This window comes from Phyllostomus hastatus, unplaced genomic scaffold, assembly GCF_019186645.2.
Source record: "Phyllostomus hastatus isolate PE091 unplaced genomic scaffold, TTU_PhHast_1.1 phas_scaffold_129, whole genome shotgun sequence".
Lineage (NCBI taxonomy): Eukaryota > Metazoa > Chordata > Mammalia > Chiroptera > Phyllostomidae > Phyllostomus > Phyllostomus hastatus.
Window position 1 is genome coordinate 19,807,715 of NW_025334009.1, and position 288,358 is coordinate 20,096,072.

Consider the following 288,358-nt stretch of genomic DNA (forward strand, 5'->3'; position numbering starts at 1 on the left):
CAAAAATCCCCACTTTAATGAGGCACAAACAGAGGCTCCGAGAAGTTAAATAACAGGCAGAAGTTAAATAACAGGCACAGATACTTAGTTGGTCAGGTTCAGAGTCCAGATTAGCCCCTGGTGTGTCTTGATTTTACAAGCTGACACCTCAAGTTCAAGGTAAAGAAAGACCTCACTGTTCTGAACCAAAGCTCCAAATACGCCAAAATTACATGGCCACTAGAGAGCTAATTAAGAAAAACTATGTTTAAATTATTTCCATGTTTTAGAGTTCCCCATCTCTCTGGACTCAGAAGGCAGTTGAAAGATGTGACCCTCGACATTTTTGTTTTCCCTGGAGAGGAAATGCACAGTTGGCAGAGAAGTTCACAAAAACACCTTTTCACAAAGCAGCAATAGGTTTTTCATCTCTTTGAAAAAAGCTCTCTTGTCACAACTAGTTGATGGCACTTCATGTCCTCAAGTACTCATTTCGTTGACAGTTAACTCTCTTTTTAGTCTGCCCAACAGACCAGATTAAAAATAGTTTGAAATCAAAGGCCCTGTTTTTTATTTTGAACCTGTCGCAGAGCCTGGCACAGGGAGACAGAGTGTGCGCCCAATAAATACTTGTTGAATGAAATTACATTGAAAAGCAGGATGAAGTAAAGCCATCTTCCATCTGCCAAAGACTTTGGTGTGACTGTATGGGTAATTTTTGTTCTTAGAAAGCCTTAATGTGGATAAAATTACTCCTTAGTGTGCGTTTAAAATTCCACCGAAAGCAATTTAAAATATCAGACATACCCCCTTAGAGACAGCCAGGCACAGCTCTGGACAGATGAGAAGAAAAAGTGACAGTGACATTTCCGCATTGTTCGGAGCAGAGAGAAAGGTCAACAAAGAGTAGAAACAGACCCCTCAACCCCACCTGCATTCTTTCTCTGGAACGTTCTCCGTGTGCCTCTTATCATTTAAGTTCTTTAAAGGCAGTTTTCTGGAAACTGACCGTATCCCTTTTGAGGATGAAGGGAGGAAGAGGGAGGAAGGAGACGGAGGTAGGGAAGGTCTGAGCAAAGCATTCTTTCGGCAGCAGCGTCCACTTGGGGCCTTGCGGAGGCCGGGGTCACCACGGCCCTCCTGGCATCAGTGATCTACAACGTCTTGTTTGTGGTTTACAACCGCTCTTTAAAAATACTTTCCCTTTGGGACGGCCCTGAGCTTCTTCCTGTCACCCCACCCCCAGCGGCCCCAGGCAAAGGCAAGGGCTACGTGGGCAGGTCTTAGAGTAAACAGCACGCTCGGAGGATTACGATCGACCCGAGGCGAATTCGACCCTTTCCCTTCGTCGCCCTCAAATGACCCTTGACAGCAGCCCCTGATCTCCCTTCAAATGGAAAACCCACAGGCGCACACACACACACACACACACACAAACAAAAAACCCTAAGTCTTCCCTTCGGTTGCTACCCGCAATGACGTTTCCCCCTCGGGTCCCGCCCCTCAGGGGGCCTGGAATTTTTGGATTGGCCAAGAGCCTGGGCGACAAGGCCTCGATTGGGCGACGGGGCGCTGACTGACAGCGGGGGCGTCCGCCGCGCCCTCCCTCCCCGGTGTGCGAGTGTGTGTGTGCGGTGTTATGCCGGACAAGAGGGAGGCGACCGCGGCGGCGGAGGCTCTGTTTATTGTCCCTGTCGGTCTGAGGAAGTCGGGGCTGCAGCACGGCCTACGAAGGCCGCCTTTGAGGCAGCAGCGGCAGGCGGCAACTCCGGGACCCGGAGCAGCCGGCCTTCACGGAGCGTGAGGAAGGACAAGGCACCTCTGCGTCCTCGGGCTTCCGGGCCGAGCTCGCTGCTTGCACCTCCGGACCTCGGCCCCGCTGGCGGAGGCGCCCGCGGGAGGACGAAGAGCAGGAACCCCTGCTACTCAGCTGTCGCCGGCGTCCTCCCGCTTCCTCCTCCACCTTTCCCCTCGGCGACGGCGCTAGGCCCGGGCGACGCGAACGCCGCGCCTCGAGTTTGAGGGCGGCGGGCGGCGCGGCCTCCTCGGTGGTCTCGGTCGGGCGTCCTCTCCGGGTCCCGGCGATGGGGCGCGGGGGGCGGCGCCGCTAAGAGCCCGGCGAGTGGAGCGGTCGGTGCGGAGCAGCGGGGCCGGACGGCCCGCGAGGAGGCGGGAGCGGCGGCCGGGGCCTCGGGGCCTGTGAGCGGAGGCACCCGTCATGGCCAAGGCGGGCGGCGGTGGCGGCGCGGGAGCCGGCGGCAACGGGGCACTGACCTGGGTGGTGAGTGGCGGGCGCCCGGGGGTGGGGGTCCGGGCCGCGGCATTGTTCCCGGCCCGCGGCGGGGCAGGAATTCCGCAGGGGGACGGGGGTGGGGTGGGAGGGAGGGGAAAGAGGGAAATCCGGTCCTCGGAACGCGCGCGGGGTCGGGGCTTCTCCCACCAAAACCCCCCGCACCCCGCCCCTTTTCTTTCTTCTCTTTACCTCCTTGAAGGCTCCGGCTGCGGGAGCCTAGCGTGCACTTGAAACTTTGGGGGGCAAACCCTGAACACGACATGGGCCCCTGCTTTATCTTTTCCCCTCCGTCCCATACTCTTGGGCAGACGAGAAGGAGAGGATAGCTGTGGCAATAGGCGTGTGTGTCTGTGTGGGTCAGCACTTTCTCCAAGTGTGGCTTAGGGAAATCCCGGAGAAAGGGCCGTGTGTGTGTGTGTGTGTGTGTGTGTGTGTGTGTGCGTGTATTGAAAATGCAACCATTTCTGATGATCTGATCTCTCAAAGAATGGATTTGGCGGGGAATGTGTCCGCAGCAGTTTACTCGTCAATTCCGAGAGTCTCATTCACTTGCATGTACACGTAAATTCCGAGAGTGGCATTCACTCGGGATGGCGGCTTCACAGCGGTTCTGGTGTGTCGGTAGTCCGTCTGTCAGGGCGGGATTGTTAAAAGGAGCGCTCACCTGCGTCAGCCTCGCAGGTGACACGAGGCGGAGGCTGAGTGGAGAGCGCTGGGGAGGTGACTGAAAGTGATTTGTCCTGGAGTTAAAAGGACTTGGGCGCTCAGTTAGTTCCTGCTGGGAAGTGGTAGTGGAGGGAAGACCGAGAGAGATCCAGTTCCCACGGCAGATCGATAATTCACTTGCTCAGCATAGAGTTCAGATCGGGGTCATTTCCTACACAGAAAAGCCCGGCTCAGCCAACTGGCGAGGGACCCAGGAGAAAAAGAAAAAAAGCATTTCATTTTCCAGGGACTTTTGATAGACCCTCCCTTTTTCAACACACCTAAGGAAGCTTTCACCCTGGCGTTTTTATTACTTAATTCTTCATTTTCTCTTTGCTTGGGCAATGTTTGAGTTAGTTGAGTAGCCCTTCTGCTGTATTGGCCAGTACTCCCTGTACAAAGCTTGTTGCTGATAGCAGGAGAACGTTGGGACCTTTTGTTTGCATGGCTAGGTGTTTTGCAAAATAACTTGCCAGGTTCTTACTGTAGGATCTCTCCAAAATGTGTGTATTACTCCACTAACGTAATATGAACAGACTAGAGGCCAGAGACGTAAAACGTCATCTGACATAAGTTAATGGTCCATGTGGACATTTGGGGAGAGGGGGAATGAATAAACACAAAAAGAATGATTTTTAAAAATTGATGGCCCTTACCCCTGTTACTAAAATCAAACCATTACTAAAAATGGAATTAGTTTGCCAGATGGTTCTCATTCACTATTTGGAAGTGTTGAGGCCTGATCAGTGTTTTCTCTGAGGACCTCTGATTCTATAATGGTAAACATGTTGCTCCAAGATTGAATTGGTTGGCTTCACTATTTGATAGCAGTATTTAAATTACTGCTATTTTACTTTGTAGATAATTAAATGACCATTTTTTTCTTTCAAGCTCAATAAGAAACTTTCATTTATATGAGTAATTTTGTGAAATTTAGAGGGTCTCATTCAATATCAGGAAAATTCATTTGAAACAAATTGATTTATTGATTAAAGATTTTTTCATTATAAAAATACTAATATTGGAAATATAGTAAAATAAGTAGGAAAAATCTTTTATTTATACATTATATCCTCTTGCTGAATTAAAAAGTTTATTAAAAAGATAGTTACCCCATAAGTTTGCTGTAGGGTTTGATGCATGCTTTAAATTTAAGTCAGATTATGTGAACATCATTATGTCCATAATATATACCATTGATCAGAGACTTGTTTAACTTTGTTGGAGATGATAAAGTGAGGTGATTATGAACATGGACTTTGAGGTGAGATTAATGGCTAAAAAGTTCATTTAGTTTTTTCTGTATGATGACTCTAGTAGTACTTAGTTGCCTTTAAGTTCTTTCGAAACAGTTTTGTTACATTGTATTGTGACAGCTGTCATATCAGTGTGCATTTAACAAAACTATCAAAATTGGTGAATTTTTGTGCAGCCATTTTAATTGAAGATGGAAGAAAATATGCAACATTATCAGTATATTATGCTTTATTTTTTCAAGAAAGGTAAAAATGCAACTGAGGCAAAAAAGGATTTGTGCAGTATATGGAGAAGGTGCTGAGACTGATCAAATGTGTCAAAAGTGGTTTGCGAAGTTTCTTGGCACTATTGACATTTTGGCCAAATAATTCTCTGCTGTGGGACTGTCTTATATGTATTGGAAGATGTTTAGCAGCACCCCTGGCCTCTACTCACTAGAAGCCAGTAGCGGGACATAGCTGACATACTCAAAATATCGAAATCAATAAAGTTATTGGTAAAAACAAAAAATGTGTCTTTTATTTTAAGGAAAAACGTGATGGGTTTTTTGGTCAACCCAATAGATTCAGATGCTGTCTCCAACAGGAGTGCACAAGGAACTTAATGTTTTGAAGCTTGTTTTCTCATCTGTAAAATAAGGTTGCTTTGAAAATTGAGATAACATTTGGCACAGCACTGGTCTTAATAAATGTTTGTGCACTTCTTGAATTTCACCAATAAAAACAATCAGAATGATAAAGTTGTTTCATATAAAATATCTTTAAGCCAGGGCAAAAGCAAATTATTCCTTTGCAAAGAGTTCAGGGGTTTGCTGCAGTGGCGGTCATCTGTGTCTGAGGAGGATAACTTTGCTATGTTGAAATTGGTGTTATGTTGCCACCTGCTTGTGGGTAACAGGAAGAAGTAAAAGTGGAATTGGTCTCTGATATTATTTTGGGAATGCCATGTGTTGCTCGTATTGACTTCTGTTTAGTTGGATGCCAGCATTTGGTGTTAACAGTGTCACTGCACAAGAGTTTACATTATAATATCTGAAACCACAAAGCAAAGTGGTTTAAGACTAACATTAACTCCTCGGTAGTGTATTTGGTTTTTGTTGGATTTGCAGAATCTAAAATTTAAAAAGGTGAAAAATATAAATCCAGTAAAACTGTTTTAAGTTAAAATAGCTATGAAGGCTTCTCTGAAGGAAGCAGTTTCTTGAATTAGCTTATGGTGTGTAAAGCTTTGATTTTTAGACCCTCATAGTTGATTGGACATTTTACTCCAGTCATTTATCGTCTGTAAGTGGTTGTAAAAAATAAATTTGTGAAAATGTAAGAATATAGTTAATCACTAGTGAATATTGATTTTTCCCAGTAACACCCTAATTTAATATATTAAAAATATTGTAATAGAAAATATTCAGCATATAAAAAAGTGGTGGCCAGAAAAGTATAAGGACTTTCTTTGTATCATCAGTCTTCAGCAATCATCAGTTCAAGGTCACCCACCTTTCCCCTCTTCATTATTTTGAAGTAAAGCAAATCCTTTAATTATATCACTTATCTGTAAATATTTCAATATTTAAATCTAAAACATATGCCTCTTTAAAAAAATTAAACCACAATTAACTGCAGTATTTGTAAAGTAAAATTTTATGACATATAAAATAAATTTTTTTGACCATGGCTGTATATGAAAATATTGTTTAAAAACTTGTTTTTATTTTTATTTAATTTTATTTATTTATTCTTAGAGAGAGGGGAAGGGAGGGAGAAAGAGGGAGAGAAACATTGGTTGGTTGCCTGTAGCATGGCCCCAGCCAGGGACCTGGCCCACAACCCAGGCATGTGCCCTGACTGGGAATCAAACCAGAGACCTTTTGGTTTCCAGGCCAGCACTCAATCCACTGAGCCACAGCAGGCAGGGCTAAAGATTTGTTTTAAGAACATTGTTTTAGTGGCTCATTTTTGCAAGTCTGAACTGCTCAAACAGATTTTCAAAGGCATTTTTTTCAAAAATTATATGCCCTCCCAAATGAAATACATTTTGGATAGTTCTCATAGATTTATTTCTTCACAGTCTCCTGCATGTCATGTTTATTTCGGTCATTTTGCCTTAGCCTGCTTACCTTTCATCACAAATGCCTCTTTTGCCCCTCTTTACCAGTCTAAATCTTAACTACTCATCGAAGGCTACTTGAGAGTCTCACCAACCTTTTATCCTCCGATTCATACTCATCTTTTTCTGTTACTCTTATGGATCGTACAACATAAATGTCTTTCTTTTTAATGTAATTTTTATGTGTTATACTTTTGTCTTAACAATTAGATTATAAACTCCTGAAGTTAGAGATCATATATTTTACTTGTTTGTATCCTGTTTAGCAGGGGTCCCCAACCCCTGGGCCATGGACCTGTATGGGTACCCGACTGCTGCTCAATAGGAACCAGGCCTGCAGCAGAGCTCGCCTGAGCTCCATCTGCTGGCTCACAGTGCCAGAAAGTTTGGGGACCGCTGCTTCAGAGTATCTAGCAAAGAGCTGAATAAATAATCGGACTGCAGTTATTGTTAACAAATTGGATAGTTAGTATGTACTTAACTTCCTGAAAACTCTTTTTTCATTATCAGGACAAGTGGTCAAGTAGCAATATTCATTAGATACATTCTCAAATAACATAATAGCAGTTTTTAGAAACAGTTTTTTATTTCATATATTTTACTTTTTAACATAATTTTTATTTTTTGTTGTTATTCTATTACAGTTGCCCAATTTTCCCCCTTTGCCCTCCTCTGCCCACACCCCACCCTAAACAGTCAATCCCCACACCGTTGTCCATGTCCATGGGCCATTCTTTAACTAGTCCCTTCCCCTTCTTTCCACTATTATCCCGCTTCCCCCTAGAAACAGTTTTTATAAATTATGCTAGGCTTTCTGAGTAGAAGTGTGTTTACCTGCATGGTTTCAGATCTGTTCGATACTTAGATGGTAGCAGCAGTTACATTTTACTAAGTATGTTTTTTACCAAGCCTCTTATTTTTTTAAAAAATTAAATCTTAATACAAGTATGACCCCATTTTAAAGAAAAGGTTTAATTGTTCCCATGTGCAGAGAAGGAAACAGGGTCCTAGAGATTAGATAACAAACTATTAGGGCATGGGTAAGGCAAAGGTGGGTTTTAAACCACACTTATGTTCTTAACCATTATTTATTCTTTTCCCCTCCCCCATTTGACAATATTAAAAACTAAACTCATCTTTTATACCTTAATGTGACAGGATAAACAAAGCATTTTGGGACATACCTATCTCTCTTCTACTAACCTATTTCATTCACACAAAAGGCTAGGAAGTACATTTCCTTTTCAGGGTATATACATTTTGTATAGCATAATGCTCTTTAAGAGTATGGGCTATGAAATCACATCATCTGATTTTATAATTCAGCCTCTTTAAATACTAGCTTCATTAGCTTTAGGAAAACACCTAACTTCTCCAGACCTTAGTTTCCTCATCCAAGAGAAACATAGTAATACTTTTAACTTTATGGAGCTCTTATTAGGATTAAGATTATTTATATAATTCCCATAATGCTTGGCACATAGTACGCTCTCAGATGGGTACACATACATACACAAATTTTCCTTTTTTTTAGTAGGAAGATTTTCTGACTTTTTATTTATTTATTTTCTTATTTGTAGAAGGGAAGGGAGAAAGAGAGGAAGAGAAACATCAATGTGTGGTTGCCTCTCACATGCCCCTGCAACCCAGGCATGCACTGTAGACTGGGAATCGAATCCACAACTCTGTTTGGTTCACAGGCCAGCACTCAACCACTGAGCCACACCAGCTGGGCCCATTTTCCCTTTTTTAATCCAGTGATAACCTATTTCATTTCTTTTGTGTCAGAGAAAGTATACTTTTTATATTAAGCAATAATCACTATAACAACTCTAGTTTAACATCTATCACCACACACAGAGAACCTTAAAGACCCACTCTTAGCAACGTTCACATAATACAGTATTATTAACTACAGTCACCATGCTGCACATTATACCTCCAGGACTTACTTATTTTGACTGCCTTTACCCTTCCTTCCACCCCCATCTCTGGCAACCCTCAGTCTCTTCTTTGTATATGTGAGTTTGCTTTTTTGTGTTTGTTTTGGTTTATTTTAGATTCTTAGTAAGTGAAATCATATAATATCTGCTTTTCTCAGACTTATTTCATTTAGCGTAATTACTTTAAGGTCCAACCATATTGTCACAAATGGCAAGATCTCATTTTTTTATGGCTGAATTATATTCCTCTGTGTGTGCCTCACATTTTCTTTATACATTGATCCATGGGCAAACACTCAGGTTGCTTCCATGTCTTGGGTATTGTAAATAATGTTGCAGCGAGCATGGGGGTGCATATATCTTTCTGAGTTACTGTTTTCATTTTCTTCAGTTAAATACTGAGAAGTGAAATTGCTGGGTCATATGGTAGTTCTATTTTTAATTTTTAGAAGAGTCTCCATACTGTTTTCCATAGTGGCTGCACCAACTTACATTCCCACCAATGGTGCACAAGTATTTCCTTTTCTCTACATCCTCACCAAACTTATTTCTTGTCTTAAAAATAATGTATATACATATACACATACATACATACATACATACATACTTATTTATTTATTTATTTATTTATTTATTTATTTATTTATAGGGGAAGGTAGGGAGAAAGAGAGGAGGGAAACACTGATGTGAGAGAGAAACACGGATTGGTTGTCTCTTGCACACGCCCCAACTGGGGACCAGGCACATGCCCTGACTAGATTTGAACCTGACCAGATTTGAACTGGTGACCTTTTGCTCTGTTGTATGATGCCCAGCTGAGCCTCCTCACTGTAGATAATAGCCTTCTAACAGGTGTGAGGTAACATCATTATGATTTTGATTTGCATTTTCATGGTGCTTAGTGATGCTCAGCACCTTTCCATGCACCTGTTGTCCATCTGTATGTTTTTTGGAAAATATTCAGATTCTCTGCTCATTTTTTAAATCAAATTGGTTTTTATTGGTGCTATGTATCAAATATATGATTTGCAAATATTTTCTCCCTTTTGATAAGTTGCCTTTCATTTTGTTGATGGTTTCTTTTGCTGTTTAGAGAGAAGCTTTTTGTTTGGTGTAGTCTCACTTGTTTATTTTTGCTATTGTTGCCTTTGCTTTTGGTGTCAGATCCTAAAGATTGCCACCAACACTGATGTCAGGGAGCTTACTATCTATGTTTTCTAAGAGTTTTATGGTTTCAAGTCTTACATTCAAGTCTTCAATCCATTTTGAATTGATTTTTGTTTGATTTCTGTGAAAAAAAATGCCATTGGAATTTTGATAGGGATTGCATTGAGTCTGTAGGTTGCTTTGGGTAGTGTGGACATTTTAACAACATTAATTCTTCCAGTTCATCAGCATAGAATATCTTTACATGTATTTATGTCTTCTTCAGTTTCTTTCCTCAGTGTCTTGCAATTTTCAGTGCAGAGGTATTCACCTTCTTGTTTACATTTATTTAACCAAGGTGTTTTATTCTTTTTGATGCAGTTGTATATTGGATTGTTTTTATTTATTTATTTATTTATTTATTTATTTATTTATTGCAAGGGAATGGAGGGAGAAAGAGAGAGAGAGTGAGAGAAACATCAATGTGCGGTTGCTGGGGGCCGTGGCCTGCAACCCAGGCATATGCCCTGACTGGGAATCGAACCTGCGATGCTTTGGTTCTCAGCCCATGTTCAATCCACTGAGCTACGCCAGCCAGGGCTTGGATTGTTTTCTTAATTTCTTTCAGTTTGTTATTAAAGTACAGAAAGAACATTTTGGTGTATTGCTATTATATTCTGCAACTTTACTGAATTCATTGGTTAGTTCCAATAGTTTTTTGGTTGAGTCTTTAGGATTTTCTATATATAATATGTCACCTGCAAATAGTGACAGCTTTACTTTTTTTCAGATTTGGATGCCTTTTACAGAAAGTGTATTTTTTTTCCACAGTGGACATTTTAGCATTTCTTATGATCTTAAGTATCCCTCATCTTCCACACTTCTCCTTGTCCCTGTCTTAGGGAGGACATTTCTGGAGGAGCATAGTTGGAAGACAAATTGATAGTTTTTGTTTCCATTAATGGTGGGTAGATAACATGACTCTGTTGTTATATAGGTGAAATGTGGCTAAAGTAGACATCAAGCATGGCAGCCTTGAGGGAGAAAAAGAGAAGAGATAATGCAAAAGGATAATGCAAAGTGAAAGGATGCTATAGAAGATAAGAGACTTGTTACTAAAGCTTTTGCTAATCCCACTCTTGTTTGCTTGGGGATGATGAGATTTTGTGCTGATTATGTGAATGAGTGGCTCAGTTCATTTTTAGCACCAACTGGCAGACCATCTCCTTTCCCCTCTTTGGCAGCAATTCACTTTTCTATAGAAAAACAAGAACTGTGGATGATTGCCCCAAATTCCTATATTTTAAGTGACAGTTCTGTGTAAGAAAAATATTTCTTTTTACAAAATAATCGTGGTATCTACTCATTCTAAAATAAGGAGTTTGTTTTATTGGAATGTTTTTCTTTTCTGGGGGTTGAGAAGTATTCTCGATAAAGGTCGAGTCTTGGATAAGTATGAAATCTATATTCTTTTACTACCAGGAGTTAGTATTGCAAAAATGCTATAAAGTAGATTAATATTTAAAAATAGATTTTATATATTATTTTGATGCTTTTGTTATAACTTAAATGCCCCATGTTTTGTCGCTTAACTCGACAGCCAGCTTTTGAACTGTGAAAAAAGTCAGTTATGGCATCATCATGTGTGTAAATCACAAAGAATAGAATGAAAACAACTTTTTTTATGTGAAGAATATGTATTCTAATATGGGATTATTTTACATTTTCATTGCCTTTAATTTACGTGGGAATGAAAATGTTGCCCTGATTTATTAGATTCCAGTGTAATTGGGTGCTGGAATTATAAATAGTTTGGTAATTTGACCAACAAGTAAATAAATTACAAATAAACTTAAATCATATGTTTTTAACTTCTACTTTGACAAAAGTTTATTTGGAATTCTCTTGATAACTGATTATTTTTAATGACTATTAATATTTAGTCAATATGGAGTACTTAGTGTAATTACTGTAGTACAAGATATTATTACTGTGAACATATAAGAAAAAGAAAAGTTTGAATCATTTTCTTTTTCAAATCAAAAGACCCCTTCTTTTCAATATTTAAAATGAGCATAATTCTCATAGACTGAAGGTATCAAATATATATCACTCTCCTGTATCATCTGTGCAATTGAGTGTGCTTTTTGTAAGGGTGTACATATGAGTTTGCTGGTCTGTTTTTGTTAAGGCTAATTTCTTGATCATTTCTCTGAATATTATCAGTAACAGTATTAAAACTGATGATACCCAGGGTGACTATCCCTCTTGTCCTTCCCTTTTTAAGGTGATAATGTGATCAAAGATTTTTTTCATTTAGTTTCTTTGTTCTTTGATTGGGGTTGTTTGTATTCAAACCTGTTCTAGGTATGGGACCATCTCATTGAATAGGAAGGGGAAGGGAAGTTGCCCTCTTTTGCTTTACCCTCAGATTTTCATTTTTAGTGGCCTGGCCATTGCTCAGGGGACAACTTGCTAATAAACAGGAGCTGAAAAAGACCATTAGTCTAGGTTTCTGTTAGAAAAGCTTATTGACCTCTTAGGAGAGAATCTTCTTTCTTTGTTGCGCATGAGCTAGTGAGCATTGCAAACTATCATTTGCAGACAACAGGAGAGTAAGCTAAATCTGGTGGCAATATTAATTTTTACTTTCTACTTTGTCAAGGCTGCCAGCCTTACTTGTTTATTTGGGTTTCACTTCCTGTTTGCCTAGATTCAAGTTAGACAGTTGGAACAGCAGAAGTAGTAAGAAAGTACAAACAGTGCCTCTAGAAAAAAGAAGGCTTCCGTTTTATCCTAGCATAATTATATTTTCACATAAATAGGTTAATAAGCTTTGAAATATATGTTCATTGTAGAAAATTAAAAAGTGTATATCAGAAAATGACCAATATTTCTTTTTCTCACAGATTAATTTATTGATATTCTGTGGGTATATTTTATATTTTCTTATGCATATATATAATTTATTTTCTGATGAAAACGGGCTCATTTTAATATACTTAATAACTGTTCAATATACAGGGTAATTTTAATAAACTATAAATTATGATTTAATATCATAGTTAAGAATTTATTTGAAATATCTACAGAAGACTTTAAAACATCTGTTTTATTATGATATTCTATAAATAATATGTAATTTTCATTACTTTAAATAGAATGATACGTCTTTTTCTTCAGCACCTGTCATGTGATATTTAAGAAAGTGTATTTTGGCATAAAATGTTTAAAATATATTGTCACATTTATTTTCTAATTATATACAGGGGTGGGCAAAAGTAGGTTTACAGCTGTGAGTGCATGAAACACAAGAGTTTATTCTTGTATTGTTATTTATTAATTATTGTATTACTTTCCATGTGAATAACTGTAAGTCAACTTTTGCCCACCCCTTATTATTCCTAGAGAAAATTACAAATAGTAATCTGACAAAGCCAACTACATTTCACATACTCTATGATTTTCAAGACATCTTAGCGAGAATGACAACTTTTTGAACTTGATAGGAAGGTGGTTGGTGCAAGCCAGACATTCCTTATTTTCATGTATCCATCTGGAGGTAGTGGTGGCAGTTGGTAGTAAGGGGTTGTAGAGAATATTGAAAATTCTTGAAAACAGAGTTAGGTAGCCCTTCACCCCTTTTTTCCATACCTGTATGCCACTTGAGTTCAGTGTAACTCATCAGGGTCAAATTTGGGAGCCCAAATTAGGGAGACAGGAGTCTCTGGTTGTGTCTAATCTTCAAAATGCTTTGTTTGTAGTAGGATTTGTTTTGGAGAGGTAGCCTTGAATAGGAAAAGAAAAAGCCCTTACTTGGATGGTTTTATAAGTTCCGATCTTCATGCCAATAATTGCAAAGTTCTAAGTTAGTGGTATGAAGTTAACTCACCTTTGATTCCATTGCATTTATCATCATTAAATGCTTTTTTAAAAAGATCATTAAGGTCAAAGTCATTATGATCTGTGTTCTAACTATTTTGTTTTTACCATTAGATTTTTTTCTTTAAATTAATCATCATGAAAAGCAAGGAACATAATTAGACATACTGAAAGTGTCTGGTATTTTAAAAACATGGTTCATATTTCTGGCCAGCTAGTTTATAATCTAACTTTTGATAGAAACACAATATGAAGACTTTATGAAACAATTATTTTCTTTTGTCCAAAGGTATTTTGTTTGTTTCAGTTAAGAACTCTTTAATTATTTGTCATTTTTCACTTATGTGTTTCTGGGAACTTTTTTTGTCTCAAAGTTATTTATTCATGAACTACATTTAAAGTAATACAAAAGTTTTCCCAGGAAATCCACAGGCTTCTCACCATGCTCACTTTAAAAAAAAATTTTATTGTATTGTTTTCCATTCCCATTTAGTCCCTTTATATCTCCCTCCCTGCTGCAATCACTACACTGTTGTCCATGCCTGAGTCCTTTTTCCTTTTTACTCAATTCCTCCAACCCCAAACCTCCCCCGACCCCTTATCTGTCATCCTGCTCTCCATCTATGAGTTTGTCCCTATTTTCCTTGTTAGTTCAGTTTGTTCATGAGATTTCACATATGAGTGAAATTATGGTATTTTTAATGAACTCTGAGCAGAGTTAATGGGTGAGAGAATAAGTGCCTTATAAGTGAGAGAATATAAAAATATTTAAAGTTTAGAAAATGTGTTATAATGCTGTTTAATATTGTGAAATATTAAATATCTTCCATTTTAATTTATGGTGTTGGAAGATTTTAATTAACATTTGAATTTCCATAGGGTTTGTATGTTATAATTCCTGTTTTGGTTTAGACTATGCACAGGTTCTATAGTTTGATTTTTAAACATACATGTGAAGGCTATGTAATGATATTCTTTTTAACAATAACTTTAAAGATGATGGTATGGCTATTATCTTTGACTTGAATTGAAGTGGTACACTGCTTGTTCATATGCACAAAGTCTCTCTCTCTTCCTTTGTTTCTCTTCTGATTGTTTCACTTTTACTAAAGTTCAAAGACCTGTGAAGATATTTTATTTTTCTCACTGTATCTTATGTTTGAGTTTTTAAACACTTTATTTATTTTTATTTTTTAAATTTATTTTTATCGTATTTTCCCATTACCATTTATCCCCTTTATACCTTTCTCCCTGCGCCCTGCAGTTACCACACTGTTGTCCATGTCCATCCATGAGTCCTTTTTGTTCAATCCCTCCACCGCCTAACCTCTCTCCCTGGAGCTGTCAGTCTGCTGTCTGTCTGTGAATCTGTCTCTATTTTGCTTGTTAGTTCAGTTTGTTCATTTATTGACTCTAAGAAACTCAGGCCTCATAATACCTTTTTTTTAATTGGATGTCTTATCTGTCAGTATTAGGGAATTCCAGAAGGAGCGAGGTGTTCTCCGATGCTATTAAGAAGACAGGGAAATTTCCAGATGATGGGAATTCGAGTTTGGGAGCATTATCTGCTGTAATGGGTAGAATCAGGATTAACTGTCTCTGCCTCCTTGGAACTGGCAGAGAAACTGAAATCATAGGGTGCCTCAATAAGGGGGCACATATCACTGATATATAAACAATTATGGCATGACCTGCAAAAGTGTGAAATTTGAGATTTCATAAACCACGTTTAGTGTTCTCCATTATATCAGTGTTTACTAATTACCTAGGTTATTATTCTATGTAAGTTACTTTTGCCCACTCTTTACTATAATCTTCAGTAGGTTAATGACAGGGAACTTAATCTGCAAGTTTTTTGGGAGACCATTGCAGCCAGTCAGGTTCAATCATTGTGAACCTGTAACCTGATCAGAACTAATATTCCTTGGGTCGTTTTGAGGACTACAAAAATTAACTTGATTATCTTACAGAATGGGAGATACTTATATTTCTAGATTGAATAGATACAGGCTTTTCTAGCTGTTCTGGTGCCTCTGCATTATAGTGTGAAACTGCAGTTTCATACTACATTATAAAAAGAACTAGGCTGTCAGTAAATAGATTGTTATCTTAGGACTTGAAAGTCAATGAACCTGAAAGATAATTTTGTTAAAAAGAAAACCTATGACATGTATCCATATACATTTTAGTTTACCCCTTGGTAGGTTATTTAAATTTGATTTTTTGGTTAATTTTAGACTCTTTTTGATCAGAACAATGCTGTAAAAAAAGAAGAGTCGGAAACTGCAAACAGAAATGATTCTTCAAAGAAGTTGTCTGTTGAGAGAGTATATCAGAAAAAGACACAACTTGAACACATTCTCCTTCGTCCTGACACATACATCGGGTCAGTGGAGCCATTGACACAGGTAGTTGTTTTTAAATTTTATTGGGATTAGGAGATGTATATGTATATCGACTTTTTAATATAATTTTTGTGATTATATGCTTTATAAGTATATAACTTCATGTCTCTGTCATCATAAACAAAATAGAGGATATAAGAGAGGTAGAAATATCTTCATTTCTTGCTAGGGATCAAAAGACTAGGAGATAAAAACTATCAAAGGTAAGAACTATAGAGTAAAATGGTACTATATGAACTTTTAGAAAAGTGCCTAATTAAGTTCATGCATGCTGTGGTTTACTTTAAATTCTAGAATTTATACATACATACTAATGATTTATTTAATATTTACTATGGACTTGGCCTACACATTTTATCTTGTTTGATTTTAACAATTTTGGGAAGTAGATACTGTTATCTTCATTTTATAGATAAGGAAACTGGAGTTCATATAAAGTAACTTGCTCAGATCTGTCAACTAGGAAGAGCTGGGATTCAAAGCTGGGTCTCTTTGACTCCCAAGTCATGTTGTGTTCATACTATTTTAATCTGGGATCCTTATAAAATAAAAAAATATATGGCTTGTAGTAAAAGTCTAAAGTATATATATTTTCATTTTTTCTATTATACTTAAATACTGTTTCTTACAATTCTTGGTGCCTTATATTAAAGCTAAATTTATGGATAAAATACAGATGATACAAAATGAACAGTTTCTCAGTTTTGAGGTTATTTAAATTGATTGTGAATACTGTGATATTGATTGTAACTGAAGTAGTATATGTTTTTTTTTTACTTTGAAAGTCTAAGTATTTACAGCATAAAGGACAGATGTGTGTTTATACTGTGTAAAATTGATGCTAAACACTTTTTTACTTAATAAGTTTTTTGAATTTTTTTCTTAATGCAGCTAATGTGGGTGTATGATGAAGATGTAGGAATGAATTGCAGAGAGGTTACCTTTGTGCCAGGTTTATACAAGATCTTTGATGAAATCTTGGGTGAGTACTGGCTTAAGATTTGATGCATCTGATTAAGATTCTGCTGATATCATTAATATGTCCTTATATATAAGGCCAGACTTACAATATAAATTTTAAAGGCATATCTCTTTTTTATGCTGAATACACATGTTCTTCAGAAAATTTGCATAACTTACTATAATATTTTCATATCTGCTTAACATATCTTTGTGTTTTAACTGTTCGTTTGAAAAATGAACGTGATATATTTGATTAGTAATCTCGAAGTTACTGAAGTCGTGCCTATACACCACCACAGTAATCTGTGGTGGTGTATATGCAATAATCTGGGAGTTGTTTGCATCCCAGTCACCTGGGAGGCATATTGAAAGTAGAGATTACAGCCCCAGCCAGTGTGGCACAGTTGGTGGGAGCTTCGTCCTATAAACCAAAAGGTTGTTGGCTCAGTTACTAGTCAGGGCACATGCCTAGGTTGTAGGTTCGGTCCCTGGTTTGGGCACATGTAAGAGTTAACCCAATGATCTTGCCCTCTCACACTGATGTCTCTCTCGCCCTCTCTCTCTCTTCCTTTCTGCCTCTCTAAAATCAATAAGCATGTCCTCAGATGAGGATTAAAAAAAATAGAGATTACAGAGCCTGAGCCTTGCAGATTCAGTGAGTTAGAGGTGAAATATGTAAAATTGTGTTTTTACCAACAAATACAGTATTTTTTGTTGGGCAGTCTAGTTTAACAATCTTTGTTATGCCCTGGCTGGTGTGCTTAGTGAATTGAGTGCTGGACTGGGAACCAAAGGGTTGCCAGTTTGATTCCCAGTCAGGGTACATGCCTGAGTTATGGGCCAGATCCCCAGGAAAGGGTATGCAAGAGGCAACCACACATGGATGTTTCTCTTCCTCTCTTTTCCCTCCCTTCCCCTCTCTAAAAATAAATACATAAAATCTTTTTAAAAACCCAGTCTTTGTTCTAAATGATCTCTTTGCTCTCCAAATCACATCATTAATTAAATGTTAATGAAGTTCATAGTCTAATTGACTCCTAGGGGATGTTTGCACCTTGGAGATGGTTTTAGCCAAGGACTTTCTCGAGACTGTGCTCTGCCTCCTCATCAGTGCCACTTGAGGTTTCCTAGACAGCAGAATTGTGTGGGTTTGAGCTTCTTCCAGTGGGTCTTTGTGACAAGGAGAGGAGAGTAAAACTGATTACTCATGTTGTATTTCTTTCACTATTGCCTCTCAACTGTCTTCTACTTAGTTTTACTTTCAGGTGTTTAATAGGATCATATTCGTTCTATGATTGAAGTTTGACAGCTAATTTGTGTTTGAATTTACTGAAGCAGTGGTTAATATATCAAGTATATTATCAGTTATACTGCATAGGGTTTAGAGATTTTTAAGGATGCTAAAGACTTTGCCTTTGTAATTCAAAAATAACTTATTGGTTTTAATTTAATCTTTTTTATAAAATCACTAGACTATTGAAGGAGATCAAGAGAAAGTAGTTATTTGTTGCCAAGATAAAATATAATTAAGATATCAAAACTACAGCTTAACTACAGAACAACCATCATTCAGAACCACCTGAAATATGGCTGTATAGAAAACCTACAACTAGGGAATTAAAAAAGAAGCCACTTCAAGACTGGTAGGAGGGGCAGAGACACAGAATGGATTGGCCCCATACCCACTTGTGGTCGATAAAAATAGGGAGGGATATCTTGGCTGCTGAGGTTCCCCCTGAGGATCGGGGTGTCCCAGCCTCACACCAGGCTCCTCAGCACAGGGATTTAATGCCAGGAAGAAAAGACCCCATAATCTGTGGCTGTAAAAACCAGTGGGGATTAAGGCTGAGTGAGACAGACTTCTGGAGTCCCAGTTAGTTCCCCTTAAAGGGCCTGTGCATGGACTTACTTGAACTTACTTGAGTTCTGATACTGAGGCTGTAGATCAAAAGACACCAGGGACATACTGAGAGGAACTGAATTGTCCAACACCAGGGCAAGAGCTGAGGGGCAGCTTTCTCTGAGACAAGTGCTAGCAGAGGCGATTATTCCTTTGATGAGCTCTCCTCAGACAGAGCTGGCAGGCAGGCTCCATGTCTGAGACTCCATCACCATGGCTTTCACTGCTTACCCTGCCCTAGTGATTCCATAAGATCCTACCCCACAAAACTTTTGGACCCACCCAGGTGGTTTCCAGTGTTTTTTCCATAAAAATGGCCTGTCTTGGCCCCTGCTTCAGATTTTCCTAAAATCTCTCAAACAAGCAGCATCTGGCCTCAATGGGTCCTGTATCTGTTGCTTAATGACCCCAGACCTGGCACTAGCAGCAGCTGGCCTTGGTTCATAGCTTGGCCTCACATGGGCATCTCTAAGCCTAACACAAGTAGCAGCCATCTGCAGACAGCTTTGTAGCTCATGCTGGGTGGCCCTGGGCAGAACACATGCAGTGATTGACCTTGATTTGCACTGCTCAGGAGGCCTCTCAGCCAGTGTACCCAGTAAACAGCTTCAGACCACATTGAACCACCTCCACAAGTGACATACTCAAGGGGTAGACTCAGTGGGCACCAGAGCCCTACTGAAGTAAGTCCTGCTTTGTGGGGTGAACCCCTGCACAGCTGATCATTCATGGTGGTCAGTGATTACAGCCAGTTCTTGCAGCTGATTGGCCTGATGATAAATCCCTCTTGCTGACATGCCAACAACAATCAAGGCTCAACTACAAGTGGAGGGTGTACATAGCTCACCCTGGGGTGCACCTCAGGTATTTAGCTTGGGTGATTGGTGAGGCTGTGCCCCTGGATCCTACAGAACACGTACTACATTAAGCCACTTTACTGAGCATAGGAGATGTTGCAGCTCTACTTAATACATAGAAACAAACACAGAGAGGCTGCCAAAATAAGGCAAAGGAACATGTCCCAAATGAAAGAACAGAATAAAATGCCAGAAAAAAAAATAGAGACAAGCAATCTACTACATACAGAGTTCAACACACTGGTTATAAGGATGCTCAATGAACTTAGTGAGAACCTCAACAGCATAAAAAAGGACCAGTCAGAAATGAAGGCTACATTAACTGAAATGAAGAGTAATTTACAGGGAATCAACAGTAGAGTAGAGGAAGCTGAGAATCATATCAGCAAATTGGAATATAAGCAGACACCCCCGCCCCTGCAATCAGAACAGCAAAAACAAAAAGAAAAAAAAAGAATCCAAAAAATAAATGAGGATAGTGCAAAGAGCCTCTGGGACAACTTCAAGCATACCAACATTCACATCATGGGGGTCTGGAAGGAGAAGAGAGACAGCAAGAAATTGAAACCCTATTTGAAAAAAATGATGACAGAATACTGTAACCTGGTGAAGGAAATAGACATACAAGTCTGGGAAGTGCAGAGTCCAAACGATGAACCCAAAGAGGCTAACATCAAGATACATTATAGTTAAAATGCCAAAGGTTAAAATCAAAGAAAGAATCTTAAAAGCAGCAAGAGAAAAGCAGTTAGTTACCTATAAGGGAGTTCCCATAAGACTGCCAGCTGATTTGATTTCTCAACAGGAACTTTACAGGCCAGAAGGGATTGGGATTGGCAAGGAATATGCAAAGTGATGGAAAGCAAGAACCTACCACCAAGATTACTCTACTCAACAAAGCTATCACTTAGAATGGAAGGACAGATAAAGAGCTTCTCAGACAGGAAAAAACTAAAGGAGTTCATCACCACCAAACCAGTATTATATGAAATGTATAAAAAGATAAAACATATTAACAATGAAATGACAGTAAATATGAATCTATCAACAATGAGTCTAAAAAACAAACGAACAAGCAGAACAGAAGCAGACTCATAGATACAGAGAACATTTTGATGGTTGCCAGATAGGAGAGGGCTTGGGGGATGTGAAAAAGGTGAAAGGATTAAGAAGTATTGAATACAAATTAGTTGTTACAAAATAGTCATGGGGATATAAAATATAGCACAGGGAATATAGTCAGTACTATTCTAATAACTATGTATGGTGTCAGATGGGTGCAAGATTTATTGGGATGATGTTAGTAAGTTATGTAATGTCTAATCACTGGATTGTATACCTGAAACTAATATAGTTTATGTCAACTGTAATTGAAAAATACAAATATGATTTAAAATAACAATATATGTGATTAGATCCAGTTTTTCACATTTGGATCTGGAGTAGGGGGTTGTAAACTGTAGATGTTTGCTTGTACTTAATTTGTTTTTACATATATCACAAAATTGTCCCCCTTCTTGTTTTGTATAGAAGACATGACAGTTATTTGGTATGATATAAAATTTAAGAATGTTATTTGGGAAATAAGGTTTTATATTAGAGGTTACCAGTAATTATTTTTATTAACTATTACCATATGTAACTGTTTATACTAAGTTGTGGTGCACATGCACTTGCATTCATGTATTTTTTTTAAAGATTTTATTTATTTATTTTTAGAAAGGGAAGGGAGGGAGAAAGGAAGAGAGAGAGAAACACCAATGTGTGGTTGCTGGGGGCTGTGGCCTGCCACCCAGGCATGTGCCCCGAATAGAACCTGTGATGCTTTGGTTCGCAGCCCGTGCTCAATCCACTGAGCTATGCCAGCCAGGGCTTCATGTATTTCTTTATATAACTTTATGTTTGATTACTCATTGATATATTTAATTTTATAGTTAATGCAGCTGACAATAAACAGAGGGATAAGAACATGACCTGTATTAAAGTTTCTATTGATCCGTAAGTATATTCCAAGTTTAATTTTTTTATACTAAGTTTTATTCATAGTATTCAACTTATGAATACTTTTCAAGTGAATAATATATACATTTAGTGCTTTTTTGTTTTCCTTTTGCTGAAGACCTTGTTATTTTTGCTTCTTTTAGCCAGAACACTATACTCTTATAGTTTCTTTTCTCATTCATGATCTTTTTCCCCAAAATATTTTCTTATGTGAGTTCTTGGAGACCACTTTTCTTTGTCTTTGATGCTGTGGATGCTGTTTCAGCTACTGAAGTAATTACTCTATCTTTTCTTTCTTAATATTGCTTTGGAAATGAAGGCTAGGGGCAATGGCCAGTTTTATTCCAGTTATTTTATAGGTTGAATTGACTTTTCAAGGTCTGTGTTAGAACTTTGTCATTATTTATAACATCATTTATAAATTAGAAACTGCTTGTATTATAAAGTATATATATACACTAGGCATTCAGCTAATTAGATCTCTGGTGATATTTTTTTGAGGACTGAGGGGGAGTGAAAATAATGAAGTTTTAGGTTAAAAATACAGTTGTTACACTTATTCTGCTTTCATTAGCATACCTTTTGTAAAATATAAATTTTATCCTTTATAATTTTATTAGTAATTTAGCATGATTTTAAGATTTTTCTATATTATGAAAACTTAATAATTCAGGCATAGCCTTCTGTCAATAATCTGATGTTAGATGGCATGGTTAATATTGATTATATAATAAAAATATAGTTTATATTTGTTTATATCATGAAGTTAACTCTTATATGAAAGTATTACCACATAACTATGCTGTTAAAAGTTCTTGATTTTTCTTTTTCTTTATTTGTTTTTTAAAATTTAAATCCTTTATAATGAATACATTTTTGAGAATTTATTTGGCAAAGTGTGTTGGATAAGTTACAACATAAGCAGAAATGTAAGATAGTTTTAAGAAAATTTTAACTGTCAAGATTACTTTTCTTTCATATTTAAGAAATTATCAGTTAAAAACTATATCATTGATTATGTTTTAGGAGGTCTAGTAAGCAGTAATGGATATTAAATATTTTGTATGTTTAATCTCTTTTAAAATTCAGATTTGAAAGATTCTGATTTTAAAATAAGGAAGAAAGGGCTTTCCTTACATACATTCTTGATGAACATTGGGGTAATTATTTGGTTCTTTCATCTTAATTTTTTTGGCCACTTTGACAGCACAGACTTAAAAAAGCTTACAAAGAACCCTATTATAACAAAGTGATGAATAAGCAAGCTATAAAACTACTGTGCCAAGGGTGTCTAACTATTTGGTGTTTTCTGCCGCACACTGGAAGAAGAAGAGTTGTCCTGGGCCACACATCAAATACATAGTGACACATAATCACAAACAAATCTCATAATGTTTTAAGTAAATTTATGATTTTGTGTTGGGTCGCATTCACAGCCATCCTGTTCTGCATGTGGCCTATCGGCTGCAGGTTGGACGCCCCTGGACCAAATAATGGTTCTTGGTGGCATACTTTACCTTAAGTTTATTACAAGTTCTAGACAAAGAATAATTCTGTGTCTTTATTACTCTCTTTCTAACTCCATTTTCAATCAACAAACATTTTTATGTGGGCATAAGAGTGACATGGAATTATAACTAAATTTATTTATTTCTTAATGATAATTAGATACCATTTTTTCCTGTTCATCTTTATGCCATTTTAACTACTTCTGCTAGAAAGTTCTTCTATTTCAATATAAAATAAAAATTCATAGTCAGCTACTCCCAAGGAAGAAAAATGAAGGTAGTACATTTTTTACCACTTCTTTTCTACTTTACTTTTTTTGTTTACAAATCATAGATTAGAAACTATTGATTCTTTCCTCTGTTTTTAATTGAAGTATATATACACACATATTTTAAAATTGATGGTTAGACAAACATTTTGGGAGATGATGACCCTTATATTTTATTTCTTTTTATCTCATTTCTGAATTTTAATCATTTTTGTGAATTTCATCCTATAAAGGCATTCCTTATTTTTTCCTTTACTACATGTATTACAGAATAAATCTTATTTTTATTAAAATGAACCTTATATCAGAGATGTAATTTTTGCTTGTTTGATTTCTAATTTAAGAAATCATTTTAAAACAGCGTTGAAATGGGAATGAGTACTATTATGCTATTTATTCCATTGATCCAGTTTTCTCTGCTGTACAGTTTTGATATTGTTTCAGTTTCATTCTTTTTAACATTTTTGTACAGATTTTTATTTTTCTTTGTGCATGTGTGTACATGAACTTTTTGTGTAAAGGAAAGGTTGAATTTTGATAGTTAAGTGTAGAGAATATACAGCACAGCTTAGCTCTTATTCTTTTTCCACACTACTCTGAGGTGAGTATACAATTTAAATAAAGCCATAGAAATAAATTAGCATGGGATGTCATACAGAATTTGGATAGCTTTTTTAGAAAGTTGGAGAATTTGAAGCAACTTTTTACAGGAAAACTTAAAACTTATTAAATAATATAACAATGGTTAGTGTTGGAATAACTTATTTGCTGGAATCTATTTGATTAAAAAGAAGCAAATGTGGAAAGCACATTAATCAGAGTTCCAACTCTTCTGCTAGTTTAAGTAATCTTGTTTATTTAGAGTTAAAACTCTTAAAACTGTAGCTTTCAAAAAAATTACACTCATACTAACATTTACATTTTTAAAAAAATGGGATTATAATATATGTACTATTTTACATCTTTCTATTTTACTTGACATATTATTGACAGCCTTTCTTATTAACTTATAGATCTACTTAATTCTTTTTATATGACTTTTGTGTTGGTATTTTGTAATTTAACCTCTTTCTGGTTGATGAATATTGAATAGGATATTTAGATTGTTTTTCAGGTTGCTTTTCAGCCTTAATTATTTTGAAACTTAACTTGTAGCTCATTTAAATGCAGTATTTTTCCTAATATATTTGTGAAGATTATTGATAGAGCAAAGAATACAGTTACAGAATTCTGAATTATTGTTTAGAGATTACAGAAATAAATACCAGATCTGGAAAGTGATATAGATTGAAATTTTGTAATAGGGAGATGACTTTGATAGAATGTTCCAATTTCATACTCATATAGATATACTAAATGTAGGAGGTATCAATCCTTATTTTTTAAAGTTGTGATAGAGATTAGCTTAAGTATAGTACCATATATGCTAATAGAATTAAAAAAATTTTAAATGTTTTTCCATGAGTATATTGAATTTTGGGTCATTCTGAGATGTTTAAGATTTATAATTTTTCATTCATTGCTTTTCTTTCCTTTGAATTCTTCTCTATGAGTTTTAAGCCTCATGAAGTTTTTTGAAGAAAATAGGTACTTAATAAATTATAGGTTTTAATCTCAGCATAGGAACTATTTAGAAGTCTAAAACAGTAGTGCAATATATAGCCCTTATTTCTAAGGCCCACCATTTTTGCCTCTGGAGATAAGGACAGACAGTAACAGTGTCACCAACAATTTGAAGCTGTTAGATACCTAAATATTCAGCTGTGTATTCTATAAAGAGTGTTTATCCACAAATGAGATAACCTAATTATATGCTGAGTTCCCCAGTGACTAATTTAGATTTTTTGCCAATCTCAATATAAGGAGGGTTGGAAAGCATTGTTAAAGGCTGGGTAAAAGGCTTAATGGAGAACTGAAGTCATAAACTAACTTGAAGTTAGGGCAAAATTTGCCTAGATGAAGAAAGAAAAAAGACATTATAGTCAAGGTAAAGACCAATAAATAGAGAAATGGAAGAATTGGGAGTGAACATGGTCACATAATAAAACTGACCTGATGGAAACATAGTGCATGTTGCAGAATACTTGTATTTGAATGTAAGTGGGGATATGGATAATGGGACTTTTAAACTTGACTTTATAGAAAAGGTGGAACTACTTATGTATCCTGGAGCAAAATAGCGTTATAAAAGCTATAGTAAGTCCATCATCATTATGCAGAATATATCTAAGGGGAGTGGCTAGCAAGAAGATGTACAATAATTAATATTTAAGGTGATAATTAGTCTATCTAGATTCATATACTAACATTTGGAATGAAGAAAAAGGATACTGATATGAAATGAATCTAAAAGACAAACTAATAAGTCTTGATGACTGATGACTCTAGAGGATGACCAGGAGATATGAATAAAAATGATATCAAAATTTGAGTTTACAAGATTAGGTGAGTTGAACCTATATTGGAAAGTGAAGGAAAGAAAAGTTGGTTGCTGATTTGGGGAAAGAAGATAATGTATTAAAAATCAAATTTTAAATAACTTTGATTTATTTAATTTCCTCCTGAATCATTGATTTTCATTTTGGCTTTTAGAACAGTATTTTTAAGTTGTAGTAACTACTTCTAATAACTATTAAGAGATTAAGGTGTGTATGTTTGCGTGAAACAGAGTGTCTAAGAGATTCTTAATCAGAGTGGTAAATGGTAGCTTTTTAAGTCAATTCTCAGTGTTGGTTATGAAGTTGTGCTTCTTTGCAAATTTGGATCTTAAATGGGTAAAGATATCATAGTATATACTACTCAAAACAAGAGGGTAGGCAAAATTTTCCTTTAAGACTACTACCTACATCAAGTTTCTGTTAGTTGTAGGATTCTCTGCTCCATACCATTCAGGGCTAAAATGTATAGTTTTATGATAGAAAAGCCTAAAAAAGACCTAAAATTGGTTATTTCTACATATTATAAAACCGTTAAAATTAGTTTGTGACAGTGAGTGCCACAATACAAACAACCCTCTAACATTTAATGTAAAGATGAAATACAGTTCAGGCTGTCTATCCTTCTTCCATCTGTACTGCTACAGCAGTTAGGTAGGAAATGAAAATGACAGTGGCCACTGTCTCTTCAGAGCTTGTGGTTCACAGGTGGTATGCTGGTAGAATGAAGCAGGAGGATCATGGCTAATGCATAGAAAAGAAAATGGAATCTCTAGCTGACTTCTTACTGTCAAATCTTCACTACTTTTACTATTTTCTGGGAGGTTGAGAAGAGTTCCTTTTTCTGAGAAATATTTGCACTGTTACTTGCAGATATCTTAGTGATCCTAATTTAAGTTATAACTTAAGGATCGAAGTGCTTATTCTCAACAAAGTATTTTCAGGAAAGATGAATAACTGTGTTCCAATTAGCAATGACAGGTATTTTGCTTATAATTATTCAGGTTGATTCTGGTTTACTTTTTATGAAAATCAGTGTCTTTAAACTATTTAAGCTCTAAATTCTGCTTGTTTATTTGCAGCGAATCTAACATTATAAGCATTTGGAATAATGGGAAAGGCATTCCAGTAGTAGAACATAAAGTAGAGAAAGTTTATGTTCCTGCATTAATTTTTGGACAGCTTTTAACATCCAGTAACTATGATGATGATGAGAAAAAAGTAACAGGTAAAGAAAATCTAAATGGTTGATTAAAATTTTTGTTAAAAAATAATTGTTCTCAATGTAAAAACTCTTACTATTCCTATAAAAATATTACAAAAGATGAAACCTGTGAAGTTTTGTTGTGAGAAAAATCCTTTTCATAATTAATATCTATGAAAAGCTATCATATATAAGTGTAGTCTTGATAATAGTCCAACAGATACTTTAAAATCTTAACTCTGATAGTACATTGATGTGTGTTAGAACTTCTAGAACTCTAATCTGGCTGACAGATTGAGTTTGGAACTACTGATGAAAACAAGACATGCGATTCCTGTATATGTGTTTGTTATTCCATAAACACCATGTCTTTTGGTATTGATTAAGTTACTTTTATACTGTTTTCCTTAAATCCTTTTCATTAAACCTTTCACATTTAATTTGTCTTACAGGTGGTCGTAATGGTTATGGTGCAAAACTTTGTAATATTTTCAGTACAAAGTTCACAGTAGAAACTGCTTGCAAAGAATACAAACATAGTTTTAAACAGGTATGATAGAAATGTGTCTAACTGCTTTTTAAAAATAATCATGTTTTGTTGCTTTGCTAAAATAATAGAATCTTAGGTAAATTGCAGTGATACACACACACATATACTCATATTTTTAAGTGTTAAGCATGTCATTATATATATTTTTTAAAATCTTTAGAACTGGGAGATTTTATGTAAGCTTTTCTCCTATTTCTTTAAAACAAAATGCTTTATTTAACAGATTTTTCTTTTAATTTAGTGAAGCTTCCGTGGAAGTGCCCTGAACCTCAAAGATAATTGAAATGTATCTATTTTAGATGTTTGAAAAATTCCTCATTGATTCACGAAATTCATACTTTTTAAAAAAAAGTTATTTGTTTTTAGAGAGAGGGGAAGGGAAGGAGAAAGAGAGGGAGAGAGATACATCAGTCAGTTGCCTCTCACATGCCCACAGCTGGGGACCTGGCCTGTAACCCAGGCATGTGCCCTGACTGGGAATTGAACCAATAACATTTCAGTTCTTAGGCTGTGCTCAGTCCACTGAGCCACATCAGCCATGGTGAAATTCATATTTTTAAATTTTCTTTTACTCTTTTAGGCCTTTGAAAATAGCTTGAAATTTTACATGTTAAAATTTTGTCAGAAAAGCATCATACCTATTTATTTTTGTAAAATTCTATATAATCATGTTGAAGAACTTTTATTTATAATGTATAAAGTTGTGCAGTTTCTTTTGTTTATTTTCAATATGAGGTAGCTATAATAGTAGTATTTAATTTTTTTATCTTTAATATCAGGTTCAAAAATTTGTTATGAAGCTGAAAAATATGTATAGTTGTAAATGTGTTTCATGAGCTGAGTTTTTGTTATAAAAATTAGAAGCATTATACAAATTTTTAATATTTTCTCTTTTAAAGACATGGATGAATAATATGATGAAGACTTCTGAAGCCAAAATTAAACATTTTGATGGTGAAGATTACACATGTATAACATTCCAACCAGATCTGTCCAAATTTAAGATGGAAAAACTTGATAAGGACATTGTGGCCCTCATGACCAGAAGAGCTTATGATTTGGCTGGTTCCTGCAAAGGGGTCAAGGTCATGTTTAATGGAAAGAAATTGCCTGTAAGTGTCTTGTAAAATAGTTACCACTTTGTTATTTTGTAGAAGAGTTTACAGTTAGATCTCTTAAAATATAATATCATAATCTCTTTAACTGATATGTTTAGGTGACTCAGTTTAAAGTGATTATTGATGAATTTGGGTTAAAACATCTTGCTGTCTGTTTTCTATTCATTGTATTTACTCTCTGTTTTTATTTTGCCTTCTCTGGGTTTAACTGATTATTTTTTAATGATTCCATTTTATCACCTCTGTTTAGTTACGACCTCTTTTTAAAACTTTTTAAACAGTTGCCCTAGGGTTTACAATTTCATTTGTAAATACATTGAGTCTACCTTCAAATAATTTGATCACTTCATATGTAATGAAAGGACTTTATAACAGTGTATCTTCAGGATCTCCTTCCCTTTTCTTGTGTCATTATCATCATACATTTCACTTTTACATATGCTGTAAACACCAGAAGAAGAAGAAGAAAGAATGGGGCAGAATAAACATTTGAAAAAATGGTGGCAGAAATTTTTTCACAGGGTGACATTGTTGTTAATATTTTAGCATTTAATTACCTTTCAGAAAAATTAAAAACATAATACCTTCATTTACTCCATTTCCAATGCTCTTAGTTTCTTGATGTAGACTTAAGTTTCTGATTTTAATTATATTTGTTCTGCCTGGAGATCTCCTTTTAATATTTTGTAGGGTATTTTTGCTGTCAGTAAATTCAGTCAGTTTATGTTTGTCTGAGAGAGTCTTTGTTTTCCTTCACTTTCTAAGACTATAGAAATTTCACTGGATACAGAATTATGGGTTGACAGGTATTTTTTTCTCTTTCAAAACTTAAAGATGTCACTCTGTTGTTTTCTTGCTTGCATGGTTTCTGATAAGACGTCTGCTGTAGTTCATATCCTTCTTCCTCTGTTGGTAAGGTGTTTCATTTTCCTCTGGCTGCCTTGAAGATTTTCTCTTTGTCTTTGTTTTCTTTGAGTATGATATGCTTAGGTATATATGTGGATTTTGTGTGTGTGTGTGTGTTTGCATTTATTCTGTTTGGTGTTTGTTGTCTGTCACAGATTTTAGAAAATTTAGGCTATTATCTCTTTCAGTATTTCTTTTGTGCTGTTCTTTTTCTTCAGGTATTTCATTTATGCACATGTTATATGATTTGGTATTGTCCAAAGCTCTTGGATGTTTTGCTCTGCTTTATTTATTCTTTCTTTTTTGTGTTTCAGGTTAAATTCTATTACTCTATTTTTTTTTGTTGTTGTTGTTGAAGTGGTATTTTAATTACTGTTTTTTATGCCCTATTTTTAATTTTAATGATTTTTCCTTTATTGTGTCAAGTTTATGATAAGCCTACTGAAGATATTCTTTATATCTTCTGTTTTTTTGGTTCCTGGCTTTTTCACTGAATTTTTTTAAAGCATCCACCTCTCTCCTGAAGTTGCATGTTGCCTAACTTCTCCATTAGAGCCTTTAACATATGAATCATAGTTATCTTAAATGCCCTGATAGTTAAAAGACTTATGACATATTTGAGTTTGATTCTGATGATTGCATTGTCTTTTCAGACTGTGTTTATTCTTGCCTTATGGCATGCATTGTAAGTTTTTGTAGAAAAACAGCTATATTGTATAGGTTAGTAGGTATGGATTAAATAGCCTTTAGTATGAGGATTTATGTTTATACAGGGAATGGAATGTGTTTGCAGTTTGTTGTTTCCGTAGTTACTGGTGTTGAGGTTCATTGTTGCCATGGTCCCCAGAGACTTTAAATTCTTCTTTGTTATTGTTTCTTTTGTTTGGGCCTTCCTTTTGAGCTGCCCTTCAAAAAGGGTGTATCTCTTGCAGTTCTTCCAGCTTAAACTCACTGTTATTATTGGAGGCCTGTTAGCATGGTGGTAGGTTGTGGGGAAACTCTTTTGTCTCAGACTTTGGAGTGCACACTGGGCTTCTGTCTCAAGGGTTTAGCCTTTACAAGTATTTCTGTTTCTTCTCTAGAGATAGAGATTTTCCCTTTGCCCTTTATTCTTTTTCCTTGTTGCAGCAGGTTATTCCCCAGAATTCTTACTCAGTATTCTTGAGGCTCCCTGCCCTGCAGACTAAATTTTTTTTATTAACTTAAATGATTTGGGGTGGACTGGGGTTAGGCTGGGCAGAATGAATTTATTCCAGCTATAGTGATATTTTGCTGACACGCTCCAACAATATCCTTCTCCCATCAAAGTAAGGTTTTTGTTGTTGGTGGTGGTGGTGGTGTTGTTTTTGGTAAGGGAGATGGATCTGGGTGGAATTCCCAGTGGTCGCTGTTTCCCTCCCTCGGTCAGACCATCGGGAGGACCTTATTAGATTCTATCTTTCCTGTGAGAACTTGCTGGGGTTATTGAATGAAAAGTCCTCAGGGGCTTCGTCACACACTCATACTAATACACGCTTGTCCTGTAGCAATTTGTCAGAATTTGTGGTTTAATGTTCCTACTGCCTTCTGTGACATGAGCCAGCTTCTGCCCCAGTTAAGCAAATGCTTAGGTTCTGTGTCTCCTACAGACTGCTGACTCTCTTCAAACTCAGGATGGCCAGATGTCCTGTGATCTCAATTTTTGAAGGCTCAGAAAACATCAGTTTGTCTGACCAGCTCTTTTCTTGTAAGGGCAGGACCTTCCCCGCCCTCCCACCCTCTCTGTGTTTGAACTCAAAGTGGAAGTCTACTTTGTTATTTAAAAAACTTAAACTTTTGAAAGATTTTATAATCTACCTGTCCAACTTTCCATTCATAACCTTTGTTTATCTAGTACACATGAAATGAATTGCTTTTTAAAGGGTAGGGATCAAGGAGTAGAATAGGAGGAAGTCATGAAGGTTTGAATCCGTGAAATAAGCTGTTGTGAATGAGGGGAAAGGAAAGCATGAGAGTACCTGATGGCATTCACCTCTGGAAAATGGGTTTAATAATACTTCACACTATAAGATTGTTTATTGATTGTTTTTTAAATGAATAGGTAAATGGATTTCGCAGTTATGTAGATCTTTATGTGAAAGACAAATTGGATGAAACTGGAGTGGCCCTGAAAGTTATTCATGAACTTGCAAATGAAAGATGGGATGTTTGTCTTACGTTGAGTGAAAAAGGATTCCAGCAAATCAGCTTTGTAAATAGTATTGCAACAACAAAAGTGAGTATGCTGATTCTGTTTCTAAGTCAGTGACAGAACGGTGCTTCAGTAGAAACAACAAGATAAACAGCAATAACAAAAACAAAGCCTAATCTGCTTTGGTGAAATCAAAATTCCTTATGAAAATGAAAGCTTATTGTCTGTGAAATACCTGTCTTATAATTTAACATCCATTAAGAAGTAAATTTATATTATTGTGTTTATAGTTGAATACATTCATATTTTATGAAATTTAGAATAAATATCACATTCTGTGTTCTGAGTTTAGAATGTAAAAGAAAGACTAATAGGAGATGAGTATGTTTGGGGTTCAGATTGTGGAACATGTTATCTGCTACTCTAAGCTTAAATCCTCTTCATTTTGGATTTAAAAATCAAATAAAATTCTCCTCATTTAAAAAAAATTTATCCAATCAACATAAGAAAGTATTATTATATATTTCTAGAATAATCAAAAGCAGTGATTTATCGTTTTGTCACTTTTTCAAGTTTCAACATTTTTATTTTTAATGTTCAATTTTTTATAATCTAGCATCACTTTCTCTAATCAACAGAAATCACTCATTATGACTGCATTTTATTATATGTAATAGAAACTAATGTTCAGTGACATAAACATGTAAAGATTTTATTTTTCCTCTTCTGTGTAGGGACTCTGGGGGAGGCAGTGTTGGTTTAGTACTGTGACTCCACAGCATCATTAGGGACCTATACTTTGGCTTTCTTTTCTTCCATCTTTAGCATCTGGCTTTTATTCTTATGCCTTTTAGTTGCTTGCTCCATCTGTATGCCTCATTTCTAAGTTCCAGGGAGAAAAAATTGGTTTGGGCAAATGCGTATGCCAACTAAATCTCTCCCTTTTTATCAGGGATGCAATAGTTTTTTTGGAAGTCCCATCCAGTAGACTTCTACTAACATCTTTGGCTAGAACTGGTTGATGTGGGTACCTCTTAGCTACACAGGAGGCCAGATTGATGAATCTTTGTAATTGGGCATGTGGCCAGTTAAAAACAAATTTGGAATTGTCAATAAGGGGAGAATGGATATTAGATAGACAACTGACAATGGCTGCTACAGTCCCTAAATTTAAATATTGTGAGTGCCATTACCACCACCATGTCAGAATTCATTCTCACTTCCATGTCTTTTATTTTTTTTTCAATTGTTTTTACTTTGTAAGAAATTGGCTAATTGGCTTTATGGCCAAAGAGACCTTATTGTTAAATCCCAACTCTGCTATTTTGACACTAATACTGTTACTCTAGAAAATGGGTTTAATAATACTGATTTCACAAAGTTGTTGTAAATATTAAAAACTCATTCTAGAAAAAATGAATATGTAAGTATTTTGCTACCCTAACTCTAGAAGATTTTGAATTTTTTTTAATTTAGGGTGGACGTCATGTGGATTATGTAGTAGATCAAGTTGTTGGTAAATTGATTGAAGTAGTCAAGAAAAAGAACAAAGCTGGTGTATCAGTGAAACCGTTTCAAGTAAGTGATGCTTTATGTATTCTGTTGAAGTAGTGGGCAATGTTGGTTTTGATACTGACTTTTTTTGGTATGTTTTCAACAGGTAAAAAACCATATATGGGTTTTTATTAATTGCCTTATCGAAAACCCAACTTTTGATTCTCAGACTAAGGAAAACATGACTCTGCAGCCCAAAAGTTTTGGGTCCAAATGCCAGCTATCAGAAAAATTTTTCAAAGCAGTGAGTAAAATTAGTATTATTTTTCAATGTGTTTTTATTGAGAGTTTAGTAGTTTTATTTATAATTCATATGTGATTAGTTTCTTATATTAACTGTGGCTATAGGCATATTTATAGTACAAATGAATACACTTAATTCTACAAACTTCAAAGGTTAAATAAAGGGTAAATTTTGTTTTGTAAAACAATTGATTATTTTGCCAAGAATTAAAATAGGTAATCATGTAACTAGTTGTATTTTTAGCTTTGCATTGGTCATTATAAAGCCAGGTGTCTGCCCACCAACAGATGTTCAAGCCCTTTTAGGACTTCTGATTTCAACTTTTCTATTAATTTCAACTTGATCTATTGATTTTTACAATTATATAGTTTAAAAATATTGTGGCAATCTATGCATAACAAAATTCTCATATTCTTACATATTTAACATTTTATCTTAGTTTGTACATATTTATTTAGGCTTCCTTAACCTTTCTGAAACAAGGTGAGAATACAAATAAATAATAATTCTTAGATTTACAACCAAGCCTTGCTACTGCTAATAGCTTCTTATAATCTATTGTATATAATAAGCAATATTTGCCTCTGTTCCCTTATTCAGCAGTACCATCAACAAACACATTAAATAAACATATATAAAGTTCTTCTAAATATGTTTTCACTGAAAATATAAAGGTGAATAAATCACAGCCCCTCCACTTTGAAAATGTGTAGTTTGGTGGAGGAATAATTGCAATAGTGATAACATATTAATCAAATTCCATTATCGGAATTTCAAAGGTAGGTTCTCACAAACAAAAACAGTTGTCTTTAATTCAGTTTTTTTAATCCTCACCCTGATTTTAGAGAGGAAAGGGAGAGAGAGTGAGAAAGAGAATTGATATGAATGACAAACATTGATTGGTTGCCTCCTGTATGCACCTTGACTGGTGATCAAACCCACGACCTAGGTATGTGCCCTGACCAGGAAACAAACCCCAGACCTTTTCGTGTATGGGACAATGCTCCAGCTGACTGAGCCACCCGGCCAGGGCACAAATGTTGTTTTTAAATTGTAGCTTGAGGCCTATAGAAATAGTTCCTCTGGATCTGATCACCACCAATTCATAATACAAATGATCCTATGTTAATGCTTTCCCAAATTTCTGCCCTCATAAAAGTTCTCATGAACTGATTTGATTTTAGATTTTATGCTTTTTCATTTTTGGCAGATTAAGTTTGAATTTGGCAATATACTTCACCTCTTTTGATATCTCAGACATTCCAGAAAACTCTTCCATACACCTAAAATCTAACTACCTGGGATGATGAAAAATAAATAACTGTAACTTGGCGGTGTTTCACTATTTTTATTTTGGGGTAAACATGTTGTCACATGTTGATTAACTGGGAGTGACACACAATTTATAATGTTGAATTATTGATTACCAAACTTTTTAGAGAATAAGTACTATTCATAAGTTCTTGGGTTTATCCTAATGTTCACTTCATGTTAATAGTTTTTATTTATCATAGCGAATTCAGGATTCACATTTTTGTATTGACAGATATCAGAAATGTCAGTATCTAGAATTTACCAGCTGGTGAATTCAAAGGTGGATCAGCTTTTACTGTGTTAATTTGAGCAAAATTAACTTGTAAGAAAAGCTTTGTATATTTTTATGAGGTTTATTATAATAGAATTTTTCATATGTAATAAAGTGACCCTTTTTCATGTGTTTATATTTCAGTATAGTTAACTGCCTGAGTTAGTTTTACTGTGTGGTTAGAATAAAATTTAGTGTAATGTGTCACTATTATCATCATTATTGTTTTGCCCTATAAGTGCACAGATTACAAGTATTACATTAATTTTAGCTGAGTGTATGAACTTCTGGCTTATTTGTATATCATTATTTTTTGATTTTTAGGCTTCTAACTGTGGCATTGTAGAAAGTATCCTGAACTGGGTGAAATTTAAGGCTCAGACTCAGCTGAACAAGAAGTGTTCGTCAGTAAAATATAGTAAAATCAAAGGTATTCCCAAACTGGATGATGCAAATGATGCTGGTAAGATTCAGATTTTGAAAAAAGATTTAAGTTTTTATTTACCTAGTTACAGAAAATTCTCATTTTCTGCATACCTAGGCTACAGGATTTTATTTTCAAAGTACAATTTCACTTTATTAAAATTGCTACTTGTACCACATATTACTAATTTTCAGGGAATAGGAATACAATAAAATACATAATATTTAAACAATACTGAGCATAATGTAATGATTCTACAGTCTTTCACTATCATCATTGTGATTATTAAGTTTTCTGGCTTTATTTTTCTCATTGGTAAAACTGAGGAATGTGGAGTACATGCTTTTCTAAATTTCTCTCAGGTGGCAAACATTCCCTGGAGTGTACACTGATACTAACAGAGGGAGACTCTGCCAAATCGCTGGCAGTATCTGGATTAGGTGTGATTGGACGAGACAGATATGGAGTCTTTCCACTCAGGGGAAAAATTCTTAATGTCCGAGAAGCCTCTCATAAACAAGTATGTATTTTTATATATATATATATATATATATATATGTGTGTGTGTGTGTGTGTGTGTGTGTGTATACTCCCACATATATATATGACATTTTCATACTTTACTAAAATTGTTGAATTTTTAGATGTGAATTATGACTCACTTTTTGTAGATTTCAACATTTTAAAATACTTTTAATTTTTCCTTTACATACAGATCATGGAAAATGCAGAAATAAATAATATTATTAAAATAGTTGGCCTACAGTACAAGAAAAGTTATGATGATGCAGAATCTCTGAAAACTTTACGCTATGGAAAGATTATGATTATGACTGATCAGGTTGGTTTAAAGTGGCCACATATTTAAAATTTGTATCTTTTTTCAGATTTTTCTTTTGATATTTGTTTTATGAGACTTGATCCAAGATGTACAAGTGAAAGTGACTGTACATAAGAAAACATTGGGGAAGAAAACATTGTTTAATGGAACTGTTTGTGTGAAGTACATTTTACATTGTTTAATTTATTGGGAAACCATCTTTTTAGTTATTTAAAAAAGTGTTCTAAAATATAATAAATATGACAAGAGGAGAACATACTGTAGTACTATGGGGTTGAAGCCTACCTATAACTAGGAAGGAAATGATGAAATTTACAAGTAAGAAAGATTAATAAATAGGATAATGGTTACTATATCTGTATCATGGCATAATTGGGGATGCACAAAATACTAGGAGGACTTGAATAGTAAAGTGGCAGTAACTAGGAAAGAACTAGAAAATTAAAAAGGAAAAATTTCATATGCATCCAACTGCTTTTCTCTTGTGTATTCTAATTAAAGAGAAAATTTGTAGAGAAATTTTGCAGAGAAAATTTTCAACTGAAAAACGTGCTATATAGTGTTAAGCAAAAATTGAGCAGTTTTTATATCAACAGGAGACTTGTGAATGCCTATTCTCCATGGATTTTGTCTTTCATTGCCCAGGGAAATTGCATTATAACCATGATTTATGTATTTCTATCCTTAAATCATTCTTTTAGTGAAATCTGGGTAAACTATAAAACAGATGTAATGATAATATATTATCTAATGATAGGAAGATTCAATCTATCATTAACTATATTCTTTGTTAGGATTTTAAGAAAAATTCTTTATTGTGATCTTAAGAATAATATCTACTGTTTTGTAAAATACAGTCAAAATTTGAATGGAATTTTGCCTCGTTGATGTGTTCATACATTTAAAAATTTGGTTATATAAGTAATTATACTTCATAAAATCATTATAGCTCTCTTTAATAACATTTATTTAGGATCAAGATGGATCTCACATAAAAGGCCTGCTTATTAATTTTATACACCACAATTGGCCATCACTTTTGAAGCATGGTTTTCTTGAAGAGTTCATTACTCCAATTGTAAAGGTACTATTTATATTAATATGTTTTTATACTGTTGTCTTTAAGGGTAGCAGAAAAACTAATTTTTTTTTATTAATTTAAGGCAAGCAAAAACAAGCAGGAACTTTCCTTCTACAGTATTCCTGAATTTGATGAGTGGAAAAAACATATAGAAAACCAGAAAGCCTGGAAAATAAAATATTACAAAGGTTTGTGTTTTAAAATGTTTAAATTTTGTGAAACTACTATTGACATGAATATATTTTTATTAGAGCATTATAAAATATTTTGTAAGTCCCTTTTAGACTTTAAAATAGTTATTGCTGATTTTTAAATACTTGTAATGGAAAATTTTATGGAGAGCAGTATAATGGGCTCCCCATGTACTCAACAGTCACCACTTCATGGACAGTTTTGTTCCATCTAAACTCTTCTCATTGCCACCCTATTAGTTTGGAATAACTTACATACATGGTCTTATTTCTATAATACTTTAATATGTATCACTTAAAGAATTTATTTAAAAAGTCCATAATATCATTATTATATCTTTCTGTAATAACCTAAAACATTCAGTCAGTGTTAAAATTCCCTTGCTTGTATTAAACACATTTGTAGTATTTTATTTTACTTCATTTTATTTTGAGTCATGATCCATACAAGGTCCACACATTGCATTTGGTTGATAAGTTTCTTAAATCATACTATATTGTTTTTATTTTCATTTTTTTTCTTAAAATTTATTTGTTCAAAATGTTGGATTGTTTATCCCATATAATTTCTCACATTCTGGAATTTGCTGAGTATCCCTATAATTTCATTAAATATGTATCATGTTCCTCTGCCTCTTTATTCTCTGCTAACTGGTATTATACTTTGAAGGCTTGATTAGATGTGGATTATATTTATGTGGCAAAAACACTTAATAGGTGGTGTATACTTATGTCAGGAGCTATCCAATATATGCTTTGTCTTTTTTTGTCTACTAATATGAGTCAGGTACAGGTGTTGCCAGCTTGATCCATGAGCTTTTCACCTAATAGTTTCAAACAACCATTGATGTTCATGATTCATTTAAAAATTTTTGCAGCTTTGTTGAGATATAACTGACAAATAATTATATATATTTAAGGTGTACAAAATGATGAGTTGATATATGTTTACATTGTAAAGTGATTATCACTATCAAGCTAATTAACATATCCATCACCTCACATAGTTATCCCCCCTTTTTTGTGGGGAGAACATTTAATATCTACTATCAGCAGTTTTCAAGTATACAATATAGCACTATTAACAATAGTACCATGCTTTTTATTAGATCTCCAGAACTTAACATCTTCTAACTGACATCTCCCTGTTCCCCTCTCCCCCGCAGCCCCTAGCTACCACCATTCTACTCATGAGTTCAACTGTTTTAGTCCCCACAGAGAAGTGAGATTTCTCTATTTGGTTTATTTTATTTTTATTTTTTAATTTGTGCAGGGTTGGGTACCAGTACAGCTAAAGAAGCAAAGGAATATTTTGCTGACATGGAAAGGCACCGCATCTTGTTTAGATATGCTGGTCCTGAAGATGATGCTGCCATTACATTGGTAATAAAGCTGATTTTTAAAAATCTGTCCTAATATCCATCCCCCTATCTTTTATATGTTTCTTTCCAGTATGGCTTTTCTGTAGTAAAGCTCTTGAATTTTAATGTCCAAACTAGTTAATTTTAGTATTTCCCTCCTCGGCAACCTCCTGATTATGCCCTGTTTTCATAGTCCTTTAATTTAAAGACCTCTGTTTAAATGTATTTTTGATAAAAATGTATTGGAAAAAACAAATTTCCCAGAAATTAATTAGTTATTTGCCTCTGTAAATTTTAATTTCATAGTAAAATTTATTTTATTTTATTTTATTTTATTTTTAGTTTTTAAAATTTATTTTTAATATGTAAAATCATTTCCTGGAATCTTTCAGGCATTCAGTAAAAAGAAGATTGATGACAGAAAAGAATGGTTAACAAATTTTATGGAAGATCGGAGGCAGCGTAGGTTACATGGATTACCAGAGGTTAGTCATACAGAATGGTGTGATCTGGGGGAAGAAGGAGACTAAAACTGATACAGTGATAATGATAATATTGCTATATAACTTTTCTCTTAGCAATTTTTATATGGTACAGCAACAAAGCATTTGACATACAATGATTTCATCAACAAGGAATTGATTCTCTTCTCAAACTCAGACAATGAAAGATCTATACCTTCTCTTGTTGATGGTAAGTAGCTGTCATTTAAAAAATCTTTCTCATTTTTGTATATTATCAAGTATATTTTAAACTCATGTACTTTAAGTGATCCCTGTAATAAATTTAAAAATCCTGAAGTTGCTTTAAAGTTGCTTTGGTAGGACCAAAATCTTTTATATTTCTTAATTGGAATCTTTTAAAACCCTTTTTGAGTTTTTGAGAAAAATTAACTTTAAGGCAAATTTTAAAAGCTTTTGTCCGAAGTTGATTGCAGACTTCCTCAAATAAATAGTAAAATGGGATTTTGATAAGTTCTAAACTATTTATGAGAGACTAAATTTTAAAAGCAACTTTATATTTAACTTATTTTACTTGAAAAAAATTTAGAGTCTGCTAGCTAGTAATTAGAGCAGATACTGGTTTTCTATCTAGCACTTTTTAGTTTTCATTTTAAAACTTCCAGCTAGTTGATCTTTGTGTTCCTTGGTTTTTCAGCTAATAGCAGATGATTCTACTTGTCCATCAAGTTCTAGCTTTAAGTTATATTCCTTTTGTGTTTCATTCTAAATTGGTCTCAGATGCCTAAACTACTATGCCAGTAATTGTGTGCCTGTTATTTTACTTGTGTTAATTTTGCCTCCTCAATTAGATTATAAAGTTCTCAAGGAAAGGGGCCTTGTTTGTCATCCTCTTGTTTCTGCAATGCTATGGGCCCAGGATGGTGATGATGATAGCTAGCATATCCTGAAAAGTTTATTACTATGTTCCTTGGTCTAGAGCAAGAAGAATGATAAGGAAGCAGAATGCTTTGCTTGAATTATCTCATGTTATCCTTATGATCACCCTATTAGGAAGGTAATTATTTCTCTTAGAATGATAAGGACACTGAGACTTACTGGGTTAGTAATTTGCGCAAAGGCACATGTTAAATGGCCTAGTTGAGAACAGTATCCAGATTAATCAGATTCTAAATGCTGCATCCTTAACTACCACAATACATCTTTATTTATAAGGGTTAACCTGATTTGCGATGCTTTGATAATAGTTTCAGATTCATTGATGGTTTGCTGCTACTTTAGTCATAACTGACATTTTGGACATGTGACTGACTGTTTGGAATCTCCTATGACAGAAGTTTGCTGCCACTGAGCACTTCTTTAAGACCAGAAGGTGGTCTTTCAATTGGTACTTCACTTTTGAAATAGACCGAGATGCTATCAAAACCTGTTTGTACTCACTTTGTTATAGAATCTCAATTATTTTTAGTCAGTTACTTTTCAAAAATTAAATATATCTTTCCTTTTCTTCCTTGAATATATAGAACATTTTTGTCAATAAGAAACATTACAGCTATTTTTAAGTAATATTTTTAAAAGAAGATTGTTCTTTTTAAAAATAGGCTTTAAACCAGGCCAACGAAAAGTTTTATTTACCTGTTTCAAAAGGAATGATAAACGTGAAGTAAAAGTTGCCCAGTTGGCTGGATCTGTTGCCGAGATGTCTGCTTATCATCATGGAGAAGTAAGCATTAAGTTTGGAATCAGGCATGAAGAATGATAATTAGGCATAAGTATTTTTATAAGGTCTTTGAAAATATAAAAGAACTGAGAGTTTGGATTTTAATGAAAATTAGGGCATACATATAGAAAGTTAAAAATTAGAATATTAATGTTATATTCTGTTTCTCTTCTATAGCAAGCATTAATGATGACTATTGTGAATTTGGCTCAGAACTTTGTGGGAAGTAACAACATTAACTTGCTTCAGCCTATTGGTCAGTTTGGAACTCGGCTTCATGGTGGCAAAGATGCTGCAAGCCCTCGTTACATTTTCACCATGTTAAGGTGACAGTTTGATGATGTAATAATATAAGGTTCTATCTGAAGTTTGTTGGCACTAACAAAATGTTTAATAGAATTGTAATTATGGAGAAATATTGTGGATTCTGTTGAGGGTGAATGTTGTAAATTATTTGATAGTAAATAGAATGAACTTTGTTGATCTAAATTTTTATAAATTATTTGTGAAACCAATCCTAATGAATGTAAGGATTTTTTCTGACACAATTTTACTTTTTAGGCTGAAGATGTGTTTTGTGATTTAGTCAGAGTAAGAGGCAATTCTTAAAAAGTTATTTATCAATACTAAGAGTTTAGGTAGATAAGTATAGAAGTAAAATTGGGTTATTTTATTCTGGCTTTGTGCCTGAGAAAACTATATTTGGTAATAAGGATAGGCAATTTACTGTGAAGAACTTGTAATCAAAATTTTAAAAATGCATTTAAAACATTTTTATTGCTGACACTTACAGATGTTCCCCATTTCCCCCTCCTTTGTCCCCTCCACTTAGTTCTGCCCCCCCCCCACCTTCACCACGTTGTCTGTGTCCACGGGCTGTGCATATATGCACATATGTTCTTGGGTTAATCTCTTCCAGTTCCCCTCACCTCCCCCCCCCCGAGATCTGTCAACTGTTCCATGTATTTATGCGTCTGCCTTTATTTTGTTTGTCAGTTCATTAGATTACACATATGAGTGAGTTCATATGGTACTTGTTTTTCTCTGGCTGGCTTATTGCACCTAGCATAATGTTCTTCAGGTCCATCCTTTTAAAAAGATTTTTTGAAATGTAGTTTTTAATTATGTATAACATTTTATTTCTGAAAACCATGACATTTACTCCATATTTTTCTTTTCCCTTTCATTAGCCCTTTAGCAAGACGGCTTTTTCCTGCTGTGGATGACAACCTGCTAAAATTCCTTTATGATGATAATCAACGGGTGGAGCCTGAGTGGTATATTCCCATAATTCCCATGGTTTTAATAAATGGTGCTGAGGGCATTGGTACTGGATGGGCTTGTAAACTACCCAACTATGATGCTAGGGAAATTGTGAACAATGTCAGACGAATGCTAGATGGCTTGGATCCTCATCCCATGGTAATTATTTATAATTTATTGCCTATATTGTTTATTTAACCAATGATAATGTATAAACCACAAAGTTCAGTCATTTTAGAAAAGTAATGGAAATATTTTTATTTTAGGATGTATTATAGACAATAACCACTTTATTAGTAATTTGATATGTACTTTTAATAAAATATATAAACTTTGGAAAAAGCCTGAAGATAATATTGGGCAGATAATGGGCAGATAATATTGAAATTTAAAAATACTTTATTTCAGGCTTTCATATATCTAAAGTATGTAGAGAATAATATTTTTATGACAAAATTATATAACTTTAGGATTTGTTCTGAAATTACTGAATTATATTAGCATTGTAAGGATGCTTAAAAACCCATTGTATATATTTTAATATATCTCCATATTTTTTATTTTTGCCCTTACATCATTAACTGTGTTTTAGGTTCTTCTTCCAAACTCTCTCCAAGAAAAACTTCTCAAAAAAGTGTCCATTCCTCTTCCACATGATTCAAAATCATCTGGAAATTTTCTTTTTATCAATGATACACTTAATTAAAGGTCTATTTTTATTACAAAAGTGGTAGTGCTCATTGTAGAAGATATAAATAAGCAAAGAGGAAAATAAACTTCTTAAATCTACCATGTGGAAAAAAACAATATTTTAATGTATTTCTCTTCAAGTTTTTTTCATTTCTGTATTTTAAAAGAAAACAAAAATTATGTATTTGATTTAAAATCTGCTTTCCTCTTAAATACTTTGCCTTAAAATATTTGTGATAGAAGCATCAAACTACTTTATGATTATAGTGTGTATTTTAATTCTTTCAGATATATTTAGAAGTATGTAAGTCCATGTATTTGATCAATGCATGCTTGTTGTGTGCCTGATCAATCTATCTATCTGTCTGTCTACCTAGCTGTCTATCTGTCTTTGAGACACTGTGCTAAGTGGTGAGATAAAAAACTGTGATCTCTGCCTTCAAAAAGATAATCTCTATCAAGATTAGACATTGGGATCGAAGTTTACAGGGACAAAGGATAGTTGCTCAATGTGCCAGAGGAAATGTCCTATGTTGTATGCTTAACTTCTTTTGATATAATAAGTAAGAAATTTAGAAGAAGGAGAGAGCACTTGTAATTAGGCCAAGAAAATGAGTAAGATTTATATCAATGAATGGGGTGTGGGTAGGTGAATATGTGTCAGGGCTGCTGGATGGAGTGAGTGAAAGTGAGAATATTCAAAATATTCAAGCAAAATGTGGAAGACGGGTAGTGGTCTGGTAGGCAAACCAGGTAGAATGTTCGGTTGGGTAAAGACTGGAAGGCTTTCAAATGAACATCCAAGCAGTTTGAATTGAAAGGATTACTATTCTAAGGGGAAGGAGGTATGGAGGCAATAGGCTGGGGGATAAAAGTAATATTCTGGGGAGACTAGAAAAAATGATGCTAAGGTTTTGAGATAGGGTGATATTTAGATTATATTAACAGAAGCTGTGAATTCAGAAGTGAGTGATTATTTGGAGAGGGACTATTGAAGATAAGGAAATGAGTTTCAGTCATGTTCACCTGCCAGTAGCAGAGCCTTAAGGTATTTTTATTTTTATCTGCAGCTTCCAAACTACAAAAACTTTAAAGGAACAATTCAAGAACTCGGTCAGAACCAATATGCAGTCAGTGGTGAAATATTTGTGGTGGATAGAAACACAGTAGAGATTACAGAGCTTCCAGTTAGGACTTGGACACAGGTTAGTATAAGTATGCGAGTTGTCTGTGAAGAGGGATTGCGTTAAACCATCCTTTCTGATTAGAATATGATTCCATCTTTGTTTTCCCTAAGTCTGTATGTATAGTGTTTAAAAACTCCCACTTTCGACCCATTCTGTTGAGTTTGTGCTTTGAATATTCAATTAGTAATTTAAAAGTTTTTTAACTTATCTAAATGTAGGATAAACTTAAGCTAGCTTTTAAAGATATTATTATCTTTGTTTATCTTAGAATGAGTAGAGGAATATGTAAGAAATAGTTTTTAACCCTTATAAATATGGTCAGTGAATCCGTGTCAGTATCAGCATAAATCTAAAAGGGTATGCATGTATCATCTCTCACCAGGTCTAGTTGATGTTATTGCCTTTATATGCTCAGCCTTTCCCTTGCCTTTAGGAGTATGAGCAGATCAGAACCATTATTTTGCATGTGTTCTTTCTCTATTGAGATCCCCATCTGTTGTCTTCTCTAGTGACTGAGCAGAAGATGAAAGTGATGGAGATTTCCTTTTTTTACCCTCCGCAGGAACCGAGAATTTTTAAAAAGTCATTATGACTTGGGTATGAGAATATGAGTGTGTGTCATGAAAAGCTTTACTTATTTTTAAATCTTTTACAGGTATACAAAGAACAGGTTTTAGAACCTATGCTAAATGGAACAGATAAAACACCAGCATTAATTTCTGATTATAAAGAATATCATACTGATACAACTGTGAAATTTGTGGTGAAAATGACCGAAGAGAAATTAGCACAAGCAGAAGCTGCTGGATTGCATAAAGTTTTTAAACTTCAAACTACTCTTACTTGTAATTCCATGGTAACTGTTTAGATTTACTATTAATTTATCCTTTGTTGCATGTCATAAATTGGGTTTTTGTAATTGGTATCATGATGGGAGTGGCTATGGTAAGTCTGAATGCACCCCTGCCCCTGTACATTTGCTGTAGAGTCTGGAGGTATATTCATTTCTTTTCCTTTACATTACCCATTACTCTTAATTCCAACTCTGCATTTGTGCATCCGGGCTTGAACACAAAGGATACATGCACTGACCAAAAGTTGTGGGAGTGATTATTGTGGAGTTTTCATGTGCTTTATGCCTGTCTCTATTAGTATTTTAACTATGGAGTACTTATCTCCTCATAACTCTAATCTGCTGAATTAAATTTGTATATTTGTGTTTATTTATAACTGGGGAAGATGGTATGTATGATTACCCTTGTTCCATTCCCAGTTAGCTTTTAGATTTAAAGAAGAGTAAAAGAAAAAAATCCAGCAATAGTACAGCATCTGTAAAAAATGTGCCATAATACGTCAAGAAAAGCTGATGGAAAAAGGAGAAAAAAGATGGAAAGTAAAATTTTCAAAAAACTTGAGGAAGTTTAGGTGAATTATAGCACAGTTATAAAAACAAAAAAAGAGAGGTGAATGAGTATATGGGAGAGAGAACTTTAAATTTAATGATTTTAAACTTAAAGATAGACTGTTCAGTTTTAGTTTGAGAAAAAATTTTAGGTGGTTTTCTAGCTACATTAAATAAGAACCCTTTTTAAGGACCTATTTTTACCTTTCAAAATTATTTCTATTTTAAATATTTTCACAGTTTTGAGAATTGAATTTATCAGTTTTCTGGAGTCACCAAAGGAATATTTACATTAATGTGCTTAATAGTTTTGGTTTGTTTAATGGCTTTTAGGAGTGGTGTGTGTTTATATACTTGTATTATTAATTTAGATACTGTAGCTGTCTCTTCAGTTAAAAATACAAGTACAGATTTATATAATTTTCAAAAACCTTGTCTTGCTTAGGTACTCTTTGATCATATGGGATGTCTGAAGAAGTATGAAACTGTGCAAGACATTTTGAAAGAATTCTTTGATTTACGGTTAAGCTATTATGGTTTACGTAAGGAGTGGCTTGTAGGGATGTTGGGAGCAGAATCTACAAAGCTTAACAATCAAGCTCGTTTCATATTAGAGAAGATACAAGGGAAAATTGCTATAGGTAAGATGCAACTTTTAAACATTTGAACATTAGTTAAAATGGAAAAAGTCTTTATTAAATAGAAGACATTTTTATCAGTAGAATATAAACAAATACAAATTGAATCTCTTTTCTTGATCCTAACTTTATTTTTCCCTCACATAGAGAATAGGTCAAAGAAAGATTTGATTCAAATGTTAGTCCAGAGAGGTTATGAATCTGACCCAGTGAAAGCCTGGAAAGAAGCACAAGAAAAGGTAATCATTTGCAGAACAAGACATTCAGAGAAGCTTTTAAAAGCAACTTCTAAAACAAATAAAAAACCCAACCCCTAAAATTTAAATTTAATACTGCTTAAGGTGCTGAGTTGTCTGTTTGGAGACTGAAGTCTTCTGTTTATCCACAGAACAGATACAGTACAGGAATTTGCAGTGCACACCTACCACAAAGCACTGTGCCAGTGTGACTCAACCAGGGCCTGGAGAAATGACTCCAGGTGTGAGAAGGTAGCTCAGTCTCCTTGGCCTTTTTCTGAGCCTGCCATTAAAGGGTGTCAGTTATGGTGGTGGTTTTTGTGAGGTGCATGTGTACTATCTGGGAACTACACTAGTAGCACATATCATTTCACACTGGTCAATGGGCATAACATGGTATCTAGTCACCATTCACTTGATCTGGTTTCAGTTTATTCTGGGAGGAGTAGAGACAAAATGTTCAATATTACTGTACTTATTGAGCACCATTTATGTTCTGTCCTGTGCTTACATCTTTGGCTGGAGATTTAAACCCTGGAACTTCAGATTAAATGTCTGATGTTTTAATTAAATTGTCCATTTCAGATCATAAAGTACTAATATTAATTCAGTTAATTGAAACTTTGAGATTCCCCTCAAGAATTAGTTTCTTGCTATCATGAATAATTAAGAGAAAATTTTAAAAAGACAGTACAGCATTGTGGTTGAGAACACAAATGTACAAAAGGAGGAAAATTGAAAATGATTAACTTTTTATTCTTAGAATATTGTGTACATATGATACTGATAATGTTAGCCTCTTTGAAATACAACTGATTATGTGACATAACTTGAGCTGAACCTTTAAACTTCCCTACATTTATGAGTTCTCAACCATAATGTTTTTCAGATTTTTCATCAAACTACATTGAAATGCTGTTTTCATTTACACTACTATAACTTTTTTCTATTTTTAACAGATAATAGAATGCTATATATTAGAGTGAGTAAAGTTAAAATGAACTATATATTTTTCAGTTGTGTATTAAGATAATAGACTCATTACTTATTTGAGGAGAAAGGCATAGGATGAGTTTGGGAGCGTTTAGAATTAAGATGCACCAAGCACTTTGTTTTCCTTTTAATGTGTTTTATTGCATCCTTAAACCCAAAATATAGTTTATAAATTACTTGCCCTTCGGCATCACTGTTGGTTTAAATTGTATCTTAAAAAATAATTAGCTAGTTAGGTAATAAATTTAGTTTAGCTTAGTTTTAAAATATATATGTTTAGAGTTTGAGAATGCCCTTCTGGTACAAACAGACTTAATGGGTAAAACCTAGTGCTTGGTTTTAATAATTTCATTGACATGATTAAAATCTCTTCCACATATTGGTCATGGGTTCATTTTGGGGGTTCAGGTAACAAAAGGAGCTACCCTTACAAGCATATCCTATTATGCAGAATTGGAGAAGAGATAGTTATAGATAATTAGTATATTATAGTTTTTTTCAAAAACATTGTAGAATTTGGTCATTGGAACTTGAAAAGTTTTTCTTTATTTCTGAAAGTATCCTTAGTGACCTTCATGTTAATAATGATACATACACATATTCTTAGAGTGCTCACTAACCAATAGTACTCTGGGTGTCATCAAAACCTAGGACAAATAGGTTTCTAAAGTGTGGGTTTAAACAGGATTTTATAACACTCAAATAATATTTTAATTACCATAACAGCCTAAACATTCCATACCAACACACTCTTCCATGACGAGTTTTTATTTTTAAGATTTTATTTATTTAATTTTTTTAGAGAGGATAGGGAGGGAGAAAGAGAGAGAGAGAGAGAAACATCAATGTGCGGTTGCTGGGGGTCATGGCCTGCAACCCAGGCATGTACCCTGATTGGGAATCGAACCTGCAACACTTTGGTTCTCAGCCCGCGCTCAATCCACTGAGCTACGCCAGCCAGGGCCCATGATGAATTTTTTAAAAACTGTAAAGAATTTTAAATTCTAAAAAATTTTATAAATTATCACAAGTTATCTAGATACATATTAATCATCTATCAGCTGAATTACAGCATTCCTATTTGGCTACTGTTGCTTAATTGAATTTATAGTTTTGTTTATGTAATCAGGCATTTTGCTTTGCAATTTTTATTTTTATCCCTTTGCTTATAAAGTATACTTACTTAAATTGGACTTTTTATGTATACATTATTTTACTGAACATTTTAAATTAAATTGTAAAGTTTTTCTTTTTTGTTTACCAAAAGTGAACTTTTTGTTTTATGGAGTGTCATGGTTAACTCAGTCATTTAAAATTATCTGAGTGCATTAAACAATTTAGGTGCAATTAAATTAAGATGTAATGGCTGTTATTACTTTAAAAATTTCAAGGTGATATCACCTACAATTTCTGCTAAATTCATTGGATTTTGAAATTATATATTAGCATGAGGATTTCTTATTGCAATTCTTTTTATGAAAAAGACCTTATAAATCAAATTTTAGAGTAGCCCATATAATTCTTAAATTCTTAAATGAAGCTTCTTAGTCCTTACATGGCTAGTCTTGCTTTAGAGAATTTTTATTAAGAATTCATCCTTATAAAGTGACTATATCTTAGCATATTTAGTATAACTAAAAAATTTTTCATAAGTGATATTTATTTTGGGTTTCAAATGATTCATTCACTAATATAAAAATCTGATAAAATAAAGTGATAAGACATTAGTTTCATTGCATTAATTTTAATATGTGGTATCTTCTCATTTTGTGACTTATAGTACCTGGCAGAGCAATTAATTTTTTATCACATTCCTAGATAGATATGGACTGAATATACCACTTCTTTGGAAGATTTAGTATACATTTTTAGAAAATGTAAACTTTTCATAGGAAATATATACTTTTAGGTAATTTTGCAGATAATTTAAAATAACACCACCAAGTGAAAATGTAACATTAAGAGTATAGTATAGCATTAGTGGAATTTTTAAATCAGTATTCAATAAAATTCAACAATGATTTGATGCTATATATGACTTTAATATAAAGTTTATTATTTTTTACAGGCAGCAGAAGAGGAAGAATCACAAAACCAGCATGATGATAGTTCCTCTGATTCAGGAACTCCTTCAGGCCCTGACTTTAATTATATTTTAAACATGTCTCTGTGGTCTCTTACTAAAGAGAAAGTTGAAGAACTGATTAAACAGAGAGATACAAAAGTATGAATTTTTGTGGGTTAAATAATTTGAAATTATTTCAGTATTGTCCGAATGTTTTTTTCTTTTTTCAAAAATAAGTATATTGACTTACCGCTTATACATTTTTAGATTATAGGATATTTAAATCATGCTACTTTTTTATCATAGGGGCGAGAGGTCAATGATCTTAAAAGAAAATCTCCTTCAGATCTTTGGAAAGAAGATTTAGCAGCATTTGTCGAAGAACTGGATGTAGGTTAAGTCTCTGTTAAGACATATTTAAAAAAGTAATGTTCATGAAATGAGAATGAAAATTCTTTTCAATTAAATGATCTCAGTCTCCTTCAACTCTGAGGTTAATCTGTGTGTAAGTTGCATGATGATTAAGCTTCTGTGAAGTTAAAAAAAGAAAGTTGTGTCTGGTATAGATGAATGTATAAAGCTATGGAGTTGAAAATTAGATTAAATTAAATACTAATACTTTCTGTAAGTAAAAATTTCTTGACTTCAAATTAGCTTAATGATGATACAGTTTAATGTTTCCCTCCAAAGGCAATATACATATATATATATATATATATATATGATACAATATAGGTACTTTATTTTAAGATTTTATTTATTTTTAGAGAGGGAAGGGAGGGAGAAAGAGAGAGAGAAACATCAATGTGAGGTTGCTGGGGGCCATGGCCTGCAACCCAGACATGTGCCCTGACTGGGAATCAAACCTGCGATGCTTTGGTTTGCAGCCTGAGCTCAATCCGCTGAGCTACGCCAGCCAGGGCTAATATAGGTACTTTGATTTTCAGAAAGTAGATTAGTCTCTTTGGGATTATAACAAAAAATTTTAATATTTTTTGATATAGCTTATTTTTCTCCAAGTAGAATTCTAATTTTAAAAATGTAGAGAAAGATATAAAATGTAAACATTTTCTAAAGTGGGTATTTGTTTTTATGCAGTTAACTCACAATTTTAGATTAAATTAATGTAGCAGTATGAGCATCTGATTCTGAGTAGCACAAGGTAATTATTTATTGTTATTCATATGACAATTATTTTTGTGTTCTTTTTACTTTTTATTTATATCGTTAATTTATTGTCCACATGGTCTAGATTTCTTATCATGACCTAAGTCAGAATTAGAAATATTATAAATGAGTGTGGTATATTAGTTGCCTTAGTAAAATTTCTGGCATATTTTAGATGAGATTGGATGTGTTCAGCATGGTATGGCCATAGACTGACTTCTGGCATATTTTAGTGGGTTTTCTTAATGATCTTTCAACTGTCACAAATATAAATAGACCTTGATTTATGCTTTGCTTTTATTGAAAATTAAGTAGATTTTAAAAATTTGAGACCTTTTTATTCTGCTGACTTACACATTTAAAACTTAATATTCATTAAATATGAAATAATCACATATTCAAAGGGAAAGTATTGTTTCTGATTAATATTAATGATATTCTAATATTTCTTTAAATTTGATCACTGACCATTAACATGAGACAGAAAACTTTTGTGGTTATGTCAATAAATTTCCTTATTATTGAAAAGGTACCACTGAAAACAATACCAGTGAATAATCTACTGTTTTGCTTTTAATTTGCCACCTTATTTTATTATTTGATAATTAGTAAAGTAGATTCAAACAACTTATTTATTCTAGATATGTATATTTTTTACATTAGACAGATTTAGATTTAAATTTCATGTTAAATTATGCCATTTAAAGTCTAATGATACAATTAACTGAATCTTTATTGTATGCTGGCACTGCATTCTTTATTATCCTGAGAGTGACTCCCACCCTCCCTGAAAATGAGAGAGGTTATTTAATATTAGCCTGTTATATAGATGAAAGTCCTGAAGCTTAGAGAGGTTAAGTAACTGGCTTAGAGAGAAATTATATCGTTATGCTTAAGAGCAATTACTTATCCAGTTTCTTCATCCATGAATGAGGATCACATGATTTTTAATACCTAGGGCATAGTAGGCTTTTTATGAATTATAAATGTTGTTTCACGAGGATTTATAACTAATAAGTGGTAACACTAAGATTGAAGTCCAGATCTGTCTGATTTCAAAGCTTATGTTATTTCTGTTAAGCTATCATGCTATAAGGATTTCTTTAAAAACTTTTCAGGAGATTAAGATGGCATGTTTAATACCTTTCAAAGCTTGCTAATTATTTGAAGGAATAATTTTATAAAAGAATTTTAAACATCAATTATAATTAGTTCCTCATTTAAATATTATTACATAGAACCTCCTTAGTTCAATCTAACTATATTCGCCTTTTAATTTTCATACTTTCTGACTTCGTTTGTGAACAATTTTCTTCATGTTTTTTGTTATGGCTAAAGCAGTAGTAAAAAATAGCTTCATACTTAACAGAACTACCTTTTTGTATGATTTATTAGGATTCTGATGATACCACATCATGAGAAATCTTGATTCCATAATGCAGCATAGGACTCTAGAATAGGAAGCGGACATTTAAGTCATTCAATTACTTTGCTCCTGTATTACAAATGAGAAGCAAGTTAGATAGCATTGGGACTACAGTGCAAGTCTTCTACTTAGAATTATTATTTGTCCAATTATTTTAGATTTCTTGAAAGGAAAGCTTTATTCCTTACTAAGTGAATACAGTTAGTTTTAATTTCTTACACAATAGGGATTGTCTTTTCTAATGAGTTGTTTGTGTACCTGTTCTCCCCCCACCTCCCTTGTATAATTATATTTCAGAAAGTGGAAGCGCAAGAACGAGAAGATATGATGGCCGGAATGGCTGGAAAAGCAGTAAAAGGTAAAGTTGGCAAACCTAAGGTGAAGAAACTTCAGCTGGAAGAGACAATGCCCTCACCTTATGGGAGGAGAATAGTTCCTGAAATCACTGCCATGAAGGCAGATGCCAGCAAAAAGTTGCTGAAGAAGAAAAAGGTATGATATATTTCTTGCTTTAGCTCATTGGCACACTCCACCTTCAAAATGATGTATATATGTATTTTAATTTTACTATGTACTTAAATAATGCTACATTTTGTTTCTAATACAGTCATTTGTGATAGGAAATCATTTGTGCTATGAGAACAGTTGATCCATAGAAGGAAGATGTTAGCCAAGGACCCACATGGAGACCTACCTTCTTGGTTCCATTTTTAAAATGAGAGACAGAAATACTCTACTCAGTAGCATTTTAAATTAAAATCATGGGACAACAACAAAAAATATTTATCAACTTTAAAGTACAAACTTTAGTACTGTGTATGACCAATCAGGAAAGTTTTGCAGCAGAAAGGGTCTGTTAGGCTGTTAAAATAAGCTGTCATGTTTTACTGTTTGTTTTTACTGTTAGTTAAAACATCATCAAGCACATCCTATGTCACTGACATTGATCATGCTATTGAGGATTTAAAAGTATGAGACTCAACTGCCCTCCAGCAGATAAGCAAGAGTTAGCTCATCAGGAGGAGGAAACATTGAAAATGCTGTTCAGAGCTGAGGAAACAGGAAACATGTTCTGAGAAAGACTAATTTTTCTGGGCATGTTGATTTTAGAACACAAGGGATATATAGGTAGATATGTCTGACAGTCTAATTAGAGCTTGGGAAATGAGCCCAAAGAGCTGGAGTGAGAGATTGGAGAGTTCTCTGTACAGAGCTAATGGTCGAAGTTATGGGAGCATTGTGATATCGGAGAGATCATTCTCTTCTCCTGTCCTGATAAACTGGGGCCTTACTACTTCCATCTTACCTGGCTCCCCATCACACAGTTGCACTTAAACATGCACTCGCTTTCTGCTTAGGAAAGTGTTTTCTCTCCTCCATAGTTGGTGTTTGTCCGGTTCTGTTTTCAGCACTGTTCTCTACACCTTACATAGTCAGTAGTTCGCTTGAGTAATGTCATCTATGCCCAGAGCTTTTTCCACTCACACAGTGACTCTTAAATCTATGTCTCTAAGGGTTTCAGTAGTGCCAGGCTGTTACTGAACCCTAGCAGTAGGGGTCCTACCACTTCCCACCAACAGGTAAAAGCTCTGGAGGCAGAGTTTGGTGGAAAGGAAAAGAATCTTTTTTTTAATTTTTAAAATATATTGGTAACAGTGTTAATGGGGGGAAAGGCCAGAATATGACATCAAAAATAGCTATTGGGATATTTGTATCACAACTACTACATAGATTCAAGAACTGAAAATAGCACAAGAACAAAAATCTGTAACAAAAATGTTTACAGTGTTGAATTAAGCTTACCACAAGCAGCTCTCAGTTATGACTATTATCACCAAGGTCATTGGACCAGACAAATATCCCTGTTCTCTGAAACACATGCTTCACGTTACAAAAAGTAAGATGACTACCACAAAGATACTATTGAAGAAGGCACATAAACTTTGGCCCCATTTAGTTTTTCTCCCTCTATTAAACCGCTGAAACTAACATTTTAGTCTGATAGGCCTTCACTGGAAGTGGTGCCAGGCTACTCTAGCTATTTGAATGCCCAGATCCTCTCAAACTCAGCATTTCTGAAATTGGACTCATCAGCCTAATTTAAAAGCCACTTCTTCCACCTCTGTGCCTTATCTCAGTTAATGGCACTAAGACCCATCACTAACATTGGCCAAAAATCTGGAAATTTTCCAATATAATCAGTACCTAAATCATGTTAGCTGCCTATGAAGCAATTCCAAAATCCACCTCCTTATTTCGGTTCCCATTGACACTATCTTAGGAGATTCTGTTTTCTCTGAGATAATTTAAAGCAGTCATGTAATCATGACTTCTGCCTTTCTTCACTTTATTCCTCTCAGTCTTGTCTCTTACTACCAGGGTAATATTTCCAAAAAGTCTGCCTATTATACAAATGCTTAAAAACTTCTGGTGAAAAAAATTTTTTTTGTGATTCCCCACTGCTTACAGATTTCTGTATACACTGATTTTGCTCCTGCGTGCCTCCCTGTGTTTCTGTATGACTAATCTTTCCTCTCACCTTGCCTGGAATCCTAGCAGACTATCTGAGCTTCGCTAAACAATGTGGTGATTCATGCCACTGTGTCTTTTGCCTTCGATGCTCATTCCTTTGTCCTTCTCCTCACCCGGCAAATGTGATTACTTTAAGACTCAGTCAGAAAGGTCCCTTCATGGAGTCTTCCCTAACCCTGCCCTAGGCAGAGTTGCTCAGTTCTCCCCATGGGTCACTGTTAGACTTCCCTCTATATTTGTTATTTGTATAGTAATGACTTGTTCTCTCTCTCGGCTTTGATTTGTAATGCCTACAGTGTATGACTTGTGTTGCTTATTTTCAGTTAATAATCTGAAGATTTTTTTCTAACATATAGAGACCAGAGCTATACCAACTTAGTTTGCAGGTACCTTTTGGCGTATTTAGCTATTGGTCTGAAAGTTCTACTGATAATCAGAAGTGGCCTTCTTATTTTTATGGTTGCATTTAAGTAACTGTCATCTTATGGTGTGTACCAGATTACAGTAGTAAGCAATACCATTTGCTACAAATAAATAAAATAAAATAAAATATGGTCTGATCAAAGTCATCTGTTAAGACCTCAATAGAAGTACATTTTATTATGATTATTTTATTTTAATTGTTGTTCAAGTGCAGTTTTCTGCCTTTTACCCCCATCCCATCCCACTCCGCAGCCCTCCCCACCTCCCACCCGTTTCCATCGCCCTTGTTTTTGTCCATGTGTCCTTTATTCCTGCAACATTTTATTATTTTTTACTCATGTAACATGAAGAAGCAATCTATCAGCTGAAAAGGCAGCTCTAAAATACATGGTGTTAATTTAACTTTTATTATTATTCATGGCTTGATTTTCTTTTCAATGTGTAGGGTGATCTTGATACCACAGCAGTAAAAGTGGAATTTGATGAGGAATTCAGTGGGACACCCGTAGAAGGTACAGGAGAGGAAGCACTGATCCAGTCAGTTCCTGTCAATAAAGGTCCAAAGCCCAAAAGAGAGAAAAAGGAGCCTGGTGAGGATTTATTTGAAAGTTTTTTTATGTGAAAATCTATATATTCAAGGTATTACTAGATTCTTTTGACTGTGATTTTTTCTAATAGTTTAATGTCTCCAGTGTTCATGAACATGTGTTATTGTATAATGACCTTTATAACAGTTTTATTTTTGCTAACGGCATTTGTACAAGTATTATACATATTTCATTGTTGTTCTTTTGGTTTTAGGTACCAGGGTGAGAAAAAGAAGAACACCTACATCATCTGGCAAACCCGGTGCAAAGAAAATGAAGAAACGTAATCCTTGGTCAGATGATGAATCCAAGTCAGAAAGTGACTTAGAAGAGACAGAGCCTGTGGTTATTCCAAGAGATTCTTTACTTAGGAGGGCGGCTGGTATTGTGATACATTTTATATTTATTTTATATTATTGTTTGATTAAGTTAGTATTACTTACATAAGTTAGTATTAGTAGTATTACCAATATTACTTAAGTACTAAACCAGAAGTTACAGTTTACAAAGACAAAAATTGCTTTACAGAATGATCTTTTCTGACAAAGTTGGTCATAAACAAATTTCCCTAAAATGAATCATGTTTTTAAAAAATTTTGTTAAATTTATTGGGGTGACATTGATTAATAAGATTATAGAGGTTTCAAGAGTACATATCTATGATACATGATCTGTATATTGCATTGTGTGCTCACCATTCAAAGTCAAATCATTTTCTTATTGATGTTTATTACAAAGGTTGGTTTATATTTTCTCCACAGTATGAAGATTTGGGTCAAAAAATGTATTTTGGTAGTATACCAAGAGTGACAGGTCAATAGAAGTACTTCATAGTCTTTAATTTTCTACCCCTTGTATCTGAAATTTCCCTTACTTTAGAAATGTGATTCCATGCAAATAGCATTATTTTGATAACTACAGTCATAGAGTTAGGCTGCACAGTCCCATTTTGTTATTGTATATTGCTGTTAAGCATGTGATTTGATCCTGTCTGAATCTTCATTAACTTGAAGTCTTCAAGTAATTAAAAACTGTTGAGTATCCTATTTTATAGACTTCTCAATGTTAAGTCCTGATTTACTTACTATGAATGACATGTCATTATGTTTGTTTTACCTCTGGGGGATACCTTTCAAATTATATGTCAGGCCTTAAGTTCTTTGGTTCTCTAATCACAGAGTGATTGAATTTCTTTTTATAATGTGCACAGGTAATACAATATATGCAAATCTTTAACACATGTAACTTAATTTACATAAAAATTAAATGCTTCAAAACTGTTCCATGTATCTGGAATGAAGTAAAAACTTACACAGCATCCAAATGATTTAAAATTTTTATTTTATTGTACATTCTAGAAATTATAGTAAAACTTATTTGTATTATACCAGTGTGCCTTCCCATGGGTTGGTACCTTTTTTTATACATTATATTAAATTACTGTCTTGCTAATATATTGAGGACTTACCGCTATTTTTCTCATTCATTTGAAAAATCACTGTTATTTTGTAGTAAAGCTACTATGAATAGAAGAAAATTTTTATGCAAAAGGTTAAGACAAAGATTAGCACTTTTTAAAGACTTGTAAAATTTGTCTTTTGTAATTGCAAATATGGGAAATCTTATATTTGTAGTCACTTTTACAGTGGCGATAAGACTACTTTCCTGAGTAATATTTACATGTGACAGGCAACATGCTAATAATCTTATCAGTTTATACTTTCCTAACACATGCAGCATTACCCCATAGCCTCCTGGGAAGTACAAGATAGGTGTTAACACCATCAAAATAACTGAGGCTAAAGTTGTTGGCTTCATTCTCTAAATGCTTGTCTTTTTTTTTTCTCTTGAGTGTTTCCAGAGATAGCTGGAATATTTTTCAAATGCATTATTCCTCATAATATTCCATGTGGATAAAGCTGGATTTTATTTTAACATCCACTTTATTCTTCCACCTTTTTCCTAGCTGAGAGGCCTAAATACACATTTGATTTCTCAGAAGAAGAGGATGATGATGCTGATGACAATGATGATGACAATAATGATTTAGAGGAATTGAAAGTCAAAGCATCTCCCATAACAAATGATGGGGATGATGAATATGTTCCTTCAGATGGCCTAGATAAAGATGAATATACATTTTCACCAGGCAAATCAAAAGCTACTCCAGAGTAAGTAATGAAGTAACTGCTATTCAGTTATATGATGCAGTTAATTGATGAGTCTCTCTCTAAGAAATTGTTATTCTAGGTAAAGTCCTCCATATGAAGCAATAAATTTGGTTAATGTTGCAGGTGTTTACATAACTATTGCTATACTTTAGAACAGAGTTGGCAAAATTTTTTCCATAAAGGGCTCAATAATAAATATGTTAGGTTTTACAGGCCATAAGAAAGCCATAAACAATTGTAAAACAACTAAGGTAGTTGTGTTCCAGTAAAACTTGATGTACAAAAATAGGCAGGAGGCCTGTGGGACATAGTTTGACAACCCTTGGTTCAGAGAAAAATTAATAACTCTTTAGAAATGGGAAGTTTAGTTTTCTATCCTAGCTTTGGCTTTGCTTGACTTTTCTTGCCTCTGATGAGTGTGGACACTAACATGTAGGATGTGAAGTGTGTGAACTATTTAAGATTTTTAAGAAAATATTTTCCCACCTATTATAAAGTATTTTGCCACATGCAGTCTAGGATCAAAAATAAGATTATTGCCTACTCCAACGGAGGTTCTGACTTTTTCCTTGGATTTTTGCCAATAATTTACTAATGTTAAATTCTGGAATAGTTCTATCAACCATAAAACTTAATTTAGTGGTATTTTGAATAACCGAACCTTCACTCAGTTCCCATTCTCTTACATTAAGTCATTGGTCTGTCTGGCATCTGTGTGTATGTGCACACATCTGTGCATATCAGAGAGGAAAACTTTTGGCTACCGTAACAGAAACAAATGAAAGAACAAGATTTTGTTCTGTGATTATAATCTTGCAGTACATATTATATATAATTTATCAAGTTGAAACTGATGTTTAAATTATATTGTGGTGTTTGATTTTTCTTTCTAATAGAAAATCTTCACATGACAAAAAGAGTCAGGATTTTGGGAATCTCTTCTCATTTCCTTCATACTCTCAGAAGTCAGAAGATGGTATGCTCATTGAGTCTCTTGATTGGTTATTTATATTATTGCTATGAGTTAACTTCAGGATGTCTTTATGAGTAAAAACATCCTTACCTTCTTTTTACATTTTTCTCAATGTAATAAGGTTTATTTCCTTTTCCTGAGGTGATTCCCAACTGCTTGGTCAAAATAGGCATTATGGAAGCAGTTAGGTAGACAGGCAGATGCTAACTGACCTGTATGTGTGTAGGGAGTGTGGGTGTAGGGTAGTGTTTTAATGACTGAAGAAATATAGAAAGAAATTTTGGAAGATTGAAATCTGATTTTCATGGCAAAGTGAATATATGTATGACTTTTTTTTTAAGTTATAAGGGTAGCAATATGCAGATTTGTTCTACTAAATTCTAGCGGCTGACAGACCAAAGCCTTCATAGAAGCTAATGTAATCAGGGTATATATTTTCATTCCCTATATTTCTGTGTGTGGAATTTTTAAGGTCAAAACAATCTGGTTGGATTGAATTGACTGTCTTGAATTTTTTAACACACACATATATATAGGTAGATATACATGGATCTGGTACATTCTCTCTATGTAGATAGATATGCATATTGACAGCATGTCAAGCAGTTATATAACTATTTTAAGAGTAAGAGTCCCTATTTTGGTGTCAGAGAGGGAGGGATGGAAGGAGGAATTAATTTAATTAATTTGAATGTTAAAGTAAGCCTACATGCCTTTTAAATAAATCTTCAGTGATTTAACATTGATTTAAAATGATGAATACTGATACTAAAATAATCACATTGAGAACTTTTTCATATCTCTTTAAAATAAATCAGTATTTATTTTTGAATTGGCCAGTTAACTTATAAATGATCAGCACTTAGAACTATTAAAAATTCATTATTCTATGCATTTCTATACTGTTTTATAACAGAGGTTTTTTTGAAATATAACATTGTTATATTTTTTATTTTCAGCTGTTTGTATATTGTGGATTATAAGATCACAAAATAGAAACTTGTAAGATCAATTATCTAGCTAAAGAGAAGTCATCAGTAAAAAGAATCAAAGTTTAATTATTAAGTGGTCCTTACAGAGTCTCTTTACTGAAAAAAAGCTTTGTAATTTTTAGATTCAGCTAAATTTGACAGTAATGAAGAAGATTCTGCTTCTGTTTTTTCACCGTCATTTGGTCTGAAACAAACAGATAAAGTTCCAAGTAAAACAGTAGCTGCTAAAAAGGGTATGTACTTACATTTGATTTTTATAAGCATTGCATAAACCATGTAGTGATAGTTAACATTCATGGAAATTCATATAATTTGAAACCAGTTGCACTAGGACTTCACTAGAAAATAGTTATAAAGTAAAAATGTGTATAAAGAGAATCTCTCTTGTTTTCTAACCATGAGATGATTATTAAAATGATTTTAAGACCTCATTTTAAAGCTGTAATTATAAAATAATCCATGCATTGATGCTAAAGATAGTAAATTGTCTTGTAGTTGTTAGATTGCAAAATAGATTCAAATTTTTTATTTTACTAGTAGCCTGATTGTGTTACCCATGTAGGTCATGCCTTAACTTCTGTGGAATGATTGATCAGTTCTTTTGGGGATCTTCTTTTTCCATTTTTGAGAAAGATTTTATTTATTTGTTTGTTCATTTGTTTATTTATTTAGACAGGGGAAAGGGGGGATAGAAAGCATTGATGTGTGAGAGGAACATTGACTGACTGCCTCTTGCATGGCCCCAACTGGGGATCTGGCCCACAACCCAGGCATGTGCCCTGACTGGGAATTGAACTGGCAACCTTTTCGTCTGCAGGCCAGTGCTCAATCCACTGAGCACACCAGCCAGGGCCTCTTTTTCTTTCTGAGTCATGTAGATAGCATATTTCTTTTCCATAGCTTCGGATTATCTATAAAACACTCAGTTGCTTCATGGATCTGTTACTAGTACGGAGGTATATACATAACTTGGTGTATTTGGAGGAGGTAAGTAATAGTGCTTTGTGTTCCAAAGATAATTGCTGCTTACACAGCAAGTGAGCAAATAGTCTGGACTGTCCCTTTAGAATCTTAAAAATGCACAATAGACAATACCATTGAAGACACACAACAGTAAAAGTCCCCACTTACTCTGAATGCTCTAAGATCGTGGTGAGAAAGTGGTTGGCTGCAGGAGCCTCTGTAGCAACACATTGGGTGCCCTGCCTGCATCCTCTTGCCTTTACCACTTCAGTGTACATGGGCCAATGTCTATGTCTCTTTGCCCCGGAACTTTCTCTTTGTTGCTATGCTGGAATATTAACATTTTTCTACCCTCCAGTCACCTTCTACCAATGATGGAGGGAAGCTGGTCTGCAAATATTTTAGAGCTCTTGCCCCTTTGGGATATGTTTTTCATATTGGCTCTAAGAGACTCCTCATGGGATTAAGCTCCTGCATTGATGGCAGGCTTGATAATAACTTACCCATTACTGGCTGCCCTCTCTTCATCTCGTTTTTGTATTTCTTTTATCTCCCAAATAAATTCTTGAGTTTTTGTTGTAGCATAAGGTTGGGTCTACTTCTGGGGAACTCAAATCAAGACAGGCCCTATAATTTCCCTTTCAGCATCTTTTTTTTTGATCTTCATATTAGCATCTTATAACAACCCCAATTACTTGACAGCCTTATTAGTTCTTTCAGCATTTCCTTCTTCAAGCTATTCACTCCTATTTAACTTAAAGAGTCGGTTTAGCATTAACTAAAAGGAGAGTATAACCCTGGCTGGGTAGCTCAGTTGGTTGGAGTGTCATCCCATACACTAAAAGGCTGCAGGTTTGATCCAGGTTGTGAGTTTCAGTCCCCGGTGAGGGCACATACCTAGGTTGAGGGTTTGATCCTCAGTTTGGGCACATACAGGAGGCAACCGATCAATGTTTCTCTCTCTCCTTGTCTCCTTTCCTCTCTCTCTAAAACCAATATATCCTTGGGTAAGGATGAAAAAGAAAGGATAGTTGTCCCACTGTCCTATTTGGTTGTTATCACCAGTTGCTGAACTAGCCTTGTGTCAGTTGACTGGGTGACACCTGTGTGGCATCATTCCAGGGACCCCAGCAAGCCCCTCACCCTTCCTCCAGAAGTACAGTTCCCACAAAACACCATTTCAAGGAGAGGATGCATCATGTCCTTCTGAGGGATCATGTATGTTAACTCCAAATTACATAAATTATTATACAAGTTAAATTCTGTAGCTCTAATAAGTTTACAGCAAAAAGAGTGCTCACAGTACTCGGATATCTGACCTAATGCTTGCCCAGCAGAGCTGAAAGCGCCACCTAACACTGCAAGCCTGGAAACTCTTCCAAAGGAAAAAGTGGTCCCTAGAACACCCTGCTAATACTTCTGCTAGGAGCTGCATTGCTGAGGCCCTTGTGGTGGATTTCAGCTGGAGGACTTGGGGAGAAGCCACAGTATCTGTGGCTGCCACAGCTATAAGAGCTGTGGGCTCCTCCTGTTGCTCTAATCAGGGGCCTTAGCTCTAGCTTAAGGGACTGGGGGTATATTCCCATAGACTTAGTGTGGGTCTTTTTTTTTTAAATAGAAAAACCTGTGGTTAATTCAGTAATTTTTAAGTTAGGTTTTACTAATCACACAAATGATTAGTGATAATCAGTTTTAACATAGACTTCAAAGGAAGCTGAAATACAATACCTATTTTTAAAAACCAAATTCATCAAAACCAGGTCTTTGGGTCTATTGCTCTCTTTCTAGAATTTTCATACTTCTTTCTACATAAAAGTGTCATCTGAATATCAACTTAATGAAAGCAAATTGAATTCTATTCTTTGTATTTGAGGGCCCCATAAAAATGGTGTTATTTCTCTAAAATATTTTAAAAGTTAGAACTTAATGTGTGGTTGTATTTGGGTTATAATTAATATGTTATATATGTTTTTTGTCTTGACTATACTATATTTTTACGCTTTTTAAGTTACTGGTTAATTCATTTTAATGTCCCCTATTCAAAATATCTCACTTGAATTGTCAATAGGCAAATTATGCATAATTAAATAAAAAGCATTTTATCATCTGTGAGAAATTGTTTGCCTTTACATTGGCACTAGGTGGAGAGAAAGTATGTTATTAATGCTACTCAGTTTCATATCATCTGTAGGGAATTCTATTAGGATTGACTTCAGCTTGGTTTGTTGGTAAGTATATTACATTGATCTAAGCAATGGAAATTTGCTTAATAGGAAAACCATCTTCAGATACAACCCCTAAGCCCAAGAGAACCCCCAAACAGAAGAAGATAGAGACTATCAACTCTGACTCGGATTCAGAATTTGGCATTCCAAAGAAGACTACAACACCAAAAGGTGAGGATTATCTTTGTATAACCCCAAACGTGCCATGTGGGAAATACTTAAGTCTCTTACTCATTGAATTTAGAGAGACTGGGTACCTATTCTATTTTAAATTACTTTACTCCTCAGTAAACCATGTATCTAAGAATCAGTACTGAATTAATCCAAAGGGAAGTATAGCAATTTAACCTAGTCACTTTGTTTTATAAATCAAGAAATTGAGAAAAAGATAAGTAAGCAATTTGCATAAATAGGAGTGGTTCTAGGACCTCCACGCTGGGTGGGGAGCGGGGTGGTGGAGTGGGGGAGGCACTCACCTGAAGTACTTACTGAGGAGGTAGGTGAGAATGTGGCACCCACTGGAGCAGGCTGGGGCTCAAGGATCCTCAACCAGAGGTTTAGCTGACCTTGGAAATGTAATGGCTGTGCTCAGGGCCTCATGGGGGCACCAGCACTTATTCTTCCCTTTGATGTCCCCTCCTTGCCTTCAGAGTCTAGAAGGTACTTACAGACACTTTAAAAAATATGTAAGACATGACTTTCTCTAAGGGTAGCTGTTCAGCCTTTTATTCAGCTGACAGATATTGTCACTGTGTTTATTTCATTTCTTAAAGTGGAGATTAGGATAAGGAATTACGGACCCACTGGGAAACAAGGGAGAATAGCAGGGCAGAAAGAGTCCTAGTGATTGGGGAGGTCAGTGCTTCTGGTGGGCATGGTTTGAAACCTCTATAAATACACAAGTGCCATTTTGTTGATTTATTTGATCAAATATGATATCCCAAGGTCATCTGGGATGTCTTTTCTTACTAGTATAATCTAGTAGGTCATAGCTCTTAAGGAATTTTTCAAAATTTAGAATTGCAATTTAGTTCCATTTCCTTTCACTCACTGGAATCACTGTGTAATGGAGAACATTTAAATACTACCTTTTCCCCTTCCTCCTCCAGTGATGAGAATAAGAAGTCAGGTAGATGCATAGGCTGCATAGGGAATACAGGTTTGACAGTTATTTCCTGTTTAACACTGGGGGCTTTATTCTAAGATACTGCTACTTCCAGTGGGGTCTGCGGTTGGTTGTTACTAGTGTGTGATGAGAGAAGTAAAATTTAGAGTAAGGATTTAAACCTTTATAATTTGTGTTAAGAGTGTATATATTACTTTTCTAGTAATTTATATGTTTAAAATGATTGGTCTGTGACAAATTAGAAACTAAATTTGTTTCCATTACATAACATTTAAAAAGCACTCTTCTAAGGGATTTTTTCAGGTCCAAGGGCAATATGTGCAAAATGCAAATATTTTCTTTTATGCGGTCAGTAGGGGTTTGGTCATTAAAATTTGTCACGAGGACCCTCCAATTAGTTTACATTTGTGAAATACGCTCTAGTCACATTAACTCCAGAACTGACATGGCACTGCCAAATTGTTTCTACATCTAAGAGATCAGGGCGTGCCAAAGAAGTAATGTTTTTATCTTTTTATATTGCACTTAACCTTGGGAGAAAAAAAACCTCTCTTTTGTTACCATTTTAAGGTAAAGGTCGAGGGGCAAGGAAAAGGAAAGCATCTGGCTCTGAAAATGAAGGTGACTATAACCCGGGCAGGAAAACGTCCAAACCACCAAGCAAGGTAGGCAGGAGCGTCTTTGTGATGCACAGTTTTGTTTAAGATGATCTGTAACTGGTTTATTTGCTTATTACTGTTGGTTGGCCAAAAAGTTCATTCATTTTTTCCCCCGTAGGATGTCTCTAGTAGTGCTTTGTTGTCTTTAACTTCATTCAAATAGATTGTATTGTGACAGCTGTCATATCAGTGTGCATTTAAAAAAACTTGTCAAAATTAATATTGAAGAAAATAAGCAACATTTTCAGCATATTATGCTTTATTTTAAGAAAGGTAAAAAGATCTGAATAGTGTGTGGAGAAGGTGCTGAGGCTGATCAAATGTGTCAAGGGGGTTTGGGAACTTTCTTGGTACTATTGACATTTTGGTCAAATACTTTTTGCTGTGGAGCTGTCTTATGTATTGGAAGGTGTTAAGCAACAGCCCTGGCCTCTACCCACTAGAAGCCAATAGCAAGAGACAACCAACATCCTCAAAATATCCAAATCAATCATGTTATTGGTGAAAATTAAAAATGTGTCTTTTATTTTATGGCGGGGGGGAAACCTAAGTGGACATTTTGGCCAACCCAATATAATGTCTTATAATAGCTTTAACCATATACACGCCCCATAAGGATAAAGATCCTAATTTTAAAGAATTATCCAAATCTAGATCTGTATAATCAGGACTATTTCTTGGACAAAAGGGTGGTATAAATTAGCCTACTTAAGAGTATTCCATCTAATGAACAGTAGAAATTATATACTACCTGTCTGAAATATTTTTTTCAGATCAAATAAAGGGTATTTCTTTATTTGATCAGGGCAATTGTTTTTAACTTGAATTTATTTGTGGCTGATTTTCCTAATTAGTCTGACTCTTCTCCAGAAGTATAGTATCTTTTAGGTAAATGAAAAACATCAAATGTCCCTCCCTTTTTTCTTTGTCTAGTCCATTAAAACTTTAAAAAATACAAGCACAGGTGGTTTTAGTCTTGTGCTGCTTTTCACACTGACCTCCTCTGTCCATCCTTCTCCTACACCTCTGGTCCATCTCGGTGACTCTTCTCTGCAATGTTGTTATAAACACACTGTGCAGTCCATACTGTGCCTAAGACTTGTTTTCCTCTCATGAACTTGTGGGTACTTACAAATTAGACGGTGTGAATTTTTACTAATCTGCCTGTTTGCTGAGTGATATATAAATTCTGAAAGAAATAAGTATTACAAGGTCACTAAGGTGGCAAATTATTATACTTAATCCTTTTTCCTTTCATAAAAATGATTAGGTAATTGGTCTTACCCTTAAGTTAGCATTATAGTTCTAATTTTAAAAGCATCATTATTTATAATTCCCAAATATAAATGAAGTATAAGAAATGAGAATTCTTTTTAACACTAGTGTTTTTTCCTTTTCTTAACTTTGGGGTTTTAAATCTATTGTTTAAAAAAATGTTCTAGAAACCGAAGAAAACATCTTTTGATCAGGATTCAGATGTGGACATCTTCCCACCAGACTTCACTTCTGAACCACCTTCTCTGCCACGGACCGGTCGAGCTAGGAAAGAAGTAAAATATTTTGCAGAGTCTGATGATGAAGAAGATGTCGATTTTGCAATGTTTAATTAAGTGCCCAAAGAGCACAGAAACATTTTTCAACAGATAACTTGTGTTGTCTTTTTGTCTTTTCTGTCTCAGACTTTTGTACATCTGACTTATTTTAATGTGATAATGTAATTGATGGTTTTTTATTAATGTGGTAGGCCTTTTAACATTTTGTTCTTACACATACAGTTTTATGCCCTTTTTTACTCATTGAAATGTCATGTACTGTCTGATTGGCTTGTAGTATTGTTATAGACTGCCGTGCATTAGCACAGATTTTAATTGTCATGATTGCAGACTACAGACCTGCTTTTTGAAATGAACTTTAAACATTAAAAATGGAACTGTTTTCTCTGTCTCTTTACTGCAAATGAAAGTGTAGTGAAAGCTCCCACACACCTTTAAAATAAATATATTTTATTCTTTGCCAGGAGACTCCATGGAAAAAGGTAAACAGTATATGAACATAGAAAGCATTGTTAAACAATCTCAATGTACAAACAGAGCCAGTGAAAGTACATCACAGACTTGCTAATATATCAAAAAAAAAAAATCCACTAGTGCTTAAATGAGAACTAAGAAACTGACACTTGTATCTGTTAACCACTCTACCACAGCTTTCACTCTGCTTCATAGTGATTGAACAAGGTCAAAGGATGCATATCCTCTGCCCATGCCACTGAGGGTTAGTGTTAGCCCCTGGGCATCAAGAAGGCCGGAAAACACCCCAATATCAGGCATGAGTCAGGAAGGACATAGAGTCACATGGTACAGGTGGCAGACCAGCCTGTTAATTATACCAAGAAATTTCCCTAATGGCTTGTGAATAGGTAAACAAAAACTTAACACTGAAAAGTGTTTCTGCCTTGGAGGCTATCATTACTGTAAAAATGTATCTTTTTAAAAAATCGTGTAGTTATGTCATTAAACAAGTAATAAACCACTTTTAATTTAAAGTGACATTAACAATTGAACAATGACATTTGATTAACTGAACTGGCAGTTACACTGATACAGAATTCTCTTCTGCTAGTACAGTGAATTTGTATACTTTTACTGGGCCACATGAAATAAAAGATGCAGTTTGAGAGCATCGGAAAGAGCAAGGACAAGCTTCCATACTAACTAAATTAGAATACCTTTAGCCTTATCTTGTCATTCTGTACAATAGTCCCATTTCCTTACCTTGATGTCTCGGTTATTCTGTGAAGGCAAGACAGTTATTTCGTAGCTGGACATGTACAGTAGTCTGTGTCATAACCTCGGTGTCTTGGCTATTTTGAGTGTGCAAGACAAAAGGAAAGCACCAAACATCCAGTATAGAAAGAACAGAGCCATATTTCTGTATGTACAAAGTCTTTAGAAACTTAACCAGGGGTAAATTATTCTGACTGGGTCTTTGCCATGCAATCTTGAGTGTTCAAAGAGGAAAATAGAAGCTTTTAACTAGTTTCTGGTTGCATGAAATGGCTGACTTTGAGAATTTAAAAAGTTTGTATTTCTAGGTAAATTAGACAGATGAGGAGTATAGTATATATTGATACATACGAAAACTTCTTGGTCCTTCTTGAGTTTTAATATATTTTCAGTCCAAAAACTAAGCAGCAGTAAAAATGTTTTTCTCTTGCATTTGAAATCCCGGAACTGAAGGTACTGGGGAATGTTGGAAGTGGCTGGGAAGTGTCTTATTGCACCAGTGGAGACTGACTGACACCGCTGTTTTCCACTGAGCTGGGTGAGATGCTGGGACTGTGCTCGGCTGTGTTCCCACTTGAACTTGGGGTCAGGGGTTCATGTCCTTCAGAATTCTCCAGCATTTCCTGAATGAGAGGTGGCATTGATCCAGGAATTTCCATTTTCAAGGTAATTACGCGTTCCGCACCTTTCAAAAAGAGATAATAGAAATCTGGTAGGGATAAGGAGTTAAGCTGAATGACTAGGGATCAACTTTCATCTACTTTGACAAGGGCGAAAACTGTGCTGCCAGTGCCTCCCAGAACCTACCCTGATTTTACAACATGAAAATATTTTTATAGAAAAGTGCAGCGATATGGTGACATGTTTAAATTTGGTAATTCCATGTCTCCGTTTCAGGAAACAATACCAGTATGTATTTATTTAACATACTTTACAAAGAGAAGTTCCTGATAAAAGACCAGAAAGAATATCTATCTTGAAAATAAGACAGTTGAAGGATACCAGTAACTAACAAATGGAGGAAGTGATTTGAGTGATAAAAATGTGGCAGTTACCAACTTGATGCAAAACTGCACCATCCAATGTGCTATTTAAATTTAAATTTGTTAAATACAATTAAGAGAACAGTGCTTCAACTGCATTAGCCACATTTCAGGTGCTCAGTGGCTACTGTGTTGGACAATGCAGAGTACAGAATGTTTCCATAACCACAGTAAATTCTATTAGCACTGGTCTAGTTACATACAGGAAATGACCATATGAAGTTAAACAGCCTCACTGTTTCACAATTAAAGACATCATAATTACAACAGTCAAGCATTGGTACCCACTGATTACCACTACTTATAATCCTTGGTAGGGATAACTCAACATCTCATTGAAGAAGCCTCTTAGGAGATCAAGGATTGAGAGTCTGTCCAGCAAGTTTACTGCGCTTCTAAGCACTCGGAAATGTGGATTTTGTCCCTTGGCTCACTAAGCGACAGAGTATGCTAACGGGGAAGGGGAAGGAGAATGACAACATTTGGTACTAGGGATGGCTACTGAGTTTTCTCTACCTAAAAGAACCCTGTGTTAACACTCAGCTGTGGTAGGGCTCTAGGCCCTTCTGTAATTGCTCAAATTGCCACATAAACTGAAAATCACTAGGCAAAGAACATACCTCTCAGGCAGGCAAGGGTTCCTTTGCTTAGAGGTGCTCAGAAGTAAATCTGCCTACATACAAGAGCGCAGTGGCTGCACTGATTGAGAGAGAAACTTCACCAATAACAATCACCCTGAGTACTAGTCATTTTTTTCTTGATGTCTGCATGTTCGGGAAAACCTAGGGTCAAGTTTACATAAACCAGAGTATGTGTGGAGAGCGGGAATGAAATGTGTAAAACTAGCAAATGGAAGAGCCTGTCACAGACTCTTCTCTTGAAAACAAACAGGTTTTCTAATCCTTAGTCATCTGAATTTTCAAGCTCATAATCTAAGAGTGAGTAGGGAAAATTTGAGATTTTTTTTTAAGGGTAGGTACTATTTTAATTCCTTTTGATTTCAATGAGAAATAAATTCTAAAACAAAACAAACAAAAAATGGCAGCTAACGTCAAATATCCTGAATTAAAACATGGGTTTTAAAAAAAGCAACGCAACCGGGTCGGGACCGCAAGTTCCACTTCACGAATCCAGTGCAGACTCGGGAGACATACCTTTGGCGCTGATGCTGCGGAGATCTGTGATTTTCATTAAGATCTTTGGAAACATGTGAGGCTTGCTGGGCCGTCTCTTTCTGATATAAATTTTTAGTGCTTCCAGCAATGGTTCTTGTAGCTTATCTACTTTTGTTGGTTCTTCAAGGTCCTGGCGGTCTAGATGCCGGAAATAAAGTGTTAAACAATTAGAGTCAGGACAGAAAGAGTTCTGCCAGGCTGGAGGGTTTCTTCCATTTCCCCTCTTCCTTGTTCCTACTATATTATGACTCCATTCATTTGACGATTCAATCACATATACAAATTTGAAGATCTATGCAACTGCTTTAGGCAGTGACACTTGAATGATTGTCCCCTTTGTTGGCGGAAAGGAACCTTTTAGATGGCTGGTTGCTTTGGTCCCAGGGAGAGTTGCTTCTCACGACCAGGAGGTGTCACTACTGAACTGAATTAAAACAAACCTTGAGCTGGATGGTTACGAAAGCCAGGTAAATCGGCCCCCTAAATTAAAGCAATTACTTTTTAACCACTTACGATTCAGCCTCCTGCTAGCTGGCAGGGGTCAGTACAAAGAAGAAAGTCTTATTTTATCCCAGTCCTCTACGGGCTGGTCGGGGGCCAACCCACTGACTTGTATTCCCAGCCATTAAATTAGCAAACAACGCGTGCACGTCCCTTGGATCATCATTAAAATGTCCCTAGGCAGTTTATTCTACAAGAGTCGGATTCTACCTTAAAGAAAAAAGAATACCTGTAGCAATTGGAGCAATAGCATTTTGATATTTCAGAGCAGAAGGATGCCAAATACATTTACTTAATTTATAACAATATGGAAAACTGCAACAAACCCCAAGCATGCCTGTCTGGCTTTAGTCACATATCTTTGTCCAAGTATAATAACTCCAAAATGGAGATGAAGTTTTCCCCGTAAGTGACAAGTGTCAGTTCTAAGGTGTGCTGGGGAGTCAGTACCTCCACAGATTAAGCAGATGGCACTGAGAAGGCCTGTTTCTGTGTCGTCCATTTCCAAAGGCAGGAGCTGGTTGGCAAAGGTGAACACAAGGTCCGTCAGAGGACCAAATCCAGCATTGTGCATCTGAGTCCGGTTTAGGGTAAGGCCATCTGAGAAAGTCATGGTGTCTTGTTCTGGGGTATACCTGGTGCAAATTCTAAGAATCTGGAAGAAAACAGAAACAACACCCAGATTTGCTGGATGCTCAAAGCCAGCCTGTCCTCACAGCAGCAGCCAGATCCGGGCAGCAGTAACCTGAGGATGTCCAAGGTGCCCTGCATTGCAGGGGGCACTCTGCCCTCCTGTCGGATGTTGAGTGTCTCCTCCAGCTCCTTCACGAACAGTATAGAAGTCAAAACACTGGCTCAAGTTACTTTAGGGAATAAAAAACGAGAAATATCTGTTTGACTAAAAGTAACTTAGTTGAGTCAAATAAACATTTACTAAGTGCCTACTTATGTCCTAGGCACTATGCCAGGTACTGGGGATCAAAAAAAAAAAAAAGTAAGCCCTGGCTGGTGTGGCTCAGTTGGCTGTAGTGTCTCATAAATTGAAAGGTCACAGGTTCGATTCCTGCTCAGGACACATGCCTAGGTTGTGGGTTTGGTCCCCAGTTGGGGCACGTGCAGGAGGCAACAGATGGATGTTTCTCTTTCACATCAATGTCTCTGTACCTCTCTTTCTCCCTCCCTTTCCCTCTCTCTAAAATAAAAAAGTATGCCCTCCAGTGAGGATTAAAAAAATGAGTAAGATTATTCCTATTTTTTTTAAAGAGTGTACAGCCTACCAAAAATGGGAGAAAGGACAATATCTACCATTTATTAAATACCTAGTGTATATCAAATGTTACACATGCCCTACATTCAATTTTCTTTTTTTAAAATATATTTTTAAATTTATTTATTTTTAGAGAGCAGGGAAGAGAGGGAGAAAGAGAGAAACATCAATTTGTGGTTGCCTCTCACATGATCCCCACTGGGGATCTGGCCTGCAACCCAGGCATGTGCCTTGACTGGGAATTGAACTGGCGACCCTTTGGTTCGCGGCCTGCGCTCAATCCACTGAGCTACACCAGCCAGGGCCCTACATTCAATTTTCAAACAATTTGGTAAAGTGAATATTGTCACACAGTTCCACAGACAACTATAATACAAGGAGCAGGGGTGGACCCCGCAGGGAGCTGGGGAGTTCAGAAGGGGGAAAGCTCAGATACAGCCAGGGGGAATCAAGACGAGATTGATGGAGAAGAGGCAGCATTTCAAGAAAGCCAAGATGTGTGCGTAGAATTTCTACAGGCAAGAAGTCTGGGTCACCCTGCCACAGTCTCCCAATCCTACCTGACATGCCCTGGATGTATGGCCCTGCTGGCCACCCTCGGACCCCTGCTACCAAGGGGACCCCTGCTACCAAGGAGACCCCTGCTCACTGCCCTGTGCCTCTGGGGCTCGCTCAGAGCACGGTAACTCCCAAGTGCCTCTCCTCCGTATACAGACAGCCCGCGAGTGCTCCACTGCCTTTTGGAGCCCAACCGCCACAGAGCTCCATGCGTTCCAGAGCACTCGCCCACCCAGGAGCACATCTGTGCCAGCCACTGGGAACCCGCCAACCGGGGCGCCCTTAACTGCTCCCTCTGAAAAAGGCTCCAAGCGGCTGGAAGCACAGGGAGAAATTAATCTCACCTGGACAGAAGTGACAAACCCAGCAGGTTTGGGGAGCTTGGTGTTTCCCAGATGCTGGTGTTCAGGTAATAAACCACCCGCCCCCCCCCCCGACTCCAGTGTTGTCTTGGGTAGAAGACAGCCATCTCCTGAGGACGAGGATGAATGAGTAGCACTCTCCACCTCCAGCAGAGAATGAAGCTAATGTTTTACTGATCACCCAGTACATGCCAGCTAGCCTGCTGCATGTTCTTATATATTAATTCTCTCATCAGTCTGTGAGGTAGGGGCTGTTACCACCCCATTTTACAGATGGGGTCACAAGCCCCAAAGCTAGTCCCAGGTCACATGACACCTCGGTGGCATGATTTGCTATCTGTCTCTAGTGCCTGTGCTCTTAACCTCTGCATCGAGGGGACCAGCACTGATTTGGGGATCAGTCCTGTTCATGCCCTGTGCTGGGTGCCTTTGTGCAGGGCACAGCCCGCACAGGTGTTTGCGGTGGCCTGCCTGGTTCTGGGAGCTTAGGGCCTGTGCCCGGGAACACAGTGCTGCACACCTTACCATATTTTGCCGTGTATCATGCACACCCACGTTTTTGTGCGCATTATACACGGGATTGTTATCCCCATGGTATATAGTCATTATACCCATGTTCAGTGTGCATCCTTACTTTTCCCTCAAAAATTCGGGCAAAAAACTGCACATCACACATGGCAAAAGTACTTAGTACATACACAGTACTTTGTATCTCAATCAAGGCATGTTCTCACACCTCTTCATGACCCCTACTGCTTGATCACGTGGCACAGGGAACTGGAAAGCAACCAATCGTGAGTGTGAATCATTACCAAAACACCTCAAAGACTCCTCGTCATTGGCTGGGGGTGGGAGGGGTCACTTTGGGCTCTCAGATGTTTGTCCAGCACTCTCTGAGCCAGCCCAGACACTTCCTCTGAGCTTGTCTGGCTGACCGGCTGCACTTCGTTTCAGCAGTGGATGGGGTATGAAGCCATTCCCAACGTCGGAGCAGCAAAAGAGCCCTGAGGTCATGGGTATAAGCCTCCCCTCCCCCTGAACGCCCTGGGAGGGGAAGCGTGGTCGGTGCCGGTCAGAACACAGGACTCTGATGCAGGCCTTCAATCACCGGGAGAACCCCGAGGAAGTGCTGCCCACACAGGGGGTGACCTCATGATGGCCAAGTCAGCGTGACCCCACCTAGGAGCGCAAACCCTCAGACACGTGTCCCGTTTGCAATCAAATAGGCACCACGTAAGCCTGCAGCTACAGCACGCTGCGGAGACGTGCATGCCTGAGCTCTGCCTCTGCAAGAAGGAACGAAACCGGGCCTTTCCTGGAAAGGAACAGGAAGCCAGGAGTAAGACATCTGTGAGCGGGCAATGGCTCACTTAGAAATCCCCGTGCAAACTGCAGCACACAAACCCCTCTGTCGTGTTCTCTCAGAAGGGCTTTCCTCCTGAAGAGGTGGAAGACCTTTGGATTCTGATGACACATTTAAACTTGGACCGGTTGCTTCTCTCCCTAGAAAATCCAAAACAAGAACCATGTACCAATGGGCCCTCCAGAGGGGAAGGAGCATGGCCTGAGATGGAAGACTGGCCAATGTCCTCTTTCATCAGGGAGCCTCTGCCCCAGCACTGCTCCAGCTGGGCCCACGGGCAGCACCCTCCTCACGGGCAGCATCCCCCTCCCCCGCAGCTCCGGCACCGAGTGCTTCCCCAAGATTAATATTCCCCTTGTTTGAAAGCAGGGCATTTCATCTGGAGAAAAGAACACGCAGACTCCACGAGATGGGTGACAGCCCGGGCGAGGCTGACTCCCCCAGGGAGGGCCCTGCTGCACGACAGAGCCCACGGATGGGCAGAGCTGGTTCTCCTCCGGGCAGCAGGGGCCCTCACTGCCTGCCTTCAGCAAAGACAACCGAGTATTTTTCCTCTGCTTTCCGGGTGCTTCCTGGGAGCACCCTGCCTGAGGTTGCAGCTCTGGGAGGCTGGGTCTGAGCACCTGACACCCCAGGGGCACAGCCAGGGTCTCGTCCTCTTCTCTCCTTGTCCCTGTGACCAAGCCACCACTGCCTCTCTTTCCATGAGGGCCTCTCAGCCTGTCCGTCATTCCTGCTCCTGCTCCCAGCGTGCTGTTCACAATGTTCATCCGAGAAGACTTCCCCTTCCCGGCTAAAATCCCTCCGATGGCTTGTAGTCACTTTTACATCCATCAGACCCAGACTTCTTCCTGTGGCCTCCATGGCCTCCCCTGCCTACCTCAGCACTGCCCTCCCCTCTGCCCCCCCCACCCCCCCAGCTTATTAACTTCTGGTTATGGCGGTCCTCTTTCTGAATCTCCAACAACTCACTCTTGCTGCGAAGCATCTGCACTGGCTGTTTGTGCCTGACATTCACGCAACTGACTTTTCCTACTCAGAGCTCAGAAAGCAAGGTGAACACCACTTCCTAAAACCCAGGCCCATCTATCATAAAATACGCCCCCACATGCACTGCTGTTCGTCTCTTTAAAGAACGACGCCTCATTCCCCTCCCCTGGAGCGTGGGCTGCACCCGGTGACTTGATGCTAATGAAAGAATGCGGGGGAAGTGATGGGGACTTCGGAGACGAGGTCACGGCTTCCTTCTTTTTTGCTCCCTTAAATCTCTAGTGGCAGGGGCAGCTGGCTGACCTGTCATGAGGACACCCAAGTGGCCCCATGGAGAGAGCCACATGGCAAGGAATTGAGCCTGCATGTCCCTAACCAGCACTAACTTGCTGGCCAAACATAATACGCTACCTTGGAAGCAGCCCCACCAGCCCCTGCCCAGGACGTGGTTGCAGCCACTGAGCCAGAACCTCCCAGCTGAGTCTGGCCCTGACCTCCAGGGACTGTGTGAGATAGTAACAATGATGGTTGTAAGCTGCTAACTTGCATGGCAACTAGTTATGCAGCAATAGATAACTACTACAACGTACATGCCTTGACACACATCTCCCGGGAAGCTGAGTGCACTTCCCCCAAGTATACCCCTGTGTCACCAGCACCCAGATCAAAATGCCAATGGTTCTAGCACCCACAGGCTCCCTGGGCTCCTCCCGATCCAACCTCCTCCCCCAAAGTAACCAGTACTTTGACCTCTATTCCCGCAGATGAGTTGTGCCTGTTCTTGAACTTTGGATAAATGGAATCACACAGTACAGTCCCTGTTGAGTCGGGCTTTTACTCCATAGCACATCTGTGGGATTTTCCAGGCTAGGGCCCGTGGCAGTGGTTCTTTTTCGTTGCTGTGTAGTACTCCCCAGCCTGATCCATCACCTGTTTCCTCTCCTCCACAGCACTGGCTCTCTCTGAGCTTACTGACCCATCGCCCTCGAAAAGATGAGCTCTTAGAAGAAGGCTGCTCTTTGTCACTTGGTCCCCTGCTGTTTGTTTCCCCAAGAGGGCAGCGTCATCCACATGGCAGGTGGCCAATGAAACTGCAGAATAAATGAACTGGGTTCCCTCATCAGAATCTCTCCCACCTGGTAACCCCCGGAGGCCGGCATCCAGGGACTTCTAAGTTTTCAGGCAAAGGAGAAAGCTCAAATTGCTCACCGTTTCAGTCTGTGCGCTAATTGTGTTTGGCACCTGGTGGGCAGATCCTGCTCTGCTCTGACTGTTTATCCCCCAGTGCTCGTGGGAACGTGGAAGTCGTGACAACAATAGCAATAACACACAGAGCTGTGCAGGGCCGTCTTCCCGGGCAGCGCGCAGGACCTACTGTGCGAGCTCGCGGGAACGAAGTGTGCTCCCCAGTGGAGCCTTCCCCCAGCCTACCTTTCCTGGGGAGGAGACGTGCTGGAGGCAGGAGGCTCGCCCAACTGGGACCCTCCCTAGGCCGGCCCTCCGGGAGCCGTTCTCGCGAGAGGCGGCGAGAAGTATGCGGAATTAAACTCAGTAGCCGACGTTAGGTAACTGCACAGATCCAAAATATTTTTGTTTCAACATGTAACCATTATAAAAATCATTAAAGAGATATTTTACATTTTTAAGTACTCGGTCTTGGAAATCATGTGTGTGTTTTTACAATTACGGCATTTAGAGCACGCCAGAGGCTCAGCAGCCACGGGCAGCGGGCGGCCACCGGGCTGGAGAGCACAGGTTCAGGTCCGGTGTGTGTCGCAGCTCCGGGCAGCTCCCAAGGACAATCTGGGCTTACCCAGTATCGGCAGCCATGCAGCTATTTACAGGAGCACTTTCTTTTTTTAAAATAAAGATTTAATTAATTTATTTTTAGAGAGAGGGGAAGGAGAGGAGAAAGAGGGAGAGAAACGTCAATGTGTGGCTGCCTCTCACACGGGCCACCCTGGGGACCTGGCCCACAACCTGGGCATGTGCCCTCACTGGGAACTGAACCAGTGATCCTCCCTTTGGTTCACAGGCCGGCACCCAATCCACTGAGCCACACCAGTCAGAGCTAGAGGAGCACTTTCTATGTGCCAGGAACCAAGTGCTCCACATGCATTAACTCTCCCAACAGCCTCATGAGGGAGGTTATTATACCCATTTTACTGAAGACATAACTGAGGCTTAGAGGAATCACATAGCTTCCTTAAAGTCATACAGCTTCTAAGTGGCAGAGCTGGGATTTGGCTCCAGCTGCCCGGGGACTCTGGCTCCAGAGCCCACCCTCTTAACCACTACACTGATGGCCTCACAGTGACTTCCAGTGACTGCGGGGCAGCTGCCACACCCACAGGTGAGAAAGCCAAGGCTCAGAGGGACACAGGCCGTCCTCGTGGTGGCACAGGCGGCCACAGGCGGTACCAAAGCTTGAGCTACAGCTGTGGGCTCCGAGTCCAGAGCTTGCCCCTCTCCAGGCAGGGGCCCTGTCTCCACCGAATCCTTGGGAAGGCAAGGAGGGACCGGGGGAAATGGTCCTTCGTGGCTGCAGAGTCACAAGGGCCCCAGGACCCCAGGAGCCACAAATCACGTTTTGAAGTCAGGCAGGGCAGTCGCTTCTGCGTCACCAGAAGCAAGGCACTGCAGTGACTGGCGTGGGAATGTTTTCCTCGGGGGTGGTGAGGGCAGCAGGTGGCGGGACCCAGGGCAGCCCGTGTGTCCCCTGGGGGGAGGCCTCCCACTTGAAGCTCCCATGGACACAGTGCTCAGACGGCAGCCTGTATTCTGAAATTCCAGTTTTGACCTTGAATTCATTTGCCCATGCACTTGTCCGCCCTTTCACTCACAAATATCCACCAGATGCCTCTGCCACGCCTGCAGTGCCGCCACAGTGGCCAAGCCCAGCGTGGCCCCTGCCCTCACTGAGCCAACAGTCCAGCGTACAAGACACTCGTGACCACCTTTCTAATGACAGTGCAGTATGTCTTAAGTGCAATGGGAGAGGCCAGTGGGGACACGGTGAGAATCTAGGGCTAGTCAGAGAGAACTTTTCTGCAGTGGTGGCATTTAAATGCTGAGATGAGGAGGTGGCCAACATGAAATTGGGGGGCTGAGGGTAGTAGCAGGAGGAGAAGGGAGAGTATTCCAGATTAAGGAACTTTTGGGGGAGCCCTGTGGGCCTCCCAGCTGGGCCTTGAGGGCCTTATCTGCTATTGGGGTGGTAACAGAACGGCCTGGAGGCTCAGAGAGGTGGAACAGTAGTGTGTGAGGTAGCTGAGGTTTGTCACGCACTGCACACTGTTCAAGCTCCTGTGCACTGCTCGCTCATTCTTCCTAGACCCTGAGAGGAGGTGTATATTATCTCCTTCGTTTTCAGTAGAGGAGATCGAAGCTCAGGGAGAAGTCATTTTCCTAAGGTCACACAGCTAGGAAGTACCGGAGCCGGATTCTGAACCCAGGCCAGCTGGCTTCAGAGCCCACGCTCAGGCCCCTGATCAGCAGCTGGGCCGAGCAAGGGAGGGTGGACAGATAGGCACCCGGGCTGGGGAAGGGAGGGGGAGGAGACAAGTTTAAGGTGAAAGTAGGAGCAGGTCTAGGGCGGCTCAAGGGCTGGGCTGCACATTCTAGGAGGGCAAGGCTTCACCTCTCCTCTCCACCATATCTCCAGGGTCCGGCACATAGTAAGTGCTCATTAAATGTGTGTGGGCTTTCTTCCTTCAACCCACACTTATTCATGCCGTGTGACAAGGCGGCAGGAACACTGGCAACAAAAGCCAGACCACGGTTCACCTCTGGTCAAAACCCAGTGACTTCTTACAACACTGAGGATGAAAATCAATGTGCGGTCTCAGGCGCCGCTTTCCCTCAGACGAAGGCCCTGCCTCGCCCCTCACCCATTCCCCTCTGGGCATACCCACCTCCTCAGTGTTCCTCAACCTGCCAGAGCCCTCGCCCTCCCCCTGCCCCTGGGCCTTTGAACTCCACTCTCTGCAGGATCCCCTTCTACTTGCTCACCTCTCGGACCAGTGCCTGTCATGGCGCCTTCTGTCCCTCTATTTAGGTGTCTTCAAAGGTCACTGGCTTCCCTAACTGTGCTACAGAAACCACTTCTGCCCAGCTCACTCACACTCTGCCCCTTAGCCCTGCTTCTACTTTTCTTTGTAGCACTTAAGACACTGCCTAGCCCTGGGCAGGGTGGCTCAGTCACTTGCAGCATCGTCCCGATGTGCCAAGGTTGCAGGTTCAATCCCTGGTCAGGGCATATACAAGGAGCAACCAATGAATGCATAAATAATAAATGGTACAACAAATTGACATTTCTTTCCTTCTTTCTCTCTCTCTTTCTTTCTCCACCTTCCTCCCTTCACTTCCTCTCTCTAAAAATCAATAAAAAAAAAGACATTGCCTAATTTCCATCTCCCCGCAGTGGAAGGTCACCTCCACAATCGCAGGGATTTGGGGTCTGTCTCGTTGACTTCTCTGTCATCAGAGCCTAGAGCAGTGCCTGACACACAGCAGGTCCTCGGTGACTGTTTGTAGAGGGAAGGGAGGAAGAAGGACGGGAGGAGGGCGGGCGGGAGAGGAGAGAAACCAGAGGGTCAGACAGCTTCAAGGGTTGTTTCCTATGATTTTACGTTGAGAGGGAATTGATCCTAATTACATGCAGAGAAGAGGCAGCCGAGAGGGAGGGGAGGAGACACAGACGGAGAAGAGAGAGGAGTGAGCCGGATGGAAAACTTGAGGACAGAACTCAGGCGAAGGGACCACCCTCAGGGGCTCCCGTCCTTGTCCTGAACACTAACCGAGGATGCCCGACCCTTGGGTGACGAATGGAAAGTTCTACCTGCAATGGTTTTGAAGAGCGAGCCCATCTTACCAGAGACCTTCTGCCTACACTTGGTCCCTGCTGGAAATCCTGAAACTCACAGCCGGGCCTCAGCCTCCCTCCCTCTGGCCTCTCGAGGGAAGCCTGGCTGTGGGCTCTGTGCCAGAGGCTCCCCACACAGCAGATGCTGCGATGGAAGTCCCTTCAGAGGACAGCATGGCAGGGAGTGGGGGCAGGACAGGCTAAAGGCTACCCTTCCCCTGGGGGCCCTGCCCTGAGGGCCTCCCAGCTCGTGATTACAGACCAGCTCCCTGTCCTGGGCCTGGGCAGACCCGCTCCGGGAGCACGTACGTGTCCCCAGCACAGTGCCGGTCTCGCAGACGGGTGAGCATCAGGACAGGCCATACCCAGCACAACACACTGGTGGCTGGGAATGGGTGGCACTAGGTCACAGCTAGTAACCCGTGGCACATCCTCGACTTTCCCTTCTAGGGGCTGAAAACCACCTCCGCCTGGGTCTGTCAGTCTCACTCTGCCCATATATCCATGGCTTAGATGAGAAGATTCTTCTGAACGCTCAGCCAGTTGACATTCGCATCCAAAAGACGCTCTTTGACGTGCGTTTTCAGGATCTTGTGATTCATTCCTTTTGCTACAAATTCGTGAAGATGAGCTCTTGTCTGGGGCAAACAAGATAAGTGTTCTTTCTGCTTTGTGTCATATGACTGCAGAAGGTCTCTGACCCTCCCTGGGCTGCTGCCGGTTTTGTCCCTGCTTTCAGGATCACTGACTGGGACCAGCCGCATGTCCCTTTGTATCTGCGACCATATTTACGCCCATTTAAGGAACTGCCATAGTTAATGCCTTATTCATTTGCATTTCTATTTCATATACCAGTAAACTGAGGTTTGGAGAGGTTAGGTAACTTGACAAAGGTCAGAGTGTTAGTTCCTGTCTCCCTGTCTCCACCGAGGGGCTGAGGGCTGAGTCTGGGCTCCGTGAGCAAACCCGGGAGCACCGCGGGTGTCCGTGTGAATGTGAGATGTGCGAAGGTGGCTGCTGGGAGTTGGAGGGGATTTTAAGAGGGGATCTAAGGCAGGTAGCGTTGTGGAAACAGGACACTTCCCTGGAGGATCTCAAAGCGTCCCGCTCACTCCACCTTTCCCAAAGGCCGGAGTCGAGGGACTCGCACACTGTCACTACCTGGCAGCTGGACCCAACGGGAACTGAGAAATGAGCAGAGGCCAGAGTCGGAACCTGAGCATCAAGAAGGCTCTGGGTCCTGCTGGCTGGCCGGGTGATGCAGGGGACTCAAGATTCCGCAGCCTTCCCTGGTGCAGACACTGACAAGCTGTGTGCCACCTCACCTGTCACTCAGCCACTCTTGGCCTCCAGGGGACCTCTCTCTAATCATGTGGCAATTACTCCTGTCTCCACTAATATCTTGGGGGAGCTCTGAGGCTTAGGTGAAATTCTACTGAGTGCTCCATTTCAAGCATTGTGAGCAGAGCATTAAAAGATTGATTATCTACTAGGTCATTGTTAATATCATTATTGATTTGTGCTAGTAATCTCTGGTGGTCTGGCTGGCTCTCTCCCTGTGGCCCACACTTCCCACACCACACCCTGCATCTTCTCCTCTCCTGTCCGTGCTTCTCATGGTTTGGGAATCCAAAGATTTGAGTCCTGAGTTTAGGCTCTGGCACTCACCTGAGCTGGGTGACTCTCCCAGCCTCTAGCTCCTTCTCTGTAAAATGGGCTGAATCTCTAACCCTGGGCTCACCGAGTTGTGTGAGGTGCAGATGGGCTGAGGTTTACAAATGCTACAGGGGGTGGGAATGGGACAAACTGATGTTGCTCTGATGTTTTGTTTTTTTTTCTGAATGTTCCCAGGTTCATTCCAAAGCCTCTGATTTTACGAGAAGAAAAAATACCATCTATACTCTCAGATTGTTGGCACCCGAAGGTTACTGAGTCATCATTACCACTCCTCCTTGAATCCCACTCGCAAGCAGAAAGACACAAACATTCAAGCTTCCTGCACGACTGCCCCATCCAGGGCTCTCCTCCTCCTGAGCAGGAGGGTGTGCGTGTGTAATTACAGTGAGTACCGGTGTTTGCTTTGCAGAATTGTTTATACCCAAAGCTATGAAAGATGTAATAAAAAGAGAAATCTATGCTTTTAAAGTACCTCAAGAGCTCATTTCCCCATCCCTAGTTTCTGATGTCTCCCTGGGGGCCAGCCTCCCACCCATGTCCCTCAGAGGCCTGTCGGCATCCACTCCCCCAGGAAAACTACCCCAGACAGAACTGACTGCACTACCCCTGTGTCCCCACCAGGGGGACAGTGGGCATCCAGACAGCAGAGACCCACAGGGGACGAGTTGTGACAGCGTCCTCACCCATCCCAAGGCTCTCGGAGCCACAGTGTGAGAACAGCAGGAAGTGGAGGGGCATCAGGGATCCACTTCGCACAGCTGGGGAAACAGAGGCCAACGGAAGGAAAAGATTTTTGCAAGGCCACCTGATCTCACGCCGGGGGGGTGGAACAAGGCTGCTGTGTGCCACCTCCAGTCGCTTTAGCCTGGAGGCCTTCTGAAGAACCACAGGGCTGTCCTGAGGAGGGGGCTGTGGGTGAGCAAGCTGTCACCGAAGACTGGTGACCAAGACTGGCTGGACCTTCTTTCCAAGGCCATGCACTGGTTAGGCAGGGTTGGAAGGTTCTGTCCAACACCACTGGGTCTCTGAGCCTTTGGTCTGTGAGCAACCGGACTGAGAGGCAGGCAGGGAGGACGGAGCTTGGTGTGCCAAGGAGGTGGCAGGAAGCAAGGTTGGGGGAAGTGAAGCCTCAGGAGATCTTCCCAGCACCTCAGTCCCCACTTCGCCCACCCCGACCCCCTGACTGAGTTCAGAAGGGCACATACCAGGATGTCCAGGCAGGCGGCCTTCAGCAGGGTGATTTGGTCCGCGATGGTCAAGCTGGTGAAGCCTGGCAGGCGCTTAGCAAACTCCACGATCTTAATAATGCACTTGGTGGCCAGTTCACTGAATTTGTCCCAGAGGCCCAGGTCCAGTCGGACTCGATGGTCAGCACTGGAATTCTGAGAGGGAGAGAAAACACCATAGTTTCGGGGAAGCCCAGTGCGGGGTGGGAAACTCAACACATTTCCTGTGAACGTGCTGGCACTTCATTCTTGACCAGGGAGCTTCCTGGTGGGATGGCCGGGTTTTGCCCTGTACCACTGGGTCCTTCAGTTACAGATAAGGGGGTTTCTCTGTGCAATTATTCCAGCTGATACATGGAGAAAGAATGGAACAGGGAGCCACCATGTTATAACTCCGATGGATTGATGGCTCTAGGCATTGACCATCAGTGGTTGCTATTATATTTTTAATATAATATCTTTTTAGAGGCGGCCTGCCATCTGGGTGTCCTGGTGGAAACACGTGGCCCCACCTATGAAACAGCCAAACCAGAAGCACCGTGAGCCTCTAGCTCTAACTGCAGGAAACCCAGGAGATGGAGGAACGTGCTACGCTACACCGAGGGGGACGCAACTGTCAGTCTCCAGGAAGCGGGAAATAAAACCAACGAACTCGTTTCTTCAACAACTGTCCTGCAAGGGGAGTAAAGAAGTGGCAAGAGAAACCTACAGATTAAAAGTGACTCCGTCCAGACGCTCGTTAACGGATGGATGGATAAACTGGGACACGAGCAGGTGGTGGGGCAGAGATGACAAGCGAAGATGCTGCGACAGGGACAAACCACACATGCATCGCGCTCAGTGAAAGAAAGCAGACGCAGAAGCCTACACACAGAGGGACTCCATTCGTATGGCATTCCGGAAGTGGCACAACTACGGCGACAGAGAGCAGACCAGTGGTGTCCAGGTGGGGGACGGCTGAGCACGAAGGTGCCCAGGTGGGGGACTTGGTGGAGTGATGGAAATGGCCCACATCTTGTGACATGGTGAGGAAATGACATCGATAAGGGAAATGGTGACATGTATATGAGGAAATCTGAGATATCGAGGTATAATCTTTTTATTTCAGAAGGAGTAAGATAGCATGTCATTTGTTTGCAGAAGGGTCTGTCATTTAGGACACATTAAAATGTTTACAGACCAAATAAGGTGCTCGCTATTTTCTTTCAAATAACATGTAATGGGTAGAGTGTGTATGAGGGTGGAGAGATGAGGGAAACGAGATTGGCTGTGGAGGGATCATGGGCGTTTATTATTCTATTCTCTCTGCTCTCATATGAAGTTTGAGATCTTACATAATAAAATAAAAGGTAAAAACCTGACAATGATAAGGAAAAACGGAACTACTGCCACAACCAAGTTTAGGCTCTCAGAGGTCCTCAGTGTTGTGATGGCCACATGCCCGCCTCACGTGGTGCTCCCTGTCCCACGACCGGCCCAGGCCCCCACGGAGAGGCAGGGCCAGGCTCTGCGGGCAGGTGCGGGCAGCACGATGGTGCGGGCTGCGCAACCGCACGGCACAGAGGGGCTCTCGAGGGGCCGCCCCTGGACACCACAGCTGCCCCTCCCTGTGCTTCCCAGGGAGGACCGGCCTCCGCACCTCTCAGCAGCTTCCACTCAGGACCCGAGGCCCAGGCGCCTGCAGAGTCCCTCATCTCCGATGGCCACAGAATATTCAAGGGGAGCCCTTCCTCTCATCCCAGCAGAAGGCCAGTGGATTTTAGACCAAACCTCTGCACCTACTGGTTGGGTTCCTGTGCCTATTCAAATACTCCTTCCTTTGTTCACTTACTCATCTTCCTCCTTTCGTCCCCCTCTCCCTGTTCCTTGAATGTTTCCTGACTCACCTCCACATAGCCAGGGGCTGGGGTCTCATGGCTGAACACACCAGACAGCCTCCCCGCTTAGCGGGCTTAGGTGCCTGCTGTCTTCGGAGCCTCACCAGGCCCCCCCTCTCACTAGCCTTCACTCCCCACCCCCGAGCCCCACAACCACACGGGGAAGAAGAGGCTGTTAGTTTCACTGTAAGATGCGGCACGTCCATCTCAGACAGCGGAGATGACTTGGCAAGGGAGGGCTGGAAGCGGATCCCGGGTCCACCTGATCCCCAAACCTGGCCTTTTCCCCTACTTCTCTGACAGATGTGACCTCCTGCATGAGACACCCTCTCTTCACACCTCTCTTTCCCCATCTGTAAACAGGGATGCATGCCACCTGCCCGCAAAGGCTGCTGGGGAGAATAAGCAGGATCCCAGAGGGAAGGAAGCACATGGTGCCTGGTGTGTTCTTGGGGTTTGAACAGTGTTGGACCCCTTTCCTCATCACCCCTCCTGCCCACGGCACGGCTGGGGGGTGCTCAGTCCACAGCAATGACTGCCTTCTCCGCTGTCCTGCACAGGTAACACGGCCAGCAACGTCCCCATACTGGCCCCACCCTCCTGCCCATTATAGGCACCAACCTCTCTTCATGTAATCCGTATAGAGGACGCTCACAGCGCACACGGGAATTAGGCCACCACTAAGAACTTGACGAAAATTGCTGAAGGTCTCAGCTTTTGGTTAGAACCACACTCCAACGTACTCAAGGAAGTGGCTTTGGGCTTTGACTTTGTTTCCGTTTCCTTTTCTTTCTGAAATCTCCGGCAGGACCGCTGGTGTGATGGTGCCCAATGGCCATCCTGCATCTCTGTCTTCCTGCCTTCCTCTCTGTTCTGCCTCCAGAGCCATTTGGGGCACTGCGCCTCCTTCCCTCTCAGCCCCTGGGGTTTTAGGAGGGGCAATAGGGCCCCCTCAGGTGCAGGGAGGGCACTTGACTCTGGTTTGGCTAATCAGAGTGGTCCCTCCTCCTGGCTACAGTGATTGGATCGGAAAAGAGCAGGTAACCCAGAGCTGGCCAATGAGGCTTAATTCTGAGGCTTTTGTTGGAACAACTGGGGAAGCAAAGTTCTCTGTCAGTGAGGGCCACTGGTCACCAGGGGCTTGCAGGGGCCTTCTAAACAACGCAGCCAATTCAGAGGAAAGCCGAGATGAACCATGAAGAGAAAGACAGTGGCCCTGTCCTAAAGATACTGAGCTGCTGGATCCAGCTATGCCTGATTCATACCAGAGGTTGTTTGTTTTTGTTTTTCTTTTAAATTGAAGTTGATTCAAGGGTGGTTTCTATCACCAGCAACAGGAAGAATTCTAATGTGCAGTTATAGCTTAAGATGGTTTAGGTCTGAGAGTTTCATAATATCCCCCACCCCACCCCAGAATGTGTCAAGACCTAGAGAAGTGGCCCCCACTGCCACCACCCTAGTCTGAGCCACCATCATCTCCTGCCTGGATCCTTGTAACAGCCTCCTCACCCCACCCTGTCCTCCTCACAGACTTTTCTTACCAAAGGACTAAAGGAAATCTTTTTAAAACACAAGTCAGACCAAGTCACTATGCTGCTTAAAATCTCCCGTGATTTGTCACTCAGACTAAAAGTCAAAGTCATTTCAGTGGCCTGCAAGGCCCTCCCAGATCTGGCTCCTGCTCTCTGGTCTCCTCCCACTCTCTCCCCAGCCTACCCACTCCTAGCCACACAGGTCTCCTGGCTCTCTCTGAACAGGTGGGGCATGTGCCTGTCTCTGGGCCTTTGCACTGGCTGTTCCCTCCACTGGGATTGCTGTTCCCTCCACTGGGATTGCTCTTCCCCAGGTACCTGTGTGATGTCATCCCTCATTCCTTCAAGTCTGTGCTCAATGTCACTTTCCCTGTGGCCTCGCAGCTGCTCTCCTGCCAATGACAGACCCCTCGTGCTAACTACAACAGAATACACACATGAATTTTCAAAGTGCCCTAGTACTCAGTTAACCTCCTTTATACATGTAAATCTGTGTTCTCTCTTCATTTCCTGTTCATCCTCACATTCCTACATCCATTGAAGATTTACTGCCTCTACCACGTAAGAATTAAGTGAGCTGTTGAAGTTTAAGATAAACGTGGCATGAAAAAAATAGGTTTTTCTTCCAAAAAATATTTATTTTTATCATGGCCCATTAAAGTAATGAAAATTGGGCATATTACACAGAATTTTTTAAAAAGTATTGTTCACTTGTATTTTGAGGTTGGTATTTCATAAATTATAAACTGATAGATTGTATTTTTTTTAAAAAAAGGAATGGGCATCTCCCAGTATTTTATTTGTAATTTGGACTTCTGAAAAATTTCTCTTTACACATGTAAAATTATTTGTACCATTTTTCAGGAGAAGAAAATAAGTACTGCCCTATATCCTCAACTACACTATAAGTAGCCTAGTTTTTGTATTTTCAGTGTGTGTTGTCCTGATGTCATGATGCCTGCACACAGTATCTTGCTGTGTACAATGCGCACCCACATTTCTGTGCACGCTCTACACGGGATTATCATACCCTTTATTATACCATTATGTAATCATTACACCCACGTATAATGGGCATCCTTACTTTTCCCTCAAAAATTTGGGCAAAGCAGTGCGCATCAAAACCAGCAAAATACAGTATATTTTCCTTAATGTTAGATAGTAATTTCTACTTTTCAATAGATACTGGTGTTTCCTGTATTGAATTTAAGAAACCATTTCCGGAATTGGAAAAAGATTACTGATAAAGGATATGTAATTAAAGAGAATTTAGTTTCAGCGCCCCACACCTCCCCCGAAAGGAAAACTGCAGACCCCTCTCCCCATGCCCCGCCGACGCTGCCCCGCCCTGCCCGCTGTTCCCAGAACTGCTCCCCCAGCACACCCCGCCGTTCCCTCGTTACACAGCAGCCTCTTGTCCCGTTTTGCATTGCTGGATGTCAGTGCCCACAACAGTGCCTAGTACATAGCAGGGGCTCAGAAAAATCTTTGCTGAACGAATCGATGAGCGAATGAAGTTCCACCAGTCCTTATTTGTTTAAAATGACGCCGAACAACTAACATGTTAAGCACGAGGCTCCCCTGGGCTGTGGATCCCCGCTGCCTCCAAAGGCAGAACCGAACCATCCAAGGACAGGCAAGGCTCCCAGGCCTGGCACTGGGCCTCCGACAAAAGCATGAGAGGCACTTGAAAAAAACGTGGAATTATCTTCTGGAGGGCGGGTGCCTTGTAGTACAGGCTTCCCCCGAGGGGTGAGTGTTCTGGGAATCCACTGTATCAGTGTACCAGCTGGCACTGTTGTGAGAGGCTGGGTTTGGCTTCAGTGAATTTTTTTGAAGACTCTTTCAAAGCATTCGCCTGTTTCATGATGGGTGATTTATGAGTGCACCCGTTCACAGTGCCCTGAGTATTCAGCAGTTTTTGACCAAAATTGGCATGCACCCTATGCCCCACCCTCCCTATTCACCAGATCTCACCCTGAGCAACATTTTTTTGTTTGTTTCACCAAAGAAAAAGTCCTCAAAGGGAAATGTTTTGATGATGTGGAAGAGGTGAAACAAAAAATGGCAGAAGCACTAAAAGGCATCAAAATTGGCAAGTTCGAAAACTGTTTTGAGCAGTGGAAAAAAAGTCTTGATAGGTGTATTGCATCAAATGGAGGGTATTTTGCAGTGACTGAAGTTCAAATGCGTAAGAATAAGTACACAGTTTTTTTAATAAATAAATTCTGATTTTTGGGGGTCCCCCTGTGAAGGGTACTACGCATCCCAGTGGATGTTTTTAATTTCTCACAGAAGTGGAAATCAGTTCATGGAGTCAATAAAGCTAGCTATTGTTTTTAATGTTGGCGAGGAAAGACGGAAAGAAACATTTGCCTAAGGGATGCCACAGAACCCTCCAAAAGCTGGTGGCCAACGCTGCCTTCTGCAACAGTCTCTGAGGAGAGTAGTAGGCAGGCACCTTCCAGATTTATTGTACTGCTTCCTCAAGGACCCGGCGGAACACCGTGCGCTCAGGGGAACGTGAGATCAAGATGTGTGCCATTCGGGCTGTAATTAAATTTAATAGGCAGTTTATCCGGTTCAGAGGCAGACGTGATTGAGAGGGACAGAGAGGCGAGCCTACCGCGGGAGATCATTTTAAAATGCAGGATCCATCTGGGAGAAAAGACATTGCCCCAGCCCGGCAAGTGTGAACAAAATCTTCACCAGCATCATCCGAGGTTACTTCATCACACACGAGGCGAGAGGGGGAGAAGCCTGCCGCACCTTCTATTAAAAATAATGCACAGGCATCTCTACAGCATGTAAATCTCACTCACTATTATGCAAACTGAAGGGAAGAGGCAGTTAATAAAACACAAAATAACCTGGTGTTTTATTAGGCCAGGTGCTGGATTCATAGGCGTGAGGTTTAAAATGGCTTATATATTATCTTCCAGCTGTGGCAGATCTAGAGCGTGGCTTGGTTCAGTGGGTAATGAAGGCGGTTATAGGGAGCATGGAGGAAGTGTGGGTTTTCGGCAGCCTTTCTGAAACTGGGGGAGAGGGCGGCAAGGAGAGGGACATGTGGGGTGCTGAGCAAAGGCCCTTTTTGGCAGCTAAGGAGAAGGAGAGGCAAAGCAGAGAGGCAGGCCTTCCCCAAACTCACCATCCTGCCTTCATCCTGGAGGGAAGCCCCTCTCCAGGCAGGAGCCCCAGCTGCCTTCCCAGAATGCTGTGCAGCAGGGGCCCCGGTGGAGGGCACACCCTGAGGCCCACCCTCCCCACCCCAGGGCCATCTTCAGCAGCTGAAAAGCCCAACTCCACTATGGAGTCCAATGAAATGGCCACGTTTTTCATGCCACGGAAGCCCTTTCTTGTGCAGATGTGGTTCTCTGCCATCGCACGCCACTTTTCCGACCGGCCTTGCCCTTAGAATGAGACCCACAAATGCAGGTGGAACCACCAGTGTCTATAAAATCCCACCTGCAGCAGCTGCTGGGCACTACAGTGGTTTCATCAGGGCTGTTTCTTATTTTTGAACTAAAGAGGAACATGCGTTTCTTAAAAGGAAGAAAGAGTTCAGGTTCCCTGGGAAAATGGGCACATCCCCTGGGGTGACCTCCTTCTTCCCTCGGCCTGAAGTTCCTGCCCTTGAGCATCCTGAGAGGCTGATGTCCGTTCCGAGTCTATCTGTAGAAGGGTCCCATCACATCCCGCTTTTCCACTTTGTGTTTCTCATGAAACAACCCCTCCTTGGGCTTACCTCAGCCAGGCACTGTTGTGAGTGCTTCCCAGCAAACTCCCTCTCATTTTCACAATGCCCTCATGACCTGGGGATGGCTGTCATCCCGTGCGGCTGACTGGGGGCTGAGGCCCAGAGAGGTTAAGTAACTGGTACAAGATGCCCCAGTGGCTCGATGGAGGGCACAGGCTCCACAGGGTGGGGGGCCGGGCTCCAGGGTCTGCCTCCCCACCGCCTCCCCCCTCTCACGCTTGGGCCATCACATGTTCTCCTTCCTGGCCTGAACGTCTGGTCTCCTAAGACCTGCTGTAGCCTTTGTGATCTCCCTCCTGGTGGTTGGAAGTTCTGGATGCTTCCCAGAGGCAGCAGAGAGATACCCAGCTTCGCTAGGGAGAGAACGTCATGTGCCAGGCCAGCATCTCTGTGTGGTCAACCCACAGATACCCAGGCACTACGACGGCATGGCCTCAGAACCGGATGCTTCCAACAGGTGTGGGAAAGGCAGGTTGGCAGTGACCCTGCAACTCGGAGTGGAAAGATGGGCAATGTCTTTAAGGCGTGGCACAGCCTGAGGGTGGAGAGGGTGCTGGGCAATGGGAAGGGGGCAGTGGTGAGGATCTTGAAGGACCTCCAAATGTTTCCTAGAGGCCTGGCTAAAAGCCAGGGTGATGCTGCAGGACTTCCCTGAAGGTAGTGTTTTAGGATGTTCCGGGACCCCCACTGTTTATGATTCCTGGGCTGGGACAGGAGCCTGGACGGTCCCTCTGGATAGCTGCAGCCCCTGCCTTCCGGGTATCTCAGAGATTCAGAGATATTACCGAGTGCAGGAGCGTGGCCTTCAGAAGGCCCGGCTGTAGGATGGAGGGTAGGGATCAGCGATGCTAGATGTGGAGGTGGTCTCCGCTGCTTTGAGGGGACATGGATGGCTTCTGGAACTCAGGGGGCACATTTGAGGAAGAACAGAAGCTCTGCCTTGCCTACCTGCCAAAGCCTTCTGGTCGGGCACAAGGCGGCCAGGGCCACCCTCTCGACGTGCTTCTCCTGACTAGAAACCTCCCACGGCACTCTCTGGCTAACATCCACGCACCAATCCCAGCACACCAAGGCCCATCACCTAGCCCCAATCCATCTCCTCACGCTTTGCACCTGCCTCCCCTCCAGCCCGCTCCCTGCCATACCCCAGGCCAGACTCACGCTATTCCCTCGGCCGGGAATGCCTTTGCCTTTTTTCCACCACCCAGTGAGATCCTGGGTACCTCGCCCAGCGCCCAGAGGGTGTTTCCTTTAAAAGCTGAGGCCTTAGCATGTGTGCTGCCAGAGGTTCTAGGAGCTCACAGAACATGGGACAAGATTGGATTTTTCAGTCAAACTTCACAAAAGAGCTGCAGGCGTGGCCGTGTGCACCCCAGTACTGCACTCAGTCGGTGTGATGGGTTGAGTCCCCAGTCCTTCAGAAGGTGGCCTTCTTTGGAAACAGGGTCTTTTCAGAGGTAATCAATGTAAAATGAAGCCATTAGAGTGAGGCTCAATCCAGTCTGACGCTGCCCTTAATAGAAAGGGAAGAGCGTTTGGACAGAGACAGACATGCGGGGAGGGAAGACCGTGTGAAGACGCACAGGCAGAAGACGGCCACGTGAAGACGGGAGCCCTGCGTCTGCAAGCCAAGGAAGGCCAAAAATTGCCTGTGACATCACAAGCTTTGAGACAAGAAAGGATTCTCCTCTAGAGACGTCCGAGAGAGCACGGCGCTGCTGACAACTTGCTTTTGGGCTTCTTGCTTCCAGAACTGTGAGATGAAGCATTTTGCTGCTGTCAGCCACCGGTTTGCGGCACTCCCAGGGAAGTGACGCAGTCGGTGTGTATGCATGTGTGCTGGAGAAGGAGAGAACAGTCAAGGGCATACAGACAGGGCAGGTGTGTTTACTGGCAAAAAACCAATCCATGGAGGTGAGGGCGGGGGTCAGAACTTGGTCTTGTGGCAGCCGCAGTCTTCCACCTCACCAGGAGCGTCTTTCCTGGGAGGCCAGCCTCGTGAGTTTACAGTTCTGATTCTCTGGCTGATCAGTGTTAGCTGCTAAAATGAAAGCCAAGTCCACACGTGGCTGGAACTGCTCACGATGTCCTTCCTTTTTTAAAGTGCTCATCTGCTGAAAAGTCTTTCTGTGGTTTAAGGATTCTGCTGGTGGTTATTTTTTTCTGAGTAGATTAAGGGCTCTTTAAATCTCCATAGCTCAACTTCACGAGCCCCTTGGAGGGCAGCTTATGTCCCATCAAGCTCTGCAAGGTGATGAGCAGCCACACACACGGCAGAGCGGTGGGATGCGGGAGCAGACACAGCCCCGAGCAGCCGCCCGGGCTGGGCTGTGCCACCGGGAACCCTTGCCTCCCCACCCACCCCTTTACTTTTCCAGAACCTGGGCATTCGGCCCTGAAACATGACAAGGTGTTCACAGCAGGATCACGGGGAAGAGGCCTGCTTATTTAGCACATTTCTGCACAAGAGGGGCCCTGGCATATTTTTCTCATTAAACTGTCCCAGCCACTTCATGATGTCGGTACTATTTAAACCCCATTATACAGATGAGGGAACTGAGGCTCCAAGGATGATTCCAAGGTCATGAAACTCCTAAGTAGCACAGGTAGGATTTGAACCTGGGTCTAAGAGGCCCCAAAGCCTACACGACATAGTCCCTAGGGTTTGTCCTAAGGAAGCAGAACAAACAACCTCAGAACCAGGATGCTTCCCATGGTTCACACCCTCATTCCATCTTGGAGAATGCAAGATGAACAGCCGCTCCCCTGCGGCCCACCTTTCCATGTGAAATGCCCTTTCCATGCCCTTGTTTTTGGAGGCGTCACTGGTCAGAAATCTTCCCAAGGAGACTGGTGCTGAGGCGTCCCGCCAAGCCTGGGCGTGGAAGGGTGTGGGCGTGTCTTTTTGCCCCCCGCCCCCCCATCTATTCTGCAGCCTCCTGGGCCTGACCATTGATTCCCAAGCCCACCCAAGCTGGGGAAGCGAAAGGCAGTCCTCTCTCAAAGACCCGTAGGTGGGTGGCTAGCTGGGCGACTAGCTGGCTGTCTAATTCCTTGCGTCCTGCTTTGCCCAAGGCATCAGACAGGAGCACCAGTCTGGTGAGGGCAGCAGGAGGTTTCCTGGCAGAGGAAGCAATCACCTACCTAAAAACAGCTCTCTATAAAAACGCTCCACTTGGAACTAGGAGCTTGCAGAGAATGTGCTATGGCTGCTGTTATTTATTTATACCTCCACCTACTTCCAGAAAGGCTCTGAAGTTGCTTACAATAAAAAACAGAGCCACGTCTGTGTAGAGTGGAAATCGAGCACAATCAGAGGAGAGACTCCATGGGAGCCGCATTTCTCCCGCAAACGGGCCCTGTGCCCCTAAAGGGGGCCAGGCTGCCTGTGCTGAGGGATCAGACTGGGGGTCGCACTTGTATTTCCATTTTCCTCCCGGGTCAGGAGGGGTAGAGAGTCCCTGCAAAGTGCTCAGAATGATGTGCTCATTGGGGACGGATGGTGTCTTGTCCCCAAAGAGGGGTGAACAAGAAGGGGCCCTGGCTGTCCTTGGGCGACCCACTTGCCTTGGGCAGAAGCAGACCCTGAGACTAGGAGTTGAATGCCAAGAGCCTATTTGGCAAGAGACCCCGGGAAGCCTGGAGGAGGAGTGGGCGGGGGCTGCTGAGGGCAGGTGGCCAGTGAAGATCCTGCCTGAGGCTCCACCTTACTGAGGAACTCGGGAGATGGCTTAGAGAATGCCCAGGAGGCATCCTGCTCCAGGGGAAAGGAGGCTGGGGCTTTCCCCCACTGGCTTCTCTTGGTCATGGAGTTGGGCCTCTCCCAGGAGCATCCTTGCCGCACACGTGAGCCAGGAGCCCTGCAGCTCTGGCTGCCAGAGGAAGCCTTGGGGCAGGTTCCCTGGGATTGCAGTGAGGGCCAGCCAGGGCCCGGACAGCCCCTGCAGCACCCTCCCGGAAGGTGGGGCAGGTGGCCCCTGAGGCCGCATGGAAGCAGGTGGAATTAGACCTATGGCGTAATGAGCAACCCCATGGAGAGGCTACTAATTTTAGGATTTCAGAGGGAGGCCTGGGGCAGGGAGGGTGGTAGAGGCCCCCATGAGGCTTCTGGGGTGGGATGGAGGTGTGCTGAGGAACAGAGGACTGTCCTGAAGGAGCACGATGCCCCCAGGGCCTGTGGGAAGCTGAGGCCATACCAGGATGTGTGTCCTAGGAGGGGAAAATGCTGTGCTTTGTGTCTGTCTGCTGTCCTCAAGCCTAGAGTGGGCACCGTTTCACCTGGTCACCAGGTGAGTCAGAGCCTGGCCGACTGAGTTGGCCACACTGAAATATCCGCACCGGGGCACCTGACACAGTGGCAAATGATCCCCGGGACTGTCATACAATGTCTCTTGCCTTGTGACCTGGTTCAAAAGATTCCACTTCCAGGAAGCCCTCCTTACTCTGACTGTTTTGTTTCACTCCGTCTCCTCTGGAGCTAATGGTTGGATTCATTCCTGGGTAACAGCCGCCCCTCTGGCCTAGATGCCCCACGGCTCCCACTCCCACTCCACCTTGCTAAGCACCCACCTGAGGCATTCTGTGGGTAGTGTGGCTGTCAGGGGGGCTGTCCCCCTGCAGTCAGACTGTACAAGTGCCACGTGTGGACTGCAGACACAGGGAGAGTTATTTAGCCCTTCCACACCGCAGTGTCCTCACCCCCAATCTGGGAAAAATAATATTCAGCCTCTGCTTACTCATCTGTCCTGCAGGGGCAACGGTGCCCACCTCACTGAGACCTCACAAGGAGTAAGGAGAAGAGAGTTAATATGTTTAAGCTACTTAGCATGGCCCCTGGGACATAGTAAAGGCTCAATAAATATTAGCTGTAATAATAATAATAATAATAATGATAAGAATAATAAAGACTCCTGGTCACAAACTGTCCATTTCTCTCCACTATTTACAGACTATAATACAAATTCTTCAGTCAGCACTCCAGACTCTGCAAAGGTTTTCTGTTCTCGTTTCCCACTTGCTCTCAACTTAACGTGACCCCACCATCCCAAGCCCCTGTTCTCTCTGCTCTTCTCCTTGTGGCCATTCCCGTGGCCCCGCTTCCGTCGGTTTCCCTAGTTCCTAGGTCAGGACACGCTCACCTTGATACTTAGCCCAGCACAGTGCCTGGAACACAGTATGCAATCAATAAACACTCCTGCAGGGAATAAACAAGATGCTCCTTCTGCTGGTTGTTAATCACGTCACTTCTCTGCAGTGCTGGGATGAGGCCAGGTCACACCCAGCAAGCGGGTGTGTGGTCACATCACTGCTGCGTAGCTATTTCCAGGTCCCATCATAGAAGCTTTACATGAATTGTTTCATTTCATCTTCCTAACCATGTTCTATGATCCCCACCTTACAGATGGGGAAAATGAGGCTGAGGGAAGCCAAGTAGCTTGGGCACAGTCACATGGCTGATCGGTGACTGAGCAGGTTTAAACCCTATTCATCTGATTCCAGCGCCCTTGCTCTTGACAGATGGCATCACTCTGCACTACCTCTTGGATCACAGGCCTGCTCCATATCCTGAATTGACATGACAGCTCCCATACGGTGTCCAGCCTTGTCTTGCTCTGTGTCTGCTTTGCTCTGGGACACTGCTTCCCAGGCTCCATGAGGGCTTGTCCACTGAGTCCAGCACCTCCCTCGGCCTGGCAGGTAGGTTAACAGCTTCACCGATTAAAGAGTAGGGCACACCAGAGTCTCTCTCCTTCTCCCTGACACCAAGGGCCTGGGTGGGTCCCAGAAGGTCATTCTCTGTCTTGCTCCTCCAAGTGGGTTCATGGCCTTTGCTATGCAGAGTGTGGTCTGTATGCTAGCAGCACCAGCAGCACCTGGGAGCTTGTTAAGAAATGCGCCGCCCAGACCTGCTGAATCAGAAGCTGCATGGGATGGGAATGCCAGGCGCTTCGTAAGCACATTGCAGTTCGGGAAGCCCTGTTCTGGGTTCTTCCTCTGCTTCCTGAGCCAGTCTTTGCTTTGGCCGGTGAGCCTAAGTCCAGCGCCGGCCCTTCAGGAGCTTCTGCCACCAAGCGCGCAGCCTCCTGCTCACCTGAGAAGCTGCCCTGGCATGTTCTAGCAACAGTTTCCACGGCCGACCTTCTGGGCCTGCTCCTGGCCTCCATTCCTGTCCCACAGATAAAACTGTGGCACCCACACCCAAATGCGTGGCTGTGTACGTCTCAAGACTCACCTCACAACTGTGGCTCTCCCGTCCTTTTTTCTGTCTGGCAATGCTATTGCATCTTTTTATGTTTGTGACCTTTCATACTGTTCTTTTCCTAGCGCACAAGCCACCACAACAGCAAATGCTGCGATATTTGCATTTTCTAGAAAAGTATGTTTACTAGCATCTAGGCAAGCAACATAAGCCACTTAAAGAGATCAGAACAACTTTCAAGTTATATTCATTCCTTCCTTCTTTCCTTCATTCATTCACTCAACAAATATTTACTGAGTGCCACACATCATAAATATACATCCAGGAACAAAACATATGCAAAAAAACTTAAAAAAATTAAAGTGCCTCCTGATGTCGCTACCATCTGATCCCAGACCAGGAAACACACTGCGATCCCACTTTCTCTCCCTCCCTCTTTTCTTTATTTCTAACCTCAGTGAAAGCCATTCCCAGCAGAGTACTGGCAGAAAAGGGGGCCCACCCACCCACCCACCTACCTGGGGAAGGGCCACACCTGTTTTGTGCTTTTCCAGGCCTTGGCTTTGGGGTTATAAACAAACCCTCCCAGAGGCCAGACCCTGGCCCAGGGGAGAGCCCCCATAATCTTGGGTGCGCCTCACAGTTGGATTAGTGTCTTTAAAAGATTGATCCCTTTTCCCCTGGGTTCCCAGTGGGCTCTGTACAGGTGTCTGACATGACCCAAGTCACACCTCACTGGCTTCACTTGTCTCCTTCACCGGAGCTCAAGTCCCTGCAGGCAGCAACCTTATCTTAATCACTCAAGTCGCCAGCGCCTCCCACACAGCCTGGTATAAGGTACGTGTGCAGTTCGTGTTTCTTGGGTGAACGCACACACACCTGACTGAATTGGAGGAAACACCAGCCTGCTCAGAGAGTGCAAAGGCTACGTACTACCGGCAGGAGGATGGTGGCCACTGCGCAGCGCCTGAGCTGACGTGCATGTCCTGGGCCGAGTTTGGGTGGAGGAACCCTCCAGGCCCAGGGCAGAGGGCGCGTGTGTGTGCGCATGTGTGCACAAGGGCCGGTGCCCACCCTCCCAGCTGCCCGGGTGGTGGTGAGGGGAGTGTCCCTTACCGTGGTGTATTTTCCCAGCTGGCAGAGCGAGGGGAAGGTTTCCTGGTGCGCTTTTCGGATCTTCTCTGTGAGATCATCCAGCTCAGCTGTCATTTCATAGCTTTCTGTGCATTCCTGCTTCGAAGGCTCCTTCTTTTTCTTGTTTCTGTCATTCCTGACAGCTGGAAACGAGAGAGAAGGCAAATCAGGGGTCACTGATGGCTGGGCCCGCGCTTCCCGATGCTTTGGATTCATTGGACACTGGGAACAGGAACGGCAGGAAAAGGTGCTGTAGACACATCTAGGAAAAGAGGTTGGCGGCCAGGGGGGCTGGGCAGAGAGTGACATTTGTCTTTCTGTGTGAGCACATGTCACCCAATTCTGAAGGAATGCTTGTGCTGGCCCAGCAGCCTGACAGTGTCTATTGGTTTGGGAAGAACTTTCTGTGCGGACAGGTCCTTAAGAGAGAATCTCCCCACTCACGGTCCCCTCAGCTCAGGGTGGACTGCCTGCAAGGCATTACCAAGGAACCATTTTTGCCTGGGAAACACATCCCCAAACAAAGCCCTCGTGGCATCATCATTGGTGATCCCAAACTAAGCATTATGATTTTGTTTTTGGTACTTCTTTCTCACCTGTGGGCATTTTCCCATTGCTTTTTAGAGAGAGAAGAAGTGACAGAGGAAGGGAGAAAGAGAAATATCGGTGTGAGAGAGAAACGTCAACTAGTTGCCTCCCATACTCGGCCAGACCAGGTATTGAAGGAGCTCTGTCCCAGGATTGAACCTGCAACCTACTTATGTGCTCTGACTGGGAATCGAATCCACAACCTTCCGGTTATAGATGATGCTCCAACCAATGGGGCCATGCTGGCCAGGCTAAGCTTTCTGTTTTGATATTTTGCTTTTTAGTTTCCTGAATTTGCTGACTGGCATTTTTCAAGAAATTTACCTTAAAGGTAATGGGATTAGGATTTTTGTATCTCTGTGCTTTTCTGTTTCCTAGACTTTCATGTTAATCATATGTCTTATTATTTAGCAAGTTATTTAAAAATAATAATCTGTGTATTTTGAGCCCTTGACCTGGAAAACCATTCATTCATTCATTCATTCACTTATTCATCCACAGCCGCTTGGCCCCACACCTTGTCTGGCCCCCTGGGCCCTCAGCAGGTGAGTGTGTTGGGCTCAGCAGGGCCCACTGAGCTCAGCGAGGGGCTGAGCCAGGGCCTGGACCCGGGGGCTGTGGAAGCCCGTGCTTCCTCTCACAGCACAGGCCTCTCGGATGACTTCAAATCCGAGTGTAACTCAAAGCTCTGGCCTATGGCCTGGATCTCCCGGGGAAGGAAACTGAAACCCAGCGAGGCCAACAGGTAAGACTAGCCCATGTGCCCACACCGGCGGGGGGCGGGGGGGGATGCTGCCTGGCTGTGCGTGTGCCACCAGGAGCTGGGAATCTGTGCTGCAAAATGACCCTGGGCATAATCTGATCCGCCCTAAGAGGTGGGCGGGGGTGGGGGAGTGGGGGTGGTCTGCCTCCGGAGAGCACCGGTGACCCGAGAACTGGCAGTTCCCTCGGTTTACACCGAGGGCATCCAGAGCCCTGCTTGGGGCTACAGCTGAAGGCAGAACCGAAGGCAGGCATGGGAAAGGAGACACTGGGAAAGGAAAGAGATAGTAATGGAGAGGGAGGGAGAGAGGGAGAGAGAAAAAAGGGGGGAATGAATGGTACTTAAAAACCCCAGTGTCCACATAAGCTTCTCACACCTGACCAGGAGGCAGGGCAGCTGGGAAAAAACAATCCACATTTCTTGAGTGTCTTGAGCATGCATAGGATCTGTCTGCAGTCACTCACTTAACCCTCTTATCAGGTAGGCAATTCAAAACCCATTTTACAGATAAAAAAACTGAGCTTCAGAGAGGCTAACGTGCCCACGTTTACACAGCTGACAAATTCTTTCCTCACTTGGACTCATGTGGAAGGAAGTGAATGTTTGAGAAGAAAACAAAACCTCCCAGATGACCATCTTCCCCAGGACTCTGAAATGACCCTGTTCTTTGGCTCAGAACATTTCCAGATCTAGAACGAGTGGGTACGGACGGGGTGCGGTAGCCCCACCCTGGGGGCAGTCTTCTCCATGTGCCGGGACCACTCCCCGCAGGTCTGGAACACAGGGGGAGGGTGGCGTAGTTTACAGCAGGGAGAACACAAAGAGCACAGTCAGCAAAGGAGAGACAGGGAGGGAGGCAGGGGGTAGCGTGTGGGGTAGAGACGCCGCCGTGTCCTTCTACACAGACGGAGCCCGGGTGTGCGAGGGGAGGCTATAGCCTGAAGGCTCATGTGTGAGCGCAGGGGGCTCTCAGTGCAGGCCCTCAGACCCCCTCCTTTCCTGGGTCCTGCCAATGGCCCTCTTCTTCAGCTAACCCAAAAGTCATGCCAGAGTAACGACGGTCCTTCCAAAACAAAGCCTTGAGGACAGGAGCTTGGCAGTGCACGGGAGGCAGGAAAGGGGCACATACGGTCACCATCATGAGGTAGGGGGGGACAAACACTGTTCCTCAGGGTCCTCGCCTCCTCGAGTGTGGATATCTGGAAGGCGAGGGCCGTATTTTACTAGTCTCTGTGTCCCCAGGGTGAATACAGCATCGGACACACAATGGGGGCTCAGACACAGTTTCCTGAAGGACAAGATGAGCAGGTGACTAAACGTGGGATTTTGTCAGCTGTCAGGGCCTCTGTGTGGCCACACAGAGCTCACCTGAGCCTCTTTCTTCCAGTCACTGAAGGTCTCATCATTGGGCCTGCAGGGACTCATGCCCTATTCCCCAACCTGCAGGAGGGGCCAGGAGGTGGATAAAGCAGGCGGGACATCCAAAGGGTCTCGAGCGTGATTTACACACCTGGGAGAAGCTGGCCCATGTAGGCAAAGCGCTTCTCGGATGAAAGGTGCTCCATAAAATATCAAGTATTCTCCTCGTGAGGGCTAAGTGCTACAAATCAGATTTGGTGGCATAAAAGTAACGTATTTATGAGCCACTATCATACTGCAAATGAAATGAATGTAATAAAAGTGTCACTTATACAAATACCTCTGATGTACGGATCTCGACCTATGAATATGAAAACAGACACCCCAGCACTTTTATTTGAATGTCTAATCATGGAAATAAATGAAGTCATGTTCATTTTAATGTGTGCACTTGTGCATGTATCTGGAATATTGATTTCTATGCACACAATAAAAATGCAATGCAGGAAACATGCAAAAGGTGGGGATTTCACTTGGGTTCAGGAAGAGATGAAAACAACACTACTGAAAACTTCTTCATGACAAAAAAAATCAGAAAGGAAGGAAGGAAGGAAAGAAGGAAGGGAGGGAGGGAGGGAGGGAGGGAGGGAGGAAAATACAATCGACAGCGCTCTTGTCCATAATATTTTCTATATTCAGCTTAGCAAAGAAAGTATAATGGTCTATTTATTCTTGCCTGAACACCAAGGTCTGGAATGTGTTCTTCTTTATTCTTAACCTCCTCGCTACCTGCAAGAATCATGGGCCAGAGTTGGGGATTAGGGCTACCTGGCTGCTGTGCGTGGGAGAGAGCCTATCACTGACATGCAGGTATGCTTAAAAGAAAAACACAAAAATATTTTCAACTGAGGTTAAAAATCATTGTCTAAACTAATTATGCATATGAACTACTGGAGGATTTGAAGGCTGGTGGACCCATGATGGAGAGAGGCATCCTGTTCCCATGCTTTGAGGATTTGGGAGTTGGTGCTTGAGCATTTAACACAGTGGTCCCAACTGTAAAGCTGGGTAGGGTTGGGGGTAGTTAATACTCCAAGATCAGCATCTCCTTGAAGGTGGAGACTGGGATTCTCCTAATACTGTTCTTGCCATGTAAATGCTAGTAGATATTTGAACACACAGAGAAAGGAGGTTAGTAAACGAGGTTCCAGCTAAGTTTCCTCTGTCACTAATGAGTCACATGCCTTTGGGAACAGGCTGAGGGCAGGGGGCCCATGAGTGTCTGTTGAAATAGCAACCCCCAGAGGACTGCTCCGCACCTGCAGCATAGACACACACGTGCAAGGACTTTGAAACCATGTGACGGCCCATGCAAGTGCCATGTGGAAGGGATGGCTAACACTCACAGTGACAGTGACCGGGCAGGGGGCATAGTTAGAATTTTTACCGCATATTAAGTGAGCAAGTCTTGGGGCAAATAGTCTGGTCGTGGCAACCTGAGAGTTTAACTAAAGGATCTACCAACATAGCTCAGTTTCTGAAGTTATTCAAAGCACTTAGAGAAAATGGCTGATATGCGAGAATATACAAATACCAAATACTTCTTTCTACTTAAAGTGGTGCATTAAACTAATACGACTTTCAAGACATTTCTTAACACAGTTTCCTCTCACTGGTTGCTTTTAGATGTGGAGGTGTCACCTCCTCTCGAGTGGACAGGGTCCCCGTGGTCCTACCAGTGCTTTTTTCCCAGTGCCTTTTTCCTGTGTCGTCTGGCCAGTGTGGGCAGCCCTGCCATGGCTGTGTTTGTTTTGGGGGCAGGTCCACTGTGGTTGTCATCCTTGCAAGATGAGAGATTTAGAGTTCAGAGGCTCTGTTATAAGAGACAAATCCTTTTCTTTGGACAGGAGTCTTGTATGGATTATAGGAAATAGCATAAGTTCAACTCCAGAGACGAGGGAAGATTAAACATTCCTGCATGATGTGTCGAAGTAGGAGCTTGGCGAGGAGCGGCCCAGGAACCGCACGCCGCCCTGGGGACGCCTTTCCTCATAATCGGCAGGATTCCTTTACACCACGCCCGGCGGCAATGAGCCATGTCAGCGATGGCTGTCCTTCAATCCCGTCCACAGCGGGGTGCCTGTGTCCTTGGCCTTGTGTTTGTGGTAGAGCTGTCCAACACGAGCAGGGCTGTGATGAAGGTCTTTACTGAGGGCCCAAAACGGAACGCCGACATTGGAAATGAAAGACACTGAGGCTGGCCCTCTTCTTCGGTCAGGGGTAGCCTCGCACACCTTCCACCTGATCGATGTGCCTGGTGGTCCAAGGCCCCCGGTTTAGAAAAGAAGAGTTCGGTGACAAACATCCATAAGCCATGTTCGAGGGCAGGACATTCTTCGTTATCTCAAGCTGGAGTTCTCTCTGCCAAAGTTCAACCTGCCCTTGTGTATCAGGAAGACTGTTTTGTGGGGTCTTTTTAAATTCTTCACAAAAGTACAGGCAGCCTCATATTCAGGAATCAATAGTCTTAGAATAAGGACCCATAGATCAGGGGTAAAGTGACTGAGCAGAGACACAGGCACATGCCTTTATATTGCTTTCAAGAAGTAGGCATGGTAAGCATTTCAAAATCTGTGCCTGAAGGAGGGGGGATGACAAAAACAAACTTTGCAGCAGCAGACTGCTCCGGACAAACCTGTATCCTGTGCCGTGTAACATACATTCTTCACAGCAAGTTTGGGCTTTCAAATATTTGACAACAATCTCTGTCATGATGATTCTAATGGCCGAATTTTTCCATGCCTCCTTTTGTCTAAACCCAATTAATGTTCAGAAAATGAACTGCAGTTCTTCTTGACATTCTTATGTATTATTTCCTTTTAACATGCTATTTAAAATAGAAATGAGGGACTTCTCTTAGCTTGGAAAACTTTCTGCTAAGCAGCCCCTGTCATTCCCCATGGGGAGTACAACCCTAGGCAAACCCTGCAGAACTGGAGGGACAGAGGGGGGGTGCCAGGAAATGGGGACTGTGCTTGTGTGGTGGCTCAGCTGCAGCACTGGCCCTAACCCTCCCGGTCTTCCTCTCTGCAGCTCTGGGCATTGTGACTTAATAGCTCCTTCCATCAATAGGTGGGTACAAGGTCAGCACTCCTTGTACCCAGACGGCCTATGACTCACTTTCACAGCTAGAATGCAGTGGCAGTGATGTTGTACCATTTCCAAGGGTGGAACTCAAGAGGTTTTGTGCTCTTCTGCTCATTACCCTGAGAACCTTACCACTGTGTGTGAACAAGCCTGAGCTAGTCTGCTGTAGAATGACACACCACATGGAGGACAGTCCAGTGAGCCCAGCCAAGATCATTCTAGATCAGCTGAGAGCCAGTCTGGCTCTGAACCCAGGAGAGCATTCAGGCAAGATCAGCAGATTTGCCTCAGCAATCTGCAGCTAACCATAGAGTCATGAGGACAGCCCAGTAAACCCAGTTGGTCCCTGGTTTTGTGAAAAATAAAAAATGCTGCTCTGGCTGGTGTGGCCCAGTAGATGGAGTGCCAGCCTATGAACCAAAGGGTTGCCGGTTCGATTCCCAGTCAGGGCACATGCTGGGGTTGTGGGCTGGGTCCTCAGTAGGGGGTGTGGGAGAGGCGACATTGATGTTTCTCTTCCTCTCTTTCTCTCTCCCTTCCCTCTAAAAAGAAAGAAATAAAATCTTTAAAGAAAATGCTTATTGTTTCAAGCCACTGAACTTTGCGGCAGCTTGCTATATAGGGATAGCTAACTGACAGGATCTGTTTAAGGAGTGGGTTTACACAACAGTGACGCATGCCCACACGTGGGCAGGGCAATGGGGTAAAATCCCAAAGGTCTGTATTTTAGCCCATCATTTACTGCTGTGAAAACTCAGGATAGCCTCCTAATGTCCGCAGACCTCAGTGTCCTTATCTGAAAAACATTGACATTATTTTCTTCCATCATACACAAGATTACTATATACATTTAGAGAAATAAATAACTGTAACATGGTGTTAATAGTACTAAGACAGTGGAAGTCCTACACCAAAGTGTTTATCTATCAAAGATTTATCAAATCCTGTAGCTCTCAAAGACACTGAGTCAAATAAAGCATGGTTATCCCCCATAAATAAAACACAAAGCCCTGCCCAGGTTCGAACCCCAGTCAGGTCACGTAGCTAGACCACGTGCTCTATCCCTGGTCGGGGTGTGCACCTGAGACAACGATTCATGTTCCTCTCTCACATCGATGTTTCTTTCCCCTCTTCCTCTCTCTTTAAAATCAATAAACATATCCTCGAGTGAGGATTAAAATAAACAAACAAATAAAACACCTATGATTTATAATATAAACTCTAAGTTTTTAATACACATTAAATGCTTTGAAGTGTGAAATTCTAAAGCAGCAGTAGAGAAAGGAAAGTGGAAAGAAATGAAGTGAAGAAAGGATAAAGGAAACAAAGAAATGAAGGGAAGGGAGAAAGAAAGTAAAGGAAGGAGGGAAAAAAATGAGGAAGAGAAGATGGAATTTTTATCTAAGGCCAGGCAAGACCAGTGCTCCTGTCTGGTGCCATATAACTACAGATTAAGATTAAAACTCGACAGTTTTCAAACTTTCAATGGGTTCATCGCTTGTGGCAGGACACTGCATGTGAACTTGGCTTTACAGATGTGATCATGACCCCCTCCCTTATGACCCAACTTCTTCAGGTATTGTTTGACACACTTGATGAATCTCTGCCTGCGCCCTTCATCTATCAGGGAGGTATCTGAGAGACAGACAGATTTTCTGCAAGTTTGCCCAACACCCTCGTTAGGATATGAATGTAGAGCAGCTTCTGCATATTGTCAAATAAATTTTAGAAATCCAAATCATCGCATGCAGAAATGGTTTGCATGGGAATGTGTGAGTGTTTAATATTAAATACTCAGTTTAAGCGAAAAATTCTTACTTTAAGGCATTTAAATGGGTTTTGTCAGCCTGTATACCCCTCAGTGATTCTCACTGGGGTTCTTGAAACACTAACACTCCTAAGGCTTTCAGAATCACCAGGTAAGTACATTGTTCAGCATAGCTTTTGTTCCAAATGCATTCTATTAATTTTAATCTTTAGAGAATTGGCAATCCATGCATGAGATATGTACTAGCCTGCTCTTGCATATGGCTAGTCAATTAACCATAACCCACTTTCCTAATAATTACAGATAAATTTAAATGTACTGTTTTCAAAGGCTGGCTTAACTCTCAAGGTTATTTCTTACAATGGGTGGGAGGATAGCCACTAAAGTGTCTCTTAATGGCAAGGGTTTCTTTTTTAAAAAATCATCCATCTGTCTATCCATTCATATATTCATATATCTATCCATTCATTTATTTATTTATCCCACCCATCTGTTCAGCTATTCATTCATCTGTCCGTTCTTTCATTTATCCATTTGTCCATCCATTCAACTCTCTGTCCCTTTGTCTAACTACCCATTTGCCCATCCATCCATCTATCCATCTTCCATTGATTGATCTATCCATCTATCTATTCATGTGTCCAACTGTCTATTCTCATATCAATTTTTTCTGTCCATCCATCCCCCAGTCCATTCATTTATTTATTTCCCTATCTGTTCAAACAGTATTGAGTACTTACACTGTACCTGAGACTGTGATGAATGTGAAAGAGACAAGAATGGGAGCTTATTGTTCCAAAGACTCCCATTCCAGGAAAAGACAGACTCACCTAAACAAAGACCTACCATGTGGTGAATATGATACCAGGAAGGAGATATTCATTCTCTAATTTAAGCAAAAGGAATACAAAAATCTAAGGAGGAGGTTATGAGATAGTACTCAGACCCACAGAGGAGGGAGCTGATAGTTCAATCTGTGGGAGTCATAAAAACCACCTCGGTAGAGAAGAATCTTGAGCTGAATGCCCTCCAGGAGTGTGCCAAGTCTCGTTCATTCAGGTATCCTTAGTGCATAGTACAGTGTCTTCTCCATAAGGGATGCCCAACAAATATCTCTAAAATGAATGGGGCCTGGAGGTCTGGAAAACATATTGGATGAAGACAACAGTATGTGCAAAGGCCTAAAGGTTGGAAACGAAATAGCTACATGAGGGAAGTTAGCTTTCCAATGACCTTTAAAGAATCCGTCACTGGGGAGATAGAAAGAGATGGAAAGGACATTCTGGATGCAGGGGATGTGGGGGAACTCTGCTGGACTTGATAGTGAACGTGGGGAATGAAAAAGCTCAGGAGGGGCAATAAGATTTCAGCACTGGTATTGGGACAGATGGTATCATGCCAGAGAAGAAAATGGGGGAAGCTGGTGGGAAACAGGGAATCCTGTTTGGGGCAGAAAAATGAGCTTGGCTCGAGGGGAGGAGAGTCAGAAATCTGGGCAGCAATTTCAGAGTTTGTTAGGGAGAGAGTACTGTGGATCTGGCAAGGACATAGGTCTGGGGTCAGATTATTTAAGAGTCAGTACCTTAGAGATGACTGTTGCCATCATGAGAGGGAGTGAACAGTCTAAGGAAAGAGAGAGGAAAGAAGGAAAAAGAGGATCAGAAACTGATCCGTGGGACTTGCCAGTAGTTGGTGGAAAAGGGAAGAGAATACAGTGATGGAAGCAGATGAATGGTGAGCAGGAATGCTGGTATAATAAAACTCATAGAAACCAATGGAAATAAAAGGAATTTGAAAAAGCAGGAGCAGCCTGGGCAAGAGTCCCATGTAGCCGATGGTCAGAAGGAATGAAGAAGGAGCAAAGTTCACTGGTTTCGGCCACAGAGAAAGTGGTGTCTTTATGAGAACATTAAAGCAAAGCCAGGCTGGGGCCAGGGAGGGGGTGTGGAGGTTAAGAGGAGGCCAGAGAAAGCCCTTCAAAAGTCAACCTAGGGAACAAACTTGAGTCCAGGCCCTTGGAAATGTGTTTCTCTGTACTCAAACCTGTAAGAGAGGTCAGTGGAACCACCCACGTTTACAAACACAAAAACACCGTCTGAATTTCCCAGGGAATCTGACATTGCTCATTGAAGAAGGCTCACAGGAAGGTCAGCGCAGAGCAGTGAGATCTCGGAAGACACACTCACTGAGGACTTGTCTGTGCGAGAGGAGGCTTTGGCTCCCCAAAGGCTGAGAGATGGGAGGGCTTTCCAGGTGGATGACAGAGCGAGACAGACGGCATGCACGAAAGCAACAGGGCAGCCCTGAACCTCTGCCAAGAACAGGACCAGGGCTCACAATTCAGAGTTGAGGCTGGACCACAGCTCAGGTGACCTTGTGAGCCTGGCCAAGGAGACTGGGGTTCCAGTTCATCTGGGGAAGGAGTGACAGTGATATTGCCAGAGTTGCCTTTTAGAAGGGTCACTGTGTTCATGGTGAAGAAATGGTTGGTGGTGGGGGGTGAGGAGTGGAGGGATCACTGAGGTGGATGCTGGGAGTCCCAAGTAAGGAAAGAGGGATGTCTGAGCTAGGGTGGGACTGTGGGGGAGGGACAGGGGTGCCAGGCAGTGGGGAGGGTCAAGGGTGACAAGCTGTTTTCTGGCTTGGACAATGGTGAGGACACATAGGAGGAGGAGCAGGTTGTATGGAATTCCAGGTGCCCGTGTGCCACGCTAGTGGTGGTGTCCAGGGTGTGTGGTATGCAGTTGGCTATCTGGGGCTCCGGCTCAGGACAAGTGGCTGACCGGAGACGGTGTCAGGGAAGATCAGCTTATGATGGGAATGGTAGCCATGCAAAGTGATGGCAAACCCCATAGTCCCTCTGGGTGTTCGTTCCAGCTCTTGTCTTCTAGATTTTGACTTAATGAGAAGTAGACTCGGCAGGCTGGGACTCAACATTGTATTCATTCTACCAGTAATTACTGAGTTGTAGTTATGAACTCTGTGTGTCAGGCACTGAGGTAGCCACTGGGATGCAGCAGGAAACCAAATTAAAAGTCCCTGCTTTCATGGAATTAGCACAGTGTGTGTGCGCGCACGCATGCGTGCAATGGGGGTGAGCGTGCAACACCACGTGGAAGCAAAGCACACAGAAGGGAGCTTTTTTTCAAGTGCAGTCTACAAACCACCAAATAAGAAATGCATTATTCAAATTCACAGGGTAAATCCATGTCATTATTGGCCCACCCTGGATATCAGAAATCGCCTATGAGAAAATATTAACTATTCTTTGCCCTTGGCTTTGAAATGCAAAGACCAGAGGAAACTCTGACCCATTACAGAAATTCAACCTTCATATTCTGTACTCATGGATCAGAGGAAATAATATTGTTAAAATGTCCATACCACCCAAAGATATTACAGATTTAATGCAATCCCCATCAAAATTCCAATGATGTTTTCACACAAATACAACAAATAACCCTCCAATTTGTATGAGACCACAAAACTCCAAATGGCCAAAGCAACCTTGAGAGAGAAGAACGAAGCCAATGGCATCACACTCCCTGATTTCAAACTATGGTACAAACCATAGTAATCAGAACAGCATGGCACTGACAGAAAAACAGACACACAGATCAGTGGAATAGAACCGAGAGCCCAGAAATAAACCCACATATGTGTGGTTGACTAATTTACCATCAATATGGTCAGCACGCCAGGGCTCAGCGTGTGCCCAGGACTTCTGTGACTTCTCCCTCCATCAGACTCACGGGGTGGCAGTAACAGCAAATACGGACACGCCACCATGGCTGACCCATCCCTTGGGGGGCGGGGGAGGGCTTCTTCTCAGGGCTGTGCTGAGTGCTCACCATATACCGTCTCATTTAATCCTCAGGACAACCCTACGTGGAAGGTGGGGGTACTCTCACTCCCTAATCCGCACAGGAGGAAACCGAGGCTCAGGGACCTTCAATGTCACACAGCCAGCGACTCAAAGGGCCAGAATCCAAACCCAGTGCTAACTGCAAATGATATACGGTTCACAAAATAACTTTTACAGAGGCTTGCTTTTTTAAAAGATTAGTGTTTATAACAAGGATCTAATGAGGACTGTGACTAAAGAATTTTTCTGCTTGGCCTTGACTACCCTGAACGCCATTGAGAGGTCACTCTCGGGCCACACGTGCGACTGAGAGAAAACGCTAAAAACGCCACGGCAGAAGTAAGCCACAGCCTCCAAGTCAGCCTCAGCATGGGAAGTGTTGGCCAGAATTGTAGCCAACTTTGCTTTCCCCCGAGTGAACTTATCAGTTTCTCAATATAAATAGATCATCCCAAATTGCCCTGGTCGGTGAAGGATTGCTAAAATCCTATTTAGTTCACAAAAAAATACTCTTTCTGGCCTACAGAACTTTAATTCTCAGGTATTTATTTCTCTGGAGAGTCGTCTGGGAAAGAAATAAAGCCATCTTCACCATTCTCCGCATAGCTCCCAGCCACACGCTTGGATGTTTGACATGAGCGGAGAAGTGAGCTTCTATTCCTGGGAATGCTTCGGCGAAGGAGTCAAAAAAACACATGAAGTTCAAGAAATAACACACGGTGTTCCTGCCAGACCTGCACAATTCACTTCCCTCTGCCCTTCCTCTGACACCCACACCCACACCCAGAACGTGCTTTTCTCTCCTTTTCATCAGAAAGACATCTGCTAATGCCGTCTCGGCCTCGGGACTCCAGCGGGGAGGAAGGCAATGCCTAGAACGAAATGCAGTGGAGAGTTCCAGCCTCCCCGTGGCCTCCTACTCATTACCAATCCTACCTCAGTGTGTGTGGGGGGGTGTAAGATCAGATAGCGTTTGAGATGTAGTGGGAAGGCAGCTCACACCCAAGATACAACGGGCGGTCCTACAATGAAGTCCTGAGCTGCATGCAATCAATTCTAAATGTGATCATTAATTTATAAATATTTACTGAGCACCCATTATGTTCCAGGCACTGTTCCAGGTGCCAGGGATATAACTGAATAGAGCAATGTTCCCAGCTTCAAGGAGTTTCCTTTCTTCTTGCGGAAGGCAGACAACAAACAGATACGTGTACAATATGATGTCGGATAATGGTAAGTGTTAAGAAGAAAAATCGTGCAGCGGAGAGAGAGACGGATGGGGAGGTTGTGTTAGGGAGTGCGGGCAGAGAAGACCTCCGTTGAGACGTTTGAGGAGAGAGACGGGTGGGGGGGAGCAAGTACTGTGGATATCTGGGGGCAGAAAGTGTCCCATAGATTGGGGCAAAAGAGTTCCTTGTCAGTTAAAGATAAGCTACAGTAACAGTGTGTTACTTCACTCATTACATAATTTTCTTTAGATATGTATAGAGAACCCCACTATCAAGCACATGCACCCAGAAGGCTTGGATCTGCAGCTCCAGCCCAGACCTTTCTCTTAAGCATCAGAGGTGTGTATCCGACTGCCCGCTAGACATCTCTCAGCCCCTCACCTTCATACTCTCCTAAAGAGGCTTTAGCCAGCCGTGGCTGGTGTAGCTCAGTGGATTGAGCGTGGGCTGTGAACCAAGCATCGCAGGTTCGATTCCCAGTCAGAGCACATGCCTGGGTTGCAGGCCACGGTCCCCAGCAGCCACACACTGATGCTTCTCTCTCTCTCTTTCTCCCTCCCTTCCCTCTCTAAAAATAAATAAAATCCTTGATATTATTTTTAAAAAGAGGCTTTAGCCGTCCTTACAGGACTCTCTCTCCTCGGTGCTGTCATCTCGGCATCTGGAACCACAGCCCATCCAGGGCCCTGGTCCCTTGAGAGCGGCAGACCCACCCTCTGTCTTCCTCATCCTACGTAGCCCACAAGCTCCACCTAGTCTGCCGACTGCTGCTCAGGCCCATTCCCTCTTTGAATGATGCTTTGCAGATGAGACGCCGGCTCATCTGAAAAGGTAGCCAACTGCCATGTAATACAAATAAAAAGTAAAAGGAGTGCTGTTAGAGCTATAAAGGCCATCTGGTAGCACAGATATCCTCACACATTCTCTTTTGCAGGGCACCAAAAAAAAATCCTGTGAACCTTTCACGCTAAGGACGACCCTGCTAAAACCCTGTCCCTAAAGTTCTCAATGATAATTTTTATCATTAATATTAGAAACCAACTCTTTCTTAACCCCTTAAGACACAGAGATACACACGCACACACTCCCTTTCCTTAAGGCTCCAGAAGATTGCAGGATGGTGAGCCAGCCTCAAGAACGGTCATTTTCAACAGTGTAGGCAGCTTTTGCTGCCACGTACCTTAAGAGCAAAGGGGTCCTCTCTCCCTCAACCTACATTTATTTAAGCAGCAAGTATTCCCACTCCAACATCTTCCTTGAGTACTGTGAGAGAGTACCCTCCCTCTCTTTATGCTGGTGACATTCCAGAATATCAAGAAATGACTTGGAACATGTATCCTGAATGAAGACCGGCTGCATTTCACAGTTGGAAGGGACTTTAGTGATCATTCAGCACCAGTCTGTTGGGAGTCTCGGGTTTGGCACAGATCACAAGAGCTGGATGAGAGAGAGCTGGGTTTAAATCTCAGCGTGATGGCTCAGGAGCTGAGTATCTTTGGGCAGCTGACCTGACTCTCTCCGTGTTAGCTGCTATGACCCTGAAGGAATGGCAATAATCCAGGAGAGGTGTTAAAAAGGTCCAGTACTTAGTGAATGATAGCAAACTTTCCTCTGTTGCTCATAGCCCCCAAGCAGTTTAGAGCAATTACCTTCTCCTTACATTAATTATCTCTACCCTGTGAATTTGTAGTGTGTTCAATTCTATCTCAGAGCAGACAGCTTGTAGATTGCACGCCTTCCTGGTCAACCTGCTTTGGATTGTATCTGGTTCTAGACAACTTCCCTTTTAAAATGAGGTCCCGGGAACAAGAAACAATAATGCTCCAAAATGTGCCCTGACCGGCCACAAATACGGAGCATTATGGTGGTTTTTCACGATCTGATTAACAAGGATCTTAAGAGGAAAGGCACGTTGCTACTCCGAGCTGGCCCAGAGCAAGCAAGCCCCTGGCTATCAGATCCTTAGCTCTGGTCTTTCCCAGACTGCCCTTCCACTGCCCGCTCGGCTGACTCTGAAGCAGGACTCAGTAGTCAGCTCTGTTCCGTGGTGTTCTGCTGGTACTGGCCCATCATTTGCCTTGGCTGAGACCTTCTGGAAGCTTCCGATCTTCCGAACGTCCCATTCTGCCAGGTTCCTATCGAGGGCCAATTTCAGGAGAGGCCTTTTTAGTCTCTCAGTGTCCTGAGGCTGGAAAGCTCCTCTTCTGCTTCTCCCTGCGGCCCCTTGGTGCCCCCACCCAAGTGCACAGCCTCGAAGGGACAGCTCCCGACATGCCACTGCTTGCGGAGGGACCGGGTTTTGACATCGCTTCGTACATGCTAGATCACCCCGCTCAGCTGCAAGCCGTAACAGAGGAATTCATAATTACTAACCCAGATTTCAACATGACAGGAATTGGTTAGAAGCCACAGATATAAAAAGCACAAGTTACTTCCCAAGGTGAGTCAGGTCTCTTAAAAAAAAAAACAACAAAGTAAGCATAATTAGGTTAGTATTAAGCTCTAAATATAGTCAAACCTCCTCAAAATTAGATATCCCGTGGTTTGCCCTGAAACATCCGTAATGTTAGCTGCTGCTACAATGGGTATTGGAAAAATATTCAGAACTAAAATATGGTGTTTCTCCAGGGGATGTATATCAAAAATGGGGAGAAAGCAGCAATTACTAGGGAAACTCAATAAATAACCTGGCAACCTATCACTTTTCTCCAGGTGCACCAATAACATATATTAAAGGATTCAAATCGTGCTGTTTCCTCCCAAGAATTTTTTTTTTTTTGGGTCAAGTCTGGCAAAGTTCCATTGAGCTCACCAGCAGGAAAAAAACACCCTCTATAATGCATTCAAAGGCTTAGAATATACCTCACATTTCAAGGAGTGGGCTTATCTAAGATTTTCCCTTGGCAGTGCCTTAAAATCAAGGGAATCCAAATGTCGGCCCTCCTGTATTATTCATTATATAATTGCTGTGTTTTATTAGAAATATGATCTATTATAACCTTGAATAGAGTACATTAAATGACATTGAAAATTAGATTATTCTGATTATTAGAGAAGTGAGAAATGTGCTAAACATCTGTAAGACTGATAATCAATCAGGGTATCCATTTGAGTGTAATAAAAATCAATCTGGAGCCGGTGGGTTTAAATCTAATTTTTTAAGCATGACATTTTCCTCAGAGTTTCTTTCTAAAATGTCACCATCTTCTACAACGGTGATTGATTCTGTCTCTAGGGAGAAGCACTCAATCCAATTACTTTATCCACTGCACACAAACCATAGTCCACTTGAAAAAAAGAAAGTCAAATGAATCACAGCAATAACAATATATTTTATGAGGGGGGATACAGATTTACATCACTCAAGCTAGGAAATCACTCATCTTCCTCCCCTACCCAAATCAAACAGATAAAATATGCTACTTAGATCATAATGTGGCTCTTGACTTTCCTGCAACAGAAATAAGGAATTTTCATATTGGCTTTTTAGTTTACATGAGAAAAAAGCAGGAAAAACATTGGCTTATGTAAAAACACTATCCCCCTCACGTCTTTGTAGATAAGGAAAAAATAGTACACTGATTGTTAATTTATCCTTCCTACAATCCATCTACCTCCTAACTTCCCCCCGCTCTTCCTTTCTTCCATCTATCCCTCCCTTCATTCGTCAATAAGCTATTATTGAACTCCAATCGAGGTCAAGAGACTGGCCAATTTAGGGCTCTTTTTTCTTTTGAGTACATTCAAATGCACACAAGTCAGAAGGATGGCTAATGAGATTACACCCAAGGAAAACCGACTGAACCCACCCTACATGTCGAAGGCTCACTAGGTTGGCACAGCCAGGAATGACTGTCCACTAACTCAGCTCCGTCCCTCCGACTGGCACATGGGAATATTTCCTCTATGGAATTTTGCTATTTTCCTGGCAATGGTAGAGGAAAGGGGAAGATGACATTTATGGAACAGTTCCCAAGCCCAAGAACTTGAGATTTATTCCTCACTACCTCCTCAACGGTAGGAGGGCACCTCTGTGTCCTTGGCCTTGGGCTTCTATGTGCTGGTGCTTTAGCAGGGTGGTGCTCTCCACCTTCCTCCCCACCTCACTTTCTCATTTCCCCGTGGAGGAGGGGGGACTTGTGTTGGTGAGTCTGAGAGAAGGAACTTAGTGTTCTGGGTTCAAGCCCTTCCAGGCCTTCTCTATGCCGGCCCACCTGCTGGAAAGGGCACACGGACCTGCTCTCCATGATGCAGAAGCTCCTGGAAGCAGGTTCTGCAGGAGGAGGAGGCTTCCAGGTAGCAACACAGCCTGTGAGAGGGCGGGTAAGCTTCTGTGAGTTTAGGGTGAAGGTTAGGAAGGCCCTTGGGACCGCACATGTAAGCTGCATCTTCCAGTAGGCTCATGGCCATATAAACTAATTCCTACCTATGGGAAGGAGCGTCATGCTTGCCATTAGAAATAATCTTTTGAAGACTATTTAATGACATGGAAAAATATCCACAATGTTAAATTAAACTAAACAAGGAGGTAAGAAACACATGAACACACATTTGAATATGTATGGAAAAAAGGAGCAGGGTAAAATAAATCAAAATATTAATAGGCCTCATATCTGGAACAAGGGAGTAATTGTGATTTACACAGGGTCCGGCACAAATAATGCCCCTGTTTTATTACAAAATCCTAAGCATGTAATTCTGCAACATAATAATATCCTACTGAAGCCCACCATATGACATTTTAGGTGAAATGGTCAACTGAAAATTATAAATTATTACACCCATATTACCACCCCACCAAACGCACTCAGACAGGCCTTACTGCTGCCGGAGCCTGTATTTCCTTCGTTACAAATTTCAGTACTTTTCAAACTGCCTCCAGTAAGCCTGTGTTGCTTCAATTATTTTTTAAAAATGCAGGTTTTGGTATTTTTCCTTTCAAAAGCAAACTTTTCTGTAGCACTGGTAAGGTGTTCAGACTATAAGGTGACTTTCAGAAACCAGTTGCTGACATTTTGGCCTCCTTCCGGCTCATAGAGCTTCTTCTCAATGGGGCCAGGACTCACGATATAAAGGGGGGCCTGTGATTACAGAAACAGCCACCGCACCACTCCCACCCGGTCAGTGCACCCACGTCTCCGCTGGGTAACTTCCACGGCCTCCCACCCATTCTCTCTGCCTCCGTGCTTCCCTGGCCTATAGTCCGGTCTTGGCAGAACAGCCAGCTCGGTTCTATTAAAACCCCAGTCATGTCACCCTTCTGCTCCCACCCCCTTGTCCCCATCCAACCTGGAGAAAGAGCTCAAGTCTGTACCAAGCCCCCTGTGGCCTCTCTGACTCCATCTCCTGTCTTATGGCCATTTATTTACTCATCTCTCCACACACCGGCATCCCTGATGGTCTTCCAGCACACTGGGGAGTGCTCCCACCCCAGGGCCTTTGCTTCGGCTGCGCCCTCTGCCCGGAGCACTCTCCTCCCAGATGTGCTCATGGCTCCTTCCCTCATCTCTCTCGTGTCTTTACTCAGATGTCATCTTCTCGTGAGGCTTTCCTTGACTAGTTCATGAGAAACTGCACCTCCTACCTCCACTAATCCTACTCCTTTTTCCAGACTTGTCTTTTTTATTCTCTTTTTCCCCCACTAGAATTTAAGAGGCCAGGAATTTTAGGACATTCTCATTTGGCTATCAGCAGCGCCCAGAACAGTGCCCTGTGTACTGTGGGCCCCTGATAAATCTTTGCTGTTGATGAAGGCTCTGGAAGGGAAGACTAGGTGCTGGGCAGGGTTGGGAGGCACAGCCCTGCGTCTGTGGCCTCGCAGCTACCCGTGCAGGAGCTGCGGCTGACCAGCAGGTGGCAGAGCGACATCCTGTCTGTTCCTGAAAACCCTGATGCCGCAGCTGCCCTTCTACTCAGAAAGATGCCAACTGTGTGCACAGGGGTAGGTGTGGGGGGAATGGTCCACGTTCAGTTACATCAAACCATCTTAACTTTGGTTGTTGCTGGCTTCTGCCCTGGAGAGGAGGGCACAAAAGCAAGCCACAGCAGGCTGAGAGGCCCACCCCAGGCAGGCAGACTCCTGAGCCACTCAGGGCACCTTTATTAGGCGACAGGTTACAAAGCAGACAAAAGAAAGCTTCCCCATGTGTTTTAGGAGAACCCACCACTACCATCTTACTTGAAGAGGAGACTGTAAAGGGACGCCAGCTGGAAAATGTAGAGAACAGAACAAAATTCCCAAAGCTCCTATATCCTATTTCTTGAAACCAACTGCTCAGGTGAACTTAATGCAACTATGACAACCACAGAGTTTGATGTAGGTTTCTACTGGGATAAAGAATCTGAATATTCTAGAGTGAGTTAGGCCAGAAAGAGAGGCAGTGGGCGATGGCTGGGGAAGGCAGCGACCCCACGGAGATACTGCCTGAAACGTGAATTCACTGGAGCAGCGCTTGGGAATGACCGTGCCCAACAAGTCAGCAACTCACTTCCCCTGTTTTCTTTTTTGAAAATAGCAACAGAGGCTCACGGCCGACTGTTTGGAAAACAATAACATTTGTAAAGGAGAGAATATAAATCATCATTCATCCATGTCCCAGAAGTAAGCCCTGTTAATGTTCCATTTTATCTGTTCCTTTTTACATGGTTATGTATTTTTCCATTATACATCCTAGAATGGCCAAATTCCCGATCTTTTTCATATAAAGTTAACATTATGGATATTTCCCCATGTCATAAAAAATGGCTTTCAATGGCAGTACAATCTTCCTTTCTATGGGTGAATGAGTTTATTAACTATTCTTTTCTTGTTAGTCCTTCATGGCATTACCCATATTTTTGCTAATATATATAATACAGCAATGAACATCTTTGCATACTATCATAGTATACATTGTTGTTATTTTGTTAAAACAGCTTTCAGGAAAGAGGTTGGAAAGGCTTTGGAAATACATGGCCCAATCACAGGCAGTGTCTTGTGTCAGGCATGGGTCCATCTGCCACAGGCTTGGTTCTCGCTGTTCTCTGCAGATCACCGGATACATTCTCTGGATGGAGGTTACTTTTGCATTTCCAATCTCGGTTATCTGTGTGGGGAGCAGACAAGTTCCACTCCTGTCAGAACAGCCCATCAGCTAACCTGTGTTAACTGGGCTATTACACAATCTTTCTAGTCAGCCCACCGTTCCAAGGAACATTGCTATCGTCCATCTCACTTAGGTCAGTGCTGCTGGCTTAATAGTTCCCCACTGGGCCACAGATGGCCAGTGGTCGGATATAGCAACATAATCTGATTACAGGACAGCTGTGACCCCTTTGGCCAACCTCAGCCTTATGTTGCAAACAGCTACCGCCCAGAGGGAGTGGATTTGCCAGGCTGCCTCTCCATGTAGAGCTATCGAGATGCCCATGGAGGGCCCAATCTAAAGCAGGGGGTTTTAATCAGTTTCTCAGCCTGAGCAGACACAGTGACCTTTGTCCTTTTTGAAAGATGTGTGTTAGGAGAAAGTAGAAGCTGAGGGGACATGGAACAAGGTTTCTTTCCGGTAACTCACAGTTAAGAAAATATTAACAGCTGCTTCCCACTCAGAGCAAGTTTCATCTGCTAAGAGCTAATTCATGTGCATGTTCAGACCCCAAAACACTGTGGGCATGCTATGAGGGCATGTTATGAGGTCACGAACTGTGCATCTGTGTGTATATACATCAGGGTTTCTCCACCTGGGCATAGCAGGCATTTGGGGCTGGGTAATTCTTTGTCACTGGGCCTGTCCCTGCATCCGGTGCACAACAGGATGTTTAGCAGCATTCCTGGCCTCTCCCCACCAGAAGCCACCTCAGCTGTAATAAAAATGTCTCCAGATCTTGCCAAAGTGTCTGGGGGATAAAATCACTTCTAGCTGGCATCCAGTGGTGGATGTAAGTGGTACCATCTTGAATTAATGAGTAAGAGCACAGCTTGGGAATGAGACCTATCGCAGCACTGACTATGGGAGCAAACGCTCAGCTTGTCCAGCTTCTGAGACTCAGCTGCAAGCAGGGGCAATGACACGTAACTCACGGAGGTGTAAGGATTATGCAGGAAAATAGATGGTGAGGGCTTGGTAGTGCCCTTAGGAAGCACAGCAGACATGGCAGGCACAGCTATTACCTTGTGGCCTATTTGCAGACGCACTCAGGGAAACGCCTGTTGGCCACGTGCACAGGTGAGGCAAAGGGATGATGACTTTTTCAGAGGTGTCTGCACACACAGCAGCAAGGTTTTATTACATCCAGTTTTGTCATTTGACCAAATTTGACCACTCTTGAGCCATTCTTAGATGAATCAAGACCCAACTGAACTGAACAGCATGTCTTAATCCTACAGTAGAAATAGGAGACTCTTGATTGCACCCTGGAGTGATTCAAGGCAGTTTGGGACAGGGGCAGTTCTTAGTATCTCTTTCTCCTCCTTACCATCAGCCTAATTTCCTTTGGGGAAGTACCTCTACCCCGCAGGGGGTAATTCTGATAGGACGGAAAAATCCAGATACCTGTCCCATTCATTTAGTACAGAAGATGAGGAGGCGCCATCATTCCACTCTCTCCTCTGTCCAGTCAAGGCTACAGGCCCCAGTCTCTGCCAATGGGTCATTCTCTCCTGGGTACTGAGATTTTGAAAGATGAAAAGTGATCAGGATTCAGTCTTTCTAATGGTGGCATTCTGGCCATACTGTCCACAGGAGGCCTCCTTCCCAACCTCCCTGAGACACTGGATTCCAGATCTTCCCAAGACCTGGGTCTGTAGCCTCTACCAGAGGTGTCTAACCCACTGCTTGCGGGCCACATACGGCCCAGGATGGCTATAAATGTGGCACAACACAATATCGTAAATGTACTTAAAACCTTTTTTTTTTGCTGATCAGTTTTCGTTAGTGTTTGTATATTTAATGTGTGGCCTAAGACAACTCTTCTTCCAGTGTGGCCCAGAGACACCAAAAGCTTGGACACCCCTGCCTGGGAGCAGCCCAAAAGGTTTCCTCTTTGCTTAAGGTGGCCAAGTTGGTTTCTATTTTTCATGACCGACAACCCTGACTAATACATAGCCACAGAAAATTCTCGTGGGAAAAAGAACCCTACAGAAATAGTTAAGGTGAAAGATATGTGGAAATGCTTTCTGCAGAAACAGAACCCACTCTCGGGTGGTTTAAATGAAAAAGAACACAAGAGAGGAATCATACAATAAAGAAAACCCTTGTTATTGCTGTTATTACCATTCTCAACCTCCACACCCAGGGGCACCGACAGGCAGTTGACCTCCCCAGAACCTGGCTGTCCCTGCTCCGGCGACGGATGATGACGTGTGCTATTTCTTTATAGATTAAGCTTCCAAATAGAGGACTTGTGGTCAAAATTTCCAAGGTTATGTATCTTCTTTCTGGGTGCAGCAACAGAATTATAATGATGTCAATTGTATCTTTCTGTCCGGTCTGTCCTCCTGTCAGCTCTCCAACTTTGTCTCCTCCCAACCTCCCTGTGACTCACTCTGGTAAAGCTACAGTGGTCTGCTTGCTGTTCTCTGAATGTACAAGGGCCGGTGGACTTGCAGTGTCTCATGCCTGGAAAGCTCTTCCCTTAGCTATCTGCATGGCTCACTGCCTCACCTCCAGGTCCTTCCTCAAATAGTGCCTTCCCACTGTGGCCCTTCCTCGTGACCCTCACTGAACTAGCAGACACGCCCCTGACCGTACCTGCGTGGTGCTGGTTTCCCCCCTTGTCTCTCTTACTTTTCTTGTGAGCACCTATCACAAATTAACTTAGTAGATACTTTATTTATCTATCTATTATTGTCTGTCTCCTCCCACTAGAATGCTGTCTTTATGATGCAGGTATTTCTATCTGTATGCCCAGGGCCTAGAACACTGTGTGGCACTTAGTACACATGCAATGAATGAATGAATGAATGAACAAATGAATGAATGGGCCTGTCTGAGTCTAGGTGCAAGAGTCTAGATGCAAATTTTCCTTTCATGTTACCTTGCAGAGAGGCAGAAGGTACTGCCGGCAAAGCCCCATTTTGACTTCACAGCTGCACCTTTGGGTCCGGCCCACATCCAAAGCGAGTGTCTGCGTGGGAGCACTGAGGTTTTGGTCAGCATCACCAACACCCTCTAGAGAACTGCCTTCTGTTTCAAAGACCCCAACATGAAATGCCTTGTTCTGGCATTTCACACCCAGTCCATGAACGTTGCTTAATTTTTAAAGATTACCCCTAAATAGTCAAAGACCACATCTTGAATATCTTTGCGCATTATAAATATCCTTAGTTCCTGTGGAAAATGCTTTTTTTTTTTAAACGTGGACACAGGCAGAGGTCTCAGAAATGCAGCAAAAAGGAAACATTAGCAGCAAAGGCAGGCAGCCTCACATCCCACTCATGTACTGACTCTTTGGAAGGTTTTGTGGACATTGTTGTAAAAGCCTAGAAGTGAGATGGACAAACACGGCCTGTAAGCCAAACTCCCCTTCTTTCACGCCCACAGCAGATGCCACTAATTGGTTATAGCTTTTTTTTTTTCCTGAACTGAACCAGAATACAGCCTCAGACTCCTCAACACAGTGATCCAAGCAGATCCCGGCAACTGCTGCTAATGGATCAGGATGACCATCAAAAAGGAGACCTCTTTGCAAAGCCTGACCTTAACAATGAAAGACTTAAGTTATGCCTAGCTTTCCCCCTCCTCCCTTCTTCAGATGACAATTTATTTGACAAACATGATCTAAGTCAGCTATGTAGAAACTGGAGAGAAAAAAGTAGCCCCCTTCTTGAAAATGAATGACAGAGTCCTCATCTGCTACCATGGCGGTGGTCACAGAGGGGTCCAGGAATCTCTGGAGAAAGGGGCCAGAGAACCATTTTATAAAGTCCTCATTTGTTCTACTTCCTCTTCTTAAGACCCTCACTAATCTTAGCTGCTCTCCTGTGTGGTTTCTAGGAGCCTGGACCGAACAAGGAGGTGGGCAGAAGGAGATTTACGGAAGCACCAACACGCCCTCATTCATCATACGCGCAGCCATAAAGTCAGAACAAGGGCTCAGGTGCGGGGCCAGAGAGACGGAAGCCTCTCCCTGAAGCCCAGGGTCTTGGCTGTGTGAGGGGAAACATCTGTAACTCCGGGCTAACCTCCTCTCTGTACACTGTCACTAGGACCTACTTGTTCACCTGTGAGGTCTAACAGGACTTGTCTGAGAGGCTACACATGTGTATGTGTCAGGCACTGTTCTAGACACTGGCGGTCATGAGAACCAAAGGCAGCCAGGAGGCTGGAGGGAGTGAGACCACTGCAATGGATTCATCAACGTAGGACAGAGGTTAGCAAACTGATCTTTGTAAAGCTTTTCCCCAAGTCTACTCATGACCTAATTCTGAGGTCACCAAACTTATAGCCCATGGGCCAAATCGAGCAGATCGAGCAGAGTTGAGAAAAGACCTGGAGGTGAGGCAGTGAATCATGTAGACAGCTAAGGGAAGAGCTTCCCAGGCACAGAAATTGCAGGTCCATAGGCCTTGGCGTATTCAGGGACGGCAAGGAGGCCGCTGCCATAGCTGGACCAGAGAGCAAACACCTCAGGCTCTGTGGGCCACCCAATCTCAGCTCTGCGGTTGCATCGGGAAAGCGGCCACAGGGAATCGGGATAAACAAATGGGATGGCTGTGTTCCCACCAAACTTCATTTACAAAAACAGGTGATCTGCTTGATTTGGCCCATGGGCAACTGTTAGGTTTGGTGACCTCTGAATTAGGTCATTCGTAGACTTGGGGAAAAGCTTTCTTTCCCTCTATTGCGGTCGGGATAAAGGTCAGATGCAGGAGTTATGAATGAGTGAGTCACGACTCAGTCAGGCAGCCACTGAGGAGGAGGGCTCCACTACGCACCAACCTCCAGGCAACAAGTGAGGAGGGGCGAGTTCTTTCCTTTCTCTTTAATCATTCCTATTATTACTTTTCTTAATTACAAGAGTCCTACATGTTTATTATAAGATGCGAAACAATGTTAATGGTCTCCTTCCCACTCCTCTTCCATCCCTGGCCCCCTCAGTCAAACCACAGAAACTGTGGTGTGGTCCTAGGACACAGTGACCATGCCATCAGAGGCTGGCACGCTGGGTATAATCAGATGCACCATCTGCATGTTATGGAAACAGATGTCACAGAGGTCGCAGCAAAGAGACCTCCCTGATCAGCAGTTCTTAAACGGAAGCAGGATGAGGGAGGTCGCTAAGGCCAGTGGAGTGTCCACCTTGGTTGGGGGTGTACTGATAACCCATATTCCAGAGTTCAGCAGCAGCTGGGGTCTCATTAATGGGCTTACCCTACCCTGAGGTGTGAACCAAAGAGCTGGTGCCCACCCAGACACTGAGGCTCCAGATCTAATTAACTGGGAAGATTAAAAGGACTAAACTGCTTTCCTTTTCCACTGGCCAGGATTTTTTTTCTCAAAAGAAATGTTAGGATTAAGATTCTGAGGCAGATATTATAAATTCCACTGGTTGAATGAATAGATGCCTGGCTGGATGGTGGGTGAAGGAAGGAATCAATCGATTAATAAATTAGCAGGTCAATAAATAGAATAACTTGCCAAATGAAGATGTCCATAGGAACAAGAGAGCATTTTTATCTTATTATGAGACAGCAATGCGACATGGCTGCAAAATAGGTAATGCAGCCTTAGGTTGCATTATAAGAAATACAGTGTGTGGACTGAGGGAATGCTAGGTTCATTTTTGAGGGACTGGCCTATTTTAGGATGGACAGTAATGAAAGAGAATGTAGAGTGTGGCTAGGATGGTGAGACTGAGGATGGGATATTGTAGCCATACCACACAAGGAACCATTAAAAACTAAAGGCTTGGGTTGGAGGAAGAATATTCAGGAGGGGCACGTGCCTATGACCAAGTATTAGGACTTACTCTCAGTATCTTGAGGAGGTAGATCTAGGGCCAGTAGGCAGGATAGAGAGGTAGGGATGGGTGTGACACCAGGAAGAACTTGAACTGTCTCCACACAGTGTGCTGTCTGCCATGGTACATGGTTCCCATGGTGCATGGGCTGCAGGTTGTACAAATCAATGCCAAGGGGCTGCCTGGGTCTCCAGGGTCCCTTCCAAACCCTGAGCATCTATGCAGGCACAATCTTTCAACTGTTTTCGGAAACACAGGGAATTGCCCAGTCCCTTGGGGTCTTAGTGGTTTCGTGAATTAGGAGAACTCAAATGTTATCTGTTCATAGATCATTCAAAGTCACTTGTACACACACAGGTAAGAATATTTGCTGATGAGCTTGCAATTAGCAGAGTAGAAGTAGATCGTGAAACCACACATGTGACAGGCTAGGTTTTTCTTTACTTCTCTCAGCCCAGGTTTATTTATCTGTAAAATGGGCTTAACGTTCAATCCCTATCCTCTCCCCAAAGCTATCAGCAGCATCACATGAGATGAGGGATGCTGTAATAACAGCTTTTCTCAATTTTTCTGGGAAAAGGGACTAGGATTTTAAATTTTTGTCTATTTCTAATCCATAATAAATGAATACTTTAATAAAATACAATAAAGATGAATTGCCAGAAAAAATGAAATGCTACTTAGATGTTGGAGCAATATTGGACCGCTGAAAGCTTCTAAACATCTACCCAATTTCTGTACCTACGTCATCGGGTCTGGTACCAGTTGAGGGACTGGCTCTGGTGCACAGACCCCACCTGAGCTGCTTGACTCTGAAATGCTGAGAAGTGTTATTAAAAAACAGCATTGCTGTCATGTGACGGCATTTTTTAAAAAATCACAACTGTAAGACTTCTAAAGCCCTGATGAGAAGATGATACAACAGAAAATGATGTTCAGCAACCAAAAGGACCCCTTTCTCGTTTGGTAACCAGTGTGCATTTAATGGTGTTCACTGGGTCAAATGACAGGAATAAGGAGGACATTCCCTGGTTATGAAATGGGTCGCGGCCTCCCTCTCTGTCAGACGCGTGGCGATCTTTCCGGACACTGATGTACTGGCACTGGCAATTTCACTTAAAGTCCTTTCACAATTGGAATGGCTGAATTGATTTAGTGTCTGACAAAACAGTTAAAAAGACAGACACTTGTTACCGGGAAACAGTATTTCTAAAAAAAGAAGGGTTTTCAATTGTGGATTTTAAACCTAAGTGATTACTTGGAGGCCTCTGAAAACTTTCAAAAGAAAAGGCCCTGGACACAAGGGACTTTGTTTCTATAAAGCATCGAGGCAGCGGTTGGGACAGAGTTAACTCAATGAAATAACACTTTCTACACGGATAAGCTGACCTAGATTTTCTGACTTCTGTGCTGAAACAAAATAGGTGGATGGAGGTCTTGTGAGCTGTCTGTGAGGAGACCAAAGGTAGGAGATCAGGGCTGGGGCAAAGTCCGGAGTGAAAATCAGCAAGATTCTTCATTTTGATTCTAGGTAAAACTTCCATGCTCCGTTTAGGGACCTGCAGGGGTCTTTCCCAGGTTTTCGAGGGGTTCCTAAGCCAAAGGACATCACCACTGAATGCTGGACCAATAGAAGAGATCCTCCTGACACACCAGTTCAGAAATACACACTGGCATGTGCGTTCCTCTCATTCCAGAAGCATCTTCATGATATGGCAAAGCGGGTTTAGGAATTAAGTGCCACAGCCAAACAGCCCTAACATTGCCAAGATGGGAATTATGGTATCTGCCATGTTAAATAGTGAATTGTGAAAATCGAGTCAGTCAGTGCACAGCAGTGGAAATAAAGACTATAATCAATAAACCACGTGTGCATATGGACACACACACGCACACGCACACACACAGAGCTACAACCGATCTTGACGTACAGGGAAAGGCAACAACCTCAGGGAAAGCAGGACACGCAGTTGAAATAATTTACAAGAACACACTCTCACATTACTCAATGAGCTTGGCATGAGTTGAAAGCGTTCAACGGCCCTTTCCAGATGCTTCTTGTTTTCAGCCACTTTTCTGTGAGTGGGCCTCTGCCGCCCAACCTCCCTTCTTTCCCACCAGGCCAAACCACACTTTCAACTCCCTCTGTCCCTGTGGGTTTGGGGTCTTTTCCTGAATCAGTTCCAAGCCAGCCCCTCTGGCCTCCAACCTCAGCAGGCCCTTCCTCTGCAACCTGCAGAGAGATCCCCGAGTCAGCGATTTGGTCTGGGTGCTTCCCGGGGAAGTCTTGGATGTGTCTTCCTCTTGATTCTTGGAATTTAGTCTGTTACTCAATTTCTCTGAACTGGATCTGCCATCTTGTTTAGCAAAACGTAGGTTTCTTTTCTTTCTCAATCCAAAATGTCACTGGAAAACTCCCCAACTTTCTTTTTCTAGGGCTTCTAAAGTTCTTGTCTTATGACAGCACCCTCGTCCTCCCAGAAACTCCCCACCGCTTACCTCCCCACCCTCACCCCTAGGCCTCCATCCCCCATGGAATTCTGAGACACCGTTTCTTCCAGAAGTACCTCGCTGCATATGTTCAGAACACCAACACATCTGCATTTTAGTTTGCACTGCAGTTTAACTTTTTTAGATGTACTAAATTTCCCATACTCACCGGAGCCCAGAGATAAATATATACACATTTGGTTTTGAAACTACAAATGTTATCTCGTTTTTGCACTCGACTTGGGGAGAAACGGTTCCACTTGGAACATTCTCCACCCTCTAAACGCCTCCGTGCCATCTCGTCCACCCGCCACCACGGGCGTTGCTACAAGCTGGGTAAAACGAAAGGGTGTAATCTGACTTCCACTGAAGCCTGAAGAAACTGAACCTGCTAAGTCTCCTTGGGCATTTACACTTTGAAATCCCTAGTCCCCCATGCGTGGAATGTGTAACAGAGAGAAATGAGTGCACAAACAAAACAAAAACAAACTCACGACACAGACAACAGATCGGTGGTTACCAGAGGGGAAGGGAAGTGCGGGCAGGGCAAAGCAAGCGAAGGGGTCAGGTGCGTGGCGACGGATGGAAACCAGACTTTCGGTGGTGAGCATGAGGTAGTGTATACAGATTTTGAATTACGATGTTGTACACCTGAAACTCACATAATGTTATAAACCGGTGACTGCCAACGTTTTTCAACTCATGGTACACACAAAAATACATTTTTTGCTGAGCTGACAAAAAAGGTATAATTTTGATTCATTCTCACCAGACGGTTATTGTCATGTTGGCTGTTGTCATTTTTTTTGGGGGGGGGACAATCTAAGGGTAAAAGAGGTCAGTGCCCCTGGCTGAATAGTCAGGCATTGCATGTTTTAAAAATTCTTGTAGCACACTGGTTGAAAATTGCTGTTATAGAGAGCAATGCTACCTTAACAAAAAATATAAAATAAAATAAAATTCCCTGTTATGGTGGGAATTTGGCATGGCAGATGTTATTAGTAGTAGATTGGAATTCTGCAGACAAAAGCGTTAGGCCTGGCTTTGCCCCTAAGCGGCTGTGAATTTAGGAAAGACACTTAACCACTCTTAGCTTTAGCTTCTTGTCCTTAAAGGGAGACGAGATTCTTTTCTTTTTTGGGTAACCCCAGGGGGCAGCAGCAGGCTGGAGAAAGGACAGTTCTGAGCAGTGAGGGGTGAGGGGACTGGGCATCACTGCTGACATTTTCAGTGGCCTCCTCACCTTGGCGAACATTTGTGAATGGCTTCCCCTGTGTCCAGCACTCCTGTTAGCATGTCTCTATATGAACTCATTTCATTTCCACCCGATGAGATGGGGATTCTTCTCCTCTTCCACATTAGGGACAGGGGCATGGAGGGGTTCCTTATACAAGGTCCAGAGCCAGTACACAGTGGAACCAGGAGCTGAAGCTAGGACATGCTCCTAATTCCCAGGTAATACAGTCCTTCCCGACATCATGCCAAGCAAGGGACCACTGACCCCAACCAAGAGATTTCCAACTCAGAGCTCATCAACACTCATGGGTAAAGAAACAAACAACAACAAGAAGAGCAACTTGTTCTACAGCTACTGACCCTAAAGCCTTGAGAAGTGAAGTAGCCAATGGAACACCCGGCTGGCCCGGCCAGTGGCTGAATTAAACCCAGACCTGCGTCCTTGCTTTTTCTCTTCCACGGGGAAACTCAGACCCGATGACGACGTTCACGTCCCCCTGCTCCTCCGCACTGCTAGCACAGTAAATCCGTCCTGGGCTTAGGTGGTTTCTCCCACCGCCCCCTCGGTGTTCTGACCCTTCCACTCGCCCTGCTGGCAGGCACGGAGAACACTGTTTAGGCTTCACGGAGACACAGCGGGGCCCTCCCGGGGAGGGCCTGCCTAGGCACCCTGGCCCCGCCCCAGCTGCAGGGGCGGATTGTTCCAGTTTTCGGGGCACCGGCCGTGCTGCACTTTCCTGTTCCTGCGGTTAAAGATGACGGGCTCTTCGGCACTGATCCCGAAGGACTCGTCACATGCATCAAAATGGAAATTTAAAACATGGTTCGATGAATTCACAGTCATGTGCTCCATAAGGCCAGCGATGACCTGCATGCAGACCCTACAGGACTGCAATGGGGCCCACAAATTCCTAGTGACACCACAGCCACCCCCAGGCACTGCACTGGTCCCGTGGTTGTGGGGAAGCTGGTATAACCAAACTGGATGCCAGGTGTACGTGGTCCAGCACACACAATTATGTATGGTACGTAATACTTGACAATGATAAAAATGACTGTGTTACTGGTTTATGTATTTACAACACTATAATTTTTAACGTTATTTTTGAGTGCGCTCTTTCCACTTAAAAAAATGTTAGCTGTAAAACAGTATGCTGTAAAAACAAAAAACAGTAGCCTGTGTAACACCGGCAGCAGCCTCATACACCTCACACTTATCGTGTGTCTCGATTGCATTGTTCTCTCTTGTGCTTGACTTGGTCTCGTGTTGTTTTGTACAGTAACACGCTACGCAGGCTGGTCGTCTGGGAGCAACAGGCCACACCACCCAGCCTAGGTGTGCAGCAGGCTACACCATGTAGATTTGTGCAGGTGCGCTCTGTGACGTCACACAACAATGAAATCACCCAGTGATGTGTTTCTCAGAATGCATTCCCATTGTTAAGTGACACGTGGCTGTATTTATGACATTTTCTCTGAAAAGAAATATGGCCTCTGACAAGAAAAAGGCTGCATGCAAACAGGTGTGCTCAGCCAACACTGTGCCAGAGGGGCCCAGGACACTGCTTGTGTGCTCACACCCAGAGAACGTGACGGAAAGGGAAGAGTGCGAAACACACCTGTGATATTCCCACAGGATGGACGAAGCAGTGACCTTCTTCTGCCTTTACCTCTGGTATAAAAATAGGTTTAAGAACCCTGGTTATTCCTCAGATTCCCTGTATTACTAGGAGACTACTACTACTAGTATTAGTAATAAAAATAACACATAATAGTAATAGTAATAAAAATAACCAACATTATTGAGTTGAGTTACTATGTACCAGGTACACAGAACCCAAGCACTGCACACAGGTTCCAGGCTCCCATCCAACCTTCTCTACCTTTGAGGTAGGTACCATTATTACTCTAATTTTACACATGTTCTTGGTTATTTGCTTGGGGTTTTATGGCCAGGAAATGGTGAGGATGGCTTTTCAACTCAATGGATTGATTCCAATGTTACACTACTCAGGCTTTCCAGGCATTGGTGATGAAAGAGTAAACCAAACCCTTAACACTGGAAGAAGTCAGAGCTGAGTTGACAGAAACATAATCTGGGGGCTTCTCCAAGGGCCCACGGCAGAAGCATTTCTTCGGTTGGGATGCGTGGCACACCTGAGGAGGGAACCCACTTTGCTTCTCGGGAGGACCTCTGAGAAGCCCCCGGAGACCCCGGGAGATTCAGCGGGAGGCAATGTTGCCACCCGAGAGAGGAAACCAGGGCCTGATTTAAGATGAACTCAGAAGTGTGCGTGTTCGCAGGCAGGACACTTGATTTTTCCCAGGAGTTCATTTTTCTTTAAACCATGCTCTCAATTATATAATTTAATAACATTTTTATTACAGACAGTCCCTGCTTTACCTTAAACCTTGTAACTGGTTGCTTTCATTCATTTAGCCCTGCCTAGAGCCCTGTGAGTTACTTTTTGCTCCTTTTATCACACGATTTTATGATTTCTTCTAATAATCGAGCAGATCAAAGCAACAAAGTAGAAACTTAGGTATACCATTTGCCGAGTACTTACTGCATTCGCTGGCATATAAAATGCCACCTACTCGCTCCTTTCCTGCCCACAGACCATGTCCCAACAGCAGCCTGCACTCCGTGTGCCTGTTCTACCCGTGGAAACCAGAAGCTCGAGATGTCAAACTACAAACAATTCCACCTTCTCGTGAAATGACACACCACAAGCCAGGCAGCTCTTTGGACATTAAGTTTGGCCCATTATCTTAATGTTTTATATGTTTCAGTGATGTTTTAGGTTTGCTTACTTTACTACTATTATAATCTTTCTACATTCTACTATTTCCTGATTCCAATATATTCATTTGATATCAGGGACTCCTTATTAGTGAAACATTACCATATACCCATAACTTGTTACATCTTGTGGTACAGAGCATCTGATGTTTCCATAAATATGATAATGTTCACCCTATAAAACCACGTAATAATTCTTTTCAATATTTTTTTTAGCATACATTGCCATGGCCTTTACAATGAATCCATTGGATTTAAATTGGAGGAGGCCTCTGTAGTATTTTTAGGAAGTGTTATTCTTTCATAAAGATTTCTCTTGTGATTCCTTCCAGCTCATTAGCTGCACAGAAGGGAACCCCAGCTCTGTGTAATAGGACATCTGGCGCGCCCTCAGCACTACCCGCCACCTGGTGTCCGCAGGCTGAAATTGCACGCCCAGGACGCAGGTCCAGGAGTGCTGGACATGAAGAGGCTCGGCTCTGAAATGAACTTTAAATGTCCTGGAGAGCCATGCCTCTCTTTCCAAACGATTTAATTCATTCCCTGGGAAGAATCCCCTCATCTTGTGGCTCAGTGCCTGGGCTACTCTCCACAAAGAATGAAGTCAAATTCTCACTTTAGAGGCAGTTAAAGGAAGCCTCTTCAAGGTTCCAGCCATTTGGACCATGTTCTTAATTATCTGAGAGCTGGATCTTCTTCCTGGATCTTTGCCAGGGAGCTTTGGCCAACCAAATCAGCTGGTCAGGCATACTCGTGTAATATATGGTAGGTTTCAAACGTAATACTGCTCTTGAGAGGCAAGGGGCTTCAGAAATAAAATAAATTGTCTCCAGAGAAACTACCAAGAGCCTCTAAGTACTGTTTCCTCTTTCGCTTTGGGAAAACAGTACCATAAATAGGAGAAATTTCTCCTAAAATAGAAAATATTACTCGCTTTTTAACAGCTCCTCTCTTGTTTCCCCCTTCTACTGTTAATAACATCTGATGTTACATTTAAGGAGGCAGAAAATGCAGTCACATGATTCAAAAAGCATGTGTTTATGACTTGCCATGTTTAAGCACTGCTGAATAAATGTATATTGAACACATATTTCAAGTGAGAAGCCATAATAAGGGGTTTGGAGATATTCAGTATTACTCCACTAATTCATAGCACACCATAATTATGGAATACGTAGACTTGCTCCATGTAAATTATAATCCATGACTCGGAGAGAGCCCTTTGCGGCTCTCACACCCCACAGCATTGCACTCTTCAGGAAAATTGACACAAAGTGGAATAAATTATGTCAGAGCTATGGAGAACCATTATTTCAGCCTTAAACACTTCATTAAAAATAAACAGCTCAAACTCGCCCTCCCCCACTCCTCCCTCCCGGCCTGTGTCAAACTGAAGAAGTCCAAAGGCTCTGAACGGTGTCGCTTTTTTACATGCTGGGGCGGGAAAGATTATTTTTTACCACCAAAACTGAATCCAGATTTCTGTGCTTGTCCCTTCCACAAAGGCCCCGAGGGAAATTAAACCAAGCTCTTCTTCGCCTCCCTCAAATTCCTACCTGGCAGGAAAGACTCCTGACACACAATTTTTATAATTTGTAGACCAAGAAAGTGGTTGTCTTTCTTTTCCCTTTTCCTTTAGGCGTCTGCACCTTTTCTTATTCTTGAATACAATCTATCAGCGTAGGAAAGAGAAAACCAAGTGCCTCTCACTGAAGGAGGGACGGGCTGGGGACTTTCCTGCAGGGAACCTGGGGACTTCTCTACCAGAAGCCTTCCGAAAAGAAGTTGGAAGTTTCCCGAACTATCATTAAATGACCCCACTTAGTTACTCAGCTCCAGGATTCTACCGCATTCAGATTTCCAAGTTCCCATGTGAGTATAACAGACATTGCTGGTGCCCCACCCATACATGTACCCCTTGGCCTTGACTTTCTCAGTGTATTCTGGCCTGACCTCCAACTGCCAACGCTTGCATCTCTTTGCTTGGGGGTTTTGTTTGGCTCTGGAGTGCAAGTAGTCCCCAGGGACTGGGAAGTAAATTTCCCCGAGAGATGCACCTCAACCAAAATTAATGCTTCTTGGAAAATAACCCTGAGGCTCAGGCTTGGTTCACAGATGAAGCTCCACTTGCACCCAGGGCAACTGCCCTGACAACGCCCTGTGTTTTGCTCTCAGCTCTTCCCCATCTCCCTCCACTTCCCACCAGTGTTTCCAGGGATCATCTAGAAAAAGAAAACCAGACACTCTGTGCACTTAAATCTTGTCTCAGGGTTCACTTCTGGGGTACACAGACTAACACGTAAGTCCGATGAGAGCCTGGGACCAGAAGGGGGCGTCCGCTCCATGCTGCCACCATCTTCAGTTTCAGCGGACGACTTCATTCATTCTTCACTACACGTGGCAGGCAGGATAATGCACCCCCTGCCCTGTCCCCCGCCAAGATGGCTACATCCTAATCCCCAGACTGTGAGAATATAGTATGTGGCAAGAGGCAATTAAGGTTGAAGGTGGAATTAAGGTTGCTAATCAGCTGACCTTCAAATAAAGATGTTACCTGGAGAACCCAGGTAGACCAAGGTAATCATAAGAGTCCTCTGAATGTGGAGGAGGGGACAGAAGAGTTAGAATTGAAGAAAGAGAGAGATACTGTGTGAGAAAGACATAACCAGATGATGCTGGCTTGGAAGATGGAAAAGGACCACAAGTCCAGGAATGTGGGATGCCTCTAGGAGCTGGACAAGGCCAGGTGCCAGCTCCCCTGGAGCCCCCAGAAGGAATGCACCCCAGCTGACACCTTTCTTTTAGCCCCGTGAGACCCACATCAGACTTCAGACTTCCAGAATGCAAGGTAACATATGACTAAATTTGTGGTAGTATGTTATCATGGCAATAGGGAATGAATATGAGCATAAACAGTAGAATTGGAAAGCCTGAAGTAAATAGCACCACCTATACTTCTCATCCCCCACCCATTTCTTCCCAGTACTTTTCCTCCTACAGAATCAAAGGGGGTGCCTGCACCTCAACACACTGCACAAATCTCTGCTGAACTCCTATTAGGGATCAGACCATGTGCTAGACGGGAGGTTGATGGGGCCAATAACCCTTAGGCAGCTCTCATCTAGTGGGAGACAGAGTGGTCCTCAGACAATTACAGTTCAGCAAGGTCGGCACAGTGATGGGGAAGGGGGGGGAGCTGGGGACCATGGGTTAGCTAGGGGTCCATGGGGTAGACCAGGGCGGAAAAAGACAGGTGAGGCCAGCAGGGGCTGAGAAAATGAAGGAACTACAGACCACATGGACAGTTTGACACGAACCTGAGGAAAATGGTGAGCTTTTGAGGGTTTTGAAAATTGCTTTTTTTTTTTTTGTAGAATGAATAGCTATAAAAATAAAAATTACGTATAAGGCATGAAAAATCACAATACAATACATACACCTGTATGTCTACCATACAGTTTTCTTTAACAAGCTTTATGCCAATGGATCTATCATTTATAGAGAGCCAATCCACCACATACAGCGTACAGGTCTATGAATTTTGAAAACTGCATAGTCATGTGAAGACCACCATGATCGACATACAGAGTAGTTCTGTCACCGACCAAAATTCCATCACACGCTTTTAAGAGAAAGTGCACCTTGTTTTCCTCCTCCACCCCCTGGGTGTCCCTCCCCTCCCCCTTCCCGCTGTCTCTGTCTCCAGAAGTAACCCTATTCTAAACTTTGTGTTTACCATCTCCTTGGTCTGCTTTTGGATTTTACTACATTTCTATCCATAAAAAGGTTGTTTTGTTTGGCATGTTTTGAAATTCATATAAATGAAAACATTCATATTTTTCTGTGACTTAATCCTGTTAGAATAAAACCTAAGATTCATCTATACTCTCTACTATACTCATTGTTGTACAGTTTTGCTATTGTTTGAATTTACATTATTTAAGCATTCTACTGCTGTTGAAATTTGAATTGTTTCCAGCATTTTGCTCTTTTGAATAGTGTTGCTAGGAACATTCTTGTACACATTTTTCTAGGCAAAGAAATATGTGCACATCCATACAGAGAGAGAGAGAGAGGCGGAGACAGAGACACTAGGTTATCATGTATACACATCTTCCACTTTACCAAATAATGCTCCATCGTTTTTCAAATCTGTTACAGCTTCACCCTCCAACCAGCTGTGAATAATACTCCAATTACTCTTCATTCCATTGTCCTGTTGGACAATTTTCATCAGGTTGGATTTTTTTATTTTTTTTTTGCTTCTGAACGACCACTCTATGACGAAGAGAAAACGAGAATGATGTGGCTAATGGATGTGAACAGTAGAGAATTCTAGTTTGGGAAGGTTACATCGGATTTACAGAAGGATGCCCCATAAGGTGAGTTCTTGTGTTTCTGTTCTAAGGAAGCATGCCTGTCAAGAGCTGATGGCCCACTTCTGGGAGTGGATGCGTTAGGCTATTCCATGCCGAGTGGCCAGCTGGAGACATGCAACCACAGGGGCAGGAACGGATCTCCTCCGTCAGGCTGTCCGTGTCCAGCTTCCCTAGCTGAAATACGGAAGGTCCTAGACGTGAGGTGAGCACGTTCACCTAGAGCTCACAGCAGGAGGCAAGGGGAAGAGATGGCTTTGAATTTCCACCTTATTGGATCTTTTCTGATGGACTGAGGTGGCCAGCATTGAATCATATGGTAGAAAGCACGCCTTCCCCCATTCCTTCACCAGATGAAACTGAGCTTGAAAGAGGGAAACACCTGAGAGGGTGAGTTACCTCAGCTCAACATCAGAGGAAGGCTGCTTCCAGGATTCCTCCTGACCCACCACCCTAGTTCAGTGCCACTAAAATGCTGTGAACAGGGTCTCAGGCCAATGCTGCGTGGAGTTGTCTGGCCTCAAGAGGGCGCACCTGAGACTGGGCTCCTATTCCTGCCTCACCCCTCCCACAGTCCAACGCCCCTACAGCTAACGCTGGAAACCTGGGCACAAAGTCCTTCAGGGGTTTAATTGACCATTTCAAAACTGTGTGACAAACTTGCTTGGACCCCATGTGGGCCAGGATCTTTCTCCAGGATCTCGATGTTTGGCTTCAAGTCTGTTCTTCCTTCCTCAAAATCCACCAGCCCCTTTCCTTTCTCCTGGTGCCAAGTCCCCAGACATTACCAATTAGTCAAACATCAGTGTTTGGCAAGCATTTTCCAAAGGCTCTGGCTCGGCTTCTGCAGCACCTCATCTGCTCCCCGGGCCTCCCGCCCGGCCCTGCCAGGGGCCTCGTCACAGGAGCGAACACAGCGCTCATTATGCTTTGAATAGGAGAGACTGAGGTACAGAAACAAACAGCGAGGAAAACTGGGGGAAAAGGCCTTTTTTTCCTAAGGCTTACAGAGCGAATTGTTTGTTTTCTTTTTCTCTCAAGTTCTGTAGAGGCAAAGATAATTACCTACAGTTAATTTTTATTCACTCAAGGAGAAATAATCACATGTAGGTTTGTTGGAGGGATGCCAAGAACATCTAGTTACCCTCAAAAAACCCCTCCTTGCCGTGAGGCATACGGGTACAATAATTGTCCTTTGTTCCACTCACCCTGTGCTTGGACGGATCTGGACGAAATGCTTCATATACAAGCAAATCCTCTCACAACAGACTACTGAGGTCGGCTTAGCCCCATTCTGCACGTAAGGGAACTCCAGGTCACAGACAGCTTGGGGATGGCTGGAATTGAACCCACAGCTAAGCAACCTCACAGCCCGGTCTTCTTCACCGCTGTGCTGAAGGGAATCGGTATTCTTGAAACACACAATGACTCTCCACTACCGTTTTCAGTGCCTCTCCATCAAAGGTCTCCCAGCCAGGTCTCCCTACAGAGGAAACCGAGTCACCAAGGTAGACAGCAGTAGGCAGATCGCAAGGAATCCCTGGAGCCTTTGCCTCGCTGAGGAACGATGCTGTAACAGTGACTATTTAGGGCTGAGGTGCACCATTTCAGTCACTGAATTACACAGACCACCAGAATTTGGAGGGCAGACTACTTAGAGTAGACTAGGAAGGTTCCAATTTGGGTCAGGGAGAGAATCACTCCTGCCCCTGACCTGCTGTGACCTCAAGCTTCTCTAAGCTTCAGGTTCCTCTTCTACACAAGGGGCTGCGTGGTGTCAGCCTCGTGCGACAGTCCTAGGGATTAAATAAAGTAGCCTATACACAAGTCACCACATGCCTGGCCCAATGCAAACCTCCACAAAAGCTGGCTCTCCACACCTTGCTCTCAGGTAAACACATGCACACATATACAATCAAGTTGCATACATAACCACAAATAAGGTTTTCTGGCAAGGTCACTGGTGAGTAATATACCTTCACCAGCAAAACTCCATCACTAAGAGCATGAGTCATGAATTATGGGAATCTAGGGACCCACCCGGGGAAGGGGAACATCTCTAGGCACTAGCATCCAATTCAAAGGTGTATCACCCAATTCTCTTTAAAGGTTGAGGTTGGCCTGCCAGAATTGTACTGACGGACAGAAAACCAGTAGCCACCCATCAATCCATCCATCTACCCATGCATGCATGCATCCATCCACCTTACCTATCCATCCATCCATGCATCCGTCCATTCCAACATTCTCCATGTGTGTTTTATGTGCTATGTAACATTGGTTCTATCTCCAATTTAGTCATCAAAACCCATCCACTTCTCTTTATTTTCAAATCCTATTTTTTCACTGCCACCATCTCAGTCCACACCATCATCATCTCTTGCCTGGACCTCTTAACTGGTCCCTCCACTTTCATAGCCAACTTGTTCTCTAAACCATCCCCCACACTGCACACTCAATGTTTTAAAACTGCAAATGAGATCACACTGCTCAGAGTTTATCATTTATCAGTGGTGCCACATTACACCGAGAATAACGTTGAGCTCCTTTGGTGGGCTACCACAGCCTGCCAACCTGCCCTCTGGCCTCCTTGCCAAGTGGACCACTCCTTCCCCTTTCTCACTACACCCAGGCCCACTTGTCTTCTTCCATTTGGGTTCCCAGAAGAAACCAGACTTTTTCCTGCCTCAAGACCTTCCCTTACGCTGTTCCCACTGCCTCTAATGGCCTCACCTCCCTATGGTGTAGTCACCTCCTTTTCAGACTTCGTACTTCCTCGCTGAGGTCTTCTCTCATCAGCCAATCCTAAGTCCTTTCTCCTACTTATTCTCTAACACAGCTTGGTGTGCATTTTCCTAGTTCAATGCCGACCTGAGCTGTAAAATGAAAGGTCCAAGAGCGTGGATCATGATCGCATCTGTTTCCGTCACCACTCAACCTTCAACAAAGGGCACAGAGCTTTGCACCTGCTGTTCCTCTGCCTGGAACCCCCTTTCCCCCATATTTGCCTGGTTTACTTCCTTGCTTCCTTTATGCCCTCGCCCAAATGTTACCTTGCCGGATAGATATTCCATGGCCATCCTTTACCAAATAACCCCCATCAGCCCCATAATGCTCTGCTTCATGTTTTTCTTTATATTTCAAGTGGTCAGTAGCCATTAAGTATTGGCGGCCATATTTCACAACACAGTTCTAAGCTGTGATGACCACCTGATCTATTGCATCAAGTTGTTTATTACTTACATCTGTCCACCCTCTCCCCCACTCCAAACAGAAGCTCCATGGCATCAGAGACATTCAATACTGACTCTCCACGCCTAAAACAGCACCTGGCATGCAACAGGCATACCACAAATATTTTTCGTTGAAAGGCGAAATGGTAAATACTCAGGAAATAGGTGAATAATCGAGTGAACTCATGCAGGCATGAGTCAGAAAGTATTTTCGGAGGGGTCTGTAAAGACAATTAGAGGCCAAATGTCTGACTTCAAGGAGCAAGCTATGGGGGACAGGAGACAGAGGCCATTTGGTGTCACATAAATGTCTACCCTTCGTCCTCTGGTCTGTACCCATCCCCGTCAACGACTTCAACATCAGGCTCCCTCTGCCCCTTCGGTCCACCGCCTCTTACGTCAAAATGACACAAGGTTTTAGTATTGTTTATCTCGCTTCTGCCTGTAAGTGAACATGGAGTGTTTCACCCCCAAACCGATAGGACAAGCCAGCATCCTTGGAACTTTATTGTCATGATAGAAAGATTTTGGAGTGGTTCTTCCCACCCATTTAACACCACAAGAATGTGGACTTTTTGAAGAGCTTTGTCAGTCCACTTTCTGAGGATGAAAATTTACAAAGTGCCACATAAAGTGTAATTCCTGATTGTATTCCCAGAGCCATAAAAGTAAAACTTCTCAACATGGAGGGAGAGGCCGAGAACAGCTTTTGAAGGTGTTCATTCACCTGTGGTTTTAAGTCTTACATTTATTAGAAGAAAAAGACTTGTACTAAACTACTTCGAAGCCTCATCTTTATTCCAATCAAGATGGGAAAGACGATGGTAACAGTGAGTCTGCGGATAACTTTTCAAATCTCACGCTAATTTCTACTGGAAAAAAAAAGTTTTGATTAAATCATCCTTTTGATCTTTTCTTCCTGGCCAACACTTTGACAAAAGAGACCTTAAAAGTAATTGATTCACTTTTCCTTTCTGCTGTTATTGTTCGATCTGATTTTCCAAGGAGTTAGTTTAAAAACGAACATTGATGCAGGAAACGGGTTACAGAAGTAGGTCACCCTGATCTGGTGGCGTGTCTTCCTGACTCCATTAGAACTGGCAGGTGAGTGCGCGCCCCAGCCCCGACTCCTCGGAAAGCCGCGGTTTGCCTCAGCGACCCGTGGCGGAGAGGGAAAGGCAGCGCCCCATTTAGCTCTGGCTTCAAAATGCTTCTCAGGTAACCTCAAGAATTCCCTTCGCTTTCTTAACAAATTCCCTCCGAGCTGCAAGGAGCCACCTACACTGTATTGAGGGCAGAGCACTGAAAGCCCTCAGAAAATTAAATGCATGAGCCTTAGGCATTGCCCATAGGAGGTAATGCTATACCTTTTCAAGAAGCAGTTTTCACATTGTACTTTATATGGGAATGGGAATGAGAGATTTTTTTCCCCTTCCTCTATTACTAAAAATGGGCCATTTAAAAAATTATGCCATGTTACTAACAGGTCCTGTGCAAGAGGAAAAGACTTTGTAAGAATCGCTGCAGAAGTTTTATGGCTATTTTTTCCCCTGTTTCAATTCTGAAAGTGTGAGTAAGGACTGATTCTTTATTCAAATAGGGAAGTGATAGGTAAGCTACTTTCCCATGATGTTCAAAAAGCATTCATTAAGCAGATTTTTTTTTTATTTAGAGAACTACACAAAGTACATGGGGCAAACACAGTCCCTGACTTCTTGATGCTTCTAATTTGTAGTTTATTCAGCTCAGCTGATGAAAATGCATTCCCAAGAGCAAGATGATACGGTCATAAACACACTCCCCTCAGAATCAGAACACCCGGGTTCTACTGACACTTTCTGGCACAACCACCTAGGCGCTGACAGGAGCCAAGTCATTCTAGTTCTATAAACCTTATAGTCCTAGGTCTTGAAATAGGATTTGAAAATAGTATCTCCCTGGCTTGCTTCGCATGATACCTGCCAGCATCCGACTACCTGAAGGTGACTGCTCAGGTTATAAAAGGGTCACTTGCTCTACGACAAACTCATCCCACCCCTCCTTTAAACAGTGATTGCCCCACCCCACCCTATATCTAAAAAAAAAGTATTCCTATTTCTAAGGACTTGGTTTATCCTGCAAGGGGCCAGAAATCAAGTAGGAACAAGGGCAGAAAGCCATCCTGCTGGGCAGACTTCTCTCAGCTTCTCGCACGTAAAGACAGAATGTTTCTGACAACTTGGCACAGCTCAGTGGAGACAAGTGATACCCTCAGTGCATTCAGGCACCTGGTTATTATGATACCACGATGTGTTGAGCCTAGGTTTTTGAGCAAAGTTGTCACCCATGGAAACATTTCCATGTGTTAAATATGAGTGCTGGGGACCAAGAGAACTCTCTAGACAGCACCATAAACATGCAGACCAGAAACCGGATTCTGATGGCGTGTTCATCTGTCCCTCATCCGGTGCCCACAGGGGCCAGGCCCTGGACGGGAACTTGGAGACCGACCAGCCTGAGTCTCCTGCTCCATGTACAGAACCCTGAGCCAAGAATCTCGGGCCATAACCCATGACACCCAAACCCATCCGAGAGTCTGTTACAGACATGGACGAGGAGGGTGGACAGGGACACCTAAGGACTAGAGATGCCGGGGCAGGGGGCTCTGAGAAGACTCGAAGACCTCCCACTTCCCCAGGGCCGGGCCTCCAGGCTGGACTTGATCCCAGGCCAGACTTTCCCTGCATTCCTCCATCACGGCTGCTACAGACCCTCCCAAAGTGCCCTCCAGCTTTTCTTCTGTCCTCCTCCTCCACGTGTGCTGACACAGTGGAGCCAACACTTTTTCATCTAAAGAAACCTAAAAGTAATTTAACCTGCTACCTTTCCCAGGAGAACTTCCATTTTCACAGGATTATAAAGAGAACCTTCCTGCTAAGTGAAGGACACTTTAAGATAAGGATGGGAAGTCAGCAATGAGCGGGCTTTGCTTGGGACTGGGGGTGTGGGGGTGGGTGTATATATTGTCACCCACTCATAGATATGCTGGGTCCCTGTGCCTTCTGAGGGGTTGTCTACACCCAGTCTCTTAGTTTCTCCCTTCCCAAGTACAGTTTTGGGACACAGGAAGTACAAGTCTTCTCACGATTTCTAAATCTATACATTCATGCTAGACCCCTAGAAATTGTAGAATAGAAATTTACAACTTTGCTTCTCTTTATCACTCATCCAAACACATAGCTTCTCCTCCTGGCCGCTTCCGCTTGAAGTGTTTTATATCTTTTCTTGGGCAAGGTAATTAGCCTCTTTGTGTCTTGGATATTTCGTCTCTGAAATGCTGATCCTCTTTTATAACAGGCTACGAGGAGAACGTTCCAAGATTCTCCACATAAAAAAGTGACCCATGAAGAAAAGGCAGTGAGAAAAGTCAATCCCAGTACATCATATGTTTCAAAACTTTACGAGGAGCACAGTGCTGGATGAATTATGGTAGATTGCACTGCGACTGCGTCCTGGAAGCAAATATAATTCTCAGTGAAGCAGTCTTACTGACTCCAATTAAAGGGATGGTCTATTGTTTCAGGCTGTGTGATGTCTGGAAGGGATCCTACCAATCACTGCCTCAGTGCTTTTGTTTTACAGATGCATAGTACCCAGAGAGGTTAAGTGACTTCTACATGGTCACTCAGCTGGCTAGGGGCACGGCTAGCCTCCAGGTCTCACCTTAGGGATTTTCAGGGCAGTGCTTTTTAACAGGCTGCTATGATGTTAAACTACAGAGGATATATTCATGCCTATTGCACGAATCTCTTCTCTGTTTATCCGTGAATAACAGCCCAACAGCACCAAAGCAGTAGTGGATCTCATTTTTCGTTTGCAAACACCCTGAAAACTGTAAGAGACACCAGAAATAACTTAGAAGACAACTGTCAGCTCCTGCAGCAGCAACGTACACATGTTGATTCACCCCTGAAGCAGCTACCTCCATGGCGAGATCAGATGTGAGGCGATATTTGGAGCACCTCCAGTTCTGTATAATTAGATTCTAGGAGGAAACTAAGAAAGATGGCTGCATCTTTAGGATGGGCAAAGTCTGACAGCTAAGTAGGTCGGGGAAGTTCCACTGGGAGAGGAGTATGCACAGAGGGGCTCTCACTGTGCACGCGGGGAGTCTCGGGTGATGTGGATTTCAGCAGAAAGTAGTGCCCTGTGGGAGCGTCCCAGGCAAAGGCTATTCCGCAGTAATAGTAGCTGCAGTTCTGTCTTCTGTTTTTCAAGCACTGTAACCTGTTAAAGGACTTTCTTTTTTTTCATACTTCTGTTCTCAGAAACTCCCTTAGATGTGGGAAGGGTAGGAATGTACATCTTCATATTACAAGTTACAAAATGAAGGCAGGGTCCCTTCTTCTGCCTTGGAGTCCATCTTCAGTTTTTTAAAGGTTTTATTTGCTTATTTTTAGAGAGAAGGGAAGAGAGGGAGAAAGGGAAGGAGAGGAACATTGATGCACCAGAGAAACACAGATTGATTGCCCCTCGCATGACCCCAACCTAGCCCACAACCCAGGCATGTACCCCAACCAGGGATCGAACTGGTGACTCTTCAGTTCGCAGGCCAGCGTTCAACCCACCAAGCCACACCAGCCAGAGCTGGAGTCCATCTTTAAAATGGGCCAGGACGCCATGCTAGTCCATCGAAGTATTATTTACTTTAATTTCCTCTTTGGTAGTTTATGAAAGGCATAAGTGAAGAGTAATTGGTTATGAGTTGCTGTAAATGTTAAAGCACTTCACTATACATAACATGTGGGATTTAATGGAAGCTGACCATCTAGACAAAAGGAAGTCACGCTGAAACGCGCCCCCCCCCTCCAACTCTGGCACCACTGCTTACAGCATTTCTCTCTTCTTCTAAAATAGCTCTCACAGCCAATTTTTAGACAAGAAAATCAAGCTCATTTATTCAATTTCTACTTATTTTACCTAAAAAAGCCATCTACTGGATGTTTAAGTTCTCATCTGTGCGTGTTTAAAAAAATTACATGGCTTTATAGTCAGCTGCATTTCTACCCAGAAGAAAGTCCTTTCATTGTTCTGGCACCTCACATGCAAGGATTTTGGGGGTGGTGCTAGGAGAGGATTTGTTTGTGCATTTTCAGTCCAAAGTTGAAATTAGCTGGGGTCCCTATTGAATTATCAAGACCCGAGACTGTAAGGCCCATAACCCCTGAGTAGTGCATATGAACTGGACAGCCATGAAGGTCCGGTTACAAACTGCGCATATGTTTGGCATTGAACTAAACTCTCATAACCAGTGTTTAAATTAAAATAGAACATTTAAAGAGAGTGAATGCATTATGGCAGGGGTTGGCAAACTCCTTCTGTAAAGGGCCAGATAATAAGTATTTCAGGCTTTGTGGGCTACACGGTCTCTGTCACGAGCACTCAACTCTGCGGTTCTAGCGGGGGAGAAGCCATAAATAATATGTAAATGAACGTATGTGGCTGCGTTCCAGTAAAATTTTATTGATAAAAACAGGCGGCAGGCCAGGTTTGGCTCACAGACTGAAGTTTGCCGACCCCTGGTTTAAGGTCTATTAAACTGAGGTAAATATGGATGCTATCCTCTGACATCAAGATGTCAGAATGTATAGGAATGGACTTGTTTCTCCCTGGGGAAACAGACAAATGCAAAACAGTAGTGGTATCTATTTTCTTGACCATTTCTACTTAAAGCATTGTCAATACCCAATGTTACTTAGCCTAAAGTGTTTGGCAATTAGAGAAGTAAAAGTTCTATCTCAATCAATCTAAGGGGGGGCCACTTTTTAAAAAAAATAGCTTTTCTTCTTTTTTTTTTAAGATTTTATTTATTTATTTTTAGAGAGGGAAGGGAAGGAGATAGATAGAGAGAGAGAAACATCAATGTGTGGTTGCTGGGGGTCATGGCCTGCAACCCAGGCATGTACCCTGACTGGGAATCGAACCTGCGACACTTTGGTTCACAGCCCGCGCTCAATCCACTGAGCTACGCCAGCCAGGGCTGCTTTTCTTCTTTTCTTTACCATGCAACAAATATGCACTGAAGTAAAATAACAAAATAAAAATACAGATACGCTCAAAAAAGAATATAACAAGACATTTTGAGCTGTAACTTTCAAACTTTGTATTTTTATAAATATGAGATCAAACTGTACAGAGTTTTGTGCATATTTCCTAATTTAAAAATAGATCCAGTTTTGGTTAAATTTTTAAAAAGTGCAATAGCATTAGTCATCAGGAAAATTTTCAGTCCGAAGTTGAAATTAGATGGGGTCCCTATTGAATTATCAAGGCCCGAGACTGTAAGGCCCATAACCCCTGAGTAGCACATATGAACTGGACAGCAATGGAGGTACCACAGAAAACCATGATGAAATAGCACTTCATACTGAGTGGAATGTCTAACATTAAAAAGAGCGAACTATCAAGGCCTGACAAAGATGTGGAGCAAGCAACATTCTCAAACACTGTTGATGGAGTGTGAAATGGTGGGTAAACCACTTCGGAAAGCCGGCCAGTTTTAATAAAATTAAGCACATGTGTCCTTATGACCCAGTAATTCCAAGTTTGAGTTATATATCCAAGAGAAATAAGTGTCCATATTCCCTTTGGAAAACATTTGGCCATTTTTTAAAATAAAAGTTAACACATGTCCTTATAACCCAATAATTCTACTCTTGAGTGTACACCTAAGGTAAGTAAATGTCTACGTCATGCATGAAGCACGTATGAGGATGTTCATGGCCGTTTTATTCATCATGGCTCCAGACTGGAAACAACCCAAACATCCACTAAGGTTAGAATTGCCATTCTATAAATGAAATGCCAGTATGCAAAATCAGAAGCAAACAGCCAACCGACACATGTACCAATACAGAAAAATCCGACAAACCTAATGATGAATGAAAGACACTAGATACAAGAGTGCAGACTGGAGGATTCCATGTATAGGAAGTTCAAAGGCAAAACTAATCTCTGGTGATAGACATCAGAACAATTTACCTTAACTGCAGCCACCACCCCAATCAAGATATGGAAGTATTCCAACTCAGAAGGTTCCCATAGTCCCCTTCTAATGTCTTGAATGGAAATGTAGTTAGAAGAATGTATGTATCAAAACGTATAAAACAGTACATTTAAGGTCTATACCATTAAGATACGTAAAGTATACCTTACTAAAGAGATGAATGTTTTGAAATATAGTTGATTTTGCCTTAAAAGGGAAAATCAAATAGAAACTGAAAAGATACCCAGAAAGACAGCATTTTGAAGGAGCAAACTCTTAAATAATAACGTTTGAAATGGAATGAGGAGGTAAGCCAACCCTTGTTTTGAGATGACAAGTTACTTCTTCTGAGGTCTAGGTCATAATGATCACCACGATTTTCTATGCCCCTTTTATTCCAGTTTGGAAAACAGATGAGGTTTAACTACATGGGAGGATGTCCTAAGGAAGAACAACGAGACATGTCAAAGATGTCCTAAATGACATCTCCCAGTTCTCACTTTGTAAGGGCCCTGAGAGTCATTCATCCTCAACACGAGTATCTGGAAAAACCTGTGCTTCTCCTGAACAATGCGGCTGCTTTGCAGCTGTGGACACCCAGAGTCCGGCCCGACTTCGCTGCCCCAGGAACACCAGAACCCCACGGAAGCCCTTGCCCGGCATGTGCACAACTCGGTGTGCTCATCAGACTCTTAAGTCCATTAGCCAAATGTTTTTTAAATTCTTTGGTTGGTTTTTAAAAATCAAAATGAGCTTTCTGTAAATGCAAAACCTTTTCTTTAAGTGTGAACAGCCTCACAGAGAAATTGCCCTCATGGCTGTAAAAAAATGCAGGTCATCTGTTCTGCCAAACTTTCTGGTCAACGTCTCTAAACCAGTCTCAGTGTGAGCACTTGCTAGTTTGAAGTCCCACTGGCTTTGAGGAAAGAACCAGCATGAGGCTGTGATGTCTTTTTACTTGTAGAAAAAAAGAAAGTCAACTAGGTAATAAACTAGGTTCTACACACGTCCATAAATCCCATTTCGACCACATGACCTCTCGAAGAGGAATTTACTGGCACTGCTGATAATTAATCATTTAAAAATAACAATTCTTATGTTATCTTTTTTTAAAGCTGTTTATTATTTCATGGCTTGAAATAGTTTTCCAAAACAAAACATGCTGTAAATGGATCCATGGGCTATTAATTTGCAGGGCATGGCACCGGAGGGAAAGCTCGTTAGGCAGGTTGATGCAATTACAGGTATTGCATAACCATCCTCAGAGAACTCAGAGTGAGTCCGGGATAACATCCCATCGCTGCTGCTGCTGCTGCTGCTGCTGCTGCTGCTGCTGCTGCTCTTGACGCATTCGAAGATGCACGTGATAAAGGTCCAAATCAGATGAGAAGGCAAAAGGCAGAGAGGTAAAAAATACCCCCCGTAGAAATGTGAATGTGTTAAAGGGGAGAGGATCCTTCTAAAGAGAGGATGTTACACTTCTCGCCTGTGATAAGGCTTCCCCAAGCATGGGAGGGCATGGCCATGCCTGGCCCCCTCCAACACCACTTCCACGTCCAGTCTGTTTTTCTTCTTTTAGGTTGAGTTAAAACATGCAAAGCATACACAGTTATTTATACACCTCATTACTCCAGCACTCCACAAGGCTCCCACATGCCCCTTTCGAGTCCTGAAGTCAACCACCATGCTTACCTCTACCATGTAGGTCAGTTTTTCTCATTTTTAATCTTTATATAAATGGAAATACATAGGATACTGTTTTATTCTGAGTCCTTTTGTTCAGCATTATGAGTATGAGATTCAGCCACACTGACACATTGACCAGCAGTTGGCTCCTTTGTTTTTTAGTGCTATGCATATTCCATTATTTGAATTTGTCACAATTTATCTACGCTTTGCTGCTGATGACATATGGGTTGTCTCAAGCTTTGGGCTATTAGGAAATAAAGCTGCTGGGAACATTCTTCCACATATCTTTTGGTAGGCCCATGCATAGCTTGCTTCTCTTGAGGATGTTCCCAGGAGGGGAATTAGAGTCGCATCGATATATTTAGCTTTAGAAAGTATTGCTGCCCAGTTTTCCAAATGCTGGCTCCACTTATACTTCCCCCAGCCACGTAAGAGAGTTCCAGTTGCTTCATATCCTGCCAACACTTGGGATTGTCAGTCCTTTTAATGTCAGCCTTTCTGGTGGAGTAGAGCACCACATGTCAATTTGGTGGACAGGATTATTATTCAGGAACACAGAGCCATGCACAAGGCACTCTGTGGGAAAGCAAATGGGGCCTTGCATTCTGAGAGCTGGATACCATCCTCTTCCTGAGGATTGTGGGGAAAGCCACCTCCAGGTGCTTGCTCAGCCCCACCACCCAGCGCGGGGAAGTCCTCAGGTCTCTCTTCCTCACGCAATTCACGGGGCTTCATCCATTTGTGTGGGGTGGAAAGTAAATTCCGAGCCTGAATATCTTCACGTTGCTGAGAGCTCAAAGTCCAAGAGCACCACAGCCAAGTTTGCTTTAAGTGTAAAACCGCTCAAGCATTTTGTCCAGACACTTTGTGCACACGAAGTGGGAATCCTTCACTCATTACAGCTTGCACTTGATTCTCCTCCTGTCCTCATGAAATCCCCTGAGTCGACAGAGTTGACTAGAAGCAACTTTTATCTTTCCCTTTGGAAGGGCCTTATCATGGCTGGCTTCTAAGCGGATGCATTTTGAAACACCAGTGAAATCCCTTAGCTCTATTTTAATGTCTCAACAATGTTGCTGAATCAAAATACGGTATATAGGTCTGACCAAGTGATGTTATAAAATGCTCCCCAGAAGCAAAGAAAAACAGGGGGATTTGCATTCTCCAACACAAAACCACCTCCCTGTCTTAAAACCATTTTGGAAATAAAGCAATCAGAATTTTTTTTTTTTAAATCACGGGGGTATTTTATGTTGGTACAGTGAAATGCTGGAACAATTAAGTGTGTCTTTGAGGCAAAAATATTCCTTCTCCTGAGGAAGTAGGGTGTTCACTCTAGTTGGCTCAAATACTAAAAGGATGCTTGTCTCCATTAATCTAGCTCATCAGATAATTGAGCAAATCTTTGTTTTCTAGTTTTTAAAGGGAGAAGGATGAAAGAAATAACTGTGCTAGTTAATATTTTGTGAGGGCAAAGGGAAAGGAGATGGGTTTAAGTGCTCGAAACCACTCCGAGAAGAGCGCATTCCAGACTGCATTCTATGCGTGGATTTATGGAGCAATTTCCAGAGAATGGCTGTCACTGGAGAAGGTACTTAAAGGGCCACATTCATCGCCCCAGAACACAGGGACTGCGAGGGAATTTCGGGTTGCTATTTTCAAGGAGACATTTGTTTCCAAACAAAAGGCTCTCTGCCAGCTATTTTAGAGGCACTTGCATATTTATTTAGCCAACTCTCTGTGCTGGGGATTGTCTTTGGGCACTGAGGTTTTATCAATGTCTATTTCAAGCAGAATGAAAAAAAAAGTAGCCTGAGATGAAAACACAGAGTATTTCCAGCCTAGAATGTGAGATGCCCCCTTTTCTTACAGGGCTGACATTCGGTTTCTCCCTGTATGAAAGTGCTGCCTGTCTTACCGTCTTCACTGCGTCTCGGTTTAACTGCCGCTGCTTGCTTTTCAGTGGTACATGAACGATAGTGCGCCTTAACAAATTATAGATTTGATGAAATAAGGTGCGGAGGTGTGTACAGTTTTGAGGGAAAGCACATCCTCTCTGTTAGGACCTATCTATAAGTTCACTCTGGATACGTCCACCATCCATGGTCAAGGCTTCATGTCATGAAAGGAGTAATATGCTAGAATTCATACGGTGCAAATTAGGGAAGGCAGCAAAATGGAAAAGGCAAAAAATAGGCTCCTTATATTAATGGGACCTAATTCAAATCCCCAACTCTTGGGAAGGTCAGATGAAAGTTCCTGATTTACAGTCTCTACTCCTAATGTACTCTGTTTCCAGTTCATTCCAGAAATTTCTATTAAGTATAAGGTGTTGGCCTTACAGTTGGGGAAACAAATAAGAGTAGAATGAGACTGTACCTGCCCTTAAGATGCTCACAGCCAGTGCAGAGATCACTATGTATTCTCCCTCCCCCCTCCTGCCCCCCTCACATACACACACACTGCTACCTACCTACCTCTTGGGCTCAAAAACAAGTTTGACTTTCAAAGTCACGCAACAGAGGCACCGCTAACATGTCACAGTGTAGAGAGGAGAGAGGAATTCAGAGAAATGTGTTGGAGCGTGTAGGAGAGAGATGGATGGCTCACAAGGTGGGCAGGGAGGGAGTGCGGAGGGAACAGCATGAGCACCCTGAGGCCGCATCACACAATGGGCACGCTGAGCGAGGCTGGTTCGTGGGGCATTTGGGGAGCAGGACGGGGTCCTGGGTAGGCTGGGGCTGACTGAGCCAGCTGTGCAGGTCTCTGTCCATGCTGACACACTTGGCAGCAATTCCGCCAGTGGCGAAGGGCCACAAATCCCAACATGGGGTCCTCTGGCTCAGAGCTGACACTTTGCTCCGTGGGTGTTGCATCTGAGCCCCCAAGGACAAATGTCAAATTTGACAGTACCTCTTGTTTTGAGTAAATGGACCACTGGGCTGGAAGGAGCATTAGCTGTTCCGTACAGTCACTAAGGACCACCATATCGATGATCAAACAGGCCGTTAGGAGACCAGAATAGGGCATTATCAGAGCAGGAGGAAGAGTAACGAGAGCTCATACTTAGCTAAGAAATATCTTTAGTTTCTACTATAGATTCACTTATTTATTCCTCCCAGTAGTTGTATGTGGTGTATCCTATTATTAGAGAAGGAACCAGAGGCACAGAGTTACTGAATAACCTGCCCAAGGTCACACACAGCAAAGGGTGGGCTGCATTTGAACCCTGGCTGCCCCTCGAGTCTGTGCTTCAAGCCACAACACCACCCCTCCGGTCTTCAGAAGGGGGAATAAACAGTGCAACTGGCGGTCTCCCTGGGTCCTCCTGTTCCCGCCACCTCACCTAAATGCTTGACTTTCATCCTGACAGTTCCACCCATTCATCAGTCCCTCCTTGTACAGGCACAGGACTGAGCCCTGAGGATCCAAGAAAAGCAAGACCCTGCTGCCCATCCTCGAGTCATGTACAGCTCAGGATGGGAGCAGGACTGAGGGTGGGTCAGCGAGACACTGACAGCAACGGAGGCACTACGGGAGACTCCGGGGGCTGAGCCACGCGCAGACGCTGCCCTAGTTCTGTTCAGATACAAGAATACTCGACCAGCTAACATATAAAAAACAGATTTGGTCAAACGTCAGTTCTTCCAGTACTATCCTCACCATTTTTCACATACTCTCAGACAACTATGCTTTTATAGTTTCTGTCTACATTGATTTTTCTTTTGCTCCAATAGGATTTAGAGAATTTTATATTACTACTATAAAAAAATCACATTACTTTCCATAAAGAAAAGGGTAAAAAAATAAACAGGTTTTTCAGGTAGATTGCCTGTTTTTTTTTTAAATAAAGTATTATTGGAACAAAGTCATATTTATCCATGAAGCTTTCATGAAACAACAGTAGGTACACGGTCGGGCAGTTGCAACAAACACCGAATGGCCTGCAAAGCCTAACATACGGGCGATCTGGCTACTGAAGAAAACAGTCTGCCCATCTCTGAAATAAATGCAATTTGGTGTTGACTAGGTATGGTTGCCTATCCTCTCTCTGTAAAAAAGAGGGATTAGTGAAGGTTCAGGAGGTATTAATTAAGGCTGTTCTGGCATCAAACTGAGGTTTTGCTCATGGGTAATAAAAAGACTGAACACTGAAAAGGGAATAACTTCATTACTGCATGATTTGATATGATTCCATGTTAAATTCAATACTCCCTAAAATTATGCTGCGCATCGCTGCGTGCAGGGTTTGCACTTGGGGAAAAACGGAATTAAACTAGTATATATATCAAGTCAAATCATGTATGTAAATGAGAGAATACGTGATTTGGGAGCAACGGCGGGCGAAGATACTGAAAACTTTTTAGCGCTGAAGGCACACAGGAACTCTATTTGTAAGTATTGGGAACTGGAATCACTAGGACCCAGAGGTTTAAGCCGGTGTGACTTCAGGCAGGTCCTTGGCCTCTCTGAATCTCAGGACACTGAGGATCATAATACATCCTAACATGATACCAGTCCTACCTGCCACATTGGATGACCTGAAGCCTTGGGAGGCTGTGCTGTTGGCAAAACACTTTGTGACCACCAACCATCCCATTATCACCAATGTCCCCCCAGCGTTCCTCTCAAATGGGGGACAAAGGAGGATGTTGGGAGGAGGGAGATTTTGTCTTCCCGGCAATTTGGCAATTTGGTGTGGGTCTCACACTACCTGGGAGACCCCGGTGGCCTCCCCCTGAGCTAACTGATGCAGGAAGGGGGCCAGGCATCCTTTCTAACACCCCAGTTCGGCTTTCCCTCCGGCATTGGGTTCCACGATACCAGGATCCCGTCCCATTCTCTGATTACACGTGTTCCAGCATCTCGGGGCAAATGAACCATCTGCCTCTCAGTTTCAGTGGCTGAGGGAGGTGGATATTTATTTTGAAAACGATGCCTTCAAGCTTTATTTTTAATGCTGTGACTTAATATTGGGGCTGTACACCTACACTGTGGTGGTATAAACCATTTGGAATGAACAGATCCTCTACACGTCACTTTTCTCCTGAAAGGGGACTGAGGTTGACATCATTACAATAAAAATAAAAAACAAAAACCAGCTGTGGCAGCAGCAACACAAGCAGAGAGCCTGTGTCACCATGAGAGGACGAACCCGAGAGAATAGCTTTCATTTATTTAGCACCCGCCGTGTGCCAACCACGGTGCTAAATGCTCTATCCTCCTGAGGTCCAATGCACAACACAGTCCCGCCAGGTTTCCACGATAAGCCCCATGTTGCAGGTTGGCTCCTTCCACTTGGAGCAAAATGACCATCTTGCCCAAGATAAGACAATGAGCGAGCAGGTCAGATTGGAACTCAGCTCAGGCTAACCCCAAAGCCCTTTGCCCCCTCCTCTGCTCTGTGCCTTTGTGTAAGGGAAATTTCTCCTTTTCCCAAGGTGAGAATGCGCTGAGCATCCCCTTTCCCTGAGACAGGCTGCAGGGAGAAATGTGTTAGTAAAGCTGAAGGAATTTTAATACTTCCTCTGCAGTCTGAGTGTTAATGGGCTTCAAGTCCCACAGTGGCAGTGACATCACTGGGCTGTCAGTGCCCCGACGGAATTTTTTTTTAATCTCCTGGACAGATGCAGGAAAACATTAATGTTTGGCAGGTGGAAAGGGGCAGCAGATTTTTAGTTTCAAGCTCTGATGACACTTTTAGATATAAAAATATAAAGTCTCCATCGTTTTATTTACTTTTGGGGGGCCCTTGGGGGAAAGGGGAACGTGGGGGGTTAATGCTGCATCTCTGGTGAGCAGAACTAAACGATCACAGCGAACCTCAGAAGCGGAGTACCAGGCTAGGATGCAACTGGGGAACAAATGAAGAAATAAACTAAAATTAGAAAGACATTAAGTGCTCTGATGATGATTTTTATGTAATTTCCCAAGTACACAGGGCAACCTACAATATGAATTTCCTCATTATTAAGCCAGTAAAATCCAGCCATAGAAGCAATGTGCACATCAATATAATTTGTGCACCAACAAAAGTGATTTTAACTGAGGTTAAGTGCCTTTAATCCAAAAGGTTTGTTTTAATGCAAGTTGAACACTAAAGGGGAAATGAGAGAAACACAGAACAACACAGAAACCTCTCGTGAAAGTATCTAAGCATCTGTACAAAGCACATTCATTCCATCCAATCGACCCATGGGGACGTTCATGTCTAAAGTATAAATCGGAATTTAGAGACTTTATAAAAAGCTATTTTTAAGCTCAATATGCCCCAAATGAGAAGGTGTCAATGAGTGCTTAGGGACTCTTAAATTCAGAGATTATTCAATTGCTCTATTCTACAAATACACTTATGAAACTGTCATAGGAAAAAATACTGCAAAATAAACACTAAAGAGCATTTTCAAACAAAATCAAAGACATGCTTTGCCCACCACGTGAAGGCACAGGTCACATACGGATAAGCTCAAAGAGCAATTTGAAGAGGTTCCTTTGTGAATTAATGGCTACTGGTTTTTCAGAAAGAAAAGAAATAGAATGGGGGAAGCAGCTACAACATCTTGCTTAGTATCTCTGTTACAGACACAGGGTGGGGGACACCGCATCTTGAAGGGCAGAGGACCATGGGAACTGGCTGAATGTTAGAAGCATCCAGGGCCCACTACTGTCCCTCCATCATGGCGCACAAGTCTTAATTCTGGCCTAATTCTTATTTTCCATTTGTCCTGTTGGCTTCCCCACCCCAATGTCTACCCTACCCTGGACCCTCTCCTTTTGTCCAGGAGCAATTTGATAGCCAAGGTCTGTTTCGCAAAAGTGAGTGAGCCCCCAAACTCCACTACTTGTCCATGTCGCCTGTCCACCGTAACTGTGATTTTGCCGTGCGCAGTTACACAAGACGCCGGCTCAGTTCAACTGTTTTCAATAGCAAATGCAGTAGAGGATCTAATGTCTTCCAGGGGAGGGAACTGGCAAGAGGAAGCAGATTGTAGAGACTCTGTTGTCTAAACAAGATTAAAGGCATCAATTCTCACATCATGCCTGGGCTCTTTGTCAGCCCTGACATTCCTTGTATCCTGGTAGAAAACACAAACCCAAAGAAGCTGAATTACTTGTTCTGGGCTTGGATCAAAGAAGCACATGACTGAGAGCTGAATAGATGCACACCCAGAATTGTTCTGTGTCTGACAGCTTTTCAGAAAGGAAAGCCAGGCAGATGCTGGACTCGGTTGTCTTTCCAAACGGCCACATTTAACCACCTGACTGATCTAATGTCACTGAGCAAAGCATGGAGCCAACTGGGACTACAGAGCGAGGAAGGCTTGATGCTTGCCTTTTAGGAGCTTGCCATCGAGGCACTGTGTGTAGAATCACACTGTAATAAAGTCTGCGCTTCATGGAGGTGTGTTCAAAGCACCACAGGGACACGGGGAAGAGTGAGCAACTCTGCCTAGACTGTGGGGTGGGGCCCAATGGAGGCATCAAAGAGGACGTAATATTTCAGCAGGCTCCTGGGGCTCCATTGAAGGAAGAAGAGGAGGTGGAAGCCCAATGTTCCAGGGAACAGCCTCTGCAAAATTATGGAGGTATGAGGCTTGTGGGCAAGTGTGGTCCAGGATGACTGGAAGCAGGGACGTCTGTTGGTAGGAAATGAGTGAATGAGAGTGGAAGCTGGAGATGAGACCGCAGAGCAGCCGTAACTGGCATACCTGGCCATTGGATGAGCCTCTTATAGCAGAAGTAGACAAACTAGTGCCTTTGGGATAAACCCAGACCTTCACCTGCTTTTGTAAATAAAGTTTTATTGGAATACAACCACACCCGTTTGTTATGTATCTCCTATGGCTGCTTTTGTTCTACATCAGAGTCAAGCCATTCAAAGAGATGATAGGGCCCAGAAAGCCAAAAATATTTCCTATTAGGTCCTTAAAAAAAACTTTGGCGATCCCTGGCTTAAGAGTTTGAACTGTTCACTTGAGTTTCTGTAACTGACTCAAAGGCCTTTGTCGGACTTCCTAAGCTCCCACAGTCTCTGAGCAGCAGCCTCTCACACCTGCTCCTTCCTTATCGTGGACAATTAGCTGCTTATCTGCATCATAAGCTTGTCCAGGCATCGCCTTCACAATCCCAAATTTTACGTCTTCATTTATCGTTCCTCTTGTTTAGTTCTTGTTTTTACTTTAGGGCCTGGGTGCCTGCCTGCCTGTGCTGACACGGCTACTCGCCTTCCACCCGACCAGCAGAAGCTCATCACTCAACTTGGAGGCATTCTGCTTCCTCTGCCTCCTCCTCGAGTTCTTCATAAATTTTTGTACTGCTTTTTAACGCTGCTGAAAATCGATTTTTTTCACTTGCTGTTACTGTTTTCAAATTCCATGCTCTGACAAATAGCTATTCCATGGTAAAAGGGCTCCCCTAGCCTTACAAACCCCTTGGAAGACAGAAGGTATACCAACCAGCACTTATAGAACAGAAGAATGAAAAAATACTCATGCTTTTCTGATGGGCCACACCACAAGATTTCTTTTATCAGTAAGTCCCCCTATGCATTTAAAACCATATTCGATCTATAAAAATTAAATTTGCCCATGATTTTCCAGGGCTTATCTCTCTCATGTAGAGCAAGAAGTGTGATTATTGTTTTATTAACCACTGGCAATAAAGTAGAGCCGAGAAGGTAACTCAAGAGTTTTAAAAGCTCTTTTTTATAGCGTGCAGTGTATATTACGACCTGGGCCCCAATTCCCTTACTGTGTTACCTTGAGTAAGTTAATCAACTTATCTGGGCCCCAGCTTCTGAGTCTGCCAAAAAGAGGGGCAGGGGGAAGGATTTTAACTAACCTACCTCATGGGGTTGCTGTGAGGGTCAAATGGGATTAAAGAGCTTAACTCAGTGCCTGGCACATAGGAAACACCTTCTGTTCGTTACTACTATGATTCTTAGGTTTCTTTCTTTCTCTTCCTTCCACCGCACCCCCTCCCTTTCCTTTTTTCTGTCCCACCCCAGCCCCATAAAGAATAAGAATATACCAGGAAGAGCATTGTGTGACCACCCTGGTGGACACAAGGAAGTTTTTACTCCCATCTTTCTGACTTCCCACTGAGGAACACTTCCTCCCACACTCCCTGCCCATGTGGTTGCGGTGAGGTCAAACAGTCCTGTCTCCCAGGGACAGGCACATGACCCAGACAGAGTCAATCACTGTATTCTACCCTTGCTCTCCTCCTCCCCCCAAAGCAATGGGTTCCTAGAGGGGCATGTGACCGAGGTGAGGCCAATCACAACTGGTGCCTAGACACTGGTGGCGTCTCCCTCTTGTTGCTGGGTAGACTACAGACCTGGAGCTCTTGGTAGTCATCTTTATTTGCACTGGGGAAAATCTTCCTGGAAGCGAAACCAACATAGCAAAAACAGCTGTGACAGATGAACAGGAACGGTGTCCTGAAAAGGAACAGGAACCCTTGGTTCCTGCTGTGTTACTCTGAACTGTTACTTGTGCTGATTTTTTTTTTGTTTTATTTTTTTACCTTATGCCACTTTGAGCCGGGTTTTCTCTTACTTGCATCTAAAGAGCTCTGACACATACTGACAAATTGTCCCAACCTAGGGCTAGCATTGAACGCAAATCTTGCTAATCTTGGTATTGCAAAGAAAGCAGGACAAGGAGAGGTGGCAGGCATGCCCTGTAATCTTGGTCTGTCTTTAGCCAGCTGGGGATTGCTGGGAAACCCGTTTCACCTTTCTAGGTCCTAGCGTACTTGTATGTCAAATGAGAGAGGTGAGTGAAAATCAATCTCTGAGATCCCTTTTCAGTTCTAACATTCCACGAGTCTATTATTCGTGGGTTCTTTTCAGTTGCGTACATTGTGATGTAAATGGTTACTGATTCTCTTATTTTCCTGCTTCCTTCTCTTTCAACTTTTAAAATATTCTATTAGAGCCTCAGTCCCTACACTCCAAGTGTTTATTTCTCCCCCTTCAATTTCTATGGAAAATATTTATTTTTGTGGACTTGGGCATAATGATCCCATTTTCTTCCCATTTCTATATTTTTAAATCTGATTAAGGTGATAGGTTCCTTGAGGGTTGAAACTAGAGTTTTCCTGTGGGTGTAAACATTATTTTTTTTAATTGCTAACCAAGCTGCCAGTTTTTACAGAGCAGCAGGATATGGGTTTTAAGTAATGTAAGCAGGAAATGGGTCTCCAGCCCACACAAAATAAATGCAAAAGTACTGATTTTCCCTGAGTCCACATCTGGCTTACTCATTTATAATTTCAGCCTGAACTGAAATTCTCCCACAGAACTACAGGGTGACATCCATGTCTACAGAATGGCAGACCAGAAAGTGGAGCAGTGGATGACCATCCTGTGAGTCCCACTTGCCTCTATGAACCTATGACTAATCTGGCTATTTCAGGTCGATATCATGCTTTTCTCATCAATTGGGGGATGTGGAGTCTGGGCTAAGTGAACGTCTGTCTTGCCACACACACCCCCCTTGAACCATGGGGAGTTAGTTGCAGACATCGAGAACAAGGACATTCTCCTACACAATTAGCCCAGTGACCAAAGTCAGGAAGTGTGAAGTTGATACAATGCTATATTCTAATCTATAGTCCATAATCAGATTTCACTAACTGTCCTAATAATGTCCTTCATAGCTATTTTACCTCTGATCTAGGGTCCAATGTAGATTATGCATTGCGTTTAGTGGTCATGTCTCTTTCAATCTGGAACAGCTCCTCAGTCTATCTTTGCCTTGCATAATCTTGGCATGTTTGAAGGGGATTGGCTATTTTTCATAATTGGGCTATTTTCTTTCTTATTACTGAATTTTTAGAGGTTTTATATAGTCTAGATATGAGTCCTTTATCAGATGTTTACAAATATTTTCTCCTAGCTTGTGGCTTGTCTCTTCATTAATTTCACAGTATCTTCTGGAAAGCAGACATTTTTAATTTGGATGAAGTCTGATGTACCATTTTTTAATTTTATGCATCATAAGGCTGAGTCTTGAATTCATTCTCATCGGACCGGACTTTGTTACATGTCACACCATGAACCCATGACCGTGGCTGTGACATAGAAATTGCTAATTGGCTTAAGTCAATTGAGTTGGTCCCAGCCCCGATGTTTTCCCTGAGGTGTAGAAACCCAGGAGGCAGAAAAGCGAATTAAACTCTGGGTACAGTTAGGACACTGGGCAGGACACCAAGAAACATCCCCAAGTTGTAGCTCCCAGCGGAGAGCCCACTGCTTCCTGAGCCCCCACAGGGCCATGCTGCATGGTTTTATGGGCTTTCCCTCCCCAGTCAGGCTCTGCCTCCAGGGCCACCTTTTCCCCAATTCCAAAATCCAAGAGCCCTTAACCTGTGAGATAAGTCTGAAAACCCCACTGCAAGGTTGTGGCTAAGATGCCTGGCTTCTTGGCCCACACTCGGAGAGGGCAGTGGTCATGTCTCAGGCATCTCCAGAGTCCCCTCACAGCAGCCAGTGGAGAGCCCCACTCAGAGCCTGCCTTCACCAAGTCCCCAAGGGATGGGGTGAATGGAGCAACAGCAATCCCATTAAGTGCTTCACCAGCCCACACCCCAACACCTTCCTTACGCCTGCCCGGACCAAGCCTTCTGCCTGTCAATTTCTTACTCCCCACATTGGAAAGCACCAAAGAGAAAATGCAAGAATGAAGTTTTTTTGTCCTCTGCCTATACTACAGCATGCCTATTTCAAATCCCTATGATCAGATGTTTATGATCCACTCCTTTTTAATCTACTGAAATCTTCTTTTTTGCATGAATAAAGCATGTAATTGTTTGGAAGAGGGGGTGGGATGGGAGGAAAAAATCTACATCAACTTTGGAAAAATACTGATGTGCCAAATTTCTCCATGTTTCTTCCACAACAAAAACTTTACATTTCCTCCCATATATAAAAGGGCAAACTATCACTACTGTCAATATTCATGCCTCTCATCTCATTTTATTCTCACCAACACAGGCAAAACTCTTCATTTCCATTGTCAACATGGGGAAGTGTAGTCGCTGAGTGGCTTCGCGGTATGTTTGAGTCACTTGTGGCTCTGAAATGCACAGAGTTGGTAACGGCTCTGGAATACAAAGCTGCCATCCACGATACCCAACTCCTGTCTTTTCACCAACTGCCACTCAAGTTTTATCTGAAAAATCCCCACAGTTATTCTATTTTCATGTCATCTCTGTTTACACCTGCTCTTGGCAATATATCATTAGTGTCATGTCTGAATTCCACATGCTGACGTCCCCTGCGACTCGATTTTGGAAGCTGAGCAAACCGTATTTATAGATAAGGCAAACGGGAAAAAAATTTTAAGACTCCACTTACATTCTTTGGACATTCCCACTTCAAAGCACTTCTGGAGTCGACAGTACTGGCATCGGTTCCTGGTGACTTTATTAATAACACAGTTCTTATCTCGGTGACAAGTGTAAATCATGTTCTTCTGAATACTTCTGCGGAAAAACCCCTGCAAACAAGCAAGCGAGACGAGAAAACCGAGTGAGACGACTGAGTTTCGAGAGAAATCGCAGCCAGCCTTATCAATGCATTGATTGCTCATCTTGAATAATGAAGTGATGGCAGCAGAAACGTTGACTTATTTAAGCCTTAAAATCCTCGTAAAATATTAATAGTTCTCCCTTTTTTTTGCAAACCAGAGAGCCCCTTTTAATCAAAACTAGACATGACTGTTATTATCTTGCTAAGGGAAATTAATACCAAGCTGATTCAGTTGGAAAACAAAATGCAGAGTTGGGCTCCCTCCAAAGAAGCTAACTTCATAAGCGGTTGGTTGCCTTGCCGGCCAGAATGGTTTCCGATGAGTCCACTCTCAAGAAACCCAATAAAAGAGGCACCATATCTGCAAAAGAAGTTATTTGATTAGAGACAGGATTAGGCCTTTTCAAAGGAGTCTTCTCTGAGTTCTTTTACATATTTAACTCCTGTTAGAATATTTAAAATATGATGTAATTTACAAAGTATTTAAGAAAAAATTATCCAGAAAACAAAACAGAAATATGACTACCCATTTAATGGCATATTAGAGCTGTCTTTCCAATCTAATAACCACTAATCACACATGACTATTTAAATCAAAGGTAATAAAAATTAAATAAAATTAACATTTCCATGCCTCATTTTCACTAGCTACATTTCAAATGCGCACCAGCCGCATATGGCCAGTGGCCGCCACAGTGCACAGCACATGGGCACAACGATTTCCTAACTGCAGAAGGTTCCAGTGGGCAGCACTGCACTGCAGCACTGAGTGACAAATTCACCTGAGTCATCTAACACTCTTGACAAATGTAACTTTCTGTGCTTTGCTCTTTACCACTGATTGGGCCCAGACTCTGTAAGGGTTGCAGATGACTAGAAAGTAACAAAATGATATTTGCCTAGTATAGGCTCAGAGGATTTCTGCTTGGTAGGCATATACTACTCCCCCAAGTTACTATTTGATTGCCTTGTAGGACAATGTTAACCAGTTTCGCACTTAACTTTGCACTCTTACTCCAGCATTCTTTTCTCCTTTCATTCCATCCGTCTGTCTGTCCATGTGTCCTACCTGTCCATCTACCTAGATATCTTTCTGGTATCCTCCTCTGCACCAGCTTTATTACCCTGCTGATCCCCTCATTATTGAGTTAAATAAGTCTTTAATGTGTGCTTGCTGAACATTGGGATGAGTTACTGTTTTTTAACTCTTTGAAAACTATATGTTGACAAAAGAAGCAATTTGTCCTGATTTTTGTGAAACACCGAGGAAGTAAAGCAGGCTTTTGGCTCCCTGAGCACAGTTTCCTGGCCCTCTCTTTGTCCTCCCTGTTTCTATCACACAGCTTTGCAGACGGCAGATAACCGGTGAGGCTTGTTAAACGCACGGATGAACGAATAGGGGGTGTAGGCTGTACCTGCTGCCTTTTCTCTCTTCTACTGCCCAGCACAAACCCCAGAGTTGTTAGGAGTATTAAAAGCAAAGAGTTTTACAACTGTGATGTAACATTTACCTACATCAGAGACAATTCTCTTGAATGGAAGAAACATCCCACTAACATGTGCTGAACAGCAAATAAGACTCACCATCTGAGTTCAACTTTCCCGGTAATCCATTAACACTCCAGGAGCCAGAACGAAACACATTCAAAGCTAAAGCACATTAGCAAAGAAAGCTCCTGTAACACACATTGTTTGGGATATTTACGTGGGCACCCTAGGATTTTACTGTCTAAATAAACATACTTTTACTGGCATGCTTCAACTGTAAACGCCTGGAAATCTTGTTGATGAAGTTTGCTGCTGCTGTCACATCCCAGACACACACATTTTCCAAGAAAACACAGTTTATTTTTGTACCGCTGGAGCTACAAATACGCTCAGAATCTAAAATGACAGGTTACAAATACTTCAAAACCCTCAAAGAATCTGTGCAGAGTGGTCGCCTCAAAACATATCCTTTCCTGCAAAAAAGTCCCTGCAGGACCTTCTTGACTGCCGGAGGCACACACACGCATGTACCAAAACTCCACAGTGCTCTTGCCAAAGAAAAAATGACCCAGTGGAAGACCCAGTCTTTTCAGCGTAAGCAAAGCCAGGGAGCTCCGGGCAAAGGTGACCTCTGTTCATTAAAAACTGAATATCCAGTTCAGCAAATTCCTAGTGCGTGATCGTGGAGGAGAGAAAAAACACCCTCACAAGGGGCGGGTGACAGGAGACAGAATTAGAGAACTTTATGTGTCACTAATTATCCAGTCAGGGTGGTTCGGTAACAATGACGGCAAGAAACCAAATAGCACGTCTTGGTTTTTCCAAATCAGGTTTTTGGCTGGATTTCAGGAGAAGGTCTAAGTTTCAGTAAATCATTTCCACTCAGGTAGGATACTTGCTGACTAAACTATATACGGTGAGGTATTTTTATACATGGGTTGGGTAAACAGAAATGCCCTGTGAGGCCAAAGAGAGGATTACATTGTACGAGCCCTCCTTCCCCCTTGCAGATGCTGTGAAGTGTTACACAAAACGATGTAACGATGTAACAATGTAACAGGCCTTTGCTCAGGCCACTGCTTTGAAGACCCAGCGTGTGGGGGGATCTGGGGGCATAGCCCCACGCCACCTAAGCCTTATTTAATGTGTTTATTTAGGTTGACTCTTTTTATATTTAACACCGTTTAAATGGAAACTTTTAAACTCTAGCTTAATTGGAAAACCAGCTCCATCTGTCAATACGAGGAGGCATTCATAAAATAAAACGCAAGTCAAACCCAACCATAATCAGGTGTTACTTCACTCTCATCGGACACTGGGTCTGCTGAGGGCTCGGAGCCCCGGCCTCCTCCGTCCTTGCTGAAAAGGGGACTGAGCAAGCCTTAGGGACAGAGTAGCACTGATCTGAGACTTTCTCTTGGGAGAATTCAGAGAAAAATGAACAAGTTTCTTACTATGTAATTCAATGTGATTTAAAGCCATGAATCTACCCCACTTAAAACTGGGAGCCTCATACTCTGGGAAATAAAACTGTAACCCCAAACTTGCCATAGGTAAAAATGGGCTTTGGATGGACTGTGTTCAAGTGTAATAGTTTTTGATGGCTGTAGATGGGCAGAGACACATCTGGAGGAGAAAAGATTGAAAAGCTCAGTATATGAGGTCTGTCCGGAAAAGGTCCAGCCTTTGTTAACATAATGGGAATGGTTTGTGTGGCATCGACGTAAGCTGCCAGCCAGCCAAGGAGAGTGGCCTGGAATGAGCATGTGTGAACACTGATGACTTCACTGTTCTAGTCAGTGGGGGTGGTACATGTAGTCGAGTGAGCATGTATACTGTGTGGCCGTTGCATTAAAAATGACTGAACAAGAGCCCTGGCTGGCGTAGCTCAGTGGATTGAGCGCGAGCTGGGAACCAAAGTGTCCCAGGTTCGATTCCCAGCCAGGGTACGTTCCTGGGTTGCAGGCCAGAACCTCCAGCAACCACACATTGATGTTTCTCTCTCTCTCTCTCTCTCCCCCTCCCTCCCTCCCATCCCTCTCTAAAAATAAATAAATAAAATCTTTAAAAAAATGACTGAACAAGTAGAGTAACAAATTTGCATCAGATTTTGTGTTAAGCTCCAACATTCCTCCAAGGAAACTATCAGATGATTCAGAATGCCGCAGCTGTGGGCAACTGGTGATTGGCAGCTCCATCATGACAATGTGCTCTCTCATGTATCACATCTCATGCAGAGTTTATTTTTGCAAAACATCAACTCATCCAGGTAAGTCAGCCCTCACTACAGCCCAGATTTGGCTGACGAGCAACTTCTGGCTTTTCCTAAAACTAAAGTCACCTTTGAAAGGGAAGAGACTTCAGACCGTTGATGAGATTCAGGAAAATATGATAGGCACTGAGGCGTCATTATTCTGTGTTCAATGTTTCTTATATCTTGGATCTTCTTCAAGAAATGCCTCTATTTTTCATAGCACATGACTGGATACTTTCTGGACAGGCCTTGTACAATGAGGAAGGATTTGGTCCCATTTGGAAGAGCAGCCCAAGGGGAGGGAGGAGGGAGGCGGAAGAGGAAGACAGGGGAGTCACGGTGCTGGGCTGCCATCCTCTTCATTACCACTGTGTGGCCTTGGGCAAGTCACAACCCCAGGGGACTAGGTGGTTTATTTCTAAGATCCCTTCCAGCCATAAATTTCTGGGATTCCAATGACTGAGCATACCAGGTAGTGATGAGTTGGGGTGGCTTCAGAGTTGAGAATGAGGGCATTTCTGCGGACAAAGAAAATGGCCATCTAGGAGGTGGTGCTGAAAGACTAAAGGAAGGAGACATCCTCCACCTGTGTGGGCAAAACGGCAATTCTTGGGGAGCAGCCTGGGGCTGAACAGACACCCACTGGATGAGGGCTTTCATATAGTCTCGGAGCTGCATCATCACAACACCCCCGTGAGGGACTTCAGGCAGATGCAGGTGGCTGGGCTGAAGGTGGGACACTTTGCTAACTGACCCGTAAGCTCATGGCTGTAAGTTTTCAGAAAGTTTTCGGGTCTGGTTTTCTGACACCAAGTCTTCGGTTGCTGAAACTGCAATTTTACTCGTTCACTTTCCTGGAACATCGTTTTCTGAGCAAATCCAGAAAACTCCTGTCAGGTCTTCACGGTGTACATCACCTCATCCAGGAAGCCCTCTCTGACAGAGACAAGCACACACAAATGCGTCCTCCTCTAGGCCACACTGGTATTTTGCTTTTCCTTCTCCTTACGACTACTTAAGTATGACATTGCAAACACTAGACAATGCTACTATCTACTTCAGAGTTTCCATGGGCAGCATAGGGGAATGCTGGCCTGTGGCCAGTGGTTACAGCCCCAGGGAGCTCAGTAGGCATCCTGTGTTTCCACATTCAGGTACCACCACCAAATGTGACATCTTCCTTGCTGGGATCCAGGCCTCCCTGACAGGGGGAAAAAATGGAAATGGGAGCCAGCTCCCCAGAACTAAACTGGGCAGGTTAGTGGGCTCCAATATGGTCTTGGAACAATATATAATATGGTTTCTCTGGATGCAAGACAGTGGGCTTGGGGAAAGGGAGGGAAAGGCTCAAGGTAATATCTACTAAACAACTGGTAGGAAAGTATTTCAATATGTCAGCACCTAATAAAATTGTGTTGGTACATATCCCCAGGACTGGGACAGATCCTGACACAGTAGATAGTCAATAAATAAATGCTGATGGAATGAATGAATGAATGAATGCATGCATGCATGCATGAACTCCTAGCTATAACCAAAGCCAGATGGATAGTCCTGGGTGTATTATACCTTATTTCCATAAAAACTCTTCAATAGTTATGTGTTTGTTGAGGAAGATACTGCCTGTAAGAATATAGGCAAGCAATGTGACTGTACTACGCATATGCAAATATTGCCTTTGGAAAAACTGAATAAATGGCGCATAGGAAATAAAAAAGAAAATAAGCAACTAGATTTCTCCAAGGTTAATAAAAGACCCATTGATTTGTGTTGTAATGAGGTTTAGTCAGTCAGGACTTCTATTGGTTAACCATGGTTTGTGTTGATTAACTATGACTTCTGTTGTTAATCATAACTTCTGTTGGTTAGTCACGACTCCTATTAATTAGCCATGACTTTTGGGTTGGTTAACTATGACTTTTGTTGTCGAATCTTGGCTTCTATTGATTAATCATGCCATCTGTTGGTTGTGAGAGTCAAAGCCAGTAGCACAATTAACACTGTAATTACCTAGAAAAAGAAGATAGATCTTCATCACCAAGTGAGTCAAGTGTTTTCTAATCGTGGATTTTTTTCACCCTTCCTTACCTTGTGATCTTGCTCTCACTATCACAGAATGAGGGTCTAACTCAAAAGGGACAAAAATACTCACACGGTAGAGAAGGCCACACATGCATTAGAGCCATCTGGCTCACAGTTCGTCCCTTAGCACTAATCGTGGAAGGCCTGTAACTCACTCAGATGACTTCTGTGTCCCCTCGAGGGGAGGGAGAACCATTGTTCTAACAAATCCTCTATTGTCTACAGTGCAGAAACCATCCTGAATCAGAAAGAATGGTAGTCTCTTTTAAAACTAAATATTCTCTCCTATACCTGAAAACCTAAAGTTCATAATTCTCTTGATGGATTAGTCTCAAATCCCCAAGCCACAGAGACCATGGAGACAATAAAAGTGGCTCACGTCACTCCCTTTGTATTTTGATGAGAGATTAAGTTGGGCAATACTCTCTCTGCTAATACTCTCAAATCATCGCTCTAATTCTTGTAATTTGTTTTTCTATTCGTGGGGCCTGTTTCACCTTCTAGTTTTCAGATGTTATCACACATCATATTCTCCAATTTCTCCCACAGAGGGTGATTGTTATCAGTTTAGATACTAGCTTGCTGATTGAGAATTAGGCTTTAGTTCAGGCGCAGGTGGATTCGAACTCTGACTCTGTCACTTACTATCTGTGTGATGTTGAGTGACTTACACTAAGGCCCCAGTTTTTCTCATCAGTAAAATGGGGATAATAAAAATACCTGCCTTGTGGGATTACTGAGTGTACCCAATTAGGGAATGCCTGTGAAATGTTAGCCCCTTGTCCAATGCATAGCGAGTGCCCCACGAATGGTATCTACAATTGTGGATGAAGCCCCTTTCTTTAAAGCTTTCTTCTGAACGATTTTCAATATACTTTATGTGTCCAAATTAAGATTCCCAAATAGGATGGAACACTTCTGAAATGCTGAACGACACAGAGTATTGTGAATAGGCAGGCAGCCTCATGAGTCCAAAGGCCGTCTCTGTCCACATTTACTTATTCATGTACTGGTTCATTCCCTCAATGCCAATTAACTGGAGTGAAGGTGGTAAACTTTCTTGGGCATACTGAGATGTACAGCTGACCCTTATACAGCACGGGCTTGAACTGCATGGGTCCACTTATACATGGATTTTTTAAAAATAAATATGTACAGTACTGTAGATACATTTTCTCTTCTTTACACTTTTCTTGATAATGTTTTATTTTTTCTAGCTTACTTTATTGTGAGAATAGAGCATATTGTACATATGATATAAGAAATAGGTGTCAATTAACTGTTTATGTTATCAGCTAGGCTTCTGGTCAACCGTAGACTATTAAAAATTTTAGGGGAGTCAAACGTTATACTCAGATTTCCCACTGCATGCGTGGGTTCATGACCCTAATCCCCATATTCTTCAAGGGTCAACTGTTTGAGGCACGATTTCTGCTCTTTCTCAATCTACCAAGAATAAGTCAAGTGAACACTCTGTGGCAGATGCCACCAAGCAGTGTATTAAGAAGTTTAATAGAAGCAGAAAGCTAAAAAGTACCCAGGATAGTGCCTGGCACATAGTTGGCACAAAGAACATATTCACTGAGTACAGGCCATAGGAGTTCAAAGGTCTTGGTGGGGAACTGGCACTTGATCCCAGCTCTAAAGAGGGGATGAGATTTGAACAGCAGGCTTTTACCATTATGGGTGAGCAGCAGAGGTTGTGAGAAAGTACAGGACAGCACCAGTGGTCCATGCTGGCAGAGATGTGAATAATGGGGATGGACCATGAGAGTGTATGTGTGTGTGGAAGAGCTGACTGATGTTCAGACTGCGGAAGATCATGAAGGCCACACAAGGCACCTACTGGAGAGGCACATACTCTTTCGTGCAGGAGACAGTTAGGGTCAGAACTATATTCTACCAAGATTGTCCAGGAAGCTATGGATCGCTGATTTCATCATGCTGTTATTTTCTACATAATAAAGTAGGGAGTGAGTTCTGAATATCAGTACAAATACCTGAAAACCCTAGCCTGCCCTAGGATCTAGGAAGAAATATAGCCTAAGAACCCTTGATTTCTTTTTTTTTTAATTTTTTCTCATCACCATTTATGCCCCCTATGCCCTCTTCCACCTTACCCATACCCCTAACCCTAACCCTCGGTCTGCAGTTACCACACTGTGGTCTGCCTCCAAGATTTGATTTCTGCAACAACGTTTCAATCTGTTGACTCCTACTGAATTATAAGGTTGCTTGAGAGAATTCATACTGCAGTGTTTTGAATGGAAGTTGCTTTTTAGCATTAGAAACACTTACACCAGGTTTCACATATGCAGAATGTGTCACGATCATTTGAAGAAAGGCACTAAGTAAAAACTATTTTCTTTCTTTTTTGCTAGAAAAAAAAGCGACTTGGCACCATATTAGTCATAAAAAGCATTGGATCAGGAGAAAAATCACCCAAAAACTAGTGTGGGAAGGACATCTGTTTGCACTGGGCTTTTGCAGAGTTAATTTCTATCCCATACAAAGTTCAAAAGGGTAATTTCTCCTTCCAAAGTGAAAGAAGAGAAAGAAACTCTCTCTGACTCGGTGGCTTTGCCTTGGTCATTAAAAGGAAAAGATTTCAATCCCATCTCAATCACAAAATAACCAGGTGGCTGCCTGAGCAGAGTGCGTCCTTCACCCTGGCCACAGGCTGGAGCGCACCGAGGCCCGACCCCAGGTCCGCACAGAGCCACGGTTCCCATCGCCAGCCAGGAGCAGAGATGCTGCCAGTAGGAGAGGGGTATGGAATAATCCCATCACAGCTACTTTGGGAAACACAGTTTTCAGACCAGGAAACACGTTGCCTTAAACAAACAAGAAACACCCTCTGGAGCAAGTGGAAGTCTATGCGTGACAATGTCTGAAAAGTTATTAATAGCAAGATTTGGGAGGGAGAAAGAGAAAAGTAAAGACCTTTTCACCCCACTGGAAGACAATGGGTGAGAGGGAGGGAGAAAGTAGAAAAACAGCCTACTATTCTGACGACAAACCGAGAGTTTCCTCCTGCCCCAGGAGGGTAGGCATGAAGGTACTGCTGGGAGCACAGAGCCAGCCCAGCCAGGGAGGGGGGCACGCTCGGAGCCACAAAAAGGAAAACAAGGTGAGATTCCTACTCCAAACAAGAAAGTTGAGAAGTTGAGCTTTCCCAAGGGATAGAGGCTTAGAGTTGTTTACTTTTGTTAAAAAAGAAAAAAGAAAAGAAAAGACAAGAAAAGAAAAGACAAGAAAAGACAAGAAAAGACAAGAAAAGAAAAGAAAAGAAAAGACAAGACAAGACAAAGACAAAGAAAAGAAAAGAAAAGAAAAGAAAAGAAAAGAAAAGAAAAGAAAAGAAAAGAAAAAAGAAAAGAAAAGAAAAAATCCCCACCAGGACAAAGTCCCACTGTTGAGAATCAGTAAAGATGCAGGAAGGACACCAGTAAAGACCGAGTGCTTGGCGTTCAACAGCCATGGCTTCAATAAGGTCCATGATTCTATAGTGCCTCTTGCCTGCTAACTGGGAGAATGTCTCTTCTGTCCTTTGCCTTGGAACCTGGCCATGTATTTTAGGCCTGGGATTTTCAGCTTCCTTGGACCCGAAGTTTCCTTAGCAGGTTCACTCTTGCCTACGTAAGAAAAGCAAGCCTTTTTATTTTGGGAGATGCCTAGAAATGTGGTTGGAAAGAAAGCAAGGGCTACAGATTTAGCAAAAACATGGTCTCCGTGGGAACTAATCTTTCCGGAAGAGTGTGATCACGGCATTTTCCTGGACTTTGTCAGGTGAACCCCTGAGAGCCCAACCTTTGTTAGACCCAGAGGCCAATGCTCTCAATCCTTTTAATCCCCAATTAATTAAAACTCCCTGGGAATACCAATAAAAAGGTGGTCTGTGTTCTTAACTGAGAACCTGAACTCACAGCATCAGAGATGGGGGGCTAGACCTCCAAAGTTTACATGTCCCAGGAAGGACAGGGGCCAGTACATTCCGGTCACAGTGTCCTTTAGAGGAATGCTATCCAGGTAATATCAGCTGAAAACCGATAGTAAGACCAATTAATTCGTTTGATAAAATATCTTTTAAGGTAGGTAAAAATATTTTTTTTACCAAAACATGACCTTGTTTAAAATAATAATATATTGAAGTGACCAGCTATCATACAGGTCTGATTATTATAACCCTTCATGGGTAGGTGGCTAACCCATCAGGTTTTGTGGCCCATAGTCTAGAAACAAAATTCGGGAGTAGAGAGTTTCCGAAGGCAAGTAAACACGAATAGCTAAACTGGCTGCTTTAAAAAAGTGGAGGGACCAGTCACGAGCAGGGCCAGCTTCAGGAAGGAGCATGCAGCCTGCAGCGCCGCTCAGGTCCCCCTGTACTTAGAAGGACCATGTGCATGGTTTATTGCTCTGCTGCCGCTGTCTTGAAATTCTGCAGCGTTGGAACAAGAGGCACACATTTTCCTTTTGCACTGGTTCTCCCAAAGTAAGAAGCCAGTCCTGGCTCCAGAACACCATGCATAGCCAAGGGTTCCAACCTTTTTCCTTCGTGAGGATGTGGAAGTCTTGCATAGTCTCTCTTTGCCTCTGGCTGACCTCGAAGCTAATTTTAAGATTGCGATCAGACAGAACTAAGTGAGTCTACCACAATCACACCGTCCCTGTACGACCTGCCTGGAAGCTTCTGAGCAATTCCATGACCCCAGCAAGAGCCAGAAAAGAAAACCGTTCAGGAGGCATTTTATGTTCTACTACTGGACTTGACCTCCCACATGTATAAGGGACTTTGGAGGGGGCTGGGAGGAACAGGGAGAATACAGAAAACTTTTTCAGAATTACATAAAATTTTCCATAATAGCATATATATTGAGGTGCAATTTCAGGAGGGTGTCCAGAAGCTCATTCACAGACCTTCCTGCTGCCTCTGACCCCCACTTGGGAGTCGTCTAAAAAAAGGGTGAATTAGAAATACGGTGAAGACTAGGAGATGGAGAAGTTAATCTGTTATCCAAAAAAACTTCCATACAGCAGGTTAAATATTATAAATAGAGTATCTTGGGCCCATTTCCCCTCTTCTCAAGAAGTTGAGTCTCTGAGATATGGCGGAAAGAAAAACTTAAGACAGAAAACCACTAAAATGGATTTCACTGGGCTCCACATAGCTTTCTTGAAATCTGGTCTTGAGAATTTACTTTAAACCAACTAAAGACATCTGTTTTCTAGATTACTTGGGTCACTTATTTTGTGCCCTTGCATGGTGAAACCCATAGTTACCGATTTATTATCAGGAGTACTCTAAATATAACAGGGCAAGAAGCCAATGCATTTAAGTGTTTTTAATTCTCAATTATTTTACTCAGAAAATGTACCAAAATAGCTCCTAAGCCATGACCCAGAAGTTCGCAGACCCCAGCTGCTTTGCACATTAATTACTAAATCTTGTCTGGATCCAAATTAAAGATCCTCATCTGTACTGAAGAGGGGATAAAAAGGTAAGCAGAAAGCAGAAGGAAAAAGAGCCAAAACGTGCTCCAATATATACTTAAACTCTGCAGACAAGCATGAATTTTTAAACCTCTTTTAGAAGTTTGGTATGCAACATTTCACCATGAACAAAGCCAGGACTTAGCTCTGTCATAACTGCTGGTTGATGACAACGTACATTACCATAGCAACTGCATATCACATTATTCAAAGGCCTTTCACAGGCACCAATAATTATGATGTACTTGGCATTGTTTTATGATGTTAAAAAGGACTTAAAGTAGAAAAGAAAAATATGGTTGTCCACAATATGCTGTACTTTTTCCCAAGTTCATTTAATTTTCAGTGCCATTCTGGAATCTTCTCACTAGAGTTTTTCTCACTCGCTTAAAACAGGGTCACATCCTGAATCTGAAGTGAAAAGGAAGAAATCAGAGAGGAAGTATGGGTAGGAGAAGGGAAGCCAGTCAGGCAATCACATGTAAGTCTTCAAGGGCCAGACAAGGAAAATCACAGGCATTCACTGGATGTGGCCTTCTGCTTCTCTGCTCCGACAGCACAGAAATCTCGCTAGCAGTTTATTGAGAAAATATTGCTGAAGCTCCGGGTTTCCAAATGGATTCTGTCCTTGTATGGAAGAGCCATGGTGTCCCCAGGCTAAGATCTGGTACAATGCATTATCCCAAGTCCACAGAATGGTTCAGAGCCCGCCCACCCCTCAAAGTTGCACAGCCCCCCCCTCAACCTAGACTGTTCTCTCTCTCCACTGTGCCTTTATACATGCTGTTCCCTATAACTCAAAAGTCCTTTCCCTGCCTTATCCTTGGGTTCACGCCAGCTCTGCCCTAAGATGTAGCCCCCGACAGGGGTCAGGCACCTGTGAATCCCGACCTGCCATTCTAGCACACCCTGTTATAAATTCTACATTTATTCTACAACATTGCAATGATTGATCTTTGTGTCTCATTGTTCTTCAAAACTGGAGTCCTTTGCAGGCAGGGCTGTATCTTAATCATCTTTGTGATGAAACATGAGCAGTGTTTATAATTAAAATAACATGTTGCAAGTTATTTTGCCTTTTAAGAATCAGACGGAGATTCTGTGAAGAAGGGAAGGGAGGAAATGAAAGGTCCACATAGAAACCGAAATTCAATAAGTATAACCACCAGCAAAATTCCTTAAATATAAGGAAAGGGAAAAAGGAAGTTATATTTTCAATAGTGAAATTCCAATATCGTAAATTCAGACAGAAATACTAACTTCGTGATTTATCCCAACCTTCCTTCTCTCTGATTCCAAATTAGCAAGAAATAAGCTCAAATTTCACCCACAGCTCCCCTTTCTTGATCTTTAAAATTTAAGTTGCTATATTATGTCAGCACAGTGCCAAGACTTGAAATTAAATAGGTCCCCAAAGCAAGAGGTACAGCTCTTTTAAACAACGTGAACTTGCCTGCAATTAGCACATTACAGCTTCCACCGAAGCACCATGCTATATAAAAACACACTCCGGCAGCTACTGCTGTTTGGAGGACCTTAACTTTTCTACTTTCTGTACCTATTTGATAAGAGAAAATCTGGCAGAATACACACAATTAATGTTTTAAGTGTTACTTCTCTGCTTTTCCCTTTCATACTTGACTTTAGATGCTAAAAACAATGGCAGCCTCTTGATTCCACTGGAGAGAAGGGGGGGTTGAGGGGAGTGGGGGGGATGGTTCCAGTAATAAAAGAGGTACCTGTCAATTAGTTAGATTGTACTCCAGTTTTCAATTAAAGGTGGCCTAATGGATGTAGGGGCCCTGTAGGAAAAACCTGAGAGAGTCCTTATTTTTAAACTCTTAGCTTCATTTTCCAAAACTGCTGGCTTTAGACAGAAGAACTATATATCTTGAGTGAAAAGCTGCACGTTCTTCTTGTATTTCCTGTCTCAAAATTACATTTTTCTCCTTGGCGGCTACTTCCCAGCTTTCTGCTGCCCCGGCTGGGCTTGCTAAGGGCGGCCGTGCCTGACGTCATACTCTGCTCCAGAAGAAGGGGTATTAGAGCCAGCCCCTGGGGCCAGGAAGCCTCAACTGGGAGTTTGGAGGGTGTTTTATCCTATTTTTGCTCTTTTCAGATGGTCATCCCACGACACTTCATTCACCCTTCTAATTTTCTCCAGAAGGACAAAGGAGGTCACTCAGGTGGGCGTGTTTATTTTGAACTCATCTAAAAGCACTCCAGTCTCTCTTCAGCATCTGCCTGTGCGTGGAACTGGGGAATTCTTCTCCTTAGATCAAACAGGGCTGGAAATTTCCTTGGCTGTGTTTGGCCTTCTTCCTTGGAACACACACATTTTCGGGACTGATATTTTTGCCCAGCGTTTTCTCCAATGGGTAATTAAAAGATGTGCACAGGCAGGTGTAGAGAAAAGAGTCGGGCCCCCATAAATCATCTTCAAGCTCCATTTAGCCACCAAAGGACGGCGGAATGGCTTTTCGTAAACAGCTTAGCAGTTTCGTTGCTGGGGAACAGCACTGTGCCTAGACTTCGGGGAGTCTCGGGGGCAAGGCTTTTTACTGCCAAGGGGAGTTCCAGCAGCCGGATCAGCCCTTCAGGACTGGATCAGACACTGACTCAGGCCTGGAAAATAAGTTGTGAATCCCATCAGCCTGGTAACGTGAGATGTAACGCATCCACAGGGGGAAGCCAGAATGAATCACATATTAATTTCTATTTGTTTTTAACATCATCTGAAGTGTGCTTGGTTCAGGGCAGAGACGTCTGGGAGAGACACATTAGGACTGAGCATCACACCATAGCGAGCGTTAGAACAGGCCCCGTGAAAACACCAGGCAGGGACGCGAAAGTAACGCTTTAATCCTGGCCCAGAAAACGGGAAGGGCTTTCAGGGGTCCCTCCGAAGGAGAGTCGGAACTAATCTGTACTTTCAGGTTTCCAAATGGCTTTTATGAGCTTGCTTACCCAAAGTATTTCAGCGCATCATCTCCTTTAATTTTTAATTTTTATCCACACACTGTGCTCCAAAAATATACCAATCTGAATCATTGCCCCTCATCTTGTTATCTTAATGGGGGAAGGATAGAGTATCATGCTGGCCATTCCACATTAGGTGTCCTCATTTACAGATTGAAAAAAAAAATAAAGTGCCGGACATAAATTATTTAAAATCTATTGTATCAGTGTGTGTTCTGTAAGCATTCACTACCGGCGAAGCAGACAGATTATTTTTCACTTTTAATTGTGTTGATACCTTATCTGCTTTGTTGAAAGTGGAGAGTGGTATGCGAAACCATCTCTGACGCTGAGGAACAGAGAAGCAATGGGGTCTATTATTTAAAGCCAAAGTAGCCCATTTAGGGGACGGACCATTAACACACTCCTAAAACAGGGAAGACCTGGAGTCGCTCTTCACGTCTGTGATGTGTCTATGACCGTGTCAAACATGAACGACGGCGAGACGGAGCCGCTCTCCTTAAAGAAGCTTTTAGCTGAGGGAACTGGTGACAGCAGACACTTCATGTCACCATCCAGGCACAAAGGCAGCCGTTGTGTGTGAGTGAGGAGGAGGGTCATCCTCCTCCGTCTGTTCTCCAAATCTCAGGTGTGTCGGAAAGCATAGAAACATCGAACGGATGAGATTCTCTTCGTGTGTGTGTGAAGACCCTGTCCTAATCTAAAAAAAAAATATTTAGAACGATGAAAACATATTTAGATGAGAAAATTACTCATCTCTGATTATAATAAAATTATACACAGGGTACCAAGATTCCGTACTAGAAATTTACAATGAGCCCTAGTTGCTCCCCTCCCTTTGGACTCCCCAAGACCATCATCAAGAAATGCCCATAGATACAGGATATGTCAGTATGTTGCCAGAAGCAGCTACCCATTATCTGAATCTAAAATGCCCCTTCCAAACACAGCAACTCAGGAATTCATTTCAGTTAACTGACAGATAAATGGTAGATAGAATACAGGCAGACAGTGACTGTAGACTTTTCTGATTAGTTCGTTAAGTGGAAGGCTTGTCATAACTCTTTTGTATCCTCAGCACCAAATCCAGTCCCTTATCTGGCTTTCAGTAAATATTTGCTCCAATGAATGGGTGGAGGGCCACGTGGGGGAATGACTCCCTTTGCCAAATGGCCTGTGCCAGGGTAGTGGGATGGCAGGAAAAAAAAAAGGCACCCAAGTGGAAGTCCAAAGGACTGTGGGCTGCTTTTACTCTCTGCCTCTAGCTGGCTTTGGGACCCCAGGCAGGCTGTTGAACTCCTCTTGCAATTCCATTTCACACATTTGAAATTATCTCTACGTGCCTTCTAGTGCTGACGTTTGAGATTTCCGCGCGTCTGAACCAGGAAACACACGTTCGCATGTCCCCGGTAGGAGCCTCGGGTATGTAACTTTTGTGGATGTGTCTGGTTCAGGAAAAGAGTTGCAGACAGACCAACGTCTCCGCAAATAGGGGTCCTTTTTGCCCTAAGTTAAAATCCAGGAAACAGACAACTCCCAGCAAAATAACCAAGGCAATACTGGAACACGAAAAATGAACTGCATCGTATGTGACATGTGCGAGTTTCATTTCCACACTGTCAAATATAATTTGTGGCAACCCACTTCAGTGAGAGCCAAAAGTTCGTCACCATGCTGTTCTTGCCCTCCAAACCTCAGCACCCCAATCCAGTGTGAGCTTCAAACTGAACTCCTGACCTTTCCAGCAATTATCCCCGGAATCTAGACAGCCCCATCATCACCTCCAGTCAGCGCTCGAGAGGAGCAGCAGCCAGGAATGTTCTGCCTCTGGTCCCGAAGGGAACCAGAGTGAGGGAGAGGCTCCTGCCTTCCTTTCCATCTGGTTTCTCCAATAAAAGGGAAAGAAATAAATGGAAATGAAAAGTATACAATTTAAAAAAAATTACATTTAACTTCCTTTTGCTAATGTCTGTAAGATGATTTCTGGCCTGGCAGGAGATTCCAGATGGGCTGTATAATGAATATAATTTAATACGAAAAACCGGAGTTCAAAGAAACCCATTTTTCCAAGTCAGAAGGTAGTCGGTTGTCTCACACTGTTTAATGCAAAACACTGGGACGAGTCACTGCATTTCTTTTCTTATTGCGCATTGCCCTTTAATCCCAATATCAGTGTGGCCAGACCCGAAGCCATCAAAACCAGAAGCTGTCACTCTCCAAAATGGGGCTGGCTCTGGGGCACGCTCACCCGAAGGGCCAGCGACCACTAACCACCCAATGTGTTTTCCTCTCGGGTCTCAGGATTTATACCACCAATTAAGGCCATAATGAGTGCCCCAAGTTGACCTCCTAGGAGCAAGAATTAATTAAGCACAGTATTTCTTAGCAAAGAATGACATTTTTTCCAAACGAGTTATATAAGGTAGCCATATTTCCCAATATTACTGCGCTTCTGTGGACAATCCTTAATTGTTAACACCAATACAGTGGCCCAGGAATGTGGCTTAGTTTATGTTTTTAATTTGACAATAAAAGAAAATCTTTACTTTTATCCTTATTTTGGGGGCAAAGAGAATGTTTTGAGTATATTGCGTGTACAAGAAGCACAAAGTTACTTACATTACTAATATATATCATTTCTTTTAATTATCCACATTGCCACAAAAGAAGGAAGCTAGGGCTTATTAATAATCTCCTTCTCAGCTTTCAAAAATGAAGAGTTGTGTTTTGAACCTATTCGTTCCCCCAAAGTTCTTATGATTCTATAAATGTTGTAATAAAGTTTTCTTTTTTAAAGGCTAAGGCTTCCATTAGTAAACTACGCCTTAGGTCATCTATTCCAGAGCTTGGCCGCCTCCTTCTGTAAAGGGCCAGATGTAACCCTCCCAGTCTCTGCACCCAACACACAGCTCGGCCCCGGGAGGGCAAGCACAGCCACAGACGACTCACAAATGAATGGGCATGGCGGTGTTCTGAGGAAACTTTCCTCATAAACACGGAATTTGATTTTACCCCTTTTCAGTGTGTCATAAAATAGTCGATTTCAGATTTTTTCCCTAAGCTTTTCAAATGTAAAAAATATTCTTAGCTTTCGGCTGTACAAAAACAGGTGGCAGACCAGATTTTGCCTGTGGGCTGCACTTTGGCAACCTCTGGTCTGAAATGCGTGTATTTTTAAGCACTCAGTGAGTCTGAGAAAACATGATCTCTCCCTCCCTCCCTTCCTCCCTCCCTCCCTCTTGCTCTCTCTCTCACACGCACACACACACACAAATACACCCTAATTACCAACACCATGGTCTCTGACACTGTTGATGTAGTACAGAAAAAAGATGTGACTTCAAGTGTGTCTCTTTAGTGCTAGGAACCAGAACATGGAGAAAATCTCAGCCGAAGAAACATTATGAAGGTGGTGGAAGAAAGAGACCTCCTTCTCTCGCTCTTATTCATGAAGAAAATTCCCACTCCGAATTAGAAATCATGTCCTCTCTTCTTTTAAGGAGTTAATGTAGCCCGAGCGGATCAGGAAGTCCCTGCAGCCTACTTGCCAATTAATGTATTTAACTCTAAAAAGCAAGGGCTTTTTAATTTAGTTCATCCATCACTCACAGAACATTTTGGTAGAAAATATTAGGATTTCCAAATAACTTTATAGCTCTGTAAATTGCCAACATACCATCTGCAATTGAATTAACATTTATAACCAAACCGAAATAATAAATAAAGCAAATTACGCTGCAAATATTCGCGAGTGCCCAATATGCACTTGAGAACGATAATTAGCATTTTATAATCACGCTTCATTTTCTTTATCCAACTCCCTGTCACATTAATGATAAAATATTTTAAACTGCACTCTATCAGCAAACGGCAGCACAATCTCTACATTGGCCATTAACTAACGTGGAGAATGAAAACAGTTTGTGCTGCTGACATGACGCATCCAGAGAAGTTTTACTCCTAATCACATTCTCCAGTCTCCCTGGCTCTTAACTCTGCTTTTTGTTTTCCCATGCTACCAAAAAAAAAAAAAATCCAGGAAGCCAATGCTTTATTTGCAACATCCGAACCTGAAGTTCTATACATTCTTTCAATGGCAGGAAAATAAAAGAAATATGATTTAAAAATTTGTTATGCTCCTTGGATCTAAAAAACTGAAAAGGGTCTAGAGGTCAAGAAGCTTAAGTCACTCGAATGGAGTAACTCTGGTCCTCCAATTATTCCTTCCGGAGTTCTCCCTCATTATGATCTGACATCCTCAACTGCGGTTTGTGTCATTTTTTCCTAGCTCCAAACAAAAATGAACTTGACTAAATAAATCAGTCAAGAGTAAACATATATATGTTTTTTCAAGTAGACTTTGCACCAGTTAGCAAAATTTCCCCCAAGTTTCCCATTATCTTCCTCCAAAACCACTTCTTTAAAACAATTGTATCCAGATGCTCCGTTGATTCTTCGCTGCCTTGTGCTCCTCCCCCATTTGCTCCTCACACTTCAGGGTTTTCTCATTGGGTTGCCTGGCTCAGTGTGCAATTCCCACATCTCTCTGGTCCACACTGAGATGTGTTGCAAATGTAAAAGTAACTTCAGATTATGAAGACTAAGTGTGAAAAATAATGTAAATCTCTCAATAGTTTGACACCAATTAATTATTGAAATGATAATATTTGGGATACTGAATTGGATGCCATATGGGTACATTACTGGAATTTACTTTTTCTTTTTAGTCTTTTAAAAATGCGGCTACTAGAAAATTTTAAGTTATACATCTAAATCACATTTGTTGCTAACATCATATTTGTACTGGACAGCGCTAGTTTAGTGGGTCCTACACGCAGTGACGACTGAAATTTTTTTTTGTTTTTGACCCAAATGATTATCACTAAAAGGTCACATCAAGGAAAGCTTTTGATCAAATAAACCCTTTACAAGTTCCACCAGGCAACTCCAGGCATGTCAAAGAGCAGTGAGCCTGGTTTTAGCCTGCAAGCTCTGCCTAATCGTATTTTTATTACGATAAAGGTTCAATGAACCAGATGTTTACTTGGCGATACAGGGAGAGTAGATATGATTCCATGGGCTGCAGTGTGCTCAGCCTCCTCATCTACCCAGGTCCTATTTTCAAAGGTCAAAAACCTTACTGCAGAGGCAGTCTAGTGGTTGTGGGCTTGGCTCCAGCTGCTAGATAGCCTGGGTTCAAATCTTACCTCTGCCTGCTACTAACTTCGTGGTCCTGCACAAGTCACTCAACCTCTCTGTGCCTTGTGTCCTTGCCTTTAGAATGGGAATTGGAATATTTTCTATCTCAGGAGGTTGTTACGATGATTAAAGGAGCTAATACATGAAGAGCCTAAAAAACACAAATACTCAAAAACATTAGCTGTTATTAATATTATATAATATTAATAATATAATATTATTATTATTAGCTCCCTTTAAAGGCAGACAGTAGCTTTCACAATGCAAATGGAAGTGGTGAAAGGTGCATGTGAAGCTGCAATAGAAAGTAAGACGGGACCAGGAAAGCAAGCAAGCCAGGTGTAGGAGGAGAGAAGACAAAAAAAAAAAAAGCTGGGAGGTACCCCAGGCACAGGAAGGCAAAGATGAAAAGAAACATTGCCCCTCCAGGCTCTTTCACAGGAGTCATGGCTCTCACTCGCTACTGACTACAACTCAGGCTGCACGTGCCTAACCCAGGGAACAATCTGCTCATTTTAGAAGTTCATGCGTTTGCATTTCAGGTTAAAAGGACAGTCCATGCTATGGGTTTCTGCATGAGCTTTTCTTTTCTTCAGCGCCAGTTTTTCACAGTATTTTTAATCTCGGGGAAGAAATTCGAAAAACTTTATTCCCTCCTTCTCATCCACGATATCTTCTTAGCATCTAAAACAGAAGTTGCAAACCGCTACTCTGCAAGCCGAAGGGAGCCAAAAGACATGTTTACTTTGGCTCCCACTGTGGTGGCCAGTACAGCCTTTTAAAAACTTTTAAATTTGTTGCCAACATTTAAAAAGTAGGAGATTTCAATTACAGAAGAGATTGGCTTAATGTTTCTGCCTAATATTTTCTTGATTAATCATTGTATGGTCTGAATGTTCTCCAGCAGTGAAATGTCTGCAGAACCAGAAAAGACCTTGAAAAAGCCATAGTCCTCAAGTGCTCCAGAATCACTTCAAGTGCTGGAAAACTGTCAATGCTAGTCCCACTCTCCCACAGCACAGCAGCACTCAAGATATGGTCCCCGGACTGGGCACCTTGCATTATCTGGGAGCTTATTAGAAATATATATTCTCAGTCTTTTCCCTAGGCCCCCTCCTCTGAAACCCTGGGGGTGGGTCGCAGCAATTTATAGTTTAACAAGCCATCTTGATGAATCTGACCCCTGCTAAAGCTTCAATGCCATGGACATGGGTGGCAATCAGGAAGAAGATAGCTGCTGTCCTTGTCACATTCCCCCCAGTCTCTACTGTGCCCAGTTACCTGCATCACTCACTTACCTCCTGGCCATCTTAATCAAGAACCCAAATTCTCAACTCCAAAACAAAAAAAAGTAAATGCTGCTTCTCAGTGTTTTGGGGTTTTTTTTTGTATGTTTGTTTGTTTGTTTTGCAGAAAATGACCAGGTATTCTTTTACCCAGAACTGAATTTAATGAAATAATATATGGGGTGATTTATACCATTGGAATGACATGAAACAGGACCAAAATGCATCCTGGTCATACTTTCAAGAAGTAATGAATCAGAGAATAATAAAGATGAAAGTAAGTAACCTTAGTAATTATTTGAAGCTAATCTGGCTTACCTCTCAGGTGGAGAATCATGTTCGTAAAGGAAAAGAGAAAGCAAAGTAAGCTGGAGCCCGCTGACTTGGCCGGGGTCCTATACCTCTCTTGGAAAAAGTAGCAGTTACAGTAACTTCATAGAGCTGCAGTGCAGATTAACTGAATTAAAATATGTGTCTTGCACATAATAAGTCAGTGCTTTTCTCACTAAAGAAATACTGGGTATACACTACCATGTTTCCTCCTCAAAATAATTCTAGTGCTCAGATGAGTTATTATCCTCATTCTACAAAAGACAAAACTAGGTGTCAGGGGCTTGTTCAAGACATTAGGGGAGCCAGGCCACCCCGTTCCCAGCCCAGTGAAAATCACTAGCTCAGGCGGAGGGAATGAACCACATCACCGCACTACTCCATCTCACTGAGACTGAACCCATTGTGAAGTACACCAATCTCTCTTTTCCAAGGAAATGCAACCACTCTTGTTATTCTGGGATAGTGTTCAGTTTGTGGGTCATTCAAGTTCTTTCCCAGCTTCCTGGTCACTGCACGGCAAGTAATTCATGAACAGAAGGAAGAGGAAGTCAAATCAGTCTATTTCACTCCAGGTGGCTGTTGATTCAAAATATGCAGTGGGGGAGGGGTTGAAACAGCCAGTGGGGTTAACATGACCTGTGGATTCTGTGATGGGTGGTAATCCAGCTTTCTTTGTAATCTATAGTAGAGGCCTGGTAGGTGGTAATCCAATGAAACTTTTGGGATCTGTAAGAGATCTGAAGACTTTGAGCTCTCACAACTCTGCCTAACCCAGTACCAATTAAAGGCCACCCCAAATCACTTCCATCATCTTATGGATCGCCTTAAAATCCACAAAATTCAATACTTTAAAAAGTCATGGCTGCAAGTATTTATTTATAAGCACTTGAACAAAATTCAGCATATTTTACTTTTTTGTGTATTTGTTTAAATTTTAAATAGGAACAAATTAATAAATAGCTCATGGGGTCAATCTAACCTGAAACATAAGAAAATAAAAATAAAAATATATGGTCAGAGAAGGGCATGGATTGTACAGCAAGGCTGAGATTTTTATAAGCAGCCATCTAAAATGCAATAAAACATCTCTAGTTTCACAATGCAGCAGACCACAGTAAAACCAATGAACATACCATGATGGATTCACTAATTTTTAAGTAAATACCCCTGCATAGTTTCTCACTGCCCTTCCCTCGACATGCTGTACTTTATAAAAATTCAAGTCCAAGTTCAAAGAGAAAAAACAAGAAGAAAGATAGACAGCATTTTTTTAAACAGCCCAGCCTCACAAATATGTACAGAATTTATGCATGTTTCAAGTGCTCTTTCTCTTTTTGCCAGAGGGTGTAATTAAGGGCCCATAGACAACTTCCAAACGGAGGCCAAAGAGAGTTTCGGGAGTTCAGCACCCTGACCATGCACAGGAATAGCTTGCCCGAAAAGGAATAAATAACTATCTTGGCAGGGAGCTCAGGGAAGAACAAGGAAGACAGAATCTCACATTAGAACCCACATTTCATAAAACTAAAATTCACTGGGTTGCCTAGAATCAATAAGAGCACAATCACATGATGCGATAGAAGCCAGAGGAAGGCAGAAGGCCTGAACTTGAGGCTAGCTCCCTGGGAGATCAGCTGGTAGCCTGGTTCAATGAAGCTGGCAGAACTGCGTCTGACTGGGCCTTCTGGTTTACTTTTTCCTTCTCTGTTGTCAGAGACATTATGTATACACTACGTGCATTTCATTTTTTTTAAGTTACCTGTGAAGCAAGAACCCACTCACAGCAGCTTAAAGATGGGTGGTAGCCTAATGTTCCCCTACCATTTAACTCAGTGAGCGCATGCCCTGAAGCAGGGCAAGACTGATGGTGGGAAGCCACGGTTTCCTCGGTCCCTCTTGGTTCCCACCCGTTTGTCAAAGTGAGCCATGAGTCTTCCTGCTGCATAAAGGTGCATATTGTTTCCTACAAACAAGCCACTTACTTCAACTGGCGGCCAACTAAAAGAGCCTCTGGTGCAAAACAAAACCCAGTTCGAAGCAGACGGGATTCTCCAAAGATAGCCACCACAGCATCTCCCACTTGTAGATGCTCTTCTAAAGTGATCATGCCTCTGCCTCAGGGAGAAAAGGGTCTATGTCCCTTCCCCTTGAACCTAGATGGTGTTGTGACTTCTTTAACCAATAGAATTTGACAGACAGCACACTATGAGTCTTCCAAGGAAATGAAAGGCCGTGTGGCTTCCACCTTGTCTTCCACAACTTTAGCTTTCGGACCACTGAACCACCATGTAGTGAGTATGATGATTCTGAGACTGCCATTTTGCAAGGAAGCCCAAGCTACAGTGAGAAGCTACACGTAGGTGCTCTGATCAACAGGCGGTATCAACTATCACGTGCATAACGTAAGACACCTCCAAATGATTCCACCTCTTAGACATTGAGACACTGCCAGGTGCTGAGTCTACTCAGTGAGACCCCAGACAGCACAGAGCAGAGACAAGCCATTCCCACTGTGCCCCATCTAAATTCTTGACCCGTAGAATCTTTGAGCAAAAAAGAAAAATACTTTATGTCTCTAAGATTTACAATGGTGTGTTATGCAGCAACAGTAACTGGAACACACTGTTTGGATGATCAAAGGTCATTTTAACTCTACTTATATTTTATCTCATACACTGACATGAGAAATTGAACCATAAGGAAGAAGGGATTCCCCTCTCTCTGTCCTACCTACATAACAGAGTTATTGTAAAAAAGCAAGAAGATACTGTATTCATGAACTCTCAGTAAACTGCAGTATAACATGGACTTGTTAGTAACAACAGGATTTACCATTTCATAATGAAAAGAAGCCATCTGTTATTTCACTGATGTGAAATATGACAAGTGGGGAAAGACCAATATTTGAAATTCAAAACCAGTTCAACTTGAGGCTAAGAAGTGACCTTAATAATTGATAAGACAAGTCACCCTTGGCACACACCAGCAAGCCATCTCATCAGGTAGCAAACTGAGTCCAAATGTCATTTTTGCATCATCTCTTCTACACCCACGAGCAGTGTGGCGAACGGTAGCAGGGAAGGGACAACGAGACGGGGGGGTGAACACCCCTGCAGACTTCTGAGTGCTCAGAGGCTCAGAGGAGAACTCACCTTCTAAACATAAAAACAGAATGAATAATGATGCCTACTGAAATTGTCATTCTTCCTTTTCTAGGACATTTTCAGTTCACACTGTCCTAACCATGTTCTTCTCTACCTGTCCCTTCACTTCCGCCCTGGGGTAACTTGGACCTAACACAATCATTGGGCTCAAATATGCTCTAATCCTGTATGGTTTTTCACTATTTCTTCCACATATTACCTATTATAGACTCCTTCACCAAACATTTATTAAATGTCCCTATCGTGCTGACCTTTGTTGTAGGTGCTGGAAATACAGAACAGAACAAGACTTAACACAGTCCCTATTCTCACGGTACTTATATACTAGAGGGAGGGAGACAAAAACCAGTGAATACATAAACAATTAATAAAATAATTTCAAACAGTAGTAAGTACTACAAAGGTAGTTTCACCATGGGAACCCTGGACCGTTGGTGTGGCTGCCAGTACTTTTATTTCAATAAAAACTTGACAAGCCACAGGAGGGAAATGGTGATTGTACAGAGAAGGGCAGCTGGTAGGCCTGGGACGGGGTCTCTCACATAAAGATGGGGCTAGAAACCGTCCTCTGTCTTCTTGAGGAGTCCCGTAATAAAATTAGAGATGTGTTATGATCAAATTCCGTTCAGAGAGGAAATTTTGGGTGGAATAATATTTTTTTTCTTGAATCTATCCCATGAACTTGTAAAAAAAAATTTGGCAGAGAAAACAATGGTTTAACAAACAGAAGGCACAGACAAAGAAGAGTGTTTTTACCCAAAGGGTTTTACATAAACCATAGGGTTTGAGACTGATGGGGAGGGAATTCTCCTTCCGCAGCACGTGAATGCAACCGTAGGTGTGAGACAACTGCATTGTTAATCACGGGAATGTGGGTGTGTGGTGGTGGCGGGGACAGGGGCGGGGGAGTGGGGGAGCAATCTATGGTGATTCTGGGAGCACAAGGGGTTAACCATTGGAGGTGTTTACCAATATTGTCCATTCTCTTTCTAGACCCATGGTATGACTGCTTTTCTCTATTTGATATATACCTGCATGTGTCTATTCAATATAAAAATTGTTTTAGTCAGTGAATCGGGTGTGGAAGTAACAAAGGCTCCAACGAAGAGAGGGCCTTTGTGACCGGATTAGGGAGGCGGCTTGTGTCCTGCAAAGCTTTGGGACCAAAGATCTACCCGCTCCACTCTGACGGCACTCAGGAGGCTTGAAGGAAAGTAGCAAGCATTATAAAGATACCAAATTTTGAAAGCTATCTAAGCCATTTTCTCTATCTAATTTAAATTGTTTTATATGTCCTTGTAGGAATTTCAGCATTTTTTTATTTGAAAGGAAGTTATTGAAATACTAAATGCTAAGATACTTAAGCATAAACTTAAACACATCATTGGTCTCCACTGTGAACCTGGAGAAACTGACAACTGCCTACCGCCTGTGACCTAACACAGGCAAGGACGAGTAGATCTTGGAGGTCACTGTCACGGTCTCTCATTCAGTGATCTCCCTGCAGCTAGTGTACATAGTGGAGAACAGGAATGCTATTTCTGAGGCCCAGAACTCATCACAAAAGATAAGATGGATGAAACACAATCAAATAATAAACAAATATCTCAGCTGGACTCATGGGTTCAAAATGCTCTTTCAGGTTTCTTACACTTCCAGGTCCACGACACCAGCCCTGTGAACCCTCTTCCAGAAAACACCCCATTGTTGGCACAGCAAAAGAAATGGCTCCATTAGGAGTTTGGATTTAAAAACCAAATATATTAGGTGGTGACAATTAGACTCATTAAAGCTTTGTTATGTAATTCATAATTTTGTGCATATGCTATCTGCCACAAATATTTACATAAATAAATTCATTATTGTATCTATAATATGTGCCTGAGACTCAAATTTTTGGTCAACAGGCACTCATTAGCACCAAATAACCATTTAAATAGAACATTGTTTCCCACATAACTCTAAAGCAGGAAATAATCATTTAAGACCAAAATACAATATTAGATGAGGAAATTTACATTTAATTCCATTTGGGAGGAATAAGCAGAATTAGCGGACTCAATCTCGAATGCCTTCTGCCATAATTTCTGGCACTGGACTGGTACTTTTCAGGCTTCTCTTATCAGAATTCAATACAAGAAGCCGTGGCTGGCATAGCTCAGTGGATTGAGCGCAGACTGGGAACCAAAGTGTCCCAGGTTCGATTCCCAGCCAGGGTACATGCCTGGGTTGCAGGCCATAATCCCCTGCAACCGCACATTGATGTTTCTCTCTCTCTCTCTCTCTCTCTCCCTCCCTTCCCTCTCTAAAAATAAATAAATAAAATCTTAAAAAAAAGAATTCAATACAACAAATACACTGAAAGCTATCCAAGCATTTTAGCCTAATGTTTTTGATGAAATTATGTTTTTGATGAAATTGTATATCACACATTTGAATGGAATAGTTGCCATCAAAAGATATTATGAATTACTGGGACTATAAATTTTTAAATTTAGGGTACCAATGTTGAAGAAGCATCTCATGCAGCAGGACATGACTCAGGAAACTGATACATATATAAAAGTGCCCCCAATTTTATTATCCTATAACTAGTCATTTATGTTCATGAGGAATAATATAAATGATATCATCAGCTTTCAAAAGTATTTCTTGGCTGAGAGTATGGCCAAACGCCCAAAGTCTCCAGATACAGCAGAGCTCATGTACAGTGTGAGTACGACATACAGAAGTAAGATCCAAACCAAAATTCTCAACTCCCCGAGGAGCAGTCAGATGATCCCTGCCGGGTTTGACTAATAAGGATAATTTTTCTGATTCGGGGGACTTTCCAGGCCCGCAGGAACGATGTTGCTGTATACTTAACATGCTGCTATTTTCAGATTCAAAAGCACAGAGGAGAACTAACGTTGCTTGATCATTCTAGTTTCCTCAAATTCGTTTAACCACGAAAATCCTTCATACAACCAGTCTTCTCCCTCTCACTGCGCTTCCCTTACAGTTTTCTACCGCTCATGATGCTAAGGCTCACACGAACCTGCGATGAGCATCTTGCATGCTCCAGTTCAGAGCTGCAGGAAATACAGAGGATTTTTTTTTTCCGGGCATAGAAAAAGCCTCCATAGAAGCAGACTCAGAAAGTCACTGAAGATTTTGCTTTTCCTCATTGGAATATGTACTTTGCAAATCTACCAATCTCTCTTATAAATGAAGCATTACATGAAATCTTGAGAGGGAGGTGGGTGCCCCGTGAAACCCCAAGAGCTGCCTCTGGAACACTTGAGAACAAGTTATCGAGCTAAATTTATTGTGCACGCTCCTCACATTTTGACACCAGTGTTTGGGAAGCAGACACTCTGGCAGACGGGCCACCTGACTGCACTGACAAGCTGGATGACAAACTTCACAGAAACAGTTCTACCTTGGACACTTCGGCAGCCTGCGCTTTGCCGCTTTGAAATAAAACAAAACCAACCCAAACAAAAATGCCCCAGGCGACAGTGTAGGCCACAGAACTGGTGCCAGAAATCCGGGCAGGACGTTGCTAGCAAAGGAATGTCATCTTTTCAATATGGAACAAGGAACAAGGCTTTAATGGGGCAGGGCTGCCAGAACCCCAGCTTTTCCCCTTCACCCCAGACAATGCTAGCATTGTGCAGGTGGCAGGGGGGGGGGGAGGGTGCATACATATTTCTACTCCTCTCTCTAGACTTCTTTTCAGGGATGAGTTCTAGGGTCCACAGAACGAAATTGTCCTGTTTCTGGCATTGCTTACCCAGATGACACATCCAGCCGCCTTGCTGAAGCGGAAAAATACTGAACAACAACAAAAAGACACAGCTCATAAACGGAACATGAGAAATTCCAATCCCAAAGAAACTATTATGGTAAGAGAAGCTCAGCAACGAGGAAATATCTAGAAAGATGTGCGGTTTTCATGACATGCGCTGTGTTGGGCTAGTATGATTCTTGTGCATAAGGACACATATTTTTGGTACAACATGAAAATAGAAAACAACTATTTCATCTGGTGCTCCACAAATGGGACACCAATCTGCTTTCAAAGCTGCAGCAGGAACTGGCTGTGTAGGTCTTAATAAGAGACATATGTCAGTCTCCAACTGTTTGCTTGCTGAAGGGATTTTCTGGGGTCATTCTGGCTACAAGCGATGTCTCTGCCTGTGAGCTGCCACTGGAATCTCACCCCTGGGAAAGGTCTCACTCTGCTTGGGGCAGCCTTCCCGGTCTCTCAAGATGGCAAATAGAACTTACAAAGAACACGAAGATGTTTAGAATCACAGACTTTGGTTTCATACGATTCAGGAAAAAGAAGTGCAGGAATACATCCAGGTTAGTTTCCACAATACATATTTCAGTAACAGAATCAGATTGTAGATAAAGGTCATGAAGGGGAGATCTTAGTCCTATAAACTCTTAGTTTCCTCACCTGGGAAATAAAGGGGCAAAAACTGATTCCACCTACTTCTCTACTTGTTATGAGGATCGCATACGAAACCTAAGGCAGAAACTGTTAGGTCTTCACCCAATTTGTTATCTCTCTCTATCATAATAGGCCTGTACCTGGGCACGTGGCCAGAGGACATCTCTCGCCATGGGTTTCAGTGCTGTGAGCAGCCATTGCCAATGAGGTCTGCCCTCCACGCCCTGGGCTTGAAGAAGCAGGTGTGCTGCCTCCTCCACACTCTCTTTCCTCCTCCAGAGGATGCTAAGGACCTAGTGGGCGCCAAGCTGAAACACTGGAAGGAGCCTCACCTCCCAGTCACTGCGTGAAATACCAACCAGGAATGCGTGCCTTGAACTGTTGTCAGGGGTGGAAATAAACTGTATGGCATGGCACATTTTGGAGTTTTCTTCCTTGTACTGTGGCTGAGCTCAGTCTAATTTAATTCCACATGGGAGAAGCACTTAAGAAACACAAAGAGGCATAGGGACGTAAGATAGTTTTATTGTTTCTATGGTTTTACGCAGTTAACGCAGGTGGAAGGAGAGGCCGCCTTATACAGTGGGAAGACCAGGGACCCACAGCCGTGTCCTTGTGGACAGAAGTACAGGGGCTGATAAAACTGGGGGGGGGGGGTCTTCCCAGGCCATTTCCTCTCCTATTACTTCTTTCCAAGAGTTCTCCCAGGAAAATGAAATAGAATTGGAAGCTTTCTATTTAATCTCTCTAGCAAAAGGTTGAGAAGAGAGAGGGCTAAAACACTCACCTCCCAAAAGTACCTGAAGCATCACCTATGATGGTGTACATTATTTTATTTAAAAAGAAATGATTTTCAGTCATAATTTACTGAATTTTTTGGACTGTTAAAATGCACCGGACCACAAGATGCAGCTAGGTTTTAGAGGAGGAAAATAGGAAAAAAATTTCGAAGCAAAAAATGTGGTAAAATACTTAATAACATAAATAACATAGGAACCCCCCCGCCCCCCAACATCGAGCCAGGTAAGGTACATTCAGACTATAAGATGCACCCTCTTTTTCCTCCCAAATTGGGTGGTGCATCTTATAGTTCAAAAAATATGGTATATCACTCTCAGGAAGCCCCAAAAGTATACTTCTATTTCTCTGACAAAAATACATCTTTTTTTTTTGTTTGGTATAATTGTAATACATTGGCACAATTCATTTTTAGATGATGGTCGGTCCCTAGGAATTTTGTAAAAGTAACGTATTTTGCTGTTCATTTGCTTTAAATCAGAAAAGTGTTGATTTTGGTGATATTTTTTTTTAAAAATTGACCAAAACTTCATGAAACAGACTTAAGACCTCATTGGGCAGTGAGCCATTTTCCAATCAACTAGTTAACTATGGATACTGGAAACTATTTCTCTACTGTACATCAAAGGTAAAACCTTGACCAAAAATTACAGGCTTTCAGCTTGTTTAATAAACTAAAACAGCTAACGAAAGTGGTCTTGATATTTTAAAACAACAACGTAAGCATTTAAATAAGCATTTATGAACTTTTAACTATTAAAAGATTTATAAACTACTTAAAACCACCAACTTAAACAAACTATTATCATCCGGCCAACACACACACACACACAGAAATAGAGGGTTGCGGGCAAACTCAGGATTCACTCTCCACTTCCTGTTTATTTATGCATCAGAAGAAAAAAAAAAAGACAGATTTTCCTGCCTTTTCAACCCAAAATGATTTCTTTATTTAGAATAACATTTATCCAGAAGAAAAAAAGGGAGTTTTTTCTCTTGTAGGAACTGTTAACTAGGAAAGTCCAGATTGCTATCTCAGCTGTTTCGATGTGGCTAAATTGGGAGGTAAATTCTCGTTGTTGAGATTTTTACTTTCTTTAAATCACTAAGCATTCTTGAGTATATATTCCAGTTGCTAGTCCTTAACAGTTAGCTTATAGACAATTTCAAAGAGAATAGCTCTTTTGCGGTGAAGGGTTAACTCTGAGGTGGAAGGAAGAAATTACTAAGAAAACGAGCTGGACTTTAGCCACCAAAGGCCTTGACCTGTTTAGAAAATTTCACAAAAGTTTCCACAAATGTATCATCACAAATCCTACATAATGAAATGTAATTCACTACACAATTAGAATATATCAACTTATACTACTATGTGCATTACCACATAGTTACATCTGCTTTGTTACGTGTCATTTATTTCTATATTAATCACTATATATTTAGGTCTAATTTCTGATAAAAGCGTTAATGCATTGAGGCCCTACTATGTGCAGAGCATTGTATGTACAAGGCACAGATAATAAAGCTGTGGTGAAGGACCTGCTTCAGCCCTCCTGAAGTTTATAGTCTGACAAAAGAGGCTGATCTCAAGCAAATGAGTCCATAAATAATAAGTTGATTACAGTTGTGTTAAGTGCTACAAAGGAGAATAGAAAATTTAAACACAGAGACCTGGCCTGGGGGGTTCTACAGAAGGCTTCCCGGAGGAAATGATAGGTATTGGTCCCAGCCCAGTGTCTTTCAGGCCTGGCTCCCCCCCCCCGTTGTTTGCCCAGGGCTAAGCAAAACTCACATTAACAGAGTGGGGGAGTTCCCATCATCCCACAAAATTGTTATAGGCCGTTTCAAGTTCTCTTGTTTTCCTGTTCATCTGCAACTTTGCCTGGAATACTGTTCTCCCTTCCTCATCTGAAACACACACATCTATCTATAAAATTGTCTCTGCTATAAAGCCTTTCCCGGAATGGGGCAGAGCAGGTGAGGCCCTTCTCTGAGCCCGTAAAGCACTGTAACCATGAGAATCCCAGAACAAGGCCTATGCACTGTTTATATTTTTGCCCATTCATTCATATTTTGCCCATTCATTCATCTGTTCGTAAGTTAAATAGTTACTACGTACCTCGTATTTAACAGGCACTGTTCTATGTACTTTCTAAACATTGGGACACAACATTGGGAACAAAATACATACAAACCATTTATCTTGTGCGTATATGATTTAATTCTGTTTTAATTTTGATTTTGCCTTTGTAGAATGGGGATTAAATGACAGATTTCCTATCTGCTTCAGAGTGATATATAAAGTCTTAAAGAATAGGTCAGTTCAAGGACTTTAACTATGTTACAGGAGCTGAAGACAATGTAATCTAAGGTTCCCTCCCCACCCATTTCTTGTATGAGTTAATGGAGCCACAAATTACAATGCAATGCAAAAGCCGGCTTGGGTACTAGCTTCACAGGAAGATGCTCCCTGAGTGTGAGCGGGAGGCTCTGAGTCTTGGCCATGAAGACAAGCCAAAGCACAGTCTACTCTGATGCGACCTTGGGTCACAGCTCCGGAAGTTTGTCCTTTCAACTTAGAAATTTGAAATTTAAGCAATAAAAAAGCCTGTCTTAAAAAAAAAAACCCAACAATTTTTAATTCCTATACCTAGAGTATATCTTATAGAAAGTACTTAATATCTGATGAATGAGAGAATAAACAAATTCTCCATTGTTGGTTGATTTCAGTAAGGAGAATAGCTCTTTGGGTCTGTAAGGGGACCTACGACTGTGGTTCAAGGACTGTAATAATGAACTTGATGGCAGGCTTCACAGTTCAGTTTTAGCTACTACAGCACACAGATGTCCTGTTTTCGTTATTGCCTCTACTTATGTCACGTTGTTCCTGGGGCCCGACACGGCAGCAAACCCCTCGGCAGAAGCAACTGTCAGGGTGGGCAAAGCCGAAACTGTTCTCCAAACAGAGCATAATGTTCATGTGTACTCATGCCCATTAAAAACAAAAAACAATGTCATTTGAAATGGCCTTGGTCAAATAAAATCACTAGGCACATTTACAGTATTTAATAGAAGTTCTAAAATTAAGTACAGACATCCATCTTCCTGATTGCAAAACTTTTTGTGCCTGACCACACTACTTGCTGTGTGCCAGGAAAAAAAAAAAAAACCAGACCAGTAGCTGAACACTGTCATGGAGATGAGGGCTCCCTCCTTCAGAGGCAAGAAAAACAAAGGCAGATGAGAAAAATGGACAAAATTAGCCCTGAGGGACCAAGGGGGCTAGTGGAGTTTAAACTCCTAAAGGCTGCTTTAAATAGAAGGCTACCAACGTGACCTTCAGCAAGCATTTCCTCTGCGCCCCAGCGGAGAAGGCACGCCATCGCGCAGGCACCCGGCCTCGCCCCGGGGGCCCTGCATGTGGGCTGGGCCATGGCTCCCAAGTGCTGGCTTATGGATGGGAAGTTTCCACCCAGCAGTGGCGAAGCAGAGAGAACAAGGACAAAGCACCGGTTGGGCTGGGAGCGTGCCCATGGGTGGGTCCTCTCTGCTCACTGTCCCTTCTTAGGAAAAGACTGACTTGTGAGCTCTTCCTCTCCTTTTTTTAAATGTTTCATTATAAAAATGTCATTTCTTTTTTGAAATGATCAAAACAATAGAGTTGTTTTACTTTTATATATGCTCCCATCCATTCTTGATTTTAATTTGCCACCCAATGAAACCCCCAATCTAGACCGTAACACACCACTGCTTCCCACCTTCTGTTTCGGAGTGGCTGAAGCACTGGGGGGTTTTCCAACAGGCACAGGATTTCAATCCCAGCCCTAGTCAAGGCAGGCTGTGCGCCCTCAGTCAAGTTTCTTAACTTCTCTGAACCTGTTTCCTCCTCCGTAAAATGGGGATTATAAAGCCTACTCCCTGCTGTGCTGCAGTGAGAATTAAGTAAGGTATGGGTACAAAATACCCGAATGCCTGGGTTAGTGTTTTCCTTCTCCCCAGACTTGCAAACACTGGGGACTCCCACGCCATGTGAGCCAGCCCTAACAAGAAATGACAGGCAACAAGTCCCAGTTCAATTGCTGGGTTCACTGTTTTAGTGTTCGCATATTTGCGATAGCACTTAGTTCAAACATGTGGATTTGCTTTTGTTTAACAGCCTTGCTAAGGCCCAGACAAGTTCATGGACACCGTGCAGAGTGGAAGAAATGGCCCCAGAATCCAGTGTTCAGTTTCTGACCTAAAATGCTTCCCCTTCCTACTACTCACACAGCTGGTTCCACTGCGGCCCTGAGAGCTCAGTGACCCACTGTCAGATTAGGTGCCCTGCAATTATTCTTCGCCCGACCATCCTGTTCATTTCCTTCCAACTTTGAATTGTTTACATCTGCCCTCCTGTACTAGACAGTAAGTTCCAAAAGGAACTTGTCGTGTTCACCATTGCGTCTCCAGCACCTGGCACAGGCCTTGAAACTAGGTGTTCAATATGTGTATGCAGAATGATGATGGAATGGTGAACGCAGATGTCCCAAGAGACTTACCCATGAAACCGGGAATAATAGAAGACAGCATATGATCAAAGGCCAGCTCTGGTACACTCACCCTTTGTCAAGGTGACCTTGTCACTTTTCCTCTTAAGGAATGCAGCCCATTCCTCCACCCACTGAACCTAGACTTGACAATGTAACTGCTTTGGCCAACGGGACGTTAATAAATGTGATGCAACCAGGGGTTTGCCCACTGGGGATGTCTTCTCTTCCTGATGGGAACCCATCCACCACCACGTGAACACGTCCAGGCTGGACTAACGCGTGGGCAACAGACAACGTGGGAAGAGGATACGATCATCCCACCGAAGTCCCAGCCACGTGAGCGAAGCCATCCTAGCCCGGCCGGCCCACGCCAAGCCAGCCCAGATAAAAGGACCTACACAGAATTATAACAAATAGTAAATGCCTACTGTTTTAAGCCAGCAAGCATCTGGGTTATTTGTTAAGCAGGGAAAGCTAACTGATATAGCAGCTCATAGAATGCATTCCCCAAAGCACTCCAAAATAAGATGCCAGGTGCTTTCTTATGAGAAAATAACTAATTTCTCCGACTTTGTGAGATAAGGAAGTGGGAGCTGAGTGAGAACAAACAGGTGGAGGAATACCACCAGACAGGGTGAGTGGCCTGGAGCACCTCCCACGGAGCCCTGAGCAAGTCGACATCACCTCTCGTTAGGCAACTCTCGTGCTTCTAAGAGGTGGGGAGGGGGAGCCGCGGTCCCAAGCCTGCAGTCCACCAGAATCGGCTGCCCTGCCATCTTTGGCATGAGTGCTCTGGACTATCAGTTCTAAATTTTAGAAATTGTAAGAAATAACACACCACTGTATATGCTTTAGCAGACGTCATGGGACTAGGCCCAAGGGCCAAAAGTGAGCTACTGCTTGTTCTTAAGTAAAGTTTTACTGGAACATAGCCGTGCCCATTCTTGGACACATTGTCTATGGCTCCTCTCACGCTGCAGTGGCTGACTTGAGTAGTTGCAACAGAGACCACACAGCCTTCAGAGCTGAAAATATTTACTACCTGGCTCTTTACAGGAACAATTTGCCAGCCTCTTTGCTAGAGTGATCAGGGGAGCTTCCATGGAATGGCTGGGTCTTCAGCTGAGTCTTGAAGGAAAGAGACAATGTTCATTCCGATATAAAGGAATGGGGAATCGCTGAAAGAACATTACAAGAAAGGATACTAAGATTGTAACTGATGTTACATCATGGCGTACAAAAGTCACTATAATAAGTTAAAGCTAATACAGACAACAACCAAGCACATATACCATTTAGTATGTGCCAGGTATTATTCTCCTTGCCTTATAGTAATTCATGTTATCCTCACAGCAGTATCATGAGTCGGGTGGTATTAACTATCTCTATTTTTCCAAGTGAGAAAAGGGACACATAGAGTTAAAAATGCCTTCCCAAAGTCACAACACTAGCAAGTGGCGAGCTGGGATTCACTCCAGGCTCCACACTTCTTAAAAGATACAAAAATGGAAAAGTAAAATATGATGAAGGCCAAAATGGGGTATAAATGCTAGCTACGAGCAATGAGACTGTTTCCTACATGGAAATCGGCTTTATTACTTCATATTGTTAAACCTTGCTGGCTAACCACACCACAAGTTCACTTTACATACTCTTTGTCCTCTGCAAAATATTGTCATGGGTCCACTGGAAATCCCCTAAACGGGACATCCCTCTAGCACATCCAATGGTTATGTTGCTAGGGTGGTCGCCGGGGTGATGCTGTGTCAACAGAGCAGCCACCGGCCATTCCCAAAGGTGGACCACAACCTACTCATTAAACTCTGACCCTGAGACCGCCACCTGGTTCCTAAAAGGACAGAGGTTCTCTCTCCCAAACAATAATCAATAATAAGCTCAGCCCAGTAATGAGAGGCAGAAGCCACCTCCTTAAGAAGGCCATCATTTCTTCAAATTATCACCTGGGTGCTGTTTGGGTTCCAATTGGGGAACAGAGACTCTCAGGCCAGAGTAGTGATTTCTGATCTCCAGCCAAAGGATGGGCCACCTCTTCTAGGTCAACCAGGGGCCTAGGCTGCCCAAAGTGGTATCAAGCAGGGGACCCATTATGTACAACCAAATTAAATACAGGCAGGGTTCCAGCAGAGAAGCTGTCTCTTGACTCATCTCCTTATTTCCACAAGGAAGACATTCTAATAGATAGTTTCCAGTGAGATCAGCCTTTACAGAATAACAGGGTTTAAATTTATATACCTTTTCTAGAGGGCATTTTGGCCATTTGTATCAAAAGCCTTAACGCTGTATAAAGCCAATGACCTAGAAATTCTATTTGTATCTGTTTGTAACTCATTTATCCCAAAGAAATAATCAGATATATACTTGAAGTCTACACATTAAAGCATTAGCTATGAAAAACACTAGAAACACACGCATTATCTAACCATAGGTAATGAATTAAATACATTAAAACCAGTGTGCAAGGTAAAAGTCCATTTTGGTAGAAAACAAACAAACAAAAATAACAAAAATAGCAACATCATGTACCCATAGAAAAACAGGGTTAGTAGGGGGTGTTTTCTCCTAGGGTAGAACTATGGTTGTTTTAATTTTTGTACTTTTTTATACAATAAATTCAGCATTGTGTTGGTAATTTTAAGAAATTATAATAAGTTATTTTGTTTTGGGGGGTATTGCATTATACTTTTGCATTCTCACGTTTTTTAGTTCTGTGAATCTAGGCACTGTATTTTTCCAGCAAGCGAAAATGCAGACCTGTCTCTGCCAAAGGGAAAAGGCAGTTCTCACTTTCAGAGACCCACCCACAAGACAAAACTCCTCCAATCTGACAACTAACTGGCTGGAGAGCTGATCTGACCTTAAACTGGGCTTACGGCTCTGTTAAAAAGGTTTATCATAACAGGACTGGAAACAGCTTAACCAAGTTCATCCAAGTTTCCTGAGGTGATGTGGGTTTTGTTTTTATTGGTTTTTTTCCTAAAAAGAATCAGCATCCTAAATTAAAACAAGTGATTCGGAGAATTAGCGAAGGGCTGATTAAAACGGGGTGTGCCAGGCAGACTGTGAAACGGCTCTCACCTACAGGGCCTGGGACCGGCGCAAGAGACACGCCCGGTATGTCTTTCCCAGGACGTGGCGGGATCAGGGAAGCTGAGTCATAATAAACCTCATTGAGACTTCTGGACACGAGATGAGTTCAAAGTTTTAGAAATAAAGGAGTATCTTTTCATTTAACTTTCAAATAAGTATTAGACAATTATTTTTATATCACACAACAAAAGATTCCAATGCCCAAAAATATGGGACAAAGTGAACCGGCATTCTGCAACTATCTCAAACCTCAGGATAAATTTAGATTCATCTAGAGGTTCCCAATAATGAAGCAATAATTAGACACACAAATGTGTTGCTTTTTACCCAGCTGCCGACTGGTGGCTGTATTGACTTCCCTGGCCACTGTATCTGAAACCACTGCAGGAAAGCAAGTGCCTTTCAAACAACCAGCACAATGCCAGAGGCAGAGAAATGCGCCTAAGTCGTTCAGGAATTTCCCCAAACTGGTCTTGCCTTGTAAAATAATACATGTTTATTCAAACAGTTCGAAGGAAGGGAAAGCACACACAGTTTCGTTGAGGGGCTGAGTGACATTTATGTGTTTGTTCAACCTACATCTTGAAGTCCCCGCTGTATGACAGATTGCGTGGGAGATGCTGGGCACCAGAACTAGAGGCCTCTCCACTCTGTGTTCACAGGCAATTAGACATGCAGTGTGACAGAGGGAATGTAAAAAAAATCCTCAATTTCCTCTCCCTGTATTCCTGCCTCTTATGTGACTTTGCAACTCGAATTAAAAAGTTGAGTTTACGTTCCTACCTCCTGAGTCTGGACTGGCCTTATGACTTGCTTTGGCCCACATAATAAGTCTGAAGCGACAGGGTGACCCTTCGGAGCCTAGGCCTTCGGAGACCTGTGTGCCCCAAGTTTCTCTTCTGCCCATGCAAATAGCCAAGGCCAGCCCACTGGGAATGAGAGACCGCATGGAGGAGCGCGGAGCTGAGGGCCCCAGCCAACAGGCAGTCCCCGCAGAGGAAGAGCTGATGGACAAGCCTGCAGCTGACCAGTGACACACGATGGAGCACAACTGAGACTGGATGAAGCAGCGGAAAGAGCCTGGCCTGAGGTGCCAGCCCCGAGAACTGTAGGCTAAATACTGGGTTGGCCCAAAAGTCCGCTACGTTTTTTCCATACGATGGCTCTCATAGGGCTTCCTTGTCCTTAACTTCGTTCAAAACCATTTTGTTAGATTGTATTGGGACAGCTGTGACAACAGCACGCATTCTAAAAAACGTATCAAAATTGGTGAATTTTTGTGTAGCCATTTTAGTATTGAAGATGGAAGAAAATATGCAAAATTTTCAGCATACTGTGCTTTCTATTTCAAGAAAAATAAAAATGCAACTGAGATGCAAAAAGAAAGATTTGTGAGTGGATGGAGAAGGTGCTGTGACTGATCGAACGTGTCAACAGTGGTTTGTGACGTTTCTTGGCACTATTGATATTTTGGCCAAATGATTCTTTGGGTTTTATGCACTGGAAGATGTTTAGCAGCACCCCTGGCTTCCACCCACTAGAAGCCAATAGCAGTACACAGCCACCATACTGAAAATATCCAAATCAATGAAGTTATTGGTGAAAACGAAAAATGTGTCCTTTATTTTGCAGAAAAAAAAACGTAATGGACTTCTTGGCCAACCCAATAAAAAGCTACTGTTTTAAGCCACTTGGTTTTAGGATGGTGTGTTACACAATAGTGCCTAAACAATGCACACAGAAACAACAAGTGCTAACTCTGATAAAGCCAAATACAAAAATGCCACACAGCACCTGACGGGAACACCTGTGACATTATTCCCACGTGTTTACAATTACCAGTGAATCCTGCGATTTAGGCATATAAACCACAGGCCTGAACACCCATCGGACAGAACATAAAGAAGCTGTGTATCTAGGGAAGGGCTGGCTCTAGGCAGCCACAGTTCCTTTGAAAAACTGTCTGTGGATGAGTTGGATTTGCCTGGAAAGTGATTCTTTGTTTCTTTTCTCTCTCTCTCTCTAAAAAAAAGCAGCCCTTTCACTCAATTAAGCCTGTTGGACTCCATAACAATTGTCTAGCTTGATTCAAAGCAGCCATATCCTCTCTGACACATGTTCAGCCTCCAGTACTCCGTCGGCTGGAATTTTAAACCCAGTCCCCCTGAATTTATGACATCCACACAGTAGCAAGTCCCTACAGGCTGAAAATCAAACTGTGATTCAAAGGCCACAGGGCCGAGGAAACAGCCAGAAGATAAATCCCAATTTCAACCTTGGATTCTCTGCAAGTTGATTCAGTGGCTTGTCAGTCACATTTAAAAATAAAACAAAACTGCAGACACACCAGACGGCATGTTTTAAGGAGAAACAGGATGATGCTTCTCAGAACTCCTTCGAAAGGCTCTCGCTACCTGGAAAGGACTGCTCTGTGTTATTTTAAAAGGGCCCTTCAGTATTTGGCCCCCATCAATCATTTGCAGGAGTTTCTAAATTTTTAACTAATGAGATAGAAGAAAAAAATCAAACCATGAAACGCAAGCGAGGCCACCACCCTGACTGAAGGTGATAGGACAGGTGTCCAAGCGGCCCATTTCTGGGGCCGGGGAGGTCGCCTTCGCTGAGCACGCGGAGAAGGAGCGCGCACCGGGCGCAGGGCCGTGGGTACTCACCTTACAGCCCTCGCAGGCGCTGACCCCATAGTGGTAGCCCGAGGACTTGTCCTGGCAGACGAAGCAGGGTTTGTACACCCGCGGGGGAGGAAGTGGAGACGGAGGGCTCGGGACGAGTTCCTCGGAGCTGGTGCTCTGTGTTTCAATCGCTACGATGGAGAAAGAGAGAAAGTGGGTTTCAGTTCATTTCTGTGTATCGGTGAAGGCATAGGCCTCTGCTCTCCCCGTTCAGCGGTAACACTGGCAGAGATAGGCCCACGTCAGTCCCCGTTGCAGACACGGCAGCGGGGACACCGACTCAGAGGGGGTGCTCGGCCGTTTACAAAGCAATCCTGGTTGTCTCTCTCATTGTGCAGGAGGTGACTTGACTGCCATTTCACCCTCAAGAGAGACAGAGTCAGAGGCGTGCAGTGACTCATCCGAGACCAGCAGGGCGGGGGTCGAGCCAAGCCACAGAGTCAGATCTTCACACGGCAAACCCCAGGCTTTTGCTACTCTTCTGTTTCTGCTAGCTTCTGATTCAGTTAGAGCCTCGAGAATACCTTGTTTGACTCTGTGGCTCAATTAGCCAAAAACCAAGTTCCTGAGCACAACGGAAGAAAATGCCCAAAGCTGCCGTTCAGCAAGCACATGGGGAGGGCCTCTGGCATGTGTCCTAACTGATCTTCGTTAACAGTAATAATAATAATAATACTGGCAAGACCTCTGCTACTGAAAGACTGCTCTCTGGACCCACAGCATCAGTGTCCCTTCAGAACTTACTTGAAAATGTACTTACCAGGCCCCAGCTCAATGGAACCAGAATTTACATTTTAACAACCGCGCCCCCAAGCAGACCAAATGTACAATTAATGCTTGAGGAGCACTGCTTTATGCTCATCATGGCCCAGAGTCATGTTGCTTGCTCTTTATTCTGGATTTAGAAGTACAAAATTCCTCTCTTTCATTGTTCAACCACCCAAATTCCATGGGAAATAGGCATTCATAAAACTTAATACTCAGGTATTCTCCATTTCCTACTCTACGTACCAAGTCAAAGCAAGGCCCAGCCCTGTTCCTATCACAGGCAAAAATGCTTATAAAGTATGATGGGTATGGGGAAAAGAGTGATGGAAAGTAATCAAATGATGTTCCAGAATCTTCCAATCTCCAAATCTCTTGACAACATACAGAAGGTTCCTCAAAGTATAAAATTTCCAGCTGTCCCACTGCCCACAGTCTCCCAGGTTAAGGCATTCTGCGGACTGAGCTGTCCTACAGGCGAACCCCCAGCCTCTGCAGCCGAGGCACCCACCAGACGCGCTGTGTCAGTCCTCATCTCTCAGTCCAGCTGCCGCACCAGGCTAGGAGTCCACCTCAGCTACGTCAGTGGCCTCTTCACTGTCCCTGCTCCTCTACGCTGGAGTCCGTTCTTCAAACAAGCAGTAAGGTAACTGCTCCGAACGTTAATAGCAGTCCCTGTCACTTACCTGTTTAAAGCTGTCCAATAGTCACCAATTAGATCAAAGCTCAGCTCCTCACTATGCTCTATGCAGCTCTCCATGATACGGCCCAAGAGCAACAGCAGTGATTCTCCTAACTGACAGACTTCCCAGGACTTGCCTTCTATTCCACCTCTTGGACAGGCCAAGCTCTCATACCATCTTAGGGCAATTGCACACTAACCACTTCTCCTTCCCGGACATTCTGGGACCTTCAGCTGTCTGGTTCCTTTTCATCTCTGATCTTAGAGCAAATGTTACTTTCTCCAAGGTGACTTCTGCAAGTAAAATGACCTATGCCATTCCTTACTCCTGGACACTATAGCCCATTATTTTATTTTATTTTCTGTAAAACTCTCTAATTCTACATTTAGAAAGTTTGTGTATAATTTTATTTTATACCTCTGCCATACCCTCAAGTATGGGTTTAGTGAGGCCAAAGAACTTAAGTACCTTGTTTACAATGTGTTCTAGGCCCAGAAGAGGTCCTAGCACATGGTAGCTAAGTAATCAATAAATATTCATTGAATGAATACATAAACTTTTTCTTATTTCATTACAAACACTAAGTGCTCCTCTAAGTCCATAAATTATAAAATTGGAAATCAAATAGCTTTCATAGGCTCACTTGCCTACGTTAAAAAGTAATTAATTGTCCCTTTGGACTAGAATGAACTATTGTTGTAGTATTTTTGTAATTCAGAAGAATCTTGGAATGAAGTGGTTAGAGTAGCACGGGTCTAGTAGATAAAACTGTTGGAGTGTTCACTGGTTAGAACCCAGGGATCTGGGACGAGAAAGCCCTGCTCGGGACAGCCTGGCACAATCATGTCAAGTGCTCTACAGATGGGCTGGCATCTGAGGTGTCTCGAAGGCTTATCAAATGCAAAGCATTCCTCACACCAATCAGCTTCACTGAAAGCAAATGAGTAATAGTGACATCTAGAAGAAAACAGTACTTGTTAAAAGTACAAAATGATAGATTGCTTTTTGTTAAAACCTAAGAAAACAAACACACACAGGATCACCCACAATCCTTTCACCCGGAGAAAAAGCATTGCTGTCACCTTGGCATGCACTGCCCAGACATTTTCCTATGCATATAAACGTTTTGGGTTTGTTGGTTTACTGAATTATACAGTAGATTCTACTTGGGACTAAGTCTGTTTAACTTTTTCTATCAGGAGTTTATTTCCTCATCAAAAAAGATTTCCCCACAAAACATTCCATTGTGATATGAAGATCTTTACAGCTAATCTCAGCATATCTCTATTTCCCTAGGATACAGTCTCAGAAGTGGAATTATTTGTTCAAAAGGTATGGTTATTTAAAAGTATGTTGTTAGCTTTTAATTCAGGTTGACAAACTGACTTCTAAGAAGGCTGTGTCAATCAACACTCCTAAAATTGATATGTGAGTCCTTCCCTAAATGCCTCTGACAACTTTGGGATTGGTTCTACGGTGAGCCTCCATGTCTGCCCGAGCGCTCCCACGACTCTGACAGAGCCCCGTCCCCGCCACCTGAATCTGTCCGGCCAGCACTGAGTTCTCTACAGAAGCAATGTGGTGGGGAGGGGTGTGTTTGAACGCCCTACTCGCTCATGTAGAACAGCTAATCTGGCTTGACTGGGGAAGTTGTAAATAGAATTGTTAGGGCTGGATTCAGCTGTCACAGCTATGCCCTGAATTTCAAAAGTGGGTGGTAATTTCCATAAATATGCCACTTCAAATACATGTACTCAAGCATCTCACCCTCCCAAAGAGAGGAAACATAACTGCGGGCGATTTAATACCCAAGCAACTTGGGACAAAGTACACACAAAAATGAGAGGCCTCGAAAATCCCAAAACACTTTACGAAGGTTGGGAAAAGGCTTTTTCTATGGATGAGAGGCATTTATAACAAATGAATGAATCTAGAAGGCCTTTCCTGAATAGCCGCCATCAATTCAAATGTTCTACTGCAAGCCATCAATTGCGAGGGCTCTGGCCTTTTATTAAGGCTGGGGTGATTTCACCTGCAAAACTCTGAACTTTCCCATATCTGTACAATGGATGTTCACATCTTCAATCGTTTACTTTTGCCGAGTGACTATAACATGCCAAGCATCGTGTTATATGCCATGGACAGAGCATGGTGGATAATCCCTTAGCCCTGACAAGTTTGGCCTAATAGAGAGTAAACCAATGATTACAATACAACAGTAGTTCCCAAACTTGGCTATTATTAGAACCACCCAGGGAGTTTTCACACAGGTCCTATCCCAGACCTATTATGCCAGAATGTCTGGGAGTGGAAGGCAGGCATGAGCATGTTTTGGAAAAAAAATAAAAATTCCCAGATGAATCCAAATTGCAGCAGTTCGGGAACCACTGGTATTACGATAACAAAGAAGGTTTCAAGCTTTATGCATCCCAAGAGAAACCAAGGGAGGCTTCCCAGAGGAGATGACCAGGCTGTGTTTTGAAGGATAAATTGATTCTTTCTGTCATGGTTTAAATTTGAATCCTATAAATGCCATACATAAGTGGTTCCCACCCAAATCTGAACAGGAAAGTCTTCTATATGACAAGAAATAATCATCTTCTGAAAAAAGTTCCCATTGGTAGTAAAGAATTATACATTTCATTTATACCTATACTCAAATATCACCCTCAAAGTTGGTCATCTGTGGTCCTCTATTTCCTCAGTGTGGCCTGTAACACTGAGAACAATGCAAAGCAAGAAGAAAAGAAAAAGTCCCCATGGTCTGGTCAGACTGCTCAAGCTGGTCTTCAACAAACATGCCACAACTGGTTCCAGGATGAAAGCCAGGATGTGGCATCAGTATAAAAGCAGATCCCTACTTAATGCAACCTCTGGCCTTTCTGATAAGGTAGTGAAATACTTTGGCAAACTTTATTAGTGCTCCTCTTCCCCTTTCATTCCCCAGCTCCGCCCACCCCCACCAACCACCAGGAAAGACGGTGGGAAACGAGGGAGGCCATGGCCTACCAGCTCCCCTTTCACCAGTCACTTCGGTATTTAAGGTAGCTACAGAGTGCTTGGCCATTGATCTGTTCACTGTCATCCTGCTTAAATCAATAATCTATTAGTCCCTTTAAATTAGAGTTAGATGCATCAAAGGCCCTCGAGAGGCCTCAAACATTTTGTTCCTTATTCCGAGCAAGCACAATAAGTCTATGGAATGATAAAATTTTTGCTGGAAAACTCTGCAGGCTCAGCAGACAATGCGTCCTGTATTAGCTCATTCAGCGATCTCAGGCAGGCCCAAAAAGCAGTTTTTAGACTTCCCAGGGGGGAAAAGGCTTGTGTCATTCAATCAAACCACTGTACTCCAGCCTTCCTGATGTGATTTCGGTTTGGGGAAGCAGCCTTTGAGGAATAATTAGGATCTGCTTTTTGCCTCCTGCTTTTATTTATTTCCTTGCTTACTTACTGTCTTATTCAGTGCTCTTTGGTGATTGCACCGCTGACAAGCAGCAGCCTCCAATGTGGCATCTAAACTGCTCACCAGATGGGCTGCTTTGCTTCGTCAGGGAATGGCCAAGACAGAGAAACTTCTGCTACTGGGGTAAGATGGATGCTTGGCTCCATGGGTCCCTGCCCAGAGCAGAGTCAGCACCAGAGGTGCTGAGGGGGCTTCTCTGGGCTGCACACTGGCAAGAGGAGACAGCAAGCTGCACAGCCCTGCATGAACAGACACCAGCTTCCAGCCCGTGTTTTAAACACCTTCATCCCTGCAACCTAGACATACCTGCCACTAAGGAAAGCAAAGCTAGAATCAGTTTCTGGTATAGAAATTCATTACAGGTCTTGTTTGCATCTAAATCGGTGCTCCTCAAAGTGTGGTCCAGACCAGCAACCAGCAACAGAATTCCTGGGGGTAGGGCGGCAGGCATTTGCTGTAACTTAGTCATTTCCATTCTATTCTATCTAGGGTAAAGAACCATTTCTTAGCATCCCACTGTAAAGCTATCATGAGTTGATAAAATTCAATAAGGACAAATCCCTAGAAACGTATTTATAAGTAAAATGGATCTCTAGAAAAAAAATGGTTAAGAAAAAGGTGTCCAAAACATAAGCTCCAACTTTGAAAAAGCGTTAGTGGACATAAGCTTACTCTGTGCAATTGCTGTAAAGGTTTTTAAACACTCGTTCTCAATCTCTGCACTTGCAGACTGGCCACCAGCAGTTTCGGGAAGGGCTCTGGTCCACAGATGGTATTGTGAGACGCACTGCCCCAAAGGACTTCAAAATCAGAGGTTCTTTGCAGGCAAAACAAAAAACTAAACAAAATCTCCATCAACCGAGATGCTGCAAAATAGAATGCCAGCACACGCAGGGCCACAGTTTCCTAAACACGGCCACAATTCTGGGGGTTAATGCATTCCCAAAATTCAAAAGAAAAACCAATTTAACGTTGTTGCCTGTTAAGAGGACTTGGCACTTACACACTTCACTCACCTGAGAAAACACAGGATAAATGTCCTTGTTGTTACAACACACCTGAGTGTCATTTAAACACACAGAAAGTCTCCAACAATAGCTCCCTTCACAATTCCTAACATGCTTGGCATTTTTCTGAAGGTTAGATTAAGTAGCAGATACCATTTTTAAGAGAGAGCTCAGCATACAATTTTTTTTTCTTTGTGAGAACTAATTTACTGCCTGCTAAACCATGTTGACAGATTTCAGGATTTTATGTTGGGCCTGATTAGAAGCAGGCATCTTGCATTATGAAAGCCCTGTCTTTTTACTAGAACCTTCCATGATTAAGACAATATTTTAATACACTCTCTGGGCAGCTGAGCCTTAAAAGAAAAAAAGGAGTTGTAAAGCAAAAGGCATTTCCTGCATGTCCCCCAGGGAATTTTGAGCCCAGAGCTCCAGACCCGGTGGGAGGGAGTAATTTCAGCTAATTAAGGGAGAATAGCAAAGTGTTGCATTTGGTCAAAACATTCAGTTGGGCTTCATTTTTGTTGGCACCAAAGAGAGCTGGTCTGGATTTTTTCCCCCTTTTTCTGTGGATTCACTGCAGGACTGCAAGGCCCATAGCTCACATACATTAGGGAGAAAGTCAAAGGAAACACCAAAGTTCAACTAAAGTACAAGTAATTAGAACCAGATTCTCCTCTGCGTGTGTGTGCGCATGCGTGTGTGAGCGCACTTATGGACCTTTTATTAAAATATAATTTACATGCCTCCAAACGTTAGAGTGGGGGCAAAGGAACTCCATACTGTCGCTTATTTAATTTTCCTGTCGCCTCTTCGTGAGGGGGTCTGCTTTTAATCAACTTTCTGGAGAAGCGGTTTGTCTCCACACACGTGGGTTTTGCAAATCTGTGAATCGCATTCTGAAATTAGGTAATTGTCAAACAAGAAAAACTCTGCTTTAAAATGGACTTTGCCGCACACTGCTGCTGGCTTTGTTATTATTAAGCAGCTCCAAGATTAGCCCCGGGTTTGGGGCAGGCAAGGGAAGGAGGGGGTGTTGGGAGAAGGAAAACATCATTGTGGGGCTTTGGCAGTCCTGACTCCGTAACCTGCCCGTGACCCTGAAGGAGTGTGTGTTTGCCCGGGTCACTGGGATCCTGGCGGAGGGCTGGAGCTGGGTTATGAGAATCCCTGCTATTCTGACCACACATGCAACAGGTGCGGAACACAGGCAGGGGACAAAAGCGGGGCCAGGGGGAAGACTTTGATTTTTGACTCCTTAAAGAAAGCCTTGCTTTGCAAAAGGTGGCCCAGGGCGGGCAGCAACACCATCACCTGGCAACTAGTTAAAATCAGGCTCTCAGCTCCACCCGGAAATGTCTGCTAATCAAAATTGCCATTTTTAAAGATTATTTATTTATTTACTTACTTATTTACTTATTATTTATTTTTAATGTCTTTTTAGAGAGGGGAAATGAGGGAGAAAGGGAGGGAAACATCAATGTGTGGTTGTCTCTCACGCGCCCCCTACTGGGGACCTGGCCCACAACCCAGGCATGAGCTTTAGACTGGGAATGGAACCAGCCACCACCCTTTGGTTCTCAGGCCATCACTCAGTCCATTGAGCCACACCAGCCAGGACTGAAATAGGCATTTTAAGAAAATCCCATCAATCTCTCTGCACACGAGCAACGTTTGAGACGCCTTAGCTGAAAAATGGCTTGTTACTGTCCTCACCTCCCCAGAACCCCAAACGCTGTGCTGAGTCAATTTGGCATGGGAACTCAGTGAGCTTCCCTTTTGCACAGGTCCTCACTAAATGCCCCACCTTGTTAAGTACTTAATATATTAAGATCTCCAAGCTGGGTGTGTGTTTATGCTCACCAGAAACCAGAAGCCTTCGTTCTCTCCCACGGAATTTTGGCAGTAGATTTCAGTTGGCAGTGGGTTCAAAGTTGTACCGGAAAAGCCTGAGCTAATAGTATCTATTATTTACTGAGCCTTTACTGTGTGCCTGGGGCTGTGCTTAGTGCTTCTAATATGCATTAACTCATTTACCCCTCCCAAAATCACCGGGAGGGGAGGTACCAGGAACTCTGCACCTTAGAATTAGGACATTTAAAAAGACACCACCCCTCTCCGCCTTCACAGAAGAGATTTAAATGGTTTGCTATAAACTACTATTGTTTCATGAAAGCCCACAGCTCTAACTGCTCCTTTCCCATCTCTCTCATTTATTTCCTTTGCTAGAAACATCACTGGGTATGGTCCTATTTACTCAAACTTGAGAACGGCAGAGCTGTGTCCCTCCCCTTCTTCTAATTCACAGTTGTAATTTCCCAAACGCCAATATGATCCCAGACATGGCTGAATTTAACAAGATAGTTTGGCCCTTTAAAAGAGAGAGAGAGAGAGAGGCTCAGTATCCACTAATCACTGTAGTGTAGCTACACCGGCCTGGGCTCCCAGCCAGCAGCAGAAATTATATCTGGGACTGACTTTTACCATGGGAAGTGCTGTCATATTTTCATAAGGGACCATGACACGTTCAACACCTACATTTCATTTTTATAATGTGCTTTCTTGCTTCAAGGAATATAGTCGAAAATTATCTCATAGGTTGTTTTGGGTGACGTTTTAACAGACGACGCTTTATATCAGTATTTTCTAGGGCATACTAAGATAGCTTATGACAAGGTTCAAATAAATTCTCCCTTAAAATCACTTAACAGGCAGACCCGTCTAAGTACTTATTAATGATCTGAACTGAGAGGCATCAGGAGTGGAACTGTATTAACTGAACAAATGCCGGAACGGGCCTCGGGAATCACACGCGCATGGAGCTAATTGCATCGCCACATCAAGGTCCCCTGAAGAGTTTATCTCAACACCAAACGGTTCAGCTCCGTATTCTACTTCCAATCAGGATTCCCATCATTCCTAAAAAGCAATTATTGCACCAAGAAATGACATTCTATTATCTGTTCAAATTTCCTGCACACAAAGTAGATGAAAATAAGAGCATTAAAATGTATATTGTCTCAGAGACACAGTTCTTGGCTTCTGTACTGTAAATATATTTTGAAACCATGTTGGTGCCAGCCTTATAGAAAAGTAATGGGGGGGATATAGCTCCTCCATTACTTTTCTATAAGGCTGACACCTCCTATGTTTTGTCACATGAAGTCTAAGAAAGTTCAAGTACAATTACACCAGAATTTAGCCTAACCCCTGTTAACCAAGTAAGGCTCTGCTTCCTCCCTCATGTTTGCTGCAAAGAATCTTTTTGGTTTCATTTTGGTTTTTACAGGTATACACTCATATCAGTGGTCTCAAAATAACTTTGGAACCAATTTAATCCTCACTGTGTGGGTTTTCTTGGCTCCAGAAAAGAACTAAAACACCATGAACCTGCAGAAAATTGTGTGTAGGAAGTGATGGGAAGGGCACAGGTTTTGCTGCCAGATGGATGTGAACTTTAATCCCTCTTCTGCTGCTTTTCTTTACTTCTCTGAGCCCTGGTGTCTTTCTCCTGACAACGTAGACACTCCTAAAATTCCTGTTGGTGAGCCAGTGAAAGGCAGGCAATATTTGCAACTTGCCTGGCATACAGTAAGTGCTTAATCAGTGATAGCCAACCCGGACTCCCCTCCCCCCCCCCACACACATTTTCTTTAATCTAGGGCAGTGGTTCCTAACTGACACAGATTTTGCCCCCACAAGACACATTTTGCAGCGTGTGGGCACATTTCGGCTGTCATAATGGTGGCCCCCACTGCCTTTCAGCGGGTAGAAGCCAGGGATGTCACTATATACCCCACAACAGCGCACAGGAGAGCGCCTCCCTCTCCAAACACCACCATCACACAACAAGAAAGAATTATCGGGCTCCAATGATAAACAGTGCTGAGTCTGAAAAGCCCTGATCTAGAGGCAAGGATGCTACTTGTGTGGAGACTTTAGGACAAAGTAGCGGGACAGCAAACAAAATAATTTCCTGCAGCGCTGGAGAGGTGGGAACTGCGCAGGCCTGGAAGACAGAAGGCATTCGCTCAGCTCCTAACTCGGCCTCCAGCCAGTCACTTCGCCTTCCTGAGCCTCAGCTCCCTAAGCTCACAAGCAGAGATGACAAGTATGCTTACCACACGGCAGGATTTACACTCGGTAAATGACCAAACTATACAAACACGTAATAATAATACCTAACACTTTGTTATTAGAGTGTTTGGAAAGGTGGGTACACCATATCTTAATCTGATTAATATTAGCTCGGAAGAAGAGAGAAACAGCTCTAGAGCCTAGCTGAATAACAACTTAGAATATTGATAACTAACAGTCATGGAGCACGTATTCAATACTATGGGCTAGCCTACACCGGGGGGCTGGTGGCTTGCTGACGGCCATACAGACAGGATTTTTGAGCAGGAATTTGAAGGCAAATGGTCTTGGGTTCAAGAGAATGGGTGTGGCTCCAGTGTGGAGAGAAGACAATGCCATTCTCTCTTGTGACCACACAGGACTTCTTTGGCAAGATGTTGGTGAAATCCCTGGCCGCAAGTTTGAGAACATATAGACTGTGTCTAAATCAAACGGACACATGGTTACCCAAAGATAATGACCGAAAGTAAACTGGAAAACTGAAAAGGGAGCTAAGGGGACAGCAATAAAGCCCTTTTTTTCTTTCCAGTCAGAGCAGTAAAGTAGGAAAGTCCCCCAGAGGCAAACACAGGAATTAGAAGACACACACACACACACGCACACACACACACCCCTCTAACCCCTCCTGCATCTTCCCTGCTGAGAAACCAGCCCCCAGCAGGCAGAATGGCAGCAGCTAAGACCAAGGTTCTGGAGGCCCTTGGCGGTGGTCCAAGGGCGTGTGACTACGCGCTGCGAGGAGCAGTAACTCCGGCCAAATGTGGTCAGCAGTACTGCCAGCTTTGGGCTCCGCTGCGGGGTGGGGGACTCTGGACACCTCCCCACCCCTGCTAGCCTGGGCCTCCCTCTCTCCCAGGGGGCCACATGCACTCCTTTAACCAAGCTCATGGGGCACAAGAAGGAAACCAGCATGGAGGACAGTCCCTGTCCGCAGGTTTGGAATGCCCCGAATGAGGAGCTGAATCATTCTCTTCCCTGAGGTCCAGGGTGTGTGGGAGGGGAGACTGGAAGCAGAAAGATAGTGAGCATCCTTACCAAACCCTCTGGTTGACTAATAGGAAGATTTCGTTAGTGCTGCAGTTGAGCAGAAAACATCAGTTCACAAGTATACACTTGGGGATACTTTATTCTAAAAGATTATTAAGTTTCTATGTGGAGTTGTTCAGATTAGAGAAACACTACAACATTGATTTTTTTCTCTTGTAACAGTGATTTCTCAGTACTTCTGGATGTGAGAAGGATGAGAATCTCAAGGTGCTTTACTTTTAGTTCTTTAAAAAATTGCTAAGGAAAACTGAAAAAAAAAAGCATTCAAAGAAATGTTCACCCATCTCCCAACTATGAGCAGGACCCAAGGCCCAAGTCTTTGAGGATCTTCTTTCCTTCAGAGAACTTTCCACCTTTATAACATGCTGTGGTTCGAAGTGTGGACTCTGGAGGCATCCTGCCTGGGTTCGATCCTAACTCTTTTACTTACTAGCTGTGTGACTTCGGGCAAGTTACTTAACCTCTCCAATCCTTCATTTTTCCTTCTATAAAATGACAGCATATCCCTCTTTAGATGGTTGTGAGCATTAAATAATAAAGCACAATAAAGCACTGGACATGATGCCTGTTACACAGCAGTGCTACATGGAGTGTGCAATCACTGTTCCTGTATCAAGGACCAGGTTCATGTTGATGAATTTCAATGTTACTCACCTCCTCATCTTTCTCCTACCCATCAGTCTCATATCTTGATTTCCTGAACTTCACTTGCATTTCCCTATCAAAATAGTTGGCCCTCCTGATGTACCTAAGAGATTCTGTACAAGGTAATATGACTAAAACAAGTTGAGTAATCTGTGCCTCATGACACTGTGTCTTAATTCTCCCTTCCCAGTCTCTCAGGCAATAATCTAAAATATTGCAACAACCATCTCCTCATGGTTTTCCTGGCCCATCCCCAACCCACATGCCTAGAAGCCTCAGAAACAGCTTCTTTAAACAACCCCTTACAGCATGGATTTGTCACTGCACTACAGAACTTACAGCTGTAACCCCGAGTGGCAAACCTTGGGAGGGACCAAATGGGGGGGCTGGCAGCACAGGGCAGGGACTACCAACAACATCCAGCTGCTGACAAATATTTACTGAGCACCTGGCAGGTCCGGACACCGTGCTAAATGCTGGGTTACAGGGAAGTTAGAAGACACTGTTCTTGGCCCACGCACATGGACAACTAAAAATACCACATGGTGAAAATGGCCCCAGGCTGGAGGAAGGACCGGATGGGTGCCCGAGGCTGCCATGACCTGGCATACTACTCGCACACACAGAGGCCTTGCCTTTAAACACCCAGTGCCTGGAAAAGTGCTGGTACACAGTGTGAGTGCAACGAATGTTGGCTGAGAAAAATTCATGAGCGAAAAGAAGGAAATCTGGATAGACAGCCTTACTTGCCCTATCAACGGAATGATGGCGATTTCAGCCAATTCAGCAGCATCTGCCAACAGCACACACTACACGGTGGCGGGTGGTCTGAGGTGGGTTTTCACTCACATTACCCCACTTGCTCCCTCATGCCAAAGTGTGAAGAAGAGGGGGATTATTTATCATTCTCAGCTTTTAAGACTTCATTATCTCAGGAGCAAATGGAAGCTCAGAGACATTCAACAACTTGGCTGAGGTCACATGGTTAGAAAACGGCTTGATCCAGAACAAGCCTCCTGAATACACACACAGATTATTATAAACAAGAAACAAAGCACTCATTTATATTCCAAATTTTCCTATTAATTTTTTCATGTTTTAAAACAAGTTTGGCAAACATTTTGTGTAAAAGGACAGATTGTAAGTATGAGATCTGTCTGGAAAAAGTCCAGCCTCTGTTAACATAATGAGAACTGTTTGCACAACATGGATGTAACCTGACAGCCAAGGAAAGTGGACTGGAATGCACATGTGTGAACAGTGACAACTCCACTGTACTAGTCAGTGGGGGTGGTGGACACTGTTGAGTGAGCATGCATACTGTGTGGCTGACGCATTCAAAATGACTGAGTGAGCAGAGCAATGAATCTACATCAAATTTTTGGTTAAGCTTGAACATTCCTCCATGGAAACTATTCAGATGATTCAGAAGTCTGCAACTATGGGCAACTGGTGATTGGCAGCTTCATCACAACACACCCACTCATGTGTCATGTCTCATGAAAAGGTTTTTGGCAAAATATTAATTTACCCAGGTGACTCAGCACCCCCTACAGCCCAGATGTGGTGCCCTGTGACTTCTGGCTTTTCCCAAAACTAACATCACCTTTGAAAGGGAAGAGATTTCACAACATCGATGAGATTCAGAAAAATACAACAGGATGGCTGATGGCGATTGGGAGAACTGTGAAAGGCTCCAAGGCGCCTACTTTAAAGGGGACTGAGGCACATTTGACCTATGTACAACGTTTCTTGTGTCTTGTTCAATAAATGTGTCTATTTTTCATAGTACATTATGGCTGATGCCTTCTGGACAGACCTGTACTTCAGGCTTTGGGAGGTACGTAGTTGGCCTTTGTCACAGTCACTTGGGTCTGCCATTGTCGGGGGAAAGCAATTACAGACAAGATGTCAATGAACAGGTGTGGCATGTTCCAATAAAATTTTATTTACAAAAACAGGCTACAGGCTAGATTTGGCTCCGTTTTCAGACCTCTGCTTTATGATGAAGGATATTAAAACCATTTCTTCATATAGTAACCACACATGCTAATATAAAATCCATGCTTTTCTTTTTGCTTCCAGGGTAAAGACAGAATATGACAGCCATATGTCATAGAGATGAGGGAATATTTTAAGGATGCTATCACTATAGTGTATATAATATTTATATACACCATAAATGTGCAAGGTCTGCACCTTTCCTTCAAAACTAACCTCATGTATACATTTTTATTAGTTAGGGAGGTCAATATGTCTATCATAAGTACATTTTAAAATTTCTCCCTACGTATTCTGTCTATTGGGATTATTTATCTTGCCTTGTTCCCTGGCCTCGAGCCAGGCAGAATGTGGGGGCTTTAATACCTTTAATGCATTACATGGGTTTTTTAGAGCTCCATAAGACAAAATAAAATGCGCGCTCATGGTCATACATGCAGTAAACCTGATATGCCACTTAATATTTCACATCCTATTTTATATTTCAGTCATGATGGTTTCCAGCTTTCAACCTGCAGAATGACACAGGCTCACCCATCTTTTTGCTCCATTTTTTTTGTAGTGTGTTTGGAGAACTGAGAATTCATAAACAATCAATCTCACTGTGACTTTGAGGCATGATTACTGTTGCTCCCCAATATTCCGAAGAAGTCCTGAAGTAACTGCCCACTGACATGTGCCACCCACTTGGCAATTGGAACTGGCCAGGTCTATTTTTAGTAGGCCACGTCACCTTGTTTCTGCAGCTAGTTGGTGTGGTAGCCGGTCTCCGAGGACGGCCTGCTCAGTGAGCCACACCACGGTGCAGGCCTTTACCCTGGAATTGAAGCTGCTACTGGGATTTTCTTCTGATCAATGGAATGTGGCGAGGGGAATGCTGTGTCACATACGAGGTTAGATGCTGAGGAGCCCTATGGCTCCCATCTGGGTTTCTCTCAATGCTTATTCGGGGGAAGTCACGTAAAGAGCCCAGGAACCACCATGCTGGGAGGAAGCCCACATCACAAGAGGAGGCCATCTGGAGACACATACGCAGGCCACCTCCAGCTGTTCCATCCGTCTCAGCGGAGGAACCAGGCACGTGATGGAGAAGCCACCTTGAACATCCAGCCTAGGAAAGTCCTCAGATGGCGTCCAGCCCCAGCACCCTCTGACTGTGGCCCTATGAAAGACTCCAAGTGAGACAGAACCTTGAAACTTTTAAGCCCCTAAGTACTGGGGTGGTCTGTTATGTAGCAATAGACAGTGCAATTAGTTCTATAGTTATTCTTAACTGAAGATTATTTAATGTGGAGCCATGAAAAACCTGTGGTCAGGGCCCACCTCAGCTCTTCCGGAATCTGGTAGATAGTAGCAATTTGACATCATATGCACGCATGGTCCAAGCTTTACATGCATTCCTGTGAGTTACAAGAGCAGTGGAATCATTCCACCTGAAAACCAAGAATTAAGACATTCTGGATTAAAAAAAAACAGTATGTTAATTGCTTGGCTATGAATTCAAAGACTATGATGATTAAAATATCATGGAATAAGTCTCTTTAAAAATAAAACTATCCACTGTAATGTAGTGGGTCTTCCCCCCCCCCCTCAAACTGCTTATAAAACTCACTCATATCCACCTGAGACCACATGCGAACACCACCTGTCTATCACCTGCACGCGCCCTCTTTTATTTTGAGATGCAGCTGTCTCTTTATAGGGTCATTGTGTTTTAATTTGTTCCTCCAGGGGACAGACTGAATTCATCTCCCCACACTGGACACTGCAATTCAAAATAATAGCAAAAGACCTGCAGATAATGGGCCATAATATGCACTTGATACCCACTAAGGAGGGTTTAGATCACTTGCTCTCAGTTACCTTTCCTGCAACATCTGTTTCACATGAGCCAGTTAAAAGTGCATACATCTGTAAATAATAAGCCTGTGTGTGCACATAATTTAATGAATTAGAACATAAAAAGGAATTGAACAGTAGGGGCACAGCAATTAGAGTAACTGCCCATTTTGTTTAAAAAATGTATTGTTTCCAGCTTTCACTTAGAAACCCTTTTATTATTCTGTGGGTTCCGAGGCTCCCAACCTTTCTCATTGCCCCTCCCCACAAAGAAAACAGGAGTGTACTTTGCAAAGTTGGCAGAGGGAAGGAAACCCACATTATACGGAGCTGAGTGGGGAACTTCCAACTCACTTCCTCCTCCTCAAGAGATCTGAAGTGGGTACCTGACCGCCTCAGTGCCTGGGAACTCTCATCCATTAAGTGGAGGAAAACCAGTGTTTCCTCTGGGCTGCTGTGAGGTTCAAATGACGTACGCCATTTTGCACACTTAGCAGATAATATGCATTTAATATTAATGATGATGACAGTGGTGATTATTTCATTTTTTAAAATCAATCACAACTTGCAATCGTTCAGGGGGAAAAACACAAAGTCAAAAGTTCATCTTGATTTGGTCCTATTTCTATTTACTTTCTTCACACCATTTCTAGGGATAGACAGAGAAAAGTGAGGGTGGGGGGAGGAGGAGCAGCAATGGTTTAACCTGAGTAGCATTAGAAAAACCTATTCCTAGGATAACAGAGTAAGTGCCAGAGATCAGGGAAATATCCCATTCTTATACTTCCAGGCCAGTTTTCCAGCTAACACCTTTATAATAGCTTGTCATAACAGCTAACTTGAACCTCTCAAGTTTTGACAGCTCCCTCAACTTTGCTTGAGGTGTTTTGAGTAAGCCACAAATATACAAATAAATAAAAGCCAACACCTTTTGTGATGCTCTGAATTTCAAGTTTGTTGTCACTGAACCACTTTCAGCATCTTTCTTGAATACCTACTGTGTGCCAGGTGCTGGGTTACAAAGCAGAGCACATGTACACGAGCAGGAGAAGGCACTTCTGGGAAGCAGAGCACGGAATTTTCCAGAACACATACAGAGGCTTCCATGGAGTGTGGCTTGTTCCTCTCTGCCTCCCTGAAGTTTAAGATATTTAGACAAGTTGAGAGTAGCTCAAAAATGTTGGAAGATCTCTGTGTCCATTCGAAAACCAATCAGGAGTGGAGCACAGGACTAGAAATTGCAGGCAACCGTGATACAATTGCTACAAAGAATATAATTAAGTCTGGCCCACTGGAATTAGGTGAAAATCTTGGTGTATCTGGCCAAATAAGTGTTAGCAAAAGAAGTACCAAGTATTTGCCAGGCCCCAGAAAAAACAGTTCCACCCAGAAGGAAAGCAAGTTAAACAATGACTGAAATCACCACCCCATGGTTTTCTGTTTACATTCTCCTACAGTCTATTTACCAGCTTCATAAAGATATAATTAGAGCTCTGCAATAGCAATCGGAAAGAAGAATAAAGGCTAAAGGAAAAGGGAAATAAAGAGAATGAACAAATACTTAAAAATATTAATAACTGACGTATATAGGGCTGCATTCTTCCCATGCACTGGCCAGCTAAATATATTGAAATTAAATAAAATTAAAAATTTAGTTCCCCAGATATATTAGCTATATTTCAAGTGCTTGGTAACCACACATGGCTAACAACTACTGTACTGGACACCACAGAATTACAGATCATTTTCATCACTGTGGAAAGTTTGGACAGTGCTGATAGTAGTGGTATGCCTAAACATGTCCATGACTCCACCACAGTGAACTGAGCACTGACCAGGTACCAACTACGACTAGACTAACCTTGGCAAAGCAGAAGTAAAGGACATACCATCTGACCTCGAAATCTTCCCAGGTTAATGAGGGAACCCAACCAAAAGCAAACAAACAAAACACACACACACACACACACACACACACACACAGAGGAGAAACAGGTAGCAACACAAAACAGACCTGTTTACTTTAATGATAGATATGGTGCAAGTATCCAGGTGTTCCCTAGAGGATTCTTTCAACTTTTCTGCATTTAAAAAGTTTTCCATAATAAAGTATTGGGGGCAAAAATCTTTTACTGAATCTTACATATCAGGCACTTTAAATACACTCTCTTATTTAAGTCTATGATATGCTTGCAAAGTGAGCATGATGGATCCATTTTACACATGAAAGCACTGTGGCCTCTTGGAGCTCTGGCTCCCGCAGCAGAGGCCGTGCACGTGGGGTGCCCCGCTGCACGTACCCCACCGCACTGCGCCCCACAGCTCGCTACCACGCTGTCCACACTGCAGCGCGTGGCAGCCCCTTGAGGATTCAGATCTACTTCCCTCTAGAACCCACCACCTGACCTTTCGTAACCCACGTCAGTCCGTCCATCTGTCTCTATTTCTTCAAAATGTCTAATTCAACAACCAGCTTTCCAACAAAAAGAACAGGTAGAATATGGCATATAAAAATCCAAAACAATATGCTGCATTTAAACTATTTGCAGCATAAACTATATTTGAACTATAAACTATAAACTATATAAACTATAGTTTATATAGTTATAAACTAACTATTATAAACTATATTTGAAATCACAAAAATAAGATCATTATACAGGGCGCTAATCATCATTTTTTAATTGTTTATGCTATCACAGTTATCCCCAGTTTTTCCTCCCTTCGTCCACCTTCGCCCAGCCCGCCCCCTCCCCCAGTCAGTCCCCATATTGTTGTCTGTGACCATGGGTCATGCATAACATCGTTATTATTAATGTAAACTTCATTACGTGATAATAGTTTTCTGAGGTGTAGGGCTCTCTAAACAAAACAGATACTTAAAATGGGAAGCAAATACAAAAATAATGATTCAACTTCATCATCTCTTAGAAAGTCCCCTCCCCATTTGAAGTAACAGAAGACACAACTGTGCTGCTTAGCTAAGAGACGCCAGCTAGTAGGGACCACAAGTGCCCATTTCTACACGAGGGTTACAAGCGAACCAGATTAACGGGAAACACTTTATTTCTCATCTCTCTTTCCTGTGACTCCTCAGTAGGTGCAAAATTAATCCTGACCCCAAGTCCTGTGAGCTGCAGAGGGCCAGGCCAGTGCAGACTTCAACGACAAACAGGATTAAAAAAAAAACAAAACCACAAAGAACAAAAGAGTAAAATAGCTTCAATAGTTTCCTGTATAATTTAAAAGGCTGTGGTTTCTATTAGAGAAATAATGTGATCGGAGGGACTCATGTGAATTACAGCTCTCCTTTTTCCACACTGCCCCCAAATCAAAGCACTCTATGGTCATTCCTGGTATTAGCAAGGTGCAAAAAGTTTTTCAGGAACTGTTCGCTCAGGTGACAGAGATGACAGAGCAAACTTCAGAAGCAGGTGACCCCTCAGGGGTTTACTGTACGTGGAGGGTGGAGGGACCTTCCCGGGCCTGAAAACCCAGCTCCACCCCTGGGTGATGTCCGTCATGTTACTCACCTTTCTGAGCCTCAATTTCCTCTTTTGAAAAATGAGGACAATCATGCTTCCCTCACAGAACTGTTTGTGAAGATTAACAGATAGCAATGCATGTACAGTCATTAGAGTGGAATTGTGTTAACGTATTCCACCTGCCAGAAAAGAAACCCAACTAACTAAAATCCCACAACGGTTCTTCAGCGTGGCCTCTATCATCAGAAGGCAGTAATTCGTTACTGTCAGAGGGCACACGCTCCTCTGCGATGATTGTTAGGGCGGACTACACAGGGCTGCGCATTTTCCGTCCCTCCCCCATCGGGAGGTAGACCCATGGAACCCGGCCTGGCCCTGTGGCGGCTTAGCAACGGAATACGGTGGCGTGACTCTATGCCAGCTCTGGACCCAGCCTTTCACAGGGAGCACCCGCTTCCTCCCTCTGGAATGCTGCCTCTCGGAATATGGGGGCCGTGTGAGAAGCGCATGCCACGTGCAGCAAGGCCAGGGATCAGCCCCAGCTGAGCTCTCTACCACGACGTGGACTGGCTGCCGCGGGAGCGAGCCTTCTGGGATCTCCAGCCCAGTTTGGCCCTGGATGACACGGCCTCAGCTGACATCCGGTGGAACAGAAGATCTGTCCAGCTGAGCCCAGTCCAGCCACAGAAGCGTGAGACAATGCAACGTTAGGCCCTTCAGCTTTGGGGAAGTTCCTTGCATAGCAAAATGTCACAGAAACAATCGTAAAGAAATCAGTGAGTTTGAAAAACCTAATCTAATCAGACCAAGCCCCCAAAGAACATTATTTAACAAACACTCCAGAAGCATTCAGATGAGAGCCTTCAAGGAGCCTGTTTGGAAGGTAGGCACTTATTCTACTGCTCAAGATAAGTTTAGAACTCTGCTTTGTAAACTACATTTAGAAATTACCTATGAGGCCTACACACAGGAAAGCTTCCAGCCTACTCCTTGTGACAAAAATGTGTCACCCTCTTGATCTGTGCTCACCTTATGCATCAGCTGTGGTTCTCAGTGGTTTTAATTTTTATCAGAATGAAACTCAGGTCCACAGTTCTGAGGAGATTCTGTGTCTGTGTCATAAGGGGGCTGCATCACAAGGACTTGTGTGCACAAGTTTGTCCCATACACTGTGAGTCCAGAGAGAGCAGAGGCAGCGCCAGATTCATCCTGCCGTCTCCCCCACCCCCTCTGCCCAGAACATATCAGGGAGCCTGGAACATGGCAGGCACCCAAGAGCCCTTTGTTGAATGGAACGCTACAAGATCTAATCCATCAGTGAGTAATAAAAATGTACTGCGCCCCTGACAGCATCCTTGGGCGATGTGTATTGTAACAACTTCAAAAGTGACAACGCTCCCTTGTAAAAGTCAATCCATTTGTACTAAATCTGGGGTTTGTTTAAATGGATGCCACTGAATCAGGACCACAGCGCTATCCAAACTGTGACAAACGGGAAGGACTGTCATCTAAGTCATGAGCCACACAGAGAGGAACTATTTCACTGGGGGAAAGAGATGCCAGCTAAAAAAGACTGTTCACCGTTAGCCAAGGCACATAAGCCACAGGTGTCAGGGAACAGAGCAGAAGGTCTACTCAGTGACATCTCCATGTCTGTTTTCAGGACAAGAATAGAACCCTCGTTTACATGATCTCTACTCTTTCTACATATCCTGCAGTGTAGACATTACTGTTCCCATTTCATAGCTGTAGAAATCGATCCTGCGTCAAGTCAGGCTATTTCCATGATCTCAGACCACCAGGCACAGAAGGGCTGCAGGTGGGGTGATGTGTGGGAGGGTAATGATGTGAGTGGGCGTGCGGAGAAGAAGCAGTTAAGCTCTGAGAGTGACAACTTTTCACAGGGCAAGAAAACATCTCTAGAGAGCTCTCGGTGTATATGCGATGGGACAACCTCTGTAAGAGTGCATGTAGCTTCTGCCTGCTAGAAGACCACCGTGGGTTTCTGAAACTCCTGCCCAGCTACCGGAGAGATGCCTGTTCCTTAGTATCTTCCAACTTTCCCCGCAAAGCCAAACCTGCTTATCCTATCTCTACTTCCTATTGTTTCCTCTGATAAGCAGGGCCCCAGTGAACAATTAAAGCTTTCAATAAATAATCTCTAAGCACATTCATTTGATTGACTGTTATTTGATACAGCAGTTAGTTTCAATGGGGCAGTTAATATTGATCACATAAAGTACTCCAGACAAACATGAAACAGTTCCAGAACTCCATGGATTATTACCCTTTATCTGCCACTCATCTGGGTTACTTGTAATGGTCACGGAATTTAAAATCAATAATAACAATTAGTGTTCTGTACACCAAAAGGGATGAATCATGTGAAATGGGTTTTCATATAAAATCAAAGGTACACTGGGCTTCTGCCATGGAGAAAGGCTTTCTGCATTTCCAGGGCACATTTGGCAAAGTAATTTCAGGCAAGTCTGTCTTCGAAACGGGCAGCAAGAGAAAAAGAGGTATTTAGGAGATGTGGCCATAGAGACGCCCGTGTGAAACCCTTGACAATCTTAATCCTTAAAGATGAAGCATGAAAGATAGAAGTGATCAAAAGTAAGTGCTAACAAACGCAGTGAAATCAATGGGACTGGCAATATCCTTCCTCTGAGATGTGCTTCTCGCCACCTTTCTCAGCTTCCAGTTCCTAGGCATCAATCATGATTTTTTTTTGACAATAAAATGGCAACAACAGTATTTTAGCTCCACGGCCCCACCGCTGTAATGTTGGGATAATTAAAATGCAAAGCAACAGAGAAATGTTTCATCATTAAACTGTAACCAGAGCACTATGTGAAATCATCCATTCCAAAGTCTTGTTTTTCATCAATTATTTGTTATTTATCTGATGTAAATATAAGGAGGGCTAATTAAAATGTATGCCTTTTTATACAGCTTCTTGTCATTAAAGCCAATGAAAGCATTCTGAGGCCCATAATGAAATAATTATGTTTGCCTTTAAGAATTCTCTTCAATAACACATGGCAGTGCTGAGCTAAATTAAAACATCAGGAACTAAATCTCGCTTGCCTCCATTTCCATTTTACTTAATTATACCCCCAAGCTTTCCAATAGACCAGATCCTAAAAAATCTTTTGAAGCAAAAATGACCTTCATATCATCAGCCTTTTTATAATTATGGACTTTGATGACAAGACAAAGGTACAGGAGCCCTGAAAGCTTTAATATTCGTGAGAACAGGGATTTATTGCAGGAGGTCTTCATTTGCTCTGCAAATTAGAGAAAAACTGTGATAAATGTGACCCATATCTCTTTCCAGTTAATTGATGTACAGGTCTTATCTGGTCTTCTCTGTATCACTTCTATCACAGTATTTTGAACTCAGCTATGTGGTTTTTTTTCCCCCCTGACTTGGTAAAATGTTCATTTTCAGTGGTGAACAGTAACTACAGTAATTGATCAACAACACCACCACCCAACATTTCCCTAAATCTGAATCAAATTAGGAGATTAACTCCTCTTCAACACTAAAACTTAAAAAATGAGTCATCTTGAAAGAAGTAAATTGAAGAAAACCTATGAACTTGAAAAACGAAAATAGGACATTTTCATTTGAATTTCTCCTTCTCCAAACCTCAAATCGGATATATTTACAAAGGAAAAAAAATCTGAGTTTAAGAGAAAAGGAAGACGGAAAGAGGGGTGGAGAATCTGCGGGGCTGGTGGCAAATGAAATGGCTTTAAGGATGCTGTCATGTGATGTGGATGAAGGTGGCTGCTTGGGGCTCAGAAAAGTAAATAGGGGTCCAGGGGATTAGCTCTGACAATGTGACTTCCCTCCCATTTTGCTCTGTATGGGGACTTGGCACGAATCGTAGGTGGTAATACTTGGTGACTACTGGGTAGACTCTCGTGAGACATCAGAGGGAAACCGCTAACAGCCAGGAAACAAATACCTATGACATGACAACGTTAAACTGCCCTTACAATCTTAGATCTGATTTTATTAAAATCACTTCACCCCCCACCCCACCACCACCAAGTTATTCTTTGTTCTGTTTAAAGCCATCTCCTTTTGGGAATGAGGGGCACTGTCACTCACGATCCCCCCTGTGAACAGGAGCTCTCATCTCCCACTCTGAGTGGGCTCCCTTCTGCAGTTGCTATGGGTGGGAGCCCAAGGCTCCTGGGATCCCGGTGCCCTGGCGAGAGGAAATGCTGGGACGGGCTGGGTCGCCCCGCTGATGTCAGTTCCTGTTGTCCTCGCCTTATCATGCTGTGGACCAAGGGGCTTATCTAACTGGCCCCCCTTCAGCTCCCCACCCTGCAAGGCCGGAGAAGAATCAAGTCAGCAGTTCCAGTGCCTGTTTGAAGTCCTATCTAAGAAGCTCTGAAAGCTCAGGATAAATAACATAATACCTGCAGACTCACCCTCTACGGCTTTCTTGGTAGAGAGAACTTTTGCAACGTTTCAAGAAATTCCTTTAAAGGGGTCTAGGGGGATGGGATGGGACAGGAATCATGCTTTTTGATGTTGAAGTAAGGGAGCTGGGAAGGAAGAGGAGAATTCGGGACAACACATTGACTGATGAGGTGGTGTTATTAGATCTTACAGATGGGGCAGGTTATCTCATCTGCTATTTAACAAGAGGTACTTAGGCCAAGCCACTTACAGACAGAAGACTGATAAATCTGAAACCTGAGGTAACTCTGCTCTCCTCTCCCCCTCAACCCCAATTCCAACTTTTTAAGACGAGGTTGGTGAAGAACGGATATACAGGATCCGGCACAAATAACGCCCCTGTTTTATTAGAAAATCTTTGATTACAAAATCATAAGCATGTCGTTCTATAACATAACAATATCACGCTCAAGCACACCATATGACATTTCAGGTGAAATGCTCAAATTAAGTCTATAGATTATTACACCCATGTTATTACCCTACCAACCACACTCAAGCCGGCCTTACTTCTGCCAGGCTCTGTAGATTCACTCATAGTGATTCGATCCAGTAATTCTCTCCCCTCCCTGACTCCCAGCACAGGCACAAGTGTTGGAGGCAGAACCGTCATCATAGCACTTAATTCCAGTTTGCAAGGGACGTCTTCTATGTATAGGCCTGCAGTTTGCCACCAAAGGAATTCACATTCGGAATTCACATTCACGAGATCTTCCATATGAATGGGAAAATTAAGCTGTGAGGACTCTAGTTATATTGACCATAGAATCCAAACAAAGGCAGTCTGTGCCACTCCTGAGTTCAAGGGGCAGCCTAGGAGATGTCGTAATATTGAAATATCTGGCATATTTCAATGATTTATGTGGGAACTGTGGCAGTATATTCGAAAGTGGGTTATTCTAGAAAATCAGAGATATATGACTGCCATAAGTACCCTATAATTTGAAAGGCAAGATTCCATATTAATATCTTTTGGAGAGGTTTTTAGCCAAGAGTTTTCTGATTAACCTTCATCAAAACTCCCATTTCCGAAATAGTCTATTTAATTGATAGTTAACTGAATTTATATTAGAACATTTAAAGTATAAAAATGTCAGTTAAGGATTAATTTATTGGCACTTACATGTAACTCAAACTCTATGGAAGGTTCTTTTCAAGATGTTCTAAAATGAACATGGCACATATTATTTAATAAGTCCTGTGCGACTTATATTTTGCATCTTGGTTTCCCGTCTCCATCTGCCTCCCAGAGAGTCTCTTTCTAACTAAAAATTTCAAGCCTCTAAAAATTTTTTTTTGGGGGGTGGTTTAAAGATGATAAATTCCTTGAGAGCAGAATTTATCATCTTTATCATTTATCATGCATATCTCTTCTGAAATCCTTTATTGATGCTAACGGAATGTATAAAAGAGAAAACCGTAAGGTTTTCTTTCCCTTTCAGCCAAATCAGGGGCTGAACATGTTGAAAGTAAATTATAAATATCTGATGTGCAGAAGGTCTCTATTTTACTTTCATGCTGTAAAGAAAAGTTCATGACAATGCTGACTGGGTGTTGTATCGTCAAAGCCAGGCTTCCAGAAATGAGAAGAAAACTTCTGATCCAGGTCAGCTAACCTATCAGAAATTGCCATTCTGGTCATTTATCTACTAAGAAAAAAAAAAGAGAAAAGAGGCCTGTTCCAATGCAACAGCTTTGCATTTGGGCTGGAAAATCAAATGCTAACGAGAGTTTCCAAATCAATTCCATAAGCGAAGTTTAAGCGGACAGATGTCTACCGCTCCTACTGTTTTGTTTTACTTTTGGAATCTACGCTTTTCTGGTGATAAAATTTCAACGCATGCATTTTTTCTTCTAAGACGCCTGTCCATACCTCTCCACCCAAAGCCCCAAGTTATCTGGATGTTGATGATACTTATTTGGGTAAATTTCTTTTTTTCTACAGGGGAGAAAACTTTGTGAATCTCCCACTTGTTTTCAGCCGACCCTGTCCTGCACTCTGAGATTTAAGCAAAAGTCCCTTTTCTTCTCTTCTTTCTGATGGTATTAGTTACCACCGTCATGTGGCCGAGAAGCAGAAAATTATGTCCTACTTTAGAAAAACAATTGAGCCTTTTCACTGAAATATTTATTCAAAACCCCATTCAATTCATACGGTGGCTGTCAGTCTTTATTTAGTCTCTCTTTCAGAGGGTATCTTTGATTTTGCCACTTTGACCCCAATTTATATCTCACTAGGAGAGGATTTAGATAGTGTTTAATACTTAAAATTCAGGTCCCAGGGCTCTGGGAAGGAGACTGACTTCATTTCTTAATCACACACAGGCACAGTTTTGTTGTTGTTTTAAAAAGATTATTTCTCACTAATGGGGAAAATACTATTTCAAAAAGACTTTTTTTTTTCTTTTATCGTTTGATGTACCGAGTAGGGAGAAGACAGGGAAAGGGGCCAAGAAATTGTAGCACTCACGATGGCACTGAAAGCAACTATATTTAAACCACAAATATCGGGACCTCTCCTCTGCCCACTGAGCAATTAATGCTGAAAACATCTGGAGCAGCCTAAAACCAAGATAATCCAGGGGGCATCGGAACAGAAACTCGGAGACGCCATGCCTTCCAGGGGCAGCCTTAAATCATATTATTTATACCACATTCCCTTAGTAGCCCACTAATCCTGACTTCGCATTTTTATAACCAGCGATTCACGGGCCCTGCTCCAGCAGCAGCTGGCTGGCATATCAGTTTTCTGTCTTCAAAATTTTTTAAGAAATGATAATAAAAAGAACATTCTAACACCTTTCCACACAGACAAAAAAGCTTCTGGTGTTTTATGTTGAAAAGATTTACTCTAATTACTACACACACACACACACACACACACACACACACAAAATCAGTAGGATCTCAAAACAAAAAATAGTTTTGGTTGGAATTTAGTACTATGTTTTTTTTCCCTCCTTGCCCACTGTTTCCTCTGCCGTAAGAGCACAAACAGATCTATTTCTCGTCAAAACACTCATTAAGGAAAATGGAAAAGGCTGTGGCTTTTATGTTCTTACTTACAGAAAGGTAGCCCTGATATGATTGCTTTTATTCAAAAAGCCCCAACTAGCTTCCTCCCCCTGAACCCAGCATGGCATGGCAGACATTTGTTGGAATATTTATTTACACTTAAAAACTTAATTGCTTGATCACCTAAACTGACCAGTCATAAACTGGTTTATGGAGGAGAAAGCAGCTCTGTATGGGGCATAAGCCGTATTTACACTTTATTCACTTAAACTAAAGTTGGGGCCTGGGATTCAAACCCTTGTGAAACTGACCACAATACACACTAATTGCCCTGCTTACAAAAATAAGACACTGGAATTTCTGAAATCCCTTTGTCAAATGTCTTTATTTACTTTTCCTAATGCAAGTTTCTTTGATTAGCTGAACTCTGCTGTTATCAACACTTCTTGCTTATCGGCTGGCCCTAGGCGAATGACACATTTACCACTCCTCTTCCTAGATAAGGCAAATCCCTTGTTTAACTTGTTCGAGAACAAACAAAGCTTTTCCCCCTACTCCTACAACTTCAGGGGCAGGTTTGGAGGGTTAATTACAACAGGGAGAATGTCTGCCTGTAAAAGCTCTGTTAGGTCTACCAGCTCTGTGCCAGGGTCTCGAGCATATTTTTCCCCTTCTTTAAAAAATGTTTCATTAGGACTTTCTCCTACAGGATAAAATGTGGGAGAGCCCCGGTTTCCTGCCACCCCAAGTGAAGTTGTTCACACTTTTCATTGCTAGGGAGGATAGGTCTAAGAGATCTGGTAGAGGGCTGGAGAATTATTTCGTAATGCTTAAGTTTCTTTGAGTTCTCTGGAAAAAAAAAATAAGCAGCATTTGGGGAGCAGCTGAGGATTAAGACGCCTTCTGAAAACGATATTCTTTTTGCCCTGGTTATGACTCTACGAAATACTGAGTCAGACAGCCAGCCTGCTGGCATCAAATGGTTATTGATTTTTCAGCTCCGAACCTGTTGATTTCCTGGCCCAAGAAGCAAGTCGTTATCCTTAAGAAAAGTTTCCGAGAGGGCAATTTAAATCTTGTCAGTGTCCCCTCTCCTTTTTCTTCTCTCTTTAGATAAGCAAGCTACCATGTTCTTAGGAAAACTCAATTTCTCCCAGTTAAACTTTGACCTTTTTGAAAACAAAGATTTAAAATGTCATTTTCAGGCTAATGCTCCAATGAATTGTCAAATAAAGTACTAAAAACATTTTGATAGATAGCCACAGCCATTTATCTAAATCACTGTCAGGGCTAAGATGCATCCTGCAGGCTCCCACTGCAGCCACCGAAGGTGGGATTTTCTGGGACTTCTGATCATTTCTCAATCCTGCAGCCAGGCTACTGTGGACCAGATGCGTGCCTCGGCATGGTGTCAGCAGCAGATAACCAAATAGTCAATTAAAAAAAAAAAACCTGGGCTACCCCACTTATATTTCCTTTCCTATAACCAACGTCCAGGCTCCTCACTGAATTGCAAGATATGAAAAATAATGGATGGCTCAGCCCAAGGGGTGTTCATTGCCAGTAGTTTTCTAGCAAAACAGCAACTTCTTAGAGCAACAAAGTGACTCGGAAAGGTGGCAGCAGGGTCAATGCTAAGAAATATTGCTTTTCCTTAGCAAGGAAAACATTGGAGGCTGCAGCTTTAACTGGTGGTTTATGAACTTCAGGAGCTGCAAGCCATCTCCATCGGGCAAAATTCCTTGCAAGGAAGATGTCATATTTTAATTACTTTGGACTGCTGAAACACACAGGGAGGGGCTGATAGATACAACTGGTAACTAATCCAAAGAACAGCAAAGTTAAATTCCCTCTGCATACATCTAAGTAAAAACTGCACAATGTGCCCAATTGCCTTACTTGAAGAATGTTTCAAAGTCCTGTGGTCACCCTCTACTTTCCGCCCCCCCCTCCCCCCCCACATATTTTTAAAACTGTTTTCAAGAGACGGTAAGGTTGGTAAGGAAAGGAGCGGGGGGTCGGGAGGGCTTGTTTGGGAAGAAAACATCTAACAGGAAATTTTCAGCAGAGGGGATCAATATGCACACGCCAGCATATTACACCCTTTCAGCATTAAATCATTAAATCCTTTGTCTTACTACCAGTGCAGTTTGTTGCCAATGTCTTTATTGCATGCAAGAGAGACAATTAATTTTTTTCTTGGTAGAAGAAGGGAAAAAATAAACCTACATTGAGCAGTGTGCCGATGTTGCCATTCGGTTTGGGTCAATCCACTGAAGCATGCTTTGAGAGCTTTCTCCTGGAGCATGCAGGAAGACGGGCTCGCAGTGTAGAAATCCAGGATTTGCCCAGGACTCACTGACAGAACATCCATACAGTCAAACATGATCTCCCCTGCACCGAATGTCTGCAAAAGTGCTTATCCTCTAGGTGTGGAGGCAAATGGCATAGAAAAGTCCACCCAACTCCATCAAACTCTGCCCCTTTTTTGGCACGTAGGCTGTTGGTCTTTTTCCCAGCCCCGAATCATGAATTATGACAGACAAGCCAGCTAAAAGCCTGTAATTGATCCAAATGATCATTTACCATTTTCCAGGCTTGCTCGGCCAATCCAGCCGGGGCGGGGGTTCCCAGAAAGATCCCAAGTTCTCCTTCCAAGCCAATGCCTGCAAAAAGCCTTCCGATTGCAGTCCGGATCCTACCCCGACGGTGCCCAGACAAGCCCTGCCCGGCTCGCTCGCGTCCTCGGCATCCCAGTCCTCAAACAGCTCGCATGGGGGAATTCTGGTCCCCCCTTTGGCAAAGAATAGACCCTCCTGCCTCTGAACAGCTCACTTCCTACTACTTCTGTCACACAGAATGAAAGATTGAATTGCCTAATATATGCGAGTGAACTTTCGGTGAACCCTTCCCGGGCTGCTAACCTTCAAATGACCCAACGAGTCTGACATCACCAACTCCCAGGATTCTCACAGAGCTTAGAAACTCCCAGCAGCCCTGCAAACGCAGACAGCCAGAGAGACAGGCAGCGAGCGAGCGTGCAAGCCGGCTCTTTCTTTCCCATTTCTCACCTTAAAAACAATGCAAGAAGTGCTTTTAAAACGAGCAGGGGAGGAGCCAGGACACCGCTCCTGGCTCACGCTGAGCGCCAACTTCTCTCCCTTTTCACCTTTTTATTCGCAGCCGCTTAGTTTGCAAGCGAGTGTTCCCCCATGCGGCCCCCCCCTTTGCCTCCCGCCCACCCTCGAGCCCCCAGCCCACCCTTTAAATTCCTCTGTGCGCCTCTCTGTCTGTTAAATTCCTTGTAACTTATGTATTTTTCCACTCCCGAAAAAGCACAGGCAAGCCCTAAACTGTAGAATAGAGAACAGTTACCCCTCAGGGAAGCCTTGGGATGAGAAACTTTCCATTTCATAGTGTTTTCCCCTTTATCCTTCTTGCAAGCCCTGGCTGAAGGCATTGCATTTGCTCTGGAGTAAAAAGCCAGCTTTCTGGATTCAGTTACTTTTTAAAAACTCCCAAGTCTATAGACAGCCGAGGGAGTAGTCAAGATTAGTTACTCCTGTTCCAAACACACACGTTGATATACAGGATTCCGGGTCCTGAGGTGAGCAAGGATTATACAGTGCTCAGGAGCATGGACGTGGGAGTCAAGCTGAACTGGATTCCCAATTCCGTTTGTGTGATCTGGGACAGGAATGTAACCTCTCTGGGCCTTAGTTTTCTCACCTGTAAAATGGGGAGATACTACTCACTACCCACCTCAGTGGGTTGCAGTGAGGACAAAAAGAAACCGTGCTTGTATAAGTTAGGATACAGCCTGGAACAAAGATTAGCTTATTTTTTTAACCACGGAAATAAAAGCCCAGGAAGCCCGAGACCTGCCTAAGATCATACAGCTCAGAATCTTAACTAGAACCCAGCTCCCTGGAATCCCAGTCTAATGCAGAAATTACTGTGCTGTTACCATAGCCTGGCACCCTGATAATATGTTGGCAGCCGCTCTGATCACACAATCACCACCACTGCCAAATTAAACACATATTTTGAAAACTGCTTAAGTGTGAGGGCCAGTTTTTAGCACTACTAGCCCCTGCCCAATCTGGCACTTATTTCGAATAGTTTTAAGGGAAAAAAAATTATTTTTGTACTTCCTACACTGACCCTACCTAGAGGAAGGAGAAGCTTTTTAACCGAGTCTGAAAACATTGAGAAGGACAGACGCAATGGTTGCAAATAAAGTCAGGCACACAGAGGGCTTTTGAGGGGAGAGCCCATCCACCCTGCAGCCATTTTGCATAACTTGCTTACTGTACCTCTTTAGAGGAGACTCTGGGGAGGAATTAAAACACCCTACCCCTTCCACCACCTCTCTAATATTTACTTATAATTCTCCCACAAAACAGGGTGGGCAAGTGGACAGGCTCCTGGCCCCTTGCAGGGAAGGACGCTGCTCCAGTCTCCCTTTTGTGGACAGTGCTGGAATGTGCATTGGCATCCACGCTTTCAAAAAGCTTGTCAGGGGGCACCCCGCCCCTCACTGAACTGCTGCTCTGTCTAGCAGAGTTGCTAAGTGGCACTCCTGGAGTAACATGAAAAGTATGCATCGCACACACTTACCAAGTCAAAGATCCTTTTATGAAGGTACATTAACACAATTTTCAGCACAGCAAGCTGAGTTCTTGCTATTGAAAAGTTCAGGGTGATAAAGGGGTGAGATTTTGCTGAATCTACGTATTTGTTATTTTCTCTCTCTCTTTTTTATATGGCCCTCATTTTGTAACAGAGCCGTATTACAGGCAACCCTTTAACACAAAGAAAACACACGTTTTTAGCAAGGAGCATGGCACAATTTACAAAACATTTAACACACTGTCGTTAAGATAGTTGTAAAGATACACAAAGCACCATATTATGTGGTAATTTCTATGTGGTCCATGAGACTTGTAGCTCCAAATGTTTATTTAAGGTCCTCAGAGCTCCTTGGAAACTAGGCTTATTTTGTACCTGGGACTGGAAATGGACAACCAGTTGTTTGGGGAGAGAGGAGGAAGCATCTGTATTTAAAGTACAGCAGGAGGAGCTAAGAGATGAGACACAAGGCAGCACTGCCAGTGTGGGTGGGTGAGCATCTGCAACCAGGAAAGGCCGTAGCATCTCCTGACTCCACACCCTCCCAAAGGGTAGGGTGCCTTGGTGGCTCAGGGAAATGAGGATGGGGTTAGTGTCCCCAGAATTCTGTTCACTGTCATTTCTCAAGCTAGAGAATCAGCCTCATCTCAAAAGGGACATAACGGGCTTCCAAACTTCTTCCCTCAAATACTATGTCATAACACAAAGACAATAATAAAGTGTGTGCTTTGTAGGGGCTGGGAGATTTGGTGTTTTCTCCTTTGCCTGTGAAAATTTAAAATTTATAATCACCTTAGGGTCCTCCTAACTGTAGAGAAATAAACTTAGGCCTTAGATGAACGATCAGTATTTAAATCCTTGTGAGCAGAATACTATGGGTTTCCTATAATGCAACAGTATTCAGTCAATTCATCATTTCTCATCATGAATTAATTATGCTGAAAGCAATTATTAGAACTATTATTTAATCCAAGTATTAATTTAGAATGCAACCCCACAGTTTAGCCACATGCTTCTTATCATTTCTTTTTCAGGAACTCTAATTCTTATACTTCTTGAAAACTTGGTTCTTACTCCAAATTATCGTCTTCAGTAAAATTAAGGAAAGACACAGAAATAAACCAGTTCTTTAAATACATATCCATGCACTATAAAGATTAATGACTAGGTAGAAGGTGAAAAGCAGTCTAGTTAATTTCTTGATAATGAAGTTGAAATCACTGGCCCCTCTTTTAAAGATTAATCAAATAGTTGGAAAAAATCTTTCCCAAATATCCTCTTGGTACAGCATAAATAAGATTTGGATATATGTCATCTCCTCACTTAATGTTGTCAAAACATCCCACCGTAAGCAAAACGATGTATAACAAAGCCAATTTTACCGTAGGCTAATTGATATAAACAAGACTTAAGTTCCTAAGACATTTCATCACCTAAATGACATTGAACGAAAGGACCTGTACTTCCCATGTTTGATCCATGATAAAAGAAACTCTAGTATATGTATTTCCCACCACAAACAAAAAAGCTAAAGTTTGAGACCAAAAGCCATTTTGTTTCAGAATAACTGTGTATTTGTCAGTGTGACACAGCACATTTGAAAGCCATAATCATAAAACAAAAATTTATAGCCAGGGTTCAGGGTCTACATCTGTTTCTCTGGTTTGTGTACAGCAATTACCCACTGGACAATCCAGAAAGAAATGCCATGAATCATGCTTTGCAAACATGTTTGAACTGGAGAGTCTTGTGAAGAAAGAGCAGGCATCTCTGTGTAACAGTATTGCAGCCGGCCGTGCTCAAAACTGGTCAAGTGCTTTGTGTGATGTCTAAATAAAGTGGTTCTTACAGGCACAGACACATCCACCCCAGGCATAAGTCATGCAAAGTGCAGGCGCGCGGGGGAGGGGCACGTGGAGGGAGGCGGATACTGATTGTTTTACAAAGACACACCTGTCTCTTTCAAGTTTATTTTAAAATATATATTTATTTATTTTTACCGTTAATCTTCTATAAATCCCCCTTGCCACAATTCTGCCAGAAAAACAAATGGTTAGCACTGAGTACTATGTGTTTTGGCGGGGAAGCCGAGGCAGAGAGGTGTGGCCACCACAAGCCAGGTGGTGAGGCTGTTCCCACGGCTGCCACACCACCAGGAAGAGCTGCTTGGGTGTCAGTAGATGGGAGAAGTTCTAACGTTCATCAACACGCAGGAACTGCTTCAGGCCCTTCCATCTGCATACCTGCTAGTGTACCAGGACTGTTGATGTCCATGCATCTTATATCAGAGGACACCCAAGCACTTCCCAAACATGAACTTGAGAAGCGGCGCTATGCATCACTGCAGAGTGGGTCCTCTCAGAACCCCAAGAAGCATTTGTTTTGCCTCAAACACTTCTTCACCCTGAGTGTTGGCCACCGTGTCCTTCCTTCATTTGGCTCCTTTCTCCCCAGCTTCCTGTTTTCTCCAGTTTCTCCAAGTAAGTCTTCCCACCTGATTGCTTAAGAACATCACTCACTCCAGGACAAGGGGCACACTTCTCTCATTCCACACTTCTCAGTTGTTTTCTTTAGCACTTCTCAGCTTTTGCTGCGCATGACTCATAAAGAAACTTCTTAAAGCCCAACAGTTTCTGGTGGTCCCAACTTAACACTTAAATCCATCCCCTCCGGAAGGCCTCGGCACTGAGCAATAAGCTCCCAGCTGTTTCTCAGCTGACAGCCGCTGCCGCTGGCATCATCTCAATGATCAGCTTGGGAGAGACTTATCTTTGGCTATTTCCTCTGATTTACTTTCCTCCTTTTTTAATTTAGATTTTGTTAAAGTAATACAGATTCATAAAAACTCAGAGAGTCTAGTCTAGAAGATATAAAGTGAAAAGTATATATATAAATGTGTGTGTATGCATATATATATGTGTATATAAAATATCATCTGTCCAGAAAAAGTCCAGCCATTGTTAATATAATGAGAACAGTTTGTGTGGCCTTGATGTAACCTGGCAGCCAAAGAGAGGGGACTGGAATGAGCAATGACTGAACAATGATGACTTCACTGTACTAGTCAGTGGGGGCGGTAGATGCCCCCCACTGAGAGACCATGTGTGCTGTGCAGAAACTATTCAAATGATTCACTATGGACAACTAGTGAGTGACAGCTTCATCACAGTAACATGCTCGCTCATGCATCACATCTTGTGCAGAGTTTTTTTTGGCACAACATCAAATCACCCAGGTGACTCAGCCCCGCTACGGCCCAGATTTGGCACCCTGCGACTTCTGGCTTTTCTCAGAACTAAAATCACCTTTGAAAGGGAAGAGATTGTTGACTGTCAACAAGACTCAGGAAAATGTGATGGGGCAGCTGAGGTGATTGGGAGAACTGTGCAAGGCCCCAAGGTACCTACTTTGAAGGGGACTGAGGTGTCACTGTCCTGTGTACAATGTTTCTTGTATCTTCTTCAATAAATGTCTCTATTTTTCATAGCACATGGCTGGGTACTTTCTGGATAAATGTTTAGTTAACTCCTCTATGTGTTCATTCATCAAATGTTGAGTACCTACTATGTGCATCATTGTGGTAGGTGCTGGGCATATACCTATTTATCATCATGGGGACTGTTTGTGACTTTTACACAGATATAATCAAACAATACATATTGTTCTGCAATGTTTTTTATTTAACAATATTTCTTGGTCATCTTTTCATAATAAATAGAACTTTATCATTTAATAAATGAGCACATAGAGATTTAGTTTTTAAAGTAAATAGAGTTTCTTTACACTAATGTGCTGCAATTCATTTAACCAGTCCAGCTACTACACATTTAAGTTGTTTCCAATTTTTCAGTGTTTTAAGAGGCCCTGTGCATATGTGTACCAAAACATCTGCTGGGTAAAATTCTAGGAACAGTATTGCCAGGTCAAAGATGATTTACATTTTAAAATTTGATGGCTATGCAATATAGTACTCCTGGATGGTTGTGCTAAAATGTATTCTCCTTTTGTCCTAAAGCATGGGGCAATAAACTTTGTCTATATAGGGCCACAGGAAATATGTTAGGCTTTGCAGGTTATATGGTTTCTTCTACAATTGCTCAGCTCTGCTACTGTAGTATAAAGGAGCCATAGGCCACAGATGTATACATTATACACACACACACACACACACACACATAATATATACTTATATACATATATATTGTTGGGAACTGCCCTGCCTGGTTTCAGAAGCTATAATCCCCTATAGCTAAGGCTGAGAACAAAGACCTATAAGCCATTAAGGAGACAAAGCTCATCTTCCTTGTCGGGGCACCACCTCTGTCCCCTTTGACTTCACCCTGCTTGGCCCCAGGTGGATGACTGGTTAGCCAATGACAGGTAAGATTCCTCAAAGGAGGGACAACCTAAGACAGGCATGGTCATGAAGGGGCCCTCAGGGAAGGACACAGGAAGCTATAGAAAAATGGGGTGATGAACCCTAGCCCCTCAGCTTTGACATAGCCTGGGTCCTCATTCTGTCTGCAAGAAGTCTCCTAGTCTCTTGGCTGCCTACTTCCCCTGCCTAACTTAAGCCTGAAACAATGCTGGAGATAGGTGCAGCCCTATGCTGGAAAGGGCGGGTTCCTTGGGGCAATCAGGCCTAAGAAAGAATGCACAAAATCCTATGAAACCTACTTTGCTAATACCCTCAATTTAAGTGATAAGGGTCCGAGCATGAAATGAGTTTGTTTCCCCAAAGTTTTATGGCCCTTTAGCTATCTGACCCTGACTCAAAATAAGCCCTCAGAGTTCTTTGGATATTATCTATCATTTGATCATTACTGCCTGACAATGATTGATGGGCTTTATGTGTATGCCCTGTATTTCTATGCAAATTAAACCCAATAAAAGCCCACTGACGAATAGACTCCTGGTCCTTCTCCTTTGAGAGATTGGCCATCTTTCCTTCCCAAGCAGATCATGTCTTGGTAGACTTATTTTCATCTGTGGTGGACAGGGCAGGTTGAGGGGGCCCTGTGGGCAGAGCCCCTCTACAATATATGAATGGGCATGTATGTATGTGTGTATATATATCTATACATACATAGATATATACACATGAATGGGCATGGATGTATTCAACAAAACTTCATAAGAATTAGCAGTGGACTGGGGTTAACCCATGGGCTGTAGTTTGTCCACTTCTGTTCTAAACCAACATATCACCAAATTCTACATTGCCTTGCCTCCTTCCCTAGAACACCTACCTATGTACATTTGAGTTTTGTTACCACTTTAATTTTTCTTCTCCTTTAAAAGCTTCACCCAGTTTCAAGTGGTGTACCACATGAGTAACTGAGTAAAGTGGCTCTTCTATTATATTCCTTCCTATAGAATCACTTCTCCTTCTGTCTTGCCTCATAATTTCCCACTGTCCTACTTTACCCTCTCCACTTCCTTCTGTAGGAAGGGCCGTGAGATTGCATTTCTGCCCTCCAATGAGCCCGATGCCCCTGTGCTTCCATTTCTGCACCACCAAGCCTTGCTTTAAAATCCATTATTTCCATCAGCGCCCCACTCACCCCAATATATAAGGTCAGTATTTGGGAGCTGGAAAATTTAGCAATGATTTTGAAAACAGATGCCAATGGCACCGCCGTGCTACAACATGCCCATGACGTCCCTGTGTTATCCTGCTTGAACTGTTTTAATATCTCATCTCAAAACATCTTCCAATGAGCTAGGATTAGATGTGCCACCCAGCTGGCAGAGCGCTTAGAAGAACAGTAAGACTCTTTCAAGGATGGAAAAAAGCACAAAGGAGTCTCAGAGTGATTTGCAATTGTTTCATGTTAATATTATTAATAATGGATAATGTCTATAACTGAGATGCCTAACTTAATTCCTAGTTCAACACTTCATTTTTGGAAAATCATACGTATGAACAGAGGCTATTAGTTGGCTCTTAAACTGCTGTTTAAATTAATTAAAATCCAATACAATTAAAAACTTAGTTCCTCAGTCACACTAGCTGCATTTCAAGGGCTCAAAAGTCACATGTGACAGCACAGATAGAGAACATTTCCAGTATAGCAGAAAGTTCTGTTGGACCACGGTGCTTTAAAATGTCAGCTCAGTGACCAGAGAGGCAGTATAGTGTCATGGGCAGGACCATGGAGTCTGGATGTCAACTAACTGTACCTGAATCCCAGCCTCCCCTCTACCCATGTGACCCTCGACAAGTAATTTAACCTCTACATGCCTTAATTCCCTCACCAGAAAAATGGGGATACTAATAATATGTATGTTAAAGGTCTGTAGAAAAGATGAATTGAAGCGATATAAGTGAAAAGTACGTAGAACATTGCCTGAGATACAAGTGCTTTAAAAATATTAGCGGAATATCTGTGGGGAGAAAATTAAGCTGGGAACACATAGCTCAAATACTACTCAAGCACCACTGTTACCAGGTACAGAGAATCCTCGTCAGGGCTGTCATTTCCAACCAGGATGCACATTTCAGGCTACAGGATACAGACACTTGCAATTAGGGCAAGTTCCCTGAGAGCTTTTGCTGTGTATGCCTGGTTATGTACCACTGCACTGAAGCATGCATGTGTGAGTGTGTGCAGTATAAAGGAAGATGGTTTCTTTTGCTTTGCAAAGCAGACACTCAGTCAGAATGGCAATAGACTATTTGACAAGCCCCACCCTGCTGCTCCTGTGGGAGGCAGAAAATATATGACACGACTTGCTGTTTTCTGCAGCAGTGGTATTTAGCCTCAGGAAGGTAAGAACAATTATAACTAATAAAATGTCAAAGGTATTGTACAGGATGGAAGACTTGTTTTATCTATCCTATCCTATCCATCTTTTCTTCCATCCACCCACCCATTCCATCAGTCCCATCCACCTACTCATTCATCTACCTGATACCCACCCGTCCACCCTCCCATCTATTTACCCAGTACCTATACACCCACACTTCTATCTCACTTGTCCACCTACCCATTTACTTATCCATTGACCTGTTTCTTCTCACTCTGACCCATCATCTAGCCACCAATGGTGATAGGGTAGGCCTTGTGGCAGGCAATATGCAGAGTAGGGAGGGGGACAAAAGTAAAGCTTCTTAGATTATGCATGTGTCTTTCTGTAGAGTCCTTGAAAAGCATTTCCTGGTGAGTCGTGCCTACAGAAATAGAGTCAAAGTCACTGACCACTGGAGATTTCAGTTAAACAGGTGCGATAATCAGGCTGTGGCCGGGTGCCCCTCGGATCTAACACTGATTTCTAAGAGCATCCAGGATTTGAAATGCTAATGAAGCTGAGTTCTATTAGCAACACAAAAGTTTGTGACTCGGAGGGAAAGCTGAAGGCCCCCAAGGAATTTCCATTAGTTTCTATTAGCAAAAAGGATGTAAAAAGTCACAAATACATCAGAGGCCACTGGAGAGGGAATGGAGTTTAAATTCATCCTGGGGTCTGACAGAGAAAAGGGCAAATAAAAAAGGCCAATGTGACTGAGCAGGAATTGGGCCAGAAAGAAATCTCTGAAATTTCTGTTGGGGAAACAATGATTTGCCTGTACATATGTTACACACACACACACACACACACACAATGAATATAAGAGAAACATTTTGTTGAAAAAATCATTCTCTCTCTCCTTTCAAACAGCAGAAAAAAATATATATATATATATATATATCCACCTTTTTGACCTCTACCTCAGCCAAGGGCTTTGACACTTCCATGTGAGAGGGTACCACAGTGGCTTCCAAAATTAGTTTTGACACTTTGTCATTGTCTGCTTTTTTGTTTTGAATTAGAGATGCTTCAGAAGAGTAGCAAAGATTTTTCAGAAGGCAGCAGTTTCAAAATTGAATGTTAACATGTAAGCATGGGAGGGCAAAGAAGGGAAATAATAGAACCATGAAACATCGCCCTCTCTGTTTAAGTAAAGTGCAATGATGAAATATAAGATTGCCGTAATGATTCTCAAAGCATGGCAATTCTAGGGCTTCCCACCCAGAGCCACATAATGAAAATTGCTAGGGTTGGGGTAAAGTAATTTGCATTTTAATCAAGGTCCTCAGGTACTAACTCTGCACACTGAAGTGTCAGATCTTCCACTCTGATGGGATACTGCACGTGGTGAATGACAAGAAATAGGCCTTTAGAGGAGCCGGTGTTAAGAAAAATGAGTTGCTGGGAGTGGAAATGGCAGAGCTCTGAGCCTGGAGTCAAGTCCTGGCTTCACACTCTGTGGCTGTGTGGCTTTCGGTATCCTCACAATCCTTCTGAGCCTCACTCAGTCATCTCATAAGTGAAGATAATGTCTGCTTCCAATGATAATGTCTATCTACTTCAAAGGAAGATAATGTGGAAGAATGAAATCAAATACTGTATGAGAAAAAATTTTATAAATCTCTAAAGTATTATATAATGTTAGACATTACTATTCACACTTTAGGTAACAACCGACAGAAAATACTTTCACCTCTTTTTATAAATTCTGTGGCAAACTGCCAGCTCTAGCCTCCCTCCGAATTCATAATCCCCTTTTAAAAATCCACAGTAGATTTTTAGCTGAGCTCATGGCTACCCAGATAGAGACCACATTTTCCAGACTCCTTTGCAGCTAGGTAGTACCTATGTGAACATGTTTTTACCAAAAAATGTTATCAGAAATGCTATGTGCACACTCCATATCACTTTCTTAAAAAGTGATTTCTAGCCCTGGCTGGCATAGCTCAGTGGATTGAGTGCGGCCTGGGAACCAAAGTGTCCCAGGTTCGATTCCCAGCCAGGGTACATGCCTGGGTTGCAGGCCATAACCCCCAGCAACCACACATTGATGTTTCTCTCTCTCTCTCTCTCTCCCTTCCCTCTCTAAAAAGTAAATAAATAAAATCTTTAAAAAAAGTGATTTCCCACATTTTACTTGCTGTCCTTTCCCTTCCCTGCCAGCTGGAATGCTGTGGGACCCAGCAGGCAAAGCAGTAAGATGGAAGGAACCTGAGTCCCTGAATGTCCTTGTGGAGCATAGCTACCCTGCCAGCCTAGACTATTTATCTCTAGACAATTACACTGAGGAAAATAAACTTCTTCCTTAGTTATGCCATTATAGCTTACAGATCTCTATATTCAAATTAATCAAATTTCCTTTGATGTGTTAATTTAAAATAAGGAAGAAGATGATATTAATATTCCTCATGCAATTGCCCAACCCCTGTGAAGTCTAAAGGTTAGACACCTGCTGTTCTTCCCTAGCTGGGCCAATGTCTCCTTTCTTTTTTTGCTGGGTCAGTAGCAGAAAATACAGCTGATATCCACTCCCACCCAAGTTCCAGATTCAAAGAAAACATAACAGAGTTTTTCTGTGTGGCACAGACAGAATATGTCAGAACTGTGAAGAAGCCCTCACTTCCAACTCTGAACATTACCAGGAGCTTCCTAGGACAGGCTCCCATCCAGGCTTGGGCCAGTTGTAGCTGTGTGGGCTGCACTTGAAGAGGGGTCAGCCCTCAAAGCTCTATTACAGTCATATATGTAAGTTGCAGCAAATCTGGAGGGGTAAGAAGGCCAGAGACCTACCTTAACACTAACAACATGTAAGAACTTGCCTGGTCTGATCAGTAACATGAGGAAGTTGTTGTGACTAATGGTGGCAAACACATGACTGAGGTGTTTCTTATGAGCCCCTGCCAGCATTACTAATGCATACCTCTAAAAGATCTGGGTAAGGCTGCCCAACACCAGACTAGCCCAGAGGTTGGCAGATTACAAGGCCAAACCCAGCCCACCACCTGTTGTTGTTAAACAGTTTTACTGGAGAACAGCAGATGTGCATTTATGTGTTTACATATTGCCCATGATTGCTTTCAACCAAGGACAGAACTGAGGCATTGCCACAGGGACGGTATGTCCCACAAAGCTGAAAATATTTATGATCTGGACCTTCATATATATATAAAAAATGCTGACTCATACTCTGTAGGCATTCACAATAAATCCATTTGAATTGGCTTTGAAATGAAATTGACCAGCAATCCTTGAACTGGATAAAATGGAAAGTTTCTTCAAGATCTAAAATTCTCAGTTCAAATGCCCCCCCAAACCCTCTGTAGCTATCTTTCAGACATGCCGGATATACTCCTTCAGCTTCTCTGAGTTTCCTTTCACTCTGCCTGGAATACTCCTTGCTTAGATGCCAACATGAGTTATTAAATCCCTCCCTTCTGTTTCTTTATGATTAGGTGGCCTTAAGTGAGACACAGTTGACTCCATTTAAAATAGGACTCTAGGTCACATTCCTCACTGTCTGTTCCTTGGCCTTACGTTTTCAAATGCACAGTCATTCTTACTACCTGGCCTACATTTATTCTTTATTGTATGTCTCCAATAGCTGAAAGTTACCTCCTTGAGGGCAGCGCCTCTCTCCAGTTCACTGTGATGACCCCGATAATACATAGGACATTACACATGGTAATCCTTCAATAAATATTTGTTGAGTAAATAGATGAATGAATGAACAAATAGCACTTCTTGGTAGACAATGATTAAGTAGAGCCAGGTACAACTTGGTAGAAATTTCAGATTGTCAGAAACAACAACCTACTACTGTTTCAAGGAGATTAGAATGGCCTCACTGTAAGTAACATAAAATTCAGACTAATTATTAAAAGACATCATTTAAAAAATAAAATCTATGGCATAAGCCCGATCCTTTTAACTCATTGATAAGGAAGTTAACATATATGCAGACCAGGAGAAAGGACAGTCATGTCATAAAAGAGCACTGGACCTATTAGAGAGCCAGCGCAACAGGCTAACAAACAAAGGGACCCACAGCTCAAACCAAATATAAAACCTCACTCAATGTGGATCATGGGCTTAAAATTAAAACATAAATCTATCAATTTTTGGACAAAAAATTGGAGAAAATATTGTGACCTTGGGTTGGGCACAGGTTACTTAGATATGACACCAAAGTATGATACATAAAAAGCAAATTGATGATTTCGGTTTTATCATAATTAAAAATGTCTTTCCTCGAACAAACTCTGTGAAAAAAAATGAGAACACAAACAACAGACGAAAGGAAATGCATGCATTAGAAAACAAATTTGTACCCACAATACATAAAGACATTTCAAAATTTAATAATAATAATTCAAGCACCCCACCTTCACCTTCAGTGAGTAAATGACTTGAACAGAAGCGCCACCAAAGACAAACTACAACGGCAAACAAACACTTGGAAAGGTGCTCGGTGTCATAAGTTACAGGGCAATGCAAAGTAAAACCACAGTGAGATGCTACCACTTCTCCACTGGAATCACTGCGGTTACAAAGACTGCCACACCAGATGTTGTGGGCATGGAGAAATGGAAGCTCTCGTACACCAAGACTAGAAGTCTACAATCATACAAACACTTTGAGAAGGGTTTGGAAATTTCTTAGAAAGTTAAACATGCACCTACTAAATAATCTAGCCATTCCACTCCTTGTTATTTCCTCAAGAAACATTAAAGCACATTTTTAGCAAATAACATGAATGTTTATAGCAACTTTATTTGTAACAGCTAAATTCTGGAAACAACCCAACTGTCCCTCAACAGGTGAATTGATAAACATGCAATGGAAAACTCTTGGCAATGAAAAGGAATGAAGTGGTACGTGCTATGACATAGATGAATCTCCTACTAATTATGCTGAGTGAAAGAAGATAGACACAACATCGTATTTAATGTATGGTTTCACTGACATTAGGAAATACAATACACAGTTGCAGATAGCAGATGAGTGGTTGCTTAAAGACAGGGTTTGGGGGAACAGGGATGGACAGGAAGACAAGATTACAAAAGCACATGCAGAAATTCCCAGGGTAGGGGTGGATATGTTCAGTATTACTATTTTTAGTTGAGATATAATTGAAATATAAGGTTGTATTAGTTTCAGGTATATAACATAATGATTCGATTTAGGTATGTATTGTGACGTGATCACTATAATGTGTAGTTGACACACATCACCATGCATAGCTACCATTTTTTCTTGTGATTAAAACTTTTAAGATTTACTCTCTTAGCAACATGCAAATGCAATACAGTATCGTCAACAATAGTCACTATGCCGTACTTTCACCCCCAGAACTTATTTATTTTATAACTAGAAGTTCATACCTTTTGATGAACCTCTCCCATTTTGTTCAACCCCCATCCCCATCCCTCCACCCGTGCCTCCCATAATCATCAATCAATCTGTTCTCTGCAGCTATGAGTTTGCGTGTGTGTATGTGTGTGTTTGGATTTCACCTATACATGAGATCACACGATGTTTGTCTTCTTCTGTCTGACTGTTTCACTTAGCATAACGCTCACAAGTTCTATCTATGTTGTCACAAATGGTGAGATTCCTTCTTTCCTATGGCTGCATAATGTTTCACTGTGTGTGTATATACTGCATCTTCTTCATTCATCCATCAACGGACACTTAGATTATTCCTAGGTCTTGACTGTTGTAAATAATGGTGCAGTAAACATGAGGGGGCAGATATCTTTGTGTTTTTATTTCCTTTGGATAATACCCAGAAGTGGAATGGCTGGATTATATGGTACTTCTAGTTTTAAATTTTTGAGGAACCATAGTGGCTGCACTAAGTCACATCCCCACCAGAAGGGCACAAGGGTTCCCTTTTCTTCACATCTTCACCAATACTTATTAATTCTTATCTCTCTGATATCAGTCATTCCATCAGATGCACGGCTTTGATTTTTATTTCCCTGATGATTAGTGATGCTGAGCACCTTTTCATGTACGTGTTGGCCATCTGTATGCCTTCTTTGAAAAAAAAGTGTGTGTTCAGACCTTCTGCCCATATTTTCATTGGACTGTTAATTCTTTTGCTACTGAGTTGCATGTGTTCTTTATACATTTTGGATATGAACCTTATATCAGATATATGATTTACAAATATTTTCTTCTATTTGCAGGTTTCCCTTTCATTTTTTTGATGGTCTTTTTTGTTATATATGTGCATTATTTTGCTTATGGTGATAGTTTCATAGGTGTATACATCTTTCAAAACACCAAATTGTACACTTTAAAAATTACAGTTTAAAGTATGTCGATCATACCTCAATAAAGCTGCCATGGAAAAGAGTATTTAACAAACTATTTAACAGCCAGTATAGTAGAGACACTAACCCTTGAGGATAAATGCCGGCCACGCTTGTGTATCGCAGCTAACTACTAACTAGTCTTGTTTGCAAGAGTGCTCAATTTCATTGGTTTTCTGGGAAACAAAACTTAAGACCACAATGCAATACCACTGCATACCCACCAGCATCGCTAAAATGAAAACAAAAAAAACAAGCAGTGATACCAAGGATACGTAAAGATGTAGAGAAATCTGAATTTTCATACACTTCCAGGTGGAATTGAAATTTGTACAACTCCTTGGAAAACCCTTTGTCGATATCTACTGAAATCTGACATACTCAAAATCCAGGACATGGTAATTTCACTCCTGTACAGATACAAAGTAGAAGTGCACACATATGTTCATGTACAAAACACTGGTCTTAGCAGCACTAATTATACTAGCTCAAAGGAGGAAACTACCCAAATATTCATTAGTCATAGAATGAATAAATAAAATGATATATTCATCCAATAAAATACTACCCATCAATGAGAACAGATGAGCTTCAGCTATATGCAATAGCATGGATAAATGCCACAAACATAGTGTTGAGTGAAAGAAACCAGAAACACACACAAAAAGCATAACTCTATGATTGCTTCTACACAGAGTTTAAGAACAGGTCCAGTTAACTCATGCTGTTGGACATCAGAATACCTGTTGTCCTGGGGCTGGGACTGGTGACTAGAACAAGGAACAAAGGCGCTCTTGGTTTTTTGTTTCGGGATCTGGGTGCTGGTTGAATATGTACATTGTGTTGTAAAAATAAAAAAAGGTCCAAACTGTGGGCTTAGGATTTGTATACTTCATATTTCAATACAAATGTTTCCTTAAAAAATAAAGAGTGAATGAGGCAGATGACTCACAGCTGTTTCTGTTGTTGTTGTCTTTTGTTTTTTTAAATCCTCTCAATTGGTCTTTGGATTGAAACAGTTGGAGAGCAGCCACTCCGGTCAACAACCTTGAGAGGGTGAGGAGCTTCAACCATCAGCACTTCAGATACTTGGGGGAAAGGGAGCTGGGAGTTTAGAAATCACTCCAGAACGGGCTTTGAATATTTAACTCTGAAGTACAAAGAGCAGTTTGATGAAACCTCATGTCAGCATCTATATAACCTGGTTCCTTGGTTAATAGCAATGCCTAATGAAGAAACACCAGAACCTCCATATTTCAGGGCATAATTTTTACTTTTAAAGGAATATCTAAGACATTATATCCAGGAGAAAGAAGGAAGTGAGGGGCAGAGAACAAAACAGAAAAATAAAATGTGCATTTTTCTCTAGATAATTGTCTGCTCTCAACTCCCCACCAAGAAGCACCTTAACCACAATGTATGAAAGAAGCCAAGAGTGAATAGATCATTTACAGAGTCACTTCCAGGGGGTCCCTGGCTCTGTAAGGCCCCAGCATGACTGTTCCACATGCCACCTGCAATTCCTGGATGACGGACGATTTCAGAAGCAGGATTGGTGATTCCACTTCAAGTCTGCCATTTCCCGAAGTCGCTGCTTCTGCTCCCTTCCTCAGCCAGCCACCAAGCTCCCAGGCTCTGGCCGCACCACCCTGCTGGAGAGGAGCACTGTCCCCTTCCCAGAGCTCCCTGCTGTTTTGCCCCATGATCTCTGCCTCTTTTGGACTTGCTGAGACTTTGGGTAGCTTGAGACCTCCTCTCTGGATGTCCAGGTGTCACTGTCCTTTCAACCAAGAAATTCTCCTTTGTGATACCAACCCATCAAGACAAAACGGGTACATACAAAGCTAGGCCCTCAAGGGCAATTCTATGGCCTTGATTTAAACTGTGTCGGTTCTCACCCAGGGCAGTACTATTCTTAGGCTGCTTTGGGAGATATTTTTGGTTGCCTCTTTGACTGGGGAACTACTGGCATTTAGTGGGTGGTGCTAGAGATGCCAGTTGTTCTGTACAATGAAGAACAGCGACCGATGTCCCACACGACTTTAGAAAGTGGTTAATACTAACCTGAGCCTAGGAACAAACTCCTTCTTATATACACACACACAGACGATTTTGCCTTGTTTTAGTACGCCCTTGTTCTTTCGAGGTACAGTTTCCTTGTGGATTGAGGGAAGAGTGTGTTTTGTGCTGTGCAGAAGTTTACCACGAGTTGCTTATCATTCCAGGCAATCATACTGATTCCCCCAAATTGTCAAAACACATCATGTCTGTCAGTCTGCATTGTGGCTGGTGCTTTCGTACTGGCTCTAAAAGACATGACCATTTGCCTACCATTTGTCTTCCAGTGTAGTCATGCCCAGCCATTTACATTTTAAAATATAACTTAATTTATTATAACTTGTTTTTCATTTTTCTTTATATTACTGTTAGGGTATTATGCTGGTTTCTAAAAATAATGTTTTGTAGCAGTTAGGTTCTATTATCAATAAATTCCATTTCAGAATAACATATAATGTTTTATACAATATTTGGTATATAGAGGAAATATTGGGTAGCAAAGGGCTGGGATCCACTGATTTAGAAAAACAGCTCCAATTGCTCTGAAAACTTTCAAAGGTTTTTCTATGATCTTGACTTCTTATGCCAAACACTGGCTGACCTTTGCCCAATGGTGTGCTGGTAAATATTTAACGACTGGATCTCCATGGGGGAGAAGCTATGATTTGCAGTGCCTGCTGATTTCCATGGTGTCCGTACTTTGATCACGGCCAGTTTGAAGAATCTTCTAACATGACATCGCCAGACACGGAGTTGGGCAGATGTACCAAGCGTTGGTTCCTGTGAACTCATATAGGTAAGAGAACCTCAGGACCCACTAGTTATCAAACTGCTGCTTAGACACCCCTCCAATTTTTTCCAACAGGACTTTAGAATAAGTTAGGTTTATTCTAAAATGGACCATGAAACACATTAAGTGAAGAATAAATAAATGAAACAAACCAGCGAGTCACAACCATGTATGGGGAACACATGGCCCTAGGCTCCGATAGTTCACTGATCCCAGTTTCAAAGGAAATAGAGACAAGCAAGCATGAATTAAGTAATTCTTTGTCAAGTCAGCTGGTATCAGTTGAAAGTCCAGGATAAAAAGAACTGCCTTGTTCGGATGAGAACTAGACGATGTGGCAATACGCTCTCAGCACTTATTCTGCTGCCACTTTGAGAGAAACCACTGGAGACAGATTTGTGAAGCTATTTAAGGATGGCACCTGGGAAAGCAGCATTTAGTAATTAGCTAGGACACGAGAGCTCATGAGTGGCAGACCAGGTACACTTGGTTGTATCTCAGCTTGTAAACATTTGCTAAATCAAAGGAAGAGCAATCCACTGTGAGCGACAGGGTGGCCCACACTCAGTCGTTTTGTTACCAGTCATTTTTAGAACGGAGGGATCAGCCCGGTGTGTTTTGGCCAGAGTACAAAATCTCACCACGGGAGAATGATGGATGGGTCACCCACTAAGAGAGCGGGTGAGAACAAGAACTGGACTGTTGTAAACGGCGCTCAGACATGAAAAGGTGGGCAAGATCTATAGCAACATGCAACTGTCTGATGGAAACACGTGTCTGATTTAGAATCTGTCCAGGATCGAAATTAGAAAGACTTCTGTCTTTTTCTGCAACTCCCTGCTAGAAGAATTCCTGAAATGTGGAAGTAAGACCCCATTGCCTAAAGGTAGTAACATAGCTCTCTGTACCCATGGGGACTTGAACAGTAACATTTCTGGAGAGTGAATGTGGGGGAACCGCTCAGCTGGCTTGGACATGAACCCCACGGTTGACTGGTCACTTTAAATTCTGCATATGATTGAACGGGACCCTACCACCAAGTCCTTTGTAATAAAGACAGCAAAACTTTGTACAGTTCACACTCTGCACACCTCTTTAGTGCTTTCACATCTTGAGAAATGTCGAGCATAGTCCCACCTCAGAGAGTCTGATGGCCAATAATATTCTAGGACTTCGCATTCTCTCTGCCTCCCAAATATTCAAGTTGATTCCAGAAGGTTCTTATACCCCGTGGCACGATGGAGGTAACACAGTTCTGAGCACGGCCTTGAGTTGATGATAAATGTGTTCCAGACACGCAGAAGTTTACAGTGACTGTCAACCAGGAAAATGTGCAAGCCCAGCGGATAATGGCAGATGGTGTGCGATCTGATGAGGGCAGAGAAGGTTCACAGAACCTTCACTAGCAGATGCTCAATGACAAAAGCAAAGTCAGTTGTAGGGTCTCTTGGGAAAAACAACCAGAAAATAAATATAAAAAATTTTTTGTTGTGTCAGTAGAAGATATTCATGAGCTACACATTATTTTTCCCTGGTAACAACGAATGGAGGGAGCTGCAAGCAGTGGGGTCAGGCCACTGTGACCACAGGGCCCTAGGTCATCGGATACAATCACAGAGAACCCGCTGCACTGGCACACTCATTCTTGAGCAGCACAGTCTTTCTCGTTGTTCTGTTTTATAAGCCATGGTGGCATTGCTCGATTTGCCTGCTGTGTGGAGCCATGCAAGTCTTCCTTCAACAGTTCTATAATGGGAAAAGACCTCTGGTAGCCCTGGAGATGCTACATGAACCATAGCTCTCCAATTCCTCGTGACAATTGCCTGGAGTGAACACCAGTTGTTTGCAGCCCATTAAGTTGGGTGTTACTGTGGAGTTAAGAAGTGAGAGACTGAGACTGTTCTGTGCAGTGACAAAAGATGGCATGTACTCAGTCTGTCTCTTAGTTGGGTTCCCCCAGAAACAGGTATTGAGAGAAGGTTTTGAGTGCATGTAGTTAAGGTGGGGAATTCCTGGAAGCAGTGGTGGGGAAATGAGGAAGTAAGATGGTGACGGGGCATGTGTGTTACTGAGAAGTTGCCTTTGTGGGCAGTTGGAGTTCAGTCCTGCTGGGGATCTTGGGAGAAAGGGTAGACTACCCTTGAGAGTTATCCTCCCAAATGGGCAAGAAGGCTCCGATATTTATCCATCAACTTCCTGTCTGTCCTTGTTGAGAACTGCTTAATTTCCTGACACTTACAGCTTGGGCTGCTTGAGAGCTGAGAATATTCTCATGGCGGGTGCTTGAAGAAGGGGAGCTAAGACAGGAGCACAAAGAGGACAGGTCCCAGCCAGCAGGTGAGACGGTGTGCTCCAAGGTGCAAAGCAGAGTCAGGGACGATGATGATCACACGTTTTACTGAGCACGTACCATATTCAAGCAGATACACCTTGTACATAGTCTTAAGCAATCTCTCTAGCAACATTCAAGGTAAGTATTCTACACAAGGAAACTGAGTTTCAGTTAACAAGCCTCAGATGAGATTTGAATTCTGAACTTCATTTTGTGTCTGTTTTATTCAAAAGACTGTCCTTTTGGCTACCACACTGCCTGGTCAGTGTCCTTGTTCATCTGTGGTGAGACCTGTGGCAGATATTAAAAATTAGCTTCTGGTGAGGAACACCTCGACTACTGGACCACAGGCAGGAGGGGACCACTGAGGGTGTCTTAAGCAGCACGGGATGTGGCTGCTAGAAAATATCCTGAAAAGATCATGGTGGAAGTAGCCCTTTAGGTAACTGTCAAAAAATGTGGGGATACCAATAGAACAAAAGATGTTTTTGAAAGATGGTGTCTGCTCTAGAAAAACTTGCAGGACTTAAAAAATCACTCTGCATTACATACAGGCAGAGAGCAGGAAGTGAAGATAACTTAGAGGCACCAAAACAAAGGGTTGGTGGGGGTGATTGGCAGCCATCAGGAAGCCTTGGCACGAATGGGGGGCTCATTATTTATGACTCTGAGTTGAGGCAATGAAAAATACTTGAGCATGAGGGTCTGGTGTGGCAGTGGTGGCTGTGGCTTCTGTCACTCTGCTCACTGTTGTGGCTAATGTGGCTGCAAGCTAGATGATCCTGTCTTGTTTCATAGGTTGAAGTCTCAACCCCCTGTGCCTCAGGATGTAACCATATTTGGAGAGAAGGTCTTTAAAAAGGTGTCGAGTTAAAATGAAGTTGCTAAGGGGAGGCCTAATCCAATATGACCAATGCCCCTATAAGACACAGAGACACCAGGGGTGCCTAGGCACATAGGGATGACCATGGGAAGGGGCAACAGCAGTGTGTCCACCTGCAAGTTGGACTTCCAGTCTCAGAACTGTGAGACAACAAATTTCTGTTGCCACTCAGTCTGTGATCTTCCATTAGGGCAGCCCGAGCAAAGCAATGCCTCCCTCTGGAAGGTCTCACCCTTTCTCATCAATGTCCTGCCATTCCACTGAGGGCTGGCTCCTCTACCACACCTGCCATGACACCTCCCGGGACCAACCAAACAGAAGAACTTTCTCATCTCTCTGGATTTCTAGAGTAGCATGTTCAACAAAACTTTCTGCAATGATGGAAATATATGTGTGCTCTACAATGCTGAAGCCATCAGCCCCATATGTATATTGGGGATTTGAAATGTAGTGAGTGCCACTGAGGAAGAGGATTTTAAATTTTATCTCATCTTATTTAATTTAAATAGCCGCATGTTGCTAGTAATATATTTGGCAAATCAGATCTAGAGTGTTTACTCCGCCATTCCTTTTCTCATCCCATATTGCCTTGGATGATGGACATTTCTGCACATGTCTCAGTTCTCCAGCCACACAGTAAGCCAAGTGAGAGAAGAAATTCCCTCTTAAGTAAGTCTGTATTTTCACAACACCCAACTCAGCACCTGGTGCCTGGCAATGCTTGTAACATTTCTGTGAGCATGCGATGGTTGCCAGTTTGTCTTGGATCATTGCTATAGATTACTTGTCAGCCTTCTGGCACAAAAGAAATGCTTTCAATGGCTTCCACGAGCTCCACTAGATGCCAGGTCTCTGTCCTAATCTCTGGGGAATAAGGAATCGTTACAGTATAGCCTTGGCCTCTTAGGGTTCAGGTCTCATAGAATAAGCAGAGAAATGAAGCTAAGCCCATCTCTTTGATCTGCCAATGGCATTTAGTCAGATTTGGTATTTGTCTTAGGGGATTTAGGATTATACTCCTTGTATTTTTTTCTCTTGTCTTATAGAATTGATTTTGTTTTCCATAGATTGAAAAAATATATATACAATAAATGCTGGCTGGGTGTGAGGCCTATTAAGATCCTTGACAAAACATAGTAAGCAAATTATGGTCTTTGAGAAGCAATCAGCAACTGGAGGATGGGTGTCAAAGAGGAGTGAGGGGTGATCTTCTGGGACAGAAACTTTGAAAAACTTCATTTGTTTTATGTCATTGTAACTAACTTCACTGTATCATCGGTGAGGGTCTTTCTCTTTGTGGGCAATCGTTGAACTGCAGAGGCCACGCCCAATTCATTGTCATCTTCTCCCCCCATCCCATCTTTACCCCCTGCATGGGACCTTGCCAATAATAGGTGCTCAAAATGTCTGCTAGAGAACGAAAAGGAGAAAATGTTGATAAATAGTTCTGCGTACCTTCTCTACACCCAGTCAACTCTCCATTCCCTAGAAGCATAGTCTTTATTAAAAAAAAAGGATAGTGAGTCAGCCATCTTGTCTCCTTTTGCTCTAGTAAGCAGTAACTCTTGGGGGGAAAAAAAAACAACCAAAAACCAGTGGCTCCAGGGAGTGAAAGGGGGACAAGCGTTAGCAAGTCAGCTTTCCACCAAGGAGCATGTTGCTGTTGGCTGCACAGCGCTCCAGCTATGCTAACCCCGCTGGTATGTGGAACGGAGCGCAGCCAACACCTTATGAATATGGAAGGAAACCATCAGGGCTCTGCCAAGGCTATTCATCGGTGAGAAGAGACCTCTGGAAAGAATGAAGTAGCCAAGATTGCTGGAGAAAATGTGAAACAACCTGAGAAGCCATTGACATGTTGACAAATATCACTCCTCCCTGCTTTCATCAAATCAGATCAAGCAGTGGAAGCCTGAGTGATTTTAGATAAGAGTTTTCAGAGTCCGGGATAGAGCCCTTCCTCGCCTTATCTGCAGCCTTTGCAAGGCTCCAGGTGGATCCCGTCCAGGAAGAAAAATCTTCAAATATTCACTAGAAATTTATTAGGGGAGCTTTGCCCTTCAACTATAAGCTTCTCAGGAAAAAAAGTAAGGTTAAAAAAATGTCTTTTTATAAAAAGGAATTCACAGCTTGTGAAACTTGGCATCTTAAAAAAAATAAAGATGATAGCTGATTTCTTAACAGAAAAAGGAATTGAAATAAAAGTGCTAAATACCAGTACTCAAATGTCAGAGAAGACAAGATTTTTCCAGGAAAATATCAGAACTGATGAAAGAAGCTGAAAAAGTTATGAGGATGGCAATATAGTTTGGGACACAGCCTCTTCTTACGTCAGAGCATGTTAAAAAAATCACAAAGCTGAAATTTTAATTTTTGTTCTGATTCTAAAGTCAAGCCAGGGTAACTTGATTTGAACCTGATCTTCCTAGGTTTACTCAGGTTTAAAGGCAAAGTTGAGGTCAAATTTAACACTAGTATCTCATTCTCCAGTCGAAATCACATGAACTCAATGAAGCTTCACACGGTTTTCCTTCTAAACCATGAACAAATCAATAGTGTTGGATGGAACTGGCTTTGAGTAATTGGGTTTTGTCTAGCTTGGGGCTGCGAATTATATTCTTTAACCTGTAGTGATGCCTTCCATCAATTTTGGAAAATCCATGGTCTTTTTCTCCTTAAAACTGCTTCTGTCCCATTATCTCTCTTCTTTCCATCTGGGAATGCAAATCTATATCTATCTATATCTATGTATCTACACACCTATTTATATATGTATATTTTTCAATATGTCTCCTATGCACTTTTCTGTATTTTCCATCTATTTAGCTCTTATCTGTGCTTCACTCCAAACACTTTTTCCCACACCCTCTTACAGGTCTCTTATCCTCCATTTTCCTATGCCCAATCAGCAAGTAATCTTATCTACTGAGATCTTCACATCAGTTAATATATTTTTATTACAAAATTTCTATTTGATTCTTTTTAAATAAAGTCTACTTTGCTGGTGAAATTCTCCATCCTATCATGTATTTCTTGAATATACTAATCACATTTATTTAAAGAAAAGTATGATACCTGGATCAACTATGGGTCTGTTTCTATTATCTATTTCTTCTTGGTCCTGTTTCATATTTTGTTTGGTGAGTTTCAATAGAATGAGGAATATTGATAAAGAAATCTTAGAGGACATGGATGACGTCCTCTTCCTTTGGAGAGAATTTACTCTCTTTGCAGGTAAAAGGTGAATCTAGATATCTAGAGTAGGGGAAGTTTCTCTAATCTAATTAAAAGTCCTTTTGACCAGAGACAAAGAATTACCTTTCTTATGTCCTATCTCCTTTGGGTTCACCTGCTCCTATGGTGTTGGGTTTTAGGGCTCCCATGAGGAGCGTGGGGTGTTAGAAGAGCCTACCCTCCTGAATTTGAATTTTTGACTTTCCAGCACCACAAGATTCTAAAACCCCCTCCCCCCTCTGCTTTTTAGCAGCCTTTCTTTTGTTTGACTTTTTAACCCCTTAGACAACTAAGACAACTAAGAATGAGAACATCAGTGGGAGGCAGAGCCTGGGGCCTGCCTTTCCCAGAGAGCTTTGCCCCTCCAGTCCTGGGTGCCTCGGCAGATCTGATGCCTTCAGGCAGGTTTTTGTTTCAGTTCTCTCTGGCCTTTCTACTTGTTCTCCTTAGGAACATTGGTCAGCTACCAGCTACTTCATCAGAGCCAGAAGTAGCATTGTTGAATACTTGTGGTTTTGGCCAAAGCAAAATCCCAGAGGCAGAACACTATCAAAAACCCAACTGGGAAAACGGATTCTGTAGGTATTGGTACTGGTGTTTTAAAATGAATGAGATGATACCTTTACCCGGGGCGGGGGGGCCGTCCACATCCTATCAGACCTCTTCTAAGGTGCAGTTCCATTTTGTTTCTGTTTTTTTTTTCTCCTTTTTAATATTTAGTCCAAGACCCCCAGTAAACCTTTGGTGAGAGATTCAGGCAAATATCAAGAGCTTGTTTCTCTGAAACTTTGTGTTACTTCTTATTAGCACCGTGCAGAACAACCTGTCACGAGGCACGCGCTGTGGAACACGCTTCCCCCTTCTCCCTCACCCACCAGAATGTGGGTTCTCTGGAAGACAAGAACTATGTTTGATACTTATGCGGGAACCTCCAAATCACCCAGCACAGACTCCTTGACTTTTTTCTTTTTTTACCATCATGATCATTCCCAAGGCAAAACTCCCATACTTATAGTATATTTTGTGCGGAAGAAGATGGGGTAAAGGAAGTGGCGCTCTGTATGGGGTCCTGTCTGTGGAAAGGGGAGAGTGGCAGGGGCTGTGTCTTTAGGAGTCAGTTCTTCTTGCCTACGCAGAACTGTTAAGCATCGGCCTCTTTTTTCAGATCACGGTACTAATGGGTAGTATTTATTGTGTGCTTCCAGGGTGGCTGGTGGTATTTTAAGCACATTATGTACTATGTTATTACATCTTCAGAACAATCCTAAGAGGAAGGTTTTATTAAACATCCCCATTTTGCAAATAATGAAACAGAGACGTAAAGTGGCAAATTACAAAGCCCAACCCTAAGGTTTGCTTCTCTGGAAACAGCAGCTGAGACCCTAACCCAAGGCATTCCTGGTGATGGCCTCTAGGGGATAGGTAGTTGATGGGGGACTTGCTGATTACATATATTCTCTGCCTGAGAGACAAACCTTGAATTTCCTTCTGCCTCCATCCAACAATTTTTTTCTTTCATGTTTAGTTTGTTTTACTCTGTCCGTCAGGACTGAGTTCAGTCACAGCAGCTACAATGGCTTAATAAGCTAGGGGCCTATGTTTTTCATAGAAGGAGAATTCTGGAGATAGTCAGTCAGATCTCAGGACAAATGGCTCCCTAATGCCCTGGGGGATCCAAGCTCTTTCCACCTTTCTACTCTGTTAGTTAAATATGTGACTTTCATCATCATGCTTGCAAACTGGTTGCTACCCCTTCAGCATTTTGTCTGCATGTCACGTAGAAAGAAAAAAAGCATAAAGGGGAATAAGATAAAAAGTAAAGCTAACAATTCTGTTCCCATTTAAATAGTTTTCTCTGAAGCCTCATTAAGAGACTTTCTTTTCATTTAGTTGGCGAGGACTTTGTCAGCCATAGCTACACATCGCTACAAAGGAGCCGAAAGATGGAATGTTTTAAGTGGGTAGATTCTACACCGAAGAAAATCAAGATTCTTTTAATCCGAAAGAAAGGACAATAGCAACCCAAAGTATCTGCCATAGTTCCTCAAGTCTTAATTGAAATTAGACAGACAAGTGCATCAGAAATAAGCAGGCTCAGTAGACCCTATTTCTCAGTGAGCATCACAGTGATCCGTGGCGCTAGACAGGAAGCCCACACCCTCCTGGTTCGTGTCTATGTGTGCACCCGTCTATCTGTGAGTGATCTCATGTCAGAAAGCCAGGATGGTGTAGCCAGAAGAGCCCTGAATTTAGCAGCAGAGGGACAGGGATCACATCCTGCCAATGTCACATGTAATCTGGGGACCTTGGGCAAGATACTAACTTCACATTTCCTTATCAGTAAGATGGGCATAAGGGTATGCCCCCGACCCACTTCACAGAATTGGGAAGATCAAAATAACGAACGTGGAAAGCTTTGAAATCTACTGACCCTTGCATTTTATTTATTTCTTAGGACACATTTAAAAATTGAAAATGAAGAAGTATAAATGGGACCCAGCTGATTATTTTAAAAAATCTTTTTATAAAAACATATATTGATGTACATAATTTTATAACATTATAGCATACATATATGCATGTAGTTTTTTGTTGAATAAAATTTTTGTGATATCTTTGTAATGGAATGTGACAGAATATACAGCATTTGATTTTGACACTTAAGATCCTGGAACCCACCTCGTTGCCTAATTTACTTCTTTGGATTACCCCCATATAAGGGAGAAAGAAGGGCTTGAAATTATCAGTGTATCTTAACATTAAAACTGTCATGTCTCCCATTGGAAGTATGGCAACTGTGCTGTGTTTTCCAAGATATATGCCAGCAATATTTCAAAATATGATTAACAGTGCCAATACTTTGTAAAGTTGGCACATCTTTTCTCATTTTGTCTTAGTGATGCCGTCTATCTTTGTGAAAGCTGATATATTAAATAGCGTTTTAAAAGCCTTATTGTGGCCTTTCTCTCCCCTCGGTATAGTAGTGTAACTTTTATCGATAATAATGGGAGCGATGTGGGAGCATCCGGGGCGGTTATGTGGCTCCTGTAGTTAATGGTGATGGACCAGCCTGGAGACCATGACCCGGAGTTCAGGAGCCTGCCTCAATTATTTAACTCCTCCCAGGGGAGTGCACGGTGCCTGGCCGAATCCCTTCCAGCCAGTCCCCAAACCTGGAGCTTTTCTGCCTTCTTATTTTGGCAGAAACTAGTGCATGGGCACATGAATGAAGTCACATGGAATGGTAATAAATTTCACGTACAATTGTATGGTATCAGAAATCCAAAATTAGGGGAACTTTCACCCAAAAGATTTACCTTGGCATCAGCCTGGATTTTAGTGACAGAGTACATGAAAAGTTAGAACTTTCAGGTAAAGTTTGTATATATCAGCTCTTGAGACTTATACAAGGAAATGCATGTTTTTCCTAAAGAGCTCACCCATGTTCAAAAATCATGCAGTTTTTGAGATGGTAAAGAACTGTGAAATGGACTCCCTTTCTAGATGAGGAAGTTGAAGCCTGCTGTGGTTACACGAGTTATGCAAGGTCATATGGTTAGTTCTAATCCCCGATCGTGAATATAGAAAACATTATAATGATGTAGAACTTGACCACTGAACAAATGTCCATATGCCTATTTGGGACAGAATGGATACTCATTAAGTACTTTTTAAATAAGTTCAATATCAGGTTTTCAAAATGTGAAGGACAGAGCTAACCTAATGTAAAATTTTTATCAAAATCATTAATGTTTTACTGAAATTACTGGGAAAAGTAAAAAAAAATATAGTATAGTAATCATTTGGGGCTTAGCAGAATGCCTAGCACATAATTAGAGTTGAATAAATGTTTGTTGACTGAAGGAAGAGGGTTATAAGTTTACTGTACAGGTGATAAAATACCCACAAAGAGTAACTTTTCAAGTTATATTACTTTTTCCTTTGATGATGATGTTAATTATTGTGAAGCTCAAACTTGATAAATACGAAAGAATATGCATTTGGTTATTTTAAACATTCCAAGTAGATTTCCACTCCATATTTTAAAACCTGTGCTATTTTTTTGAAGAGGAAACATGAATGTGTCTATTCATATACGCACAGGTATGCCTGGCACTTTACACCCCACAGGTTTTCTTTTACCCAATAAACAACTCGGGCCCCTGCCAACCTTCAGACTCATCCCTCCACAGCCTCACCTGACCTCCTGGGCCACAACCAACTTGCATTTCTTACAGCTCCTTCCTAGTGTCCTAGGCAGCTTCAGTCTTGCTTCCCTACCTGAGTCAGTACTCTTCCCCACCCAGCTGGCCTTCATTCCAGACTCATATACTTACCATCTTCTCTTTTAGGTCTTTTCAAGCCAACTAAGGCTCTTCTCTCTGTGTCCCATGCAACCTAAACCTAACTACTGTTATTTCTCTACGCAATTATCTTATCCATTGAATTGTGAATTCTGAGAGGGCAGATATCCATACATTCTATTTATTTCTGTGTCCACAACAAATAAGCCATACTGAAAACATTGGGGATGGAGAATGAATATTGGTAAGATGAGGGAATGAAAACTGCTGAGCCCTCCCACAGACCAGACACCCAGTTCTCTGCACGGGTCCTCTGCACACTGTTAGCTGGCTTCCTAGCACTGCTGGGTGCTGCTAGCAGGGGTCACCACCTTTTATCTTCCCTGCAACACAATGGAGCTGATTCTCTTACTGGCACCTTTGTGGGTCTCTGGCCAGCAGTGACCACGGAACGCTGTGGATGGCTCGACGATAAACACGCGAGAAAAAACACACATGCACAGAGACAAACTAGTTTCTGTGGGGAAGTAGGGACGAAATGGCCACCTCCCCTAGTGGGGAGCGCGCCGATTTACAGTCCATACCTGCTTTTATTAGGCTCATTTTGCATAATAATTCAGGTAAAGTACAGTACTCATTAAGCTGTAAGACTTTGAGGAACAAACTAACTTCCTCCTAAGACCCTTCTCATTCAACTGAGATCACTCTAAACAAAGAAGGTTTCACAGTGATTTACATGTTCTTTCTTAGGCCTGATCACCCCGGGGGACCCGCACTTCTCAGTACAGAGCTGCACCACCCTGTCATTGTTTCAGGCTTAGGTGGAGCAAGGGAACTAAGGCAACTGGGAGAGAAGGAGGTTTTCTCCCAGACTCTGAGAACTCAGGCTATGTCAAAGCCGAGGAGTGAGGGTCCATCACCCCCTTTTGCTGCAGCCCCCCAAGTCCTTCTTTTGGGGGGCCTCCCAAAGTGATCGTGCCTGTCTTAGGTCATTCCCCCCGTGCGGAATCTTACCCGTCTTTGGCTAACCGACCAAGCTTTTTGGGGTTTAGTCATGAATAAAGCAGCAGAAGCAGCATTCCTGCCAGGAAGATAAGCTTTTGTCTCCTTGCTGGCTTACGGTTCCAAGGGCGTTCCCTTAGCCTTAGCTAGGCGGGGGTTTCAGCTTCTGATACCAGTCAGGGCGGTTCCCAACACACCTTTTTTACTGAAGAGGAAGCAGGCTTAGGAGATGTTTAGTAACTTTCTCAAAATGACACAGCCGTGTGGAACGGTGTGCTGCAGAAAAACTAGAACAGTGAAACAAACAGACCTTGCCTGGTAAAAGCCACAGCAGTAACAAAAACCATCCAAACTGAGACTCTCTCTAAAGAAGTGGCATAACCAAAAAAAGCCAAGCTCATTGCCATGTAAAACAAGAAGGGCAAGGACTGATAGATAGGTCGCCCAGTCAACTTTAATACCTGGAATTTGATCACAAAGATCTCCAGCTTTAGAATTTTCGCTGCTTTCCCCAGGAATCCCTTCCAGATTCCCTCCATGTGGACACGTGTCCTTCAGCGAACTTGAATTTGGCACGTTGCACTCTGAGCACAGCTGGCTCCACACATTCTGTGAAACTGCCTTTACTCTCTTCTCTTTCCTTTCTTCTTGCAACCAGCAATACGTTTCTGTCGCCCAGCTTATCCAGAGGGCTCATGTGTTTCTGTTCAATGAAACAGTGTGGTGGCCTTTTCCACCACGGAATCAAAAAATCTCTCTCCCCTAACAACTTCAAAGAAGAAGCTGGTGATATCCAAAACAGTGTCTAGATTCTTTTTTTTCTAATGCCTGAAAAGTCACATGGCGAAGGAAGGAGGAAAAACTCCTGGCCACCTCTCCCATGCATTTGTGGATATTTACAACGCCGTCATTGTTTATGTTGAGTCCTATTCATTTCAGTCGGCAGGCTTCCTTTGCACAGTTTAACTACGTTCTCATGCTAAGCTCTCTGTGGATTGTCACAATGGTTAATGGGACATTCTGTATCAAATACTATTTAATTTTAAGGCATTTCTGTCTGCTAATTTATTACCAACTGCAAATTTCATTTTGCCAGGGCAAAAATCAATTTGTTTGTTCCATGTTGAAAATAGTTTTTCAAATAAACTCTGATGGTACACTTATCAAGCCCTCTTATCTTTCATTAAACTAATGCTTTCAAGCATAATTAAGAAGGGACTGGAAACTAAGTATATTGTAATTCTCTCATATTAAAGAAGACATATCAAAATAAATTTGCAATCGTATCATTACATCAATCTCCACTATGACTGCAATAGTATTATAACCATAATTAACTAGCTAAAGCACAAATTACTAATAAATCTTTAGAAATTAAATGCCTAATTTTTCAAAACCAAGTCCTCATAAATTGATTATTTAGAATTTAGAGGCTTTTTAATTAGGAAGAAATTTATGCAATGCTGTATGTAATAATTAGGAATCAGCTTTTCTGCAATACTTTTGAACATCAGCAAAAATTAAATCTTGGGAAAATAGTCTGGGTTAATTATAGTATTTCACTGTCAAAAATCAACATATAGGTAAAATTTAGAGGTTAATGCAGCCTTTCCATTTCTTTAACTTCCACCCGGCCTTATGTTCTCAGCGCTGGAATCATTAACCAAATCCAAAAATCAATGCGAAGGGGGAAAAATTCTCCCCAGTGATTTATGCCTGTAGGAAAGTTTTTATTTCATCCAATAGTTTCAGCAAACCTCATCAATCCAGGTTAAATATTTAACACTTTTCCCCCCTATTCCCTAGGGATAAAGCAGAGATATTTCTGGGTCTAGCCATCATTTTGGGCAAGTGATTATTTTGACATAAGACACAAAAGCTGCTTTGTCAGGAGGGTGGGAACATCATTTGGGGTCAAACAAAGGCATGGCTGAAGTGCGACCTCATTATGTGTGTGGTCAAAAGCCCCAAAGAGATGGGGAAGAGGACCCGATGGTGAGCTACTTTACACGCCCAGAGGCCTGCTGCGTGCAGATGTCAAAGCCAAGGCCCTCCTCTGTCCAGAAGACTGGCTGGGAGGTGCCCTGGGCCGTATCTTGTTCCTGTTTACACTCGCAGGACTGTAGGGAAATGCAAAGGAGATATCAAGAGTTCTACAAAAACCAGAAGGATTGCCTACACAATCCAGAAACCCATTGTTTTTTCCTTCTTGTTTCATGTCCTCCCGGCTTCAGCCCTCTGGATACAGTCCAGCCAATGTATTTTGCCTCCACAGGTGCCAGAGGGATTAGGCCAGCTGGGGTGAAATTCAATGTAGCTTATCTAAGCACTTTCCCTTACGTCTTCCTTTTGAATCCATCTTCCTCAATAAGGAATTGAATCCTGAGGTTTCCCAAAGCCAGTGTCCCCTTGTCTGCCCAGGAAACAGAGTTCTCCTTCCCTGTCAGCTCCAAGAGGAGTTAAGCCACTGTTTTCTCCTTCTGGGTTTCCGTTGTATATCACCAAGCCATTTCTTCAACGGGAGGTCTCTCAGAAAAACTATTAAAGCTCCCAGGCTCATGGCTCTGGAATGACAATGGCTAACAGATGCATTTGTACTTGGGCAGAATTGGTCTGTAATTGCTGCTCGTAGGAGAGAGGAAGAGAGACTGGAGCGCCACTGTTCACTGTTGCAGGCAGATAACAGACTCAAGATGAAGCCGCGCCGATGGAGGGGAGAACATTGCTTCCACCTACAGAATGGAATTTCAGGCTTTGAGAGCTTCTAGGTAAGTAAGTGAGAAGCATTTGATTCTGGGTAAATGCAACACCGCACATCTTGAATAGTTGAAGGAGTTGATGGCCCCAGGGTGGTGACACCCAGGTTGTACAAGCTCAGTCAAGTCCCTAGGAGAAGAACTATGGAACAAGTGGCCAATCGTCCCCTTGTCGAAGGTTCCTCATAGTCTTAAGTGGAAGGCACAGCTCCTCGCAAAGGGAGCTTTGCGAAAGTGGCTTTGACTCCCCAATTTTCAATCCTTCTGAAAAAACCACATGCACACGCACTCAGAGAAAGCCCTACTTGAATGCCTAAGGCTCACCAGAATCCAGAAGTCCTTCATCTCATGCCTGGATGCTTTCAACAGCCTCCCAGCGGGTATCCTGATTTCAGTCTCCACTGTGCAGCCAGAAAAGAAGCCTTCTCAACGACTATGACGTCCCTGTGTCAAGTCCTTTAAGGGCCCTACCTGCCATCAGATGTCCCACTTCCTTAGCTCGACTAAGGCCCTCCCACCCTGGTCCCTTGCCAACCTTCCCAAACTCATTTCTCACCATGAGCCCCCAGGCATTCTGAAATTGTTCCCTCTTTCTCTCCTCTCTGGCCAACTCCCACTCATCCTCCGGTATCAGCCTAATTGCTCATTTCCCCCAGAAGCCTCCTCTGACTACCCAAGCTGGGCCAGGGGCCCTTGTCCTGTGACCCCAGGACAGCTGTCTCAGACTGTATAGCATATTCATTTTTTTTTTAGTCTCTGGATTTTTCAAGGTTGCAAGAGACAGAAACTCAACTTGAATCAGCTGAAGCTAAAAAGGACATTTACTGGACTGGGTTAGCTCATAAAACTGAAGGAAATGCCGAACAATCTTGAGGAAAGCAGAAATGAGGGGCCCTCCCCATTTCCCAGGTTCTGCATGAGGGCTGTGAAGATTGGTCTTGCTGTGTCAGTCTGTTTCCATTCCCGGCCTCCATCTGTCTGTCTGTCTGTCATCCCCTCCTCTGTCAACAACATGCTTGCTCTTATCAGAAGGATGGAATCACATCTGTGCCAGGGGGCCCTAAGCTCACATTTCTCTTGGTTCTAATAGGGAAGGTCTTTGAGAAGACTCCTGATTATTCCTTTTTGGGTCACATACTTGCCCTGGACCAAAACCTGTGGCTCTGATTGAGGGAGGACGTGAGAAGATGGCAATCCCATTTGGACCACATTTCAAGCTCTTGGGTAGAGGGAAGGGCAGGGAGGAGGACAGGGCAAGGGTGAAGTCAGCATAAGATCGATTATTGTTGCAAAACCAACAACCACAAAATCTCTGGGAAAGTACAATAAGCATTTATTCTTCATGCAGCTGGAGGTTGGCCAGTACAGACTAGGGGACTCTGCTTGAAGCTGCAGGTCTGGCTGGTGGATTAAACTCAGGCTTGTTCCATTAATGTGCCTTATTCTGGTGCCCAGGCTGAAGGGGAAGTTCTTAAGGCAGTAACAGGGGTACAAGGGAGGGAGTGAAAGCCCACAGTGGGTCTTTAGGCCCGAACTCAGAAATGGCACACTGGATTCAACACCATTCTGTTGGTTAAAGCAACCTACGTAGTTGAGCACAAGTCAAGGGCGGGGGAAAGGTACTGTCACCTCAGTGGGAGGGACTACAGGGTCACAAGGCAAAAGGGTATGGGTACAGGAGGGGGTGAAGATCAGTTGCCAATGATTCCAGTTGTAAGAACAATTTTTCAAAGGAAGGGTGATATAATTTCCAGATGAAGGGATAGGTCCACACAGACAGAAGTGATAATGCCCATTGCGTTCTCCCTGGTTATGCTCTAACTTTTTTGCAGGCAGGCAACATGGCTTATTGACCCGTTTGCATGGGCCCTATCTAGTACAGTGCTTGGCACACAGGACACAGTCAAAAAGTTATGTGTTGAGTTTAATGTAAGTGATTCAGGCCTCACAGAGAGGACAGACACTTAAATAATTTCCTCTAAAACTTGAAATCAAATTGAGTAGACTGAATTTCATGCAAATTAACTGGTACAAAACAGAAAGAAATATGTGCTCCTTTAGTCCAGGCAACATCCCACGGGCAGGATGGGGAGAGGGAGATGAATTCCAACCAGGTGAACTTAGGAGGCACCCTCGGAATACTCGGGATTTAAGCAGAGCTTTAAAGGGGAAGGAAGCAACTTCGGGATTTACTTCGCACCAGCTGTTCTGCCCAGCTGAGGGCTGCCACCTCATTCCCCTACTGCCCACCTCAGAGGGAGGCAGCCCTGTCAGGATTTTCCACACGAGGTTTGTTAAATTGAGTGGCCAAAGTTACCCAGCGCAAAGGTGACAGGAGGTTCTGATTTGGACACAGGTAACTAGTCTGTCACCTTCTCGTCATCTGTGTCTTGTCCAGTGACTGACAGGACATATATATGAATTGAATAAATGAGTAAATAAATGTATGGTGCCTGATTCTCTTTCTTCAAAATTCTGGCAAGTGGAGAAATCAGGAAAAGGCACTCAAGACAAGGAACCTGCATCTGATGTGGGAAGAGAGGGCACATCTCAGAAATGCCCAGAGTATGTATGTGACTAGAGTCTCATGTATGCAGAGGGCATGGCACAGCACAAGGCTAGGAACTAAACAGGGGACCAGTCTGGAGGGAAGGGCACGTACTTGATTCTGCCTGCATCTAGTGGGGCCATGGTACTTCACAGTGTATGACCCCAAAGGTTTGTGATGCATGAGGACTGAACAGATTGCAGCTGCGGTGTAGTATGCAGTAATGTGGAACCACTAATGTGGCGCCTCACAATTTTTTACTGTCAGCATGCTGATGCAAGAAAGAAGTGCACTTAATTAGAAAACAATTTAATTCTTTCCCCCTCTTAAGCTTTCTGAATGGACAGAATTGGCTGACTTGTCCTCTACCCTTAAAAGCATACAGGAGACTGGGCTATCTGAAACTGGTCTTGTTTGGACGGTATATTATGAAATAAACCATGGCTCACTGCTATCGAATATATTACACATCGGCTCACCTCCTTCCATTGAAAGTTCCTAGCAGAGTAAAGAACATTCCAGAGAAATGGAAGTGAAGATTCCAGAGAAAGGGGAGCCAGTCCTGTGTGTGAGGGTCTGTCTGACTGCAGAGCCAGGGCTCTGATGCCTTAAAGAAGGCAAAACTGAGGAACTGGCCCCTGCCTCAATTTCTAACATGCTGTCATCCAACAGTTACGCATGACCATCATCATCTATGCCCTTTCACTTTTTTTCCCAATCCTCATCCAAAGATATGTTCATTGATTTGAGAGAGAGGAATGGAGAGAGAAAAGGAGAGCAAAATCAATGTGATAGAGAAACATCGATTGGTTGCCTCTTGTATGCTCACCCAACGGGGATTGGACCTGCAATCTAGGCATGTGCCCTGACCGGGAATCGAACCCGTGACCTTTTGTGTGTATGGGATGACGCTCCAACCAAGTGACCCACCCAACCAGGGGACCTTTTCACTTTTAAAAGCAAGAGTCAAGAGTCCAGGTAAGAGTCAAGAGTCCAGGTTATAATTCTTAACACAAGGCCTCTGCCCGACCCAGAGGACAAGTCTTTCCTTGTCTTTTCACTGACCCTGTTGGTTAACAGGAAATAACAATAAATAAGTTTGCTCTGGGGGGAGGGAGGGGGAGAGAGAGAGAGAGACAGAGAGAGAGAGAGAGAGAGAGAGATGGAACACATGAGCACTGCACTGACTGTTCAGGTAACAACCAGACAATTTATCAAGTGCCATTGGTAGTGGGGTCTCTGCTGGGAACACACGGACCCCAGGACATTCTAAATAGACATATTGGGTATTTGGGAGAAAGTGGATGTTGTTTGTTTGCTTGTTGCTTTTGAGGAGACAGCGGTTCAATTATGTTTTTGTTTTTTTCTTCTTTCAAGTAGAACCCATCCTGACAGCCAACCACAAAATGACTTTATAGTCCTGTGTTGTCTATATTAACATTAAATAAAATTGAAAATTGAACTGCTCATCTAGTGGTTACCATAGTGGCTTGCACAGATACATAATGTTTCCATAGCAACGAAAGTTCTACTGGATAGCGTGGCTACATACTAACGGTGGCCTTCCTCTCTAGCATTGCCAAGCCCCTATTCCTACCAAGATGAAGTCTGGGAAATTATTGGATAGCAGACACTATCAACACGGGGGCTGCCAAAGCTAGTAAGGAAATTACCTTTTCATTTCTTAGAATATAAAAGGAGCCTCTCACTTGAGTGGCTGCCGTGTCGTTTCATGCTGAAGACCTCCAGGCGATGCCGTGCTGTGGGCTGGCAGAGAGGAGCCGGGTGGTGGTGGGCGGGGGGGGCGGGGTGGGGAATACGCCCGAGGTTGCGATTCAGAGGTCATGGGGTCTCGCTTCAGTTCTTTGACTGGTTGTGTGTCTTTTGTTCTTATAACCTCACTGAATTTTAATGTCTGCATGGATAAAATGGAGATAACCAAACCAACCTGGCTGGTTAAGTGAGTAGAAAGGTGTCATATCCTAACCAAACCCAAGAACTGGTATTTGCACAGTGGCCACATCAGTAGCCTGCATTCAGGAATCGCTGGACTAAGACTGTAGTGTGGACATTGAACCTTCTAGCCTAGATGCTGTCACTTGGTTTCTTCTCTGAGGACTTTCAGGAGGACTGCCTGTGGGTGAAGGTTCTGGCCTCTGAGTTAATGTGTATTTGGGGACGTCTCTAGCAGCGGGTGTCAGCTGTATCTTCTTTATGCAGTTCACAAGAGAGGAGTCTGTGACTCTCCTCTGTATCCAACACACAGTTTCACAAGTGCTAGTGAATCACCTACCACTTGTCAGGACATAGGCAATGCTACATACAACTATGGGTGGGCTACCTAGTTCATGTCCATGAAAGGGGAACTTCTCCAACCACCAAGGAGCACCCTAAGGAGAACATAGTGGTTTTACCTAAATAGTGTCAACTTCCAAAGGTCTCGAACATACCCCAAAATGGACAACTTAGAAACATTCAACAGAGGTCATTATACATTCACTGCCAGGGGACCTGGTTATTTTGATAAGTGAAAGGCACTAATATTTATGTCTGGACTATCTAGTGTGATTTATTTTGAGAATGAAGGCCATCTCTTTGTTTTGATCTGTCTTCACCTACCATATGCTTCTGCAGTCCTGTTCTTTGGATCCACAGAAATAGGTAATTCACCACTGTGGAAAGAAATGATGCTAATATTCCCCAGTTCGCACATTGCTGCCTCACACCCACAGCTTTTTCACTACTCAAGTTGCTCCAAGGAGTGTGACCATGAACCACACAAAGGCTCATCATGTTGCTGGTGGTGGACAGGCAGAGGCAGGCATGGCTCTATTCCATTTCTGGACACACCTTTAGAGTAGAGAGGGTGTCTACCTTCGGGCCATGGTTCTCAAACTGCAGCATCATCAGAATCACTTGAAGAGCTTGTTAAACCTTGAATCCTCTGACTCTGTCCTTGAAGTTTCTGATTCCGATGGCTGGGGTTCAGGTCAGGGTAGTAGGGCTTAAAAGCGTGCATTTCTAACAGGTCCCTAGATGCCGCTGCTGCTGATCCAAGGACTAAACTTCGCAAATCACTACTTGCAAGCCTTCTCAAACTTGATCTGGGTGGACATAGGCAAGAGAAAATGTATTTCCCAAAATGTGGATTTTCTTATGTCCCATACCAACTTGAACAACTCAGGCAAATAATCATTAATTCTTCTATAGAGTCACAGTGTTACAGGTATGGTTCTACCACTTAAATGTGTTGACTCGTTTAAGACAGGTATTATATTATCATCACTGTTTGGCAGATGTGGCTTGGACAAGTAATTTTCCTAAGGTTACATAGCTAATGTGAAAAGTTGGGGTTCGAACATAGGAAGTCCAGACCGGAGGCTACAGCCACCATATGACACTGCCTCTCCCTTCCAGCCCCATGTTTCTCCCCGGGCAAATGACCACATTCCTTTAAGACAGGACTCCTTGGGAGCCTCCCCTAAATGCGATGCTAACAGCCTCAAGATTGCCAGATGGTAGTCTTGGTCAAGTTTATTTTTAATACCTAGTAATGATAACAGAGCACAGCTTCTCCTTTGCCTACACCCTGACAGTTTGGGAGTATCTTGATTCAGTAATTATTTTACAAGGGATGTGGAACGACTTGACAAATAGAAAAACGGAAACCTGAGTGAAGGAAGAGAAATAATAAACAGGAAAGAGAAAATAATACAGCAATAGGAAGAAGGGTAAAAATAACCAGATGGAAAGGTCAAGATAGATAAAACGTGGGAAATAAGGATTCTATAGGAGAAAAAAAAATCCAAAAAACTAAACATGCATGATAGAAAAGTTAAACTCGGGGTCGATGTCACACTGAGAAAATAAAAATATAAAGTCTCCGAGTAAAACAAGTCAAGAGAAGAAAATACAGGAAACAGGAGGAAGAAAAAATCAGAGGGGGAAGGAGACAAACGATGCCATTCATTGGATCTTGAACTCCAGTTATAATAATTGGGCATTTAAGCTATATCAACATTCCTCTTCATCGTTCGAATATTTTGCAATCTTTTAAAATACAGGAAACGCCATTTCATTTTGTTGTAACTCTGGCCACTCAAGTCCTGGTTGCTTGTTTATTTTTTCTTGAGCAAGAGACATTTCACTAAAGGTTGGCATGTAGGATAAATCTTTCAGAGGAAAGGGGGAAATAATTCACGGGGAAGGAAGGATTCATTATGACAGGGGGCAGGTCAGGGAAATGGCCACATAACTGCATTCCTGCAAGCAAAGGCCTGCACAAAACTGAACCTGCAGTGAGGCCGTTTGCTCTGCCCTGGGATCGAATTGGGGTCGCCTCCGAGGCCGGTCACAGAGCCTGAGACTCCAAACGTTCTGTTTTAGATTAAGAGCTGGGTTCACCCAAGGGGTACAGTGTGGGGAAGAGTGTGGATGACGTCAGCTCTCGTCGGAGGGCCTGCATTTTGCCTGGGAGCATCTGATCACTCTGGAACCTCTCTAGAAATGAACTGTTCCATCGGGTGGGGTGAAGGATGGTGGGTGGGAGGGAGAGCAGCATTTACCTTTTATTCTACCTCCTTCCCAGTACTCGTCCGATCCTTTACTTTACTTTTCTCTTGGGATATAATAGGAAACTGTTGAATTTTAAAATGGCATACTCACGAAATTTGTTGTCTTTCCCCCTGAAACTAGTTCCTATCCTGCCCAATGTTAATTTTTCAGCCATGTAGCTTACAAAGAAGTTTCTGTTCCTGCAAAGTATTTGAGCATCTTCTATCCAGGGCTCTTCCTCCAGCTCCCTCAGTCCAAGAGAAGAGTTATCTGCGAGGCCACATTACTAAATGTCATGGAATCTAAAACACCGATCAGTGTGAGCACGAGGCATCATTATGTCAGGTGCCACCAAGAAAACAAAAAGCCTGCTTATTCAACCATGACGCACCACGGGTTTTCAGACAGATCTCAGCTTCAGAGATGTTACAGTGTGCAATACATATAGAGGAATGTGGCACCTCCTCTGTTAGACTCGAAGCTGTTTGTGAGTGCCTTAGTCTCCTGTCTCTAAGCCATGTCCAAGGCAGAAAACAGCTGTTTGTATTTCCCAAGCTATTTTGCTAACAACTTGGAACTGAGAGAGGGAGAGAGACAGAGTTTGTATGGGTGTCATTCGATCCTGCATGTTAATCCCATTTTGTCCTTAAAATTTTCCAAGACATTTAGGAGCCAAGCAGGTACTGAATTTTTCCTCTTACACTTGATTAGCCTGAGGCTCAAAGATGTGACCTGCTATTTCCATGGACTCATCACCAGTAAGAGTTGAGACAAAAATCTAAAGCTAGATTTGAGTCTAGCTTTTTTTCTATGCTTTCGGTGTTTAAGAAACAGTAGAAAACGGGAGAGAGAGACTCCTCATCTCCCATTCCAGCTGCAGAGAAAAAGCCTGCATTTAGCTGGAAAAAAGGAAGGTTGCATGTCCCATGTGCTCTGGCCTGGGGTCCCTTATTTTATCTCTGTGGCAGCTACCTGTCAATGTGCAGTGCTTGGAGCGGATGGCAGGGAGTTTGTACACACCAAGACTATCTAAACAGACCATTAAGTGGTAGTAAAGTAACACATGTGGACGACAGGTCAATAAATTCCCTAGAACTTATGTTGCCTGCAAGGAGCTGGCTGTTGCTGAGTGTTTTTGTGTTTACATAAAATCAATGCTACAAGCGATCTTAAATAATTAGGAAAGACACCATCATACAGAGAATATTTTACATCCACGATAATAGCTTCAGCTATCATGTCCCTGATCTTTTTGAAGGGGATATTATGTGACTTTGTTCCCTTCAAACTGGCCATCTCTTCTGATAGCTTCTTTATGAGATGCTGGTGCTACTTTGTGAGGGAGCGGGGCACACATCTCTACCACTATTTTACAGATTAAAGAGCCTGAAGTTACAGAGTCATCATGCAACTTGGCTTTATATGTGTTTTCCTTTTATTCTCTAAACTCAAGTGCTTAAAACATTTGGAGGAGGGAGATATCAGGGGAAGCAGGTATGCAGCATACATACTAAATGCAGAAATTGGAGAAAAATAAAGAAAACATTTTGTGTTGGCTTTGTGATAAAAGCAGAGATCATTTAGACTAATGCAGGCTCCTCTCTTAACCACGCAGCCTTCTGGGTGATAGTTATCCTTCATCAAGTTTAAACAAGGTGGATCTTTAAAGGGCATCAAATGCCCATTAATGATGCACTGCAGGGGGACAGGATGAAGCCAAAGGTACCACTGTGGACACAATTTCCTTAAGGGACCTGCATGACACTGACCCACAGACCAGAGGCATCACACCACCCGAGCTGCTCCCTCAGGTAGAAGGAGCTGCTCTGGCATGTGACGGTGGTGCTATAAATCCACATTTGCCACGGAACGCCACAGGTTCCATATGCTCCCTAAAGTGCCTACATAAACTCAGTCTCTGGAAGACATCTGCAAAGTGCCCTTGTGCACACATGCCAGAGTCTCGTGCTAATGCAATGTGGTGATTTTGCAACTTCAAATAACGTTCATTTTAATTGCCATTGTTAAGATCAAATGCTTTGCAGCTGTCTCTGTTTTGCAGATGAAAAACATAACTTTGATGGCTAACGCGATGAACTCTCACGTTCTATTTTCTCATCTAAAGTGCCACACTTCAGTGCCTTAACAAATGTCTGCTATGCGCTTAACCAGTATTTTTGGAATTAAAAAAAAACTGTGACTAGGAAGAGGTGGTGGGCAGCAATGTGGGAAAAATACAATTCTCAGATAAAAAAGGGGGGGGAGCTCTGGTTCTTGCTAGGCTACTGATGAGCCCTATGACCTTGGCAGTGTGACCGAACCCTCTTGTGCCTCATTTTCCTCATTTGTAAAAATGGGCAGGTTGCATGAAGTGACTCAAAGATTTCTGCCAGCTCTAAGATTTGAATTCTCATTTTTGAAAACTTTTGTTAGCATATACTTTATGCTGAATTTACTCCAGGGCCATACGTTTTTGTTTCATCATTTTTTTTCTGGGCTGTTTTCCTTCTGGGCGACCTCCTCTCTGGTTTAGGAACAACCTGCTCTTCCTCAGCAGCGGCATCTCAGTGTGTGGCTCAGAGAGCTCAAGGGTGGGTTCACCTGCCCGTGAGCTCTGTAAGTTCTGCGCCGCATCTTGGGAACTTTGTTCACCAGGATGTGCTCCATGACCGGAGAATCTGCATCTAAATCCTAAATTCAGCAGTACTCTCTGCGCTTTTCAGCACGTGCAGCAAAAACTCAGCACTGTCTTTGGGCCACCGACCCTGTGTCCAGCCCCACTGTTTGGCCTGGGCACAGCTACCAACTCCACCATGGTATCGACGGAATGGGACACACTGCTTCTGTAAAGTGACATCCTTCAGATGATTGGTGGCTTTTCAAGTATGCGTACTCTTGATGTCCTGGGCAGTTTCATGAGTATACTTAAAGTGAACACGAAGAATTTGAACCTCTGATTTGCTTGATTTTCTGGGGTTTTCTGGGTCAAGTGAATAGCGAACCATTTTCAGAGGTCACCTCTGGCTGCTTACTTATAGAAGAGCTGAGTTCTAAATTTCAACCATATGCTTCTCCTGGGGAACTCTAACTTGTTTGAATTTTCTTATCAAGGGAACATGACTCAGTTTGGAAATTATGTCTCCTCCCTTTTCCTCTACTCTAAAGTCCCAACTGCACCTTATATATAAACCAGCACAGAGAGTTTCAGTTATCATTAATCACCTCTGTTAAAGGGAACTACATACTATAAAAGATGACTTAATTAACTCTGCCTGGTAATTTTTATCTGCTTGTGAAGCCCTATTTCCTAATACCATACTTTATATAAATTGTGTTTTTAAATGTTTTCTTAAAGAAGTACCTGACCTACACCATGCCATGCCTGGCAGCTGAGAACACTCTTGTTCTGCCAGAACCGTTTATATGACCCCCACACGCGTCTATCTGCCCAGTTTTCCCTCTGTCTGCCCCGTGGAGGACAGAACAATACATGGCTCTGAACCCTGTTTTGTTCAGTCCCCTTTTCAATATGGTTGGTATTTGGTCTAACAAGAAAAGCAAAGAAAGGACAATTAGACAAAGTCCAGGAATACCTGTTCTTTCAGTGCTGATAAGCTCAATTGCGTGGGGCATGTCTGAGCGGAATCCGTCATTAACACAATGTACTATTTGTCCAAACATTTGTAGGTCACATTATTTCTCTACAAGCCAGTGAGAGCAAGAGAAAAACCAAGACAGGTTATTAATCACTTAGTATTTCCCAAGCAACAACGAAAAAAAATGAACCAACATGAGGGATTGAAAGAAGATTACGCAGAAGAAAAACAAGGCATTTTTCATGATCGCAAATGGAGCCCACCCAGGTCCTACTAAATCCACGTTTTATATGTGTTGTACTGGGTAGGCTCTGGGGGGCATGCAGGGTTGGAAATGGGACCAGTGCCTAACTAAGGACACCGTGGCAGAGTTCTCATTTCCTCCAGGAGGAAACAGAAGTTCGTATTTGCACGTCTTCAATATTTGTGTTGGAATTGCTTCCACTAGTGGTGTGGGAAACCCAAATAAGTGCATTGAGCTGAACCATGCTTGGGAGAGCCTGATACCATCAGCAACAGGTAGGCTTAGGGAGAAAGATTCAAGCATCCATTAATGCCACATGGAAAGAAACAGCGTATTTTCCTGCTACCCACAGCTGTCAAGGTGAGAGGGAATTACACATGTAGTTTGCATTTTTATACATCTGTCAGCAAAAGCTTGCTTCCAAATTTAAAAATCTACTGCTCAGGAACAGCATGTGTATTATTGACCCTCCCAGGAGGACTTCTGTTATAGAGCAAAGCACAGATTATGGGGTAATGTAAAGACACGGTTTTATCTGGGGCCATAGGACTATAATTACTTACAGAGACAAAAATTTCCTTCAGTGTTCTCTGCACTAATGAAACATAACATATTGTCATTACTTAGAATTTTGTCTTATTGGACTACACGCATCCCACGAAAATTAATGGAGTCCTTACTATGTGTTACACATCAGGCATTTTTCTGGGGTGATTGATAATGGGCTTACAGGGAGGTAGTATTGTGGTGGGTAGAAAGATGGTAAGATATCCAAAGTGGAGTGGGAAAAATACCATGTTACATAATGGATTCTACACAATAATAATAGTTTGTCTTTGAGGTTTTCTTAATAAACAGTGCAATACATTAGACTGGCAATAAAATAATACTCTAAGAGCTAACATTTACAGGGTACTCCCCATGGGTCAGCCATGGTTTTAAGAGCTTTACATGGATTAACTCATTTACTCCTCATTAATCCCGAAGAGGTAGGTGTAATTTTATCCACATTTCATAGATGAGGAAATTGAACCACAGGGAGGTTCAGTAATGCCCCTCAAGGACACATAGCTAGTAAATGGTCAGTGGAAGTGTGGCTTTGGAATCCACGCTTTTCATCATTCAACAACAAAAAAAATGATGTGGCTAAATGTTTGGAGCTTATCACAAATAGAAGCACAATTTTGATCATGGTCCATGTGCCCCCAGCATACATCTCTGTGTGTGCGAATGATTCAAAGGGATGGTACAGATTCTCTCATCTCCTAGGTGGAATTCATTGATGAACTGATGGATCGTAAAAGGATCCAACTTTGCTTGGAACAAATGCATTCATTATTTAACTTACACATAATAGCCCCATTTAGTCCTTTTAGCCATCGAAAGTATAAATTGGTACTTAATCAGTCGTAACAATTGGTCAGAAGCCTAAGGGTACCCCCAAAACTCATCACCTTCCCTGACTCAACTGTCACCACATTATTACAGGGCTCCTCACAACGGTGGTAACCATTGGAATTAAAACAACAATAGCATTTAGCACAGGACATTTAACTGTTGAGAACCGATGGCTGTGATGTTGACTACAGCACCCATGGTTCTCTAGACATAAAATAGATCATCATTACGACATAATTCAGCTCCAATGACACAATGGTGTAGAAATACACCATCATCATTGAGAAAGCGTTGACTCACCTACTATGCGTAGGGCCCTATTTTATTGCCTTGTTTGAAGATGATGATTTTTCAGAAGTGAGATATGCTGATGGAGGATGATTTTCCAGGCTTTATTTTCTTCCTGGCAGATATCCCTTCACAGTTTTGGTGCCTACCACCTTGGAGTAGTCATTTTTCATATTTTTTGACAACCCAGTTTATTTCTCTCTGCTTTAAGTTTTCAGCAAAGTCTATTCTCAGCCTGGAAGATAATCAGTGCTTCCTGTGCTAAATAAAAGGTATGGGTTTCAGAAAAGGTATTCAGGAAAAAAGGAGAAACAAAATAATCTTAGTCTTCTTTGTGGAGTTTTCCCGGGTGTGGTTCCGTAGTTCTTTCCTAGGCAGAGTCCAGGTTACAATTGCTTCGGTTAGCTACATTTCTGCCAAAATCATTAACATCTGAAGAGAGAAACCTTGTTCCCTCTGAAGAGCAGAACATACATGTGAGGCTGAACCCGTTCATACCAGAGGGAGCCTGTGGGGAGGTCTTCCATGTTCCCGTCTAGATCTACTCTCCACTCTTCTTCTTGTCCCAAGAAACTACCATATATTCTGCCTTCTGGTTGATGGGCAGGTATCAGGATTCTGAAGTTGAATGAGTACTTCCCAGCTCCCTCCCAGACGGGGGACAGCAGGTTGGCTGTACTCTATTAAGAAGGCCCCAGCTGCAGTAGGGTGGCATTCTCCTACCCTCTGCAAAATTGGGTGACTGTTTCCTCTCCAGACCCTTCAGGTCTGGCCATAACAATGAAACCTTGTTACTGCTAGTACCAGGATCCTTCTTCATCTCTGCGGATCTCTCTGAACCCTACTCACAGCTTTAGATTCTCCTAAACTAGCCAACCTGTTTCCTCTTGGAAACTTACCTGATGCAAAGTACTGTCCTGGGACAATTGGTCCTGAGACTTGATTTTTTTGTTCCCAGTCCTTGGACCCCTTTTACCGTTTTCCCCTATTTCCTTTGTGCACAGTGTGAGCATAGTGTGTTCATGTACCTTTGTGTCCAACCATGCCGTCTAGATGCTGACCTCAGTCCCCGACTTCTACACCCAGCTCTGCCCACTCACTTCCTACCCTGTCCCTTCACTGCAATCATGCCTCTACTTAGGCCTTTCCAGGCTCAGTATGATTCCAATTTGCACTTGGATTTGTTTGCTAGTGGCTTGAAATATTAAAACATAATGAGGACTTAATGTAATCATGAGCCTCCCTCACTTTCTTTTTTAAAAAATTAATATACAATGATTTCCTCACTATGTTCTCTAGCCAGACAGGTATTACTCTGTGAGCTAGTCTGATTTCTGGTTCATTACTTTCCTGCCTATTTGTTTCCTATCACCTGGGGTGCGACACCAAGAAAAGTGGGTTCTCTATTTGGACACAGTTTGAGTCACTAATGGGTATTTAGCACAATTTAGAAGGAATTGTGAAAGTTTATATGGTCTATCCCTTGCCATAGTAGAAGGGAGTCTACAGATCCATTTCAATGACTAGAAAAGAAGAATACATGAAAAAACAGACTGTAAGAATATGAAACAATTAGTTCTTTCATGCTTTAGAACATTGGACATCTTGTCTACACATTAGACTTCATAGCTAAAATGATTAGAGGGAAGAAATATTTAGGATCTATTAATACTACTGAGATTTTTCATTCTGCCTTTTGGGAATTGCTTATCATTCCTTATCTTTCCAGTTCAACAAAAGCAACATCTAAAAAGTATAAGGTCTTTCATGTGCCTTGGAACATCCTTCATTTTTTTTTGAACCATCCTTATTCACTGGGCCCTCTTTCTTGATTTCTTATTTTGGCTTGTCCTGTAACAGAACTTCAAAGTGTGGTGGACCCCAAGCTCAGTCCTGGAACCCCCTTTTCTCTACCCTACTCCTGTACTCTCTCCTCTCTCTCTCTGTCTTCTTCCTCCTTTGTTTTCCCCTCTCCCTCCATCCCTGTAATCTCATCTTGACCATGGCTTTAAAAATCATCCACATGCCAAGGATTCCAAAAATTGTACTGCTAGCTAGACCTGTCTCCTGAACTCTAGACTTGTGTATCTAAGGGCCTGCCTGACTCCTTTTCTCCCTGGGATATCCAATAGGTATTGCAAAAAACACAGGACTTTTAGAAATTAGAACACTGACTTTCCTTCCCACACTGTGTCCTCCAGCCAGCCTCGGTCCTCTGCCATTCTTTCTCATGTCAGTAAAAGATACCACTATTCACCCCATTGCTCAGCCACAAACCTTCTTTGATTCTTCTCTTTCTCTTATATCCATACTTTCAACCCACCAGTAAATCTGTGGCTCTACCTCCAACACAGATTTCAAATTTACTTATTCTGGATATGAGAAAAATCAGCATTTTTGGTTAGTGAAGGCTTTTGTCTTCTCTTGCTGGAGCATAACACAGCCTCCTAATTAGCCTTTTGGCTTCTGCCACTCTTGCCTCCCCTACAAACATCTCTCCTCATGGTAGCCAGAGTGATTTATTTAAATCAGCAGTTCTCATCTGGAGGTGATTTTGTCTCCCAGGGGACACTTGACAATGTCTGGAGATACTTTTGGTTCTCATAAGTATCTCCAGACATTGGGAAAGTGGGTTTTACTGGCATCCAGTGGGTAGAAGCCAGGGATGCTGATAAATCTCTTTAAGAAAGCACCCAAACAAAAAACTGTCTGGTCCAAAATGTCAATAGTGCCGAGGTTGAGAAACCATATTTAAATGGAAATAAGATCATGCCATGCCCTTCTTTACAATCCCTCAATGGCTTCAGCTTGTATTTAAAATCCATACTTTTTACTATGAGCTTCAAGACATTAAATAATGTGGTCCCTCATCATATACCCCTTTTTTCCATTCTCCCTGTCCCTCAAACAGGCTAGGCTTGTCCCTCAAGTTTCTGATAGTTGTCGTGAGCCTGAAATGCCCATCACCTAGATTTTCCCAGGGTTCCATATCAAATGTCACCTTCTAGCAAGGCCTTCCCTGACAACCCACTCTCACGCTACCATATTTTATTTTTCATGTGCATGTATGGCTCTGCTATTTTTTTCTGGTTTGCATACTGTTTACGTATTGATTGTTAGCTCGTGAGAGCTGGGAATATTCTCACCCTTTATCTACAAAGCCACAGTAAATGCTCTATAAATATTTGTTGAATGAATTAACTTTATGTTTGTACAGTAAGGCCTCACTGGCTTTGTGTGTTTTTGAGCGGCCTAATAAGGAATACTTACATGCAAGAATAATTTTTGCTCCAGGACCAACATTTGTTCCAAAAGACTTAATGAGCACCTCCTGCAAGTGCTCTTCTCATCCCTAAATGTTCACAGTCTTTCCTTTGCTGGTTTGCTTGCAGAGTCCTTCATTTGTTCATTATTTCAAAAATCAGCATGTTAGAAGTTATGGAAGCTGCTTTGCTCTTAACAATGACCACAACCTTTTTCAGTCCTTGAGAAACACGCTGTCGCTACTTGCCTGTACTCCCCTCCAAGGACCCAAAACTGATAATATTACTTCTCTGCTTAATGATTTGCTCTATGGGTACTGTATTGGGTTGAAGAGTGAGCGTCCCCCTGCCCACTCCCTCGCTCTACTCCAATAGGACTTGTCCACGTCCGAACTCCAAGTCATTGTGAATGGGACCTTATTTGGAGAAAGGGCCTTTACAGATGTAATTAAGTTAATGATCTCTCGATGAAATCCTCCTGGATTATGCAGGTGGGCCCTACATTCAAGGACTAGCATTTGTACCAGAGTTGAACAGCAGAGAGACTTAGGAGAGGAGTCCATGTGAAGGTAGTGGCAGAGATTGGAATCATGGTGCTATCGGCCAAGAAGTGCCTTGGCCATCAAAAGCTAGAAGTGAGGAAGGATTCTCCCCTACCATCTCTGGAAAAAACAAGGTCCTGCTGGATTGCCCATTTCTGGTCTTCAGAACTGGGTGAGAAGAAATTTCTGTTGCTTTAAGCCACCCAGTTTCTGGTCATTTCCTCTGTAGCCACAGGAGACTAACAGAAGTCCCTACACAATACACATCCAGTTCTTCAGCTTGTCACTCAAGGCTCTCCCGGCTGCAGCCCCCACCTGCTTTCCCGGTCTCACCTCCAGGTTCTATCACTGCTTTCCACACGGCACCCGTTTTCCCAGGCACATAGGCCATGCCACAGTCAGATGCTGTTATTCATGTTCACTCTCCTTTTATGCTTCAGCTGCTCCTTTTGCCTGCCCTGCTCCTCCACCTTCTCCCACTCTAGTGAAGCCAGAAGACTCTTGCTCATATTTCAAGGCCCCATGTCCATTTTCCTGGTTCCTCAGTTTTTCTTAAGCACCTTACTACCCTCACTGTACCGATTACTCCTCTATGGAACCTCTATTGCTTGGAGTACCCACCTTCACTATAGAGCTAATTTTTGTGCCACTCTACTTTGAAACTTAGTATTTACTAATTAATTTCAATCCCAAAGTATTTCAGAATACAGCCTCCTTATTTAAAGAGAGGATTATAGAAAAAGCAAGAGTATCCCTTTAACCACCCCTCTGCAAAACCTGTTATTCTCCTCAGAGATGTAGCTTCTATTTTACCACACCTCTTGTATCTGTATATGTAAATATTAGAGGGACAGTATTATTTCATGTGTATTTCTAAACATATGCCATGTGCATGCATACATGCACAAACACATGTGTGTACATGTGTGTTTTGTTCTGCTCCATGCCTTTTCACTCAGTTCCCTTACTAAAAACCAGCATATAGTGATTTCCAATTTACCACGATAAACAATGACATGCTTGCTTACATGCCAACGTGATGGTACTTCTTATAGCAGAAACAAAGAAGCAGAATCACTGGGACGGGTACACCTTTTAAATTTCAGCAAATAGCACCGAATCTTCTTTCATGATGGTACTGGATTGAGAGGACCCACTCAACAGTTCTGAAATGAGTTAACCACAGAGAGTACGCGCCAGCGTGTTCCGTATCCCGCTGGGTGTCTGGCACCCAGCGGGCACTCCATAACTATCGGTAAGAATGGATGATGGTTTCTCTGTTGTAGTGGAATGAGAGCTGCTTCTGGGCAGAATCGGTGGCTCATTCCTTCTCCTGTGCCTGATGCCTCCATGTGTCTCATACAAAATAAGCGCTCGCAACTATTTATTGTTGAGCCAGTGAAGACGTTCTCAGTGCTATCACTCTGTACCCTATTTTTCAGTTCTCTCAGATACCATCTAGGTGCTAATCAAAATCGGAATAAGCAAAAGAAACTGCTGTGTAGTTAAAAAAATGGAAACTATGTGGTTGACTTAGCCCGCCCCGCAGCCCTGCGCAACTGAAAACAATTATATAATGGTAGATTTCAGAATCCACTCATAAAATGCCACCAGTATTTGAAATATGTAGCTAAAAATACATAAGTAGGGCTTTTTCAAGAGTATACCCCTACGATGTGGCTCAGCTTCCTCACCTGTGTTCCTGCAGTGGTGCAGACAGACAGGGGGATTGCACAGGGGGAATTACTTGAAGGGGCCCATCCAGGTCCTCAGTTAGGATTTACAGGTAAGTGACAGAAGCCAGTGACAGAAAAGGAACAATAGATCCCACAGGCTGATCCCTGGGCCAGCTCCACATAAAATTAGGCAGATTTCATTTAAAATGTAATGAACACACCTGGAAATCTGCTTGCAATTAGAAAGGAATAATGAACTCATCTGTCAAGGCCAGTCCTGTATGTCAGCCTCTCAGACAGCAGAACCAGGGAGGCCTTGGGGTGATGTAGGTTTTCAATGAAAACACATAACAAGCCTTTATAAGCAGATTGCCACCTCTTCATTTGTGTGTGGATGCATTTTTGGTCTTTAGCTATATGAAAGAGAGTGTGTGCATATTTAAATAATGCATGGCAATGAACATCTTAGAACTTGCCTGCTTGTGTGTAAGTGCTGTGTACATTCAGATTATAGCACATATGAATAATAAATACTATTGTTTCCCAAATAAGGTGGTATAGCTATTTATCAACTTTGTTTCCAACAGTACTATTGAAAGAATTCTTTAGTTTCTCTAAAAATGCAAGGCAAAAATCCTCAATTGCTTCATCTACACATTCCCAGGTCTTCACGTTTCATGGGACAATTAAAAAAGCAACCCGACAGACAAATCTGGGGTCTGCTAGAGTGGCCAACATTTCATTTTGCCAAAGAAGGACGTTCGAAAAGAGAAACAACTATCATTTCTTGCCATCACCATTTCGTGAAAGGAAAGACTTTTATTCACTCCCGCTCTCAAAAAGGTCAGAAGGACATTCTGAGGATAAAGGGAAGTCTTTTAGTTTGAAGAAATTTAAGGTTATAAAAAATTGAGGTTTACGTGTGGATTTCTTCTTATTTTCTCCTTTCACAGAGGAGCCCCAAAAGCCTGATCTCCCATAAGCCCGAGCTCGAGGACCAGCACTGAGCAACCACCTGTCCAGCCTGGCTGCTTCAGTGCTCCCTGGATCCTTCTGAAATTCTCCTAGGAAACCCCGTGTGGCCATGGTTTGGTTAGGCTAAGGGGTTGATGCAATTCCACCAGCCTTTACAGAGGCCCTACTATGTGCTCCGCCCTGAGGTAGGTGCTTTGCCAAAGGCTACAGAAGCAGAAATGCTGGCTTGTAAGCTAAGCTGCGTTCATTCTTGTGCTCATCTTTGCTATTTCAGGGGGAGGAGTTCCAGGCAAAATCCAGAACATGGAAAGAAAATTCTTATGACAAAGTGTGACTAATGCCATTTTGCTGGGTGTCAAAGGAGACTGCTCAAATGCTACCATAGCTTGGAACTCTCTCTGCTCTATGGCGGAAAAAATAAATAAAAGATGCTCTGTGCCAATGTTAAAAACCCAATTTTCAAGTAAACATTAATAAGCACATCTACCTTCTGCTTTTTCTGGTGATCCGTCCAACCTTTTTAGAACTCTCACTTTACACACCTAGATTGACAAGAGGGAAATGATGGAGTGTGAACCCTTGCCTGGTATAAAGAGGGTATGAGACAGGCGGCCTGCTCAAGAGTCATCCTCTCCTTCCCCTCTCTCAATCCAGGTTTCTTTAGGAAATCTGTCTGTTGCTGTAATCCAGGGGATCTGCTGCAGAGATGGTGAAAATAGCTGGATCTGGGCCTCTCTGTGTGTTCACCACTCTGGGAGTGATCTGCCCATCTCGTCAGGTAACGGGAGGCCCATGCACCACTGCAAAGGTGAGGATAATACTTAGGACCTGCTCTCACTGGAGACCCATTTTCTCTGCCCCACAGAGAGGCCATTCACACTCACAGACACCTAGCACTTGCAGGTGATATAACGACTCTTAACACAGGTTAATGAGAACGAGCGCCCCTCACCAAGGCAAACATTTGACAAGAGTAGTTGACAGGTGTTTAAGATCCACGAGCTATAAATCATTTGACTGTGACTGTAAATTATTTATTTTTAATTGTCCAACTCACGTCCCTGCACCCACCCCGATTTTTGGAGGTCCGGTTACTTAATATTTTCTAGAAATCTTAGTGGTGTGTACGTACACATATTCTACAGCCCCTTCAGAGAGAGGTTGTTTCTGTTAATCTGATTTTTCATCTCACACAGTTAGGACTTAATTGCATTTTTGTGCAAGCACTGAATAAACGTTGAGTCTAGCTGAGTCTCACACCTGTAGAAAAAGTCTCTAGCAAGGAATCTGTTCTGCACGTTCCATAAAGATGCTTATATTTGTAAGGGTGTAGTGTTAAAAACAAACAAACAAACAAACAAACAAACAAACAAACAAACAAACAGCCATACTGTTCTTTGACTTTCTTCCCATAGGGAGGCAAGTTCTTTTGCTCCTCCCCCTTGAATGGAGGCACAGTGTGGCTACTTCAGAAGCGCAGAAGTCTTGCCATGTGATTTCCAAAGTTAGGTCATAAAAAGCTATGCTGTTTCCACCTTGTTGATTAGCACAGTTGCAATGTAGCCACCATGTAAATTTGATTGCCCTGAGGCCTTCGTGCTGTGAGTAAGCACAAATCACGTGGGAAGTTAGACACTTCAGCCCACAGTCCCAGCCTTCAAGCCCTCTTGCCCAGGCCACACATGTGACTGAGGGAGCCTCCATGTGATGACCTCAGTCTCCAGCTGGCACGTCACTCCTGCTCCTCGGGTATTTCCAGCCAAGACTAGATGACATAGAGCAGACATAAGCCATCCCTGCTGCACCCTGTCCCAATTCTTCACTCGAAATCTGTGAGCAGAGTAAAATGATTGCTTTATGCCACTAGGTTTTGAAGTGGTTTGTTACACAGCAATTGTCACTGGAACACAGAACGTATTTTCAATTTGGGGGACAGAAAACACAGATGGTTTATTTACCCTCTTTAAGGTACAGAAGACATTCTGGGAGAGGAGCTGCGAGCCCAGATGGTCTCTTTATGTATTCCCGCATTCAGAGGGGTTTTTAGGGCCTCTTAGTGATGCAATGATTCTTCTAGATATCCCCCAAATAACAATCGAAACACAGCATAAGATGGACAATAACAAATTGAAAACTTGGTTCTCATTGAATCAAATGACAGCAATAATAATCAGATACTAGTAGAATGATACAACCGAGATATGCCCTCACAAGCGTAATGGAAGGAAGTTTATAAACTAGAATAGTTTTAATAGGGACATGGGTACATTTTAATTGTCATAGTAATAAAGTACCTATCCATACCTTTTATAAGGAGAGGGAGATTGTCTTTGGGAAACTCTATTAATTTCTGAAATTGAAGACACAAGTAAATTGTGCAAAGTTTCACACTGAATTAGAGGTGGACATAGGGCAAAATTACCAGCTCCTCATGGCTCCCTATCGCCTTCCATGTTAAACAGAAACAACCCTTACCCTGGCATTGCATGCCCTGTACAATACAGCCCAAACTTGCCTTCTATTACTCTCCTTTATTACACATTCAAGCCAAATGGTTCCCGCTGAGCTTCTAACACATGCCTCACAATCCCACCACTGAGCCTTTGTCTATGCTGTTCTGTCTGCCTAGGACACAGGTCCTTAATCTTGGATTCACGGATGAGTCTCAGGGTGTATGTGAGCCTCCCGGAAGTGCATGTCAAATTTTGTATACATTCGCACATGTCCATCATTCTGGGAAGGAGGTACATAGGAATCACCAGACTTACAAAGGGGTCTGTGATCCCAGGTTGTTTAAAAAGTACTCACTATCTTCTGTTTTCAAAATAACCCTAATTCCACCAGGAGTCAACCTATTCTTTTATCGGCAAATGTTTATTGAGAGCCCGCTGCATGCCAGGCACTGTTCCAGCCACATGGGACACAGCCGTGAGCAAAACAAATGAAGAGCCTATCCTTTTGGCACTGATATTCTGGCAGGAAGATGGAGCTAACAAAACGCATAATAAACAACGAAAGTATCTAAATTATATAGTAAGCTAAAAGATAAGTTCTACTGAAAAGAATGAGCCTGCAAGTAGAGTCAGAAGTTGGGAGGAGTGGGGGAAGAAATTCATTTTTAAATAAAATGGTTAGGATAGACCCTATGAAGAAGATGACCTTTGAGCAAAGCGTTGAAGACGGTAAGGGAGTGATCCATATGGACATCTGAGAGAAGAGCATTTCAGATGGAGGGGAATTCCAGTGCAAAGGTCCTGAGATGAGACTCTGCCTGGTCTGTAAGAGCAACACAAGGAGGCCAGTATGGCTGAAGCAAAGTCAGGCAAGAAGATAGCAGAAGGAGATGAGGCTGAGAGGCATTGCTGATTATGTAGAGTTTTGAAAGAAATGGACAGTATAGGAGAATTCAGAAAAAGTAAAGGATGGGATTCGATCTGTGTTGTGTTGAGAAAAAGCTCTAAGGGATGGAAAGGGTAGAGGCAAGAAAAAGCAGCTAGTAGGTGACTTTAATAATAATCTAGGTGAGACAGCAGGTGGCTTGGCCCTGGATGACAAGCAGTGGAGAAGCTGTCAGAGTCTGGATATGGTATGCTAAAAATAGAATCTGTAGGATCTCCTCATAGATCATAGATAGATCTCTGAGAGAGAAAGGGGACAAGGATGACATCCAGGCTTGTGGCTTGAACGATTAGAAGGATGTTTGCCATCAGTCAAGAGGAGGAAGACTATAAAGGAATAGACTCCGGGGTGGGGGGTAAGGTTAGGAATTCAGCCTTGAATATGCTGAGTTAGATATCCAAGTGGAGATAGCTAGTTGGCAGCTCGATGAGTCAGGTGCTCTAGGGGAAGCTTTGGCTGGAGATAAACATTTGGGATTCATCTAAAATAGCAAAACGAATACAACAATGCATCAGAAAGATCATCCACCATGATCAAGTGGGATTTATTCACCAACTATAGATAGTAAGGAGAACCATCCCCCACAGCTCACATCCCTTCTCTGATCCCCTAAAACATTTTTCACCTAGTGAACTTTATTTTTCATTTTTCTTTGTACTAAAGTTTTCTAAATACTTTTCTCATTCTCCTTACTGGGCAATAAAGTCCTCAGATTCTGTCCTATCCAACTCTGCGTCCCTTGTTTTGCCCTAAAAAAAATAATGGTTTAAGCTCCTTTCCATTAACTTTGATATTCCAATTGCCAAGACTTGTAGATCGATTGGAAGTAATAATTTTGAGTTCTTTTCTTCTTTTTCAATATTTGCCAGAAAATCCAGATCCTGTTTTCATTTTCTCTTTAATGTGAACCACTATCAAGCCAGCTTTCTCTTTGAAACAGACTACTTTTAAGACGCTGAGTATTTATTGTAAATAAAACAGAAAAAATGTCAAAAGGCAAAAAGTAAACTTAAAAAATTCTCCTCTTACAGTTTCCCTGAAAATGAGCATTTGCACTCTGCACTCAATTAGCTGAGTGAAATTAGCGAGCGTGTGGCTCTCAAGTTCCTCATCCAAAAGATAAAGAAACTGGGCTACAAGTGCCTACAATTTTAAAAATACTTCTTTCAAAAAATTTAGAATGGCTCTGCTAAATCACTATAATTGCTGGAATGCACCATTCATTCTGCTTAAAATGACATGGGACCAGAATAAATAATGGTAAGAAATAGATGTTGCTATCAGTAATCTTTGCTACAGCTCTTTGCTACCAACTTGCAAATAAAGAATATTCTTTTCAACAAAAGGAAGTTTTCCAAGAATGATACTGAACATTTTCTTTGGAAGAATTAAGAAGAGTCATTTTCTGAGTTTCTGTTTAATGTTTAAAAAAATTAATAATTGCTATGTCTATTATAGATTCATCTCACAAAAATAAGAGATGATCACAAGGCCAACAAAATTATTCTCTGTGTTCTGGCGTAAGTGTATTTCACGAGACACTAGGCTACAATTTGCATGACTAAACTGAATCTTGTGATTCTTACATTCAGACTACTTTAGCTAATTATGAAGTTTTGCAAAGTATTGTGTTCACAATGTCTTGCTTTCTTTTTTGTGCAAGTCTGCTAACAGAGAGTGATATTTAATCATGAACACCATGGTGACTTACAAGTGGCTCTTCTTAAAACTAATTTGAGTAGTTTGACTGCAGACGAATGATAATTAAAATGAAAGGTCGGATCAGGCTCAGTGGTTAGGAGTAGAAGTCAACCACTGGTAGGGAGGGAAGGCCAAAAAAACAAACAAAAAACCCCCTGCAGCTAAAGAAACTCCTGTCAAGAAGAGGCTAAGTGGCTTTGATTGAAGTGCCTCATTGTGTGGCAAAGGGGTTAAAACGCAGGGATTCCATCAGGTTATCTGTGATCTGAAAGCTCTTGCAGTGTGGGGAGGCCAGCCAAGGAGAACCTTGTCCTCAGTAAAGATGGATGGAAAAGATGAAAAACAAAACAAAACAGCAAAATACAGAAAACCAAAAAACAAACAAAAAACACCCAAAACCAAACCCATCACCACTAACTGGTCCAATGGTGGTAATAGTCTTCTCCGGCTTGATCCCGATGAATACAAACTCCAATATCACCCCATACAATCAGGTTTGTTTAAAAAATGCATGGATAACACTTTGTATATGTCAAACTGTATTTGAAGAGCTTTGCAAAATATTTAATTTTCCTCTAAACCCTAACAGGTACATATATCAGTATCTCTATTCTCTAGATGAAGACTACACACACAGAGAGGCCCTATAACTTGCCCCAAGTTGCACAACCTGTAGATAGTAGAGCTGGGACTGAAACCCAGATGTTCTGAATCCAGAGTGAGTGCTCATGGTCACGAACTAGCCTATCTGGAGGAACTGGATAAAGCACAATGCAAGTGAATTTTCGTGATTCCAAACTTTTACTTTTCCCACTTTACGAAACTCCTAGTGGGTGTCCATTGTCTTTTAACAGTTGAGTAGCAGCAAAGCACAGGTTGTTTTTTAAGTATTAGCACCTCTAGTTTCCTAAAGTGTGTAGAACTCTGTTACCAATACATCAAATGCAACAAAGGCAATCCAAAATGACTGGGGCATTTCATGCAGAAGATGCAACTGGGACGCAGAGTTTTCGCTGAGAGGCTGAAAGGCAGGCATTGAGGGGAGACCAGCGAGTTCAGCTTCTGGGTCCACAGCACATGACGAGGACCGACGGTCTGGCTTGGTTAGACCATGGGAACGTTTTCCATGGCTCATGATAACTCCTTTTCTCCATTTTACAAAATAACATAAAACAAAATAAATTAGTAGCTTACACTTCTGGGTCTAAGAGGATGTTGATACAAGTTTTAGAAATAAGAACAGACCACCCCCAGGAGGAAATTTCAGAGTGGAAAAACATATCGCCAGTGTACACATGATCTTAACCTGATTTAGCATCCTTTAAAACCACAGTCTCCTCAAGGATTTTCCTGATTACTGTCTTCAGAAGCATGAAAAAGTTACATGGGATTTTCCTGATTATTGAATGTAAAAGCATGAGAAATTTCCATGAGTCACACGATAGACTTGTCTAATTTGAAGTCTACCACCAGGCAGTTTTGAGGGTTACATTTTTATTACTACTAGATAGCAGTTCTGGGAAAAGGAAAGTATGTTAGTCATAAGAACTCACATTCTCCATGTGGACCAGAATCTCTCAATCAATCATTCTTCACATTTTCTTTTTGGTGGTGGGAGTAGCAAAGGTCATGGATTGATCCCTTTGAGGATCTAAGGAAAGCTGGGGAGCATGAATGAACTCCCCAGAGAAATGCATGGGCATATAATCATAATATACTGCATTCTATTCAGTCTATTTCATGGGGTTTGCAAACCCCACTTAACTCCCTACTCCCTGTGCTTAGAAACCATGTGATATATTTAGGGCCTAATGGAATTCCATAGATGGTTTGAGATGATGGTATGGAGCAAATGATACTGCACTTGGCCAAAGACCATTGTGCCTAATTTGAGCAACTTTCTGGTCCCCTGCACAGTCCCCTGGCCAAAGGAGCACTATCTATGGGTAAGAAGTATGAAAACACCCACCTATGCTCAGCCGTCTCCAATGTCAAGAGTCATCAGAAAGGCAAGGAATAATCTGAATTTTGGTTTCAATTAGCATTTTTCACTAATGGTGAAAACATTACTGAATCTGTTTGGGGTAAAACAAAATAATCTCCGCAGTAGTTTCCCCCAGAGAATATCAATCTTACAGCTAACTCTCACAAGTTAAGAGAGAATCAGTTTCCAGTGAAAACAGTTTCCAATTGAAATTGTCCAGGGTAAAATTTCCCCATTAAAATTTCCTCACTCATTCATGATTGACTCATAAATTAATTTAAGCAACGTTCCATGGAGACTCTACTATGTGGCTGATTCAATGGTGTGGTGATGCTCAATGGATTCAACAGACCTTGTCTGGGGGTGACCATACAGTACAGTGGGAATTCAGAGCCAGGTTTCCTGACCGCTGATGTCAGCTGTATCATCACTGGTCTATGGGAAAGGTGAGTGAGACCAGACGTTGCCCTGGGGGCTCCTTGCTCTCACGGGTCTGAACGTTGAAGTAAAGGCAGCTGTGTGCTGATGATGATGGCGACATCCCCAAAGGGCAGGAAGGATCTTCCCTTTGTTTCTGTATTCTAAGGGCATCATCTTACTTCATACATAATAAGTGCACGATTATTGTTCAATAACTCCATAATAGCAGGGTGATCATGATCCTATCATATGGATGAGAAAAACAGCCTTGAAGAAGGTAAGCAAATGCCCAAAGGTGTCATCACACGTTACACATCCGTGTCAAGAATTCAAGACTTTTCAGCTCCTAGCTCAATGTTATTCCCGCAATGCACACAGGCCAAAAGGGGGGTGGGAAGTGATACGTGATTTTTATACACCCCTGGAGTGGATGTGGTAAATCATGGAAGATGAGAGTTGTAAAGTTGGACTTGATCCTGTTCAGAGCTGCCTGGTCATTTTGTGCTGCTGATAATTAAATGGGCCAGTTTTGACAGAAATGAGCAATAAAGTAATTAGTGAGTGAATTGGAACCAGACAGAAGGAGAGGCAGAAAAAAATGATAAAGAAAAACATAGAGTTCCTTAAAAATTGGGACAGGTTAAACCTGCACGAGCAATGCGAAAGACAGATCTGCTTGCCGAAGCTGATGCGAGAAGATAAAGAACAAGTAGTTTTAATCTAGCTTCTGAGACACTTTTGTTATCAGAGACTTCAAGACTGCTGCCAAACCCAAGAGAATCTGGGATTGTTTTCTTGTTCCAGTTTTGAAGAGCCAAGGGACATGTTCACATCAGAAAAGACTGGGATTCAGATGGAGGGAGAGAGAGAAGGAATCTGGGGTGATTCCAAAGGGGACTGAAGTTCACATTCTGTCTCTTGTTGAGGTCCTGCCACGGCCTGGCCTTGGTTTGCTTGCAGGAGCTCAACTGAACTATCGCAACACGGAATTCCAGATTCACAGACTCAAAGCTGTTTCCGGGTTTAGTAGAGTAGAGAGTGGTGTTTGCATACAGGGTGCAAACTCCACAGGACATTAGGGTCTCTTATTTGGATTTAAAACACATGGTGTTCTGGCAGTTCTAGGCCTAGAGTCTGAAATGCCTCGGAAAACTCTGATGCACAGCTAGAGCATATTTGGTTAAGGGCATCATAAGCAGAAACAGCACTCACATTAATGCTTTGGAGGAACGCTCTTAGCCAGATGCCCTCCTTTTGCAGCCACACCAAACTGAGGCTCCCACGGATAGGGTGGTCACACTCGAGTAATGCAAGCAGAACCCAGAATGGGGGTGAGGTGGGGGGAGATGCAACATGGGAAAACAAAAAGATGTGGAGGGAAATAACCAGGACACCATCCAAGAGAAACATTTAAAATGCTTTTTCAAAGCAATTACTTAACCTTGTTTGAAAACACACAAATGCCTTCTGGGCTGGTAAAGTGGTTGAAAACCGCAGCTCAGAGGGCCACTTTGCAGAGCACCACAACGAATGGGTTTCAGATAAAGAAACTCCTCAAAAGATAATACATAGACTAGGCATTCAAACGAGAGGCTTCACAAATGACAGATATAGAGACCTGCAACCAAATCAGATGCAAGCACATAAAATTCATTAAGGAAATCTGATCTCTTTTTCTGTGATCGATAAACAATCAAAAGAACAAATGGACAGGAGGATGGAGCACAAGCTAGGATTCTAACCCCAAATACCCGATTTCAAGGGGATGTTATAGAAAAGAAGCACAGAGAGAAAAAAAATTGGTAGGAAGCAAAAAGGAGAGAAAGAAAGGAAAGAAGAAAGCAAGCAACCCCCCTCCCTATATCTCAGTGAAAGGCAGGACATAATGAAAAACTATCTGGTTAAGCCTCTTTTTAGGAATGAATAGCTAATGCTCACTAACCAGTTTTAGCAAGAATGAGGATATCCAAGGTTTAATTGGAAATAATACAACATTGCCCCAGAGGCCGTTCCTCCAAACTAAGGCATTAGATAAAGCCAGGTTCATGTTTCTCTCACCTCTGTATTTGGAAACAGGAGCACAAGGCCTAATTGGCCAAATAAAGGAGCCGGAGGCTGCACAGA

General features: G+C 42.3%; 2 protein-coding genes and 1 pseudogene across 3 annotated transcripts; 1 reads left to right on the forward strand and 2 right to left on the reverse strand.

The window, feature by feature from the left end:
* The first annotated feature begins 1,569 nt into the window (after positions 1–1,569).
* TOP2B (DNA topoisomerase II beta) lies at positions 1,570–66,709 on the forward strand. Of its 2 annotated transcripts, none has more exons than XM_045857401.1 (36): positions 1,570–2,260; positions 15,546–15,716; positions 16,605–16,695; positions 21,368–21,431; positions 26,729–26,874; positions 27,303–27,400; positions 28,300–28,512; positions 31,505–31,678; positions 33,071–33,172; positions 33,255–33,392; positions 35,302–35,440; positions 35,764–35,921; positions 36,117–36,242; positions 37,216–37,326; positions 37,406–37,511; positions 38,788–38,897; positions 39,268–39,360; positions 39,454–39,568; positions 40,938–41,059; positions 41,234–41,382; positions 42,247–42,478; positions 44,080–44,214; positions 44,852–45,052; positions 46,044–46,239; positions 46,384–46,475; positions 49,534–49,689; positions 49,837–49,920; positions 52,421–52,615; positions 55,524–55,668; positions 55,880–56,047; positions 57,632–57,836; positions 58,733–58,812; positions 59,924–60,034; positions 63,038–63,160; positions 64,686–64,780; positions 66,217–66,709. In XM_045857401.1, exons 1-36 carry the CDS (start codon positions 2,198–2,200, stop codon positions 66,382–66,384), a joined length of 4,875 nt encoding a protein of 1,624 aa, XP_045713357.1. In that variant the 5' UTR covers positions 1,570–2,197; the 3' UTR covers positions 66,385–66,709. The 2 variants fall into 2 exon arrangements, with proteins under 2 accessions (XP_045713357.1, XP_045713358.1); XM_045857402.1 differs by having other exon boundaries at positions 15,561–15,716.
* RARB (retinoic acid receptor beta) lies at positions 66,452–227,500 on the reverse strand. The gene is made up of 8 exons (XM_045857403.1): positions 226,776–227,500; positions 197,956–198,104; positions 157,959–158,100; positions 97,068–97,228; positions 82,563–82,739; positions 70,727–70,931; positions 69,755–69,913; positions 66,452–68,242 (listed from the first exon to the last, which is right to left on the reverse strand). The coding sequence occupies exons 1-8, from the start codon at positions 226,930–226,932 to the stop codon at positions 68,046–68,048; spliced, it is 1,347 nt and encodes a 448-aa protein (XP_045713359.1). The 5' UTR covers positions 226,933–227,500; the 3' UTR covers positions 66,452–68,045.
* A 41,700-nt stretch (positions 227,501–269,200) lies between these two features.
* On the reverse strand, positions 269,201–269,753 carry LOC123830812 (annotated as a pseudogene).
* Positions 269,754–288,358: the final 18,605 nt, after the last annotated feature.

Coding starts and splice junctions, on each gene's coding strand:
- TOP2B (XM_045857401.1), top strand. CDS start 2,198: ATGGCCAAGGCGGGCGGCGGTGGCGGCGCGGGAGCCGGCGGCAACGGG. Junction 52,616..55,523: donor AGTTGCTGAAGAAGAAAAAG/GTATGATATATT, acceptor TTCAATGTGTAG/GGTGATCTTGATACCACAGC. Junction 56,048..57,631: donor TTTACTTAGGAGGGCGGCTG/GTATTGTGATAC, acceptor CCTTTTTCCTAG/CTGAGAGGCCTAAATACACA.
- RARB (XM_045857403.1), bottom strand. CDS start 226,932: ATGTTTGACTGTATGGATGTTCTGTCAGTGAGTCCTGGGCAAATCCTG. Junction 198,105..226,775: donor ACATCGGCACACTGCTCAAT/GTAGGTTTATTT, acceptor TCTCCATCGTAG/CGATTGAAACACAGAGCACC. Junction 82,740..97,067: donor AGCTGGGAAAATACACCACG/GTAAGGGACACT, acceptor TCTCCCTCTCAG/AATTCCAGTGCTGACCATCG.